This window comes from Odocoileus virginianus, chromosome 13 (assembly GCF_023699985.2).
Source record: "Odocoileus virginianus isolate 20LAN1187 ecotype Illinois chromosome 13, Ovbor_1.2, whole genome shotgun sequence".
In the NCBI taxonomy this organism is placed as follows: domain Eukaryota; kingdom Metazoa; phylum Chordata; class Mammalia; order Artiodactyla; family Cervidae; genus Odocoileus; species Odocoileus virginianus.
The window spans coordinates 37420905-37709262 of NC_069686.1; the positions used below are offsets into that span (position 1 = coordinate 37420905).

Here is a 288358-nt window from a genome sequence, read left to right on the forward strand (position 1 = left end):
TGTGTACATAACTATTAACAGACTTTCAAAATACAAAATGTAAATCTGAAAGGTGACAAACAAATCTTAGCTATAGTTGGAGACTGACATCTCTCAGAAATTAATAGAATAAAGATCAGAAAGTCTGAAGAACACAGGAAATTTGAACGTTATCAACTAACCTGACCTCAAAAATAAATAAATAAAACACTGTATTCAACAACAGGCTTCCCAGTGGTAAGGAATCCACCTGCCAATGAGGGAGACGCAAGAAACACAGGTTTGATCCCTGGGTCAGGAAGATCCCCTAGAGTAGGAAATGGCAACCCACTCCAGTATTCTTGCCGGGGAAATCCCATGGACGGAGGAGCCTAGCAGGCTACAGTCCAGGGAGTCGCAAAGAGTCAGACATTACTGAGCGTACACACACATACACATACACACTCTCAACAACAGCAGAAAGCACAAACTTTCCAAGCACATGCTGCACATCTGCCAAATTAGATCCTATTTAGGGGTCATAAAGTGTCTCAGTAAACTTAGGAGAATTGCAAAGATATAGAGCATGTTCTATGTCTATCAAAGAGTTAAACTAGAAATTGATAGGAGTTATATTATGGGAAATCCCCAACTATGTGAAAATCAAACAACACACTTCATGAATAAAGTAGTAAGGAAAAACAGAAAAAAATTTAACCAAATAATTAAAGCAATCAAAATTTATGGAATGCAGCTGAGGCAGATTTTAGAGGAGAAAATATAGTGAATGCTAATATTTGAAAAGAAAGGTCTCAAATCAATTATTTAAGTTTCCACTGTAATAAAACTAGAAAAAGAAAGGAAAACTAACCCAAAGTAAGTGGGGGAAAGTAATAAAGAGTAAGTGGGGGAGAGTAATAAAGTAATAAAGAGAAAATAAAATAAATTATTTTCAATAAATGGTATTGAAAACAGAAAAACAGTACAAAAACAAAGAAACCAAAAACTATTACTAGGAGAAATGAAATTGACAAACCTCTAGTCAGACTAACTAGGGAAAGAAAAAAGATACAAACTACCAATAATTAGAATGAAAAGGGGGCACAATTACATTTTCTAAGAGATGAAAATGCAGATGCCTGTCCCTGAAAGTTTATAATCTAGGTGATATGACAAGCTCTATCAAGGAGCAATCTTTCATCAATAGCAATAAAAAACAATGACAACCAATCACTTATTAAATGCCAGGAAAAGTTCTAAGTACTCTAAATATAATAAGTCATTCAATCATCACAACCCTAACAGGTAGACACCAGTATTAATCCTACACTACAGATTTTAACCTTATGCATTTGATCAATAGAGATATGATGAAGGTAGATAAGATAATTGAGTACTTTAAAAATAGGAGAAGAAAACAGGATTGTAGTGGCCTTGGGAATTTCTTATGGAGGAGGTAAGGCTTGAACTAGCTCTTGCAAGGACTACGCTGATGACCACCATGTTTTTCACAATAGATACCACAATCTAACATTATCGGAGAGTTAGTATTTCAGCAGAGCAGTATAAATCAATTCTTCAGCTGTTTCAATGGACATTTATTGAACACCTACTATGTGTTTACACTTTGAGATCACAGAAATGGATAAAAGGACATCTATTGAGTATGTATATTCAATATACACCATACTGCTAGATGTCATTAGGTTGTAGCCCTCACGTTCAAAAAGCTTGTAATCTAGTTAGCTCTGTGTGTGTGTGTGTGTGTGTGTGTGTGTGTACATATGTGCATGTGTAAACCAATCAGAAAGTAACTGAGCCTAGGTTACAATCATGAGCTACCTTGAGTATTATTATATGGTGCAGTTTCCTGCAGTTTCCTGCTTTCACAGCAGATTAGTGTGAATTACCCAGAGATACGTCTTAAAGGAGATGCCTTGGAGCTGACTACTGAAAAGCAGGGAGACAGGGCACGCCAGCGTGTATTAACAGGGTAAGAAAGGCTCAGATGAGAACAAGCATAATCTGCTTAGCTAACAGTAGGTAATGTTAGAAGACAGCCGAAGATAAAACTGACCATGTAAAGGGGGCAAAAGGGATACAAACTGGGGCATGAAAATTAACTTACATCCCAAATTTTTGTTGCGAATATAGGGTTAGTAAATTTCATCCCCAAATTCTAATTAAATCATTCTGTTTTACTTAGGCAGGAAAAGAGGAAATTCCCAAAACAATGGAGAAAAGGTTTCAATGATCATTTGATATGCATGTGATTTTCTTGGAATTCAAGAAATATCAATACAAATAAAAACAGAGAAAAAAATTCATCTGACCCAAGATTCTATATATTTTTCTAAAGACAAAAGCTTCTTCAAACAATGAGCAAGCATGCATCACTGATGCCACCCAACATCATCCAACTGTAAAGAAAACAAGAACCTTATGCCGGAGTAGGATAATCACTGATATTCCCATGGGCTGGGGAAGGGCCTGCTCCACTCAAATGACAGGGTACTGGGCTTTCAGCATGTCCAGCGAATATTCCCACTGCAATCGGTCAGCAGATTAACAAATGTTATTAGTGACAGGAACACGCAGTCCAGGAGTACAATCCCTCACTGGTGGCTCCGATCACCTAGTGCAAAGTCGCTTTCCTCTCTGGCTCCCTCTAATGGCCCCAAATACCAAGTAAACAACTTCACCATATCTGTATCTAAATTTGGACACAGGTATCAAGTTTGGGTGCTAGATGAGACTAATTAAGTGCTTTGCAGAAGTGTGAAGCTACCTGTTAAAATGGAAAAAAATAAAAAGAAGGAAATCACTAGCAGTGGTTCTGACCCAATCCCTGCCCCCATTGACGTTTCATAAGATCACAGCGGAAGGTACAATCTACCATAAATTGAAAAGCTCTGTGTTAACAGCAGGAAACCAAAACTCATCTCACAACCCCTCCCCCACTAATTCAGCATCTCTTCCACAGATTCCAAAATCCTCATGTTGCTATATATCGCCACCCAGCGTCCAGAGGCTGATATTAACATTGTTATTTAGTCGCTGTGCTATGCTGTGCTTAGTTGATCAGTCATGACCGATTCATTAGAAAAGACCCCCATGCCAGGAAAAACTGAAAGCAAAAGAAGAAGAGGGTGACAGAGGATAAGATGGTTGGATGGCATCATCAACTCAATGCACATGAGTCTGAGCAAACTCCAGCAGATAGTGAAGGACAAGGAAGCCTGGTGTGCTGCAGGTCACAGGGTCGCAAAGAGTTAGCCACAACTTAGTGACTGAACAAAGTCGCGTCCGACACTTTTGTGACCCCATGGACTATAGCCCACCAAGCTCCTCTGTCCGCAGCTAAACCCAAAGGTGCCATTTCTCTGCAGTTACCTTCCCAGGGTTTCCTGTCAGATTTGGCTGTTCAGTACATCAGGAATCCTAGGGTGATTCCTCATTCTACCCCAGGGTATACCCGTGAAAGTGTAATTTTGGATTTCTTTTATTGAGTTAAACCCCATTTTGTATATTATCCTCAAGTACTCTGAAACTGCAAATAATTCCTCAGGATAACTCTTTCCCAACACTTAGCATATACCTCACTCCCCCCTTCCCTTTACGCTTCTCCTTCACTGGGCCATGGACTCTTTCTATCTAGTCTATACATTTTAATAGCATCATTTGCTGCACGATTATAATTGGCAACAGAAGGCTGTATCAGGAATGCATCAGGACTGTCTGCAACGCCAACATCTGAGTGGCTTTCATTTTGGCGATTCAGGCTTTCCCTCCTTCTAGTCCCACAACCACACAGTGGGAGAAAGAGATGTTAACGAACAATCAAAAATCAAAAGGGTAACAGACTATCACAGAAATGAAAAATCATTTCAAGGATTAATTAAAAGGCCCTATTTCCCTTCAAGCAGTCTTTAGAGTATAAGCCCAAGCAAGTGATTTCTAGACAGGAAATATAAACATTTTGAAGATGTGAGCTTTCAGTTAGCAATAACTCTCTGAAACCATTTTTAGACCTACATTTTTTGAACCAGATTTTTTCCATATCAGGCAAAATAGAAGGGTCAGGTGAAGAAATATAAACATGGAACAATGCCCTTAGTTTGCCTTTGAGTTAAATTTGCCAGATTGCCATGCAATATCTAAGTCCTACTTATACTAACAAATTATGCACTGTTTATCTGAAACTCAAATGTAACCAAGAGTCCTATATTTTATCAGTCAACCCTATATGAAGTAGACTAAAAGATCTCATTGGGGAAAATAACTAGGCTCTTAGCAGAATCAGAGTCATTTTTATGGAAAAGGTGCTTTAGTGGGGGCTTCAAAGACCAACGCCAGAGCAGAGGCCCAATGTTGTAAGCATTCAAATAATATTTTGAATTTATTTAATACTTTAAAATTTATAAAACATTTCATAAATATTGTATGACCTGGGTCCTCCTCATGACAGCCCTTATGTGGGCATTTTTATGCCTGTTTCAAGGCTCACAGATGTTAAGGCATCATCATGCTGATCCACACAGACTTTACGAAGAAAACAGAACTTGAATCCAAGTCCCTGAGTATGGTGCAGTGTTCACAAATAAAGATAATGTTCACATCAACAGCACATAAGCCTTTCAATCCCTAAGCTGCAGATAAATATTAAATATCTGGCAAACCCAGCATAAAATTAACATTGTAACATAAGGTCAGGAAAAGGAAAAGATATTCTAAATGAGTCACTGAGCTGCCTTATATACTTTGTCTGTGGACTCCAGTTTGGCTTTTTAAACCACATACACTCACTTTTGCTTCCCCAAGTACAAAGAGACATTATTCTTTAGATGTGCTTTTATTCACATGTACCCAAAATTTCTAAATCTCCAACCACTTCTCTTTGTAAGTCATTCATATATCCTAGAGGTCTTTAATAAAATCACAGGAAAATCCAACTCTGTTTACCTTACAGTTCATTTTCCCTAGACCTATACACTGAAAATCTAGACATTCTTGTAATAATTCTTTTAGCTGTTAATGATCAGGGCCATTTTTAAATTGTAGAGTAGTGGCAGCTAGTGTTCACAATGTGTATTGCACTTCTCCCCAGCAAAGTTTTTATCTTTTACTTGTGGTCCTCAAATTCCAGTGTTCATAAAAAACAAAAGTTCCCTGAAGGGTTAAAACATAATTTCCTTAGCCTCTTATAGATTCTGATTCTCTATATATACAGAGTATGTACATTATGCAAGGCCCAAGGCTACCGTCTCTTTTCTACCTCCTGGTGAATCTCATTCAAGAGAATTTTATTGTACATATGAATTGCTATGGATCTTGTTAAAACACAGATCCTGTGGCAACAATTTTGGGCTGGAGCCAGAGATTCTGCCTTTTTAACAAGCTCCCAGGTAGCATTCTACCCTCATTTCAAATCGAAGCATTCCCACTTTCTCTATGTAGCTAGATCACCACAGCCTGAATCAGTTTACAAAATGTAATTTATGGATGCTTCTCACTCAGTGTTTAATCAGATTTTGCTTAAATCTTCTCACTCCTATTCTCTGCTCTGACTTCATGCTTTAAGTCCTAAAATACAGCCGCCACCACCTCAAAAAGAAGTAGCTCAGAACAAAACAGGCCAACATCCTGAGTCCCACATAAATCCCTGCCTGTTCCTTTCTAGACCAAACCATTTCCTGGTACCAAATAGAAAGGAGGGCCTAGGCAGCATCATCACCCCTGATAAGCCTGTGCACATATACGGGAACCACAGCTCCTTACCACATTATCATCTCCCTATGAGGATGGAGTGCAAAGATGATGACAAATGATGGTGACAAACGATGATGAGGAAGATGCTATCAGCTAACATTTATTGCACACTTGCTAAGTGCCAGGCACTGTGCTAAACTCTTTACAGGAACTGTATGTATGTATGTATCATACAACCTCATATCTTCACATGGACTATCTTTACATGGATTATCTCATATATATCATATATGTCTAGAAATAGATAATATTGTCTCCATTGTAATGATAAAGAGAGAGACAGAGAAGAGCACACAGGCAGTTTTTATATTTAATACCACAATTAAAGTTCATTGACAGCATGTATAAATCTCATTCAAGCTAAAAAACAAAATATTAAATTGAGGGTTCTTCCTCTCTTATGTCCCAGAGACAAATAACATTCACTCTGTAACATTTCTCTATAACATCCACATATCACCACCTAGCAATGGATAGCTGGAACATACAAGGGGTTTCCAGGAAAAATCTTGAGTTTTTAGAAATGGCCAAAACTATGCCTGTCTTAATGTATCAAACACTAAAGAGCTATTGCAGCAGATACAGGCAACTTAAAAATATGTGTTCTCACTAGCCGCGTTCTATAACCAAATCAAAGAATAAAAACCAAGTGTTCACACATTTTTTCTTTCATTCATATCATTTTTTAATTTATATCATTATTCTTTTTTACTCGTTATTTTCTTGCAACCAGCTAATAGTTCCACGTACCCTTTTTTAAAAAATAACACAGAATATTGTCTCTAAACTTCTAATGTGCCTTAGATATGCGTGGCAGAGCAGAAAATATTCTCCCTTGTCTCTTTGCTTTTATAATCCTATTGTTTTTACAGAGAGAGTTAGCTGCAATACAACCATCTTTCCAAGTTGAGCATGCAATGATGACTATATATTCCTGTTTGCTTAAGTATATATCTTTTGTTAGTGAGAATTAGTGGAAGCCATGTAATTTTTTTAAAAAGCTGTGTTTATCAGAAAGTATTAATGCAGGCAGCTGTGAGAAAGAGAGATGAGAGAGAAAGCCCCAAGGATTATATATAGGCCTCTGAATAAACTCACAATCTGGTACTTTGATCAATCATTAGAGTTGTATGAAGGCCCTGCTTTGTCTCCGAAGAATAAGAATAATCCAAGAGACAGAGAAAGGAAGAAAGCAAATAGATAAGGGAAAACTGGGATAACATTTGAGAGACATACCCACCTCTCGTTCTTCTTCTTCTTTGTTTTACTGTCATGGAAGACACAGAGATTTTGGAGCCAGACAAATCCAAGTTTGAAACTCACATTCATCACTGCATGTAGCTGTGTGGCATCAGGCAGGTCACTCAGCCTCTCTGAGCCACAGTTTCTTCGTTTATGCTATGGGGACACTACTACTCCCCCAGCCCAGTTGTTGGGCAGATAAGCGCTCTTGTAGGATCAAGCCTGGAAATAGAACAGAAAGAGGCTGTTACTTTCGGTTATTGCTGTTTAGTCACTAAGTCGTGTCCAACTCTTCTGTGACCACATGGACTATAGCCCACCATGGGCTAATCCCAAGACTTCCATGGGATTTCCCAGGCAGGAATACTTGCGTGGGGCTCCATTTCCTTCTTCAGGGGATATTCCCAACCCAGGGATTGATCCCAAGTCTCCTGCATGGCAGCAGATTTTTTACCACTGGGGTATGCTGGCTATGGGGCTTCGCTGGTGGCTCAGAAATAAAGAATCTGCCTGCCATACAGGAGACAATGCAAGAGATGCTGGTTTGATCCCTGGGTCTGGAAGACTTCCTGGAGGAAGGCATGGCAACCCACTCCAATATTCTTGCCTGGAGAATCCCATGGACAGAGAAGCCTGGCAGGCTACAATCCACGGGGTCAGAAATAGTCAGGCACAACTGAAGCAACTTAGCACACATGCATGCTGGCTATTAATGGCCACCACTTCTTCATCTGTTCAACTTTCAACAAATTATTGATCATCTCTCTATGTCAGGAATACAGTGGAGGGATCGAATGGGGAGGGAGGCAGGAGGAGGGATCGGGAGGGGGGACACATGTAAATCCATGGCTGATTCAAGTCAGTGTATGGCAAAAACCACTACAACGTTGTAAAGTAATTAGCCTCTAACTAATAAAAATAAATGAAAAAAAAAAAAAAGGAATACAGTGAACTCCCAGGACTACAGTGAACAAACAGGAAAAGTCTCTTCCCTCAAGAGACTGTGTTTCATCCTTTGAATACCCAGTTATCAAAATTCCATTCCCCGCACCCAGTACTCCACTGAAACTTCTCTGGCAAAGTCACCATTGCCTGAGTTATCAAATAAAATGGGTTGGTTTTGGCCCTCAACAACACATTTTTCTAGCATCTAATATAATTGAGCAATTATCTTCTTCATGCCTAGAATACTCTCTCTTGATTTCCTTTTACCCTCTAACTGAAAATTTTCAGTCTCCATTACTAGGTTTTTTTTTTTTCCTACTACCCCTTTCATTAATATAACCTAATCTTCTGACTTTTGCCCTTTTTCTTTTACATGCTACTCTAGTGGTTCTTAATCTTTCCACTCATTAACTTTAAGAATCTGAAAACTTATGTGCTGACTCCCTAGGGGGTGGAAATGGATCTGCTTACAAATATACAAAAATTTGCATATATTTTCAGGAGTTTCACAGACGTTCTTCTCTTAAAGTCCATTACTGAACTCCAGGTTAAGGAGTTCCTATGGCTTTAACTCAGCAGTGGCCACAGGACTGGAAAAGGTCAGTTTTCATTCCACTCCCTAAGAAAGGCAATGTCAAAGACAGCTCAAACTACTGCACAATTGCACTCATCTCACACGCTAGTAAAGTAATGCTCAAAATTCTCCAAGCCAGGCTTCAGCAATACCTAAACCGTGAACTTCCAGATGTTCAAGCTGGTTTTAGAAAAGGCAGAGGAACCAGAGATCAATTGCCAACATCTGCTGGGTCATCAAAAAAGCAGGAGAGTCCCAGAAAAACATCTATTTCTGCTTTATTGACTATGCCAAAGCCTTCAACTGTGTGAATCACAATAAACTGTGAAAAACTCTGAAAGAGATGGGAATACCAGACCACCTGACCTGCCTCTTGAGAAACCTGTATGCAAGTCAGGAAGCAACAGTTAGAACTGGACATGGAACAACAGACTGGTTCCAAACAGGAAAAGGAGTATGTCAAGGCTGTATATTGTCACCCTGTTTATTTAACTTATATGCAGAGGACATCATGAGAAATGCTGGGCTGGATGAAGCACAAGCTGGAATCAAGATTGCCGGGAGAAATATCAATAACCTCAGATATGCAGATGACACCACCCTTATGGCAGAAAGTGAGGAGGAACTAAAAAGCCTCTTGATAAAAGTGAAAGAGGAGAGTGAAAAAGTTGGCTTAAAACTCAACATTCAGAAAACAAAGATCATGGCATCTGGTCCCATCGCTTCATGGGAAATAGATGGAGAGACAGTGGAAAAAATGTCAGACTTTATTTTTGGGGGCTCCAAAATCACTGCAGATGGTGATTGCAGCCATGGAATTAAAAGACGCTTACCCCTTGGAAGGAAAGTTATGACCAACCTAGATAGCATATTAAAGAGCAGAGACATTACTTTGCCAACAAAGGTCCGTCTGGTCAAGGCTATGGTTTTTCCAGTGGTCATGTATGGATGTGAGAGTTGGAGTGTGAAGAAAGCTGAGCGCCGAAAAATGGATGCTTTTGGACTGTGGTGTTGAAGAAGACTCTTGAGAATCCCATGGACTGCAAGGAGATCTAACCAGTCCATCCTAAAGGAGATCAGTCCTCAGCGTTCACCGGAAGGACTGATGCTGAAGCTGAAACTCCAATACTTTGGCCACCTCATGTGAAGAGTTGACTCACTGGAAAAGACCCTGATGCTGGGAGGGATTGGGGGCAGGAGGAGAAGAGGACGACAGAGGATGAGATGGCTAGATGGCATCACTGACTTGATGGACATGGGTTTGAGTAAACTCCAGGAGTTGGTGATGGACAGGGAGGCCTGGCGTGCTGCGATTCATGGGGTCACAAAGAGTCGGACACGACTGAGCGACTTAACTGAACTTAACTGAACTGATGGCATTAACTGCTACCCATATATCAATGACTCTCTAATGTCTGTCTCCCACATAAACCACTTTCCTGAGCAACAGTCCTACTGTCCAATAACTTACTAACAACTACATATGAATGCCCTTCAGGCATCTTAGAATTCAAGATATCCCAAGCCAAATTCATTATTATTCCCCTAAAACCTATTTTATTCCTAGGAGACAACACCTATGTGAAAGAAAACATTATTTTTAAACCTAACAGACCGAGATTCAAATCTAACCCTGGAAGCTTCAGACATATACATACGCCACTTGTGCTCTAATTTCTTCATATTTAACATGAGGATAATAGTATGTCCGTTTTCTGGATTGTTATGAGAAATAAAGAATGGAAAATCCCTGTATGAGTGCTACCACATGGCACACATTCCACAAATTAATATTCCTGGGCCCCAGTCTCACCAAAAGCAACTCTAGTCACCAAGTATCTGAAGTCAAAAATGCAGGAATCATCTTCAACGTGTCCTTTTCCTTGTCTGCAGCTAATGGACAGCTATACAGTACTGATCTCTCAACTTTCCCCCTGCGCTTAATTCAGGTTGTCATGTTCTTTCTCATGGGCACAGCAATAGTCTCTTAACCACTTGCTCCAGGTCCAATTCCATATTCTTCCAACCTATCCTGTATACTGAAGCCCAAGGATCTTCCCAAGACACATATCTGATAATGCTATGATGGCTTAAATTTGCCCAGTATCCCGTTGCTTCCAGGATTACATCTACCTTAATAGTTCACTGAAGACTGACTATGATCTGGCCCCTGTCTACCTCCAACTCACTCATTTGATTATTTGTGGATATCCCCAACTGCCCATAGTGTTTTGGATTTTGTATCTCTATCCACACTGCTTCCTTTGACTGAATGTCCTCAACCCTGTAATGTCTTTTCTTGGCATTCAGACAAACAACTACTCATCTTTCAATGCTGATCAAGCATCACCTACACTATGAAGTTATTCCTGACAGCCTTCTGCCATACCACTGTTCACTCCCACCTCTATCTGAGAGGTGATTTTCTATCCTGGCAAAGATGAATAACATATGGTTCCCAGTCTCAAAAAGCCTACAATCATCATTCAACCAAAAATCTTGTTATATAACCTGGACTAGTAAGCTGACTTGAAGGTGAAATTATCAGGAGTGAAAAAAGAATGGGTTGTAAGTAACTCAAATACTCAGCTCACTGGTTTTTCTCAGAAGCCTCTGAGACTCCCAAGGTGTGAGCGGTGTGTGTGTGTGTGTGCGCACGTGTGTGCACGCAAAGTGCTATATGTGTTAGCTACATATTAACTGATTTAATATTCATGAACTATGAGTTGGGTGCTATTATTACATTATTCCCATTTTAGAACAATGGGAATATATATTCCCATTTTAGAGGAGAGAAAACTAAAAGCCTAAAGAGACTAACTTGCCCAACATGACCCATTAAAAAATATCAGTATGAATAAAGTATGGACTTCAGTTAACTTTTTAAAATACAGATGACAAATTAAAATTATATACTCTCCAGTTCTAACGGAGGTGGATGAACCTATTATACAGAGTCTATTATACAGAGTGAAGTCAGAAAGAGAAAAAACAATATATGGAGATATATCGAATCTAAAAAGATGGTACTGATGAAATTATTTGCAGGACAGCAGTGGAGACACAGAGAACAGACTTATGGGCAGGACTCGGGGGAGACCGGGAGGAAGGAGAGGGTGGGATGGAACGAGACAGTAATATGGAAACATACATTACTTTACACAAAATAGATAGCCAATGAGCATTTGCTATATGACTCAGGGAACTCAAATCTTGGCTCTGTAACAACCTAGAGGGGTGGGATGGGGAGGCAGGTGGGAGGGAGTTTCAAGAAGAAGGGGACATCGGTATACCTATGGCTGATTCATGTTGATGTTTGGCAGAAACCAACACAATACTATAAAACAATTATCCTTCAATTAAAAATAAATTTTAAAAGTGATACACTCCTATAAATAAGTCGTGGGATATATATTTATTGTGCCTATTAAAAGTCTGGCACACAGGAGGCTCTATTCTCAAAAACAGTTATTTTCGACATTAAAAAAAAAAAAAACCAGAAAGAACAGAAAACTGTACCTCCTTTGAGCAATAAAGTCTTGGGGCAAGAGGAGGCTTTCAAATACAGCGGTGAGTTAATGATCGAAATTAAATCAGTGCCGAACGCAGCTCTGGAGCCTCGATCTCCTCCCACATGTTATTATCCACACCTCATCTTTCCTCCTCCTACGTGGGGGCGGTGGACTATCCAATGAAAGGGCGGGGCTACGTGGGCCTCCCGTGCGCGTGCGCAGCATCGGCTCGAGGATCATTCCCATCCATGCGCTCGAAAGCAACTTCTTCAGTCTGGTCACTGCCAGCGTCAGCGCTACATCCGCTGCCGTCGCGCCGCCATTTTGAAGACGGGAAGAGTACGGGCCTGGGACCGCTGGAGGCGGATGAGGCGGCGGCGACTGGTACGGACGGTTTCCGCCCGCGTTAGCCCCTCCAGATTTGCCCATCTTTTGGCCACAGCGCTCGGTGTTGCCCCTATATTCACAGGGCCCCTGTCGCTGTCCCCGGTTGTCCTGCCACTGTTGTCGTTAGGATCTTTTTCGCTTCCTCAACCTTCATCTTTGCTGGACGCTTTGCTTACAGTTTATTTAGAACCCTGACCGGTGTTAAAATACCTACTTGGAGCCTCAGGACTCCATCCTGGTGGACGGCTCCTCTTTCCTCACCCGGATCTAGTCGGAGTTGTCTTCCGCAGACACACCGGGCGGGCCGAGAGCTGCAAGGCCTCCTGTGGGCAGCGACTTGTGCCCTGTGGGGGCAGGGGGCGAATTCCAGTCTCTTGGGGTCCGGGGACAGCTTTGACTTTGGTCCTGTCGCGGAAGAAGGGACACCCAGTAGGCGATGGTGGACATTACCCGAGTGATCTGTTGTTAGAGCTTGATCCGTCACCGGCCTGTTTTGTTTTGTCCTTTCCCAGGAATAACTTTACAAAAGGGAAGATAATTTTCGTCTGCCCTTTCCACCAGAAATGGCCAATGTGAGTAAATTAGTCTCTTAAGCAGTACAGTAGTAAATTATTTTGGGAACTCGTTAAGAAATGGAGGGACGGGTTTAATTATAATGGCATTGATGGCATAATGTTTCTTGTACTTGGTGAATCAAAAACGTCAAGGGAAGCAAGGGGTGTGAAATTAGATCAATATGCCTTGAAGGTAGTTTGAACACAAACATATTTCTCAATACTTTTATTTATTTATGCAGTTCCTTTTGAGAAATAAATTCATTGCCAGCATCCTTTCAGTAATTTTAAAAGGCATTATTTTTGTAAATACTTAGAATCTATTTTTAAGCCGGTTTCTGTTTGGTTAGGTCAACTGAAGGTTTTGTAGCAGTTTTAGTATAGGAAGTAACCTTACAGATATTACAGAATGAGAGCAAGAGAGATTATTCTCATAGACCAGAGGTATTTATTCACAGTAACTGTCCAGTGATGACTTAAACGCATCGTGCCTTAGGGGTCATAAAACATACATGAAAACTATTACAGTAAGAGTAGAAACAATTTTAAAAGTTACACAGAGGTACAATACAGATTCAAAGCTTTGTGGAGAGGGAAAAGTAGGGGTTTGGGTTCACTTAAACAGAGAAGCATTTGAATTTTAAAAGATGGGTGATATTATCTAAATCTCACCCAGAACAGATATATTCAAAGACACCCCCTGGCCCCGCCCCCTTTCAGAAATCAAGAAGTCATTTCTGTCTTCCTCAATGTAAGATGTGTGAAAGAGATGAGTGGGAAATAAGGTTGGATTGAGGATTTGGGATCAAGTAACAAGAGTCTTGGGGCTTCTCAGGTGGCTCAGTGGTACAGAATCCACCTGCCAAGCAGGAAACTCAGGTTCCATCCCTGGGTCAGGAAGATCCCCTGGAGTAAGAAATGGCAACCCACTCAAGTATTCTTGCTTGGGAAATCCCATGGACAGTGGAGCCTGGTGGGCTACAGTCAGTGTGGTCACAAAGAGTCGGATGTGACTTAGCAACTAAACCACTAGCAAAGAGTTTTGAATGATAGACTTGGTAAGTTGGACTTTATTCTTTAAATTTTGGTGATTTAATTAGTGTTGTGTGTTAGGAAAACTAATATGGAAACAGTTAGCCAGCATAGTATTCCTGTAGTTGAATATGATACATTTAAGTAATAATCTAATGATGAGGCTGTAGGGCTAGGGGAGGATGCTTAAATTTTCAGGTGGACAGAATGCTCTAGAGACAGGCCTTGCATTTTGGAGACATCTGGAGGAGGTTCAGTTTATCTGGATCTTGAAGAAAGACTTGGAATTTATCCAGCCTAAGAGAAGGAAAAGGGCATTTTAGTGGAAGAAATCTTATGGCAGTATAAAAGACAGAAATATGGAAATGTTGTATAGGTATTTTTATGTGACTGAAAAGTGGAGTAAGAGAAGGGAAGATAAAATCAGTAAGAAATTCTGTCAGAGAAGTAGAAAGAGCAGTCAAAGAACAGACAGATTGGATTTCAGAATACTCTATGAAAGGGAATAAGAATGATTCCAAAGTATCAAATGGCTAGACTATTTCAACCTCCTGGTAACTAGTTTCCATACCACCTCTCTAGTCCCACACTTTTCTCTCCACTGCCCTTAGTTGTACATTCCTTAAAACATCCTTTATTTTTATCAGTTAACTCTCTTCCTCCCTGCCTACAGGTTAAAATTCTGATTTATTATCTTGTTGTAATAGGCCCTTTCCTATCTGTGTCACAAAGTATAAAGCCTTTTATAGTTGCTCATAAGTTAAATTTCAAGCCTGTTCTTTACTGCATTCACCTTCAGTGAACCTGTCACTCTTTGAAAATGACCTCCATACCTTTCTTCCTGAAAGGCACTCACTGAAATGAGTGCCTAAATTTCTGTTTCTTCACAACCCAGTATATCCTTCATGAAACTTTTCCTATGACCTCAAGGATCTCTTAATTGTTCGAATCTTTTAATAGAATTTCACAGATGATATGGTATTTGTTCTTAAGTGCTTTCCACTAATCTAAGAGTCAGCAGTGTTTTTAAATATAAAGGGCCAGGTAGCAAATATTTTAGGCTTTGTAGGCCAGAGTCTCTGAAGTAACTCTGCAATTATGACATGAAAGCAGCCATAGATGATACATAAATGGGTGTGGCAGTGTTACAGTAGAACTATATTCACCAGAACAGACAGAAGGCTATAGTCTGCTCTAGTTTGCCAACCCCTGCATCAAAGTTATTCTGACTCAGCTCTTTTGATTAAAGTTTATACATGAAAGATGTTCACACATTCATATTGTAACTGAGCTGAGTCTAGGAAATGAACATAGGAGCAGAAAAGGTATCATAAAGATGTATGCTCAACTGGAGGAAAGTGGACATTGCCATAAAATCAAGAGAAAGATAGCATGGGAGATAATCAGCACAATCTGATAGCAGTAAAAGAAGAGTTAGAAAGTAAGTAGATTTTTTTTTCCTAGGAGAGGTTTTGAAAGTTCTTTATTTTGAGAATAGAAGACTTGCTAGCTGTGCCACTTTTTTAGTGCTGCTGCTGAACAGGGCAACTTTTCAAAGTTCCTGTTCTTTCTGTATGGCACTCTTGATTCTGGGCTTGCTAGGAAAGCCATATATTTTTACCCAAATAACTTAGTACTTGTGTTTTTTGTTTTTTTTTTTAATATTTGTGTTTATTTTTAAAATTATAAATATGTGTGATGCTCATTCTATGGCAGGTGCTCAATAACAGTAGAATCAATGTTGGTTTTAAAAGATACATTGCAATGTGAGGATTTGCCCAAGATTGTCTGTGTTAGTATAACATTTATATCCAGAATAATTTTGGTTTTTGTGTCATTCTTAGGTGCTCTGTAACAGAGCCAGACTGGTTTCCTATCTCCCAGGATTTTGCTCTTTAGTTAAAAGGGTTGTCAATCCCAGAGCCTTTTCAACCGCAGGATCTTCAGGTTCTGATGAGTCTCATGTGGCCACTGCACCTCCAGATATCTGTAAGTAAAACTTATTTTTGTTTTACTTACAGTTGTTTCATAACATTTGCTACATTTCCTGTAATATTTCTTCTTGAAGTTTTACTGGTCTTCTAAAGTTGAGTTTATCCCTTTGAAAGTAAAATCAGAGCTCTGCCTAATATTTATGCCAGGAAGTTACAATACCTAAACAAAAAAAAAAAAAAAGAATGAATATTGGTTTCTAAAACTTACTTTCTTGAACTTTAGTTTTTTTCTAATCTATATTCAAACACACACAGTCTTCCCTGAAACAAATCTTTTGATCCTATTAAACTATGTTACTACTTCTTGCCACTCTTTGCTGAATTTCCTAAATGTAGCCATCACTTTTTACTAACGAGTGTTTATTAAATTAAAGTCTGCATTTTCTTATCCATCTTGCACATCACTGTATCACATTAATCATTCTAAAATACTGTAAATCATGACATTTCCGTCATAAACCTCAATTATCTCCCATTGCTTTCAGTAGCCGTCCCTAAACTATCCACAAACTATGAATCATTGTTCAAGATCTAAAAAAAAAAAATTTTTTTAAGTTCTGTAATTAGTTAACTTTGAGAAATGTTTTATGCCAAAGTCCTATCTTAGAGGTTTATAAAGCACACTAAAATATTAAGGGAGGGCTTTTAGAAACTTTACCTAATGTATTCTGAAGTGATTGCCCATGGAATCCTTTTTTCATTCAGTGCATTACTTACAGTGTAATGTCCATTCACTTGGGCATGCAAAACATCCCCTAGTTTTCTTGCCTCAGTTTTCCAACTCTATCTCTGATTATTCCTCAGTTTTCTTGATCTGAAGGCTAAACATAGATCTATCATAAATGAAAGGTCTGTCACTCAGAATAGTTAAGGGTTTGTATTGTGAAATACAGGTTGACCTCCCTGTCCATGGGTTCTGCATCCTCAAATTCAACCAATCAGAGATTGAAAATATTTGAGGGGGTAGGGAATTCCAGAAAGTTCCAAATAGCAAAACTTGGATTTGCCATGTGCCAGCAATTATTTACATATCATTTACTCTGTGTTCTATATTATAGGTAATCTGGAGATGATTTAAAGTATACAGGAGGATATACATAGGTTACATATATGCACATACAGTTCATTCTTGAACAGCATGGGTTTGAGCTGTGCATATCTGTTTTATACACAGGTTTTTTTCGAATAATAACTAACTACAGTACTACACAGTTCTCGGTTGCTTGACTCTGAGGATGTGGAAATGACTATACAGAGAACTGACTATAAATTATACTCAGATTTTTGACTGCAGGGTTTGAACAACTAATTCTTGAGTTGCTCAGAGGTCAGTTGAACTAAACCCTTTTTATATAAGGACTTGAGCATATGCAGATTTTGATATCCATGAGGATCCAGGAAGCATTGCCCTGTGAATACCTAGGGAAAACTATATAATTTTTGTAAAATAAATAATTTTTGTAGATCAATAGGGAAAAAATAACCCAGTAGAAAACCAAACAAAAATTTCAAAAATGAGTTTGAACAGGCTGTTTCTGTAAGAGAAAACCTAAATGACCAGTAAACATTTGAAAATATGCTCATATCCAGTATTAATATTGAGTATTTATTTGAAGACACAGATCTGAATAATCTATAAAACCCAGGTTGTTCAGACCAGCTGGTAAGTTTTAGTTTGTGAACTGACTCCAGTCGGTCATTGGTGGCTGTCTAGAGCCTTATCACTCAGTGTGATCTGCAGACCAATATAGCATGGCATGGTATAGCATCAGCATCATCCAGGACTGGTTAGAAATGAATTTTGAGCCCCATTCCACATCTGGTAAATCAGAATCTGCATTTTGAGAAGTTCTCAGATGATTCTTAAATACTTAATTTGAGATGTGCTGGGCTAGAGTGTTTGGGTTGAGAATTATGTGACAGTGTCTGGGCTTCAGCAGGGAAAAGTTCCGTAATTGATAAGTAATATCTATCATAGGTATGGAAGAGAGATATGGGCGTCACGTAGGGGCAGCTGTAATGACATGACCATTTTTAGTCACTTAGTTCTGGCAGAAAATTTATAAATACTTTTATTGCCAACTAAAGTCTGCAGCCATCCTTTCCTTTCTCTAAACAAAATTCCTACTCTGAGTATTTCTTCATTTGATTTTCTAAGTTACTTTTTTCTGGATCTTTTTGAATTTTTCACATTAGGATTTTTTTAAATTTTATAGGAATAAAGTAATGTGTATTCTTCTGTAAGTATTTAATCCATATTCATGCATGTGACTGGTAAACAGGGCATTATGTCACATTGGTTACAAAATTTTTTCCAGTCCATTAATGTTTTGTGCCACCAGGTAACAGCAGTTGAATGCCCCTCCCCAAGGGTTCCCTGGTGGCTCAGATGGTAAAGAATCTGCCTGCAATGTGGGAGACCCGGGTTCAATCCCTGGGTCAGGAAGATACCCTGGAGAAGGAACTGGCAACCCACTCGAGTATTCTTGTCTCGAGAATGCCATGAACAGCAAAGCCTGGCGGGCTACAGTCCATGGGGTCACAAAGAATCGAACATGACTAAGCGATTAACATAAACACACACCCCAGGGTGTGTAACCACTACTAAGTCTGGTATCTTTACTTTCAAGTATTTTTTTTTTCTGTATTTAAAGCATTGTTATAAGCATGTAAAATAAATGTCACATATACTGTTCTTAGAATTAGCTTTTTCTTTTAATGTCATTTATCCTGTGAACTTCTTTCACCATATGTAAAGATTTACTAATGACTGTTAAGAATTACACAGTATGGAAGTTCCCTGATGGTCTAATGGTTAGGATTCCAGGCTTTCACTGCCATGGCCTGGGTTCGGTTCCTTTTTGGGGAACAAAGATCCCACAAGCCACACAGTGAAGCCAGAAAAAAAAGAATTACATAGTATGGATTAACAGTACTTTATTGAATCTGTTCCCTAATAAGGGAATTACCTATGACTTCGCAGCTGGTTGCTTCAACTAGTGTTTTGGAAATAACATGAAACCAACTAACATATTCAACCAGTAAGCAAACTTCAAAGATCTATTGTTTAGGTTAAAAAAAAAAAAAACCTTATTGGAAGAACAGCATCTTTCACATTCTTTCAGTCTACCAGTGCATTTAAGTTGTAAGGAGAAAATGGTTCATTTTGTTGTTCCTCTTCAGGCTCTCGAACAGTTTGGCCTGATGAAACTATGGGACCATTTGGACCTCAGGATCAGAGATTCCAGCTTCCTGGGAACATAGGTTTTGACTGTCACCTCAATGGGACCGCATCACAGAAGAAAAGCCAGGTTCATAAAACTTTACCTGATGTTCTAGCAGAACCTTTATCGAGTGAAAGACATGAGTTTGTTATGGCACAATATGTGAATGAATTTCAGGTATGTTGTTAATATCATTTATTCTGTTTTCTAATTATTAAAGCTTTATTTCTGATAACTACGAGAGTATTACTTTCATTGAAAAAGTAAAAAAATCTGTTAAAGTCCAGTATATACAGGAAAAGCATATATAGTTTTTAAAACCTTGGTGTTGTCCTATACATAGTATTTGCTATATAATTTTTCACATTGCAGTCTCAGGGAATTCTTCAAAATATCTTTTTTAATAAATATTTATTGTAAATATAAATAACTTAATTTCTGTAACTGGAAATTTAGATTTTCTTTTTTTTTCATTTTTTCAAACAGTAATTATAATTTATATATGGACCAAATTCCAACTAGTTTTATATACCTCTAGCCATTTAGAAACTTAAAAAAATTTTGAGATCTCTAAAATTCTTCAGATATACTGAACTAAAAAGTTTAGTTTAAATTTTTAAATAGGATTTAGTTTAAATTTTAGTTTAATTTTTAGTTTAAGTTTTTAGTTTTATTTTATTTTTAGTTTAAGTTTAGTTTAAATTTTTAAATAGGATTTTTAAATAGGTTTTGTAAAAACAATTCCTGAGAGGTTTTTAATGAGTTTTTTAGAACTGGTATTGCATGTGAATTCTTTAAATGCGTTTTAAAACTAGTATTGCATCATTGCTCACTCAAATGGGAAGTTACATGCATTTCAGAGTTTGTCAAACCCCTGATCCTTATCATTTTTCATATTTCTATGTAGTTTCAGGTTAAGATTTTGATCAAAATGATATTATTAAAAGGTTGCGCTCACAATTATGGGTTATATCAGTAACCTAACACTGGGACACAATTGACCTCCCCTTTTTATCTCAGATAATTCCTTCTCAGTCTTCTTGGCTCTTCCTCTGTCTACCAGTTATATGATATTTCCCAAATGTCTGTTCTTCATTTTCTGCTTTGACTTGCTCCCTGGTCACTTCAGTCCTCAGCTTTCTCCATAGGCTGTGTCTTCATATTTCCTAACTTAGCGTTTCTGTTTCTGACATTTCTGGTTCTGTATCACTTGCCAAATATCTTTCTCTGGATGTCTCAGAAGCACCAAAGTTAGGACTAGTACACATCTAGTACTGAATGAGTCCTTTTTTCTCTCAAAACTTGTCTTTATTCCCATGTTGTCAGTAGTATAAGTGACTTAGTCATCCTCGCACTGTCCCAAAAATAAAGATTACAATGACAGCCTTGACTCCTCTTTTCATCATTCCCCCATAAATAGTGACAATTACATTGCTTTCATCTCTGAAAGTAGCCCTTAAATTTGTGTCACTTTAGTTCTCACTAATACTATTAGAGTTCAGCATCTTCTTATCTTACCTCAGTTTTTAGAGGCATTATAGTAGGATGGACTGTGGAGATAGGATAAATTTGTATACAGAGATTAACTTTTATTTATTGTACTTAATTTCATGAGAAATTTAATTAAATTTGAGAAAGTTACTTCACCTTTCTGAGACTGTTTCTTTATATGTAAAATAAGGATAATTTATTAATATTATTTAATAATTTTAAAATAAAAGTCAAAATTTTGTAATGTGGCATAAATTGATTTCCATAGTTTTGATCCTTTTCTTACCTTACCTCCCACGATTTCCTACTCCTTCTGCATTCTAATCACAGCATACTTTTCATTTGTTGAAAATCACACTGTTCTCTTTGACCATTGCATGCCTTTGCACTATTATTTCTTGCTAGACTGTTTTTTTTCCTTTGGGATTCTTAACCTGTATTCTGTCCATTCTTTTATATGTCAGACACATATATTAATTAACATATAACTCAAATGTAATTTCAACCTTTTCCTGATTTCTCCCAACAAAGCAAGTTTCTTCCCCATTTATACCTCCAGAAGACTTCCTTCACAACTCTGTAGCACTTTTCATATTGGATTGCCTTTATTTGTTCATGCTATTTTTCTTCTACTAACCCTTATATACCAAGAGTGAAGACTGGATTTTTACCACTGTAGTGTCTGCTCCTGTTATAATGGCTGATGTATAATAGGCACACATTAAATTTCAGTTGAATAAGAGCCTCTAGGCTTTTCCTGTTGGAGAGATTATATATTTAATCACGTTGCTTTGTAAGTTAATGTTCTTATACCCATTTTACAGAACAAAAGAAAGGATAGTTAGATATAACAAAATATCAGAAGAGGTAACATTATAAGATACAATCATGGCATTTTTAAGTTTTTTAACCAACTTCTGTTAAGTCTAGAATATCGGTAGGCATATATTCCTTTTTTTTTTAATTCAACAATTTTTAAAAATTCTCAAATTACTTTCATCATACAGAAAAGTTTGAGTATGTAAGAATACACTGATTGTTACCTAATCACCAGCTAGATTAAGATTATTGAAAAAGCTTTCTAAGACGAACAGGTTATAATGGGCAGGATATTTTATTTGAACTCCAGATTTTGTTTATCTATCTTTCTTATTCCCCTAAAGGGTAATGATGCACCTGTTGAACAAGAAATTAACAGTGCAGAAACTTACTTTGAAAGTGCCAAAGTCGAGTGTGCAATCCAGACATGTCCAGAGTTGCTGCGAAGAGGTATGTTGTGCTTTATTCATTTTTACACTAGTGTGTATCAGATTCTGTCGCTAATTTAAATATATTGAAAAATATACTCCTTAGGAATTATAATGTTTTGTAACTGAATATTTTAATATGTCTTGCTGGAAACGATGTTTGCCTGGCCAAGAAAAAGACTAGCAAATGTCCCCTGACATCTGACCTCATGCTGCCATTAGATAGGATTAGTAGAATTTTTAGTAACTTTTTCCCTAAAGTCATCCTATAGCAAGTGATTACTGAGAAAAATCTTAATAATAAACTTTTTTTTAATTCCAAGACTAACAACATGTAACCCAACTTACTCTTTGGAATTGTTGGCAGTATATTTTTGGTTCATCCAAAAAGAGCAGAAGTAAACCAAAGCTAAATTTATTTCATCCTTTTAACAATAATGTGCATTTATAAACCTAGCTTGGTGCCGTAGCGATTTGACTTCATTGTCATTTTTCTAAAGTGTTTTATGTGCTGTTTCTTTTTTCAAAAAAAACAAATAATTTTTTCCTGGAATTTTATTCTTATTTATAGATTTTGAATCACTGTTTCCGGAAGTAGCCACCAACAAACTAATGATTCTGACTGTAACACAGAAAACTAAGAATGATATGACTGTTTGGAGTGAGGAGGTAGAAAATGAAAGAGAAGTGCTCTTAGAAAAGGTAATTCTTTCAACTGCTGACTGTTTAGTTTTATAATCTTATTTAAACACCAGTGAACACTGTTTTAAAATGATAGCTGTCTTTTCTTACCATTATTAGTTCTCTCCTAATGTATGTCAATGTTTTTAAAATGTACATGTTTTCTGAAAATAAAAATGCCAGGTTTTTTGTTTTTGTTTTTTAGCATCTTTGAAAAATTTTAATTCTGTCCAGTACTTCGTCAGTTTTTTTTTTTTAATTTATGTCTATCTTAGGAAGTTTGGAAATACAGTAAACAACAAAAATGTAAACTTAACTCTTCATGCCCATCCCTGTCTCCTCTCTTATCCTGTTCTCTCCCTCCATGTCTCTTTCTGTCTCTGACACATGTCAAGTAAAAAGTGAAGATTACCTAATCCTTCTTCATAGTGTAAACAATAACAGTGTACAGTACAATAATAATAATTGTACATACCCACATTTTTCCCATCCTTTGTTTTAACTTGAAAATATGATGACACCTTTCCTTCACATTACACATAGATTATATTTCGTTCTTTGTAAAATCTGTATAATATTAGATTACATGGGCAAACCATAAATTTTTTAAATTATTAAAAAATTGTTTAGTCTTTTGTGAGTTGAATATCAAGCTTTTGCTTTTATAGGCAGTGAAAATATTTGTACATTTATTTTTATGCTCATACTTACATATTTCTAAATAGGGAATTGCTAAATCAAGGGTATATTTAAGTTATAATATATACTGCCAATTTGTCCACCAAAAAGATCATCCTAGTATATAAGTTGTTACTCTTAACCTGGATATTAGCATTATTTTTCATTTTTATCAACCTGAGAAATCAGTGGTAACTTAAAATCTCATATTTAGAAATTATATGAGTTTGATTCCTTTGTATGTATGACAGGATCAGCTCACCTAACTACAATTGAAAAAATTCTCTTTACTAATTTACATGCAGAATAATATTGGGAGCTTTTTAATGTTTTATTTAGTGTTGGATGTATGATTCTCACAACTTATAAATATATTGTTTACATACTTAACAAAGTATTTTATGATAATCACTTCACCCTTAAATATCCCAAATACAGCTTTGCTAATAAATTCCAGGTAGTAATTAACAGTCAGGAGTGAATTATATGCTAGTTAACACAGAAGTTACAGAGAGGCATAAGACATTATCTCTGATTTTTAGAAGATCTGAATTTAATGAGTTGAAATTTCAATATACAATAACTCAGTAAACATTTTCTGTTTATATATTAAGACCAGGAGTAGTTTATCATCACTGTCATTTAGATGCTGGTGAGTTTGCTTTCACATATATATTGCACCGTAAGTCCTACTTTTTGATTCGTCTAAGATTCTGAGCCTCATTTGATACTGACCCCAGTATGGATATAACTCAGTTTTCTATAACCAATTTCCAGGTTTTGAAATGGCACTATACTTTTTCATGTGATTTTTAATTTTATAGTGAGTTAAGCTGTTTTATTTTTTATGGAAAAGAAAACATCTCTTTCTATTTTAGATATGTTTGTGATTATTTTAGGATCACACCTGACTTACTGTCCAAGTAGATATTTTATCTTTTATGGTTTAAATCTATTATAGTTTTCCAGCAGATGTCAGTGTTTCCTATTGATGAGCAGAATAAGATAAATATTTAAACTGGTTTTTTTTGTGATCATTTGGCATTCTTAATCTTTGCAAACATTTAAATACATTGTTTTGTTCACCTTGTAGTTTTTGTGTATGTCTTATTAAATTGATACATAATTTTAATGACTTCTAGACCATATTCAGTTTTCTTGCTTTTTAAGAATTGTGAGGATTAATGAAATACAGCAGTAAGTGCAAATATTATATAGATAACCTAAAGAATACAGTATTTTTCAATTTTTTCATTAGTTTATGAGAAAGTTTAGGCATACTTTGGAGATACTGCTGGTTCAGCTCCATCACAATAAAGCAAATATAGCAATAAAGTGAGTCACATGGATATTTTGGTTTCCCAGTGCATATATAAGTTATGTTTATGTTATACTGTAGTCTGTTAAATGTGTAATAGAATTATGTCTTAAAAAATGCATACCATAATTTTAAAATACTTTGTTGCTAAAAATTGCTAACCATCATCTTAGCTTTCAGTGAGTCATAGTAGTAAAACATCGGTAAAGGTGACTGACTGCAGATCATCATAAATATAATAATAGATGAAAAAGTTTGGAATACAGAGAGAATTACAAAGATGTGACACAGAGACATGAAGTGAGCAAATGTGACTGGAAACATGTCACCAATAGACTTGCTGGACACAGGGTAGACACAGGCCTTCAACTTGTAAAACAACACGTTGTCTGCGAAGTACAGTGAAGTCAGAAAAGTGAGATAGGCCTGTGTTTAGAGAGCATAGGTTAGTTTAGGTTGTATATCTATAGAAGGGATCAATAAACTTTTTCTAAGGAGCCAGATGGTAACTTTTTAGGTTTTGTAGGTCATAGGTTCTCAACTACTCAGTTTTACCCTTGTATTGTTAAAGAAACCATAGACAGTATATAAATGAATAGGCATGGCTACATTTCAGCAAAATTGTGTTTATACCAACAGGCAGCCACTCAGTTTGATGGCCCTCTGACTATCACTTCCTCATCCCTTATTTAGAGATGGCCCATGTGCCTAACTTTAGCTTGGACTTTCAGCCAGCTGAATGCCAGAGATGCTCAGTGAGGTCTCATCACTCAGGGTGGGCCTGAAATTCATGTTACCCAGCGCTGCATGACCCCCGATAACACTACTCAGCTGCAGCCTTGCATCTGGCACTCTGCTAGACCTCACGGAATCTCACTCTGTGTCTGCACAGCTTAGCATGAGGCTACTGAACCAGGAAAGACTGCTCTGCAGACTGCTTTGGAACCCTGTTGTGCATCACCCTCTTCTCCAGCACCCTACCCCACAAAGTCCAGATGCTTCAGCAGTCCAGACCTGTTGCTTTCTACTGCCTCAGCAAAGTGACACTGTCACTTTGCTTGGGCTCCACTTCTTTGTCCTGCAACAGGAAAGTGTCCTCAGACAGAAGGCTAGAGCATATATGGGGATCACTTTATTTGTTTCCCTTCTCTCGAAGAGTACAGTTTTGTGTCTGCCTGTTCATTGTCTGAAAACAGTTGCATCGTGTATTTCAATCATTTTTATAGTTTTCAGCAGTGGCAAGTTTGATAACTATTACTCTATTATGACTGGAAGTAGAGTTGTGCCCTTGTTTTTAAACACTTATGGTCTGTCCTTTTTTTTTTAACATTCTAATCTGGTTCTAATATTTGTTGTCTTTTTCACTGCTTAGAGTTCTGATAAAGCTAGTCTTTGCATCATAGGAGTTAGACATCACAGGATTTTGAATAGGTAATGCATGTACATGGTATGTAATATTTATATACTACATAGAAAAATAGAGAAGTGTATAGCGCAAAGTAAGTATGCTGTCCAGCCCTGTACCCAATCTATCCATTTATCTTATTTTCATGTGCTTTGTCAGAAATATTTCATGACTATATGACTGGATAGGTGTATTTTTGAAGGACATACAAACAAGTACCTGTTTTTAAACAACTTCCATTCAAATTAATGAATGATTCATATCTTCTCATTGTGAATATTTTGTTTTCCCTTTCTTATGTACAATTTAGACCTTAAAAAAATGAAAGTGTTATATCAACCATTAATCATTTGGACTAATGAAAGTAATCTTAAGACTATAAGTCTTAATTTATCATTAGTTTTAATTTTTTATTAATCTTGTGTTCTCTATCTGAGGCAAAAGATATTTATTTTAAAAATTTATTGAAAAATAAAACAGTCTGTAGTGATGCTATCTTGAGCATAGTATTTGTGTCTTTTTCTTTGCAGTTCATCAGCGGTGCTAAGGAAATTTGCTATGCCCTTCGAGCTGAAGGCTATTGGGCTGACTTTATTGACCCATCATCTGGTTTGGCAGTGAGTAATTAAATACATTTTGAAAGCCATTTGAAATTTGAAGTAGGAATTACTTTTTTATAATTATGGCCTGGGTAAAAAATAAATCACTTAGGACTTCTTGAAAACCTCACAGTTTTATGCACAGAAGTACCAAGAATCAGTTGAATTCACAACTTTGAGGGATCTCTGTCACTCCTGGTTAAAGTTTTCCCCATCACTTTAAATTTTTTTTTTTTAATGATTTCAAATTTTATTTTTTCCATCCTTACTAATAGACATTATTTGAATTACATTGAATTAGTGTGCTTACTGTTAGTTAAAAATTAGCATTCAGTAGTTTCATTAAGGAAGAAAACTTATTTTTAGAATAAAGAAAATTTGGATGGTAAAGAAAAGTAACTTTTTGGAAATTAACATTTATAAAGCTATACTTTAAAAAAATAATGAGCCACTATTGTCACATTTTAAATTCTGTGTATGTCTTTAAGTTACAAATAGTAATAAATTTTATTTTAATCTTAAGATAGAAATATATACTGTTTCTTCTCGAAGTTAAGATTTAGTGAATACTAGAAATGAAAAACACCCTGGGCTATAGTTTTCTTATTTTGAAAATTACAAAGGTGAACCATAGATGATTGCCTAAGACTTAATTCATCTCTAAAGGTCATGTGAAGTTATACATTTGGTTCTAGATAACATGCAGTCTGCTAGATCATTCATTTCACATTTCCAGAATACACAAGTATTGAGGGGGAGAGGTTTTTAGGGCAGTTAGTTAGGTGTTGCATGTGACCCTTTTATTTCTTATTTGACCTTTTAAATATTTGCAGTATTTATACAGATCTGTGTTCATGTTTACATAAAAATTGTTACTCCATTATCTTTCTTGTTAATAAAAATATGACTTCATTTTTTATTTCTTCCAGTTTTTTGGACCATATACAAACAACACTCTTTTTGAAACAGATGAACGCTATCGACATTTAGGATTCTCTGTTGATGATCTTGGCTGCTGTAAAGTGATTCGTCACAGTCTCTGGGGTACCCATGTGGTTGTAGGAAGTATCTTTACTAATGCTACACCAGACAGCCATATTATGAAGAAATTAAGTGGAAACTAGCAGTAGTGTCAAATAATTTGATCTTCTGCTTGTCTGTAACATTTGGGATGATCCACAAGCATTGTCAAAGGCTTCCGTTTTTAAAATTTACTCCCTTGTAGGTATTTATTTCAACATTATGGATTTACAATATTGGCAAGTGGTTTATAATTTTTAAATTTCAAATACTCATATTATCATTAAATACATGTTGAGCACATCCACATTGTACAGAATGTGATAATTAACATGTAACCAGGGTATGCTCTCATATTGTTATTTCTCCCCTTAATTGGAACAACCTCACTTTTAATCATACCTCTCCAAAAATAAATCATACATTTGGCTATGATCATATGTGTGGTTTTTTATTGCAGTCTTTTTAAAATACAGTTCTTAAAGTTTTTTTCTTTTTTTAAATAAATGCAGTTGGGAATTCTGGATTCAGTGTAGATTTAACTTATTAAAATTTCTTTTTTCTTTATTACTTGTCAAGTGTCCTGATACCAGTCTGAGTATTACTTTGAAATGTATGTGCAGAGAAAGAAGAATAAGGATAATGCTACATCTTTACATATAATAGAATTTGAATCTCAACTTTATATAATAGTCAGAAGTAATTCTTAACTCCTTGGTTGAGACAGATAAGTGTTTTATTCTCAGACAAAACTATAACCCATCTGCTAAGTCTATTTCTCTAATTTTAACAACAGATAGAAACTGCAGTAGTTTACAGAAACGCCTCATGGGGTACAGAACTTGTTTTTACAATATTTTAAACTCAGAATTATCTTTGATTTGTCTTTTGTCAATAGGAATAGAGATAAATCTCAGGAGAACAAGTAGCTTCTGCCAAATGAATTATTTGAAATGGATTTTTCTGTATTTTTTTTTAAATTAAATGCCTGTGTTTTAAATGAACACATGGAGATGACCAACTTTAGTTTATAACCTCATTTAAAATTCTTTGCTTAATTAACATATAGCCTGGTAATGAGTATTGCTTACGATTCACAGAGTAAGACCTACAATGTTCTCATTTGTTACAAAGATAAAGTAGTGACTCCCCTAGTGTTTGGAAAAAAAAAACTTTGAAGTATAAATGCTCAGTAAATTTTCATCTATGTAAGGAGGACTTAGATCAAAACAGAACATTATTGGCACCTCAGAGGCTCATCCTCTTCCCTTTCAGGCACTTCCTCCCCTTACTTACCCCTCCTACAAGCAACCACTATCCTGATTTCCTACAGTATAAGTTGGTTTTCTGTTCTGATGCTTAATATATATATGAAATATATACCATGTTCACTCTGGCTTCCTTCACTCAGCAATGTGAGATTCCCCCTTACTATGCATAATTATAGATTGCCCATTTGCATAGCATTTGTGTTCTCAGTGAACTGGGACAGTTTTGCCCCCAGGGGAAATTTGGCAATGTTGAGATAGTTCTTGCTTGTTACAGCTTGCAGTGGGTGAGTGCTGTAGGCATCCAGTAGGCACAGGCCATAGATGTTACTAAATACCCTACAATGCAAAGGACATCTCCCACAAAAAGAATTATTTGGTCCACTGCCTTTCATCACTCATTTCTAGTGTGCATATTGCTTATTCAGGCGTTTCTGACCTTGCACCGTTCTTTGAGCCACGTTCCTTGAATTTCACCCTCTGCTTTAACAGTTTTGAAGTGCCGTCTACTGGTTGAAAAGCATACTTCCTCCCTATCGATGGCTATGGCTGGTACTGTATTATTTCAGCGGTAGGGTAAAGAGTACTGGGGCTCCTTTTCTCATCTTGATTTCTAACAGGATTTGTAAAAACAAAACTTTTAAGAAGCAGTAACTGCCAGTTAAGAATTTTATTTTCCTTGAAATGTTTTAAGCAGATTTAGGTTTGGGATACATAATCCAAGGGATTCTTACTAATCCTAGTAGAAAGTAGTTTAACTTTTATGTACTGCAATAAGAAAATATTGCAGGTATTAGTTTCATCACACTTGTTTGGTTCAGTTCAGTTCAGTCTCAGTCATGTCTGACTCTTTGTGACCCCATGAATCACAGCACACCAAGCCTCCCTGTCCATCCCCAACTCACAGAGTCTACTCAAACTTGTGTCCGTCAAGTCGGTGATGCTGCTCCAGCCAGCTCATCCTCTGTCATCCCCTTCTCCTCCTGTCCCCAATCCCTCCCAGCATCAGGGTCTTTTCCAATGAGTCAACTCCGCATGAGGTGGCCAAAGTACTGGAGTTTCAGCTTCAGCATCAGTCTTTCCAATGAACACCCAGGACTGAACTCCACTAGGATGGACTGGTTGGATCTCCTTGCAGTCCAAGGGACTCTCAAGAGTCTTCTCCAACACCACAGTTGGCAAAAGCATCAATTTTTTGGCACTCAGCTTTCTTCACAGTCTGATTAGGACCCCATAAAGGAAGAATTGGTAAAATTTATTGTCTTAAACAGAAGTTTGCTACCTTTAAAGACTGAGCCATTGAAATTGATTTTAGACCTATCACTGAAAATATGTTTTTGTTGTAAAATTTGCATTTTGACAAGAATTTTTAGAAGATAAATGCTGAAAGGGGTCTTTCAGATCACCTGACCCACCTCCATCCTTTTATAATAGAATGAAAAATAGGAATATGCATCAGATTACATAAGCTAGTGTTAAGACCCAATGGTGAAATTTGGCTGTGACTTACATACATACATATATAAAGAGAGACTTTTCATACTCACTATCAAGAAGTTTATTTGGCAATTAAAAATATCAAAGAGTTGTAGAATTTAACTTCAGGTTAACTAATACTGCTGCCACATTTCATAGATAAACTTCTGAGTTCATTCCCTTGAACTCTGCATGCTCTGAATTTCTTTGAAAATTTACTGAAGTGTATCTAAGAATTCAATTACAGATCTTACACTTCACACAATAGTTCAGCTGTAACTTAAGGTTTAAAACTCATTTCTTGGGCTTCTGTCACTTGTACCATCAATATAATCCTTATATTTGAACAAAGTTCTGCTTTTAGTTCCAGACTATATTTCCTCTTCTTAGTACTGGTTCTCTTATTGTTCCAAAGTAGATAAATTCTGCTTTGAAACAACAAAGTTAGAATTTATCTACCTCAACACTGTTGACATTTTGAACCAGATAATTGTTTGTCCTGGGAGATGTTCATGTGCGTTATAGATGTTCAGCAGCATCCTTGGCCTCCATCCTCTAGATGCCAGTAGCAACCCCTGGTCATGACAAAAATATCTCTAAAAGTGACCAAGTTTCCCCCAAGGGGCCAAATGTTTATCTGAAAAAAATCTAACCAACGTGTCCTTTATTTTATGTGACAGTATCCTATCTGCAGTTGAGAACCACTGATTGAGTATACCTTCTAACTCAGCAGTCCTCAGCTTCAGCTGTATGTTTGAATCAGGTGGGAATGCATTTAAACACACGGATGATTTGACTCCCACTCTCACAGATTGTTCTGTTAGTGTGGAGAGTCTTGGGCATCATCATTTTTTAAAAGTTTCCCAGATGATTCAGATGTACAGTCAAGATTCAAACCATAAGTCTGTTTTGAAAACAATAGAGATTAAAGAAGCATTTAAAAAAATAACAGCAGGATATGATCATAGATTTAAGGAGATCCAGGAAATAAAAAATGAAGTCTCTACTGTTCTGCATTAAGAGTGACCTGGTTGGGTTCAAATTCAAGGATTCTTCCTCTACTAAGGCTTTGCTAACGGCTCCATCCCTTCTTTCCTTTCCCTTCCCTTGTTGAGCACTTGGTTTATACCATGCCATTTTGGATTTACTAATTGTAGACAGTTGTTTTATATTTTTTCTTGTCTTCTTCCCATACCTGAAAAGTAGGCATCCAGTTCCCTAATAAACACCACACTAAAAATGCAGTAATAATCTTCATTCTCATCTCATTACTACCCAGGATATTTTAAACTTTTTAATAAGTATTCTTTTCCCTCCTTTTTTTGTGTCAGTAGGATGTATGAGAGTCATAACTTAGTTATTCAGATTCAAGTTCAGGCTTTGAGCATTTGCCTTCTGATCATATTACTGGAAGCTATAATCACTTAAAACAATGTTGCTACTATAAAGCTACAGTAATTAAGACAAAGTGATATTGACACAAGGATGGACAAACCAATGAAAAGGAAAAAAAGTCCAAGAAATCAACTTGCATGTTAGTGGTTACTTGATTTATGGCAAAGGTGACGCTGCAGTACAGTAAGAAAAGAATGATCTTTTCAATATATATTGTGGGGTCAATTGGATATTATAAAGGAAAAGAATGTATTTTTTGCTTTTATCATACACTATACAAAAATCACTTTCAAATGAGTTGCAAATCTAAATGTGAAAGATTAGACACAGTTTTAGGGGACAGAGATCTTTGTCACTTTGCAGGAGGTAAGGATTTTTTTAAAAACAGGACACAACACTGACCATAAAAGGGAAGAAAACAGTATATTAGGATTAAGAACTTTTCAGTTCATCAAGAGACATCACAAAGGAGAAGGCAACCAACAGCATTAAAGATTTGTATATATATATATATATATATATATATATGTATATCCTCATCAATCCATATATATATATATCCTATATATATATGTATATCTCATATATATCTTTATCAATCCAGATATATATCCAACAAGGGACTTGTTTCCAAAATATATATAAAGAACATGTAAAGTCATCAAAAAACCCAACAGAAAAAAGACAAACATTTACAAAGAAAGCTATCCAAGTGACCAATAAACATGAACAGGTGCTCTGCTTCATTAATCCTCAGAAATACAAATTAAATCCACAACATCACATCGCTGCAGGTCCTCAGAACGGCTAAAATTAAGATACCAAGTCACAAAGATGTAGTGTAATTACAACTTTTTATTGACAGAAAATGTAATATAAACACTTCAGAAAAGTTTTTGGTTCTAAAGCTTAACTTAGCTTATCTGGGACCTAGCAATTTCTCTCTGAGGTAAATAGATGCAACAGAAATGCATACATCTGTTCACCAAAAGACATACTCATGAAAGTCTATACCAGCGCCTTATAATGACCACAAGTAGGACACTGCTCCAATGCCCAGTAGCACTGAAAGTGATATATCAATTGTGGTGTACTTTGCTATATAATAATGAAAATGAATGGTTTATGATTACTTGCAACAAAGTGATGACACTAATAAGGATGAAAGAAGCCAGACACCAAACAGTGTGTCCTGTATAATTCCACTAATACGAAGTATAGAAGCAACATTGCTGCTAGAAGTCAGAGTGATGCCCTCCCTTATAAGGGGAAGCGTAGTGACTGAGAGGAAGGAAGAGGAGACTTCTGGGGTATTGGTGATGTTCTTTTTTTTTTTAAAATTTGAGTGCAGATTGCATGGGTGCTTTAATTGTACAAATTCATACAGATAAGTGCACTTTTGTGTATGCATATTTTACTTCAAAAGTTTTTTTTTTAAATACTACCAAATCCACTTATAAGATACTAGTAAAATCTGTTTCAAAGATAACTGATACCATAAAAAGACCCTGAAAATTGAATCTACTTTTAAAGAAGGAATTACAATTTATAGTTAACCCAGAGAAACTCTGAAACAAAATTATGGCTTTTCTTTTTAAATATTTAGGTATAATTTCAACTGTACGTTAATTTCTAGATTAAATGAAGAACCGAGTTTTTAAGCATTTCACTTTTCTTATACCTTTATATTAGACATTTTATACTTTTTATAACATGGTCAATTTTGCCAAGAGCCTAAAGAGTTTTCCAAGAACGTCTTAATCCTTGGATAGTTAATCATTCTCTTTTAGAGTTCCTAACATTCCGTCAACCTTATAGATTATCTCTTTAATTATTAATTGATCTAACAGATATTTCATCATATTTGATTAGTTCATGAAATGTTTCATTTTTGTCATACTTAAAATTTTACTGTAGTGTGTTTACATGAAATGCTATAGTCATTAAATTTTCTTTTTTAAAACGAAAGCATACAGATAAGGTCGCGATGCTATATTCTGCTTTGATCTTATTGTCCTATACAAAAAGAGGCTCTAATTGCTTTCACTTTCTTCTGTGTAAGATTATATTTAAGTTACAACTTCTTGCCCATTCTAGTCTAAAGGAGCAATATTCCTGTATTTTAAGTAAACAGCAATTTAATGATACAAAAATAGGCACTGAGCTTTTTAAATACTGTTTTGTGCTTACAGTCTAGGCCATTCTGCTGTAAATTGAATTTTCAATAGTTTTTGAACAGTAAAAAGCCATACTTATTACAAACTTCATGCAAAAGTTCCTACCAAAGGTTGAGTTTTGTTACTGGAAGAATGCTTCAGCACAGTGCATTACTGAACACAGATGTTCAGTAATAGACAATGTAAAATAAACGCTAACCAATTTAAAGATGGTTCAGAACAGTAATTCAGATTTCATGGGATCAAATTGGAGCTTTGCGTCCATTTTCACTGAAAGACCTTGGACAGAGAGACCTTCCGATTAGTTTCATATTATTTCAACCTGTTTTTGCAATTTCTGTGCAATAGGGGCAGTGTACTTAATGAATATACTGCCTACCTTCCAAATATTGCATGGTACTTACTTATACTAAAAAGTTACTTGCTTTTTTTTTTTTAAAAGTCGAATTTACCTGAGTCCTCTGTTTTATTCTATGTGAATGACAACACTGCTATCAAACACTCTTATTTTCAATGGTGAGACTGTAAAGGAATTTTAATAGAATTACAAACTAAATTTGTTAAACATACATACTGTTACAGAAAAAGCGTGCACGCTTTGAGCACCCTGGAGAATCAGCGCTTGCAGGGTTAAACCTCCATGACTTGTCATCATTTTTCAATTTCAGGTTTTTACCTTTGAATGTTCATGGTGCTGCTCACTGATTGCTTATTTCTCCTATTCATTTTAAAACTGTGACTAAGTTAGATCCTTAATACTGGAATCAACAATATTTTGTGGAAGAATTTTATTCTCCATAGTCCGGTTTAGTAATAGAAGGCTTGAGATCCATTTGTAATTTGCTTACAGAGCATGTGACTCCATTTACCCTTAGTTAAAGTCATTTTAAATAATACCAATTCCGCCTCCAATGTCACACAATCTTAATTGTAAATTACTGGGTTTGGAGCAGTTCAAACTGAGTTAAATCACCAGTAGGGTCAAAAGAAAGACTTAGTTCTGGCACTGGGTGAGCAAGCTGGGGAACAGAAGGGGAAACCATATTTACTGCAGTGTAACTCTGTTAGAGTAATAACGATTTATCCTGTATTAAGCCTGGGTGCATTAAAATACCTTTGCAGAGTCAAGGGGTCACTCATGGGAGGTAAATTAACTCGGCTGGGACACTGGAGTACGAATTAGTGACCTGGAAGAGGCAATTAATCTCAAATGGGTGAGCACTTGGCTTTTAGATTTATTCTCTGTTTATAATTCCCTTGTCACTCAGCTGGTAAAGAATCTGCCTGCAATATGGGAGACCTGGGTTTGATCCCTGGATTGGGAAGATGCCCTGGAAAAGGGAAAGGCTACCCACTCCAGTATTCTGGCCTGGAGAATTCCATGGACTGTATAGTCCGTGGGGTGGCAAAGAGTTGGACATGACTGAAAGACTTTCACTCATATAATTCCCTTAGAATCGAATGTAGATCAACACACAGTATATGAATACTTTTATGCAAATAAGCCCAAAACTACACTGATTCAAGACAATTATGTCTCCAAGTGGCAAAAAATTGTTTTAGCATATTGGAAAAAAACTGAAAATTGTCAAGGACTCTACAACGGTGATACAACTAGTATGAAAATTGAGACTATAGGAAGTTTTATGGATTTTGTTTTGGAAGTTTTGTTTATAGCAGTTGACACAGGTTCTGGCAAGCAAATTAGAATGTGGCAACAAAGTAAAAAGACGAGATACACTCAGAACTCCTGGCCTGCTTCTCAGACTAATCCTGTTTTCCATTTTAAAAATAAAATTTTAGCCTCCAACTAATAAAAATAAATGAAAAAAAAATAAAAATAAAAAAATAAAATTTGTTTTTACTGGCAAGTTAAAGACTCTATAGAATATAGCCACTTTTCAGAGATTAGGATTATTATGAAGGATAATTTAAAAAGCACTGAAGTTAATATATTTCATGTTAGATGTAAAAATTTCATTACAGTCATTTCTGATAGTAGATCTCTATTGTTGGTTCTCGATGGTGTGATTCCAACCAGCAGAAGAAGCTATTGGATGCCCAGGGTTGCCTTTAGCTGTTGGCCTTTCCACTGTGCTCTTGCGTTTCATAGCGCAAAGTGAGCTAATGTAATAATGAGTGTCCTTTTACATAGATACTTACACGCATACACACGCACCTTGTGGACAAAACAGCTTCTAAGAGCAAAATAGCTAGATATATGAGGTATGTTTATCTAATTTAAAATGTTACATTAAAATGTATCCACAATGTGAATATCTCCTATGGGTAAGAACCCTGATTTTGTCCCTGAGACTTCACCAACATTATTCAGCCCTCTGCTGATAGATATTTAAAATGATAGGCTTGCAGTGATATAATTTGGACAATAGGTGTCGCTATCTGATTACCTAGAATTCCTCAAATTTGCGCCTTCTAGTTTTGCAAAGCACTTGGGATTTCTGATATTGTAAAGAAGGTCTTACCTTATCAATTCTGCCAGTTTGAAATTTAAACTACTTTATTTAGAATGAAACATTCCTGTACGTTGTTAATGACTTCTTTTCTTGGCCTATTTTATTTTCCTAGTGCTATTACCCACATGCCATTGTTTGGTCTGTGAAGCTAATTATATTATCTTAAAAACAGAAATTAAATCTCCAGTGCAGTTAGTCAAATTGTCAAACAGTTATAAACATCTTTTTTTTTCCTTTTTAAGTTGTGAGTTCCTATAAAAGTATCAGCATGTCACAATGCACATAGTGGCTAGAATCAGAAAAGAAAGCTGGGGAGAGCTTCTACCTACTAATACAGAAAGGAAGTGGCAGCGATGAGACTTGCTTGGTGTGAGGTGGTCGACTTGTACTCACCAGCAAGGCAAACCAAGAAATCCTGCGGTAGTCAGGGAATGCTGAGTTTAGCCAAAAGTTCTGATATGGTCTCAGATTTCATATTAATTTCCATTTGTTAAGCAATTATTTGATATCTCCTGTCTCTTAATAAAAGAGACTTTGTCTCTGAAATATTGTGAAAGCAGTAAATTAATAAGGGTAAACTATTAGGCTTTGGAAATATAGTAATATATTACAGTTTTAGAATCATTAAAAATATATAATACTGTAAAATACAGAAAAAAGTATGAAAAAATGAGCCTATTGAATTTTTTATGTTATTATGCAGTATTTGGAACAGAGTATCTAAATGCAAAATGTCTTTCAAGTCATAAAAGAAAATTCAAAATTTATAATTATATTAATATTAAGAATTTATATTCTAGTTCTTTGAAAAGTAAGGTATGTGGGAATAGACACTTGCATTGAACATTAAGGTCATGGAAAGTGAGTAATAGAACCTTACATAAAATAGTTTATAGCTGTACAGGGAAGCAAAGAAAAAGGCATAGAAATATTGGTGTGTTTGGGATATAGTGAAACCACCTATCCTACCCTTTATTTTTTAGATGAGAAAACTCACATCTTTAGAGTCTTAAGTGATTTGTCAAAGGTCACATTAAAATCCAGATTTCTTGAGTATTTAGTGTTTGGAACTACTTCTGTAACTGGCAATTTCTGATAATTTGGCTAGGTAGTTTTGAAATTACTATTTTATTTTCTATGAACAAAAGAATATTCAAGTATACCAGAATTTTATGACATCAATTTGCATTACATGATTATCTATTTGTAATCTTAATTAGGAACTGGCCCCATTCTCAAAGAGTAAACTATAAGTTACTCACAGCATTCTTGCTTTATTTGGGCAGTTCTGCTTAATTTATTGTATCAGAGATGCTAGGAACAGTAAGAAGTTCTATCATTGATGCTAGACGGAAAGACCAATATCTTTGATATAATAAAATACTATATTTGCTCAGTAATGTCTATATTTTATAACCATACATCTATGGCTATAAGCAACTAAACTTTATTGTTGAAATTCCTTATTCAGCAATGTTATAAATCTGAAACTCCTGTTTTTTCCACTGACTTTTTTTTTTTTGAGCATGTAAGATTTCTTAGGAGAGTAACTCACGTTATAGTAGAATGGGCAAGGGAGATAGAGAGGGCTGTTAATTTAATCTGGAACAGTGATTTCAAGCAGTCAATTATACATGGGATGTATTTATTAAAATACTTAGGTTACAGCAAGCAAGCCCTTTGCTAGTTACTTCAGTCATTATTTGTGTCACTATATAAATATGGAAATAATTGAGTCATTTTAAAATTTTATAATTCACTGACTATTAAAAAAAAAAACCATGCCTTTTTTTTTGCTTTTCACTTAATCATCCTCCCCCACACATGTGCACTCTGGATTAGTAAACTTTGACTTTTTATTCTGATGCTCTTTATGTCTGCTCCAATTCATAGTGCTTATGGCATGTCTAGAGTCTTCGGAGGAGACAAAATTTGAGCTGACCCAAGAGTGCAGGTAGGATTTGAAGAGTGAGAAGAGGATATTCAGGCCCCACAAATGTTGTGTGAAGAAGAGCACATAGCACTGAGTGGACTGGTTTGCCTGTAGCTCCTTTGATGTGCAAGCCAGAGAGATGAGGTTAAAAAAATAGGTTGGGGCTGGATTGAAAGGATTTTCTGTCCCAGAGTAAGGAATTTGCAATATATGCTGTAGCATTAAACACAAAGTTTTTTGAGTAGGAGAATAATTCTGTTAAATCAACACAAAAAGATAGATCTGGTGGGATAGGGCATGAATTGTAGGAGAGAAGTAACTGGGAACAGGAAGATTACTATTGTGATGGAGAAAACCTAAATAAAGACTGTGGCTTTTGAAAATGGGATAAATATTCCAAAAGAGGTACCAAAAGCAGTTGGAGGCTAACTGCTCCCACAGGTAGCAACTCAAATAAAGACTGTAGTTTTCAGCCTGGAGAATGGAGAATAAGAGTAGTGATAACCACCAACATTTCCATGGTGCTTACTCTGTGCCCAGCACTTGTCTAAGTGCTTTACACATAATAATTCATTTAATCTTCTTAACAACCCCATGAAATAAATATTACTTCCACTGCACAGATGGGAAACTTGAAGCAGTGGAAAGAGAGCTTAGATGATATATTTAGACACACAGATAATGAGTGACAGCCAGGTCTGGAACATAAGCAATCAGGCCCCACAGTCTAACGCCTGTCCTGAAGGTCTCATTAATCAGTACTAGTTTGTGGGTTATAACCGGTCCTCAAATTTAGGTACAGTAAGCCAAAATGGTGGTGAATATCCAAATGGGAATATCTAGCAAGTAGTTGGAGGTGGGTGGGAATCTAGCATTCAGAGAACAGTCAGTATTGAAGATACAGAATTGAATGCTATACATTCCTCACTCAACTAACTTGAATATTGAAAACACTCTTTTACTGAATTTGAGATTAGAATTTAACCCATTGACTTTCCGTTGTCCAGGGGAGGGCATGTGGCTGGATGTGGGATCAAGACAAAGATTTTCAGCCTCATTGGGAATAATGCTGACAGACTTCCTCACCAGAGCTTTCAGAAGCAATATTCTACTTGTCTTTTATTTTCTCATGTTTGCTATTTGATGGCAATTTGATATTTTCATTTCTATTTGTTTCTAGGAAATCACCCAGAGTTTGGTGGTTCAGATGGTAAAGAATCTGCCTGCAATGCAGGAGAACTGGGTTCAATACCTGGATTGGGAAGATCCCCTGGAGAAGGGAAAGGCTACCCACTCCAGTATTCTTGCCTGGAGAATCCCATGGACAGAGGAGCCTGGAGGTTCAGTACATGGGGTCGCAAAGAGTTGGACATGACTGAGCAATCGACACTTTCACTAGGAAATCAAGTGGCTTATAATATTTTCACGCTCATTTTAAAAGTCCCAGCCAGTTTGGGCTTCTGAAATTCTCAGCATTACAACATGCCATGAAATATCATCGAGTTCAGACATCCAAACACTTAAGGGAAATCAAAGAGCTTTATAGAATCATTGCTATTAAGTAGTAGACTTTGGAAGACACCTGAGTTAGGATTTGGATCTTCGTTCTGCCACTTAGAAGTTTTCCAACCTTGGACAAGTTACTTTCTGTCTCTGATAACACCCATCTAATGGGAAGATTGTGTGGTTTAGGAGAAATGACGTATTTAAGTCATTTGTTACCATTCCCTAAGGAAAAGGTCAGCAAATTTTAGCTGCTATTATTATCTAATCGCTGTGTGCAAATTTTGTGAACATCTAAACAGTAAAAATTACCCCCCAAATGAATTTCCCTAGAAGTATAAAGCCACTTCAAAAGGAGGTGTGCTTGGCAGAACACTTTAGTACTTAATCTAACCACAACTTTGGAGAAGGAAAAATAAAACCATCACATACAATTCATAACATCCAAAGCAAATAAAAGGACTACTCCCACTAGCTGTTAATACACAGATAGTGTGTTAACTTAGGTAATCATAGAATTCACTGCTTTAGATTTAATCAGTCATTACATGCCCAGGGAAATCTGTCAGAAACTTTTTATTGGCATTTTAAATCATTTTCGTTGAGTTAGATGAGCAGTACCTCAAAACCCAACACACAAACACCAGATCCAATGGGATTCTGTCTCAAAAATTTAGATACATACATATATACACTGTGAGAAAAAAAAATAGAGATGTTTAAACTGTCAATATTTATAATGATGGATGGTGTATGTTTGCAGAGCCAAGTTTTAAAAAGTTCTACCCTGGCACAAGAAGTTTCCCATGCAGATGTTTTTCTAAGTCATTATAAAGTTCGAACTGTGTGATAATTCTATTTATAAGTCAGTAAGGCATTAGAATTAACAATTTTTTTACACAGACATTAATCTGTTGAAATTTACATAAGTATCTTATTTAATATTCACAAAAACAGTATGGGGTAAGTGAAGGTATCTCCAATTCATGAGGAAGAAATTGAAACTCAGGGAAAAAAAAGAAATATTTAGAGTCACAAAACTTTTAAGTAATGGACTAGGATCCCAACCTCAGGACTTGTTTATCAGGACTCCAGTTTTTCACACTGGATTACCTTGTGAAAATAGTTGGTCAAGCTTCTCACTTTTGGAAATAGCTATTGAATACTTTACAGGAAGGAAGGGCTCTTGATTATGAAAAAGTGACTTAAATATCATTTAAAGTGATTTTGAAAAGTGATTATTTTTAGGTACTTAGAAGTCATAAATGGAAAGACATGATGGTACAAGATTATATGGCAGGTGGTTCAGATTATATTCTACTGCCTTTGGAAACTGAAAGTTCAAGAAGCTTTTGAGTTCTGGTTTTAGAAAAAGCACTATTTTTGGACTGACTAATAAAACTTAGATGAAATTAAAACTCTTAATATTGCAATCGCCATAGTGACTTATGAATAAAGTGGGATATCTTTACTCATATATAATTCGTATATTATTCAATATAAGCACCTGCTTGTAAGGTTTAGTGAGGAATATTGTAAATACCTTAACAAGAATTTTTCTATTTATAAAATTATCATAGGGATTAATTAGGAAACAATACTCTAAAAGTAGTCTTAATAGGTATAAATGACCATGGTTGTCCTCAATAAAAAAGATTATAGACTTTTACTTGCATGTGTGTGCTGAGCCACTTCAGTCGTGTCTAACTCTTTGTGATCCTATGGACTGTAGCTTGCCAAGCTCCTTTGTCCATGGGATTCTCCAGGCAAAAATACTGGAGTGGGTTGCCATGCCCTTCTCCAGGGGACCTTCCCGACCCACATATGCATATGTCCACACATACGCAACCATGCACAGGTTTGTTTTATTCCTGATGTTATTTTATTAAAATATTTAATTAATATTCTGATGCCTAAATTACTACCATATTTTTTCTTAACTGTTACAATTCTATCTATATTTTTATGATAGCTAGAAAATATAAACTAGAAATACAAACTAGAAATATAAATTTTGAAGCAGAAACTCTGTTGTCTTAAATTAGATATTCATTGCTAAATTAAGGACATATGTTTCAGGGATTCTTAACCTTTTTTCATGCTATGGGTCACTTTTTAAAATAATGTTTTTAAATGCTTCAAATACAAATACTATTAAAAATCTGTTATTTTGAAATACATTTATAAAAATGTTTTTTAACTTGTGATAGAATACATGTGCTTTTATTAATGCTTTAAATTACAAGATTTAGCAGCAGGTCTAATAGACACTGTAATCTTGAATTAGTGATGACTATAAATAGTATTATGAGATATTTGCAGCAACTATAATGTGATAGGAAAAGATCTGTGTTTTGTATCTGTGACAAAAAGAAAAGTGAAAGTGAAGTCACTCAGTCATGTCCGATCTGTGACAAGAGATCTTCTAATGACACTTAATTTGTTACCTATATTCATAATGAAAAGAAATGCTAAATTTCAGTTGAATGTTACTGAAAATAAAAATATTATTTTTCTAACTAGATTTAGTCTACACATGGACCCCACATTAAGAAAGCCTGTAACTTATCTGTTTTTTTTTTAAAGGTTTGTATCAGCAATTATTACTTACTGATATGTCATGCTTTGGGGGTCCTATGATAATACTTAGAGTATTTAAAGTAGACTAAACTGCTATAGGGATTTTCCTCGTGGATCAGTGGTGAAGAATTCACTTGCCAAGCAGGAGACCCGGGTTTGATCCCTGGGTCAGAAAGACCCCCTGGAGAAGAAAATGGCAACCCACTCCAGTATTCTTGCCTGGGAAATCCCAGGGACAGGGGCTACCGTCCATGAGGTTGCAAAAGAGTCAAAAGAGACTTAGCAACTACAAAAACAACGTTACAGACAGCTAGGACAAATTGAGCTAATATGTATTTTGGAGTTCTAACGCAATGGAAGTCTTATTTCTCAGTCATATAACACTAAGCCAGAGGGCCTTGATGTTGTCTAAATTCTGCTGATCGAAAGGGAGAGTGGGGAGGAAGCCTGTCAGCTTCCTCAACAGCTTTGGCCCAGAGGTGGCACACGTCCCCATCACCCACTTTCGTGGCAAGAATCAGTCGCATGACCCCATCTGGGCACCATTTCCTTGTAACAGCACTGTACAGTGGAATGGGAAACTCAGAATTTGGGGTGGACAAGTAGCTGAATCAACCACAGTCGTGTTTTTGACTTAGAGCTTCCGTACAATATGCTTTGGGACAGTTTTCCTATTATTATACCATTCTTCACGTTCCTGAGGGGAATCCTACTCAGTTTCAGCAGGACTGTGTTTCTAAATTGTTGAGCAGAGTGGGAGGAAAAGCAAATAAACCAACAAACCGACAGCTCCTGCTCTGTGAAAGGAAGCACCTAAGCTGCAAACCCTGTTGTTGCTGTTGTTGCTTAGTCGCTCAGTTGTGTCCGACTCTTTGTGACCCAGTGGAATATAGCCCGCCGGACTCCTCTGTCCTTGGGATCTCCCAGGCAAGAATACTGGATGGGTTGCCACTTCCTTCCCCAGGGGATCTTCCCGGCCCAGGAATCAAACCCTTGTCTTCTGCTCTGCAAGCAGATTCTTTACCACTGAGCCACCGGGGAAGCCCTAAGCTGCAAAGCTAGGAGTCATCTTTGAAGTGTCTTTCTCCTTCCTCCTCAAAGGTGATCTGCTAGTGACTGCTTCCTATTTATTTTACATCCTAAGTACCACTTACATCCAGGACTGCCCCTGCCACCACCTCACTTAAGAGCCTCATAAATTCTGCGGCAGCCTCCTGATTAAACCTTCTGCCTGCAGAAGGGTATCATACAACGGCATAATGTGGAACGATTACAACAAATATAAACAGAACTTCTAAAATTATCTTCTCCATGCCTTGGACTATTTGATACACAAGAGTAATCACATATCAGTCTGCGTCTGTCCGGCTAAGGGACACCACAACAATTATAGGCCGAAGGGACTTAACATGAGAATTTTCAACTTACTTGAAGGAGGGAGAAGCAAGAAAGTGAAGGCTGGTCTGCAAGGGCAGGTAGGTGAAGGATTGGAGAAGAAGTCACCACGTCAACTTGAAGCAGAAAAGCTGGAGCTCGCAGAAGTCCGGGAAGCAATAGGTCTGATCACAGAAGAGGACCAGGAAATGGGAACTCCTGGGGAGGCCCCTGGAAACTCTGTGGGACCACCCCTGTGACCTATGCAGCTTGCGAGTATACTGACTTCCGCTTCACCTTGGCCTGTTAAATCGCCACAGCTTCCTCTCATCAGAAACTAATGCGTAACTACTGAGAAGGCGATTAAAAGGAAATCCATTTCACAGCCTTAGGAGAGACTAGACATGTGGTGCCGGTTGACAACAGCTAAGCCAACTCAGAGACTAAAACTGCAGTCTGGATTCAGAATGATTTTTCTAAAATGCACCCGATTTTGTCTTACTCAAAATCTTCCTATTGCTTTCTTTTGCCTCCAGGTGGTAGTAGGTTTAGCCCTGCAAACTTCTATTTGCATACTTACATAGGAGCATAAAGAGGTCAAAGATAATTCTTATATTTAGCCTTGGATGAGCAGTGGGAGAGTTTTGAAACATCTTCTATTCCCTCATAACCCTGTACGGAGCCCCTTAGCAGAGGAACTTCAGCACTCCACAGAACCTCATTAGAAACCAACACCCTAAATGGTGACACCCAGTCTATCCTCCAGAACTATAATAAACTTGTATTGTTTTGAGCCACCAGGTTTGTAGTAGTTTATTACAACAATAGGAAAAGAATACACCTCCCTCCCAACCAAAACAATATTTAATAAAAGAAAAAAACTTTAAACTTATTCTGGTAAAGAAATATAGCAACAAAATAAATCAACACGGCATGTATGAACTAGCAGCAGTCACTTCAGGGACCATCTAAAATCTTCATTTATTAAAAAGAAGGCAAGATAATTCAGACACTTAGATACTTTATGAAGCACTCACTTTCATCTTCCTGGTCTCAGAAGACGTATTTGCTTGAACATAATAAATTGCTACAGCATACAATTGTATTAATGCATTACCGACATGTATTTTTTGCTGTTGTCTAGCAGTATTAGAAATGATTCCTACTAACAACCCATCCTGGCTGTAGAAAAAGTAACTTCAGGGACTATGAAAATAATGAAATTAAAGGGACCATTTACAAGCATTTAGTCATTCCCTTCAATTTAGAGATAGGTGACTGAGTCCCAGAAAGAAAGTGACATGTCCCAAGTGACATAGTTTTTAGCAGAATGGGAAGTAAAATACAACCCCCAATGTCCTCTGGGCCAGCGCCACTGGCAGATGGGCCAAGGTGGAGCTAGGAAGGACATGGGGCTCCTGAGAGGATCAGGTCCAGCCTAGGGACCCTACCCAAGCATAGGACTTTGGATTTCATCCAATTGCAAGAGGAAACCATAAGCTAGATATATATTCTTAAATGCCTAAATTTAGCATAATATGAATACATCAATCCACAAATATATAGTAGCATGAATACATAAATTCAGTTTTGTAGAAATACAAGAGTGAAAGTAAAGAGACCAGCTGTAAGATCTTCACAGGAATTGAAGAAAGAGATGACAGTGGCTTGGACAAGGGTTACAGCGAGGTACTAAAGAAAGATGGAGGATTCACGCGCTTCTGTGGAATCATAATCAGTAGAACTTGCTGATAGGTTGATGTGGGTAAAAAGAGGAGAGGAATCGAACATTATTTGATTTTGGTTTAATGGTTCAATAAACTGAAGTGGGAAAATTCAAGGTGGAAAAAAGCAGAGTTCTATTGTACCCTCTTAAGTTCAACCAGTTGATTAAAAACCAATACCCCTTTTTTTCCCTGATTCAGTCCTTAAATATTCACTTATGTGTGAAGCACTGTGCTAGGATCAAAGAGGGTTTAAATTGCACCAGTCCACTTATATGTGGATCTTTTTGAATAGTAGATACCTCATATATGGAGGGCTAACTATAAGTTATACTTGGGTTTTCAACTTCACTCCCATGTTGTTCAAGGGTCAACTGTATAGCCCCTCTTCTTATGTAGCTTATAACTAAGGGAAGGGCTAGCTGGGGGAGGTGTTCAAAGACACTTCTGTGAGGGAAGGCAGGATAGGATTTTTTGTGAGAAGATTACTAATAAAGTACCACAAGAGTGTGAGATTATTTCTTACTGGACCAAGGGAGGGAAAAAGGTATAGTGGGTGAAGTATTATTTGACATAAGTCTTTTAGGAGCGAGGGACGATGATCCAGAAAGAAGAAACTGCGCTCTCCAAGACAAAGCAGGTGGAAATTCAAAGCATGTCCAAAGACAAGAATAGAAATTTGGTCTTGATTCAGTCATTCAACATTTATTTTTTGAAAACAGTATAGGCCAGGTAGCATGTTACCAGCAGGTGATCCAAAGATGTTTGAAATACACTACTATCCTTCATGAGGCTTAGTGCCTGATAAGTGGTGAATAAATTCAATGGACACATGGGGAAGAGATATGAAAACAAATATTTATACATATTTTTTATCCATTCAGTACACATTTCTTGAATACCTACTATGTGCATTGTTCTAGCACTTCCACATTGTTCTGGGACTTATATCCAAGTGCAAATAGATGTGCTTATGGAAATCCTAGAAAAGTATTAGTACAATTCGTATTTTTAAATTAATTTTTATGGGAGTATAGTTGATTTACAATGGTGTGTTAGTTTCTGCTGTACAGAAAAGTGAATATGTTATATATAAACATACAAATGAACTTATTTACAAAACAGAAATAGAGCCATAGATGTAGAAAACAAATGATGGTTACCCATGGGGGAAGAGGAGGAGGGATAAATTGGGAGATTGGGATTGACATATACATACTACTATATATTAACATAAAATAGATAACTAATAAGAACCTACTGTATAGCATGGGGAACTCTACACAATATTCTGTAATATAGGGAAAGAATCTTTAAAAAAGTCCACATGGTTTTAATCAGAGATGTGGTTGGAATTGTTAAGGAAAGACTTTATAAATAAGTCAACTTTTACACTAGAGTAGTTGGAATTCAGACCAAATGATTAGGAAAGGACCACACTGTGGAGGGCATTGGGAAGTCATTGAAGGATTTTTGACCACAATGTGGTCAAAAGTGACAAAATTGAAGGTTTATTTTAATTAGAGCTTTATTTTATTAATTTGATCCAGATAGAACTAAAATAAGGGGAAAGGGGAAAAGGAGAAGCTTCAAAAGACCCAGCAGTTCCACTCGTAGAAATATAATCAAAAGACTAGAAAAGCATATTCAAGATTCATATTGGTGCATGGCAAAAACCATGACAATATTGTAAAGTAATTATCCTCCAATTAAAAATAAAATTAAATTAAAAAGAAAAAGAGAAACATGTCCAGACAAAAATCTATACAGGAATATTTACAGCAGGTTCATTCATTACAGCCTAAATTGGAAAAAAATCAAATATATGTCACCTGATGAATGGATAAAGAAAGATGCTATATCTGGTATAGAGGAATATTAATCAGCTGTAAAAAGGAATAAAACACTAGTTCACACTAAAACATGAATGAACCTTGAAACCATTATGTGAAATGAAAGAAGCCAGACACAGAAAGGTATATGTTGTATGATTCTACATATTTTAAGTGTCTAGAATATCTAATTCCACAGAGACAGTCAATTAGTGGTTTTCAGGGAAGGGGGAAGGGATGGTGGGGAGTGTCTATTAATGGGCTTAAGGTTTCTTTTGCGGGTGATGAAATTGTTGTAAAATCAGATAGAAGTGAAGACTGCCCAACTCTGTGAATATACTAAAACCCCACTGAATTACACGTTTTAAAAGGGTAAATTTTTACATTTTTATTTTATATTGGAGCATAGTTGATTAATAATATTGTGTCAGTTTCATGTGTACACTAAAGTGATTGATTCAGTTATACATATACATGTATCTGTCCTTTTTTGAATTCTTTTCCCATTTAGGTTATTATAGAATATCGAGCAGAGTTCCTTATGCTATGTCCAGTAGGTCCTTGTTGGTTATCTGTTTTAAATATAGTAGCATAAACATGTCAATCCCAAACTCCTGATCTATCCCTCCCCCACACCAAAAGGGTAGCTTTTATGGTATATGAATTATATCTCAATAAAGATATTATTTTAAAAATTGAGTGACTCTAAGACTGATAATAACCTTATCAGAATATAGAGGACATGAAAGGGAGCAGATCTGGGGAGAAGATGAGCTTGGAACATAGTGAAATTGAAACATTTATAAAACATTTATCTGTTTTATAAATATTCACTATTTTAAGAGCTCATTTACAACTTTAAAAGCAGTGTATTGGGGTACTGTCTACACAGAAATGACTATTGGAAACATTGAAGTGGTTAAATGCTCTGAGTGAGAAGAGGGGAGGTCAAGTCCAAGATAAAATCTTGAGAAATGTTATGGGAAAGCAGCAGGAGAGAGAACAGAATTCCAGGGAGAAAAACTATTTGGAAAAAGGCCTGAAGAAAGAAGGAGGCTGAAACAATGTGAACAGCTGGAATAGAAGGCCAGCATGGCAGAGTACAGAAGTAAATGAGGGAAAGACAAGATGGGAGGCATTTTTAGAGGTGAATAGGCAGGGTTGAGGATGCATGGTCCTTAAGCTAAAGAACAATACGAAACTCATAAACAGGAAAAGTCGGGATTAGATTTGTATTTTTAAAAGATCACTCCAGCTGTAGTGTGAGGAATGATTTGGAGAGGGTTCAATCAAAATAACACTGGTGGGAGATGAAAACTTGGACTAGATAGTGATTATATAGGTGGAGACTTGAGAGAGATTTCAGAGATGAAATGATAAGTGGGTGATGATTGAAAATGGATGGTTGGTGAGGATTGAATGTGGCTGGTGAGGGAGAGGCAAATGTCAAGGAATATGCCTCGTTTTCTGGCTTTCTTGTATTGGATGTTGGTGCCTTTGAATGGAATAGAAAAGAAACCCATTGTGAGGGAATTAATGGTGTTTGTCAAAATCCAATCAGAGCTATTGAGAAGAAAGCTGTATGGACAAGACTGCTGCCTAATAGGTAGCTCTGAGCTGAAGATAATAACCTGGGAGCCATCATCATGTGGACGGTCAGTGAAGTCAGGGAGTGAATGGGGTTGATTAGAAAGAGACCGAGAAGCCAACAGAATCAGTCTGAAACTACAGACTAATGACCACAACGAACTTGAAGAACACCAACATTTAGTGCTCATGTTCAGTTGATTGAGCCACTGTAAGAGAAGGAGAGAAAGAAGGACTGGTTGGAAAAAGAAGGAACACCAGGATAACCCTCTATCATGAACACCAAGGAAAGAGAGTGTTTCAAAGAGAAAGGGGTCATCAGCAAAGATAGATGGTTTAGATGTTGCTGAGAGATTAATAAGGATAAAACATGTTGGCTGTGAAAATTTGATACAATTCCATAGTGAAAATGTATCACAAATATCATACATTTCCATAGTGAAAATGTATCACAAATATCTAACATTACAAAACCCAAATCTGGACACAATCTTTGAATGAGGAGGTGTGACCGATGCTGACTGTTGTTGAATGTGGCTTATGACTGTTCAAAGGAGTTCCTGGTGATTAGGGAACTGAGACTTGGTGGCCTTCCAAGTGGCTTCAGTAATCAGACATGATGCAACTGTGTGGAGGTGTTTGAGAGGTGCAGTTCTCAAACCCATATTCCCCTGGGTCCTCCCTCTCCAAAACCTCCACCCAGAGAAGCCTAGGAGTGTGGAAACAAATGGAGGGATTCCCCATCATTTTTGGTAGTCCCTGAAATCAGATCAGGAAAACACTCACATATGAGTTACCAAATCTTTTAGTAATACAAAAATGTATGTATTTCTTAAATAATAAGTGTATCCTTCCCTCTTTCACACATCCCATTCCCACCTCCAGCACCTTATAAGCTCATGTTCTAACTCCTGTTTGCTGAAGATGTAACCGGTCAGTTTTGGAGCAGGAGTGGGTGGATGGTTATCCAATGAGCTCTATAGCAGTACTGACAGTGTAAATGACAACATTGTCCAACCATTTTTGTAAAATTTTCTTAATCCAATAATGACTTCAGTATTGATAGTTATCAGTGAGGTAGGATGGCAATTTTCTGTTATTTAAGGTAATTCAATCCAAGCAGAACATAAACATTATAAAAATTTATACTTTCAACTAGATCTATTTTACATGCATTTGAAAGCTAGCTGTATTTAATCACTTTTTATTACATAAGCTAATGATGTGGATAATGTTGTTGACTTTTTATTCATCTCTTAATGGGTAGTTTCAGAGCTAAACCACCTCAAGTGCCCTCCTACAGGGCTGCTAAATGATAAGATCAAAATCATATAGGAAGATGACAAATTGTTCATCAAGAACCACAACCCTAAGTTACAGAGAAGATAAAATGGACCTGAAAGGTCTTTATAGAATCTCTTGCAATTGCTCAAGAAATAGTAAAGTATATTTGACTGCATTCAGTTTAAAAGTATACAGTGGATAAAATCTAAGCTAACTCACTAAACTTGTTTTTCCAATTAGTATAATTAACAAAGTTTGACTTCTAGATTGTGTGTGCTTTTCAAATTAATGTGCGGTCAGACCTTACTTTCTCAGGGGCTATAATTTGGTTATCATATTTTTGGATGATATAGGCCCTCTGCTTCTTTTCCCCTTTTATTTCTCTCCCTTTGTTGTTGACTATTTTCAAGATATGCCATCCCTTGTTAGTAATTCTGTTTGGCAGGGAGCAGAGAAAGGAGCTGTAACACAATTCCATTCATTTCACCTCTTTGCTAGCAGCAATGGTAGAAGATTTATTACAGGAAGAGATTGAAAGTATTGCCTGAAATGAAGTTCAAGGAAGATGGTATGTTTCAATTATTTGCACACTCTCTCTGTTCTTTAGACAAACAAACCAGTCTTGGGCATGCAGTCAGCTGTTCAAATCTTCTTATCTCAAGTGCAGGGTGTCCATATACCCTGTTTCCCCCCACTGCTCACCTGCTCTGTCTCCCCAACTTTGTTAGCAGCCCTATGTGTTACTGACTCTACCTGAAGAGAGACAGCACAAGGAAAGCCTAGCTGCGCATTGCACTCATGTCATCTAAGAATAGTAAGAAGTTGCAGCCTTGGAAACACAGTCCTTAGGGTTGGCTTAGAACCACCTGGGGATCTTGTTAAAATGCAGACACTCAGTAGGTCTGGATTGTAGCCTGAGGTTCTGCATTTTGTTCTTTTCTTTTCTTTTACAGAAGACAACTTTATTATTTTATTAATGATGTAGCTATATTCTATTTTTAGTGCTACACAATTAACAAAGGAAACTTGTAACATGTAGAAATTTAGAAATCATTGAGATAGTCAAAGCATGTATCACAAGGGTTCGCTAAGTTCAATAACAAATGGTAACATGAATGGGGTCACATGTCTTCCACAATAAGGTTAATTTTTAAACCCATACACTAAAAAATTACCAATATTATCATGATTATTACTATATTATTATTTGTGTTAGTGCCATATAATATTGTTAAGATGCAGAAGTGATAAGCAAAGAACTTGTAGCTAAGATAACAAGGCCTAAATTTGTCAACTTTCTCTTTGGCTTCCTCCCTGTCTAAGTAGAAAGATGTATTCTGCCAAAGCTTCTGAAAAGCCAAACTTGGTAAATCCTCTTTGAAAATGCTGAGGTTCTGAATTTCTCATGAGCTCCCATGAGAACTCTGCTGCTTGTCTAGGGACCCACACATTTTGAGTAGAAAAAGCTTAGAAACCCTGTGGCAGACCTTAATAAGCAATCACTAAGAACTTATTCTACTTTACATAGAGTTTGGAGTATAGATAATAAAATAAAGATCTTCCAAGGTATATTTTTGTTTAAATACAGAAACAGATATTTGTTCAATTGCTCAGTCATGTCCAACTCTTTGCGACCCCATGGACTGCACCAGGCTTCCCTGCCCTTCACCATCTTCCGGAGCTTGCTCAAGCTCATCTCCACTGAGTCGGTGATGCCATCCAACCATCTCATCCTCTGTCGTCCCCTTCCCCTCCTGCCTTCAATCTTTCCCAGCATCAGGGTCTTTTCTAATGAGTTGGCTCTTCGCATCAGTGGGCCAAAGTGTGGGAGCGTGAGCATCAGTCCTTCCAGTGAATATTCTGGGTTGAGAAAGATATAATTTGCTATAAATCAGTGTTTCAAACATGGTTCCTTTTTTTTTTTAAAGAATTTATTGTGATCAGAACACTTAACATGAGATCTACTCTCTTAACACATGTTTAAGTGTATAATCCAGTATTGCTAACTATAGGTACAATGTTGTAAAGCTAATCTCCAGAATTATTTTATCTAGCTTAACTAAAACTTACTCCTGTTGATTAGTAACTCCCCACTTCTGCCTCACTAAGCCCCTGGAAACCACCATGCCACTCTGATTCTGAGTTTGGCTATTTTAGCCACATTATATAAGTGGAATCATGCAGTATTTGTCTTTTCTGACTGGCTTATTTCATTTAGCATAATATCCTCAGGGTTTGTCCATGTTGTCACATATTGCAGAATTTTCTTTTAAAATAAAAAAAAGACTGAATAGTATTTCATTGTGTGTTTATATTACTCCTAGCTTCATCTATGGGAAGGAAGGTGTTGGCACATGTATCTAACACCCCCACTTTTCCAAGGGGGCTCCCCAGAGGACTAACTTCTGTCTTGCCAGTACTGGAGCTCCGATGGGTGCAGCACAGTCTAGTTGCCTGGAGAAAAGGAGATGGCAGCTTGGGCTAGTAGGTGACTTAGCCCAGAGCAAATGGATGCAAAGTCTTAGCTCTCTGCCTCCCCTTGGGAGGTGAAGAGTGAAATCAAACATGTTTTCTTAAAAGCAGTAAAACTCCTTTCTCAAAAGAAATATTTAATAAAACTTCACTACGTAAAACAGCAAAGTGGTTGCATGAAGGGCAGATCCCCTAAACCCTACTCACTTAGCCCTCCTTTCAGTTTCCCTCAGCCAGAAACATCTCAGTGGAACTGTAATTTCCAAAGGGCATACATACAAAACCATTGCTTTAGGCTCTAGTTTATATCTCTTGGCCAGTGCCACACAGTCGTGTCCATTCATTCATTCAACACATATTTATTGAATGCCTACTGTGTGCCAGGCACATGGTGGGGCTTTACATTCTAATGGGAAAGACCAACAATAAACAGCAAACAAAATGAATAAATAAGTCACATACTATATTAGAAGGAGATACGAGCTACAGAAGAAAGTGGAGAGCAGGGTGAGGTGTATAAGGATCCTGGTGTAGGCTCGGGCAAGTACAGCTGCAAACAGGGCGATCAGAGAGGGCCTCATGCATGTGTGTGTGTTCAGTCAGGGCTGACTCTTTGCCACCCCGTGGACTGTAACCTTCCAGGCTCCTCTGTCCATGGGATTTCCCAGGCAAGAATACTGGAGTGGGTTGCCATTTCCTACTCCAGGTGATCTTCCCGACCCAGAGATTGAACCTGAATCTCCTGCATTGGCAGGTGGGTTCTTTGCCACTGGCGCCCCTTGGGAAGCAGAGAGGGCTTCAAGGAGAGGCAAAGACTTGAAGGTGACCCAACGCTACAAGGATGGTGTTGTGAACTCACAGTAAAAAGTTGGATCTGAGACCCACCCTATGATTGTCTAAAGGCAATCCGTGATGGGTAGTTTATCCTGCAGATCCCTTAGCCTGGCCAACATCACTCAGATCACAGGGAGGCACAAAGTCACACACTGTTTTACACCCTGCCATCTTCCAGAGATCCATCAAGATTTTGGAGTCAGTATCAATTATTCATTTATTCATTTCTCAACTATGTTTTAATCATTCACCATGTTAGGGACCTTGTACCAGGTGCTAGGCTATAGATGCCAGAGGGGCATGTGCATGAAATAGCAATCCCCAAATGGTATGCTAAGTGCAAGATAAAGCTATGCACCTGGATAATGAGAACTCAAGAGCATCAACCCAGGTCTGGGGTTAACCCGGACATGAAGGATGAGCAGGACTTCAGTGATGATGGTCCGCCTCCCTCTCAATAAACCCACTTGCTAAATAATGGCCCTCCAGAAGTCTGAAACCCTTTATAAATATCAGGTTTTGATTCGTGGATTTAAAACAAAAATCATTGCTAATTGAAGTAAATTGTTACCTTCAAATATTCTTGGACTCTGCATTAGTGAGGTGCTTTTCTTCATTTATAGAGTAATTTATTTTGCTATACATTCATTGTTCATGACACTTCATCATGCTGAAATGCATTTTCTTGATTGTCTGTGGAGTTACCCAGGGGTAATAAATGTGCTGCTACATTTTGTAGACTGAATAATATCCTGCGTGAAGGAGCAATAGAGAGAGGGCAGACAGAGTGGTGGGCGGGGGAAAGACACACAGGTGCACAAAGAGAAAGGCAGAGAACAAGCAGAAATAAGGCCCAGAGTAGGGAGAGGAAAAGCACATTTATCCACATGACATAGCATCAAGTGATGCTTCTGTTCAAGTGATACAGCTTTGCTCATGCCAGGAAGACCCAGGGGTCGGCCTGCTGGCGGTCACTGTTGACACCTTTGTCCTGAGACAAGGTACCCTAAAGAGGAACATGAATGCATCTCACAGTCTCCCAACACCAGGGATTTGTGCATTGTGGGGACCAGACTTTTCAACTGAGAGATCAAAGAGGAGATATCCAAACGGAAACTGGATTTGAAAGGATGTCGCCAGAGCTGTACAGAGGCAGGCTGATTCCTTTATCCTCCCAGTCCTGCCCTGGCCCTTCCAGGATGCCATGCAGACCTCCCCTGGTTGTGATCCTTTGGCACCGGGTGTGTGGGCTCCTGGGAGGCTCATGCACATTTTTCTTCTTGTAAGAAACAGTCACACGTTGTTCCGAGGGACCAGCTCTCTGGCACAAAAGCTTGGTGTGATTGGGTGGGGGCGGGGTGGGGGTGGGGGTCCTGGTGCCTTCTGTTCCCCTTTTATCCACCTCCTTCCTTCCTTCCCCCCTCAGCTCTCTTCTCCAGAAAGACACAGCAACCAAAAATAGCTAGTGCACTTACTCTCAATTTTCTGAACATTAATCAATCGCCACCCCACCTCCACCCCCCAGGCTGGGGAATTTCCATCACCATTATTCCTGGGACTCTCTTGTGACACAGATGGTCACACAGACATTTCCTGACTGGCCCCACCCCTTCGTTATCATAGATATCTTTTTAGCTCGGAGGTCATTAATCACAGGACTCTCCCTTGCATCTTGGAGCAGGCAGCCCAAGCCAGGAATGCTGAGGGAAGCAGTTGCTGGTTTTCAAGTCCAGATTCACTTTAAATACTTGCTTTTATAGAGGAAGAAGCAGAGTGGACACGGGGCCACTTGTCGTATCATACTCTTTCTGATGGCGACCTCAAGGGACAATTTGCAGAAAGGCACACCTTGGAGAATTTTCCCCAGCTTAATTACATTTTAACAGCAGTCTCAAAAGATAACCCTCCAACACCCTATTGCTTCCCTTAACAATTTTTTTGTTTGTTTAGTTGCTAAATCCTGTCTTTTTGGGGACCCCATGAACTGTAGCCCACCAGGCTCCTCTATCCGTGGGATTTTCCAGGCAAAAATACTGGAGAGGTTTGCCATTTCCTCTTCTACGGGGTCTTCCCAACCCAGGGATCGAACCCACGTCTCCCGCATTGCAGGCAGATTCTTCACCACTGAGCCACCGAAGAATTAGTGCTATATTATCCATGGATTTATTTACACTCATTTCCACTAATTTTTTCATGTTCTGCTGCTTAAGGAAAGAGGTTTACTACTACGTAAAGTACTTCCTTTTTTTGTAAGTGTGCTAAATTTGTCTCTTTAATCCCTGCTTCCAGTATGTGGTTAATAGATCTGTGTTCCATACCTTTTAAGAATTGATCCATGTATGCATTTATTTAATAAATATTTATTGAGCACTTTCTCATAATGACTAAAAAGTTCTACTTTCTTTTGTAGTAGTTTACCTTCATACATATTCTAGATGATTTTTCCCCTTGTTTATCTACTGGTTCTTACCTGTGCATCCCAGGTAGCATAGTCTTTCTCACTGATTGGCAGCCAGCACCTTCCACTGGTACAGACTTCTATATTTTGATGCAAAGATAAAGTAATTCTGTATGTTTAATTTCCACTTCTCATACTAACAAGGGCCTATATTTTCTTGGTCTTTCATTGCAACTATACCTGTTTACTTAATAGTCTCACTATTTGTTGTTGGAATTGTTTCAAATTAATGCCTGTGTGTTTAGGTCTATCTGTAACACTCCTTTGGATACTTTTCCCCCAGTGCCAGGACCTTCCCCTTACTCAAACTGAAAGTGTTAGTCGCTCAGTCTTGTCCAACTCTTTGCAACCCCATGGACTGTAGCCCGCCAGGTTCCTCTGTCCATGGAATTTTCCAGGCAAGAATACTGGAGTGGTTTGCATTCCCTTCTCCCAGGGGTCTTCCCGACCAGGGATTGAACCGAGGTCTCCTGCATTGCAGGCAGATTCTTTACCATCTGAACCACCAGGGGGGTCCACTCAAACTGAAGTGCATTTCACATTGTAAATATCTTGTGCAAAGCCTAGAAAGATCTCACTGATTAGCATCTTACTGTCTGGAAGATTTCATCCTATTCTGCCATCTTAGTTCAGATCAACTCAAAAAGCTGCTAAACCTTACAGTTCTTTACTCGCCTAGTAAGTATCACATCAAATGAAAATTTAGCCTGGACCAATAATTTTTCAGCTCCATCAATGAGTTATGATCATAGAGGACAAAGAGAGCTATGTCATCATTAAGCCCACAAATAATTCTCCAGCCTCACTGAAGCCCTTAAATAAAAGATTTCTCACTATTGAACATTCTCTTTCTTACATTTTACGCCTTTTTGCCCCATCCTTTATCTTTCTATCAAAACCATTGATTAAAAAAATAGTAGAGATATAAATAACTACCCAGATGTAAGCCAAATCCTTGATAAGCAAAGCAGGTCAAGGTAACAATTTTTTTTTTTTTTTTTTGGATGGTTTGAGTGTGAAAGGAGTCTGCTAACTGGCCCACCAAAATCCATTTTCCCCCTTTACTGGGGGAACACACCTCAACTTCTTTTACAGCATCCCTTCTCATTCAGAAGAGCCACCTGTATGTGCTCTAGCTAACTTCCACCGTAGTGAGCCATTGCATATTTGGTCTGCTTCTTCCTTCAACTTAGTCTAAGCTGACATGTAACAGGAATTCTCTCCCTTAGAGTCAAGTCTCTCTAAGCCAACAGGGATGATTTTCCTAATCTAATAAACAGATGTCCCAACTGCCAAGTCATGAGGAGAATTCTTGGAAAGAAAGGATACAGCTATTTACTATTCCCAGCCTTCAGAGTTAAAGAGTGAAAGATACAGTAAAGAGTTTGATGTGAATGCTAGTGGCTAAATCTCCTGTGGATATTTCCCTGTATCTAGTTCATTAATATTTTCTTCCCCTCACAAAGCTGTTTCAGTCATGGTTTCTATGATGTATACAGCTTCTGCTAAAGGATAAACACCCAGAAAGTCAAGGCTGCAATCTGTGAGTTTTGGTAAATGAACAGAGTCATGTAACCACCATCACAATGTTCAAGATATAGAATATTTTTGTCTCTCCAAAAATTTTCCTCTTAGTCTTTGTAACCAGCTCACCCTGAATCCTCAACCTCTTGTAGTCACTAATCTGTTTTCTCTAGAATCTCACATAAATGGAAACACAGAGCACATACATATGTTTTTGGAAGTGGTTTCTTTCATTAAAAAGATAGGGCATGTAAACTTCACTCACGTTGTTGCGAGTATCGGCAATCCATTCCTTTTTTTATTGCTGAATCATATCCCATTATATTGGTGTATCCATTCCCCAGTGAGGGACATTAGGGTTGTTTTCAGTTTTTGGCTACTATGAATAAAACCACAGTAAACATTCAATGTGGCTTCCCAGGTGGCTCAGTGGTAAAGAATCTACCTGCCTAAATCAGGAGACACGAGTTCAATCCCTGGGTCAGGAAAATCCCCTGGAGAAGGAAATAGCGATCCACTCCAGTATTCTTGCCTGGGAAATCCCATGGGCAAAGGAGCCTGGAGGACTATAATCGATGGAATCGAAAAAGAGTCAGACATGACTTAGCGACTAAACAACAATAACAAACATTCATGTGAGAATTTTGTGTGAGCAGAGGTTTCATATCCCTTGGGTAAATAAGGAGTGGGATTCCTGGATTGTGTGGGAAGTGTGCGTTTAAATTTACAAGAAATTGTCAAAATATTTTACAATGTGACTAGTCCATTTTATACTTCCACCAGAGTTCTAGTATTCTAAATAATATATATCCATTCTAATACAGAGTGCCATGAATTATTTTTCAACATCTTCTAGAACATCATATGAATTATTTTTTACCTCTTCTAGAATATCATATACCTGAAGACTTGAGGGTTCAGTTCCAGACCACTGTGATAAAGCAAACATTGAAATAAAATGTTACACGAATTTTTTGCTTTCCCACTACACACAAAAGTACATTGAACCTATGCTACAGTCTATTTAATGTGCAATAGCATTATGTCTGAAAAAAACAGTGTACATTTAGTTAAAATTATTTTACTGCTAGAAAACATTACCCATCATCTGAGCCTTTTGCAAGTAGTAGGAGTAACATCAAAGATCACTGTCACCATAACAGATAAAACAATTATAAAGTTTGAAATATCACAAGAATTATGAAAGTGTCACAGAGACACAAAATGAGCAAAGACTGTTAGAACAATGGCACAAAAAGACTTGTCTGACCCAGGGTTACCACAAACCTTTAATGTGTAAAAAATGCAATATTTGCAAAGCACAATAAAGCAAAGTGAATAAAACGAGGTATGCTTGCAAATGGAATCACTTGTCTGGCTTCTTTTGCTTAGCAGATGTATGCAAATTCATCCACATCAGTACACGTATCAGTAGTTATTTCAAATTTTTTTACTGCTGGGTAGTATTCCATCGTATGGCTAGATCTCTTCTGTTTATTTATTCAACTGTTAATGGGCATCTGGATTGTTTCCAGTCTGGGTCTATCATGAGTAAAGCTGTTACAAATATACTTGTACTGTCTTTTTATGGACATATGCTAACCTTCTCTTGGGTATATCCTTATGAATGAAATTGCAGAGTAGGAGTATTTAACTTTATTAGAAACTCCTGTATCCAATTTTATATTCTTTTTCTTAAAGAAAATCCTTGAAATTGTGTAAGCCTCAGATCCAATAAAGCTGAATGTGTCCTGCAAACAAGATTTCAATCAAGAGGCCAAAGTCACAACAAATCCTCTTCCAGGGAGTGAAGTCAGGATGTACATGGCGGCTGCAAGAGTCATCATTCCCTCTATCACCACATTCTCCTGGCAGCCACAGTCAGCTCTCTAAGTAGCACAGAAGGTCAGACCTGGGTGGGCAGCTTGGAACACGGGCCCTCGGGTCAGCACATTTGTATGTCCTGAGGGAAGACACAATTGCTCGGATAACTAGGCCCTTGATTGCTCTTAGCTAACTCTCAGTCAATCGGATATGGCAAGAAATAGACCTTTGTTTGGGGCTATGATTTATCTAGATTATGGTGCCGGTTCTCCTACTTGATGGACATTGACAGAGATGCCTGACAAGGCATTAAGGTGTTATTTGTGACCCAAGTTCACTCAACTGCCAGGAAATCCAGTGCCCTTCTGCCCATGGCGGTGCAGGAGGAACTCAGCAAGGAGCTGGGTTGAAGGGCCCACCTGTGCTGGCGAACCTATCCCCTCTGACCTCAACTAGAGGCTCCCTGTACCTGCTAGACCCCAAACACTTCCCCATTCCCAGCTGAGTGCATGATCAGTCGCTCAGTTGTGTCTGACTCTTAGCGGCCCCATGGACTATAGCCTGCCAGACTCCTCTACTCATGGAATTTTCCAGGCAAGGATACTGGAATAGGGTGTTTTTTCCTCCTCCAGGGGAATCTTCCCAACCCAGGGATGGAACCTGCGTCTCTCATGTCTCCTGCATTGGCAGGCGGAATCTTTACCTAGGAAGCCCCCCATCCCTAGCCATGATCTAACCCATAGCTCAGCTTGTTTCCCAGCTTTTCTGGATCGAATTGCATGTGGTTTATTTCAGAAAATGACCCAGTGATGAAAGACATGGAGTTCACCCCTGGTTATTCTACCCACTTCACACAAAGAGAATGCTCCCCCACGTTGCACTCCGAAGAACACGGCTCTCAAGCCCTCAGACCTGATTATAATGGTCTGATTAACCCACCGGGGGCTCACACAGATTTTAGCCAGTGCAGATTTACCTGGGCACTAGTCTTTCAGCTAATCCTATCAAAGGCTGTAGGCTGGGTAGTGGGATGAGATGACAAATCCAAACATATTTACACAGATGTCTTGTTTAGCCCTGCACGCAGCCAGGTCTGTGTTTGCATCTTGTAACAGAATCACAGTGATCACAGGCCAACTCTCTTAGAAACCTAAAACCAGGATATTGAGCGAGAGAGAAAATGGGAGAGAAAGAAAATGGATGGAGATTAAGATTTAAAAAAAAAAAAGCTCCAGGGGAAGCGGCTTTCCGGCAGCAAACAGCTGAGAGCAGCACGTTTGTGTTCAGCCTATGTGGTTATTTTCTGATTAGATGGGGTTGTTTGTCTAATCAGATTTTCTGCTTCCCTGTTATCCATCTTATTAGGCTCTTTCTACATGTGCAGCTTCGGGTTCCCATCTAGCAGTCCCAAGATGATTCAAAATAATGACCAACAAAGGCACTTACTGTGGGATGGTATTTATTAGGTTTATTCCAAGTCAGGCCTCTCTGACTCCACCTAAGTAAGAGGATAAATATTCCTTTTCTTTCTTTTAAGTCTCATGAGGAGTCTAGTTTTCATGCAAATCTGATAATGAAAATGGGCTTCCCCTGGTGACTCAGTGGTAAAGAATCCGCCTGCCAATGCAGAAGACGTGGGTTCGATCCCTGGGTGGGGAAGATCCCTTGAAAGAGGAAATGGCACCCTACTTCAGTATTCTTGCCTGGGAAATTCCATCAGCAGAGAGAGCTGTTGGGCTGCAATCCATGGCGTCACTGAAGAGTCAGACACAGCTCAACGATTAAACAACAGCAACAAATAATGAAAATAGCTTCTCGACTAATCAGAGAAGATGCTCTGGGTAGAACCTGATTCCCTCAACATAAATCAATGTTACTTGAGACCTACTAAGTGCCAAGCACCCGGTAAGCAGTGGGGGTGTAGAGTGATGGGCAGAATGCACACAGCATGCAACTATTAGTATACATAGTCTGGGACACACAGGAGAAAAGGGTTTTCTTTCACTGCCAAGAGCATGAATGGAAGAGAGATGGGTAATTTGCGTACTGCCCTTGCTCTGTCAGTGGCAGAGTAACATGAGGAAAAATGTGGGTTTTTTTGTTTTTTTTTTTCCCCTAACAGCCAAGCAAGTATTCCCACCTGCCCAGCACATAGAACAGAATACCCTTGTGAAGTATTTATGTAAGCAGCTTTTGAAGAAAATTAAAATGACAAAAGGTCTTCCTACAATCTTTCTGTACTTTTAAACTTGACAATTTGAGACCATAAGAATGACAGGAACAATCTCTAAAAATAGTACTTTAAAGAAAATGTATTAAAATCTCAGATAACTACATTACATGTTGTACACAAAGTAATCTTACTTCAGATTCTGTGATGAGCAAAAATGGCTATTTAGCAGAGAAGGCAAATGCTGCCCTATGGCTAAGAAGAATTGAGCTCCATGTCGATTGTGAGAAGAAAATTCAACTTCTCTTTAAATGCCATCTACTGATGGTTTCCAGCAAGCCTTTAGCTATTTTGCAATCACACATTGCACAAGGAATTTTGACAATCAAGGGTATGTTAAAGTCTTCAGAGATCTTTCTGAGACGGATGATCTCAAACATTTCCTACTTGCTACAAAAGGCAGTTATTACTAAGTCAAAATTTCTCATGATTTGAAAATCCTGTTTACTTGTGAGTTCTTGTTTCAGAATCTATGCTTCAGGCACAGAAATTTGCCTTAGGTCTAGTGTTTACAATGGTGAAGACCATGTTTGTTTAAAGTTGAATAGGAATGGGGCTGGTAGAGATGGTCAAGTGGGAGTCAGCCTTCTGGGGAATGGCAAGTTACCCGTGTACAAGTGTGAATCCTATAAGAGAAGGAAGGGAGGCCCCTGAAGCTAGCTTTCTGTTCCAGAATTTACACAGCACAAGAGTTCAGAGCCCTGTGCAAACTGATACAAAGTGAGCCCCAGTGTCCTGGTGTGCAGAAATGGGAACTGGAGGTGGGAGAGGAGGTGGGCGTTGGGATGCAAGGAAGACTGAGTCCTAGATGCACCCTAGATGTTGACTAAATCCTGCTCTCAACACTTATCTTTTTGCCTCCATGGCACTCAAAGTGGCCTTCCAAACCATGCTTTCTCTTTTTTTAAGGAATTAAAAAAAAAATTGTGGTGAGATATGCATGCGTGGGTGCTCAGTCACTTCAGTCATGTCCGACTCTGTGACCCCATGGACTGTAACCCACCAGGCTCCTCTGTCCATAGGATTCTCCTGGCAAGAATGCTGGAGTGGGTTGCCATGCCCTCCTCCAGGGAATCTGCCTAACCCAGGGATCGAACCCCAGTCTCCCACAGCTCCTGCATAGCAGATGGATTCTTTACCACTGAGCCCCTGGGGAAGCCCATAACATCAAATTTAGCATCTTAATCATTTTAAATGTTCGGTTCAGTGGCACCAGATGCATTCACACTGTGCAATCACTCACTTTCAGAACTCTTTCCATCTTGCAAAACTGAAACTTTGTACCGTTAAACAATAGCTCCTCATTCCTCCTCCAGGATTACAACTTTTTAAAAAGTTTAAGTGTAGTTGATTTACAATGTTGTGTTGGTTTCAGATGTACAGCAAAGTGATTCAGATACATATGTGTATGTATATATACATATACATATATATATATATATTCCTTTTCAGATTCTTTCCCTTATAGGTTATTATAAAATATTGAGTATAGTTCCCTGTACTATACAGTAAATATGCTAATCCCTAATTTATTCCTCCACCCCCTGTTTTGGTAACCACAGTTTGTTTTCTGTCTGTGGTCAGCCACTGATTTCTTAATTCTCATTCTTTCTGAAGGAGAAGGCAATGGCACCCCACTCCAGTACTCTTGCCTGGAAAATCCCATGGATGGAGGAGCCTGGTGGGCTGCAGCCCATGGGGTCGCTAAGAGTCGGACACGACTGAGCGACTTCACTTTCACTTTTCACTTTCCTGCATTGAAGAAGGAAATGGCAACCCACTCCAGTGTTCCTGCCTGGAGAATCCCAGGGACGGGGGAGCCTGGTGGGCTGCCGTCTACGGGGTCGCACAGAGTCAGACACGACTGAAGCGACTTGGCAGCAGCAGCAGCAGCATTCTTCCTGAGTGCTGTCTCAGGTTCTCCACCTGCTCCAGGACCCTCAACTTCCCCCAGCAGCCTCCCTGCACAGCCCTCCACCTGCCCTCAGCTACTTCCTTATCTCCATTCTGTTGTGAACAGTCTTCTGTGTGATCGCACTTTTCTCCATGGGTACCTTCTACTAAAAGCTGCCTCCCCCTCTTATCCCCATCAATAGTGGGGAATGTCTCTGCTTCTCCTTTTCTCTCATCTCCAGGGCCGGAGCTGGGCTCAGAGAATTCCTTACACCCACCTCCGGGTCATCATCCCACTGCGTTTCCTCCTCAGCTGCCTCCTTTGACGGCTCCACCAACTACCTAGGAGATTGTCTCGGCAGTCTCTCCCTGAGCCCCCGGATTCCCACCGTGCTCAGCGAGGTCAGCTTAGGAATTTAAACTGCCACATGCAAACTACCTGTCACTTGCTTGAACCCCTAGCCCAAGACCCCAAAGAGGGATGAGCCTATACTTGAGCACCCGGTAGAAGGAAACACTCCTTCCAGTTTTAAACAACATTGCTGCTGCTAAATCGCTTCAGTTGTGTTCGACTCTGTGTGACCCAATAGACGGCAGCCCACCAGGCCCACTGTCCCCGGGATTCTCCAGCCTAGAACACTGAAGTGGGCTGCCATTTCCTTCTCCAATGCATGAAAGTGAAAAGTGAAAATGAAGTCACTCAGTTGTGTCCGACTCTTCGGGATCCCATGGACTGCAGCCCACCAGGTTCCTCCATCCGTGGGATTTTCCAGGCAAGAGTACTGGAGTGGGCTGCCATTGCCTTCTCCACATTTCAACCTAATGAAGATCTTTTTTGATCCTGATTTTGTCAATGTTTGTTTGCCATTATTCCCAGTTCCAGGTCACTTGCAGATTAATGAATGTGTCTTCTATATCTTTATCCAAGTTTTTTTTTATTAAATATGAATACAACAGTGTTAAAATTAGAGACTTATGAAAAGACACTAAAGAATGTCCTTCAGAGTAATGTCTATCTGTTAATTAGCATCTTTTGAATACAATTGTTCAATTCATCTATTTAAATGTACCTCATTTTTCTTCTGTTTTGTCCCCAGGCCTATCTGGAAACTTGGCTGCTCTATATGTATCACATTTTTCACTTGTGTCAATTTAATAACCATGACAACCTGAAAAAAAAGATTCATTTGACATTACCTCTTCAATGATATTTATTAATCTGGTGATTAATCTGGTGATTCCTCCCATGTATAAATTCTGCCTTGTTAAGTCATGTCCAACTCTTTGCAACCCCATGGACTGTAGGCCTCCAGGCTCCTCTGTCCATGGGATTCTTCAGGCAAGAATACTAGAGTGGGTTGCCGTTTCTTTCTCCAGAGGATCTTCCCAATCCAGGGAGTGAACCCTCATCTCCTCCATCGCAGGCACATTCTTTACCACTGAGCCACCAGGGAAGCATATAAGCTCTCCCTAGCATCCTGTTAATAAGTAATCCTAGGATCTTACTTAGAATCATGATATTTCCAAGAAAGTGTAGGGAGGAAAATGCCTCATCCTCTTCATTTTGAGAACAGTATCCCACTTGCCCATCACCAGCCTTTCAACAACTCTCCTCCTTTCCATAATTTCCTCATTGGAGAAACAATCCGTTTCTGAGAATCTCAGGATTCATTGAAACCTTGTGAAACGAATCTTTAGCCTCCCTCATGTTAGGGTTATTTGTGTAACATCTTACCCCCTCCACAACCCCCCCCAAGACCGTCAAACTTGATTATGAACTCCTTGGCAACAAGGGACAGTGCTTATTTTTCTTGTTGTCCCTGATGTGCCTTGCACTGTATATTTGAAGGTTTGAATTGAAGTGAAGCACACAAAGGAAGAAAATTAGTTTGGTCTACGCAGTCTCAAAATCATTTTCTTGGTCAAATTGGATTCTCTTCATCTATCTTAACATCTAATTTGTGCATAGCTGAATTAGTCTTGCAGTTAATCTGATATGGTTTTCCGTCTACTGAAGACATTAAATTCATTTTCCTGATCTGGTGATTTTTAATCATATAGTCACAGCCCACTCACACAGAAAAGTAAAACAGCAGATTAAATAGCTAACTAATAGCAGAATGATGAATGGAATTAGCCCTAAACACAAAGGCTTTTACATATAATCTATAGTTTTTGCCAAGTCGTTTGTTCAGTTTTGATCCAATACGCTTTTGTTAAAGTGATAATAATAGTCACAAATTTCTGAGTGCTTCCTAGGGGTGAAGTGGTTAACTGAGACAGATTAACGTGATGGTTAAGCATGTGGGCTTGGCTTGAGTCCTGGATATGTTGTTGTTGTTTAGTCACTAAATCGTGTCCAAATCTTTGTAGCCCCATGGACTATAGCCCACCAGGTTCCTCTGTCCATGGGATTTTCCAAACAAGAATACTGAAGTGGGTGCCATTTCCTTCTCCAGGGGATCTTCCTGACCCAGGGATCAAACCTGCATCTCCTGTGTTGTACCCATTACTATTTGTGTGACTTTAAGCCAATTACTTCAACTGTAGAACAAAATATAATAAATGTTGGTTATACCATCATTATTTAAATGTATTATCTCATTTAATCCTCACAATAACCTTGTGAGCCACTATTACTTTCTGTTACTTTACAAGTTTGCTAGGTACTAGCTGCTGGATGATGTAGGATTCATAGAAATGGTCATGTCAGAATCAGTCATGGTCTTGCCCCCAAGGACGTCATAATTAAGTAAAGAGGACTGAATTTTGAATAATTAACTGTAATCAAAGAGAAGAATCATATATTTGCTATAGCAACATGAATGCAAAATGTGTGCGAGCACAAAGTGTTTAATAGCTAACTTTATATAAAAGAGATTCTGCCCTTGGGTGTCTCTTCAACCCCCTTTTTACCTCTCTCAGCCTTGCTAACTCCGCTACACTGGTCTTCTTTCATTCCTTGAACAAATCATGCTCCTTCCTATGACAGGGCCCCTTTCCTCTGCCTGGATGCTCTTTCCTCTACTCACCTGACTACTCTCATAGAACTGTCTCACCCTTTGAATCTCACCTTAAATGTCCACACCCACTTAAGATATTCTCTCCCTTATTCATATCCTTTCTCAGTCCTTTACTGGATTCCTTCGTATACTTATATATTTATACTTCATAACTTATCAGATACTTTATTTCCATACTTGTTTTTATCAGTCTCTGCCTTTAATAAGAAGAGCCACCATGGGAATCATCTTTTACCTCTACACTATTGCATTCCCAGTACCTAACAAAAGAGTAAATATTCTTTAAATATTTGTTGAGAGAATTGATGACTATAATGCTGGATGACTTGGGTAGGATTTTCAAAAGCTAAACTTCATTTCTCCTCACTCCCCAAAACAAATTTTAAAGCTACACAGAAAAAAGTAGGCTTTAATTAGATATAATCAAATCTCATAATAGATTCTTTATCTTCCAACATCAAAATTGATTGTGCATATTGAATTGAGTAACCAGGTCACTGTTTCCTTTTTTGTGTTACTTGTTATCTAAATGGTCACATTTCCTTGTGTTTACAAAGTTCTTTTTTTTTTTCATTGTTTCAGTTCCTATTTTGCAGGTATCTCATCCTGAAGTTTTTATGATGTTTAGTAACTTCCCACATGCAGATAACATTATCTCCCAAGAATCAGGGAATTGCCTTCTTGTGGAATTAGTGGCTACAGAACTAGCTTGATGGTGAAGCTGGGAACTCTCTTCTGACAGTTACATGCCCCCTCCACCCCTTCAACAGCTCAATACCACTGGGGAGGAAAGAGAAATGCAGGCAGCAAGAGGTTGAAAGCTCCCAGCTTGTTTCTGCCAAGACACATCAGTTTCAGGTCATGTTTCTGCAGCGCACGTGTCATGGAGTGAGCATGAGCTGTCAGCATGGAGAACAGAGAAGTTCCTTTGACAGATCCCACGTCTACATTCCAAACCCATTACAACAGGGGAACTTATTCCCCTCCAATGAGCTGCTCCCTCCCTCAACTGGACCCCCAGCTGCAGAAGGCTCTCCATGTCTGGACAGCCATGTCTTGAGGCCTGGAAGAGCCGCATCTCTAATTGTCATATGTATTTACAGGGCAGAGCTGCTATATTCATAGCTGGGGGTAGGGGTGAGGAGGGACAAGCAGGCAGAAACACAGCCTGTCTCTGCAGAAAGGGCTGCCTGTCATTTCACATTCTTGCCAAATGTGTTCCGTTCATATCTAGAATCATAAAAATGTGAGCTTCAGATTTAACTTTCTTTTAGTGTAAACCTCACACTTCCAAAAGTAGCTTTCAAGAAATGACTAAACAAATACTATAATGAAAATTATAAACTCCGCCTAATTACTCATTACTTTTGCATTCTAGTTTCCATATATAAGAGGGCTGGGGAGGAAGGCAAAAAAAATATTCATTGACCGGGGCTAGGCATTTTAAAATAATGGGAGAGAGGAAGTTCCACTTGACAATAGAATGTGGTTTGAAGACATCCCCACTGCATTTCTCTCCCAACTTTCCACTAAATCTCATAAAACCCATAAATAGATGTAAACTTTTTACACTGGCTAGAGCTAGTACTAATAATAGTCAAGCTATTGCCAGAATCTAGGAGGAATTTCCATGAACCACAAGGATGGTAGAATTAGATTGAGAAACACATTCTGTGGTCTTCTAATTCTTCATCTCTAGAAAGAGAGCAAATCTGAACAACCTTATACCACCCTCCCTGTTGTCCCTGGCCCAGCAGGTAAAAGCTGAATCACCCAGAGATACAGGGAACTGTCTCTGTACCCCGCAGGTGGTGGAGAGAGACAGGTTGGGGTGGACTGATGATGCTGATGGCAGGATGTGAATGTGTGAAGGCAGTAAGAGCATTGCATGCTGAGAGAGGTACATTTTCACCTATTTTGGATGTTCTGAGTGTCAGAGCATCTCGCCACAGTCCAATTGAGTCACTCTGGATGAAAATGTGTGGGGTATCAGGAACTGGTCTTGGAGCTATGCATAAAATCCTTCAAAGGAAAAATTATTCATTCATTCAGCCAGCGTTTACAGAGTACCTACTATATGCCAGACACTAGTCTTGCCACTGGGTAAACAATTGGCTTTCAAGGAGCTTACTTGCAAAGTGGGAAATAAAATAAATAAAAAACAAATGTTGTTACTCAACAGCAAGTGTTATGAAGAAAGTTCTATCTGAATAAGAAGGTAGAGATGGGAGTGTAGGAAGGCCTGAGGAGGAAGACCTCCTGAGGACTTGAAAGTGAGATAGGAAGCCAGTGTGAAGGTTAGGGGAACGCTTTCTTGAGATCAACAAAGTTAAAAATGCACTTTCCTTTTTACAACAGATTCTCATTGCGTTTTAACTCAATGGAGAAATTAGGATGTTTCGTAGTACAAAGAGCATTTATTAAGATGGGTGATATCATAGAACCACCATCGACTACTGGGGGGTAAACTCCAGTCAGTCTGGAGAATTTATTAATGACAGGAATGGATAAGCTATTGTTGCCAGCCGGATCAGATGTCTGCCTACCTTTATAAATAAAGTTTCTTTGGGACACATTAGGCCCATAAAGCCTAAAATGCTTACTATCTGGCTCTTTACAGGAAATGTATGCTGAATATTATTATAAAAGATAAGGAAAAAATTTGAGGAATAACGGACCTGAAGACAAGAGCTGGAAGCTAGATTCCAAGTGGAGGTGCCAGCCTGAAGGAGGAACAGGGACATTTTCCATGTGTCACTGGGGTAAAGGCAGGTAGGATCTACAAACATGGGACATTAGCAAATCTGGAGATGGTTTACCAGGTCATTCTCCTCTGATTATTTCTATTTCTTCTGTGAAGAAAAGAAGCGAAGTTGTCCCATGGAGTGTGGAGAGGAGAGAGTGCCGGATCTGAAGATATGAGAAATGAATTAAAAAAAACCAGAGGGAGCAGAGGTTAGAAGGGACACATCCAATCATTTAACAGAGTGTATCTGCATAGTTCTTTCCTCATTTGAGAATTTGCAAATTAAATAAAATTAACATGGGACTTTCAAACAATCACCGAGGATCAGGAGAAAAGAAATATCCTCACCAAGGCTTCAAGAAAGAAATAGCTACAAACCAATAATTAATTATAAGAGATATTAATTTCTAGCAAAACATATTTTCAATGGCCAAGCAACTGCATTTTCAGGTAAGTACCTTAGTGAAATGTGTAAACATAAACAAATAGATAAATAAACCTCACACAAAGGCTTTTATTGCTGTCCTTTTAGTAAGAGCCAAAAATTGAAGCCAACCTATATGTTCATAGCAGTGGTATAGCCAAAATAACTGGTACATGAGGGACTTCATTCATATAAAAGTGACCTTGAAAACACAATGTTGAGAAACATTCAAGTTGCATAAGATTATTTATAGTCCAGTCAATCATTTACATAAAATTTACACACTCATAAAACAATGTGTTGTCTATTAATCTATATTTAGGAAACATAAAAACAAGGACTGAGATCACAAAATTCATGACAGCAGTTAACTGTGAAGAGAGGAATAAAGAGAAATTGTGTTTAGGGAAAGATTTATAGAAGACTTTAACTTTATGATAATAGTTTATTTCTTAAAAGATCAGATAAAATGTGACATAATATTAATATTTGTTCATTCTAGGTAGACAGGTGCATGGGTATCTTATTATCTTTTTTTTTCTTATTATCTTGTTGAAAAGCTTTTTGGCTAAATTATTTTTCAAAATAAAAATGAATTATGAAAGTTTATTAGGATTTTTTGAAAACACTAAAACTGGAGTTGAGTTTTTTTTTTTTAAGACTGTAACAGGGCACAGTCACCCATAAGCTCAGCACAAGGACTTCCCTGGCAGTCCAGTGGTTAGGACCTTGCACTTTCACTTCTGGGGGCCCCAGTTCAATAGCTAGTTGGGTAACTAAGATCCCAAATACTGCTCAAAACCTTAGCATTGATGGTAGGTGAGCAGGGAGGCATATTGGCCCTTCACCATTTCACTCCATCTCCTTGGGATCTGCAGCTGGATGCCCCATCACCTTTTATATTTTATATAAATATAAAAACAAATATTTATTTGTTTATCTCCACCTTACCTTTCATTTCTTTCTTACACATCCTTCTCTCAGGACCACTTTTCCTACTTTGCACAAGTGAGTTCTACTCTCCTGCATTGCACCTGACAAGCTGTCTGTGTGTTCCCACCTTGCTGCAGTTTAGCACTCTAGAACAACTTCCCATTTACTTGTTTGTCCCCACTCTGGCGTCTCTGACTCCTAAGGGAGAGGCTGTGTGAAACCATCAAGAGTTCTCTAGCTGGCACAGTCCCAAACCTGACTACATGCTTCCTACATTTTTGATGATTATGTAGATTTTGGGTCCAGACTGGTGCCGTAGGGGGCTTTCTGCTGGCAGAGGGCAGAATAAAGGTGCTGAATGCCTGAAGATGCCAGCAGGAAATAATCTAGGCAGATTGTCTACTGAAAATCTTTTGCCTGGAGTTGGATTTGCATTTCAGAATCATTGATATCTGAAGCTGATCTTCATTTAAAAAAAATGTAAACTCAATTTTTAAAAAGCATCTGATCTTCAGGCTTGCTGGTCCTCTTTGCTTTATCTAAACATATGTGTAGGGAAAGTTGGCTCAGAAATCATTCAAAATTGGGTTTTTCTTTTATAGTTTCCACTCAAAATCCCCCATGTTTTCCACATAAAGTAGCCAAGCCTCAGCCCTACAGAAAACATCCTATAGATATTTTCCTATTTTGCCATCTTGTCCAATTTTGGAAAATGTTGGAACCACGTCAGACCCACCCATTTTAAGTAATGGGGAAAAGATGGATGGGGAAAAACCACTCTTCCACACTCCTGTCAAGCTTGACCTTATCTCATTTATAGTTTTAAAATGATAACTTAATAGTGATGCCCTCAGCTTGAAAACTACTGGTCAGAACAGTGTCAAAAGGCATGAACTCGGGAACTTCCCTGGTGGTTCAGTGATTAAGACTCCATGTTCCAATGCAGGGGCCACAGCTTCGATCCTTGGCAGGGGAACTAGAACCCAGAGGGCCATGACCTCTATTCTGATTTTTGAGTAATGTGGTGCTGTTTCCAGGACCCAGGCAAACAGCTGGGTCTGCGACCGCGTAGTAGGTTGTTAGTCCTTCCTGAGTGTCCACTGCCCCTCCCTACACTCCACCTGCCCTGTCCATGACTCGGCGCCCCCAAGGAGGAGTGCCCTGCCTCCCCGGTGGGCAGCAGCTTGGCCAGGGAACACGAGTGGAGGCAAAAGGCGCCAATCTCCAAAGAAAGCTCCAAGAGGCATTGGTCTTTCCTCTAGCCAGCTTATTCACCTTTCCTGCCTCCAAGAGAACAGCATGTTACAGAAAGAGGCTGCCCTTTTAGCCTGAATTCCAGAATAAAGAAAATCCAGGGAGCTAACTTGCAGCTGATACATAACGTGAGCAAGGAGAAAAACCAAACAAAATGAAACAAAAACCCTTTGTTTGTGAAGCCACTAAGATTTTAGGGTTGTTGGTTACCATGTCATAACCTATTAAAAGATGACAGATGGTGAATTTAAAATTAGAATAAATTAAAAATATGTCCATGCAGTAGGCACCAGGTTAGACTCCTCTCTGCTACCAGCAGCAAGGACTCTGTAGAGGTGAGAGGGAATTTTGCTAGAGACGGGCCTCTTTTTTTCTGGAAGTCTAGCTGCAGCACATGTTCTCTTTCTGGTACACAAGTTGATAAGAAGCCTCTTGTTTTTTGTTTTTTTTTTTTCCAATTCATCCTAAAGGTCCAGAATTTTCTGAGTCTGGAACCAGCTCCAGGGTTCCCCTAACTTCTAGGCAACTCTTTAACATTTCTAGCCTGGTTGCAAATCACCATTGCTGTTTGAACTGAGCAGATTATTTCCTGTCTTCTCTGTATCACTGGTTGGAGAAACCAGAATTTCCCAAATTAGAGTAATTTTTTTTTCCTATTGATTTTGCCATTAGTGACCTGCAATGGTCTCTCCAGGAAAATAGAAAGACTTTCATTAAATATTTCTTGAATGTGGGTGTAGCCCAGAGCCTGCCTGTGGCTATCCTGTTGTTTAGGAGCAAGACCAGAGTTTCATAGTTACAGAGAGGAAAAAGGCTGAGCTTCATGGAAACATGGTTCTTGGCAGGGGTGATTTTCCGGAGGAAACAGAAACTGACGAGGGGCGACAACACAAATGCTGGATACAATACAATACAATACAAAGTAAACCCTGCAACCGTGAAATGAGTGGTATCCATTTAACTTTAGTAGAATCAGTGCATCCTTTTCTTCAGCACACATAGGAATGCTGTTTATCAAAATAACTTTCTCAATACCAAACATGCATATGCTGCTGAGAATTCAACATATTATCCTTACTTCCAATTATCATAGGTCCACATTTTAAAGTAGGAACAAAAATACATGACTACAATGATTGCTTTTAATTTTTAGAAACTTAGTTAATATCATTGGAATATTAGTGACAAACAGCATCTCAGCTTCTTTAGAATTCTTCTTCTTTAGGTAGGATGTGCTCTTTTACAGTAAGTATATCATCTGCCTTTGGCGTGAACGCTCTCTTTTTGGTTTCTCCCACCCAAATTCTTTGCCTCCTTTCTCCCCCTTTCTTCTTTCCTTTCCTTCTCTCTTGTTCCCCACCCCTTGCTCTAAACAGCTTTACCCCTTTTTTGTCTATTTCCCATTCCCACAATCCACCTGATGACCTTAATCCTGGGAGGGGCTGTGTTGCAGCAGGAGGGGGCACCGAACTTAGAGTCAAGGGGGTTAGGGTTGAGTCCTAGTGCTGCCACCGATGTACTGTGTGACTTGGGGTAAGTGACATAACTTCTCTGTGTATCCATGACCTCATCCATAAAATGAACTGAGGAAACGATTCAAGACAGAGGGAACAGTCCAAGTGCTGAACGATGCTGAGAAGTTCGGTGAGCAGAGGACTGAGACGTGACACCAGGTTGAGAGGCTTATTCCTCATTAATGGGTTCAGGGGCTTCACTGTGGGCTCAGAAGACAGACGGGAATGTGATGAGGAGTGAGTGGGTAACCGGGAAATGAAGGCAATGAGCATCACCATCTCTCAAGAAGTTTGGCTTGTGGGACACAGTAAGGAGAGAGAGGGTAGCTGCAGGGGGAAGTAGGGCTAAATCAACTCTGCCTTGCATTGCTTTTATGATACTGAATGTGGATGGGAGAGATGCAATAAAGTGGAAGAACCTGAAGATGGGGGCTGGGGAGTGATCTATTCAGTGAGGTCCTTGAGGATCCTGTGCACAGAAGGGGGATTAACCCTGTCCACATCACATAAAGGGAGGGACAGAGACCATCAATGTGGATGGAATGAGGTGCCTGGTTTGGTGGCAGTAAGTTGAGGTGTTCCTTATTGCTTATTTTTCTTTTTCATGTAAAGTGGGAGGAGAATCTCATCTGTGGAGAATGAGCTGAAAGCTGGAGGTTTGAAGAGAGTACATACTTTGTGAAGTTCTCCAGCAGAGAGGGCCTGCGAGTTCCAAGATACAGATAAAGCACAGTGTTGGAGGAAGCTGAGAGTTGAGACGGCGCTACAGGCTGGTCCTGGTAAGGCAAGGACCTCTAGGTCAAGATCTTTGCCCCAGATGAAAATAAGCATCTCTAATCCTCCCTGTCTGTCTTAGGTCTGTTGCTCAATAACTCAGTTTAAATGAGTAACTTCTTCCTTGTGGGCTAGGTTGATATCACTGGACAGGATCAGCTAGTGGAAGATAACCCTCCAACTCCTATGCATAAACTTGGTCAAGATCAGGCTTTTCCAGAGGCATAACATCCACAGGGAATACTGTATAGGCAAGGTCCTTTTGTATCAGTTTGATCTGGTTAAGTAATATATGTCTCTTCTGTGTCCCACATGTGCCAGATACTAGGAAAAGAGCTGAGAATGAAAAGGAGATATTACCCATTTCCGTGGAGTTTACAGTATAGTGGGGACTCAATAATAACTAATTAAATAATTCTAAGTGAGCAAAGTATCATAAGGGAGTTTGCTTCTATAGCAATCAGTGGACTTCCCAGGCACTAGTGGTAGAGAATCCGCCTGCCAATACAGGAGCCTCAGGAGATGCAGGCCTGATTCAGAGGTTGGGCAGATCCTCTGGAGAAGGGAATGGCAACCCACTCCAGTATTCTTGCCTGGAGAATCCCATGGACAGAGGAACTAGGCAGGCTACAGTCCATGGGGTCACAGAGTCGGACACGACGGAAACAACTGAGCTTGCACGCATGCATAGCAATCAGTAGAAAGAGGGCTCCCCTTTATGTTAGAGGTGAATATGTTATCGAAATGTATGTTTGTGGGGTCTGGCTGCTCACCATTCAAAAGCCAATAAACAGGCTAAGTTGGTGGAAAGGAAAGTTTGCTTTATTTCAGATGCCAGTAACTACAAGAGGAAGGGTGGCAGACATCTGTCCAAAGGCCGATTCCCCTGCACTGGCAACCAGTGAGGGAAAGAGCTTTTTTATACAAAAATGTGTGGGGTGGGGTTGGGGGAGAGAACTACGTGCAGAAACAGCACAGTCATCTGTAACAGTCATCTTTAAAGTGGTCATCAGTGGCCTGACCAGCGTCATCTTTGTTGTTTTAGATGCAGTTAATCTTCAGTTCCAGGGCTTCCCTCCTAGCTCAGTCAGTAAAGAATCTGCCTGCAAGGCAGGAGACCTGGGTTCGATTCCTGGGTCAGGAAGATCCCCTGGAGAAGGAAATGGCAACCCACCCCAGTATTCTTGCCTGGAGAATCCTATGGACAGAGGAGCCTGGCAGGCTACAGTCCATGGGGTCGCAAGAGTTGGACACGACTTAGTGACATGACTAGTTGGACATGACTTAGTGACATGACTAGTTGGACATGACTTGACTTAAACCACCACCAAGCTTCAGTTCCAGAGTCCATTTGTTCCCATTTCTCTGAGGCCAATTCTTGGAATTGTGGTAGCTCACATCCTGGGTATAGTCTGGTCATCATGTAATTAACTTTTCCACCTGGTATTTTAGTGTCTATAAGGATAGGGCTCTGAAAATTATCTACAGCTCCTGAGAAAGAACTAAAGGTCCTTGAGTATGCTTAACGACTAGAGTATTATTATTTAGTCTTCTTTGACAATTTTCCTTTGTTTCCACATTTCTTGCTTCTCTGAATAAAATTATTCTTTGACTAAAGTTTTCCACAGACAAAAGGCAGGCAGAGGTCATGGTGGAGGGGCAAGGACCATAAGGCCTTGCTGTTTCAAGAGAAGATGCCAGGGATGCGTTTAAGACATGAAAAATGAGTAGGTGCTTAGTGAGTGAAAAGAGTTAGCTGGTAGGGAGGAGTGAGCATCAAAGTGTCATGGACATTACATCTTAAGAAAGGTATGAGGTCAATCTTGGGAGAAGTTGGTAATTAGCTGTAAGGGACTCTAACTTGGAAAGTTTTGGGTGCCAATAGACTAGTCATGATTTCTTTTTCCAGACTTACCTTCACTAACACTGCTTCTGTGATTATGGATCATCCCTGATGGATGTTTAGCCTTTCAAGTCCTTTAGCTAATGGCTGTCCATTAGTTACCTGGGGCACAAGGATTCCATACCAGCTACATCAGAATCACTCCATGTGGAGCCTGGCCATTATTTAGAAAGTTTCCAGTGATTCTAATGTGGAGCTGACATTGAGGCCCACCCCCCCACCCCCCCGGCCACCCCCCCACCCCCCCACCACTCCCCCACCCCCTTATCCCCCCTACCTCCCCACCCCCTCTGCTGTGGGGAGACGTGGGTGCACTGGTGCCAAACCCTCAGGACACCCAACCTCAGGTCTCAGAATTAGGGCAGGAGCATTTGCATCTCTCAGCTCCACCCTCTTCCTTCAAATGCCTCAGGGAATTCCTGCTTCCACCAGGTCTGAGAAATTGAATTCTTGCCTATGTTTGAGTCTGAACAGGCTCTTGCTTCTTCCTTTTGTGACATTGCACGCATCTCAGTAACTTGGAGCTCATATCCTTGTCTAGTGTGTTTACAGGAACTCCAACCATCCATCCACCTACCCTCCTTGCCGAGGCCTTTGTGGCTGTTCTGGCTGGCGGGGCAGCAGGCAGGGTGTTCTCAGCTGCTCTCTCAGTGATGCTCCCCCACTGCTCACAGCATTGGAAGAGTTTTCTGTCTGCAGCGATCTACAATTATTCAATCTGCTCTCTTGAGCCTTCCAAACTTTGCCCTGCTCTTTCCCCTTTAAGTACCAGGCTACACATATTGAAGTAGCAGTGTCCATGCTCGTGCTCAAAAGAAGCATTTCCTAGCTAAGTCGAAAGTTCACCTCTGTGTACCTAAGGGTGAGTTCATCTTCTGAGAATTTGAGGCAGTATTTGTCTACTCTATTTGCTCAGTGGGTAGGACCTCTGACCAGGTACCTGGGGACCCTAGTGCAAATCAGATTCCTAGTAGTCCACCTAGGTGGCTTGAAGGTCCTGAGATGGGTGCACAGCAAGGAATTCCCTGTCCCCTTCTCAGAAAATGAAAATGATGAGAGGCCAGATAATTGGACTAGATACTCATGTTGGCTAGTCTCAACACATTCAACTCTAGCCTTGACTAAACACACCATTAGACTTTTCTCCCAGACTTCTCATACTACAAATAAATTTCTGGTAAATTACCTGGCTTTGAGGACAGAGACCTGGGAAGACAGAGACCTTCCTGGGAGGTCTGATTGCACACTGTGTGTTGATCTTGACTGTCTTGCATGGAGGAGGGTGCGTTTCTATATGGTACACTTGGTATTTAGGTCACGCAGGGTCATTAATTAATTAAATATGATAATAAAGCTAGGGATGGGCCCAATCCTTTAAGCACTGAGAAAGACTTTAAAGGTAGGGATACTCCCAGGTCTGAATGTTTCCCGGGGCCAAGCGTGAGTCACGAGTGAGCCCAAATGTGTTCTGTCTGGACCTTTTCAGATACCTCAATGCAAAGCACCGTAAGCATGAGCCCTGTCCTCAAACAACTCGTCTTCACCCAACACCACTGTGTGACACAGCCCCTCGTTGGTCACTCAGGCCTGTGTTATTATTGCTGGGAGAGGCTGGGGTCAAGGCAAAGCTAAACCAATGGGAAGCTAGGAAGCTGGACCAGTAGCCATGGGCCTGTGAACACCAGGGAGAAGGCAGACAGGCTGTGGGGAAGGCAAAGTTCTGGGTGCATACTCCCCATGACCCAGTTAGTGATGTTCCTCTCTAGAGACATTAGTGGTCAGACAGTACATCGCTTTTGAATGCTTCTAAAAAGATGAATGGATGTGTTGAGAGTATGACTTATTTTTAGCCCTTCCTTTTACATCATGGCTATTTCTGATAGTAGTTTTTCCATTTTGCCTAGCTTCAACAGAGTTTCTTTTCACACACACATTTCCCCACATTCACAGAATGATCCTGTCCCTTCCATAAGAAGACTTCTGTGGAGGCCTCAATTTCTAGCCTGAATGTGGCTTTGGAAGCTGGTTGGAACACTTGATGTGCTGAAAACCCTGAGAAAACTGTTTGTGAATAAGTGATTATCTCTAATTTAGATAAATAATCCTGCTTTTTTAGGCCATGATTCTGAAAATGATTATTCCCACTGAACATTTTTTCTTCTCAAGTGAGAATGAACAGTCTATGTTTCTATCAGGTGAGCTTGCTTTTTTGGTTAAAATTTGCTCCCTCTAAATTTATTCTCTGCCCTTCCCTAGGTTGGTAATGACCATCTCACAGCTGAATGAAGGAAGAGGAGACCTCTAAAAGCTGTTCTCCATTACCCATGTCTTAATTACTTTGAGCATCAAAGAAGGAACATTTTGATGAATTTATCTTTTTCTCTAATTCAAACACAAGCAATGTAGCTTTCTCAGAGACTAATGGTCTCGGTTCTTCGGGGTTTTTTTCCCCTCCTGTATACAGAGAAGTGGGCTTCCCTGAAGGCTTAGATGGTAAAAAATCTGCCTGCAATGTGGGAAACCTGGGTTCAGTCTTTGGGTCGGGAAGACCCCCTGTAGGAGGACAGGGCAACCTACTCCAGTATTCTTGTCTGGAGAATCCCATGGACAGAGGAGCCTGGCGGACTATAGTCCACGGGGTTGCCAAGAGCTGGACACGACTGAGCAACTAACACTTCACTTACACATACAATAAAGAGGGCGGATTAGATGTTTTCTAAGTTCCCAGTCATCTCTAACTCTGTGACCTGAGAGATGGCTTTTTAGTGAAAGTGCCAGATAAAGGTAGAGCTGTCACTCACGCCATCCTGGTGACAGGTGTGTGTGGAAGAGGGTCCTGGATCAGGAGTCAGAGTCCTGGTGGTAGAAACTACCAGCTGGGCCTCCCTGAGCTACTCTAGAGCCTTAGCTGTAAAAGCTGCAAGTGAGGTCATGTTGACTAACTGAAGCAATGATTTGTTGGAAGCGCTTTGATGATAAATTAAATATAAAGAATTAGGAGTTGCTATTAAGAGAATAGCAAAAAGTCCCTTTCAGAAACCATTTCTTAGCTTCTGAATTTTAGGTCTTTAGGCAGCTTAAAATATAACTATATAGAGATTCCTCCTCTTACCCACTGACCAACCCCCCCCATCCAGTTTCAACAAATGCAATGGATTGAAATTTGCCAAAGGAAAGAACAAAACAATAGTAATTTGCTAATGGGAAAAGCCGTGATTCTAAAATGAGCTATGGAGAGTAACCCCTGAAAATGAAGGCTTGATTTGAAAGTCACTTTGGAAATCTGCCTTGGTTTTGTAATGTCAAGTTGTAAGTTAGAAATTTTTATGTTCAAAAAATTCAGAGACCTGTTTTTCAGCAGATTCCAGTGGAGAACACACCAGGCTAAAGTCATACTGCCTCATGTTCATGCTTTAGTCCTGTTCCCGAGTTGCTATGCAAGCTTAGAAAACTGGCTGAATCTCTTAAGATCAAGTTCTCCCAGTTACAGTGTGGACTGATAGCAGATGCTCAGAGTTTTCACATATTTCACTCTAGTATGAAAGTTAAAGGTAATTTATTTTAAAATATTTGTGAAAGCCCTTTTGGTATTTCAGATAAAAGTTACCATAATGCAGCTAAGGTACCACATCTGACTTTATATACCTGATATGCCCTGAACATTATTTATAAATAAAATCTTGTAAATGTGTTAGTAAGGGGATATAAAAGGCCTTTATAAAGCAAAGGATCCTTTTTGAAACTCCAAATTGGGTTACCACGTAAATCCATGTTTTCAAAACCAGATTTTCGATAAAAGCAGTCTACCTACAGCATTGTTAACCTTAAACACACAGAGCTATTCACAGAGGCTAGTAATAAGAACTATCTTCATGTGACACCTTAATAAGCACCAACCACATCACCAATCCAGAGCCTAATAGAAAATCTCTAACTTTGGGGAAAACATGTATTTTCTTGGAAATTTCAAAATAAAGGGTGCTAAAGAATAACCACGAATCATAAATGAGCTGGAGTTTTTCAAGGTCATTTTCAATGTCTATCATTTTACTAAGAAAAATGCAATAAAAGTGCTGCATAGCTAAAAATGACATTTTTACTATTTAAATATTTGTTTCCTGTTGCAGAAGATACTGTCAAGGGAAAATGTTTTCTATTGCATCATCACTAATATAATCGACCCCAAGAATAAAATAAAATTTGAAAATAAAGAGTTAATGGGGTAGTACTTAAATATATAGATACACACCTTTTTCTATTTCCTGATTTAACAAAGAAAATGGTCTAGGGAAACTGCAGATCTGATTGAAGGGTATGGTAATCTTTCCTTTGATCTCCTGCAGCACATACATACTGTCTGTATGAAACATTTGGCATGGGTGAATTGTCTTATGTATTTTCATGCATTTAGTTCTTGTCTATACAACTAAGTGAGCTCCCAGAAGGAAGTTCCCTTCAACACTGAGCTGTCAATGCCTTGTACATAACCCGGGTGCCTTAGTCATTGATTGGCATGTGCATTGCAGGGAGGAGCCTGGTGAGATACACTTAAAATCTTTATTCATTGATTTACAATATGTACAATATTTACAAAATTTAGGCATTAAATCCCATATTGACATGAATGCTGTGGGAAGTCTAAAAATAAATAAATGGCACATAGGTTCATATTCACATCTTTGCACTTCATCACCAGCTGTAGGATTTAATGGAAGGTTTAAGGTGGTAGGAAATTCAGATGGATGACTGGTCCTGGACCTTCCACATGAATAGCCCTTCCTTGGCTCCTCGAGGCTGGGGTTGGTGAGCAAACTACTTTCTTTGAAGATAGTGAAATACCAGCCATTCTATAGGCACAAGGGTGCATGAAGCCACACCCAGGTGGAGTTTGCAGTGGCCCCCTGGGTAGCAGATAAGTTTGCACCATTGCGGACCCGGTCCCTCCACATCAGTCAGGAAGACTTCGGAGAGGTGCCTTCTTATGAAGAACTGAGATTTGGACTTTATCTCTTATTCTAAACACATGCAGTACATGGAAGGTGTCAGTGGAGAGTGACCCATGCATGAAAATGTATTTGTAGGTATATACAACATCAAATTGTCATTTTCTTATGGCATCTTCAGATGTAGGATCAACCTGCCTCCTCTTTGATAACAAAAGGAATGAATGAAGAAGCCATACCTCACCCCCCAAAGAAGAAACACTGTCTGGGGTCACACACAAATGACATCCTGTAGAAGCAGGACTAAACAAATTCCACACATAAAATGAAAGAATACCCATGATGTTAGACCTGGAAGTTTTCCTAGGAATGGCAATTCTACCTTTCCTTTCTCTTCCACCTTCCCTTTCTCTTCCATCCTGCCTCATCCCACATAACCTAAACCAGAAGGAAAAGCTTCTTGGAGCCTCAGTACCTTCATCTGTCATCTGTCAAGTGTAAATGCTAGTAGCATTCCTTACCAGGTTCTCACAGGCCTTATATGACCCAACTCACGTAAAGTGCTTAGCCTAGCGTCTGGCACCTAAGAGGTGCTTAGGAAATGTCTTGCCTTCTCTCCCTCTACTTCCCCTACCCCACCTGTAAGCAACATATTGATAACCCTACCAAACTCGGAATGAAGGCCATTTGATGCAATTAAAATGATTTTGTATCAGAGTTTCTGATGTCAGTTCCCATTTGGTCCCTTTGAGGGGGGGTCTCATTTCACGAGTCCAAGACCTCTTCCTGTGCAGGGCCGATGGCCCCCAACAACTGTACTCCCAATCAGTAATGACTCCACCGAAGTCCATGCAAAGATATGCCCTAACCCTGCTGAAAAAGTCGTACCAGTGATGGTCACCACCTGAATACTTCTCGGACAGCACCACTGAGGAAACCATGAGCCAACACATTACTCTTTTTCATAAGTTTTTTCAACACTGGTGCAAGTATTATAGATAACTTTCAACAAACATATATTACAAGCTCTACCACCGTTGAAAAATAGGCATTCCGATTTGATCGTTTTGTTCAGAATAGAGAATCTTTTATGATATATCTTAGTTTCTAGTTATGCCATACAAAAATAAATATTATATAAGTGATTTATAAGGAAGAAGAAAAAATTGTAACTTGAGGTGCCAAAAATATAGGAAGGATGGTGAAAGTTTTACCATTTACTTCGAAAGCAATCATCTCAAAGAAAGAAAAACTTCTCTCTGGGTTTTTGTACTATTCTCATCATGACCCTACTGGCCCACCTGCTTCTCATCCTGGGATATTATGACTTCTTTCCCTATCAATCTGGAGACAACATAATGCAGAACCTTCTCCCTGAAGTCACAGGGGATTTGGAAGAGAAAGAACAAAGGAGGCTCTTGGGCAGTGTAAATTGCAGATGAAAGGTTTGGCAGAGACAATGACTGGGCACTCACAAACGAATCAGTTCCACACATCTTCCTTTCATTCTGAAATCCTTTCTCTGTCTTGATGAGCCATGCCTAAATAGAACCTCATGCTTGGAGGAAATAAGCCCATCTTGCTGTCAGCCACTTTGGATACCTATTAGTCCAAGTAGAATCCAGAATTTCATGGAGCAAAATTAGGTGCCAGTCAAGGCTAATCTCACCAGTTATATGAAGAGATAAACAGCCACCTTATGAATGCTAATCAAGTTGGGAAAAATCCTTTTCCAGCCACCTCTCCTCCCATACAAAAAACCTTATGATCGCCTTTTTATATCCCATGCAGAAAAAAGGGAGTATGATTCCTATCACTGGGAGAAGAATATTGGGACAATTGGACAAACTGCTTACTATTTTTCTAGGGACTTAGATCAGAATTGCCAAGGAAATTGACCATTCATTTGGGAATCAAAGTTTTAAAACTCTAAAGCTATAAGTGAATTCATGGTTGGACCACCTAAATCAGTGGTCATTGACCTTTTTCCTGAAGAACACAGATTTACATGTGTCCCTATAACATATTGGGGCTAGTGGTAAACAATCCACCTGCCAATGAAGGAGACAAGAGACTCAGGTTCAATCCCTGGGTTGCAAAGATCCCCTGGAGTAGGAAATGGCACCCCACTCCAGTATTCTTGCCTAGGAAATTCCAAGGACAGAAGAGCCTGGTGGGTTACAGTCCATGGAGTCACAAAGAGTCAGACACGATGGAGCGACTGAGCACACACATCTCAGAGGGTCCCAGGACTTCTGTGGTTGGTGCATGGATTTCAAATTAAGAGCCCCAGATCTCAGTAAATGAAAACTATTTTTTAGAGGGAAAACAAATGCTTGTGGCATAGAATTCAGGGGTTGTTTGGGGGCAGGCTGCTTTGATGAGGTCCTGAAATGACTACATTGAAGCAATGCTTGTTCCTCGTGGTAAGTAGAAGTGCTTGGTTGTGCAGACATCCGGAGTGCTGTGTTTTCACATATGTGACTACTGTCAGGCCAATGCCTCATGCATGACTATGGACCCTCAAGGCCCCCAGGGATTGCTACTACGGGTGCCTTTGAGCTGCTATAATGTGAGTCCTAGCCACACCCACAAGCAGGACACTATCACGGACATGCAGTGTGGGTGCCCATTCGTCTGATTTATGGGTGATGTTGTGGCAAATGTGGCATCAGTTTCATTTCGGGGGAGCGGCAAGTTACAGATATTTCCTTCACAACAGGAAGTGCAGACCTGAAAGAAAGGAAGAGAAAAAGAAGGGTGATGAGCTGGCAGATGAAGTGGGCAGAGAGTTCTGAAGGAATTGGCTCCCTCACAGCAAGACTCAAATGAAAATTACCTGTTCTGCAAAGGAAACACCAACTCTGCATTTAAGTGGGTGGGATGAAATTTCACCTGGAAGCGTTGTGATCAAAATAAAACCTCCTGCCCAGACTAAACATCTAGGGGTATTCGTTCTGTTTTTCACATCCTACCACGCGGTCCTTATGGGTTTCTCTGGTGGCTCCGATGGCAAAATAATCTGTGTGCAATGCAGGAAACCCGGGTTCAGTCCTGGTGGGGAAGATCCCCTGGAGAAGGGAATGGCAACCCACTCCAGTATTCTAGCCTGGAGAATTCCATGGACTGAGGAGCCTGGTGGGCTACAGTCCACGGGATCGCAAAGAGTCGGACACAACTGAGCACAACAACATGTGGCTATTATACCATTTTACAGCCTTCCAAGGTCTCAGTTATTCCATCTGTGAAATGGGAATTATAAAACTTACCTTTGTCAGAGAGGCTCTCTGACTACTTGAGGAAGCTGTTAAGACAGTAATTAATTTGCCATGTTTTCACAGTGAAAGTGAAATGCCTACAACCTAGTTAATTTAAACTTATTTAATACTTTCATTAGAACTGTCTGCATAATTATCTCCACTCCCATGGGTGAGTTAAAATTTGAAGGGCTTTCATTTATGCAGTTGCTCCTGCTTTATATAGCTTTCTTCATGCAGCATAAGAAAAAAAAAAAAGATTATTGACAGAAATTATTTTAGGCCATGGCTCCCAAAGTACAGTAGCCTCAGCTTCAACTGGGAAGTTACTAGCAATGCAAAATCTCAAACTTCACCCCAAATTGAGCAATTTAGAATCTACATTTGAACAAGATCCCCGAGTGATTCATACACACAGTAATGTTTAAAAAACTCTTTGATGCTTAATATCTTACACAGTTGTTATCTTGCAGAGATCTGAGTTTGGTCACAGGTGACATGGACTGGAAGACATGATGTTGAAGAGAGAAACCAAAGGTCAGAAGTGAGTTTGGATTCTATCTGTCACTAGTTCATCTGAGCACATGAATCACTTCTCTGACCTACAGCTTCCTTCTTGGTAAAGTGTCATTATAATGTCTGAAAGCCAAGCTTAGTTTGGAGTGGGGTAGGGGGGGTATGGTCAAGTAAAACTCTTGGGTTTATGTTTCATATTTCAATTATTATTTATGACCATAATTTCTCAATAAACCAAAAAAAAAAAAATGAATTCCTAGTGTATTTCACAAGTCACTTGAAAACTGAGTGTTGTCCTAGGAGAAAGAAGCCCTCGCTAACAGTGAGAGTGGGGGCTGCCTCCAGCCACCAGGAAGGTAGCCCAATGGGGAGAAGAGAACAGCCTCCAAGGTCAAGGACTGACCTACAAGACACATACAGCCAGCTTGGAATGAACGGCGGGAGAGTCAGGGGTGTTCCCCACTCCAATCATGAGTCTGGCTGCCCTTCTCTGAGTCTTGACATTTTCCTTCAAGGCTGCCTTTGAAGTCTGTTCTACACTGCATGCTTCTGTCCAGAGACCAGATGGAGCTTAAGGAAAGTAAACCCACAGGAAACAGCAGGGTGTCCTGTCACCTGCTCAAATGACTCAGAAGCCAACGTGTTACCGTTAGTCACTCAGTCATGTCCGACACTTTGTGACCCCAGGAGCCAGCAGATAACTTCCAAATCAGCGTCCCGATAAAGATATGAGCTCCACTTTACAGAAAGTCATCAAAGCTAAATTGCTTTGTCCATCCTCAGTTGAATGAACTTAACAATAATTTTCAATACTTACCTGGTGTTGTGTTTACATAATTTATACTGGTTTACAAAATTTATACTGGTTATCCTACACCCTGATATAATATTTTATTCTTTTAGCACCAACATGAAAGGAAGCATCTTTTCATAATGGTATGAAGACAGTCAAAAGTCAGCCTACATGGGGGAGTAGGCTCATGGAGCTCATGGGCCCTAGTGGGCATCTGGAGAGGAGGAAGTCTATGGTGTCCCATCATTTGCTTTGTTGCCAGACCTTGTGGCCTTCATGCTCGGAGTCTCTGCAGCCAGTGGACAAGCAGTCTTCCAGCGGAACACAGCGCTTGGTGACAGAGATGCTGTTTCCTGTGACTTCCATGGTGTGCTGAGTGTAGCAGTATCTAGTCTCTGTCAATAGGGAAAACATGTTTTAATTGAGATGGGAAACAGCCCAACCTGGATGAAAACGAAACAACAGGAGTGTTGACACTAAGATCTAATGGCACCCTGAACATACACTGTGTTAAGTTGATATCCAATCCCAAGATCTCCTTGGAGAGATCCACTTCGCTGTGATAGAAGGAGACCTTCTGAATAACACTGCTCTCTGCCCAAAAAATCCCCATAAACCAAGACCTAGCAGTATCACTCTTTGTCTTCCAACAAATTTTGTCACTGACAAATTTTGCCACGGTACTGATTTTTATTTTTAGGGCATGAGAGGTTTGGAGGAATGATTTAGGATGTGGAAATCATACAGTTTTCAGGAAGATGAAGGGGTGAAAATTACGAAGAACACGAGGTTAAAAGAAAAAAAAGTGAGACAGGTAATGAAGATCTTCAAGGAAAGAAAAGACTATAGCACAGACTGGTGTGTGTGTGTGCATCCAAGCGTGTGTATAAGACTGGGAAACAGCTATTCCCAATTAAGACAGTATGATTAAAAACAGATTCATTGTATCTGGAGAAAATGACTTCATCCAAAAGAAAGAACTTCTAGCCTATGAGCATAGTTGAATCCAACAATTCATGACAGGAGAAAACTAATCCAGCAATAAGAGTCATCTCTCCCCAGGGTGATTTCAGTTTCTTTCCAAAAAGGCAAATGGACACCAGGAAGTGAGTTTCCAGAGTCCCTCTGAGCTCGCTGCTGCTGCTGCTGCTAAGTCGCTTCAGTCGTGTCTGACTCTGTGCAACCCCACAGACGGCAGCCCACCAGGCTTCCCCGTCCCTGGGCTTCTCCAGGCAAGAACACTGGAGTGGGTTGCCATTTCCTTCTCCAATGCATGAAAGTGAAAAGTGAAAGTGAAGTCGCTCAGTTGTGTCTGACTCTTCGAGACCCCATGGACTGCAGCCTACCAGGCTCCTCCGTCCATGAGATTTTCCAGGCAAGAGCTTAGGAGTCTGAAAACATGAGATTTCCTCCAAAATTCCATGGAGAATTTTTTAACTTGCAATTTAAAGAATAAAGAAAAATGACTTTGTCATGTAATTCTTTAAGGCCTCTAGGCGGTGTTGAGCTTTCTAAGCCTGGGATTTAGGAGAATGTTCCTGCTTCACTGTCAGACTGAAAAAAAATAGTAACAACTCTTAAGAAATGCCACCGAGCTGTTTTTCATCCACATCTTGGATCCAACTTTGCATGCTTTATACATTTTGGATATTTAGTGGCTAAAATAGAATTATGACCTTCTGTGATATTATTTATTAGGCAATAAAAATTCCCCTCACCAAAGTACTAAAGTCAAGAGAAGAAAGCTGAAGAATTTTAGGTCCAGAGAATGAGCTAATACCACACTGACATATTCTGGGAGTCATGAAAATCAGGGGTTTAATATTCTTCCCAGACACCCTCACCCAACAGAATCTGAGTGGCCTGATTGAGTCTTGCTAAGGGTAAAAACGTGTCCAACGTTGGTGTGGGTACCTGTATTGAGTCTGTGTCAATGCCCTCCCCCAAGGGCTGTTCTCACACTGCACCCAACCAGGATTTCATCATTTGGGACCAGGTCAGGGAAGTTCCTAGTCCCAGGTCAGGGGAGCTCGGGATCTGGGGGCTCTTTGGAGTAGGTAAAAGTAAGGTCACCCTATGAGCTCACAAGAAAACCTGCAAGTTTTGCACCTGGCAATGGTTCTCCCAAAGTTCTAAAATATTTTAAAATTGGAATGGTTGCTTTTCTGATGAAGAGGAGGTGGCATGATGTTTTACTTAGTTTTTAAGCCTTTAGCAGTGTTTAACAAATGGAAGCCAGTGCCCTGAGAGGTTTACCGCATATTCCAAAGAGGACTGGCTTACTTTAGTACCAGACTTGGATGTTTATGGCCATGTTAATAGATGCCTTTCTCAGCCCCAACCCCAACTTTTAGACATTCAAGAAAGCAATAAAAACAGCAATGTTCTTATCTTCTGTCTCTTCTTCCCTCAGACAACCAGGAGCTGCCAGAGGTTTTATTGCTCCAAATGTAAATCTGAGCAGATAAGATCATACATTTATGGAATAAGTAAATCATTACATGGTTTCAGTTTGGAAAAATTAGGTTTTGTCCCTCAAATATTGAATTACCTTGCTTTAAGGAAGCCTTAAAATAACAATGGGTAAACTTCATATGACTACTTTTTGTTCATATTTTTGTATCTATAACAAACTCTCTTTTAATTTATTAACTTGAATAATTAAATGAAAGTAGAGACAATTGATGAACCTATTTGTTTTTTCAGGACAATATGCAAAAGCCCAATATGTAATAAGCCAATTCTTGCCATTCTGTGGGGAAAATGGTGATCAATGATGATACTGGTTAAATTTTTTTCTTACATGTCACCAAGTCCAATCTATAAAACAAAGATACATTGAGAACACTCCATTACTTGCAGTCATAGAGACCTCAGATCTGAAGTGTGAATCCCTTGGAAATATCCATTCTTAAACCACAAAATCCAAGGTGAATTGTGAAATGTTAATGTGGAAAAGGATTCGGGAGTTAAATAAGTATTGGAAATGCTCAAAATTGAACAGCTTTCTTTAGTGGATAACTTATGAAAGCCTTGAATTCATATTGCTGTCTCCAAGGAGGGCGGGCTGGGCAAGCAGGCAGAATTTCCCAAGCAGAACTAGGTGGACCACATGTGACTTATCACTGGACGGTAGGATTGATAAAAATTCAGCCCCGGAGCCCTGCTCTCTATGCATTTTGAATAATCCTTGGGTTAGTAATGAGGTTATATGAGAATCAAGCCTGCTGATAACTTCACACTAAAAGGATTTCAAAGACTTTTATCTAAAAGATAAAAGATGGATTTGAATTTCTACCAGGTTAGTTTCAGCCTCTAAAATCTCATATTCCACAACTGCATGGAATTCCCAGAGGTGGTGAAACAAAAGTCTTTTACCATGATACTCACATAAAATCAGAACTGGGTAAGAGAGCTTGCTCAACTATTGAAAAACAAAATATAATTTTTATGAAATTCACACACACACAGTTTCTTACAGTAGCATAAAGTTGGGTTATGGATTTTAGTACACGCTGCCCATCCATTTCTTTAATTTTACATTTAATGTAATTATTTATATGGTAGCACTTAATTCTGCCATTTTAATTTTTATTTTCTGTTTGTTCTGCTTTGTGTTTGCTTGTTTGTTCTGTCTATTTTCTTTTTCCTTCACTCCTGTGAACATTTTCTAGAATTCCATTTTTATTTTTCTACAGTGTTTTTGGATGCATCTCTTTTTATAGTTTTTTTTTTTTAAGTGGTTGCTCAGGTATTGTTACATGCATAACTTATCACAGTCTGCTGGCATCATTTTATCAGTTCAAGTGAAGCATAGCAATCTTCCCTCTGTTCATGTCTTACTACCCTCTCTTGTTTGCAATATAATTGTCTTCAATAATCCCTTACATACATTTAGAACCACATTAGATAGCACTACAAATTTTGCTTCAACCATCAAACATAATTTAGAAAACTCAAGAGTAGAAGTATGGTCACATCATACTATCAAAGACATATTTTCGCTTACCATGTTTTTCCTTCTTTTCTGATATTCCAACCTTCCTTCTTTCATCCTTTCTTTCTGTATAGGGAACTTACTTCGGCCATTCCTTTAGAGTAGGTCTGCTGGTGAAAAAGTCTCTTTGTTTTCTTTCATCTGAGAATGTCTTATTTCCCCTTTCTTTTCCCAAACAAAATTTTCTCTGGATATGGGATTTTGCATTATTTTTTTTCTGACGCCTGAAACATGTTGTGCCATTTCCTTCCATCCTTAATGGTTTCTGATGAGAACTTCTGTCAAATAATTTTTCTCCTACACAGTGTTTTTTTTTTCTTTTCATCTTTCAGTAGTTTTCTTTGTTTTTAGTTCCAGAAGTTTGACTGTTGTATCTTTGTGTAGATTTCTTTAGTTTTATCCTCTTCGGGATTCACTCAACTTCTCAAATCTGCAGGATTTCATCTTTAGCCAAATTTGGAAAGTTTCATCCATAACTTCTTTGAGTACTTTTTTTAGCTCTGCCCTTTTCCTACCTTTCTGAGACTCCAATAACACACTGTTAAATCTTTTGTTATACTCCTGCAGATCCCTGAGGCTCTGTTTGGGGAGGGAATTTTTGTTTTTTCTCTCTTTGTTGTTCAGAATTTGGTAATTTCTATTTTTCTACCTTCCAGTTCACTGATTCTTTCCTCTATCTCTTCCATTCTACTGATGAGCTCATCCACTGTGTTTTAATTTCAGCTACAGTATTAACAGTTTTGAAATTTCCATTTGGTTCTTCTTTATATTTTCTATTTTTTTTTTTTTGGCTGATATTTTATTTCTCATTTGTTTCAAGTGTGTTTGTATTTGTTCACTGAAACATTTTTGCTATGGTTACTTTAAATCTTTATTAGCTAATTCAAACATCTTTGTAGCTATCTCATTGCTTAGTTCAGTTCAGTCGCTCAGTCCTGTCTAACTCTTTGTGACCCCATGGACTGCAGCACACCAGACTTCCCTGTCCATCACCAATTCCGGGAGCCTACTCAAATTCATGTCCATCATGTTGGTGATGCCATCCAACCATCTCATCCTCTGTCGTCCCCTTTTCTTCCTGCCTTCAATCTTTCCCAGCATCAGGGTCTTTTCCAATGAGTCAGTTTTTCACATCAGGTGGCCAAAGTATTGGAGTTTCAGCTTCAGCATCAGTCCTTCCAATGAATATTCAGGATTGATTTCTTTTAGGATGAACTGGTCGGATCTCCTTGCAGTCCAAGGGACTCTCAAGAGTTTTCTCCAACATCACAATTCAAAAGCATCAATTCTTCATCACTCAGCTTTCTTTATAGTCCACCTCTCACATCCATACATGACTACTGGAAAAATCATAGCTTTGACTAGACAGAACTTTGTTGGTAAAGTAACGTCTCTGCTTTTTAATATGCTGTCTAAGTTGGTCATAGCTTTTCTTCCAAGGAGCAAACATCTTTTAATTTCATGGATGCAGTTGCCATCTGCAGAGATTTTGGAGCACAAAAAAATAAAGTCTCTCACTGTTTTCATTGTTTCCCCATCTATTTGCCATGAAGTGATGGGACTTGATGTTAGTACCTATTAATTGTCATTTTTCATTCTGTTTGAGATCTTCCTGGTATGACAAGAGATTTTTTATTGAAACCTGGACATTTTGGTATTATGTTATAACATTTCAGATCTTATTTAAACCTTCTGTTTTAGCTAACTTCTTCTGACTCAGTTCCAGTAGGGGGATGGGGTCTGCAGCCTCATTACTGCTAGGTAGCAGTCAAGTCCAGGTCCCCTACTGTCTCCTTTCACAACTGGGAGTGCTCTCCTCATTACTTCTGGGTGGGATTTCCAGCTCCCCACTAGGTCTCCTATGATACCTTCTTGGCTAAGAGTGGTAGGAGTGCCTTGTTAATGAGTCCCACATGGTCTCAACTGATGCCGCTCTACTAATGGGAGTCTGTGGCCTTATTACCACACACTCCCTAGTGGAGTCCTGACTCTCCACTTGGCCTCCTCTGACACAGTCCCAGCAGGGACTGGGGGGAAGAACAACATCATTACTGTTGGATAAAGGTAGAAGTTCAGGTCCCAGACATGGTCTGTACTGACACCATGGGGAAGGCCTCATTACCACCCAGGGGGAATCTCAGCATCTCAGGAGAGGTTAGTATGTCTCATTACAGCTTGTTCAGGGTGGAAGTCTAAGCCTTTGTTAGTATGGGGGTGGTGGTAGCCTACAATTGCTTTCTGTGGTATTTGGCTGGAGTGGTTATTGTCTAGATTTCTGTCTTTCTAGGCTGCCTCCTTCTTGGTCCTTTGGCTACAGAGAGATAGCTTGTGTTGGAGTCGATTATTTCGGTGCCTGTGGTATTTCCAGGTTTCAGCTTTGTCATCTCCAAGTCTGGAATGTATAGGACAAAAACAAAACCCAGAGAACTCACCTCCTTGGGTCCTGAGGACCTCAGCTAGTCTGCCCTTTTCTCTCTCAGAGTCTTTCTTTACACCAATATATATAATGTTCAGGAATTTAGTTGTACTTAGCAGGAGGAATAGAAAAGTACATCTGCTCTGTCTTTCCAAAAACCCTCAGCATTTCCGACATTCTGAGTTAGCTAGTTCTGGGTTGGGAGACAGACTTGTACAATGTAGTATATTTATCAGCATCTGTTGCCTCTTCTTAACAGTAGCACCCCCAACTGTGATGACCAAAAATGTTTCCATACATTAGTAAATGTCCTCTGAGGGGCAAAACCACTCTCAGTTAAGATAAACTATTTGAGATTATAATATTCTTGAGACTAAGGTTCATTCTTGAGCATGTCGGCATTCCCCACCCCCACTCCAATATAGAGCAAAGGACCTTGCATAATATAACAAGTGCTTAATGTATTAAGAATATAGATGGATTGGTGGAAAGAATATATATATATCTGGTCTCTTCAACTCAAGGTTGCACCAAATCAACTGTTTAATTTAGTTCTATGACATCTATAACATCTCTTCCATTTCTCTAATTTGAGTGATCTCTTCAAATTTGAAAGTGAAATAATACTATATTTCAATCAGAAGCACAACCTTCACATAGTATAACTGCTTTGGGAAATTGCTTGCCAGGATTTACTAAATCTCAACTTAAGCATATCTTAGGAATCAGTAATTCCACCCTTAGATATACATCCAACAAAAAAGATAAGTACTAGCACGTTCATAGAAAAATTATTTATACAAAACAACTGGAAACTACAAAAATTCCCAATGGTAGAATGAATAAATAAACTATGGCATATACTCACATAGCAATGAGAATGAACTGCCTAGAAGTAAACCTAACAAAATGAATGAATCTCCCATAATATTGAGTGAAAGAACTCAGATACAAGATGGTATATACTGTATGATTCCACTTCTATTAAAAGACCTGATAAGAAACAAAACTAATTTTTGCTATTGGAAATCAGGAGGATAATTGCCTTAGTTTTCTAGGGCTGCCGTAGTAAAGTAGCACAGACTGGGGATCTTAAACCACAGAGATTTATTTTCTCACAGATCTAAAGGCTAGAAGTCCAACATCAAGATGTCCACAAGGTTAATTTCTTCTGAGGCCTCTTTACCTTTCTTATAGATGATCACCTTCTCTCTATATCTTTACATGGTCTTCCCTTTGCATTTTTGTGCCCTAATCTCTTCTTATAAGACACCAGTCATATTGGGTTAGAACCTACCCCAATGACATCTTCAAACACAGTTACATTTGGTGGATGGCACAATTCAGCCCATAACAGGGCCCTTGGTGGTAGGGACAGTGACTGAAAACAGACATGCTAGAACATACTGGGGTGTGGAATATGGTCTATTTCTTAATCTGGGTGCCATGTGTAAAAATTCATCATGCTGTTCACTATTCTGTATGGATATCTCAATTTTAAGTTCAGTTAAATGAAAGTGAAAGAAAAAAAGAATCCACGATGAAGGAAAATAGACTTACAAGAAAGATGAACTACAAATGAGTTGCAGATAAGCTGAATTATTTAAGGTGTATCCTAATTAGGAATGTTCACATGCTCTCCTCTGGTGTCCAGGCATCTGATTAACCTCGTGGCTTTCCTAGTGCTATCAACTGCTATCCACAGGCCTGTAAAAAATACTGTTTTCTTTTCCCAAGTAAGAAATGTCTCAAGGCAGAAAGGAAAAGTAAATAAATACTTATCAACCAGATTGAGTAATAACTGCTCTCCTTTACCCTGCAGTCAGCATCTCCTGAAGAAACTACTAGTTACTTCTCTCTTTTTTAAAAACACCATCCACACTTCTTAAGGAAAGGTGACACACTTCAGGAATCTCTGCTTTAAAGCAAATCCCTGAAACTCAGAAAGCAATGTGTTTATCTCCAGACAAAGTCTAAGAAGGTGACTGAAAAGGATGCAAAGCTAGTGAGGATAAATAGAACTTTAGGGTGGACAGCAGTTAAAATCAAAGCGAAACGTAAAAGCATCAAATAGATGCTTTCTATCTGAGACAATTCTGCTAACAGAAAATATTTCGACAAAAACACTGAGTTGGAGTAGGTCAGATGCTCTCAGTTCAGTTCAGTAGCTCAGTCATGTCCGACTCTTTGTGACCCCAAGGACCACAGCACACCAGGCTTCCCTGCCCACCACCAACTCCCAGAGCTTACTCAAATCCACATCCATAGAGTTCATGATACCATCCAGCCATCTCACCTTCTGTTGTCCCCTTCCCCTTCTGTCTTCAATCTTTCCAAGCATCAGGGTCTTTTCTAATGAATCAATTCTTTGCATCAGGTGGCCAAAGTGTTGGAGTTTCAGCTTCAGCATCAGTCCTTCCAATGAATCTTCAGGGCTATTTCCTTTAGAATTAACTGGTTTGATCGCCTTGCAGTCCAAGGGACTCTCAAGAGTTTTCTCCAATACCACAGTTCAAAAGCATCAACTCTTCGGTGCTCAGCTTTCTTTATAGTCCAAATCTCACATCCATATATGATTACTGGAAAAACCATAGCCTTGACTAGACAGACTTTTGTTGGTAAAGTAATGTCTCTGCTTTTTAATATGCTGTCTAGGTTGGTCATAGCTTTTCTTCCAAGGAGCAAGCATCTTTTAATTTCATGGTTGTAGTCACCATCTACAGAGATTTTGGAGCCCCCAAAAATAAAGTCTCTCACTGTTTTGATTGTTCCCCCATCTATTTGCCATGAAGTGATGGGACCGGAGGCCACAATCTTAGCTTTCTAAATGTTGAGTTTTAAGCCAACTTTTTCACTCTCCTCTTTCACTTTCATCAAGAGGCTCTTTAGTTCTTCTTTGCTTTCTGACAGAAGGGTGGTGTCATCTGCATATCTGAGGCTATTGATATTTCTCCCGGCAATCTTGATTCCAGCTTGTGCTTCATCCAGCCCAGTGTTTCTCATGATGTACTCTGCATATAAGTTAAACAAGGAGGGTGACAGTATACAGCCTTGATGTACTCCTTTCCCAATTTGGGATCAGTCCATTGTTCCATGTCCAATAATAACTGTTGCTTCTTGACCTGCATACAGATTTCTCAGGAGGCAGGTCAAGTGACCTGGTATTCCCATCTCTTGAAGAATTTTCCATAGTTTGTTGTGATCCACACAGCCAAATGCTTTGGTATAGTCAATGAAGCAAAAGTAGATGTTTTTCTGGAACTCTTGCTTTTTTGGTGATACAGCAGATGTTGGCAATTTGATCTCTGGTTCCTCTGCCTTTTATAAACCCAGCTTGAACATCTGGAATTTCACTGTTCATGGTTCATGTACTGTTGAAACCTGGCTTGGAGAATTTTAAGCATTACTTTGCTAGCATGTGAGATGAGTGCAACTGTGTGGTAGTTTGAGCATTCTTTGGCATTGACTTTCTTTGGGATTGGAATGAAAACTGACCTTTTCCAGTTTTGTGGCCACTGCTGAATTTTTCAAATTTGCTGGCATACTGAGTGAAGCACTTTCACAACATCATCTTTCAGATTTGAAATAGCTCAACTGGAATTTCATCACCTCCACTAGCTTTGTTCATAGTGATGCTTCCTGAGGCCCACTTGACTTCACATTCCAGGATGTCTGGCTCTAGGTGAGTGATCACACCATTGTGGCTATCTGGGTCATGAAGATCTTTTTTGTATAGTTCTTCTGTGTATTTTTGCCACCTTTTCTTAATATCTTCTGCTTCTGTTAGGTCCATACTATTTCTGTCCTTTATTGTGCCCATCTTTGCATGAAATGTTCCCTTGGTATCTCTGATTTTCTTGAAGAGATCTCTAGTCTTTCCCATTTTATTGTTTTCCTCTATTTCTTTGCACTGATCATTGAGGAAGGCTTTCTTATCTCTCCTTGCTATTCTTTGGAACTCTGCATTCAGATGTGTATATCTTTCCTCTTCTCCCTTGTCTTTCAATACTCTTCTTTTCATAGCTGTTTGAAAGCCCTCTTCAGACAAGCATTTTGCCTTTTTGCATTTCTTCTTCTTGGGGATGGTCTTGATCACTGCCTCCTGCACATTGTCATAAGCCTCCGTCCAGAGTGCTTTAGTGATCCTGTCTATCAGATCTAATCCCTTGAATCTATTTGTCACTTCCTGTTGTATAATCATACGGGATTTGATATAGATCATACCTGAATGGTCTAGTGGTTTTCCCTACTTTCTTCAATTATGTCTGAATTTGGCAATAAGGAGTTCATGATCTGAGCCATAATCAGCTCCCAGCCTTGTTTTTGCTGACCATATAGAGCTTCTCCATCTTTGGCTGCAAAGAATATAATCAATCTGATTTTCAGTTTGACCTCAGATGCTCTAAGGGTACAAAAAAAAAAAAAAAGAAAAAAGAAAAGAAAGAAAAAACTTGCTTAGGCTGATAGCAGAACTTTTGGTTAAAAACTTGCTGGAGAATTCTAACTGAAGAGTGATTTTGAGAATTCCAATGACACCTGAGATGAACCAAGAAATGGTAGCATAAAACTAAAATAGGTGGATAATATTAAAACAACAACCAAAATCTTGTGAAAGCATAGGTGAGCTACCAAGGCAGAGAGAATTTGATGAGTAAGATACCAGCCAAATCAACAATGCATTAAGCTTACCCTGACACTCTATACCTATTCTGCCCTTGAGGCACTTGCTAATACACAGGTGAAGAGGCTGAGAAGCCAGGCAGAAAGCCCTGCTGGGAGATGGAGAAGCTAAGCAGAGCCTTTGTCTTAATTGGGAGGCACAAACAGGAATGCAGAAGGAGCAGGGCAGCCAGGAGACAAGGGAGTGCAGAGGAGGTGACTGACAGTCTTGGTGTAGAATTACAGGTTGGCAGTTATGTACTCCAGTGCTCTAGGAAACGTCATTCCATCCACTTCGAGCTTCTATTGTTTCTGTCCATACTAAGTGTTGGCAAGAGTGTGCAGCAATCGGCACTCTCACACATTGCTGGAGAGCCTGAAATTGGTCCAGTGACTCTGGAAACTATAGGGTAAAATCCAGTAAAGCCAAAGCATGATTACCGCATGCCCAGCAACTCCTTCTCCTGGGATAGACCTGGTGGAAATGCATCTACAGGCGCACCAAAAGACACATGCCAAAATGCTGTGCACGGAAGCAATCCAGATGCCTATCAACAGTGGAATGGATGGATTTTAGTATATTCATATAATGATCTCCTGTGCTTCTGTGAGAAAGAATGACTGCTGCTCACAAAAATAGACGAATTTCACATATAGAAGGTGGGAAAGAAAGGAGGACATTCTGTATGGTTCCATTTATATAAAACTGCACAACAATCACAACCGTATTACCTGTGGGAGGTGGACAGTAATGACTGGGGGACCTAGGTGGCCTTCTGGGCCACTATGACTTCTGTGACTTAACAAGAACAGCAGATACATTGCATGTTCATGCTGTGAAAATTCAACAAACTGTGCACTTATGATCTATGCACTTTCCAGAATGTATGGTAAACTTTAATTTTTAAAAGTTTGCTTTTAAAGCAAGAATCGAAATACAGACATAGAGAACAGATATGTGGACACAAAGGGGCAAGGGGAGGGTGAGATGAATTGGGAGTTTAGGTCTGACATAAATACACTATCATGTGTAAAATAGATAGCTAGTGGGAAGCTGTTTCATAGCACAGGGAGCTCAGCTTGATGCTTCGCAATGACCTAGAGGGGTGGGATGGGGAAATGGGAGGGAGGCTCAAGAGGGAACCTATCTGCATACATATAGCCAATATACTTCATTGTATAGAAGACACTAACACAGCATTGCATAGTAATTATACTCCAATAAAAAAGGTTTTAAAAAAAATTTTAAAGGATAAAATCTAAGACTTTCATTTAGCAATATGACAAGATAGATCACCTGAACACTACCTCATTACATAGCAGCCAGAAGTGTTGAATAACAGATACCCAATACCTTTTGTAAATGTACAAATGAACTCTCCAGGAAGCTAGGGAAACTCCAGGGGCCAACACTGAAGAAAGCACTGAATTCTCTACCCTGGTGGGAGACGGGAGGGCTAATAGATAAAAGATAAGGAGATGCACGGCCTGGGGTCCTCATGGGGTGTGGAGGTACAGATTCCTGTATAAGGGCAGGAACCCTGAAGGGCTCTGTCCTATGAACAAGACTGCCCGAAAGAGAAAAAAAAACAGAAAAACAAAACAATCCACCCTTAAGTAAAGTAAACAAAAAGACTGTCTGTCTAGCCTGGGCTCAACCTGAAAAAAGTTGACCATAACGAAGTCTGTCCTGAAAATCTGTAACTGTGGGGCTTGCGTTCAGTTGAGCTGGGGAATCACATTTGTATTCCCTGTTTATACCAGATAACAGATACAGAAAGAGCTGTCAAAGGACATGTTCAGATTTTTCTTTACTTTCCCAGAAAGACAGCAAGCAGCAGAGAAGGTGGAATGAAAAGGATATGTCCCTCTATGGCAAAATTCTGGCCAGACTTTATATCAGCAGAAATTTCCAAGGAAGATTTTGCCCTTAAGGGAGGCATCTGTACTTTATAATTAAGAAGGAACATAAAATCCTGAGCGGCTTAGGGATCTTCCACAGAATAAGCCTTTTAAAAAACTGCAATGTTTTTGACTTGATATTTAATTCTACAAACTCTTAATAAACACTTAAGACAGTCCCTGTCTCAAGGAGATTTTAATCTCTCAGCACAGAGAAGAGTCACAGGAAAACACAGGTGCATCTGAGCAGAGAATGCTCAACTCTTGTTCACCTTCACCAGTTTCTTCAATTGGTCCCTCATATAATAGGATTTCCAGATCCTTTCCCATTCTGGTTCATAGAGATAAGAAATTTACATAGATTTACATAATGAGCAGTTGATGATATTAAGGTTATTGCAAAGGAAGTGCGCAGAGACTAAAGCAAGCTGAGGGGTGAACAACAGCAGTCCATGATGGAGGCTGTCCTACATTCTCATGTCTTGGGAAGGAACATGGTCCCATGAATCTATAAGTGCCAAAGGCAGTTAACAATGCAGTGGAGGAGAAAACACTTTTATAACACACATTTCAAAAGTCAGAAGAGAAGAACTTGAAATCCAATCAATCTCCTAAGCAATTTGGGATGCAAGTTTATTCCATAGGGATAAAATTTAATATTTTCACAAACTGGGTTTTTTTCACTTTCAACCAATTATTTTCATATCAGGTGTTCATTGAAACCTAGTTAATTAGGTCACAAAATAAGCTAGCAGAAAACAAGGAACGTCTCAGAAGAAACTACTGAGCTGTCCTTAGCATGCCTGTTGGTAGTCCTATAGCTACTTTAATCACACTAATAAATGGGTGGAAAATGTAGATTTAATGAGTAGTTTGCAGTAGACACATTTTACATTTTGGTGGCTCTAGTGGTTAAAGGACCCACCTGCCAATGCAGGAGATGTAAGAGACTCGGGTTCGATCCCTGGGTCAGGAAGATACCCTGGAGGAGGGCATGGCAACCCACTCCAGTATTCTTGCCTGGAGAATCCCATGGACAGAGGAGCCTGGCGGGCTACAGTCTATAGGGTTGCAAAGAGTGAGACACGAGTGAAGTGACTTATCATGCACTAGTAATGATGGCATTATTTTCATTCTTAGAAAAATCTGGAGAAAACCCAGAAGAAACGTTGATGGCTCATGGAAATCATGGCTGCGCAAGAAGGAATCATCTTTTCTTAGGTTACAGCTCCAGTCCTCACTCCTTACCTGATGTTCAAGACCCCACAAAACAGCACGGCTCCTCTGTTCTGCTCCTACCATTCCCCAGCACATTCTGCTACACCCAGCTCAGGTCTTCTAGGGCCCACCGAGCCCACACGTGTGCACCCCGCGCCTCTGCTCTGAGTGACTTCCTGGAAGACACGCCCCCTTCACGCTTCCTCCCCTCCTGCTCACCTGTCGGGCTGTTGCCATCTCCCCAGCCCACAGCACTGTCAGTGGTCGCCTCAGCCCCCCAACTGTGATTCTTCCCCTTGAACCCGCACAGCATTTAATGCCATGCTGCCTTTGGCATTAGCCTTTGTCCTGCTATTTTTGACATTTGATATGTTCAGATTGTATCTCTTTGGCTCAACTGCCGGCTCCTTGAAAGAAGAAACCTGATTCCTATCTTTCACCATATAATCCCCCAAAGGGTTTGGCATAAGTGGTTGTGTCATGAACCTCAGGGCATCACTTTCCATTTAATCCTATAAATTTCAGGATAAAAAAGGGAGAAGGAGAAATTGTGTAAAGACTTGCACTATATCCAGGAATCTGTACTTTAGAAGGATAGATTTTGACCTTGAGAGAAAGCATGAAGATGGAACTTTCTTGTGTCTGGAGAGGAATTCAAGAGGAGTGCTAGCGCTCCCTGTCTTCCCTTTGTGTCAGGAATAAACTTGTACACTTCCTGACTCAGACAGGGCCTCTGTGAAATACAACCCTCAGCCCAAGAGAGCACGTATTCACAAGCCCTCCTTTTCCTTTGCATCGTCTCTGCCAGGGTGATCCTGAGAGAAGAACTATAGAGTATCCTATACAGCATCTCTGACCAGTGCCAATGGTTTCAAAAGTTCATTTGCCAGCTTTGTCCCAGCAGGAACCAGCCCAAAGGTTATTGGCTATACAAGCAAATCATCCTGTTTTTGTCCAGAGTCACTGTATACAGCGAGTCTCCAATTTTGCTGCCTATTCAAACTACTGAGAAAGCTTTCAAAAATTCATATGCCTGGCTGCAATCACACCATCTAAATATGAATCTCTGGGAATGGGTCTAGGCATCAGTGTTTTCCCCAGTGATTTCAACACACCGCCAAGTTTGAAAAGCCATGCTTTAACCAGGTCCATCAGCAGCCCACCCAAATTCACTCTGTAGTATAATATTAGAAAATACTGCTGATTCTGGAATGAATGCCTGACTGCAGAAGGCAGTGCAGACAGAACCTCTCTTTGATTACTTGACTGACTAGATCCCTAGGTTGTGATTAAGCTGATCTTCAGTGTTTTCATATTTTCTTCTTCCCTGTGGTCTTTTGAAATTCAGCTAACATCAAAGTAAACAAGAATCTAGAAATGACAATATTACATTTTGCTCTCTATGAGTGGGGAGAGGAGCTCCCAGTAGTTCTTGTGCCTGACTGTTCATTAGAACCACCTGGGATATTTAAACACACGGATGCATGGCCCTAACCTCAGAGATGTTGGCTCAGTTGGTCTAGAGCTGTGGTTCTGAATGCCTGACCTCTAGAACAACAGCTTTTATAACACTGTGGATTGCTTTAGAAATGCAAACTCTCAGGCCCCATCTCAGACCTACTGAATCAGAAACTAGGAAGAAGGGGGAGGGGGAGGTGGGGGCCAAAATCTGTATTTTAATAAGCGCTCCAGGGAATGATGGTCATGATGAAGTTTGAGACCCACTGGTCCAGGCAGGACACAGGTCCAAATGATTTTGAAAAGACCCACAGGTATTTCTGCTGGGCGGTCTGGGTAGAGACTCATGCATCACATAAATAGCACTGGCTTAGGGAGATAACACCTGCCCTTCACTGCAATCTCCATGCTCTCCTGATGCCCATCCTCCAGGAGAAACAGCGTGCTTTCCACTGGGGTGAGTATAAGAGCTCTTGCATTACATTGAAAAAATAGCAGGTTTGGTGTTGGTATATTCAGTCATTTTAACAAGTGCATTATATCAGCAGTGAAGTCCATCTTACTATATGCTCAAACATTTGTCAATAAAATACCCCATCCATATCATCTCCCCATCAAATGAACTGACTTTCCTTCAAACCTAAAAGAGCCAGTTAACAGTGACTCCATGTAAAAATATAACCATCTTATTTGATTCAATAGGATAAAAGAGACCTGAATATGAAGCATCTACTTCATTTTGAAACAGGCCTTTGAGTCAAAATTTCATGCTCCATAGGGCATCCATCTCATCCTTCAAAGAGAACTTAATAGTTTAAAAAGCTCAGGGTTTTTATTTGTGCAATGATGACACTTAGAATTCTAGCTTTCATGCAGTCTCAGGATAGAAGCCTCTGGCAAGATATGTAATAAATGGGATCTTTATATGAACAGCAATTCATATTTTTACTTAAAGGAAGTTCCTATGCAATGACTAATGCTTCAAAGAGTGGATTACAGGCTGGTTGTTCTCTTCTTGTCCAGCGTTTGTTGGGCCTGGGGGTAAGAAGTATCACTTACCTCTTTTGGAGCTCCAACGATGCTTCATAAGAAAGGGGCTAAGCCTGCAGATCAGTTTATAGCTCTGACAGTGTCTGGTGATATGTTACTGATGTGGCATAAAAGATCTACTAATAGCCTTAACAAGAGAAGTTGAGACTGCAAGCATGCCTCTCTCATACATGCATCACAGTCAACAAGACATTCCACTTGTGGACAGCTCTGGACAGTCCAATGTGTCTACTGAGAGTTTACCTCGAGGGCAGTAGATGTCTGGAGCCCATCGGTTGCACTCATAATTGTCTGCTGCCTTTTCGCAGGTGAAGCACTTAAATCCACCAGGATATGGTGTGGCTACAAAAAAAATCAAGACAGAAGATTAATTTTTTAGATTAAGCATAAAAGCCTACATGGTGAAGTAAGATTTTTTTTTATTAATTTTATTTGTATTTCTTATTTTCTTTTATTAAAAATAACAATAAAGGATGATTAGATCACAGATTATTTTCAGAGTCTGAAAGTGTTAACTGGCAACTAGCCCTATATTTGAGAATTTGTAAAATGCTGGACAAAACATAAAAAACAGCAATATAGCAGTGTGGAGCCTGTAGTTTTAGGTGTTATATAGAAATGCACATAGGAATTTTTTTTAATTATTTTTTTAAAGGGTTATCAAAATAGCTTGACAGTTTCTCAAAAAACTAAACATGCATCATATGACTCAGCAACTGCACTCCTGGGTATCTATCTCTGAGAAATGAAAACATACATTCACACAAAAATCTGTACACAAATGTTCATAGCAACTGTATTTGAAACATTGTCAAACTGGAAACAACCCAGATGTGCTTCGATGGGTGATGGTTAAACAAACTGCAGTACATCCATACCATGGAACACTAGCAATAATAATGAATATTAATATAGTCAACAACCTGGGTGAATTTCTAGGAAATTATCCTGAGTGAAAGAAGTCAATCCCCAAAAGTTATATACTGTATGATTCCATTTATGTAACATTCCATTTATGTAACATTTTTTACATGAGAAAAGTTTACAAGTGGAGAAAAGATTAGTGGTGGCTAGGAGGCTGGGGATGAGAGGGGTAGGAGAGACATGGTGTGAATGAGGCCAACAGAAGGAATCTTTGTGCTACCGAAATTGTTTAGTGTCTAGACTTGGTGGTGGATCCACAAATCTACATGTGATAAAATTATGTAGAACTAAATACACAAAAACACTCATGCAAAAATACACAAATGAATACGAGTAAAATGGGGGAAGTCTGAATAAAACCGGTGGATTAATGTATTAGCATCAATAACCTGGTTGTGCTATATTCTACAGCTTTTTAAAATTGTTACCATTGGGGTAAATGGAGTAAAGTACACATGAAATCTCTGCATATAATTTCTTATAAGTACTGATGTAGCTATAATAATCTCAGTAAAAATGTCGATTAGCAAAGGGCACTCTAGATTTCCTATCACTGACTTTTATATGTCAACTTAAGTAGACATATTAACATGGCAAATATAAATACTAGGCTCAATCATTAAAACTTTATTGATGTTTGATCATTTCTTATCAACAGCATTTCTTTAGCTCAATCTAAAATTTTTATCGGGCTGGACATGACATAATTAAGCATCCCGGGGGATAGTCAGTGTCAGCTACGAGAAGAGTCTTTGTTGCTAAAATATATACTGCCTGTGCAGAGGTGACCCTCCTAATGAGGCCTGGGAGCCCAGAGCCAATGTCAGGGGCAGCGTGCTCAGGGCATGGTGGGGGGTGAATGCCCGGTGGATCCTCGCTCCAGCCTCAGGGATTCATGATTCCAGGAAGCTCTTCCTAGCCATCCCCTCCATTCTGCAGCCCTGAGCTAGCTACCTCTTCCTGCCTTCTGAAGGGGCTGTCCTCCAGTACTTGTATTCTTTACCTTGCACTTGTGTTCAGGTGGGATGCACCCATGAGAGTCAGGCTCTTGGAGGGCACCACACACCAGGGTCTCCTTGGCACTTAAGGAAGAGGATCCACAAGGAATGTCAGGCCAGCCTGTCTCTGTCCTTTACCCTGATGTATTTTCATTTTCCCTGATGCTGCCTAGTTTTAATCATTTGCTTGCTTTGTTACTTAGAGTTTTGCCTTTCATAGACAGAACTTGTGTGTGTGTGTGTGTGTGTCTGTTCTAATTTGTAAAACTACCTGGCCTCTTTGAAAGCTGCAAACACGCAAACACTTCATCTGCAGCAGCCAACTGTTCTTCCTCGCAGATGGCTGAGCCTGCATATCCCACTGGCGGAAATAATCATCTCAGGGCAAATTACTTTGCCCACATGGAACCAATTAAGTATATTATCAAAAATAAATGAAGGAGGAGGCAGCAGCTTAAGGCCAGAATTATGGGCCAGATATAACTTTGATTTTCACCTTGCCTAGAAGAGCTGCCCATCCTCGTACTTGCTTGCAATATTTCACAGAGCTGACTCTGACAATATCCAATAAGCTAACATGATCAAAAGTCATAAACTGTCTAAAAAAGACAGATAACTGGAACATTTAACAGGCCCATTTGAGAGTTCTATGTTCTTCCTAGTGACTGGTGACTGGTGACTCAAGTTCATAAGCAGAATGATTCTGAGAGCATGGGTTGTCTTAAAAAATGAGGAATGGAAGGCAGCCTAGTCATAGACATCCAACCACTGCATTCCCAGAGAGAAAATTTCACTCTGGTTAAACATGCTCTCGCTATCATGTAATTATAATAAAGCAGAAGTCAAGTGTTTTGTAAAACTACACAGAAAATTTTTCTATCTTTAATCCTACTGCCTAGATAGGTGGGTTACACTCAAGTTAAAAGATTCTGGTTTAGGTAAGTACACACCTAAAGAATTTAGAATAAATAGATTCTCATATTCCAAAAGGCATTCAATATTCTTATGGACATTTTAATTAGATTATTTTTATAGATACCATCATTAAAAACCATACAAAGTATTTTAGGAAATTATCCTGATTGGATACATTAAAAATAGTTTTGCTACCTACTTCGAGGTATTCAATATATAAAAAAGTGTAACAGAAAGAACTTTGTAAGATTTGAAGTAGAATTATTAAAGCAGGAGTTTTGAAAAAAAGATGTAAATGATTTGTCAAAGAAGAGCATTTCTCAAAAAATGATCATATTCACCAAGGTTTATGACTGCAAGTTAACCATAATACTTCAGCTTGCATGATTAATTCACTAGAGTATCCAATTTTATCTGTCTGTCACAGCAGCCAGTAAGATTTTTAGCTGGAATGCTGGATTAGTTATTCTTGGAAAGTTTCCCATCAAAGAGATAAATTAAGAACTTTGAACAAAGATTGATGATCCAGCCATTCCAAAAATAAACTTATTGAGAACCTAGCACTAGTAAGTTGTAGTGTTCCCAAATTTGGATTAATAGAGTCTTCAAAATTATCTTTTGCAAGACTAGTGACAATATTAAATACTGCCATTTCTTATACAAGTAAGCCTAGACTCTGAAATTAACTCAAAGTACATAAAACTTTAAACAGGAATATAAGCTAAAATACTAGGATAGCAACAGATGCTCTGTTTAAAATCATTTATCTCTGAATGTGTTTATCAGCATGGACCATTGACAATTAACCAAATGATCTCATTTTTAGTGAGCTTTATTTTTGAATCCACAACTTCATGTCTGTGTGCATTCTCAACAATGACAGGCTAACATTTACTTTTAGGAACTTGTATTTATATCTTGGCAGGTAGTAGTGATCAGTGAATAATCAAATCCTTTTCGGTGACAAATCTCTGAAAACAGACTCAGCTTTCAGTCAATAATTACAACACAATACTATGTAATGGTTAAATTCCCCATCCTGGAAATATTTAGCTAAAAAGCAAGGTCTACAGATGAACAATTATATCTCCACTAACTTGCTAACTGATACTGCATCTGATAAAAAAGTTTTGTTTTCTTTTCTTTTTTTTTAAAGGACGGAAAGAGGTTCCTAAGAGATGTGCTATTTTCTTCTTTGTTACTTCAAAGCATTACAAAGCAAGTAGGGTTTCAAATTGTTGTGGCCCCAGCTGCGAATGAATCTAATTTGGCTCTTGATCACAGAGTTAATAAGCTTAGTACTCTGTATTTCAGGGCATAAGTCCTTGGTCCCTCAAGAGAAGGTGATTGTAAAGAAAAAAAGAAAAGCCAAAGTGCCCAGTTACTCCCTGTAATATAATCTGTCCATTAACTCTCCTGGTCAGCCATAGTTCAACAGACCATAATTCATTTGTAAGGCATCAGGAAAGATTTCGTCTCTGTTTCCATCTCTTGGAAATTTCGCCTGGAAAAAGGCCTTAAGTTACCAAAACCATGGTGAGAAGAGTCTTGTTTTAAAACGTATACTGATGCATAACGTATCCAAACTTTTATTTTTCATTCTTGCTAAATTAATTTCCATTGTTTTTGGAAACTGGACGCAAACACAAAATTTCTAGAAATCAAATAAACTGACCTTCTCTGTCCATTAGGCAACAACATGTTGTCAGTATAATTTTAATACCATGAATATATTCCTGATAGAAATGCATTTCCTGGGACCTTTCTAGACAGTCTTCACACTCCCTACAATTTCCTAGGCAAGAATACTGGAGGGGGTAGCTATTCCCTTCTCCAGGGGATCTTCCCAACCCAGGGATTGAACCCCAGTCTCCGGCATTGGAGTCAGATTCTTAATGTCTGAACCACTAGGTAAGCCCTCTTGTAAAGTAGAACTATGGAAAATTTTCACTGGCTCACTATCTGGGTGTAACAAGCCGCCTGCAGAGATAGATCTCTTTGGTCCACGCGATTAAGAAAAGCCACAGAATATGCAACCAGAGGAAAACTGGATTTCTCTGAAAAGGTTTCTATTACAAGGACAGAAAAGAGGCCAAGAACAGGCTGAAGTCACTTAGGATGTTAAATTCTGCTATCATGCATGAGGTCTAACAACCAAATAAGTAGCTCCATGTCTCTTAAAATGAACACCTGCTTTAAAGGTTTTTATTAGGCTTGTGGTACTTTAATCATGGACTAGGAAGAAATCCATCATTTTTCACATGAAAAAGAAAAAACATATAAATGATAAAAAAGAATGTTATTGAGGACAGTGCCTTAAATTTGAAAGCCATTAAGTTTATTTCTTTTAAAGGCTTAGAAACTTCAAAGATTAGGAACCAGAGAGCAAAGCAGATTAGTCATGGGAGGCTGAACTTTGCCAACCCAGGTTCCAGTCCCACACCTTGTTATCTCTGAGGGCTGTTTGGGGTCTCAGAGAAATGAGTTCGTGTTTGTCTGGTGTAGAAAACGTGTGTCTTCTCACATCTCGAGCATCACTGCATTTCTCCTTGGGCAGGTTCTGAGCAGTATCTAATATTAATGGAATCGGGCTCACTCACTGACCCCAAGAAAGCTATCTGTGCCTCCATCTACAAAGTGAGGTGATTATATTAATAATTCAAAATCAAAATAATCCCACACTTCCCTCATCTATTTTTTATTACCTATGTTCTACAGAAACCTGCTTATTTGTGGAGAGATAGCTTTAGCTAAACTCAGTCTACTAGGTGCTGCTCAAGGGCAGACAACCATGACCATTTAAAAATTCCAAACGTAAAAACAAGCAAACACACACCGAAAACTTCTGAAATAGTGCAGAGAAATGTGAAGTTAACTCTGCTTTAAAGTGTGAAGAATAAACCAAGTTCTGGCCAGCTGGGAAACGTGGACAGGAACTTGAATACAGCACAAACTTACATTTCTTGTGACCAGTTATGGAGACTCCGAAAGAGAACTCAGCCCAGACCTGCGGGTGAATCAACATACAATGTAGCTGACGAACAACTGCCTCTGCCCTTCTCCATATTCCAAAATCACATCAGAAAACTCCATCACTTCTTTATCAGTCAGTTCAGTCACTCAGTCGTGTCTGACTCTTTGTGACACCATGGACTTTAGCATGCCAGACTTCCCTGTCCATCACCAACTCCTGGAGCCCACTCAAACTCATGTCCATCGTGTCGGTGATGCCATCCAACTATCTCATTCTCTGTCATCCCCTTCTCTTCCCGCCTTCAATCTTTTAAGCAGCAGGGTCTTTCCCAATGAGTCAGTTCTTTTCATCAGGTGGCCAAAGAATTGGAGCTTTAGCATCAGTCCTTCCAATGGATATTCAGGACTGATTTCCTTTAGGATTGACAGGTTGGATCTCCCCGTAGTCCAAGGGACTCTCAAGAGTCTTCTCCAACAACACAGTTCAAAAGCATCAGGTCTTCCGTGCTCAGCTTTCCTTATATTCCAACTCTCACATCCATTCATGACTACTTGAAAAACCATAGCTTTGACTAGGTAGACCTTTGCTGGTAAAGTAATGTCTCTGCTTTTTAATACACTGTCTAGGTTGGTCATAACTTTTCTTCCAAGGAGAAAGCATCTTTTAATTTCATGGTTGCAGTCACTATCTGCAGTGATTTTGGAACCCCCAAAAGTAAAATCTCTCACTGTTTTCATTGTTTCCCCATCTATTTCCCATGAAGTGATGGGACCAGATGCCACAATCTTAGGTTTCTGAAAGTTGAGTTTTAAGCCAGCTTTTTCACTCTCCTCTTTCACTTTCATCAAGAGGCTCTTTAGTTCTTCTTTACTTTCTTCCATAAGGGCGGTGTCATCTGCGTATCTGAGGTTACTGATATTTCTCCCGGAAATCTTGATTCCAGCTTGTGCTTCATCCAGCCTGGCATTTTGCAGGATGTACTCTGCATATAAGTTAAATAAGGAGGGTGACAATATGCAGCCTTGACATACCCCTTTCCCAATTTGGAATCAGTCCATTGCTCCACGTCCATTTCTAACTGTTGCTTCTTGACCTGCATACAGATTTCTCAGGAGGCAGGACAAGTGATCTGGTATTCCCATCTCTTGAAGAATTTTCCACAGTTTGTTGTGATCCACACAGTCAAAGGCTTTGGCATAGTCAATGAAGCAAAAGTAGATGTTTTTCTGGAACTCTTGCATTTTTGGTGATACAGCAGATGTTGGCAATTTGATCTCTGGTTCCTCTGCCTTTTATAAACCCAGCTTGAACATCTGGAATTTCACTGTTCATGGTTCATGTACTGTTGAAACCTGGCTTGGAGAATTTTGAGCATTACTTTGCTAGCATGTGAGATGAGTGAAACTGTGCAGTACTTTGAACATTCTTTGGCATTGCCCCATCTCTGGGACTGGAATGAAAACTGACCTTTTCCAGTCCTGTGGTCATTGCTGAGTTTTCCAGATATGCTGGCATATTGAGTGCAGCACTTTCACAACATCATCTTTCAGATTTGAAATAGCTCAACTGGGATTCCATCACCTCCACTGGCTTTGTTCATAGTGATGCTTCCTGAGGCCCACTTGACTTCGCATTTCAGGATGTCTGGCTCTAGGTGAGTGATCACACCATCATGGTTATCTGGGTCATGAAGATCTTTTTTGTATAGTTCTTCTGTGTATTTTTTCCACCTCTTCTTAATATTTTCTGCTTCTGTTAGGTCCATGCCATTCCTGTCCTTTATCGTGCCCATCTTTGCATGAAATGTTCCCTTGGTATCTCTTAATTTTCTTGAAGAGATCTCTAATCTTTCCCATTCTATTATTTTCTTCTATTTCTTTGCAATGATCACTGAGGAAGCCTTTCTCATCCCTCCTTGCTATTCTTTGGCACTCTGCATTCAAATGGGTATATCTTTCCTTTTCTCCTTTGCCCTTAGCTTCGCTTTTTTTCTCAGCTATTTGTAAGGCCTCTTCAGACAACCATTTTGCCTTTTTGCATTTCCTTTTGTATAGTGAGCTCTTTTTAATGAGGCCATGGCTCTATTCAATTAGCATAGATCAGTTCCGTTCAGTTCAGTCGCTCAGTCATGTCCGACTCTTTGCAACCCCACAGGATGCAGCACGCCAGGCCTCCATCATCAACTTTCAGAGTCTACTCAAACTCATGTCCATTGAAGTTGGTGATGCCTTCCAACTATCTCATCCTCTGTCATCCCCTTCTCCTCCCATCTTCAATCTTTCCCTGCATCAGGGTCTTTTCAAATCAGTCAGTTCTTTGCATCAGTTAGCCAAAGTATTGGAGTTTCAGCTTCAGCAGCAGTCCTTCCAATGTATATTCAGGACTGATTCCTTTAGGATGAACTGGTTGGTTCTCCTTGCAGCCCAAGGGACTCTCAAGAGTCTTGTCCAACACCACAGTTTAAAAGCATCAAGTAACCTAGGTCATATGAATGGAAATTTTCCATCAATTTCTAAACAGCACAGATGGTTGCCCCTCCTGTGTTATTCAAAGATCATCCTTCAAAGATCCCATTCCGAAACGGACTTTCCAAATATGGTCCCATTTGTGACTTCCTTGGTAGCCCAGTGGTTAAGAATCTGCCTCCCAGTGCAGGGGACATGGGTTTGATCCTTGGTCTGGGAAGATCCCACATGCTGTGAAGCGACTGAGCCCAAGGGCCACAACAACTGAGCCCACATTCCTAGAGCCCATGCTTTGCTATATGAGAAGCCACTGGAAAAAGGAGCCCAAGTTACAACGAAGAGTAGCCCCCCTTCATCACAACTTGAGAAAACGTGCACACAGCAACAAGACCCAACCCAGCCAAAAATAAACAAACAAACAGAGGCCCACCCAGCAGCAGCACTGACACAACACACCACTGAGGCAGAAGCAGCATGTGTGTTTGTCTGCTTCTTGAGCACTTAAATCAACCCCTCTTAATTTTCCTCCCCACTCTGTGTACAATCACAGCCTCAGAGGAGGCCAGGCATGGGTCTGTTATGAGGCCCAGTGACTTCTGAATCTGTCACTGAAACGAACGAAGAATCCCACAGAAGCTTTAAGTCCTGGCAATCAAACACAAGAGGCCGGAACCTAGGCTTTTTTTTTCACCAACTTCAATTAAAAAAAGCATGGCTGTGACCCCATGGACTATAGCCTGTCAAGCTCCTCTGTCCATGGAATTGTCCAGGCAAGAATACTGGAATAGGTAGTCATTCCCTTCTCCAGGAAATCTTCCTGAGCCAGGGATTGAACCAGGGTCTCCTGCACTGCAGGCAAATTCTTTACCATCTGAGCTACTAGGGAAGCCCTCGGAGAAAATAACACATGCAACCCTAGAAAACAGAAAAACTAGCAAAGCACTCTCTTTTCATGAACGTTACTAAAATAAACTGCCTTGCAAAAACAAGCAGCCAGATAAGCTTTCCACACAATTAACCAGTAGACACCAGCCTATACTGGTGAGAACAATGAATCTAAAGAAACTACTAGCTGCCAATCAAAAATATATTTGGAGTTAAAAAAATCAGTGCTGTATATTTATCATTCTCAGCTTACTATCTGAGTCAATTACAATAGCATAAATAATAAGCATCTGATTTCATGGTATGTATGTGCCTAGTACTTTACAAATATTATTTCTAGTCCACAATACAATACTAAAGGGTATACATCATTCTAACCATGCTAGAAATGTAGAGATCAAACTTTAAAAGATTCTCCTAATATTTACTGAGCATTTACTATGACTCACGGGCTTCCCAGTGGCACTAGTGGTAAAGAACCTGCCTGCTAATGCAGGAGACGCAAGAGACATGGGTTCAATCCCCAGGTCAGGAAGGTCCACTGGAGGAGAAATAGCAACCCACTCCGGTATTCTTGGCTGGAGAATCCCATGAAGGCAGGAGCCTGGTGGGCTACCGTCCACAGGGCTGCACAGAGTCGGACACGACTGAAGCGACTGAGCACACACACATGGCTCACAGTGCTAAGTGCTTTGTGTGTGTTCTTCTATTTACTCTTCACAAAGTTAGAGAATTTATTTCAAGTCAGAAGGCTATGAAGTAGCTGACTGAGGTGCTCACCAAGGTCAGGTGGAGTCCAAGCCCCTCTGCATTCCTTGAACCATCTCTCATTTAACCAGAACATGAAGACATTAAATATTTTAATATGTGGCATCAAAGGAGTCCAAGTGACTGCCTCTACCTTGCAGACTGAAGGTTCTTCAAAAGCAAGGACTATGGTTGGTTTGCCTTTACATCTCTCATGCCTATCACATCATGATGCCCCATACACAGTACATGCTCAAAAAAGTTTGTCAAACAGAACATTTGAAAAGAGTGACACACCTTGAGGCAAATGCTAAAAGGTCAGCCCACAGACTAAATACCCGCCTCTCACCACCACCAGTACTCTTGCCTGGAGAATTCCATGGACACAGGAGCCTGGCTGGCTACCGTCCATGGGGTCACAAAGAGTCAGACAAGACTGAGCAACTAACACACACTTGCCACCACACTGGCAATCCAGCAGAGGGTCAAGCAAATATAAAAGATGAGATAAATACAGAGATGGTGACCAATGGAGGAAGCTAAGCTGCCGTGTTTCCCAAGGTGCGATTCTTAGAATATAGGCAGCAGCAGAATCACCCGAATTCTTACTGAAAGCAAAAATCCATGGAGACCGCCCCAGATACATACAGTCAGACACTCTGGGGAAGGGACCTGGGACACACATTATTCTGCACTCTGAAGATAACTCTTAAACACAGGAAACTGAAAGTGATAGGCAATAGGAAGTGGTGAGAGGCAATTATGCTGAAACTGAGAATTAGATGCACAGACAGGAAGGCCAGCTATTATCTTGCTTATAAAGGCCTGATCTTTTACCAACACCTTCCTCTGGGACTCGGTCCTTTACTTTGATAACTGACTGAGACCTGGCACAGTCAGAGAGGAGAGGGTTCAGAATCAGAGCCATGGGGCAGGGAGCGGAGCAAACAAGACTAACATTTGACTTAAAAACAAACACCCTGTAAAAGGGGTAGGTAAACACGCACAGCATATTTTGGTAGCAGGCACATGTGTGCATACTCAATAGCTAACTCATGTCTGACTCTTTTGCAATTCCATGGACTGTAGCCCACCAGGCTCCTCTGTTCATGGGATTTTCCCAGCAAGAATTCTGGAGTGGGTTGCCATTTCCTCCTCCAGGGGATCTTCCTGACCCAAGGATCAAAACCTGCATCTCTTGCATCTCCTGCATCTCTTGCATTAGCCAGTGGGTTCTTTACCACGAGCACGACCTGGGAAGCCCAGCACGTCCACGCCCAACAATTTAGTCACCAGGTTTCCCCCACATGGAAGGCTGCCTACTCCTGGCCAGTTTTCAGCTTTCAAATCTTATTTGAAATCAGGTGACATTTCTGCAGCGAAGAGAAGGGAGTCTTACTTGAAGGGTGGAGGTAGATAATGTCTTTCACGGTGAAGTCCCGGGACTGGGCGGCTTTCAGACAGTCAGCCAGCAGACTGAGGAGCAGCAGCCAGGCCAGGGCGGGGCCGGCTTCCATGGCAGACCGAGGCTTCACTCATCCAGGGGACCTGGGAGCGGGGACTCCAGATGATGAAAGACGATTTGCACCTGAAATACGAAGCCAGAGTCATCTCAGTGTCTAAATGGGGAAAGTCACAGAGACTCGGCCCAGCTTCTGCTGGCAGGATGAGCTGGGGAGAAACAGGGAGCCCAGGGCACAAGGATGTAGGTAGACAGGGAGAGAAACTTTATAGACTGTAATTTTAGAGCACTTAGAAAATTTCAACCCAAATCCATTCTTAATTAGGTTGCTAAAGCTCCACTGCTAGCAGTCCCTTCTAATATCCAGCAGAGATGGTATCAAGAGAGATTGAATTTTAATGAAATCCAGCTATTTTTGCCAGGAGGCCAGGGGATGGCTGCCAGAAGCGACAATAAATAAGTCAGGTGCAGAAGCTCAGAAGCATTTCTTTGATAACAGCAAACGCCAGGGATGAGAGTACAGCCGTACTGGGTCATGCTGCCCATACAAACCTGTACAGGCTAGACTTTCAGATTAGAGGAGAAAAAAGATACGGAGGTAAATTGGCCTCCCCAATGAACCAAAATGTGTCTTTATAGCTCAAAATCTCCTTCACATAACGAACATTATTGGCTGCTTACTGTTGAAGTCCTTAGTATGTATCGGCTGGTTCTCCTCATAACCCTATGAAATAGGCACTGTTACCATCCCACTGTGAGATAACAAGTCCAGCAAATACATAGAGGAGTTGATTTAAACCCTGGCAGTCTGGTAAAGAACCTGCCTGCAAAGGCAGGAGACATATGATACCTAGATTCGATCCCTGGGTCGGAAAGATCTCCTGAAGGAAGGCATGGCAACCCACTCCAGTATTCATGCTGGGAAAATCCCACCAACAGAAAAGCCTGGTGGGTTACAGTCCACAGGGTCACAAAGAGTCGGACACGACTGAAGCGACTGAGCGCATGCCCAGTCTGGCCACTGAGACCACATTTAAAACTAGGTGATACTGTGTTCTTCCAAAGACTGATTCATGGTGTATAACAAAACCTGAGAAAATGAGATCAATGTGTTACTGTAACACTAAGCTATCATCATGCTATCCTTTATTTGGACTCTATTCTTTTCAATTAAATTGATGCCAGTAAAATCTTTACTTACTTACTTAGAATACCATCATTTGAGCACCCATGCAGTGGGTCAAGTTAGATATTCACTTTATTTTAAACTGGCTAAAAAAATAATTTGGACATTTTGTTTACAAATTCTGATACAAATATTCAACGACATTTTTAAAGCAGCATAACAATATAATCCTAAAGTTATTCTGCCAAAACAAACAGAAAACAAGAGTAAATATATTACAAATCAAAATCAATAAAAAAATCAATATGGATTTATCAGATATTAGAACACAGTACAGAGTAATATTAATCAGAACAGAATGAGAGAAAGCGTAAAAGTGAATTCAGAAAAATAGAACACTCTAGGGAGCTCAGACATATAACTATTTTTCAAAATCACAGAATAGGAAAATATTATATAATAGTATGATAACTTTATTAAAAACTGTGAAAAAGATGAACTGACACCCAATAGTGCATGATACACTCAAATTAACCCCAGATGGTTTGGTGTGTTATTTTGTTTTAAATAGATGAATTGCTAGAAAAGGGAGTAGAACCCTTATCACCATGTAACAGCCTGATGATGCTAGCCTTGCCAATTTCACACTCACTACACCCTCTTCCATTTATAATTTGGTTCCCCCAAACAGGTATCCATTCAGAAAGGGAAGGAGAGGCTCATTCACTTCATAATGCGACTGCCAGGGCACTGTGACTAGGCACTTGGTTAAATAGTGTGATGAGAAAACAAGTATCAAGGATTTCTTTCCCTCCATGAGTGACAGACACAAACGTTATCTCATAGTAAACGGAGGTAAGAGTTCTTCCGTCCGTGTACATGCTCTAGGTCGGGTGAGCCAGCATCTGAGGGACAGATTCGCACAGCGCCCCCTGGACCCCCAGAAGGAATCGCACTGACACCAGTCTCCTCACAATCTGGGCTCAGTTCGAGAGGGATGGTGAGGAAAGCTTTCTGGTTTTATTTTGAATAATTTAACATTGAATATCAACTAGTTGTCAATCTTAAGTTCTTTTTAATCTGAAACTTGATGTCAACACATACCAAACATTGCAAGTGGCTCATTTTCCTTAAAGCATCTTTCAACCACAGTATTCCTTCCAGTTATTGATTTAAATTGTCTCGGTCTGCACAGTCCTTGCATAAGCATCAAGCATTACTTAATGTCATCTAAAATTAACCTTACTTCAACCTCTTTGGCATGGCTACCCAGCCAAGAGCCTTCATTTCACAGCTTGCATTGATCATGCGGGAGTAACACATAGAGCGGAAGAGTGAGACACCTGAATTTGAAACCTTACTCCAGTACTCTCTTGCTGTGCAACCTTAAGCAAGTTACTTAACAACTCTGTGCTCCGGTTTCCTCATCTGCAAAATGAGGATAATACTGCCAACCTTAAAACTGTACTGTGCTGGCTCAGTGGTAAGGAATCTGCCTGCCAGTGTAGGAGACATGGTTTGATCCCTGGTCCAGAAGATTCCCACATGCCATGGAGCAACTAAGCCCCCACGCCACAACTCATGAGCCTGTGATTTAGAGCCCAGGAGCCCAAACTGTGGAGTCCACGTGCCGAAACTATTGACACCCGTGCTCTCTAGAGTCCCTGGTGCACATCAAGAGAAGCCACCACAGTGAGAAACCAGAGCACCGCACCCAGAGAGCAGCCCCCCTCCCTGCAACTAGAGAAAAGCCCGCACATCGACAAAGACCCAGCACAGTCAGAAATAAATAAATACAATTATATTAAAAAGTGTACTGCGAGTTGTCCTTCGAGAACAGACTTGGGTTTGCCAAGGGGGAGAGGGTCCTGGGAGGGATGGAGTGGGATGCTGGGGTTAGCAGATGTAAACTATTATATATGGAAAGGATAGAACAGCAAGAATGGGAGGAACAAACCCAAGACAATGAGGGTAAAGGAAAAAGAGAGAATAGGAGGAAGAAATAGACAGAGGTTAAGACGAAGCTAGAAAATATAAAGCAATGTGATCCTGTGTTACTATGCTGCTCACCACTTTATAACAAGCCACAAAGAGATGATTCCAAGGAGCAGCTGCACTCAGTGTGGTCCATGGAGGAAGAAGGGAAGGAGAGTTTATCTGCCTGGTGCCGTTCTGTCTCTTGTCTCCCATTGGTCAAGTTTCACTCCACAAAGAACTCACTCCTCGACATTTCAGCAGTCAGAGTGGAGGGTCAACCTCATGTGGATGCACCTCTGACCAAGAAATAGAAAGAAGGCACCAGCCACAGGAATCTAAGATAACACTCAAGGTTTGTCCCACGTGCATGTGCTATTAATCCTTGTAAATGCCACAAGCTTTTGTTTCAGGGTTTGTTATTTTTATTTTATTTACAATTTTTTCTATTGAGATGAAATTCATATCACATAAGACTCATCATTTAAAAACAATACAATTTAGTGGGGGCTGTTAGTATGTTCATAGTATTGGGCAACCATCATCTAGTCTAGAATTTTTCCATCACCCCTGAAAGAAATATTGCACCCATTAGCAGTCATTCCCAATTCTCTCCTCTCCCCACTCCCTGGCAACTACTAAGCTACTTTCTATCACTATGGATTTGCTTATTGGGAACATTTCATGTAAATGGAATCATACAAGATATAGTCTTTTGTACATGGCTTCTTTCACCTAGTATAATGTTTCCAAGGTTCATCCATGTTGTAATATGAATCAGTGCATGATTCGTTTTTATCACTGAGTAATATTTCACTGTTATACTACTCATCATTTGATAGACATTCAGGTGTTTTCCACTTCTGGTCTATTTGTGACTAATGCTATCATTAACATTCATGTACATTTTTTTATAAACATGTTTTTATTTTTCTTGGATATATACTTAAGAGTGGAACTGCTAGATCTTATGGTAACTGTGTTTAACCTTTTGAGGAACTGCCAAACGATTTTCCACTATGACTACACTATTTTACATTCCCATCAGTAAAATTTCTCTGCTTCTTCACTAACATTTACTTTCACCAAAACATTTTATTACAGCCACGTTAGTGAGTGTAAAGTGTACTGTGGCTTTGAGTTCCATTTCCCAAATGACTACTGAGTTAAACATATTTTCATGTGCTTACTGATCATTTGCATATCTTCTTTGGAGTAATATTTATTCAAACACTTCGCACACTTTAAATTGAGTTATCTTTTTATTACTGAGTTATAAGAGTTCTTTCTATATGCTAGACTCTGGACCCTTCTCAGATATATGATATGCAACTTTTTTCTCCCTTTCTCTGTGTTGACTTTTCAGTTTCTTGATGACATATTTTGATAAGCAAATTTTTAAATTTTGATAAAGACCACACATTGATTTTTATAAACAGAGATTGTGTTCCCTTACACAAGTCAAGCGCAACACAGTGCAACACACAAAAAAGATGTGTGTATACAACGCACAGTAAAAGACCTCATCTACTTTATAGTAGCCAGAGCTATTTTTCCACCTCTTTTTTCCGTGAGAAAACAGGATGGGCAGGACTATTTATTAATATCACCAGCTGCTTACATTCCTGCAATAAATCAGGAAGCACCACTCACTCTATTAGTATTTTCTAGGAGACAAAATGTGAAAGATGAGCAGCAGGCATTCACAATTAGTCTAACTGCTACTGAAATATGGGCTCTGATGACAGGGATGTATCTTTTCCATTCAGATTCTCAGTAGTTGATGGAGCTCTAATCCATTCACCCCACAAATACCCTGCTGGACATACTCAGTGATATGAAAGGTCATTTCTAGAACTTTGATGTTTTTCTCTAGAGTCCACTATGTCTTTGGAATGTTCTAGAGATTTAGAAAAGATGTTGTATTTCCATTTTGTGCACTGCTATTTGAATATGCACTGAGGATTCGTCCCTGACTACAGCTCTCTTATGAAGAAGCACACTCTCATTTTCACAGTTCTGTGACCTTTCATTTGTTATTTATGAGCTTTTGCAAATCTAATACCATTCTGACAGATTTAATTTGTGCTCTAAATTACCTTTGCATGAGTTACTCAACTTCTGGGTTTATTCCAATAGATTACTTGCTACATTCTGAAACAGAAAAAAAAATTAGTTCAAGATCTATTAGACTTCTTCCACTTGGGAGAAAGTTGAAAAGAGTGACATTCTGATTTTTACTCCATGGTACTAGATGGTATATAGGAGGATTTCCAACTCTAGTCAGACAGTCAAAGCAACAGAGTCAGAACACAGGTCAAACTTTACAAAGCTACATCCTAATTGCTATTTCATATAGTATCCATAGGAGAAGATTACTTCCTATTCCTTAAACTGATAACTAAATGACAATGAAGCACTTTTGGAAGTTACAGATACATTAACTAAGTACTAAGTAACATGCCTCAATACTAAGTCAATATATAAGCAATTGTAAAGTAGAGAACTAACCCAAATATAAATATTTTTCAATGCTACTCATATTAAAATTTGAACTGCCTTAATACAAGAACAAAATGGAATTCTAAAACCTGAAAGATCATTACAATTCTTGATTCAATTGTCAATATATATAGATTAGGCTTGGTGCCTTAGTGATCTAAAAAAGTTAGTCCAGCTCCCAAAAGTATAAATTAAAGGTATGATCTCACAAAACTAAGTCTACTTAAATATAATTCTGACCATAGTACCCGTCTCACAATTTGGGGACTGCCCATAATATGTGGTAGTTTTAATACATGTCTGCAAACCTGTTGACAGGTCACTGTTACAAGGTGGGATCTACTTCTCCCCTTGATTCTGGGCCAAACTTCCTGGCCAGTTGACCAGAGTGTGGTGGAAATGACACCATGTGACTTTCAAAGTTGGGTCACAGAAGGTGATTCAACTTCTAGCCAGTGTTCTGAAACACTCTGCTGAAGCTGCACAAGCAGTCTGGGTACTTTGGGTGAGATGATCTGAGAAAGTTCAAGTCGTCCAAACAGAGCAACTGAGAGTTTATGAGGAGAGAGCTGCCTGCTGGCCCCTAGCTGCTCCAGCTCCCTTTTCTCCCCTCCACCCCAGATCCAGCCACTGTCCATTGCCGCTGCATGGAGACTCCAAGCAAGAACTGCCCAGCCAAGCTCTTCCCATATATCTGACCCACAGAAACCATGAGATAAATGAAATAATGGTTACTGCTTTATGCCACCAGGTTTTGGGTGGTTTATATGCAGAAATAGATGTCTGGAACACAAGGAACTGGAGCAGGAGATTTAATTAGGAACTGCAGTTCTGCTCAAGAAGATAATCCTACTTTTCACACTGGTTGGAAGGCATAGAAATCCAAATCAAACAAGCTGTAACCTAAATTCAAGGAAAGGGGTTGAGGGGGAGAATTTTACTGTCTCACGTGACTGTCCAGCTCAGACACAGCTGGACTTTAAACCCACTATCAGAAATTTCCATCCCTCTGAGAGGACTTCTGTTTTGTCCTCTCTCTTGCCTTTATTCTCACTCAGGTCTTCTCAAACTGTAACCAGTTTCAGAAGCATTCCCAGGGAGGCCCTTCCCCATCTGTTCTAGGCAAAGCCTGAAAAAGGGGCGAGCTTCATCCTTTGACCATAACTGGCCAGGGCTGGGTGACTAGCACATCACTGAGACGAACACGTAGCATCAACTTCACGGAAATCACATGGATATATTGGTTTCCCAAAGGAAAATCTAGGTGTTGTTACCTGAAGAAGAAAACTGGATGCTGGGCTAGCAGAATTACACTGATGTCCACTACAACAAATAACACAGACTTCTAAGTAACTTCATTAGCCTGGAAGTGCAAAACAAAATGAATGGAAGCTCACACGAACCTTTCAGCAAATGCCAGAAGGTGGAGAGGTTACCTATTGACATGATTTACTTCTGTAAAAATGGAATATTACTCCATTACAACTTTCAAATCAAATATAAGGTTTAAACAGTGAAGACAGTTCACGTGGACGTACGGAATCCGTTTGGCCCTATACCTTCCCCTTCTGAATGGAATGGTTCCTCTATTGACATACACCGTGCATTGCTATTGGCAAGGACAATGTTTTTTCATAAGCCATCCTACAGGACATTGTTAATCAGCCCTCTCTGAAAGAGAAGCCCCCAAGAAGTAAAACTCAGGAGCATGTGTATATCCTGTTCTTCCCCATGTGGAAGAACATGGGGAAGGAGGGAGAAGAAGGAGGAAGAAGAAGAGAATGAAGCTTGCTGGCCAAGAGAGACACAGGAGAGACAGAACAAAAACCAAGCTATGTACAACCCTTGCTTTTTGATCAATTTTTAACTCTTCCCTTGGATGCTTCAGTCTCCATCCAATAAATACCACTTTGCCCAAGCTCGTTTGAAGAGGCTTTCTGTCCCTTGAAATCAGGAGCTCTTACCAATTCAAGAGTCTTGCAAAAGGGTCCAGCCACTAAGTTATATTTTCCTTTGCAACAAATATGCACTTTATCAACTAAAATATGCACTTATCAACTAAAAGTTTAGAGTTGGTTTTTTAAATGTCAATAATAGAGAACTATCTCTTTCAGACTTCATAGATACTGATGTTTCATTTCCATAACCTAAAGGGTGATAGACGTTCACATATTCCCAGTTTAAATTGAGGATCTATTTGCATAAAAATCAATGCTTTAAAGAAATGTGTATTTCTTTTTCAGGAACCCCTTGGCAAGGGCTTGAGTTATAGGGGAAAGCTGCCTTTCTATTTTGCCCTAAGCTGATTTAGAGGTCAATTGCATCAAAAATGCTTCAATTCTTGAAGGATAAATGATGCTGGCCAAATATGTCTAGCAGTATGTTCATGTTTCTAAAAGATGCTGTATTAAGTCTCTTCTGCTTGTTGGCCATAGGCTTGTTTGCTTCTTCTATCAATTTGAAGGTACTAGAGAACTGACTAGATGGTCAACCATAAGGGGATAAAGTCAAAGAACTCTCCGGGAAAAAACAGGACACTGGGTACATTTCAGCTAGTCTGCCAATTTTTTATTTACTTAGAAGGGAGTAGCAATTTGGAGAAAGTTTTGCTTTTGTGTTTTTCACTAAATGTTTCTCTATGTTTAAAAATGTCGTGTTTACATTTTATTTTTTCTAGGAATTTTCATCCTAGAAACCTTCAAAAATGTGAAAGTTCAAAATATTCTCTGAAACAATATGATAGTTATAGGGACTTCCCTGGTGGTCCAGTGACTAAGACTCCACACTCCCAATGCATGGAGCCTGGGTTCAATCTCTACTCAGGGAAATAGATCCCATATGCCACAGCTAAAGATCCTGTACGTCATAACTAAGACCTGGTGCAGCCACATAAATAAGTAAATATTTTTTCAAAAGAAGAAACTATATGATAGCTATAAGTGGATTTAATTGCAAATGCATTTGCTCTTGGGTTCAAAATAGACCAGTTCCATATCCAGCATTTAGATCAAAAAAGAGTTACCTTGGTTCTGTACAGAAGCAGTCTTCTCTATATTTGGAGTAGTATGTTAATCTTTCCCCTGATAATTTAGAGTGTTTCCAAAACTTCCCTAATAATCAGTTATAAAGCTGACACTGCCTACTGTGAATCCATGGGGATATTCTGCAGTGTTTGAGCACGTTTTACTGGCAGAGACCACTGCATGGTGTTTGGGGCCACTCTGTTTTGCTTTTAGAGACCTGGTGTGAGGATTTCTTCTGAGACCTTGAGGCCTATTAATTCTTCATGTCACCCTTCCCACTTGTCTGTGGCCACTACCATGCTCACCCACATTAAGTGCTCTCTGCCTCTCTCATCTCCTCTTACACATCAGAAAGCCAGACGTAAACAAATGACCCGACATCTCTAACCTCTTCATGAAATATTCCTTCTATTGCTTTAAGATTGACTAAAGTCTGGTTCACAGAGAAAAAAAAAGAGAAAATACTTTCTCCAAGATTTCTGGTGGAAGGTGCTCATCTACCCAAGCTCCATGGATCCTGGGGCAGGAAGAAGCCAACATTCCTCTCCTTTCTACTGCAGCCTACAAAACATTGCTCTTCCTCTTCAACTGATATTCCTCCTCATCTCAAAAGCTAAACCAGCTGCCCTTGTGGCTGTTGTGAAGTGGCTGGAGAATATTAAGGATATAGCCCACCATCAACCATTAACAGCACTCAGCCTAATCTTGATTTTCATCCAAGATTCAGAAGAATTAACCAATCTTAAATCCCATCTTGCATGGAATAGAGTTTTGCCCAGGATTCCAGGAATCCAGGAATCCTAACCAAGTTTTTGTCAAAAAAGGCCTTGAAGACTGTTTCCATTTAGTCATGGATAACTCAAGTTCAAGAAGACTGTAACTGCTAGTTTGATAGGTGTCGAGAGCCCTTTCAGGATTTCTTACAGTGTAGGAAAGACAGTCTTGCTCTCTCTTCTTGTGGGAAAAATGGAGAAAAAAAAAATCAAATAGTCAACATCAAAATAATGGCTTATGCAAAAACACTATGGCTATACTTTTTTCAAATCACTGGGTTCTTTGCAGCCAATTATAGACAGACTCCCCGCCCCCTGTGCCCCTCATCAACAGTTTATAGTGGTTCAGCTTAATGATTTTTCAGTTTCACAATGGTGCAAAAGCAGTAAGCAATCAGTAGAATCCATTTTTAATTCTGATCTTTTCCTAGGCTGGTGATTGATGGAGCTGATGATGCACAATACAATCCATCTCGATGCTGGGCAGCAGTTGCAGCTCCCATCAGCCAGGCCATCATGAGGGTAAAAAATGGAAACAACAGTCATTCTATTAATATATCCATACAACCATTCTGTTTTCCACTTTCAGTACAGTATTCAAAAAATTCCACGAGCTATTCAATACTTCATTGTAAAGTTGTTGTTGTTGAGTCACTAAGTTGTGTCCAACTCTTTTGTGACCCCATGGATTGCAGCCCACCAGGCTCCTCTGTCCATGGGATTCGCCAGGCAAGAATACTGGAGTGGGTTGCTATTTTCTTTTCCAGGGGATCTTTCCAACCTAGGGATCAAACGCACGTCTGCTGCTATCATTGAGGTGGCATTCTTCCTTTGTAACACTCCATCTTCATTTATAAGTCTCCATAAATAATGGTTATTAAAGAAATCTACTACTGTAGCAGAACAGATTCTAATAAGATTTTACATAGTATTCATTCAGACAGAAAAGGATATGGGAATTATTAATAAAAGAAAATTATCCTTGGTAACAGAAAATTTTTGTTTTTGCATCTAAATTAATTTTCTTCTTACTGAAAAAAATTGCTGAGTAGCTTCTTGTGTATAAGGAAATGCAGCTATCTAGACAGACTCCGCTCCCTGACTGCTGACACTGAATTCAGCTATGTGAGAGAGAGGTTCCCCTCCCTTCTCCCTTATTAGTGTTTTACTATTTCAGTCCCCCATTCATTCCCCTTGTTTTCTATTTCACTTATTAACTCATTCATTCATTCACCATCCTCCACCATCGTTCATTCATTCATTCACCATCCACCATAGTTACCTAAGTGGCTATAGGTAACATTTCCTGTTACACTTGTTATTGTTAATAGCTCCAGTTTGATACACAAAATTTTCAACTCTATTCATAAAAATTAATGCAATTCTTAAAAGTCTTTTTAAAAAGACAGATGATGCATCTTTGAGTCATTTAATCAAGAGTGATCACAGTGTGATGTTAACCTTCTTTCCTTACAACCAAAGATACGTGTTTGTCAGATGCCAAGCAGAGGAGACAGGTAACACAATCACTGCACCACCCCTCCACAGGCCCTCTGGGCAGGAGGTCGTAAGACACTGAACAATGAAATCCAATAAGAGGTCCATATTCCTTCCTATGGAAGCAGCTTCACTGGAAAAGGGAAGAAAGGAAGAATGGAGACTGGCATGACACAAGGAAGAATGGAGACTGGCATGACACATTTCCCTTTATAAAGATCCAGTTAATCTCTAGGTTCATCTGAACAATCAAATAAGTATACTGGTAATAATAGGGCACTGGAACTAGAGGGATTGGAGAAAACAAAAGATGTTAAAATTCCCAAGTGTCACAGCCAGAGGTGAACTCCTCGTGCAGTGGAAGGTAAACCTCAGGGTCCCTACTGCCCGGGGCCCTGCCGAGAGTCCTTCCTAGATTTAGGATTGCAATTCACGTATTCTATACCTTAAGGACAGCTCTTTGCTAAAAACCTGGCTCAGCCAGCGTCATGCAAAGTCAAAAACTTTTACTACTCCTAATAATATTCTTGCATTTTCCCCAAGGAAATTAGGTTAATGAATAAAAATACATGCTGTCATTCTACTCTCATGGAAAGGAAAAAAAGAAAATGAAAAAGAAGGAAAGCCAACCCCTTCACAGAGGCAGGCCTCCTCAAAACTAGGGAAGTGATATCAGAGCTGGAAAAAGCGATCAACCAACCAAGTAACTCCAACCTGCTGCCGGTCCTCCAACACTTGTGTGTGCGTGTGCTACGTCACTTCAGTTGTGTCCGATTCTTTGTGACCCCATGGACTGTAGCCCAACAGGCTCCTCTGTCCATGGGATTCTCCATGCAAAAATACTGGAGTGGGTTGCCATTTCCTACTCCAGGGGATCTTCCTGACCCAGAGACTGAACCCACGTCTCTTGTGTCTCCTGCGGGAGCTGCAGAGACCCTGGAAGTGGGATGGAGGCGAGTCTAAGGGAAACTCCCAGCCACAGGCAGCAGGGGCATGCAGGGCTGACCGGGCAGAGAGCAGATAGGATGCCGAAGTGCCAGCTGAAGAGCCAGGAAGCCTGCAGACCTCTCCACCTACCACCTAGGAGTGCTATGCCGGGGCAGACTCGAGCAGTTGCTGAGGGCGCAGGTTCTGGAGCCAGCCCAGGTTAGGATGCTGACTCTGCTCCTAGTTGAGTCAACTCTGCTGATAGTTGATTGAACATAGGCAGGTTTCTTAACCTCTCTCTACCTCAGTTTCCTCATCTGCAAAATGGGGGAAATCATACTGCCCATGTCATGAGGGCTCTTATGAGGGCTAAAGGAGATGATACACATAAAGCACTCTGGACCATGCCTGCTGGCTAATATAATTCTCAAAATCATCCTCTAGTGGCCTAGCAAGGCATCCAGTTTCTCCTTTGAGTCAACATGCTGGTTCAGAACTGTCTGATCTCCTGTCCAGAAAGGAGGTATGAAAGGTCTTCAAAAAGGCACCTATGCAACGTTGTGTTCTATCAGGAGAAATCAAAAGCCCAGGTTGCTTATCAGATTTTCTAGCTGACCCCAAACTATGATCCACATCTGCCATGAGGATAAAGACACAGGGCAGGTGAATTAAATGAGGCAGACTAGGGAAGGGCTAGGGCAGGATTTCTCAAATTTGAAAAATGCTTTCTCCTTCGGTTAGAAAAAGACTTATAGACAGAACCTACCCCTACTGTCAACTAATTAATCCTTATTGTAATAATTATACTGCTACTCACATATAAACAGAAGATTGGTTTTAAGTTCTTTGAAGTCCCTCTCATAGCTTTAAAGCTAAACAAAATGTACCAGTATAAATAAAATCACATTCACATTAAATGACAGCTAAATAAAAGGGAAAATAACATACATTGAGCACTTACAATAGGGTTGAACGTTATGAAACTGCCTCTACTCCATCACTCTGCCCTACAAAGATGGCAATTTCTTATCTGTAATCCCTACAACACTGTGAAGTAGGTATTGTTATTGTCCCATTTTCCAACCGAAGCACCAAGAAATAAGGAATACATTTTCAAATCTTCTTTAGATTTGGCAGGTGCCCGAAGACTCATCTGCAGACACTGCTCTGGGAAGTCTTGCTGGAGGGGAGGGGCCACCAAAGACCACTTCGACTTGGTGGCCTTTTGTCTTTGTTCTGGGTGGGGCAGAGGGCTTTTCTCGTCCTCCCAGGAGACAGGTGCTGGCCCTCCTTGGGGATCAACAGTTAAGGTGGATACACGGAGACAGGAAGAGCCGCAGAAAGGATAATAGGAGAAAGTGTAAGTGAGGGGGAGAAGGGAGTGGTCAAAAAAGGTTTCCAAATTTGCTGCACTTTAGAATCATCCAGGATCTTTATAAATCGGGGGTCCCCAACCTCCAGGATCTAAAGCCTAATGATATGAGGTGGACCTGATGTAATAATAGAAATAAAGTGCACAGTAAATGTAAGGCACTTGAATCATCCCGAAACCATACTCCTGTCCTCATCCACGAAAAAGTTTGTCTTCCATGAAACAAGTCCCTGGTGCAAGAAAGGTTGGGGACCACTGTATAAACTAAACTACTGATGCTGATTCTCACCCACTTATTGTTGTTTAGTCACTAAGTTGTGTCTGACTCTTTTGTGACCCCATGGACTGCAGCCCACCAGGCTCCTCTGTCCATGGGATTTCCCAGGCAAGAATATTGGAGTGGGTTGCCATTTCCTTCTCCAGGGGACCTTCTTTACCCAGGGATCAAATCCATGTCTCCTGTATTGGCAGGTGGATTTTTTTTTACTACTGAGCCACTTGGGAAGCCCTTCTCACCCACTAGGATGTCATTGGTATGGAGTGTAAATTTGGTATTGAGATGATAAAAACCCTCCAGGTGTTTCTAACTTGCAGCAAAATTTGAGAAACTTTACTACACTTATTGCAAGTTGCTGGTGGAAGGAAATAGCCTTGAAACAAGTTCCGTTCATCCATGGGTACCAGCAAACCACACTGAAAAGTTCTCCACGGCACTCGATTACAGAACTATTAAGCAGTCCAACATAATCACTGTGATTTATTCTCCTAGGTCCCCTCTCTCATTCCTTCCTGGGCTCCTCAGAGCACAGGGGACAGGAAGTAGGCAGGACATGACTTATAAAATGACCACTGCTTCCCACCTGCCTTCTTCACTGCTCTGACTCCAAAGCTCCCAGGCTTCTCTTGGCTTCTTTGGAAATCACTTCTAGAAAGTAATTTTCACTCTCTTGATGAAGGGATTGTCTCCTGTTGCCCTTGAAATGCTCCGGGGTGAAGTGCACGCTACAGTTCGGACTTAATGCACTTAAGTTTTACGACAGTAAAACAGAAAATGTCTCAAGGCCTCTCCTAAGACCAAAATCCTCTCACAAACATTCCTCCAAAGGCAGCCAGAGAGAGAAGTGAACTTTTGAGAAAGGAAACACATATGCCAACATATTCAGAGGCAGCTTGGAGTGATGGAGAGAGAATGGCTTTTGCACAAGGCAAACCTCAGGTCAAAGTCTGGCTCTGCTGCAAGGAGTTGTGTGAACTTGAACAAGAAAACTGCCCTGCGGTTCAGCCTCTCATCTGCACTGACACAGCCAAATGCCTTCAGCTCATCAGGACCCCACACCCTGACATTTCTACTGAGTGACTATGATCGTGAGGTAAAGGCTTGATTATCAAGCGGCTCCCATCTCTTTGGTGGTGGAGAATTTTCTATCTTCTCTGATTTTCTTGTCACCTGTTCTGAAATGATTCATAGAAAGAAAGCAGGACTGAGAACAAAACGGAACAAATACAAGTAACCTAGTTGGGAAGAAACAGGAAGAGGAGTAATACAGTCATCGTAATTTTACTCTGTAGGTGTTAGTCACTCTCGGTTGTGTCCGACTCTTTGCGACCTGCTGGACTATATAGCCTGCCAGGCTCCTCTGTCCAGGGAATTCCCCAGGCAAAAATACTGGAATGGGTTGCCATTCCCTTCTGCAAGGAATCTTCCTGACCCAGGGATCGAATCCAGCTCTCTTGCATTCCAGGCAGATTCTTAACCATCTGAGCCACCAGGGAAGCCCAGAGTGAGAACAACATAGTTCCAATATCTAAAGCAAACAATTTATGCAGTTGTGTTATATTTTGCCAGGTCTTTACTATGGATGGAAAAACAAAACCAAGCATATATTGTAGAGAATTATCCTACAAGAAGCAAAGGAACTGGATCAAAGATCTTAAAAGGATTTGATATGAGATGTCAGGTTGTTCCAATTCCTGTTTTCATGATTATAGTGATCTGAAACTTCTAGCCAGCCTGTCTGTGCAAAGATGTCTAAAAGTAGTAACAGTATATGCTCCAACCATTCTATGTGCACAAGCAAAACTGATCATCTAAGTCACCCTGCCAGACACAGCTTCCTGCAAAGATGGAAACGTTGTACATTGGGGCTGCCCCATTCAGGAGTTAACTAGCCATGTCTGCCTATGGAGCAACTGAAATGTGTGACAGAGGAAGTTCATTTTAATTTATTTAATTGTTACTGAAACTAAATAGCCACATGTGGACAGTGGCTACAGTACTGGAGGGTGGAATTCTAACTTAGTGATAAATAAATGAAAACCAGTGACAGAAGTTGTGACCTCAGAATCAATTAGGGCCAGGGTAAAGCAGAACAAAGATGTACCTTTACTACAATGTTAATTACATCAAATAAAAAACACAGCACAGCTGCTTCTATGGAGGCACTTTTGGCCTTATCATTGGTGCCGGGGTCAAAGAGGATAAAAAGGAAATAACAGAGCCCTAAGGGTCCTATATTCAGGAATGCCACAAAGTACCTCCTCCTGCATTTCACTTTTAGCTGATGGCTGAAAATATTAGCTTCTTATGTGACAAGATGTCAACTATTTTATGGGGTATTTTTTAATCCCAATTTTTATAGATGAGGAAATTTAGGAAGAGAAGTCAATGGTTTCAAGGTCACCTGGGTGGAAAGTGTGGGAGTGGATACTGGAATTCATGCAATCTGGCTTCATACACCATGCTCTGAAGAGCCATCAGCAATTTAGAAGTTAGAGTAAATAAAAGAACTACCTTTGAGAGGAGGCTGGCTTGCTCTACATATCCTGGACATACTAAGACTGTGCCTTTTCAGAAAAAAGTGGTCATTTCAGTTTTAAGAAGGAAACACGGGAACACTGCGCACAGAATGAGGAGGGTGAAGAAATAGAAGTAAACATGGAAACCAGCGGCCCCAGGAGACTCACTTTGCCATTTTTCCCAAGCCTTCTCTGAATCTACTGATTTCTTTCTAAGTAACTAATGTCAATGGCAAGATTGTGGATGAGATGTGAAAAATAGCACAGTCCTGAGAGAATTTGAGGAAGTATTTCTATTGGTGACAGCTGGTCTCTAATCCAGCTTGCTTCAAGTGTAAAATTTTAGCCTTATGACTCAAAATGTAGGTAATTTTAAGGGGCTACATTCCCCTCCTTCAATCCTCCATTATTACCCATTTCAAAGGCTTCCAGATTTTTGTATTCAAAATAACGTTGTGAGTAACATCCTTGCTGCTACATCACATGGAATATTCCCTATTATTTTCTTAGAATAAACTCTGAGACATAGAAAATAAAGGAAACGAAAGGACTCTGGCTTACACTGGGTGGACCAGGAAGAAGGCTAGCTGAGTGTTTCCTTTCCCTGGAATTGTATCACAAAGTGATGAGGTAAGTACTTCCTAGGAACCTCTGTTTTCCTCTGCCTGCATGGGGTGCTTCATAACCCCATGCTACCGCAGACTGTATTAACCTCACCAAAGAGGTGACTAGTTCATTGTTTTATTCAAAAAATATTTACTGAGGAGCTAGTATGCACTAAGCCCTGTGCTAAATATGGAGGTTCAGATTTGAAGGAGAGTCAGCCCTTATCCTCATTCAAATCATAACAAAGCAAAAGAGACAGAAATGTAAAGGTACAATGGTATATTATTTGAGGATAAGTAGATTTTTATTAGGGCTTCCCTGGTGGCTCAGATGGTAAAGAATCTCCATGCAGGAGACCTGGTTCGATCCCTGGGTTGGAAAGATTCCCTGGAGGAGGACATGGCAACCCACTCCAATATTCTTGCTCAGACAATCCCCACGGACAGTGGAGCCTGGGGGGATACAGTCCACAGGGTCACAAAGAGTCAGACACGACTGAGTGACTAAGCATAGCACAGCACAGCACAGATTTTATTAACACATTTACTCCCTACTTAAAGGCAAACATCTTTTTCTTTTTTCAGTTGTGTATTTCTATTTTAAGGTTGATTTCTCGATTTCTCAAAAAAATTGACATCTTTCAAAGAAAAACAAAACAAAAATGTTTCCAAAATGCCTTAAATCATAACCCAGCTATTTGAAAGATTTTCATGCATGAGACATCTTTTTACTATAAAACTGTGGATGTAGGAAATACAGATCATGAGCATTTTAAAATATTAATACATATTTAGTAAGTGCTTTAATAAAAGGCACATCAAAATTGCACCTCATACCCATACTCTGAGATTTCTTTTTGAATCTGGTCATTATAAACAACTGACCCTGGCTTGACCCTGTCTCTAACTCATGCACTTCTGCACTAACCGGGTGTGAAATGTGTTCCCACTATGCTGTAAGGTGTGGGTCGGATGGGGCCCAGAGTTAGCATAGACTTGTCAGTTGTTCATCACACCTCTTTCCTTCATCCCCCTCAAGCCCACAGTCACAGCGCAAATTCAGTTTCCTGGTATCATTCCAGGCCCACAAAGCAGGTGTGTGAACTTCACTTTCCTAATGACCCTGGCCAACACTTTAATGCACACAAACTGAAACCGCTCCATGCCAGAGTACTGGGAGAATCTTAACAACCAGATCAAAAGGCCAATCAATTGGTAAACTCCCAGGGGAAGCCCTAATGCCAGGGAATTGATTAACTGGTAACTGATTTCAAGAACAAATGGAAAGTGCAAATCTCAGAGAGATGAGGTAGGCAAGGAGAATCAAATAAACAGGATCAGAAACTGAAAGAATTTGGGCCATAGAGACTGGGATTTGGTAAGTCTATAACAATGCAGAAAGATTATATTCTTTTCTTTCTAATTCCTTTTTATTTTTCTAGTCAAGTTTCATTTTTCTTTACACATGGCAAAATTTGGGCTGCTTCTTCTCATCATCTGTTTTCCTGCATAATATTGTGATAAATAAAAAGCTGGAAGAAAATGTGTCCAAAAATTCACAAACTGGACCTACTCTTCCCCCCACCCTAGTTTCACTGGTGCAAGAAAAGGCTGTGTGGCAAGGGTGTCAGGTTCAGGGTTTTTTAGTGCTGAAGGACATATCTGGGCAGCCCTAAATATTCTCAATTTGCCTTGTGTTTGGATAAAAACTGATGGATGATGCTAATCCTTTATAAAGTCAGGGTGAAGGGAAAGGCAAGCCATAGGAGAGATTTTTTGAGATGAGCGTGACATTCTCAAAAACAACAGAAATGCAGAGAAAATTAAAAATAACATAAACCTAGCAAAATATTGTAACTGTGATTGGTCTTAATGTTCAGCTCTGGGCTACCTGACTCAAACAGAGGTCTGGAGAGTATAATGAGTTAATGATTTTGAAAGAAGCCCATTTCACTGGCACATGATTCACAAATAGAAGTTCTCCTGAAATATTTATTCTCTTTCTTCTATTTTCATTCCCACCACAAAAGACAGTTTGGATCCTAAATGACTTTTCTTATAATCTTTTAGCTTTAAGAAATGAAAGTGAAACTGTTAAGTTACTCAGTCATGCCTACTCTTTGCAATCCTATAGACTGTAGCCCACCAGGCTTCTCTGTCCCTGGAATTCTCCAGGCAAGAATACTGGAGTGGGTAGCCATTCTCTTCTCCAGGAGATCTTCCTGACCCAGGGATCGAATCCAGATCTCCCACACTGCAGGCAGATTCTTTACTGTCTGAACCACCAGGGAAGTAGTTGACAAGGTATTTTGGCCCACAATGATGGTGCCCACAATGAAATATGGAATACTTATTTCCTGTTAACTGGAAAAGAGAGCACAGATACCACCTGTGTGCAAAACCTCTCTTGGACACTGTATTCACACAGTATACTATCAGAAAAAAAAGTATACTGTCATAGGAACAGACCCAGGGAGTCTAAAGCAGAACTAGAAAAAAACAAACAAATTCAGTTATAAACACTTTAAGATTAGGTCATGAAAAACATGAATGAATATCATCCCTAAATAGCACTCCACAAAAAAAGAAAATTTGTGAATAAATCATTGTAGAATGATCAATTTTATCAGTTAACAAAGGTGAATCAAAACAATCATTCAAAGAAATATAATTTGGTCACTATAAAATTGGCAAAAACACTTTGCTTGATAATATACCATGTTAGAATATATGTGGGAAAAGAGACTATCTCATTTGAGAAGTAAATTCATTTCTCTTTTTTGGAAGGTAATTAAACAGTATCTATCAATTTTTTTTAATGTGTATACTCTTCAATACCAAAATTCCATTTCTGAGAATCCATCTAGCAGCTGTATTTCAAATCTGTGCCAAGATATCCTAGGTGAGAATGTTCATGATAATCTAAATGTTCAGTAATAGGAGGTAGGTTTATAAGTTAAAGTGCAACCTTATCAAGGAATATTGTATAGCTTTTAAAGAGAGATGATCCATAAGATATAAAGAAAAAAAAACGATGCAGATGAGACTGTTCATTAGATCCTTGTGATATTGTGATTTATAATAAGAAATATATATCTGTTCTTCATCCCCCATCCCTACACAGAGCTCCTTAGACCCTCAGAATTTTCTAAGTGAAGCAGTAAAAGGGGTCTTTTGTTATGCTAATGGAGCAGGCTGTCACATCTAAGGATGTCAGCTGGTTGCCAAGAGAACTAACCATCTGATTGGAGGGTTGGGACTCCCTCAACCCCTGGGAGGGTAAAAGGGCTGAAGGCTGAATCTTGTGAAATGGCCAATGAATCAATCAATTATGCCTAGGCAATGAAGCCTCCTGAACAACTTAAAAGGATGAGTTTAAAGAGCTTCAAGGTTGGTGCTGGGAGAGTGAAGGGCCTGGAGGTGGCGTGGAAGCTCCTGCTTTTCCCCATTCCATTCTCTGCCCTAGACATCTCTTCTTTGGGGTTGTTCCTGAGTTATACACTTTTATAATAAACCAGGATTCTGGTAAGTAAGACGTTTATTTGAATTCTGTGAGCCACTCTAGTTCGAGAGGAGACAATTTTGTAGAATTGAGCCCCTAACCTGTGGGATCTGATGCCATCTACAGGGACACAGTGTTAGAAGTGAGTTGAATCACAGGATATCCACCTGATGTCAGAGCATTGCTTTTTGGTATGGGAACACTTCCACCCTCTGCATATACCCTATAACTGGTGACCAGAACTTTTAGCGCTTTTTAAAAGGAAAATGCATAAACACATAGATATATGTGGGTCCTTTATTTTCTACAGAAATAAACTTTAGGGACTTCCTTGGTAGTCCAGTGGTTAAAACTTTGCACTTTCAATGCAGGGGGTGCTGGTTCGATCCCTGGTTGTGGAATTGAGGGCCCACAGACAGCGTGGCCAAAAACAAAAAACGAAACAGCCTTTCTTTACTAAAAAATGCCCAAGAGATTGTTAATGATTATTTTTGAGGAGATGGCCTTCACGTGGGGCGTGAGGGCACTTTTTACTTTTGCGAACTAAAAACTGTCACCTGTCATCTGGTTCTACAAGAATGAAATCATTAGCCACCAGCAGTCACTGACCTTCAACACACCCTAAAAACAGTTCAGGGCAGGGATCAGGAACGAGGCACCCTGTGTTCTGGGAAAAACTGGCAGCACAGGCCTTTCAAAGTTAGATACTTTCTGAAAATTTTATGAGCCCAATTTCTTGCAATTTCTCGTATCTAGAAAAGATTATTAACCAAGACATCTGTTCCTCATGGCTAGCAGTGACTTTCTGCCAAAATATGTGCTTGATTTCATGTATACTTTTCACTAAAATAATATGTATACTGACCTCCCCCCTACCTTTTTGTAGCAGTTTCTCAGAGCTATCTGAGAGATTATCTCCTTGGCTATAGTCCTAATTTGGTCCCATTAAAAAACTTAACTCACAATTCTCATGCTGTGCATTTTTTTCAGCTGACACTTGCATTTTATATCTTCCTATAGTGTTTATGCTTTCTTACCATGTATCAGTATCCAAGGGCATGCATGGTGCTTTCTGCAGGGTATGTTTAATTCCATGCTAGCATCTCTTCCTATCCAGTACATTTCTCAGTCAACCACCTGTCAATCGCTGAGTGAGTCAATTTATTTCAAATTATATCCTACTCACACTCCCAACCCACTTACTAGCAAAATGGATTTGGGGAGGCCTATCATAACAGACTCTTGGTAAGACACTTAAATATAAGAAGAAAATAAAATTCACGGAAAGGAAAGGGAAATAAAAAGCCCAGACAAATGTATTGACTATGACTGAGCAACTAGCACAGTTCCAAGTTTCCCAAAGGAAAAGGCAAAAATGGAAACACAGTGGGTGATATCATTCTCCTTGTCTGGGAGAAGATTTCCTGCCCATCTATCATAGGAGACATTTCTACCTGGTGCTGAATTCTAAGAAAGATGATACAAGACAGTTTGAAGACATCTTGATTTTATGAACTTCAGCTCTCAGATTTGACCCTGCATCGGAATCACCAAGATGACTCTTCACATACAGATTGCAGGGCCCCAGTCTCAGAGTTTATGACTAGTAGGTTCAGGGCAGGGCCTGAGACTCTGTATTCCTTACTGGTTCTAGGCGATAGTAGATGCTGCTGTTCAGGGACCACAAACGTAACACTGAGATCTTAGACCAGTCCTTCATTCATTAATATTTAATGGTCAATGACTTCATTGGCAGTTCCACTGACAATCTGGAGATACTCTTTATATAAGCAATTCAAGAAAACTTTGAAATGTAACCCAGTGAAAGTAATTTTAAAGCTACTAAAGCCCAAATATATGGTTTCTTATAAACTAATCAGAAAACAAAGATGGAACTTGGGAACAGCCATAGATATAAATGTATTACACATACCTTGGCCCTTCCGAATACAAATGTATTCCACATCACTCGACTCTGATAGGGTTGGTCAGACAGAGCTGATAATGCAAATTCATGAACTACTGACTCACATTAACAATAGTTTCATTTTATCCACAGAAGGATGATCTCCTGCCAACATCTAAAATATATTATAATTCAATTCCAAACTCAGGAATCAATCACCTTTAGACAATCTGTGCTCTGTTTTTTCTTTCTTTTTTTTTTTATTGACAAGAGGAATGGAGGATTAACTATACAAGGAATTAACATAGGATCCTTCTCCTGAAGAGGTAAGAGTTTAATATACTTTTCAGGTAACCTCATTTGTCTTCTAAATCCCCGGGCAAGGGAGGAGGAGAGGTAGGGGAGACCGCACCTTCCTCCTATCATGGGAATTCTGTCTGAGACCACCATCTCTAACCCCTACTTACTTCATGGTTGTCAAAGCACTTGGTGTCACAGGAAATAATTGGTGTATTTAATAACCACACCCAGATACAGATCACACATCCACACAAATACCCACACATGATAGAACCAACAAACAGTATGTTTAACAAGATTTAAAAAATACCCAACAGATGCATTTATAAATATCCTTCAAAAAGAAGGAAAAAAAGTATTTTTTAAAGGCCACGAGTACTCTGAGATCCCTGCATTTCAGTAAGTTTAACTTGTCATCAAAAGTTCCATTCAAGAAACTGTAATTAAGCACCTACTATGAGTCAAGCACTGTTTTAGGAGCTGGGAATTAAAGTTGGACACAAAACCTACTCTGATGTGTAATGAGGAGGCATTCATATAAAACTAGTTCCAGATGATATGGGTTAAGTTACCTGTTGTCTGAACAGTACGGCTAAAAGTTGCCATCAATACTCAAAGACTGCCCAGCAAGCCCCTCTTGGGGTTCCCAGGGGGCTTCCTGGAGAAGACACAGGCAGAACCCTGCACATGAGTGGGAAACAGCTGGAATGAAGAAAGGGAACAGGTGAAGAATCCTGGGGCTGGGCTGCTGGATGTGTATCCAATCACTCCTTATGTGTTACATATAAAAATTCAGTTTTGTTCAGGGTGGCATCTGCTTCCCTACAGCTAGAGTGACCATGTGCCACACTCCTGCCCAATGAGATGGAAGCGGAAGCGGAAGTCACAGGGAGGCTTCTGAGAAAGCCTTTGGCTCGCATTTGGCTTTTGCTTTTCTTTCTTTGGGCTTCCCTGGTGCCTCGAAGAGTACGAATCTGCCTGCAGGTTGGGAGACCTGGGTTTGGTCTCTGGGTTGAGAAGATCCCTTGGAGAAGGAAATGACAACCTACTCCAGCATTCTTACCTAGAGAATTCCATGGACAAAGGAGCCTGGCTGGCTACAGCCCATGGGGTTGCAAAGAGTCAGACACAACTGAACAACTTCCACGTTTCCTTCTTTGCCCGTTACCCTTCTTGCTGCCTGAAATACAGATGAGAAGCCCAACGTGGGGCCATTATTTGGGGGAGCAAAAAGAGTGGAAAAATAGAACGAGCCTGGTCACTCGGAGCAGACTACCTACTTCCGGTCTCCTTGGTATTAAGAAAAGCAAACCCTGGCTGAGTTAAGATCCTGCAGTGAGGATGCATCCATTTGCATGGAAACAGAAACTCATCTCATAATGTAGACAGCACTATTATACGTTACTATTTTCTTATTTTATTTGTTTGCATATTCTGGGGAAAACTCCAAATCTTAGCACAAACCCTAGCATCCAAAAGCAAACTCTGAATCCCTCACTTTTATCAAAATATGAAATGAAGGCTATCCTGACACTTTTAAAAACTTCTGTGACAATTAAGTGCAAACACTATTAACAACTATGTTAGCAGAAAGTTTAAATATGATATTTAATCATAGCTAATAAAGTAACAAGTTACAATGTCCAGTTAAATTTACAGTTTGCTCTAAAAATGTTCACATGAATACATAATCTCAGAGTTTAAACAAGATTTTTTTCCTCTCATCCTACAAAAAGAGAATTATGAACTATCTCCTCTCACACACATACACACAGAGCCACCTTCTGCCATTCTTATTGTAAAGATATGACATGTTGTCCTTAACATAAACAAAGGACAATCTTCACAAACTGGAAAATTAGAACCTAATAATAGAAAGGCAAATCTTCCCAAGAAAAGGCAGTTGGCATATCATAGTCATGCAAATAATAAGAATATTCAGAGATACAGAAGCAGATGGGGGAGAAGCAAAAACTGAAGAAATCATACAGGAAATTTTCCCTACTTTTCAAATAGACTTCAGTTGACAGGTTGAAAGAGCTTCCCCAACTCCAAGTTAAGAATACTTATAAAAGACATATCAGTGCAAACTCTGATATATGCTAGAAGAGAGAAAAGCTATTGCTTTTGTTTATTTTATAATAAATCATCATATTCTCTTCTTAATTCTATCTAGCTTTTTTAATACAGTCTCCTGGATTTTTTAAAAATAATTATCAACTCAAAGAGGAAATTTCACCTTTTCTTCTTCAATATTTACTCCTTTCTTTTCTTATATTCTCAAGAACCTCCAAAGTGAAAGTGAAAGTCACTCAGTCGTGCCCAACTCTTTGCGACCCCATGGAGTATACAGTCCATGGAATTCTCCAGGCCAGAATACTGGATTGGGTAGCCTTATCCCTTCTCCAGGGGATCTTCCCAACCCAGGTCTCCTGCATTGCAGGTAGATTCTTTACCAGCTGAGCCACAAGGGAAACCAGAACCTCCAAAATTCTGTTAAAAATCGTCAGTGAAAAGTGAAAATGAAAGTCGCTCAATCATGTCTGACTCTTCGCAACCCCATGGACTATACAATCCATGTAATTGTCCAGGCCAGAATACTGGAGTGGGTAGCCGTTCCCTTCTCCAGGGGATCTTCCCAACCCAGGGATTGAACCCAGGTCTCCTGCATTGCAGGCAGATTCTTTACTAGCTGAGCCACAAGGGAAGCCCAAAAATTGGTAGTAGCTTTTTTATTTCTCATTTTAATGAAAAATCTTGAAATCATCTAGACAAAACCAAGTTACTGGCATCAGATTTCATCTGCACACTGTTGAGAGAAAAAAAAGAATTTGATTCCCAGGATTTTGTATTGACAAAAGATATCCAGGTCTAATAGTAAAGGGAAATATTGAAGGTAATTTGATAACAACAACAATAGTATCATTGAATTAATACTTACATAGCACTTATTTGGTTCCAGGTTCAGTTTTAAGCATTTCATTTGTCTACATAGGTGGCTGCTATTAATTCCTTCCCTCCCTCTCCATTCAAGCTATTCCTCCAACTCAAGGAGGAGTCTAGCCTCTCATCTCACAGAATCTGGTAGTGTTGTTGTATCAGTTCTAAGCCAAGACTTCCTGAAGTCTGGAGCCCTGTGTTCCGATGTAAGGAATCCAGGCTTCTCTGATAGAGAGTGAGGTTATATGAGAGAAACTGAGACATGAGTGGAAAGCCACCTCGGACATCCAGTCCAGCTGCACCTCCAGGTGATTCTAGCCCCTGCTGCTATCTGAGTCCAACTCCATGAAAGCCCTCAGTAAGAACTGCCCAGCGAAGCCCGACCAACCCAGAGAACCATGAGACATAAGAACCAACTGCTGTTTATACTGTTGTTTGGGGTTAGTTCACTATATAGCAACAGATAACCAGAATGCTTATACCAATTCATTTATTCTCACAACATTCACAAGAAGTAACTATACTAATATCCTCATTTCACAAATAAAGAGATGAGGCCCAGAGAAATTATATAACTTTATCAAGATTATACAGCAAGCAAGAAAAATCCTTGAAGGAATGCAATGGTTCAAAAATAAATAAACCTCAGGGAACTCTATTCAGTATCCTGTAATAAACCATAATGGAAAAGAATATGAAAAAGAACATATGCATATATGTTTACATATAGATAGATAACTGAATTACTATGCTATACACTAGAAACCAACACACTGTAAATCAACCATGCTTCAATAAGTAAATAAATAAGCCACATTCTTCATATGTAAAAAATACTGAGAAAGACTCTAATGCAATAAAAATGCATCAAAGAAGAGACCTCAGGATAGAGGAAATAGAAAAAGAAGAAAAAACAGTGGTGAAAACTGCATCTTGTGACTGTATTGTGAAATCTAAGATACTATGGATAAGATGACTAAGAGGATGTAAATTAAATGTTGAAGATTTCCAAAATAAGAGACAAACTACAAGGTTATAGTAACTGTCAAGAACGAATGAAAATGTAGAAGTTGGGAAGAAGCAAGTCTGGAGGTAGGAGAAAGAAATGAATGCATTCTAAAGTTCTTGGTGTGAATTTCTGCAAGATATAAATGAACAAAACTGATTCATGTAGAAAATCAAATAGACCAATTATCATTGGAGATATTGGGAAAGTGGTTAAATTCCTACCATTAAAAAAGAGCAGAAACAGATGATTTCAGAGTTAGTTCCATATAACTTATAAAGAATAGAAATGTTATTTAAATTATTCATGCCTATAGAAACACAAAGTTCCTAAATCCATTTTATAAAAGTGGTTTAGCCTTAAAACCGAAAGTGATCAAAGTAGTATAATAACAGAAAACTACAGAGCAATTCCGTCTATAAATATTTACAAAAATTCTAAATAAAATATTAACAAGTAGATGCAAAAGGAGATGAAATGAATATGCCAATGAACAAGTTTCTGCACCAGCAAATCCATTAGCATCATTCATGCTAGCAATGAATGCAGGGAGGAAAAGTGACGGATTATATCAATAGGTTCTAAAAAACATTTGGTAAAATTCATTGGCCATTTTTAATAAAACTTCAAGTAAACTATAAATTGAAGAAACCTCTTGAATGTGAAAATACCTATTTTGAGTTATTGAAAATCAATTGCAAACATCATTCCAAATAATCAAATGTCAGGAATAAAATAGGATATCTGCTCCTATTACAATTCAACAATAAACTGAGAATAAGAAAACAGTTAGTATAAATAGTATATGGGGAGATAAAAGTTTCTATTTTTGCTAATGATATGTTTACATAGCTAGACATCCTAACTTCAGTTTTCAAATGAAAACTACTAGAATCAATGAAGGAGTTTGTTCAAGTGGCTGGAAAAGTTCAGAGCTTTTCTTAATAATTGCAATGGAAAATTTTAAAACATAATAGCATTAAAATGAAAAAAAATTTAGAGATAAGCATGTAAATTCAAAGTTCATATATATGTTTAGTGCAATGCCAATTAGAATCTCCAGTTCTTAAAGTGGATATGATAAATGTTTTGGCAAGATTAAATGTCTGATAATTTCCAAGAAATTTGTGAAAAAGAATAGTGAGTGGTGGGCCATACCAGACTTAATTCCATTAAAATCAAATCATGGCATAAGAATAAACAACAGAACAGACTGAAAAGCCCAGAAATGAATCCCAGTATCATTTCTGGAGGAAACCCACTTGGTCACTGGCAATATTCACAGAAGAGAAGCTTCTATATGACAAAGTGAATATTGTGATCCACTGTGGAGAGAACAGCTCATTGATAAAAATGACACATTGATGGCTGACTATGCATATGGAAAAAAAGAACACGTGATGCAGCCCACATTTCATTGTGAAGACGCTGAAGAGACTGAGTCAGCTGTGTACTATCTCAAGAAGGGAAGTCTGTGATATACTGCTCTTAAGAAGAGGAAAATTCAGAGAAGATATAAGAATCCCCCTATTTTTGGAATGTCGTGTCCACCTAGAATTGTGGATCATGAATCCTGAACACCAGGCCAACACTGCTATGGAGGATGCCTCCCTGAACAGAACCAAAGGTAAATATATAAATATTCACAGATGGTTATATAATCCACGGAGAGACGTGTGGAGACATAAAGTAGGCTGTTCAGTACTGTTTGACAGTGAAGGAGTCAGGGAGTCCCGGATATGAGGGAGGGAAGGAACAAATAAGGTAAGTTTGAAAATGTTGCACAATGAACACAGACTGTGTCATGTGATCTAATTTGTGAAGAGCTATTAGTATGCATACACATACACATGCTAGTGTGTTTGAAAAGAGAGAGAAAAAGATGGAAGGAAAAGACCTAAAATGTAATTTGTGGTTATCACAGAGGCATGAATTTTGGATGATTTTTTTACTTTATATAATCAGGAAAAAGTAAATTTCATTTTCAAAAAAGGGTTCAAAATTATGAAATATAAATGTATGGATACAAATTTAGTTTTAAAATACTGTATTTTAAATGGATGCCAGGTAGGAGAGTCTTCAAATTCTTTTTTGAGAAGTTTAAACAAAGTGGAGAGTGAAAGTCCATTGCACAAGCATGAACATAGAAAAATTATCGCTCCTATTACCATTATTTCCAGAAGTTTCCAAGTCACCTATTGACAGTCTAGTTGTAGCAAAAGTAAAACCTCAGTGACCCAGAGTGAAGGGAAGCTCATAGCATCACTAATGGCTCTAAAACCAACTTCCTGAAGAGGAAAATAAGATTCCCAGATGGCTCAGTAGTAAAGAACCTCCTTGGCGATGCAGGAGACACCAGAGATACAGGTTTGATCCCCACATCAGGACGATCCCCTTGAGGAGGAAATGGCAACCCACTCTAGTATTCTTCCTTGGGATATCCCATGGACAGAGGAGCCTGGTGGGCTACAGTCCACGGGGTCATAAAGAGTCGGACACGACTGAGTGACTGAGCGCATGCACACACAGAAGAAAAGGAATATCAGTTCGTTTCCTCAATACAACCTTACACCGAGGACAGATGACATCATTGTGAATTAAGACTGAAGCAAAAACACTGGCTTCTGAGTTTCCAAACAGAGGGCCTTAAGTACTCTTGTCATCCTGATGGAAATCTGACAGTCTAAGCCGATGATCACACTTTCTATTGGAGACATCAGGCCACCTGATTTGTAAGCAGGCTTTGTGTAATAACTCCCTACCTCCATGATCATGTCTAGCGAAGCCTTTCCCATCTCATTTTGAACCTTGGTATTCAAACCCTACCACAAAGGAAAGTAAATCACTTTGCTACCACCATGTCTCTAGCAGTCCATGTTGCAAAGCCCCAGTAGCTAAAACATGGTAATAGATTCCAGGAGAATTTAGAAATCCCTGTGGTTAAAGTAGTTTTTAACATGTAACCAGTCTTTCTGACTAGAGAAAGCTAATTTCATCTTCTCTCATGGTACACTGCAACCCAGATCCCTTAATCTTCCTCAGATGTGTGCATAATCCTCTCTGATGTTCAAGCAATTCCATGTCCGAAAAGGCAGCTCCCAAAAGCAGTTCTCCGTCTGCAGTCTGCCAGCTGCCCACACCGTGGGAGCGGGGCACACTTGTCTCAATTCACTCCTGGTGAGGCTGCCCAGCCTGTCTTCCATCCCTGACGCCCTCTAACTTAACGGGCCTTAATTCTTCATAAATTGGTTATTTAGCGCCATCTAATATCCTGAAAGAGCAAGTCTGAGGTTATTTTCTTTGAAAATGCATGCTTCTGTAATTGTAAGGAGGAAATAACACCATCTTCACACAGTGAAGACCTTTGACTCCATTCCCTCACCATAGGCATTTATGACCAGACCGACTTGTTCTGCTGCTGAAAATACTAGAAACACAAGAATGGGCTTTAATGGAAACTCTCCAAGGTAAACTGGCCCTCAAAAATCTGATGGAATCTATTTAAGTGTAAAACTGAAAAGCTGTAGATGCATAAATGTATTCAGAACTCTAATTATAATTACCATAAAAGAGGTTTTTATAGTTATCCTGGAATCATCTCGACTTCAGAAGTAAGAAAAGACTTATGCGCGACTCTACTTGAATCAGGTGAATCAAAAGAACCCAAGACCATCCACTTTTTTATCACACACTCTGAGACAACATGCAAGGACTATTTTTCTAGTGATGCCCACACAAAGCTGACAGGAAACTTTCCCAGGGGGTGAAATCTGGATCTAAAAGATTTCATAAGGGTACATATTCAAGACCTTTGTACTGCCTCAAGAAATGACATAATGCCTTTTTATGGCAGCATCCTGCTTATATACATGGAATAACGCTACAATGAAACCACACGGGGCTTCCCAGGTGGCACAGTGGTAAAGAATCCACTTGCCAATGCAGGAGATATGGGTTCGATCCCTGGATGGGAAGATCCCCTGGAGGAGGAAATGGCAACCCATTCCAGTATTCTTGCCTGGAGAATCCCATGGACAGAGGAGCCTGGTGGGCTATAGTCCAGGGGGTCGCAAAAGAGTTGGATATGACTGAAAAGACCCTGATGCTGGGAAAGATTGAAGGTGGGAGGAGAAGGGGACGACAGAGGATGAGATGGTTGGACGGCATCACCAACTCAATGGACATGTGTTTGAGTAAGCTCCAGGAGTTGGTGATGGACAGGGAAGCCTGGTGTACTACAGCCCATGGGGTCACAGAGAGTTGGATATGACTGAGTAACTAAACTGACTGAGCAGGCATGCACTATGCAATCACTGCTTCCCTTTTCCTTGGGGGTTGCGGGGATTGATAATCACTACGTGAATCTGTAAGATGCTGAAAGGCTGGAGTATGCCCAGGAGTCACACATTCCACTCTCCTCCTACTTTCAGTTCAAAGGCCCATGGAGAAATTGTTTTCTACAAGCACGATGACTGTGCCTTTCATGCCCACGCTTACACATGCACACACCACATCCTGACTGGCCTAGTTGAGCTCTTCCTCTGTGAGCTCTACCCGTCCACCACCACACACTGCTGTGAACTGAACAGCCTTCCCCGAATTCGTATGTTGAAGCCCTAACCACCCGTGTAAATGGTGTGTGGAGATGGGACCTTCGGGAAGGGATCAGGTTTAAATGACGTTATGAGGGGGCGGCCCTCGGGGGCCATTAGTGTTCTTAAAAGAGACACCACGGAGCTTGCTGTCCTCTCCTCCCGTATGAGGACACAGGAAGAGTGGCCCCCTACAAGCTAGGAAAAGTCCTCTCCAGGAACCGGATCAGCTGGCGTCTTGAGCGTGGACTTCCCAGTCTTGAGAACTTTAGGAAGTAAACATCTGTTGTGTATGCCGTCCAGTATGGGGGGTCGTGTGAAGGCGGCCAGAGCCAACCCCCTCCTGTGGTTTCTCTGTGCTCGGTTCTTTAATTCCAGGTGTCCTGCTGAGGCGCATCCCTATGTCCCTGATCCTCCACTTCCCACAGACAAGTCAAGAGGTTTATAACATTTCCTTCTCTTCGATGTCCTGTCTCTTCTTTCAGAAAGCTTCCTTTAGCAGCAACACCTCCTCCTCCCACTGAAAAGCTGGTGTGTCACAGGTGAAAATCATAGGGTCACATTCAGCCCAACAAACACACTTGAGTGGCCTCTGAGAGTCACGTCTGTGAAACCAGGAGCTGCCCTTAAAAGGATCAAATAAAATAATGTACCTTGAAAGCACTTGGTAGGTTGTGAGGGGCTCCAGGAAGGTGAAACATAATCACACAATATTAGCTTCTTTTGTGGAATCTGACTTCTATGTAAAAAGTCAATAATAGCTTCAGTAAAAAAAAAAAAATCATTTCTTAAAAAAAGTCACATACAAACAATACAAAGATCTATAATAATCCATGCCATTCTCTAAGTCAAGTGACTTCAGGGCAAGCACCTTCATCCATAATCATTTTTTAAAGGGTTTGAATAAGAGAAAGCTTAAAGATGATTTTAAGAACTTAACCTTCTCTACCAGACACCAGACACTAATTCAGTGACACTGAAAAAGAGGTTCCCCCACTAGATCCTGAGATTCTCCATATCTAAGGCTGAGTTTTATTCACCTTTAATACTCCAAAGTCCATTTTAGTATCTGGCACATAGCAAAAATCAATCATTCATTCATTGGTTCAGTGAACAAATATGGTGCCACATTCCAAAGAATGCTTGAAGGTGTTTTCTCCTGCTGAGGATGGGTGAATAAAAATCACTCACTCTAGGATTCTTCTCTGTAAATACAGAGCAACCTAGCATAATGGAAAGCTTCGGCTGTGAAGTCAGATGCACCTGCTCGATAACACTGACTCTGCCACTCAACTCGGTCAAGTGCCTCAATTCTTTCATCTGTAAAATGGGGATACTGATGCTCACCATACAGGCTTGTGGCGAATGTTAGAGGAAAAACAAATAGGCAACTCAAGCATTGTCCAATACAGTGTATATGCTCAACAAAGAAAGCTTATTATCGATGAGTATCTCCAAACAAGAGTGCATGTTTAAATCCAATTACACTCACTATATCATGTCACAACCTATTCATCATCTGTAAACTACATCTAACAATATTTCCATTCAATTACTGTCTACTGACTTAATGGACTGTGATGCTTCGTGCTGGACATGAATGATGCACAGTACTTAGAACAGAGTCAGCTATCATAAGGACTCATATCCTGAGATTCAAAACATAAACTAGGAAATGTATCCTGAGGCCTGAGGTCAAGTGGTAGGACCTGCATGGCTGAGGGCAGTGGGCTTGGCTGCACCCATTCCAAATAGCAAGGTCCCAAGGAATTTTCCAGAAAAGTAGGCTGTCTCTAAGCAGGGCAGAGAACCACTAAAGCAGCATAAGAATGAGTCAACATGAACATCTGCAATGAAATAAGACCATGGGAAGTGCTGGATAAGAGAGAAGAGTTGACAGGCGGGGCATCCCTAAGTTTGCCGAACCGGTCAGAAGTAGGCAGCACTGCACATACCTTCACAGCTACCACCTGTGTACACATCTCGAGGACAAGGGTGTCTCCCATCTCCCCAAAGGACAGACAAGAGATAAGTCAAAGCATAAATGAAGTAAGAGGGTGCTGGGAGGAAGAGATCAGAAAGCAGATTACACAATAGAGCTGCAAGGCTAAAGATTTTCAAAACTGACTCTTCCAGATTTTCAACAGAGAGCATTCTGAAAATGACTGAAGGTCCAAAACAGGAGTGAACTACCTGAATGGAATATCTTCTGACAAGGAATTCAAAGCAAAATAATTATTATAATTGATTGCATTTAGTTAATAAGAAGCTGATAATGATTTTCAGAGTGTTTACACATATGTTGTTCACATTTGGGAATAATGCTAGGAGGTTAAATGCTAACAGGTCAAGAGACAGGATGGGTAGGGGGTCTGCTAGCATGACCCCAAGAGAGCCACAAGTCAGGGTCTGGAGGAGGGACTAATTGGGAACCTGCAGCTGGTCCTCCTCCATTCTAGGTAGGCTGGCACTGGGAGAGATGAACTTTGCCTTGAACAAAAAACTTTACAGACCAAAAATAAAGACACCAAACCAAACCCCCATTGTAGTGACAGGTCAAAACCCTTCATCTGGGTGACCTTTGCTGCTATTCAAATGCAGCCATTGTTATGAAAATGTGCCTGGATAAAGTTTGTAAGCCCAGAAGCAGACAGGCACAAATGTGCCTCCAGGCCATTCATTGATGCACGAGGCCATTTTGGCTTCTCTGCTTCTAATTTTCATATTTCCTTAATTTGATTCTCATCCTCTGACTGGGTCATTCTCCCTGAAGTCAGGACTATGCCTAGCTGTGACTTTTGTCCTATAATGTTAACTTTTTCAGGTGCCTTGTTTCTGTAAACCCAGGAAAACATTAGCAAATCAATTCAAAGAGAGAAGGGTCCCTGCCTTAGTCCCCCACCCCATAAAACTGGCTCCACCTCTCTCAGGCATATTCAGGATAAGGTGTCTGCTATGAAAGAGCTCCTTGGGAAAAGGATAGGGAGAATTTTATCAGAATGAAAACTAAGAAAAGTGACCAGGGCTTCCCTGAGCTCAGAATCCACCTGCCAATGCAGGGGACATGGGTTCCACCCCTGATCCAGGAAGATCCCACATGCCTCAGAGCAAATAAGCATGTGCACCACAATTATTGAGCTGTGCTCTAGAGTCCAGGAACCACAACTACTGAGGCCATGTCCTGCAACTACTGAAGCCCATCCACTCTAGAGCCTGTGCTCCGCAATAAGAGAAGCCACTGCAAAGAGAAGCCCTCACACTGCAACTAGAAAGGAGCCTCCACTCATCCCAATTAGAAAAAGGAAGACCCAGCACAGCCAAAAAGAAATCATAAATAAATAAAATGTTTTAAAAAGGGATCAGTAGAAAATCACAAAGCAACTACAATTTCCTAAGTCTTCAAAAGCCAAAGCCTAGGGTCTATTTTACCCCCCAGCCACTCTCCTCTCCCCCTGTAATCATGGCACAGTGGACCTTTATGCCCTGCCCTGCAACTTGATCCGACAACATCCACCGTAAAGGGTAACGCAGTGCGTAGAACAGTACTAACCCATTCTGCTGGGCAAAGAACTTTCTGAAACTTCCCGAGTCCTTCAGGAAAGAAGAAAGATAATGTGCCTAGCATTAGGAAGGGTTAAGTTCACCAGACTGTGAGAATTTTTAATCTTCCTTTTAATGTAAGTCATAGTACCATTAACTTGAATGTTATTGAAAACAGATTTAGTTGAGCGGATCATAAAGTACCAGCACAGAGAAGAAAAAAGGTATTTGACTTCACCGAAGCTAAAACTATAGTCAGCATTGTGCATCCCCAAATGCTGCCTCCATAAATACAGAGGACTGCCTGCACTACACCACTTCATACAAGGGAATTAAGCACCCACATATTTTGGTATTCACTGGGGTCCTGGAACCAATTCCCTTGTGAATACAAAGGGACCATTGTATGTGAAGATCAGATTTCAAATGTAACCAATGGGCTTATAAAAAGAAACCCAAACATTCAGACAGGAATCCCATGACTCTCCCTCTCTCCCCTTCTCATCATCACTCCTCTGACGAGCCCACCTCCTAACCTCCTCACACCCACTGTTAAGTTGGGAATATTACAGAGGCATAGCCAATTCTCAGATAGGTTCTTCTGACACATCATTTTTGCATGAGGACTTCACTGTGTGTGAATTTCCTTAGTTCAGGAAAATGGAGCCTAGTATTTCTCAACTTTCTTAATTACTCCTAGTAGTAAAGTGAAAAGGGCTACTCAAGGGGGTTTGAGATCCAGCCCAAGGTAGCAAGTAGAAATCTATTTGATGCCTCATGTTTTATTCTCTTGAGTGTCAATTACATTCTACTCCATAATATATGGGCTTCCCAGGTGGTAAAAAAAAAAAAAAAAAACCCGCCTGCCAATGCAGGAGATGCCAGAGACCCTGGTTCAACCCCTGGGTCAGGAAGATCCCCTGGAGGAGGGCATCATAACCCACTCCAGTATTCTTGCCTGGAGAATCCCCTGGACAGAGGAGCCTGGCAGGCTATAGTCCATAGGGTCACAAAGAGACAGACATGACTGAAGCAACTTAGCACACCATAATAAATGCATCTGTTCTCACATAAAGCAATGGGTTTTCTGAATTTATGTAAAATGAACAGTTCAGGAAGCTGCACCAGGTTAATCCTACAGTTTTGTGTACCATGGTACATAATGAGTATCGATTCACGCTATCCTCTATTTCAAAGAAATTCACTCAAGCTTTTAATCCTCTTTGTCTCTATATATTAGCTTTAGAAGAAAATAAGGTGAAAGGTAGTTCAACACATTTAATTATTTAAATAAAACTGAAGCCATCATTTAGGAACATCCAGAAGAAAGAAGGGGTTTCCCTGGTCGCTCAGACAGTAAAGAATCTGCCTGCAATGAGGGAGACCAGGGCTTGATACCTGGGTCAGGAAGATCCCCTAGAGAAGGGAATGGCTACCCGCTCAAGAGTATTTCAATTTTATTCTTTTCCTTGTCTTCCTCTCCATCCTTCCTCTATACTGTGGTGGAATGTGGTAGATAGAATTTTTTCTACTTTTCCATTGCCTCTTTTGTGGTTAATAGGATCCTGTGCCAAGTGGAAAGCCTATCCCAAGTAGTTTAGAAAATTTTACTTCCCAAAAACCTACAAAAGGGGTGGCATCTGACCCAGACCAAGATAGAATACATATGCCCATAGCTATGATTGTTTCACGAATAGGAATGTGCTCAGTCAAAGCCAACCAGGGAACTCACAGCCAAACAGCACTTTTACCCCAAAGCTCTTTCTCCTATATTGCTAATATATATTAGCCATATATATATATATATATATATGTGTGTGTGTGTGTATATATATATATATATATGTATGTGTGTGTATATATATATATATATATATATATAGAGAGAGAGAGAGAGAGAGAGAATCCAAACTCCTTAGGGTGCCATCTGCAGTCTAGACCATAGGTCAAGGGTGGCTGATGGATGAGCCTTGGTTCTGTGTACTATACACAAAGATGATCCAGAAGATGCTCCAAGTCTTGATAGAAACATCTTTCAATTTTCTCAGTTTATTCCAATATTTTTACTCATGGCTCCTTCTCCATTCTCTCATCTACCTAGCACCTGTCCTGTTCTCCTTGCTAGGAGTGTCTCATTCTTATTACCTGCCCAGTGGATGTTCATCATTCTATTTCAGCCCAAGCAGGTTCTCCCTTGAGAACTCTTCCCCTCTTTCCCCAATGAGTTGCTCACTTCTTCCCCGCTTCCTTAAGGCCACTCTCAGAGCCTGCAGTACTGTTGCCTCCACAACTACCAGGAGCTCCTCCAGCCTGTGACCTCTCCTACCTACCTTTGCATCACCAGCATCTGACACAGTGCCTTCCCTGTAGTAAACCTTATGTGAACATTTGTCAAATACATGAAAGAATGAGTCAATAAAATGAACTTACATTGGTTAGCACTATTTGAATAAAGGGCAAGGTGCAAAAGGGAATGCAATTCGATGCCAGTTCGCTTCTTTCTATCGGCAACCCAACCAAGGACTGGGTTGATCCCAATTGATTACTCAAAATGATTTGGCCTGAGAGAGAAACAAGGAGGCATAAATTCACAGAATTAGAAGTATTAAAACATTTTCTTCCCTCTCTTACTATCCATATTCAATACCCACATCTGTCTTTGATTCTACTTGTTTCAAAGAAACACTCTTTCCAGATGTTCACATAGGAACTGAGTGTTAACACAAAAATAAAGAGTGTCAAACTAAAGATGTCATTGGCCTTCTGGAAGAGCACCTCAGTGTGGCTGGAGGGGCCGCGTCACTGCCCCACTGGGGGTGCTGAGACTTCTCCACTTTTTCTCATCCATTATCAGTCACTTCTTAGCCTTTCCAGAGACACAACATTCTGAAGTTATGATGAGGTTGGAAGCTGGCAGCTATGTCTTCGTAACTGGGAAACAACTGGTAGATAAGCCTTGATTTCGTACACTCCAAGCAAAGGTGATTGGAAGACACTTGGAATCTTGATAAAGCACATCTTTCTACATTCTTAATTTATTTCACTGCTTTTACTCAACAGGTAGCTAACAGGCATGGACTGCATGCAACCACTTGCTGCTTGGCGGCAGGCTGCCTTACAGAGCGGGGACGTCAGTTTGGGTCTAGCAGGACCCCCCAGTCATTGCTGACCACAGTGCACCTTAATCCTTCCCCTCCTTTCCCAGAAATTACATGAGTCTTCAGAATTGTTCAAAACCGTCTATTTTCTGAGTCATAGCTCTTGCTAAAAGAGAAGGTGTGGTTCTTCCTGCTGGTACCATCCTGCACTAACCACCTCCTTCCTGTCAGCAGGTTGGAATAGGTCTTTAAGCAAGGCCCGTGGTTTCCACCTGGGAAGCAGGCATCCCTGTCTCAACTCTGAGCCTGATAATAAAGGACCTGTTTCTACACTCACTGCCAAAGGCTATGCGTTGCAATCAGGTTTCTCTTGGAGAAGAGTTTCTAGCAGCTGAAGGTAAGAGGATGAGATCAGTGAGAAGCAGAAAATCCAGACCTTCCATGTCAATAAGCATTATTACAATTTAAAGCACAGGGTAGATGAGAAATCTGAAAATCACCTTTACAAAGAGGGGGAAATTCCTAGGCAGCTGTAATGAAAACAAAAATACTCTAAGTATGACAGGAAGCAAAACCTCCTACCCTGCCATTACTTTTCTGAAGACCTGCCTTTCCTTATAATTATAACTAAGTTCAGGTTTGTCTTCATTCTTCAAGAAGAGCTACCTTCCCCCACATGCTATTTATCTTTTTACAGAAGATTCAAAAGGTTAAAATAGATGGCTTTGGTTTTAAGGACATTTTCATTTTTGAAAACATAGGCAATTATAATGGTTAATTACAGGTTTGAGGGGAAATTCTTGACCTTTTGCCAAGATATATTCATTGAGCCAGGGGAACAGTGACTTAGGGAACAGTGGCAATGTTCTAGAGCCAAGTGCTGCCTTAATTGTTCAAAATCTGGAAAAGGAGCCCACCCCACCCCACTCTATAAAGCAGATGTTTCTCCTGTTCTCTTTCTCCCCCTCTCCCCTTGCACTCTCTGTATATATGTGAACTTTTTTCTAAGTCCCAGAGAAAAATCAACCTTTTCTTCCCACCCTTTCCCATAGCTTTTCTGTTCTGGAAAGTATACAAACAAGGCTTGATTTCTCGTTTGGTAATCAGGGGAAAGGAAAATTTCAGTATCTGTAAAGAGCCAATCTAATTGTTTTTGCTGAATTCACTGATCATTTCAGTTTAAGAAAATAAATCTCCCCAATTGCCTTGCTGAAAAGACCAGTTAAGTCCTTCAGCTCTTAACCGGTCACTAAGGTAGCCCTATTGCAGACATGATGGATATTAGGACTCTGTTGCTAGTTATCCAAAAGGCCCATTTCTTCTCCACAACAGGGCTTATCTTTAACTAATACTGTTCAATTCAGATAAATTCAATATGTCCTTGCTGGGCTTGTCCTGTTGGGGGCTTAGGAAAAGCAATGTGCCTTTCAGATGCATCTGCTCTGAATGCTGCACACAGGACTGGTAAGACTGGCAGGTCGAGTTTGTGCAAATGAAACAAAGCTTATGAATATTCGTCCTCACTTATTCACACACTCTGCCACCTAGAACCTCACGAGATCACCTTCAGGCAAAAGAGGGGTAAAAGAGAAGGAAAGTGGAGAGAGAGAAATGAGAGGATGGGTCTCCTGAAGCCACAGGAAGGCAGAAGGATTCAGTGCTTGCACTGGACAGAGCCTTCTAAGACAGGAGAGAAGCCTCACTGCCTAGTCACAGACATCCACGGTGACACCTCAAGACTGGCTGCTCCCTTTGGGCTGCAATTTCCTCTGTGAGGTCAGCTGTAAGACCAACATTGACACCCAACTGTGGCAAGAACCATGTCATGTGTAATGCTTCCTTGACGGTGTCCCTGACTGGGACCAGCGCTGGGCCTCCACACAGGAACAAAGCAGATGGTGGAGATGTCACACTCTGCCAAAGAGGACCTGGAAGAGATATATCCCTGGTTACTGCTTTCTCAATTCTTAGGACAAACACACACAGTCATCTAAAATTTTCTATAGAGGATGCCATTTTGAGTTTTCTATGGTCAAGGGCAAATATCCAAGAGTTTGTGATCAGAAAGAATATTTTGTCTTCAGTTTTGCTTTGTTTTTATTTTTTTATAAGGATTTATTGAATTTTTTATTACATTGCTTCTGTTTTATGTTTTGATTTTTTGGCCCCAAGGCATGCGGGATTTTAACTCTCCAAAAAGTGAAAAAAAGTCAAGTCGCTCAGTTGTGTCTGACTCTTTGCAACCCCATGAACTGTAGTCCACCAGGCTCCTCTGTCCATGGGGACTCTCCAGGCAAGAATACTGGAGTGGGTTGCCATTTCCTTCTCCAGGGGATCTTCCCAACCCAGGGAATCGAACCTGGGTCTCCCATAATGCAGGCCGCCTCTATGCACTCTGAGCCACAGGGTCTCCCTTTAACTCTCCAACTAGGGATCAAATCTGTACCCCCTACATTAGACAGCAAAGTCTTAACCACTGGACTGCCAGGGAAGTCTCTGTCTTTAGTTTATGTCGCAATTTTATGTCAACACATAAAACTGGATCTTATATATATTCTGCCAATTGCCTTAGTAAATAAAATATAAACATTGTAAAATCAAGGCACTGTTAAAAAATGAAAACTCCAGCATGGATGCTTAGATTGATTAGTTCACACATTCAGTCAGTCAACAAATATCCAATGGGCTTCCACTGTGCTGGACACTGCAGTGGAAATACAAATAGGAATAAGACATGCTCCCTACCCTGAGAAGCTTATAGTGTAGAGGAAATGAGAATTTAATGTGATGTTTGCTCCAACGTGGATTTTTTTCAGAGTACTATTAGACCATAAAGAAGATTCAATGATAGTCTATGGGAGTTGGGAAAGGATTCACAAAAGAAGTAGCATTGCATTTGGATCCTTTAAGGATGAGTACCTGTTTTATAAGTGGAGAAAGAAGTGTGAGTCATAGTAAGCACATCATAACTGGGAAAATTAGCCTTATTATCGACTGGCCTATGTCACCAGTTTCTAGAAAACCATCAACCCTGTTATCTAAAAGTAAATGCATCAGTGGTTTAAACTGAAAAGTTATATATTTGCACAAAGTGGACTGAGTTCATTATAATTTAACAAATGGATTCCCTTCTATGGTATTTACACAGCTCATGGAAGGCTTTGACCCATGATAACTGAATAAGATAAATGTTTCTCTCATTTGAGTTTCCATGTACTGCTTCCTTTGGTCATCTGTTTTACTCGGGGTCTCTTTAAACCGAACTGACTTTAATCTTCAAACTGTACATGTGGCAACACACATGATCGTCGAACCTCTTTGATGTTAAACTAACAGATGTCGAGTTTAATTTTGTGGCACTTTGATAAAAGGATTAGGGGAGACCCAGGAAAGTAATCACCTTACCTGAAAAGCTGAGTTTTAACAATAAATCAAGGAGGCCAAAGATGTGGCTAAGCTCAGCCTAGTGAGAAATGAGCATATTACAAAATGAGCACTCATATTGGATAGTTTTTGACCAACCTATTAAAACTTGAAGCATTATTCAAGGTGAGTCAGCTGGTACAGAAAACACCTAATATTTTCACACAATTAAAAAAAAAAACCACTTACTGGGCTTAGGGTAACAAAAAAATTTTGGTAGTAGCATAGTAGTGATGGCTGCACAATGCTGTGGATATGATTAATGTTGCTGAATTGTACACTTCAAAATGGTCAATGCTACATTATGTATCTTTATCAAAAGAAAAAATAACCCAAAAAGCACCCCTTGGGATCTTTTCTTTATGAACTAGATACTGACATTCAAGATTCTTTATTCTTACCATTTTCCTTGGAGAATATTTTAAAAGATCACCAAAGACACTCTTGCTAACAGACTCTCTTTAACTAAAAGCCTATTGCCTTGTGTCCAGGCAAAACCAGTATGTAAAGTATTAACAAAATAAGAAAACCTAGTTTAGCTGAAAGAATTCTAGAGGAAGTCAGTCCACAATATTCTTGTAACTGTCTCTTAAATTAACAAAGTAACAGCATTGCAACAGGTGATCAGTTTGAGTATTTGCTACTCTACAGAAATTCCAAAATTATTCCAATTCAATATATAGCTTTTATGTATGACTAAAATGTGTGCATATTTAACTTGTTTTGCCACTAACTCAATCTTATACAAGATGTGAGTCAAGCTGTTGAAAGATTTAGAAACTCTAGTAATTTATCGTATAGTCAGTAACACTGGACTGAGATGCTGACTGACGTCAATGGGAGTTTCACAAGTACAATTTGGTGCTGTAGATCCAGGTCTAAAACAGGGTGAAAAGAAGGTGGAGCAAAAACTCAGAAGGTGGAATATGTTGATGAGTTTGCTTTAAAGAGTTGACATTTTGAGGAGGAGATGGAGATGTCAAAATTGATAAAACTACTTCTTATACAACAGGAAAATAATCAATTCTACCTTAGAAGGTCTAATCATACCTGTGGGAAAATGAAAGATATTTTACACTAGTATTACTTAAGCACATGGCACAATTAGCATCATAGGAGATATGACCACAGAGTAAGAAGAAGAATTTCATACTTCCTATTTATAACAATACTTTGCACTTAAGGAAATTATAATTTCCCATATTAACAAAAGTATTTCTAAAAATGTATTTATGATCTGGAAAGCAACCAGAATTTCCATTAACAAGGCTATGTTTTTCCTATTAATTTAAGTAGATTTCATTTTTAAGTTCTGCAAGTATTTTTCTTATCATTAAACTTGCTATATGGTGGACTTTGGCTGAAGATGATGAAACTCAACCCTTAATAGTGATGGACAAATATTATTTAATTTAATCTTTTCTCTCTAGGACTATTCAAAGCAGCAAAGCACAGAAGGGTAAATAAATATCCTGTGAAGTACTTTAATACCTGGAAATCATCACGAATTAACACTAATTTAAAAAAGAGAAGCTTAATAAAGGAAAAGAATACTTGACCGCAGTTCAGGAGACATGGACTTGAGTCTCACACTTTGACTTCAAGCTGTGTGATTTTTGCATACCCCACTCTCTCTCTGTCACTTCCTAGGGTTTCTGGGACCATCAGCATATGAGAAAGTACTCGGTAAATGGAACAGCACTGACAAATGTGTGTTGACTCTGGTAATAAAAACCAGCATCAGAAATTAGTCCACAGTATTAGATCTTTTTTTTTTCCATATATTTTTATTAGTTGGAGGCTAATTACTTTACATCATTACAGTAGTTTTTTGTCATACATTGAAATGAATTAGCCATGGATTTACATGTATTCCCCATCCCAGTCCCCCCCCCCCACCTCCCTCTCCACTCGATCCCTCTGGGTCTTCCCAGTGCACCAGGCCCGAGCACTTGTCTCATGTACCCAACCTGGGCTGGTGATCTGTTTCACCCTAGATAATATACATGTTTCGATGCTGTTCTCTTGAAACATCCCACCCTCGCCTTCTCCCAGAGTCCACAAGTCTGTTCTATACATCTGAGTCTCTTTTTCTGTTTTGCATATAGGGTTATCGTTACCATCTTTCTAAAGTCCATATATATGTGTTAGTATACACAGTATTAGATCTTAGTCCAATCCTGCTCCTATTCTCCTGGATGACAACGTTATACCTTCTCTTTCTTTTCAAACATCTACTACTCCCTACTCTAGCATCACCCTCTGTTGGTGACCTGGTTTCTCACTTCACTAAGAAATCCAAAGAAATCAGAAAAGAGCCCCCCCATGTTTCCTCAACACCTCGACCCACCACCAGAATCTGTGCCAAACCAACACTTAATCTTCTTCCTGGTACAGGGATGAAATGTTCCTGTTCCTAAAATAGGACATCATCTCCAGTAGATCCTATCTTTTTCCATCTACTCAGCATCAACATTCTGGCAATTTTTCCCTCGAAATCATTGTTTGCTCTCCACCAGATCAGCACTATTGGCAAACTAACCTTCTGCTGTTTTATGCATCTGAAATAACAACAAATAAAAAACAACAAAATAAAATCATCTTGACTCCAGTTCCCCCATGAACCACCAACCTAATGTTTTCTTCCTTTTGCAGCAAAAATCTTCAAGAGTCATTTATCTTTGTTTCCAGTTTCTTTCCTTCCATTCTGCTTACAACTCCCTCCAAAGAAGAATTTGCCCCATCATCCCACCAACACAGTTTCCATCAAGGCCACCAGTGACCTCTAGGGTGCTGAATTCAATGTTCAATTTTCAGTTGTCATCTTACTTGACAGTTCCAGCATTTGACAAAGCTCATCACATCTTCCTCATAACCCTTCTTCACTTGGCTATAAGGACACCTGTTGGTCTTGGTTTTCTTTTTCAGTGGTTGATTTTTCCTTTTCTGTTTCCTCCTCATGTCCCAGACTCAGGATACTGAGTGTCCCAAAGATCAACCATTAAACCTCTCATCTTTTCTAATATTCTCTTATCCCTTGGAGATCTCTTACAAGCAACTTTAAATACCATCTACAGGCTCACGCTTGCTTGCTGGTCTGTAAGCTCAGTTGTGTCCGATTCTTTGCAACCCTGTGGACTGTAGCTGCTTGTTCATGGAATTTCCCAGGCAAGAATACTGGAGTGGGTTGCCATTTCCTACTCCAGGGGATCTTCCAGACTCAGGGATCGAACCTGCATCTCTTGCATCTCCTGCATTGGCAGGTGGATGCTTTATCACTGAGCCACCCAAGAAGTCCCATGACTTAAAACTAAATATTTTCAGGGCTTTCCTGGTGGCTCAGTGGTAAAGCATTTGCCTGCTAATGAAGGGGGCATGGATTTGATCTCCGGTCCTGGAAGATCTCATATCTTACAGGACAATTAAGTCCATGTGCCACAACTACTGAAGCCTGTGCACCTAGATTCTGTGCTCTACAACAAGAGCAGCCACCACGATGAGAAGCCTGTCCACCACAACTCAACAGCAGCCCTCACTAGCCACAACTAGACAAAGCTCACATGCAGCAATGAAGACACAGTGCAGCCACAGTAAATAATCTTAAACAAAATATTTTCAGCTCTGATCTCTCCATTTAGCTGCATACTTCTGTATCCAGCTGTCTACTCAACATCTCCTACTAGAGGTCTTATGTACACAGAAACTTAAAAAGTCTAACATAACATGGAACTACTGATCTGTTTCCAGGTGTCTAGTGTATTCTCAGGGTGCCCAACATCTATTAATGACAACTCCATCCAACAAATGCATCAGCCCTTCAGACCAAAATGTGTGCAAAATCCTTCCCTCCACTCTTGGTCCCACACACACACCTTATGCATCAGCAAATCTTCAGGATATATTCAGATTTTGATCTCTTCTCACCCCTTCCCTGACACCATCACCCCTCATCTGGAATGTAGCAATAGCCTCCAGCTGTCTCCTACCTGTCTCCCTACCTCCACCCTTGGCCTCCACAGTCTCTTCTCAGTAGGCAGTGATTCTTTAAAAGACACCAGTTAGCATCCTCCCTGTGCTTAGAAGCCTCCTGGAACTCTTTTCCATCCAGAGTAAACTCCAGGGGTATTACAAAGGCCTTCGAGACTCAATATAATCCAGCCCCCGTTACCTTTCTGACCTCACGTCCTACCACTCTGATCATTTCACAGCTTGCTATTTCTCAAACTTGCCAACAATCTCCTGACCTGGGGCATTTGCACTTGCTGCTAAAGTGACCACCTGGAACTTCCCTTGTGGTTCAGTGGTTAAGAATCCTCCTGCCAATGCAGGGGACAGGGGCTTGATCCCTGGCCCAGGAAGATTCCACACTCCACAGGGCAACTAAGCCTGAGTGCCACAACTCCTGAAGCCCCTGTGCTCTTGAGTCCATGCTCTGCAACAAGAGAAGCCAGTGCAAGAGGAGCCCAGGCACTGCAACTAGAGAGTAGTTCCCATTTGCCTCAACTAGAGAAAAGCCCACATGCAGCCCCAGTACAGCCAATAAATAAATAAAGATAAAGTGGCCACCTAAAAACAAGAGAACCAAAATGAAACTACAGGACAAGGACTATTATTAAAATTTGCTCAAATAAGCTCCCTTGACTCATCCTATGAATTAGACATGGTCTAATTATGAATTAGGTGAATTGTTCCCAGGAACGAGTACAACTAGACATCACCAGCTTAAGAAAGTGCCAGCTTTAGAAAAAAAGAAGAGGCCAACTGTAGATACGAACTGTGTCTTTCTGGATCCCTAGGGGTCTGGCCCAGGGCCTGGTGCATAGCAACACTCACTGTGTGTGTGATGAGTGAATGCAGAGGCCGAGGGAGACTCCAGGGCAAAAACAACAAAGCCACTAAAGACGATGAAAGGAAGGCTGGAAGGACCAGAGGTGACCTCATATAGTGTCCCTGGCTTTGCTTTTCTACACTCATATTGCTGGGCCTGCGGGAGCCACTGAGCCTTCAAAAGGTGAGAGCCCATGTCTGCGAGAAGTGCTTCTGCCTCCTGCAGCACCTTACAGTCTGATAGAGCAGCTCCATGCAATGTCCACTACAACTCAGAACTTGTTCAACAACTGTGGTTTTCTCTGAGGAGTTGTTATAGTAACATTTTACAGATCAAATCGCCAACATCCATTGGATCAAGAAAAAAGCAAGAAAATTTCCGGAAAACATCTACTTCTGCTTCATTGACTATGCTAAAACCTTTGGCTGTGTGGATCACAACAAACTGTAGAAAATTCTTAGAGATGGGAATACCAGACCACCTTACCTTACCTCCTGAGAAACCTGTATGTGGTCAAGAAGCAACCCGAGCATGGAACAATGAACTTGTTCAAAATTGGGAAAGGAGTACGTCAAGGCTGTATATTGTCACACTGCTTATTTAGCTTCTATGCAGAGTACATCATGTGAAATTCTGGGCTTGGTGAATCACAAGATTGCCAGGAAAAATATCAACAACCTCAGATATGCAGATGATACCACTCTAAGGGCAGAAAGATAAGAGGAACTAAAGAGCCTCTTGATGAAGGTAAAAGAGGAGAGTGAAAAAGCTGACTTAAAACTCAACATTCAAAAAATGAACATTATGCCATCTGGTTCCATTACTTCATGGCAAATAGATAGGGAAACAATGGAAACAGTGGCAGATTTTATTTTCTTGGGCCCCAAAATCATTGTAGACAGTGACTGCAGCCATGAAATTAAAAGACATTTGCTCCATGGAAGAAAAGCTATGACAAACCTTGAAAGTGTATTAAAAAGCAGATACATCACTTTGCCAACAAAGATCTGTATAGTCAAAGCCATGGTTTGTCCAGTAGTCCTGTGCAGATATGAGAGTTGGACCATAAAGAAGGCTGAGAACTGAAGAATTGATGCTTTCGAACTGCGGTGCTGGGGAAGATGGTTGAGAATCCCCTGGACAGAAAGGAGATCAAGTCAGTCAATCTTAAAGGAAATCAACTCTGACTATTCCTTGGAAGGATTGATGCTAGAGCTGAAGATCCAATACTTGGACCACCTGATATGAAGGGCAGACTCACTGGAAAACACCTTGATGCTGGGCAAGATTGAGGGCAGGAGGAGAAGGGGCGACAGAGAATGAGATGCATCACTGATTCAATGGACATGAGTTTGAGCAAACACCGGGAGACAGGGGACAGGGGAGCCTGGCATGCTGCAGTCCACGGGGTCTCAAGAGTTGGACACGACTTAGCGACTGAACAACAATAACAACATTTTACAGATGGCAGTTCAGGTTCATATGACTCAAGCCATGGTCCTTTAAACGTTCTCCCATGGGTTTTCCAAATTAGAAGGGGCTGATCTGCTAAGCAGGTCAGGAAGCAACAGTTAGAACTGGACATGGAACAACAGACTGGTTCCAAATAGGAAAAGGAGTACATCAAGGCTGTATGTTGTCACCCTGCTTATTTAACTTGTATGCTGAGTACATCATGAGAAACGCTGGGCTAGAAGAGGCACAAGCTGGAATCAAGATTGTCGGGAGAAATATCAATAACCTCAGATATGCAGATGACACCATCTTTATGGCAGAAAGTGAAGAGGAACTAAAAAGCCTCTTGATGAAAGTGAAAGAGGAGAGTGAAAAAGTTGGCTTAAAGCTTAACATTCAGAAAACTAAGATCTTGGTATCTGGTCTCATCACCTCATGGGAAATAGATGGGGAGACAGTGGAAACAGTGTCAGACTTTATTTTCTGGGGCTCCAAAATCACTGCAGATGGTGATTACAGCCATGAAATTAAAAGACGCTTACTCCTTGAAAGGAAAGTTATGACCAACCTAGATAGCATATTAAAAAGCAGAGACATTACTTTGACAACAAAGGTCCGTCTGGTCAAGGCTATGGTTTTTCCAATGGTCATGTATGGATGTGAGAGTTGAACTGTGAAGAAAGATGAGCACCAAAAAATTGATGCTTTTGAACTGTGGTGTTGGAGAAGACTCTTGAGAGTCCCTTGGACTGCAAGGAGATCCAACCAGTCCATCCTAAAGGAGATCAGTCCTGGATGTTCATTGGAAGGACTGATGCTGAAGCTGAAACTCCAGTACTTTGGCCACCTCATGCAAAGAGTTGACTCATTGGAAAAGACCCTGATGCTGGGAGGGATTGGGGGCAGGAGGAGAAGGGGACAACAGAGGATGAGATGGCTGGATAGCATCACCAACTCAATGGGCATGAGTTTGAGTAAACTCCGGGAGTTGGTGATGGACAGGGAGGCCTGGCGAACTGTGATTCATGGGGTTGCAAAGAGTCAGACATGACTGAGCGACTGAACTGAACTGAACTGATCTGCTAAGCGGAAGAGTCCAGAGGCAATGAAGGAAAAAGTACTGGGGTTGGTGTGGGGTGGATGATGGCCCACAATCTCTATTTATATTAATAATATGCAGATGAAATTCGGGACCTACAAAGAGATGCATAATGTGACTGAGCAGCCAGGAAGCTCTTCAATATTACCAAGTTAGAGAGAGCTGTTCCTTTGGTACAGGTTTTGGATTGCAAATCTGGAGAGTTTATCTGTAGGGCTGTTTTCCCAAGGCCTTCACAACAAAGCCAGGGCAAACGACACACCCCAGGCAGACACTGCAACCTCAGCTTCTGTTGTTTCAGCCTGGGGCGTTTTCCATGCCAGCAGGCAGCCCCTTTTCTGTTTTTGCAGCTCCAACCTGGGCCATGTTTGTTTAGGTGTGTTCACCATCTCCAGTTCAGCTGCCTCCTCTCAGGCAACAATAACACTTGGCGCATGTACTAACAAAATGCTGCAATTGTAATTTTGCAGCGGTAGCGTTTGGGGAACCAGATGCCCAATTCTGTATGCTTTGCATATTTATGGCTTTGTTCTCATTAGTAATATCCTGCATAACTCTCTCACATCTTAGCCCTAGGGCTTCTCTACACCCAGCCACATTCTCTTGTTAGAGTCCCTCCACCCCCACCTGTTAAACCCATTCCTCACCTCTCTACAATAATAGCAATAATAACAGCAGCAATAATAATAACAAAATGATACCTTCCTGGCACTTGGGAAGGACATTTAAAAGTCTAGTGGCTCAGATGGCAAAGAATCTGCCTGCAACACAAGAGACCGGGGTTCAATCCCTGGGTCAGGAAGAGCCCCTGGAGAAGGGGATAGCTACCCACTCCAGTATTATTGCCTGCAGAATTCCATGGACAGAGGAGTCTGGCAAGTTACAGTCCATGGGGTCACAACAAGTCAGACACGACTGAGCGACTAACACTTTTAATACTTTAAAAGTCTTATCAGTTGTAGCAGGTGGTCAGCAAGAAAGTATGGTGGAGAGGAGAAAAATATTAATAAGAGTATACCAAGATCATGGCATCTGGTCCCATCACTTCATGGTAAACAGATGGGTAAAAAGTAGAAACGGTTACAGATTTTTATCTTCTTGGGCTCCAAAATCACTGTGGATGGTGACTGAAGCCATGAAATTAAAAGACCCCTGCTCCTTGGAAGAAAAGCTATGACAAACCTAGACAGTATATTAAAAAGCAGAGACATTACTTTGCCGACAAAGGTCTATATAGTCAAAGCCATGGTTTTCCCAGCAGTCACGTACAGATATGAGAGTTGGACCGTAAAGAAGGTTGAGCGCCAAAGAATTGATGCTTTCAAACTGTGGTGCTAGAGAAGATGCTTAAGAGTCCCTTGGACAGCAAGGAGATCAAACCAGTCAATCCTAAAGGAAATCAACCCTGAATATTCATTGGAAGGACTGAAGCTGAAGTTCCAATACTTTGGCCACCTGATGGGAAGAGCCAACTCATTGGAAAAGACGCTGTTGCTGGGAAAGATTGAGGGCTGGAGTAGATGGGGGTGACAGAGGGTGAGATGGTTGGATGGCATCACTGATTCAATGGACATCAGTTTGAGCAAATTCTGGGAGATAGTGAAGGACAGGGAAGTCTGGCATGCTGTAGTCCATCAGGTCTCAAAGAGTTGGAACATGACTTAGAGACTGAACAATAACAAAATACCAAGAGCAAACAGCAGGAGACCTCTGCTTTCCTGATTCTGAGTAGAAAAGGGATGTTCTAAATCTTGTTTGAGACTGTTGGAACCCCATGAGCATAGAACACACATAAATTTTCTGGGTTTTATTTTCATCATGCCAAGACAGAGAACATATCACATTTTTAACATATCAAAATCCAGTAGGCATCATTCTCATCATCAACTAGCTTCAGAGGAAAGGAAACCTCTCACTCAAGTTTCTCCCCATTCACACCCACAGTTACCTCCAACAGCTCCATGACTCAGCCTCACCACGTCTCAGAACAATTTAGTTGGATACCACCCGTATGTCAAAATATCACAGTGCCATATATGTCAGTACTTAGCTACAAGGTTCTCTCACACTAATAAAAAACCTTCAAGATATCTAGACAAGTCCTGTTTTGGCCAGCTCTGAAATAAATCCACATATCCCTACCTTCATCTAAGAAAGGTGTGCATTCTAATCTAAAATAAACACTGCAGTCTGTAAACCAGCTCTTCAGATGAGTTATAGACACTCCCCCAAGTCTCTCTAGATCCCTAGATGACTGAAGTTTACCCAGACCAAGCTGGACATCCAACATCCCCTGAAATTCTGCAAAGTTCCAGAACTAATGAAGCTCTTCACTACTTTCTCTCCTTGGTCATCCCAGCACATGTAAAAGAGAAAAACCAAATATACATCATTTTTACATAATTATATGGCATATCATGATATTACATAATATTTTTTCTTTAGTTAGTATAATCAATTTTATTCATAAAAAATAAACAAAGTTTTCCAGCCCACTCAGAAGGGTAGGAGGAGGCAGGTGTCTGTCCATCCAGCCCAGCCCATAGTCCATGTGGTTTTGGCAGCAATAAGGGGTATGGGGGGGAGTGCTGTGCTTAGTCGCTAAGCTGTGCCTGACTCTTTGTGGCCCTGTGGACTGTAGCCCACCAGGTTCCTCTGTCTATGGGGATTCTCCAGGCAAGAATAGTGGAGTGGGTTGCCATGCCCTCCTCCAGGGGATCTTCCCAAACCAGGGATCGAACTCAGGTCTCCCACATTGCAGGTGGATTCTTTACCATCTGAGTCACCAGGGAAGCCCATGGAGGGAGTAATGGACCCCAAATTAAAAATAGTATATGTGTGTGTGTGGAAAGGAGATGTGTGTAAAAACTGTGAGGACTAGAGGGAGGAAGACAGACAGACATACATATATATGTATGTATCCATATATATATGTAAAACCTATATATATAATATTTTATAAATATGAATATGCTATAAAATCAAATTTCATCCTAAAATATAAACCACCTTTAGAAAAAGTCTAATATGTGCCACCTTGCCATTAAATAAGATGTCAAGGCTCTCCCCCTTGACATAAGTATATAAGAACCTCACTATAGTTGTGACCTTGTAGTTCTCAGCAGAACCTCCTAAGTGGAATAAAAATATGAATTAAATACATATCATTTCCCTTAAGAGCCTGAGACTCAGAAAGAAAGCAAGAAAAAGGAGACTGTCAGGGGCAGGTTTTCTATTCAGAATAATATTATTCAATATATCCCTTGGGAAGCCATTACTTTCTGGGCTCTCAGTCACACTCAAATCCTTGCCTTCATTCTCAGAACTTCAGAACACCTAGGTCCGAGGCCTGTGTTACCACAAACCTCCAGGAGGTAAGAGTTATACTGCTTCTCTGCACTTTTCAAAGTTATTAACTGAAGCATCATATTTACAAAATACTTCCTACATGGAAGACCTGGGCACAATTTTGAGACATCTATTGTTCATTTTTTTTTTTTTTTGGCCTCATAGGTGAATTCTACCAAACATTTAGAGACGAGTTAATGCCTACCCTTCTAAAACTCTTTCAAAAAATTACAGAGGAAAGAACACTTCCAAACTCATTCTACCATCACCCTGATACCAAAACCAGACAAAGACAACACAATAAAAAGAAAATTACAGGCCAATATCACTGATGAACATAGATGCAAAAATCCTCAACAAAATTCTAGCAAATAGAATTCAACAACATATTAAAAAGATCATATATAAAAAAAATCATATACCATGATCAAGTCAGATTTATCCCAGGGATTCAAGGATTCTCCAATATACACAAATGAATCAATATGATACATGACATTAACAAATTGAAAGATAAAAATCATATGACAATCTCAATAGATGCAGAAAAAGCCTTTGATAAAATTCAGCACCCTTTTATGATTAAAAACTCTTCAAAAAAATGGGCATAGGAGGACCTACCTCAATATAGTAAATACCACATATGATAAACCCACAGCAAACATTATTCTCAATGGTGAAAAACTGAAAGCATTCCCTCTAAGATCAGGAACAAGACAAGGGTGCCCACACTACCACTATTATTCAACATAGTTCTGGAAGTCCTAGCTATGGGAATCAGAGAAGAAAAAGAAACAAAAGGAATCCAGATCAGAAAAGAAGTAAAACTCTCACTGTTTGCAGATACATAATACTATACATAAAAAATCCTAAAGATACTATATGAAAATTACTAGAGCTAATCAGTGAATTTAGCAAAGTCACAGGATACAAAGATCAATACACAGAAATCACTTGCATTCCTATATACTATCAGTGAAAAATCAGAAAGAGAAATTAAGGAATCAATCCCATTCACCATTGCAACAAAAAGAATAAAATATCTAGGAATAAACCTACCTAAGGAGACAAAGGAACTGTATACAGAAAACTATAAGACACTAATGAAAGAAAGGAAAGATGATGTAAACAGGTGGAGAGATATTCCATGTTGCTGGGTTGGAAGAATCAATATTGTGAAAATGATTATACTACCAAAAGCAATCTACAGATTCAATGAGATCCCTATTAAATTACCAATGGCATTTTTCACAGAACTAGAACAAAAAATTTCACAATTCATATGGAAACACAAAAGATCCCGAATAACCAAAGCAATCTTGATATAGCTGGAAGAATCAAACTTCCTGACTTCAGACTATACTATAAAGCTACAGTCATCAAGACAGTATGGTACTGGCACAAAAACAGAAATAGAGACCAATGGAACAAGATAGAAAACCCAGAGATAAACCCATGCACCTATGGGTAACTTATTTTTGACAAAGGAGGCATACAGTGGGGCAAAGACAGTTTCTTCAATAAGTGGTGCTGGGAAAACTAGACAGCTATATGTATTTTTTTTTTCTTTTTTCTAAGCTTATATATCTAAGCCAAAATAGTATGTTTTGACTTCTGAAATAATGTGGCATGAGGCCTAACTGTCCTGGTTTCTTTCCTTTATCAGGACTTTCAAAATTGGTTTAAGAAAAGATGCTGGTCATTTTAGCCTAGTAGGATACTTAGCCCCAATATTAGCTGAAGAAATTCTAAAAGTCCCAAGAAAGTTCACTCAAGACTGTCCTTTAAAGCAATATGATTCAGATATCACAGAGTTCATTTCTGTGTGTGGGCCAGGAATGGACCGTGCAGATAATCTCTTCAAAAATCCTACTGAGTAAATATATGGACTCCCAAATAATGTCCCACAGAATACTCTAATTCAATTTTTTGACTAAAACAACTAAGAAAGTGGGACCATAATTAATCCCTTTACACTGTGCTCTAGAATTAAACTCTAAATGTTGTTACACAATTGTTGTTGTTTAGTCACTAAGTCGTGTCCAACTCTTTTGCAACTCAATGGACTGTAGCCCACCAGGCTCCTCTGTCCATGGGATTTCCCAGGCAAGAATACTGAAGTGGGTTGCCATTTCCTTTCTCCAGGGAATCTTCCTGGCCCAGGGATTGAACCCTCATCCCCTGCATTGGCAGGCAGATTCTTTACCACTGAACCACCAGTTGAGAGCATATCAGGGGCTTTTTGGAATTCCCATCATCTTTGGTTTTAAATGTTATGTAAAGGATGGATATTTTGAATATGCAGCTAATGCAACAGAAGTCCTGCAGGAAAAATAAGTCTGTCTTTATGGTGGCTTCTGCTACTACCTATCCATGTAAGCCATTTTTGCTGACGTGACCATGGACTCCATGCTGCCAAGTCCACCTGAGGACGTCAGTCCTCCACTTAGCTGACTTTTGACAGCATCCTCCACAGCTGCCCACTCCCTGCTTCTAAGAGCAGTCTTCCCTTGCTGGAGGGAGGACTGCAACCTCCTTGCTTTCCTTACACCTCTTGTGCACTTCTTTTCAGATTCGTTTTTCACTCCTCCCACACGCAGGAACTCCCCAGGGCAGTCTTGCAATCTCTTTTCTTTCAACTCTGTGCATTCACCCAAAGTGATCTCATGCATTCCCATTGCTTTAAATACCACACCAGCAATTCACAAATTTATAACTTCAGCCTAGACCTATTTACTGGCTCCAGACTCATTTACTTAATTACCTATTTGTCATCTCTAAGGCTGGCTCACAAGCATCTCAAACTTAACCTGCCTTCAGCTGAATTCTTGATCTCTAGGCAATGGCCCCTCCCTCCATACTAACTTTCTGGACTCTTGGGGGTCATCCTCAACACCTCCAGCTCCTGCACCCCACCCATCACCCCATCTCTTTCTCTCCCCACCACCATTTAATGAAATGCCCAATGTCTCTTGTTGGACCGCTGCACTAACCTCCTAAGCCCTTGTTGCTGTTTTCACCTCATCTCTTTTCCAGCAACAATCAAAGAGAGCTCTTTAAAGTACAAATTTTAAACATGATCTTAAAACCTTCCAAAGGCTTACTCAGAGTGGTTAACAAAGTCTATGAGCTTGGAGAATGATGGCATAAACTCTTAGATGAGAACTGTTTTTTTTTTATTTTTCACTGATGTATAGCTTCATGAATTTGTATATATGTATGTCTCCATGTAACTCCCACCCAGAGCAAGATATAGAACATTTCTTATACTCCAGAAAGCTCATTTTCTGCCCTGTCCCCACTCTTTCCGCAGGTAATCACTTTTCAGGCCTTTATTACAGTGGATTGATTCATTCTGCTTGTTCTTGAACACCATACAAATTGACTTATAGAGATGATTTTTTTCCTAAACTATATCAAACTCTTCAAATGCTCCTGTACGTTAATGATTAGACCAGCTTTAAGACAGTAACATCCTGGAGTCACCTAAGTCAGGTATTCAGCTCCAGAGTCTCAAGTCCCTACAAGAGCTTGCTAATTAACAAGTGAGAAAGAAATCCACACAGCATTCCAGATTAAGCTGTCCCCATGAACTGTCCCTAGGTATCTAAGACAACACAGGGATGAACATTTCTACTCATGGGCTTTGAGCCAATCTGATAACCAATCTGCCAGGCAGATTCACTCGGTACTCTTTTGCTCCAAACAGACTTCAGCCTGACAGAAGTGTGACAGCAGGAGTGCAGTGTACAGTTACAGTCTTAATAGTGGAGTGGGACTTTATCAGGCTTAAGGTCTTACCAGGTGAGTTGTGTTACAAGTATTAGGAATTAACAAGGATGAGCTGTGGTGGGGCAGCTTAAATCTGGATAAAGCCTCACCAGCACACATTCGCCATTATAACTTTACCCTGGAGAAAGGTTACTAAACCTATTTTTAAGGCACACTCCCTGGTTTGTCCTCTGTCCAGAATAAAGGCCAATTCCAATAAAGAGCAACCCCCTGGGATGTCAGCCTCTCCTGAGACCTGAAGTCGAAAGAGACACCTCCCCAGGGTTTGGAATTTCTAAAGCCTTTTTGCACGGGAAGCAGAGTCCTTGGGGCTTGTTTTTGCCCCCTCAGTGGTCCAATACCATTCCCCAGGATCAAGAAGAGAAATCCCAAACCTAAATTAGGATTGACTGGGAGTATTTTGAAGATTTACCGAAGTCTGGAAGGATTGACAAAATAAGTCTTACCGAGCATCTCGGTTACTGGAATCTTGCACTCTGCACCCTTTGGCATCTCAGCTAAACATGTGCTAAGCATATCTGCTGATGAGGCTTGCTGATGCTGGCTAAGTGGCAGTCATGGTTTTGTTGGAATGATTCCTGACACAAAAGGCACTCAAAAAATGTTGGTGAGTGATACGATGGAGGAATTACCATCGACCATAGTTTTGCTTCCTAAACTTGAAAGAAAACTTGCTTACTTTTTAGTGTGAAGTGTTGGGAGGATAGGAGGATAAGAAAGTCTTGTGGATAAAATCACCACCCCATCCTCCTCTGATGAACTAAACCAGAACACTTCCTACAGGGAAAGAAACCTATTTCTTTAGACTATGTAACAGCAAATAAGTCTACTTTCTCTTCCTTTCTCTACATAAATGTCCCTTGAACCACTGTGCTGGTAAACTTCATTTAGCCTGGCTTAAGATGCACGGAGGGCTTCCCAGATGGCTTAGTGGTAAAGAATCCACCTGCCAACGAAGGAGCTGAAGGTTTGATCCTTGAGTCAAGAAGATCCCCTAGAGAAGGAAATGGCAACCTATTCCAGTGTTCCTGCCTGGGAAATCCCAACAGCAGAGGAGCCTGGTGGACTACAGTCTATAGGGTTGAAAAGACAATTGAGCAACTGAGCACATACACATGCAAAATGCATGGAAAAATCTTCCAGATCCGCTGGTAAATGAAGCCATGGGTAGAAGAGAAAGCCCTAGGCAGGGCCAGACATTCTCACCTATGTTCTTCAGCAGTGATTGCTGTGTAAATTGAGAGTAAACCCATGTGAGCCAGGATCCCATCTCCTTTCTTGTCCTCTCTGACATCAATCCTGTGAAGAAGACTGCTGATCTTGATAACTAAAATTGCTATTGTTGATATCATTCTTAAGGTATAAACTGAGGTTGCTTCTCCAGGGCAAGACGAGCCCAGCTGGCCATAGAACACCTGGCCAGAGAATCATAAGCCAGAAATATCCTGATTCCAAAGATGCAATTAAGAACTGTCACAGAAATGTTACCAGATGCGATTAACCCCAGTTTCTTTGTTCTTCCCTTTTAAAATATCCTTAACTCCATGACCAAGGCGGAGTGGTTCTGTGGCTGCTCTCCCTCTCCTTTGCTGGGCGCCCTGCAAAAGAATCCTCAGTTCAGTTCAGTTGCTCAGTCGTGTCCAATGCTTTGCGATCCCATGAACTGCAGCACACTAGGCTTCCCTGTCCATCACCAACTCCTGGAGCACACTCAAACTATTGCCCATTGAGTCGGTGATGCCACCCAACCATCTCATCCTCTGTGGTCCACTTCTTTTCCCACCTTCAATCTTTCCCAGCATCAGGGTCTTTTCAAATGAGTCAGTTCTTCATATCAGGTGGCCAAAGTATTGGAGTTTCAGCTTCAGCATCAGTCCTTCCAATGAATATTAAGGGCTGATTTCCTTTAGAATGAACTGGTTGGATCTCCTTGCAGTCCAAGGGACTCTCAAGGGTCTTCTCCAACACCACAGTTCAAAAGCATCAATTCTTCAGCACTCAGCTTTCTTTCTAGTTCAACTCTCACATCCAAACATGACTACTGGAAAAACCATAATTTGACAAGATGGATCTTTGTTGGCAAAGTAATGTCTCTGCTTTTTAATATGCTATCTAGGTTGGTCATAACTTTTCTTCCAAGGAGCAAGTGCCTTTTAAGTTCATGGCTGCAGTGACCATCTTCTGTGATTTTGGAGCTGAAGAAAATAAAGCCTCTCACTGTTTCCACTGTTTCCCCATCTATTTGCCATGAAGTGACAGGACCAGTTGCTATGATCTTAGATTTCTGAACACTGAGTTTTAAGCCAACTTTTTCACTCTCCTCTTTCACTTTCATCAAGAAACTTTTTAGTTCTTCGCTTTCTGCCATAAGGGTAGTGTCATCTACGTATCAGAGGTTATTGATAATTCTCCCAGAAATCTTGATTCCAACGTGTGCTTCATTGAGTCCAGCATTTCTCATGACGTACTCTGTATATAAGTTAAATAAGCAGGGTGACAATATACAGCCTTGATGTAATCCTTTCCCGATTTGGAACAAGTCTGTTGTTCCATGTCCAGTTCTAACTGTTGCTTCTTGACCTGCATACAGATTTCTCAGGAGGCAGGTCAGGTGGTCTGCTATTCCCATCTCTTGAAGAATTTTCCACAGTTTGTTGTGATCCACACAGTCAAGGCTTTGGGATAGTCAACAATGCAGAAGTAGATGTTTTTTTCTGGAATTCTCTTGCTTTCTCGATGATCCAGCAGATGTTGGCAACTTGATCTCTGGTTCCTCTGCCTTTTTTAAATCGAGCTTGAACATCTGGAAGTTCACGGGTCACATACTGTTGAAGCCTGGCTTGGAGAATTTTGAGCATTACCTTGTTAGCGTGTGAGATGAGTGCAATTGTGCCGTAGTTTGAATATTCCTTGGCATTGCCTTTCTTTGGGATTAGAATGAAAACTGACCTTTTCCAGTCTTGTGCCAATGCTGAGTTTTCCAGATTTGCTGGCATATTGAGTGCAGCACTTTCACAGCATCATCTTTCATGATTTGAAATAGCTCAGCTGGAATTCCATCACCTCCACTAGCTTTGTTCATAGTGATGCCTCCTAAGGCCCACTTGACTTCGCATTCCAGGATGTCTGGTTCTAGGTGAGTGACGACACCATCATGATTATCTGGATCATGAAGATCTTTTTTGTATAGTTCTTCTGTGTATTCTTGCCACCTCTTCTTAATAGCTTCTTTTTCTGTTAGGTCCATACCATTTCTGTCCTTTATTGTACCCATCTTTGTATGAAATGTTCTCTTGGTATCTCTAATTTTCTTGAAGAGATCTCTAGTCTTTCCCATTCTGTTGTTTTCCTCTATTTCTTTGCATTGATCACTGAGGAAGCCTTTTTTATCTCTCCTTGCTGTTCTTTGGAACTCTACATTAAAATGGGTATACCTTTCCTCTTCTCCTTTGCCTTTCACCTCTTTTCTTTTCATAGCTGTTTGTAAGGCCTCCTCAGACAAGCATTTTGCCTTTTTGCATTTCTTTTTCTTGGGGATGATATCGATCACTGCCTCTTGTACAATGTCACGAACCTCCATCCAGAGTTCTTCAGGGATTCTGTCTATCAGATCTAACCCCTTGAATCTATTTGTCATTTCCATTGGATAGGCATAAGGAATTTGATTTATGTCATATCTGAATGGTCTAGTGGTTGCCCCTACTTTCTTCAATATGTCTGAATTTTGCAATAAGGAGTTCATGATCCGAGCTACAGTCAGCTCCCAGTTTTGTTTTTGCTGACTGTATAGAGCTTCTCCATCTTTGGCTGCAAAGAATATAATCAATCTGATTTCAGTATAGACCATCTGGTGATGTCCATGTGTAGAGTCTTCTCTTGTGTTTTTGGAAGAGGGTGTTTACTATGACCAGTGTGTTCTCTTGGCAAAACTTTAGCCTTTGCACTGCTTCATTCTGTACTCCAAGGCCAATTGCCTGTTACTCGAGGTTATTTCTTGAATTCCTCCTTTTGCATTCTAGTCCCCTATTATGAAAAGGACATCTTTTTGGGTGTTAGTTCTAGAAGGTCTTGTAGGTCTTCATAGAACCATTCAACTTCAGCTTCTTCAGCATTATTGGCTTGGGCATAGACTTGGATTACTGTGATACTGAATGGTTTGCCTTGGAAACAAACAGAGATCATTCTGTCATTTCTGAGACTGCATCTAAGTACTGCACTTTGGACTCTATTGTTGACTATGATGGCTACTCCATTTCTTCTAAGGGATTCCTGCCCACAGTAGTAGATAAAATGGTCATCTGAGTTAAATTCACCCATTCCAGTTCATTTTAGTTCTCTGATTTCTAAAATGTCAATGTTCACTCTTACCATCTCCTGTTTGAGCATTTCCAATTTGCCTTGATTCATGGACCTAACATTCCAGGTTCCTATGCAATATTGCTCTCTATAGCATCGGACTTTACTTACATCACCAGTCACATCCACAACTGGGTGTTGTTTTTGCTTTGGCTCCATCTCTTCATTCTTTCTGGAGTTAGTTCTCCACTGATCTCCAGTAGCATATTGGGCACCTACCAACCTGGGGAGTTCACCTTTCAGTGTCCTATCTTTTGCCTTTTCATACTGTTCATGGGGTTCTCAAGGCAAGAATACTGAAGTGGTTTGCCATTTCCTTCTCCAGTGGTTTGCCATTCCCTTCTCTTACTTTGCCGCAAACATCAACTGTTAAGCCCACGGGTATATGAGTCCATTGCTCAGTATCACTACTAAAAATGAAATTTCCTCTAAGAACAAGCTTTAGTGTTCTAAAAATTGGGGCTAAAGAAGTCACAGAAGACATTGTGTAAAATGGAGAGGAGGGGGGAGAAAAGGAAACCAGGTTAAAACTTGTAAAGGGGCTCTGGAGAAAACAGCAGGATCCATTGGTTTATTTAACTTTTTAAATCTTATTACATTTGTTAGATGCATGTTAGCATTCATGGTTCATTTACTTTTATTCGGACATCGATAAATAGGCACTCTATGAACCCTGATAAATGACTTAAAATCTTGTTGGACTTCAATAAAGAAATTAGCATGTTAATCCCATAGAAATAAATGAAAGCTGATTTTTTGCCAAGCTCAACTCCCTGCAAGTTACTCCTCCCTCCTTAGTGCCTGGTCCCTCCCTGCCATCCTTGTTCTTTTCTTTGGCTCTGTGTTTGTAAAATCTGGCATCTTCTCAAACCTCTCAGATCTGGCTCTCTTGCAAAAACAAACAGAAGCTACCTGGAGCCCTTGATTCCCACTTACATTCTTGCCAAAGGTCAGAGGATACCAGAGCTGGTGGCAGCCAGTCAAGCCCAACATGGGACAGTCTTTATCTACCAATACAGTGTTTTCCTGTCTCTGAACATGCCAGCATTTATTTCTCTGACATTATAAATGGAACCATATGTGCGTGCATGCTCAGTCGTGTCCAACTCTTTGCAGTCATGGACTGCAGGCTGCCAGGCTTCTCTGTCCATGGAAACATAGGTACTTGCCACAAATCTGCAACTAATAAATCTAAAAGCTGAGCCCAGAGCTGGGGCCACAGGTAGACAGCAGCCCATACAAAGCTCATAAAAAAGTAGGCAGTGGGTAGAAAGGGAAGACATAATCTTACATGACCTACACAGCATCTGGAAAACCAAGACAAGTTGATTGGATCATGTGGAATGCATATTTAAATCATTAGCAATTCATATGAAAGCACTGCTGACTTTTAAGTGATTAGCTGGTTTGTAGTTTTGTAGCTGAAACTCCAATATTTTGGCCACCTGATGCAAAAAGCTGACAAATTTGAAAAGACCCTGATGTTGGGAAAGACTGAAGGCAGGAGGAGAAGGAGACGACAGAGGATGAGATGGTTAGATGGCATCACCGACTCAATGGACATGAGTTTGGGTAAACTCTGAGAGTTGGTAATGGACAGGGAGGCCTGGCGTGCTGCGGTTCATGGGGTCACAGAGGGTCAGACACTAGTGAACGACTGAACTGAACTGAACTGAAAGAGACTTTGGTAAAGAGTAATGTCAGTTTAATATGTGCCCCTAACAGTCAGACACAACTTAGTGACTAAACCGCCACTACCAACAACACACATATGCCAGTTCCATCCATAAGTTTCACCTCTGCCTTGACTGTCAGGGTTAAGGTCATTTAAGTTAGTTTGTCCATTAACAGCATTTCTGGGCCACCAAGAAGATCAGAATTGGTTTTTAGGAAGCAAAAATGATCTTGCATATAACAATAGGTGGTAGCCCTCCAAAACTTAACCCTACTTGATAAGATCTCATTCCTTAGTATTTAATTTCTCTCATTAGAAAAAATTTAAATTATTTTCCCCCTTGGTGAGGGAGAAATAATGAAAAAAGAAGATGAGAAACCCTGAATTGTAGATGAGCACACAGGAAAGAAAATGAGCAAAGGACAGCACTGTGAAACCGCGGACTCTAAATAAAGTAACCTAAAACCCAATAACTGGATTCTGGACTATACTAGGCTCCAGTTCTGGAGCAGAACTAGAGAAATCCCAATGGCAGGTTATGACACAGCATTAGAACCCTGAGCTTGAAGTCAGAAGACCTGTGTTGAGTCAGCACCTAACACATGATCACTACTTGTGTGACCTTAGAGAAAAGGTACTTATTAATTGTGGTCTTTCTCCTTTTCTGTAAAAAGAAAAAAAAATGCCAGAATCCAAAAGGTAATTGTAATAGTTAAATGAGATCATATTGGCGAAGCACTTTGCAAACAAGAAGCTGCTGCTCAGTTGAAAGTTAACACCACCCGACAGAAGTATCTGAATATTGGAAAGCTCTGTGTGGGCAGAGGATTATATTACTAAGCCCACAGTTGACACTGCTATGAATTATTGCTTCAAGATGGTGTTAGACTGAGTGTGAAAGGGCTGCTTGTAGGAATAGCATGTCCTACGTAAATAAAATAGCAATGACCTAATGAAATTGATCTATTTTAAGGGGATAGGAAGAGACATTCAGACCACAGAGAAGTGATGAGAGAAAATCTCCTTTCTTATCTTTTTTCCATCAACCAAACCAGTGGTTCTCAGCCTAGCTACACTTCAAATCACCTGGGGCACTTCTGAAAACTTTTCAAAAATGTCTGAACCTGGCAGATTGTATGAACTCTAGAAATATATGTTGGGTAAGTAAGCACGGGCAAGCTTTCAGTGAGATAAGCATTCTCATACACTACTAGTGGGAATGTAAATTAATACAGTTTTTAAAGAAAGCAATCTGTTAATATGTACCGATTATTTTTTCATTTTGATTGGTTTTTACTTTGCTTTTGTTTTAAAGTTCATCCCCTTGGTTGACTAATTCTACATCTAAGAATTCATCCCAAGGAAATAATCCAGTAAAGGAACAACAATGTACACTTAAGGATGCCTATCACACTATCATTTTATGTTGGGATATTACCCCATTCAGTATAGTTGGAATTGCCTTGAACGTGTATCAAACACTTGAGCTCTGTAGACCATACACTATGGATGGTTAAACAAAAGAAACAATAAATCAAAAAAAAGTGCTCCTTTTTAGACAGGTATCATCTCAGCCCCAACCATACATCCTGCAGCTCATCAGTATTTCAAAAAGTTGAGAACCTGCCAATCAGTTTAAGTCTGGGTAGGTCACATCTTAGCCTTCCATCGTCCTGATGATCTCAACTAACCTTAAAACCAAATGGCAGACAATGAGCAATTAAAGCACCATAAAGAAAAGTAATTTTGTAGGCCAAGGCAGAACAGGCAGGGGAAAAAAAAAAAATCACATTCACCTCACTGGCTTTCTTTGTAAACTGCTGATCTCCTTGAGTCAGGACGCCCCAGGATTTGCAGTTCAGCCCTAGCCTAGGATTCTCCACCACAAATGACAAGCATCCTCAACAGATTCATTGCCCCCTTATCCCTGCAATGCGGGAGACCTGGGTTTGATCCCTGGGTTGGGAAGATCCCCTAGAGAAGGGAAAGGCTAGCCACTTCAGTATTCTGGCCTGGAGAATTCCACAGACTATATAGTCTATGGGGTCACAAAGAGTTGGACACGACTGAGCAACTTCCACTTTCACTATCCCAAAGAACCCTACTGAAAAGCTGCTGAAATCACCGTGCAAGCCTTTATCAACCCTACCCTCCTGCAGGCTACACGATGCCAACATTCCCTCAGGAGCGCAATGAGAAGGATTCATTTTAAAAAAAAGAAAAGGCCTATGCCAGAGACTAAATTGCTCAAGGTTTTTAGTATCAATGATCCAAAATATAAGAATGATAACTCAGAGGGCAAACAGGTATTTTTCTTTTTAACAAATGTGTTCATCGAGTAGGTTAAGCACATACCCATCAAAGGAGTCAGATATCATAGCTAATGAGCCATGTAACCCTGGTCCATGAGAATGTGGACAGTATACAGACAACAAAATATGCAATGATCAACAGCATACCTGTGTGCTTGATACATCTCAAAGCACTCTCACAAATTTATTATCTCCTAGTTCTGGAGGTATAAAGTCTGAACCAGGTCTCACTAAGCTAAAATCAAGGGTGAGCAGAGTTGTGTTCTTTCTGGAGGCTCTAAGGAAGAATTCTTGCCTTTTTTAGCTTCTAGGAGCCACCCGCATTCCTTGGCTGGTGGCCCCTTCCTCCATCTTCAAAGCACATCATTCCAACCTCTGCTTCTATTGATTATCTCCACTCTCCTCTGCTTGCTCATCACGCCATTCTCTGCCCAGACCCTTCTGCCTCCTTCTTATAAGGACCCCGAGATTACAGTGGGTCCACCAGGACTATCAGGACAATCACTCATCTCAGGATCTTTAATCACATCTACAGAATCCCTTTTGCCATGGAAGGTAACACTCACAGGCTCCAGGGATTAAGATGTGGACATTTTGGAGGGATCACTATTTAGTCTACCTCAGGTGCCAATGAATCCGATACAACTGCTGAGCTCAAGGGGGTTAACAGACTATTGAATAAAACTTATTTTTAAAAAAATATTGATAAGGCATATTTTTTAAAAAGAAAATGAATTCTAGTGCTCATCAAACAACACCACTCAGGGCTATTGCAGCAGCATAAACAAAGTACTCTGGATTAACAAAGGATGGATCCATGTATCTCAACCAAGAAAGGAAGAGAGGGCCTCATGAGAGTGACACATAGAATCAGGCATCAATATGTGCTTAAACTTGTGGTTAAGGGCATCCCAGGAAAGCACATGAAAAAGCTAGGAATATTGAACAGGCTGGTGAGATTAGAGCCTGGGAGACAAAAGGTGGAGAAAATGACAGAAGGAAATGTTGAAGAGAGACACTAAGGTCATATCATAGAGGACCACAGTGAAAGAGAGGGACTTTATGGAATTAAAAGACATTGACAGCTGTTGAACCCATCATTCAGATGTGTGTTTTACAAAGAACACTCTGCAGGCAGTGAAGAGAGTGAATTGCAGAAGGCAGACCTAGCTTACAAGCTCCTTGAATTGTCCTGAGAAGAAAAGAAGAAAGATTCAATCAAGGAAGCAATACATGAAATGAAAGCAAAGTAGATTTCAGACACATTTCCAAAGTGAAATCAACAGGACCAAGTGAATACAAGATGGAGACAAAAGAGATGCTGAAATGACTAGCTCAGGCAGCTGGTGGATGTTGATGCCACTAAATGGTCCAAAAAAAAAAACAAAAACACACACACACACACAGAGAAAGAGAGGGCAGTTAATGGAGGGATGTGTTTCAGATGCACTGATTAGAACCTTTATGGAGGGGTAACTCCGAATGTTTACTGAAAATGGAAAGCATGCAAATACAACATCGATGTGTCTGAGAGACTGAAAAGATCTGACATTTGGAGTCAGAGGACCTGGGCTCTGGTCCTTTCCCCATATTTATCAGTTCTATGAGTTTGGATAAGTTGCTCAAACTCTCAGTACCTTGGTTTCCCTCTCAACAAAGTGAGAGGTGGGGGTATTATTAGATAATCATTCAATTTCCTTCTCATTCTAACTTATACAGGCCTAACATCTGAGTTATTATTTTCTTCTCAAACACTTCTCCCAGTTACTCTTGATATTAGCCACAAAAAGAGGCTCTGATGGATTCTGATTTTTGAAAAGAAAATGGCTAGCTAGAGCTTGAAAGGGGGGGACAAGGGCACTAACAACCACTGCAGGCCTACTATGTGCAAGGTACTGTCTGCCATACTCTCCCCACACTGCTTCTCCCACTTGGCCTGGACACTCCCATAGGCATCCGAGAAATGAACTGTGTCATGAAAATCAAAGACAGGAAACTAAATAACAGCTTCTACTTTCTGTTCCACCTTCATTTTTATATTCTGTCCCCAAAATATTCCTTTCCTATTAGTCTTTAAAATGTGTTTGTGCCAACAGGGCAAAAATGTGTTTTCTTATTGGATATTGAAAAATTACATGGGGGATCATGAGAGCCTAGAGAGGGAGGAGGCAAGTAATTTTTAAAGTCTTTTATTCAAAGAATAATAAATTGAGATAGTACTCTAATGAGGTCACTGGTATTAAAAGGCAAAATAACTTAAAACAATTCAGAGGCTTCTATTGAGTTTAGCTGTAATTCTTACTGGGGTAGACACAGGGATTTAGCACAGTAATCTTGTGGGTTTTTCAAATTATTAATTCACCCTTCTTGTCTACCCCACAAAATTCTTATACTTCCCCAGGCAAGATGACAGGAGAATTCATGTCCTCTTAAGTTTAGGAACAGGTAACACAAAAAGACTGAAAATATTAATATCCAAAATTAAATCAATATTCCATAATTGGATACACACAACTATGTTCATATGTGTATATATGCATGTGTACATGTGTATATATGTATACACATGTGTCAAAATAAGACATATATGTTATATATATTAATATATATGTAAAACCACTCCCTGGTGAGGCCTCTATCCTACTTTTTCCATGTTCCACTTACAGCCACACATGCCCTTCACCCTAATTTTGTTCAAACATATGACCTGTTTCAGTTGACTGTGTGGCTTTATGCCTGTGTCTTGATTCACATTCTTCTTTCTTCCTTCTTGTCCTCCCCAGGGCAGATGGCCCCCTTCAGTTGTCATCTTCTAATTAAGTCTTCCCTGATCTCCACCACTCCCTCCTTTGCGTCCCACTGCACCTTCTCTCAAGTCTATAATTCTTTATTGGAAGTTTGTTATTCATCCATATCTCTCTAATTTTAAGTTTTCAGAAGTAGAAAAGGCAGGTACCCAATTGATATTTGTTGATTGGATGGATGCACATGATAACAGAAGAAGAAACATCATGATTTGGTATCACTAAGGCAAAGATATTTTCCTTTCCTCAAAATTCATTTATAGACCCAGAAAACAATTTTGTTTATTTATTATCAATAATTAGAAGAATATCCAGAGGTAGTGCTGTTTTTAAAAATAAAATATTTCATGACTTTCAGGGCAAACAATGAACCACATACACAATATGGTCAGCAAAACTTATTTGATTAATTTTTTAAAAATTCCAGTCATTCTGCACCATGTAAACAAAAAAGAGTAGAAATTAAACTGTATGTGTGTGTGTGTGTGTGTGTGTGTGTGTGTGTGTGTGTGTGTGCTCAGTCGTGTCCATGCTTTGTGACTGCATGGACTGTAACCTGCCAGGCTCCTCTGTCCGTGGGATCTTCCAGCCAAGAATACTAGAGTGGGTTGCCTAATATCCCTTCTCCAGGGGATCTTCCTGACTCAGGGATCGAATCTGTGTCTCTTGCATCTCCTGCATTGGCAGGTGAATTCTTTACCACTGTGCCGCCTGGCAAGCCCAGAATTAAACTATCACCACCTTAAATTTCATGCCACTGTTGGATTATAATTTGTAGTACTAACAGAGTGGGACATTTATTTTTGTTCCATCTGTGCTGAAACAGCTACAGCTTTAGCCTTCAGAGATATATTTATGGTCATATCAGTCAACAAGCCCAGAGAAGCAGTTCTCAGGGAGTATGATCACCATTGACGGCAGAAATAAAGTGAACATGTTAACATGTGCTGGGTGAGACTATTATTAATGTGTTCACCTGCAGAGCCACCCTGAAGCACACTCAACTGAACCCTGAGAGAGAGTGTCAGGGAGCTGCATCTAAACCCTCCCTCAATCTTAGGAGACAAGGCAATTTTGAGCAAAAAGTGCTTACTCAGTGTCAGTTATAACGCAAACATCAGACTGTGATATAGGCACTCAAAGTTAAAGCTCATAAAGCTCCCTTTAGTAGGAGAAAAATCTAATACAATGGTTAAATGCCAATCAGGGCAGGATAACTAGGCAGCAGCTGAAAACACAAGATTTAGAAATCAACTGCAACTCCTTTGGGGATGCATTACTGCTGAATGGCTGTCAGAAGCAGAACATAAGTGAGCTGAGTGAGAACCATTAACTTGGGGGAACAAAAGAATGACTCTTATTTAAGTGAACACACAGAGGATCCCACTAAATTGAAGACTCACATGTTAAGTGGGTTTAGAAATTTTTCTTAGCCTATGTGCAAATGAATTTGGATGATGAAAACAAATTAGGAAATAGTTCAGTTCAGTCGCTCAGTCGTGTCTGACTCTTTGCAACCCCATGAAATGCAGCACGCCAGGCCTCCCTGTCCATCACCAACTCCCAGAGTTTAGGAAATATAGCAAAACCCAAAATACATTTTCTCCAACTTAAACATATGTTATACATACATAAAGAATCAAATATCTCCTAAGGTAGTCATGAAATTTTGGACTTGTGACTGATCTATTCATCCTGAGAAAATATTTAGGCTTTAGAAAAGGACATTATCTCCTGGGCCAAAAGCACATTGCAATCCTCATCATTTGACGTTTTCATCTGCATTGCCACGTCTCTTGGCATTCTGAAAAGGAAGAGGGGCATCACTGGGACTCAAGGGAAAAGACCAGAAGAGACCTGCTCTAAATCACTGACCCAGGAACTCTCCTATTCACACTATGTCTTGTCCCTGGTCATTAACTAAACCATGAAAAGCAATGGCATGCAAGGCAGATGTGACAGGAAAAAGAAGGCATCTGGAAGAGGCCAGTAGTCATGGTTGGTGAGAAAAAGGTGATGTGCCCACAAATGAAGGAAGGAAAACATCTCACGTGTTTCAAGCTTCCCCAGCCTACACTAAGTCTCCTTTTACCAGCTGAAAGAAAAGGAGCCACCAATGAGAAGTACAATGTGGTAATACCCAGGGCACAGCTGATTGGTCCACGCTGACATCTGTCCTAGGCTCAGCCAATCAGCTCTCTTCTTCAGGACTACTGCTTTTGGGAACAGAGAAAGCATGAGTCAGTCCCACGTGGTGGCATAAACTATGAGAGGTACACATCTCAGGAGCATCTGAAGTCACCCTCTCTGCACCTGGGCTGCAGTAAGAAAGAATGAAAACAAGGTGAGAGAAACCAAGAGATAGGAAGAGAATATTGGATACATTCAAATCCTTGCTGGTGAGACCCAGTTATATAGCCTTGGTCTTCCAGCGGTTTTACTGACTGGTTCTTCCTTTAATTAATCCTCCATTTATTCATTTAAGGGAGAGGTGACACAGTCCAACACCATAAAAATGCACTCTTAGTTAAGCACAGTGTCCCAGGTGCACAGACAAATCCTTATAGAGTCCAAAAAGAATAAGGTAGGGGTAAGAAAAAGATCCATTCTACTCCACACACAAGATAATCCTTGAAAAATAAATTTTTCTAAATTAATTTGAGTTATTTTATTAGTTAATATTAAATATTTGAGTTAAAATTAGATACTCACTGCTTGTAAATAAGAATCAAATACTTGATAAAAATAATAAAAAGATTTAATGCCTGAGTACCTATGAATATAATAGGAGCCTTAGAGGGATGAGTAGGTTGAGAAGCAAAGACCTCTAAGATTCCAAAGCCATCCAAGTGTGAACAAGTCCTTGGCCTCACTGATTGTGGGATTCTTTAGTAACTGCTCACCCATGTATGTATATATGCACATATATATCCATGTAGCTTTGTGCTTATCAAGTTTTAGCACGAGAAGTTAAACCCAACATCTCCGCTCCCTGATTCAATGCAATCTCGAGATGATGTGAGTCGACTGTGGAACAATTCTGCAGCTCTGAGAAATTTCCCAAGTTTCTAATTTTCTAAAACTATATGTGAGACTTTGAGAAAGCACATAAAATGCTAAAGTGATATGCATTGTAGGTGAAAGAAAGTAAAATGTTGATGTGATAAGATTGATTAGAAGACAAGGTTTCATGCAAGGAATTGGAATTGATACTGGTAAGCAGATTTAATTCCTGTCATATCAGTGAAAACTATGTACCTTCACAAAAGGTGACATCATCAAAAATACATAATGATAGTAACAAGTTTTGATATTTAGAGAGAGAACATTAAGACTCATGCTAGTTTTCGTGGGTCACATCTGGGTAGCCTATTCTACCAGTCTGAAACATTAAAAATATCCTGTATTAACATTCAATATCCCTTTGAAAAGATGAAGCCATTTACCAGGAATGAACTTTGTCCCACAGGAAAAAATATAATTAATCTAGGCAACTTTTAATTAAACAAACTCTAGTTCTCTTCAGAACAGAGTTTCAACAGCTACTTCAAAACACACAAATGCCCTACATCTCACTGTCCATGGGTTCTCAAACCTCCCAAACCTGTCAATTCTCAGGGCTCAAGAGCTCCCAAGGCAAACAAATTGTCAGTTCCTGAGTAAATGAACAGAAGAAACAATTTTCAGCAGACTCTACCATTATAAAAGCCAACAGTGTCCAGAACTTCTTCCCCAGATCCAGCAGATTATTAATACTCCTGAACACCTACTTAATCTTGAATCAGATTGGCATTTTCATACAGTAAAGTGTCAGTTTCTCTCCCAACCCTGCTACCCCACAAAGTGGAGGGAAAGGATGAGTACAGGTGAATAAGGGACTCACTTCACAGTTTTTCACCAACATAGATGCATCCCTTAACATACAACGGGCAGAGGCCAGAGGGAGCCAGCGTGGCCCCGTCTCCAGTCTCTTGTTCCTCCAGGTGCTACCTGGCCTTTTTCTCTTAAAATGCCACAGGGAAGAAGTGACCCAAAAGGCTGGAGCTGTCAGGAGCAACCTCGATAGCCACCCACATCACCACCCGCACCTCTCACCTCCCTTAAGCACCAGTGTCATCTGTCCGTAGAAATGGGGCACAAAGTGGGCAGGGAAGAGAGTGGATCAGGAGGAAAGAAGTCCAGAATCTTCTGTTTGCATCTTTCGGACACCAGTCCCTACCTAGTTATACCTTCTCATGCCAGACTTCAGGATAGAACTCCTTTTAAAAATAGCAAAACACATTGCTAAATTTGAATTTGGTTTTCTGAGTGAAGCTTCCATGTCCTGCATGGAGGGCAGAACAACCGTGCCTGGTTCCTCATTAAGCAACGCTCTTTATCACAAGCCCCACTGCTTTTACCATCATCTGACCAGTGCCAGAAAGCTTTGATTTACAAGCTTTAGAGTCAGGCTTGAAAAGAGCCTTTAAAATGTCTCAAGGAGCAGATTTTATTTTAATGAGCATATTTAGGTTGTTTCGAGTCAAGTTCAAAATTCAAGTCACATATGAACAATTTTTATAGGGGGGAGGAAGAACCTGATGTTCAGATTCATTTACCTCCCATTTTAAGTAATTCATCTTTAAAATTTCCGTGAAAATTCTACAGAGTTGCCCAGAAAACGGCACCAACCATCTGTAAGTAAAAACAAAAGCTCTCTATAGTATATATCACAGGTTCAAAGCACTTTGGCATCGGCAGATTGAACACGTTATTAAAAGAATTTAACTGCAAGAAGAGCTACTATAATTACACAGCAGCTGGTCTAATGTTGACAAAACAACTTTTAAAGGCTTCCAGAAGCCTTAAAGGCTAATCAATTAAAAAGGCATGAATAGTAATGTACATCCTATTCTTAACACCGGGAGCTGCATCTTCTGCCAATACAGTGAGGTTTTCATTTTAGAACAACCATTTCTCACATCCTACGATTAAACCAAACACGTGAATAAATTCTAAGTTGTGTCTAGGTGAAACTATTATACTTAAAATAAAATAACTCCATAAAACTTGATTATAAACAGTGAACTTAATGAGTATTTCCATACGGGCAAGTTCTTATCAAAATGCCAACAGCTCATGCCAGAATTTGTGCTTACTTTACCAAGAGCAGGCAGAAAATGGCTCAGTTTACTGTCTACACTGGCCAACAGCATTTTGGAGGCAAAAAGAATGAATGAATGAGCAAATGAATGGGTGTTGGAATGAGTCTGTTGGCAGCATCCCAGGTACACTGACTTACTCCTCTTGAGATCTGCCCAAGTGGTCATATGGAATGGCCTTCTCTGTCAATCCCTCTGCCAATCCAATGGCATTCTCTCTCAATCCCTTACATTTGGAGAATTAGAAAGGATTTTACATATCACTGTATGCAACCCTCTTTAGGACCCTCAAACTTTTTTTATACAGGGGCAGATAGTAAATAATCTAGGCTTTGTAGGTCACGTGGTCTTGTCACTACTCACCTCCATGGTTATAACATGAATGCAGCCCTGTCCACTTAACTGGCATGGCTGGGTCCTGATAAAAATTTATAAAAGGGGGTAGGGAAAGGATCTGGCTCAAGGCCAGTAATTTGCTGACCCCTGCTCCAGCAGCACTAGTCCCCTCTTTCCCAGGTGGTACAGTGATTAAAGAATCCACCTGCCAATGCAGGAGACACAGGTTCAATTCCAGGGTCAGGAAGATCCCTGGAGAAGGAAATGGCAACCCACTCCAGTATTCTTGCCCATAAAATACCATGGACAGAGGAGCCAGGTGGGCTATGCTCCATGGGGTCTCAGAGTCAGACATGACTGAGCACAGACGCATGCATGCATGCATGCTCTAGCAGCATGCATTCCCTCGTCCCCATTCAAGATGCAGGAAGTCTCTTTGGGGACCCCTGCACCAAAGGGGACTAATCTGCTCATGTGGCCTCTTCTACTTTCTGAAGTTTTCTCTTCTCTCGGCTTAAATGAATTTCCCCACAACTGGCAGCCACAGTCACATCTTCATCTTCTGCTCAGCTTTCCACTCCTAAATTATTCTCCCTCACCAGAGGGCTCTGCACAAACAGGCCTTCAAAATCATTTATTTAGTTAGAAAATAACCACCGGTTTTGCCTTCTGGAGCCCCAGAGGGGAAGTGTGGTACCTCTTCCACCTGACGGCCCTTTATGTCTTTGAGGACAAGTGCAGCAGATACGCGTTCACTGCCTGACACTCATCTGGGATCTCTCTCACAGCATGTTTTATTGTTAGTTTTCTTCATCCATCTACACAGATTTTTCCTCCTCATTTAGACAGTAATTGAAGCATAGTCCCTGGCACGCAGGCTCCATTTGGTTTTATGAGTAAGAGTGACAGAATGACCACAGAAATACCAATCAAAAAATCTTTTTAAAAACCTTTCTCCACAAATTCAAAATGGACGGCTCCTCACTGCAGTGGGAAGACTGCTGGTATGCGGAATTCTTCTGAAATGAGCACTGACTGTTGAGAGGCAAAAGCTCTCCTCCTCTCGCCTATCACCCATCAGGACTCAGGAGTATCATTTTAATGAGGTATGTGTCATAACATCAACATCCCAACTGAGAGTTCTGAGACTGGGCCTACTGGGGTCCTGGTCACACACTCAATCCTTCTTCTTGGCCAACAGTGGCCCTAACTTAGTCATGTTAATATCCTGTGCTCTGTATCCCTCTCCTTAGTAATCCCCACCACAGAGTAACACACTATTAATTTTAAAATGAAAGTTTTAAAGAGTCGATTATTGAATGTCTGCTATGTGTTTTCATATAAATACCAGTGGTGTGTGTGTGTATTCCTTGATGTGGAATTTTAAAAAAGGAAAGAAAACTGGTACAAATTGGACTTCCCTGGTGGTTCAGTGGTTAAGACTCCATACTGCCAGTGCAGAGGGCACAGGTTCAATCCCTGGTTAGGGAACTAGGATCTCACATGCTATCTGGCATGGGCAAAAGATTAAAATTAATGAATGAAATAAAAATTTTAAAATAAAAATATTTTAAAATAATAGAAGAAAGAAACTTCCACTGTGTAAAAAAAGAAATGATACAGATGAACTTATTTAGAAAACAGAAATAGAATCACGATGTAGAAGACAAACATGATTACCAAGGGGTATGGGGTGGGGGATAAACTGGGGGACTGGAGCTGACACATCACACTGCGCTTGTGCTGCGCTTCGCCGCTCAGCCGTGTCCGACGCTCTGTGACCCCAGGGGCTATAGCCCACCAGGCTCTTCTGCCCACGGGGTCACTACTATATATAAAATAGAAAACCAATAAGGACCTACCGTTGTAGCACAGGGAACTCTATTCAATATTCTGTAGTGACCTGTATGGGAACAGATTCTAAAAAAGAGTGAATATATGTATAACTGACTCACTTTGCTATGAAGTAGAAACATACTGTAAATCAACTAGACTCCAATAAAAAATGTTTTAAAGAAATGCTTTATATATATATATATATTCTGTAAATCTTATTCACAAAAAGTATAATATTCATAAAGGAAGAATTATTAAAATGATCTCTTAAACAGAAGAAAATAAAAAATTAATTAAAATAAAAATGAAAAAAACCTTAAGAGCACTGCTTATAATTAAGCAACCATCCTCCGGGAAAGAAAGTGGGTCCCCCACAGAACCCTTACTTTCAAATAACTAGTGAGATGATTATCTCACAACATTACCTCTAAATATTACCCCAGGATAACTCTCTATCATAATCAGTTATAAAATATTTCATGATTTAAATAGGCTATTCTTAATATCATACTTTCTGGCACCAAAGGTCTAGTACCAAAGGACTGTAACAATGACTTATCTCTTCCAGCATCACTCTGCCTTTCTATATTCCTTCTCCCCACTTCCATGAGGGATGGGGAGGAGGTATGTCATGAAGTCCTGGCCTAGTCCAGTCACTAGAAGTTACCATGGGGGCTGCACCTGGACAAGAAAGATCTGCTTATGGACCTCTCATAGGGTGGTGGAGAGGCCCCAGCAAGGACAGGGTGGGCACCTGCCCACTCCATGCTCCAGGAAGCCCAAGACCCACCATCAACTTGGCTGTGCTGTCCAATTCAGCAGACACTAGCCACATGTGGCCACTTAAGTTTAAGTAGATTAAAACTAAATAAAATTTAAAATTCAGTTCCTCAGCTGCATCAGCCACATGTCAGGAACTCAGTAGCCACATGTGGTCAATGCTTCTATACTGACCAGTGCAGACACAGAATATTTCTGTCACCACAGAAGAGACTAGAACATTCTACTGGACAGTGTTCAGCCCACTGAGCTGCTCACTGATCACCACTCTCCTGCCAACACCTGTGTGTGTTAGTTGGTCAGTCGTATCCGACTCTCTGCGACCCCAGGGACTGTAACTCTCCAGGCTCCTCTGTCCATGGAATTCTTCACGCAAGAATATTGGAGTGGGTTGCCATTCCCTTCTCCAGGGGATCTTCCTGACCCAGGGATTGAACCTGGGTTTCCTACATTGCCAGAAGATTCTTTACTGTCTGAGCCACCAAACACCTAGGGGAGCTCCGCTCTGAACCTCCCTGAAACCCAGAGAAAAAGTGGGGATACAGAAATGTCACACCTGGTTATGCCAAACCACTAACACCATGCTGTTTTAAAGGCATTCTTTAAGCAAAATGAACAAAGAAATGTATAACTTGCTCTTACCTCAGGGAGTTCTGCCAAAGTCCTCAGCTTTCCCAACTTCATGAGAAACTTTTACCCAGAATAAAAATGAGACTTGATCCTCATCTAGATTCTACTAAAAAGTAGGAGAGGGAACAAGAGGCAAAATTTTTCTCACCATTTGCTCTGAAGTTCGCATCCTTTGTATTATTTTACGGTCACTTTTGTTTTAATTATCATTTTGCATCAAGAAAGAAGGCAGAGGTCTTTTTTTTTTCCTTTATAGAACATGACTCCAAAGTTCCAATGAAAGCATTAAAATACTGACAAGCCTTAGATTTATCACCAGGCAAGTAAAGTCATTCAATATCTGCCTCTACGTAACGCAGCATACAATTTTTTTTCCAACTTACTGAAATTGCTATCTAAGATTCAAGAACAAGAGAAAGTTGCTAATAAATTTAAAATTTCCCACACAGTGACTTTGGAGAACATAAAATTATGAGAGGGACTAAATTCACTCCAAGCTGCTTTCTGAAAGACGAGCTGACCTCCCGATAGTCTATAAAGTCTGTGAAACATCTGTTTTGATAACATATGTACTTAAAATTCCCCACATGTCAGTTTCAAGTTACTCAAAATATAAGGCAGCACCAGCTGCAAGGATAAGGGGAAGAAGCTGTTGCTTAAGTGTCAAGAAACACTCAAGATTTTAATGAGACTCAAGACTCTATCATGTGCATATCGTGGCCCTGGGAAATAGATGGAATACAGACTATAATTCTCACCCCTCCCACTAGTGAGAAAATTCTACCCTGAACTTGGTAAGTTTCCCCTTACTACCTTCTCGCTAAGGGGCCAGTGTTTAATTCTCTTATCTTTTAACCAAATGCCCTCCCTTCGTCATTTCTAACCCTCCAAATATCATCCATTTGCAAAGACCAGTTCCATTTTTACACTTTCCATGAAAGTTGCTTCATCTCTTCTGGCCCACATATTCCTCACTACTGTCAGTAGGTGTAGCAAAAAAATAAAGGACCTTATAATGGTCACTTAACTATCCTCATTCTGCCCTGACAGACCAATCTGATCCCCTCACTCATAGGGGTTAGCTCCTGTTTCCTGGCTTTTACAGAGAGAGTGAAGCCCCCCAATTATATCTTCAGCCCAGATTTCTCTCCTGAACTCACAGTCATATCCCCAACCACCAACTCACTGCCTCCACGTGGAAGCCTGATAAGCATCTCAAATGCAAGGTGTCTCTGGGTGATGGGCTCCTCTTGCAAAACTGCTCCTCCTCAGCCCTCCTATCTCAGTAGGTGACAATCCTAGCCTTTCAGTTTTCTGATCCCAAACCTTGGGTCCATCTTTGACCCGGCTTCCTCACTCATGCCCCACACCCTACCTTTCAGTAAATCCTATCTCCTCCATTCTTTTCAAACAGACAAAGGATGCCCCCTTTCACCACCTGGGCTGCAACCTCCACCCCCTGTTGATCTAAACCAAAGTCATCTGGATTGTTGCAATAGCCTCCCTCAGCCTTGTCCCCTCCTTCCCAATCATACATCTAATCAGGTCACTCCTTGGTGGAAATTCTTCCAATGGCCCAGCTCTCTCAGTCCAAAGAAAGAAAGAAAAGGAGAGAGGGAAGAAGGAAAACATCTTCTAAGACTGTGCCTGATGGAAGGGTTGCCCTCTTGTCTTTGACCTTACACTCCTCTCTTCCTGGCTTACTCCACTCCCACCATTGGTCTCTTGCTGTTTTGAGAGCCCATGACTTCATGATGCCAAAAGTCATTTGCATTTCTGCCTGGAAGGCCCTTCTTGCACAGGTCCCTAAGGCTCTCTCCCTAACCTAGTCCAGATGCTCATGTGACACCTTCTGAGTGGGGCCTCTATGGCCACCAAACTTTAAGTTATCAACTGCCTCCAGCTCACCTCTGACATCCTTTCTCCCTCCCTCCACTTTAGTTTCTCCATATCATTTAGCATCATTTGGCATGCTGCATATTTTCTTATTTATGTCCTTATCTTCTGCCCCAACCCTCTAGAATGTAAGAAATATGCAGACAGGGATTTTTGTGAGAGTTATTTATTGCTTTATCCCCAGAGACTTTTCCTTATTTCACTCACTATTGCATTCTCACTATGAACTGTAATTGGCATGAGTTATTTCTCAAATATTTAAAGAGACAGAGGGAGAAGACATCCCGAGTTCCATGAAGACAGTTGCCCTATCTTACCCTTTCTATTTATATCTTGGGTAGGGCCCAGAAAAGAAGTACTAGTTGCCTGATTATCACCATGTTTGCACTGGCAAGTATAAAATATTTAGCCATTCAAATTTTTGGACTTGTTAAACATAGACAGCGTTGATGTAATATTAAATGATGTAACTATTTTTTAAAGATTTCAACATTATTCAAACTTAAGTTTATAATCTACTCAAGTGTGAACAATTCTCAAAGTCACCAATAAGAGAGAATTTTTTAAGTGCTGCCCCCCAAATGACACAAACACCTGCTCAAAAAAAGATGGAAAAGGGAACCTTAATACTGTCATTTGTCGGGTAAATTACAGCAAATAAAATCAACTTCTATAACAAGCCCCCAATAAGTCATTTGAGTTATTTTGTCATTAGCTTGATTATTAAAATAAACAAGTTCTTTTAATAAATCAACTCCACTTTGCCAAGTGATGCTGTTGGTAATGTTCTAGACAAACTGTTAGGGAATTACAGATATTGGAGGAATGCAACAGAGAAAAGAGGAACTTTCCCTCAATCCTGTTTCAAAAGAGACGGCTATATACCCTCTCATTTCTTTTCTTTATTGAAGTATAGTTGATGTACAATATATGTTAGGGTGTACAACATAGTGAGTGATTCATAATTTTTAAAGGTTTTACTGCATTATGGTTATTATGAAATATTGCCTATATTCCCTGTGTTGAACAATATAACCTTGCAGGTTATTTCAGTTCAGTTCAGTCATTCAGTCGTGTCCGACTCTTTGTGACCCCATGGACTGCAGCACACTAGACCTCCTTGTCCATCACCAACTCCTGGAGTTTACTCAAACTCATGTCCATTGAGTCCGTGATGCCATCCAACCATCTCATCCTCTGTAGTCCCCTTCTCCTCCTGCCTTCAAACTTTCCCAGCATCAGGGTCTTTCCCAATGTGTCAGCTCTTTGCATCAGGTTGCCAAAGTATTGGAGTTTCAGCTTCAGCATCAGTCCTTCCAATGAATATTCAGGACTGATTTCCTTTAGGATGAACTGGTTGGGTCTCCTTGCAGTCCAAGGGACTCTCAAGAGTCTTCTCCAACATCACAGTTCAAAAGCATCAATTCTTCAGTGCTCAGCTTTCTTTATAGTCCAACTCTCACATCCATACATGACTACTGGAGAAACCACAGCCTTGACTATGCTTATTTATTTTATACATAATAATTTGTATCTCTTCATTCCCTACCCCTGTCTTGCCCTTCCCCCATTCCTTCTCTCCACTGGTAACCACTAGTATTTTTTCTCTATACCTATGAGTCTGTTTTCTTTTTCAAACAACTAATCTTTAACAAAGGAGACTTACTAGTCAAGAAGTCTAAAAAATACCTAGTCTTTCTACACATCCACAGCACAGCCTATACAATATCAATAATCAAGTACAGACCCAATGCAAACGAGATTCTTTTTCACAAAAGATGACTCAAACTTTATGCCAAAAGCTTTATGGAAATCAGCATACCTAAACTGACTGAGCATTCCAAAGGGGAAATGCTGTAGCATGCCAAAGCAAACCCTACTCAGGGATTTGAAAGCCCTTGGGTTCAGTCCCGCAGAGAGCATCTCATTCCTATGGGAGAAGACTCAGGTCTCCTCCAGACTTCATTGAGCTGCCGCAGTACAGAACCAGCTAGATCTGTTTGGTTTGGTGAAACCTGTACAAAACTTTTTAAGTGGAATTCTTTTATCTGTGTATCTTCTGAAACAGGAAAATGAACATTAAACACTAATTAGCATTATGTTGGCAGGTTATAAAAAATTTACTTTTAATTGTTAAGAAAAACAGTCTGTATAGTAGGTAATGGTTACATTACTGGCATGACAGTGGTGACAGTTACAGGAAGCACTGCTCATTAACTAATCTGTTTTATTTATTCAGCAAACACTGATAGAATAGGAAGACTCTTTCTCATTAGATATCTGCTGAGTATCTAGTTTGTGCCAGTGCTTGCAATATGCAATGAACTAAAGTGCTGCTCAAATGTTTAAGGGAAGAGAAAAGACAGCCTCTAAATATGAGAAAGCTGAATTAAAAAATCTAGGCACAGTGCCACTTGGAATTCTCAGTGAGACAACTCAAAAAGATGTGGAAACATGAGTCTTATGAGTCAAGCCAATATCATAGTATGTGTATTATCACTTGGGAAAAAATAGTTAGAAATTCTTTACCAAATTTCAAACCTCAATTTAGAGTTTAAAAATATAATTAAATGCATACAACTAATTCCAATTCTTTTAACAAGAAAAACTAAATAGGAATATTGATGTTTCATCAGAGATAAACCTGAATTCAAATAACAGAACATTTGACAAATATTCTTAAAAGTTTTAAATAAGGGTGGAGGAGAGACAACCAAACTTTAGAAATAGTGCCACATGTAAATTTAATTGTAAAAGAGAAATTATTATCCTATTTTGGCTTTTGTATCCTAACATTATCTAATAAATCATTTCTTTAAAAACACAGAAAGAGAACTAAATTCAGAGCCCACTGAAGGTTGTCTGCTGTGGGTTACCTGCAGAGGTTTGGATTAATTCTAATTCCAGAGAATTCACAAAGTGCAATGATGACAAAATGAAAAAAAAAAAAAATGTTGTGAATCCTTATTACTTCTTTCTAACCCAGAATTAAGTCCGGTTTCCCCCTACTACCCCGGACTGCTAACAACCTCTGAAAGGGGAGGTACTTCAGCACAAGGATCCAGAACCAGCTATGCTGCACCCTGGACTCCTGCTGCCTCTGCCTCCCCAAATCACCCTACCTTTTACCAGCTCCTCATCCAGCAAAGGAGGAATCTGGCAGGAGCCAAATAGAAAGCCCAAGACTGGTGCTGGTGAAGAGAGGTGTGCTAGACGTTGCCTGTAATCCTGAAGAGGAGGGGAAGGACACTGCACATTTTGTATACCTTCAGTATTCATCACTTCATCTTTATGCTACAACTCTGAGATTAATTGCACTGCTTTGCTCAGAAATGCCTCTGCCAGGATGAGATCTGGGTCTTTTATAAATTGTTCCTTTGTGAAATATTATCCCCTCTCTATTCTTTCTATTAATAAACATTTCAATATTTTTGTCCGGGTGTGTGTACTGGGGGAATTTGTTATTTGTGTTCTGACTGCCTGTGACTTTATTTCATCTAAAATATACAAGTTTGGGGAAAGTGCATGGCTTGCAGGTTTGCACTATCTCAATGTGATCTCAAAGTAGATGCAGGGATTTTTCTAAGAGTACATTTTTGATCAAAAGGTTTATACAACACAGAAATTCTTCAAGATGAGAGGCAATGAGTTAGCTAGAAAAGAAACAGAAAGAAAGATATACTACATAGCTGTACATTCACAGAATTTAAAACTGAGAAGAACCTCAGGCAACAGCTAATCCAGTATTTGGTATTGCACAGAACACTGACTCAAAAGATGCACCTTCTAAATGGGTCCCCTTGGCAAACAGGTTTGGGATTCACTGAAGAGTATACCTCCTTTCAGATATGTAGAATGATCATTCACTTACTAAAAAGTTCTGAAAAGTCTTGCAGTTGAAAAGCAGTTAACCCATTGCACCCCAAACATTTCTGACCATTGTACTTCCCCACCCCCCCCAAACATCCCAAGGAACCAGTATCTCTTCCTGCAGACCCTGCTCTAGAAGTGCATGTACAATCATTTTACAAATGAGAAAAGAGACATTCAAAGAAGTTAACTGGCTTGGCCAAAACCCAGGAAGGAATCAGTTCAGTTCAGTCACTCAGTTGTGGCCGACTCTTTGTGACCCCATGAACTGCAGCATGCCAGGCCTCCCTGTCCATCACCAATTCCTGGAATTTACCCAAACTCATGTCCATCGAGTCTGTGATGCCATCTGACCATCTCATCCTCTGTAGTCCCCTTCTCTTCCTGCCTTTAATCTTTCCCAACATCAGGGTCTTTTCAAATGAGTTAGCTCTTTGCATCAGGTGGCCAAAATATTGGAGTTTCAGCTTCAACATCAGTCCTTCCAATGAACACCCAGGACTGATTTCCTTTAGGATGCAGTCCAAGGGACTCTCAAGAGTCTTCTCTAACACCACAATTCAAAAGCATCAATTCTTCGGCCCTCAGCTTTCTTCACAGTCCAACTCTCACATCCATACATGACTACTGGAAAAACCATAGCCTTGATAGGAAGGAATTAGTGGTTGATAATTCAGCAAATAGCTAGATGAGCGCTTAAATTAAAAGTGGGAAATAAGTGAAGATCCCAACATCTTTTTGTTTCCACCCATACCTCACAACAAAATCATTGCCTCTTCTGTATCTCTATCTCGATCACCTTGGACTCTGATTCCCTCAACTTTTACTTGCCTATTTGACCAATATGCTGGATTCATTGATTGGCCAACATGTGCTTCCCTCAGGGAAGCTATTTTTGTTTTTATGGCCGTGCCTTGCCTGGAGAATCCCAGGGACAGGGGAGCCTGGTGGGCTGCCATCTATGGGGTCGCACAGAATCGGACACGACTGAAGCAACTTAGCAGCAGCAGCAGCAGCTTGCAACAAGTGAGATCTTAGTTCCCAGAGCAGAGATCAAACCTGTGCCCCCTGTATTAGAAGCACAGAGTTTTAACCCCTGAACCACCAGAGAAATCTTCAGGGAGGCCTTTTAACAGTGCTCTTTTAGACCCTAGAGTTGAGACTATGACTCAGCACCAGAATTGCCCTAATGGAGGACGTGGTAGGAACACAAGATAACCTAAGGCAGACAGAACTTTGTAGCTCTTTTCAATTTTATTTGTTTATTTTAGGGCTTCCCCAGATAAGATTGGAATGAGATAGGACTGGAAAGTTTTCTTCAATTGGTTATAAAGTAGGCGATCCTTTCCTTATTGTAAGTCCTCCAGCTCCTTTTTTTCTGTACTCTTTTTCTGCTTCCCATTTCCCATGTTCAACCTTATTCAGTACACTGTTCCAGGAGAGATGTGAAGCCCTCGAGCAATGTTAAACTGCCCAGAAGCTGTAGGAAATGAGTTTATCCATTTGCCTACAATGTCTTGTAGGTGCTATAGCATTTCAACATTTCTTAAATTTGTTTAACCTAGCTGAAAATTACCCCCTTTAACAATGGTCTCTATGACATAGTTTCCAAGCTAAGAAAGTACATTACAAACAGTACCTCTCTTTAAACTGCTACTCCATTACAGGATACACATTGCCTGTCATTTAGAAAGCTGAGCTTCTGAACAGCTTTGATGGGAAAAACTTTATTTTGAATCCTGTTGGTTTTTACTTGCCTGGTTTGGTTCCACCAAAGAATAACACTATTGGCACCAGGAGAAAATGAACCCTGAGTTGTTTCTCAGAACTGGGTGGAGTTGATGCTAATCCAGCCACGTCTCACGTCAGTTCAGTAGTGCAGTTGTGTCCAATTCTTTGCGACCCCATGGACTGCAGCACACCAGACCTCCCTGTCCATCACCAACTCCTGGAGTTTACTCAAACTCATGTGCATTGAGTCTGTGATGCCATCCAACCATCTCATCCTCTGTCAACCCCTTCTCCCCCCGCCTTCAATCTTTCCCAGCATCAGGGTCTTTTCCAATGAGTCAGTTCTCCACATCAGGTGGCCAAAGTATTGGAGTTTCAGCTTCAGCATCAGTCCTTCCAATGAATATTCAGGACTGATTTCCTTTAGGATGGACTGGTTGGGTCTCCTTGCAGTCCAAGGGACTCTCAAGAGTCTTCTCCAACACCACAGTTCAAAAGCATCAATTCTTCAGTACTCAGCTTTATAGTTCAACTCTCACATCCATATGTGACTACTGGAAAAATGATAGCTTTTACTAGACGGACCTAAAACAACATTTTAAGTCAGCTGGCTGTGATTCCAACATATGACAATGGAACAGGAAGAAGAACCCTGGCTATTTGAGATTAAACAGATCTAGCCTTGTCTGGTTCTCTATTTAAAAAGCATCAGCCCTAATTATGTGTTGAAAACTCATTCAAAGAGTTTTCAACAGCCAAGAAGGATTTTGTGTATCTTTACCTATATATGGCAAGTTTTATATATTGTCTTCTGTTTTATTCTATTAAGGATAAAGATCAAACACATTGAACATACACTAGATACATATAGCCAGGTAGCCAAAATGTAACCTAGAGAAAAAGAATGCTAATAAGGTAGTAAGAAATGAATAATTAAATGTGGCTGACAAGAAACGATTATTTTCTTCCTTGAACTTTTCTGTTGTTTTCTGTTTAGCAGAAATTAATTTTATACACTTCTAAAAAGCATGGTACAGCTTAGGATGAAAGTGTGAAATAGCCAGCTTTTTATTTTCAGGTGAGCAGATGGCTTATCTAAGGTTCCCAAGTCCTAGTCACAGTGATTGATGGCTTAGAGTCTGTAAAGACCCTCAATACCTAGCGCGCATTCCTAGGAAACAAAAGCAAGGGCGGGTCTTTGAGGAGGACGGTCACAGTCGGCAGCATTTCGGCAGTCACTCAAGGACTAGAGGTACATGGCAATCGTCATAAACTGCGAAGCCAAAGGGGCCTCCCTGGTGGCACCAGTGGTAAAGAACCCACCTGCCAACGCAGGAGACTCAAGGGATGCTGGTTCAATCCCTGGGTTGGGAAGATCCCCTGGAATAGGAAATGGCAACCCCCTCCAGTATTCTTGCCTGGAAAATTCCAAGAACAGAGGAGCCTGATAGGCTATGGTCCATGGGCTTGCAAAGAGTCAGGCATGACTGAGTACACACAGTACACACAGTACACACAAAACCACAACCTATCTTTTCCATCTAAATCTATCCTCGGCAATTCCCTCTCCTCCTCCTCCCTTCCCCTCAGCCCATCCCTAAACTTTATAGCTTTTTCTCTATGAAAGCATTAAGTCTATTCAACACATTCATTGAAGGCTTACTCTGTACAAGACAATGTACTCATGCAAGCATTCAACAGAAATAAGAAATGATGTATATAATAAGCTAGAATGTAAAAATCAGTATGCTACCATGAAATACAGGTATAAGTAAAACAGAAAAATGTACATTGATGCAAATCAAGAGAAAAGACTTCTTTGGGAAGGCTGCATTTGAACTAGGCCTTGAAGGATTAAAAAGAATTGTCAGTTGGGAACTAATGGATGAAAGGACACTCCTGACCAAGGACACATCTGACCAAGAACAAGTTAGAACTGCTACAAAAGTTTCTGTGGATTCATTCAGTTGGGTGACTGGGAATATGAATTAAAAGAAAATTCCATCAAGGAAAATCTTTCTATGAAGTTATACATAAAAGAAAAACCATGTATTTCTAATATCATTCCTTTGATCTTGTATGGAAAGACCCTACATAAATGCAAAATATTACTTCTATTAAAGTCAGTATTTTTAAGAGTTAATATTTTTAGAACACTTCAGAGTCAACTTTTCTATCTTTAAGACAAAAAAAATTCTAAGAAATTAAATGTATTCTACATGGATAATCAAGTCAAAGAACAGGAAGGATCTACATAGTAAGAAAAGAACAAATTCCAGGGAGATATGCTAGATGTTTAAGATTTCTTATTACAGATCTCCAAGAACTCTGTCTTCTTAACTTAGTTTCTTCTAAATGCCAATATTAAGTCACAGTTTCATTAGATCAGTATTACTGGGTAGTTTTAAATGTCAAAAAATATATGTTGGTTCCTACTCACCTGGGAATTTAATTAGTGCAACCCCTTGATTTTATAGTTGAAGCAAATGAAGCCCAGACACTGGGTGCCTAACTTGCTAAAGGTCAGTCAGCTAGTTAATAGTAACCAGTTAAATTGGAGGAAACTATATAATTTGCCTAAGGACACACTTGCCTAAGGTCTGGCAAATGATGGGGCTGGAATTACGTGGGGAGATTCCTGGCTTCTAAGGTTGTTCTACACTGCTCTCTCTGCCAATGGAAAACTAACAATAATCCCTCATAAGCAGGTAGAGTCCTGTAGATGAAAAGCCATACAAATAATAAGTAGAGTAATAAATGCTATTATTATAAGTGCAAGTAAGTGTATATATTATCTAAATTGCTTTAATGGCATAAAGAAACAAGTATTTCTAGACATCATGATGGAAACAATGTGTACATTTGCTAGTTTATATACTATTTGGTACTTTTTAAGGAGGGAAATAAGAACAATGCAATCTTTATTTATCCTGCTTTTTAGAGCATAAAAATATTAAGCAATATATTTTTGAAAATGTTCACCCCAAATACTACTGCCCAAACACATTAACTCTATTGTATTTAATCATTTAGAATGCTTAGAGATACTTGTTTAAATGTCAGACATAGGACAGTCTTGGCTTTAAGAATTCTTATATCCATGGCTTTTAAAAGGTCTATGAAAAGATGAAGATTTCACACCCAATGCTTCTGTAGTGCTTCTGTTTTGCCAACAGACCATTATGTAGTAATCATTTATGCATACACCTCAATGTTTTTTGGAATCTTTTTTAACCTTAGCCTTCATCCTCTCTTGGTGAAACAGAGAGTAAAGATGAGTGACTGGGATGTAGGAGAGGAGATAGAGGTATTATTAACACATAGTCTTTGAGCTTATTACTTCCTGTCTGAACCCCCTTGCTTTCAAATATCAACAGATGTGTTTTAGTTTTTTATTTTCATGAAAAATAATCCAAGTTCACTGTATTTGTAACTGCGTGCATGAGAATTTGACTTCTGCTATCTGTCTAGCTCTTCCTTTGCAGCAACCTCAAGAGGGTAAAAACGTCAATTAGCCTATTCTTTAATGGTAACTAGTCACCAGTTATATATTATGAGTAGACTGAGAGAAAACTAAAATTATCTAGTGAGAAAATTATACATTGGGCTTCTTTGAGGGCCATGATTCTGAAAACTGGGCACATCCCTTATGGGACCCTGGAAGCTTTGTCAATACAATTGGTACAAGAGATATCAGCTTCCATTAACTTGGTTCATCATATCCTGACAGTGGTGGGTGGTGTAGTCGCTAAGTCATGTCTGACTTTGTGACCCATGGACTGTAACCTGCCAGGCTCCTTTGTCCACGGTATTTCCCAGGCAAGAATACTGGAGTGGGTTGCCATTTCCTTCTCCCAGGGAAGAGGGTAGTGTGCCTACATGTGTGCTAAGTCACTTCAGCCATGTCTGACTCTTTGCAACCCCATGGACTATAGCCCACCAGGCTCCTCTAGTCCATGGAATTCTTCAGACAAGAATACTGGAGTGGGTTGCCATGTTCTTCTCCTATATCCTGATAATTATGGCAAAAACGGAACGTCTTTTCATTTCCCAATTCTCATTATCTAAAGAAAGCACAGTGTTCATCTTCAGTCACACTTTTTCTTAGTACCAAATACAAAAAAAAAAAAAAAAATTAAACTTGCTGCCTTTCATATATAGGGAATTCATGGGGAAAATAGAAGCAGTTTTTTCAACTACAGATTTGCAGAAGACATAAAAATGATAATCAGATGAGCCTTTCTTAAGACTATACAAAATCTGAGATTACAACACTATATCTTATTTTCATAATACTTTTTTACTAAGAGCAATACATGTTCATTGAAGAAAATCTGGAAAGTACTTAAGTAAAAGAAGACAGTAAAAACACTTGTAATCTCATACACACTCGTAAGGTACTGTTAGTTGCTGAGTCCTGTCTGATTCTTTGTGGCCCAAGGACTGTAGCCTGCCAGGCTCCTCTGTCCATGGAATTCTGCATGAAGAACACTGGAGTGGGTAGTCATTCCCTTCTCCAGAGGATCTCCCCAACCCAGGGATCAAACCCGGGTCTCCTGCATTGCAGGGAGATTCGTTACTGCCTGAGTCACCAAGGGAAGCCCTATAATCTCATAATATTCAGAGACAGTTACTATTAATGTACTGACGCATTTCTTTCTATATAGAAAGCTGAACAGATAAGTACAGGGAATTTATACAAACTTACTCAACTACACATTTTTAATAGGAGCACACTAATATAAAATTTTATATCCTTCTCTTAATATTGACTTTAACTTGGTGGACATATCTTTTAAAAGAGAGCTGTGAGAATATTATCCACCTATTTTGACTGCTGACGGGAATGGAGTTTAAAACCATCTCCTACAAATGTGTTTGGGATTGCTTTTCCCAAGTATACTTATCTTCAATCTTCCATTTTAACTTTAATCTTCTATTATTTTTCTTCCCATTTAGGTTGTCTTTTAAATTATTCCTATGGTTCAACTTTATAAGCATAGTTTTCACTTACTTGTAAGAACTACATACCATTTGTAGACATTTATAAAAGTTAAAATAAAGCCATCCCCAAACTAGTTCCCAGAAGAGCCTACCTGTCCACTGAGAAAAGTGTCTATTTATCTCCAGTTTGTTTCTTGTTTCTTGGTCAAACGCAAAAGTCAAGAACAGGGAGAGAACCGTGATTTGAAATCCAGTCAAGCTTTCTGAAAGCTTAAAAACATATATCCTTTCTGCAACACTTTAGCTACAAATATATTCCCTTCTTAAACTCTAACATATGATTTCCACTTTCTCCAAAATAAGTTGTATTACTATAATCAATGTTCACGTTAAACACTGATCTCACAGTTGTCTATAGGGACATGGATCTGGCTTCATGGCTCCAGGGTCCTCCCTGAAACTCCTCCCCTGACAAGAGCCCCTCAAGTCTTCTAGCCAATGCTCTGGAGAGCTGTCACTTATACACTAAGGTTCAACACACTTGGATGATGACCATCTTGGAGATTTAGTATCTAGTCTGTTGATTAGGTCGAGAATATCCTCGGCCCTTGCCATTTCTCAATCTATTATTTACAGTGCATTTACTGCCTGAGAAAGCCTGGGTATAGAAATATTATTCAGCAAAAGCAGAAGCAAAGAACTCATTTACATTGTGTTCTCTTTTTATATCTCTGAGTATATGTTTGGTACAGTGCAAGCCAGGTACTTCTACAATTCTCATTTCACAATATATAAGAGTCTTTCATTGTTATTTTGGGAATCCATTGCAAGAATTTGTCCGCATTCATTTTTGGCTATCTCATTTTTAGTATGCTTGGGATCTGTCACCCTTCATGGGCTTAATTTAGTAAACTGACCCTTCAAATATTTATGCCTACATTAATGCAAACAAAATTAATTCTACTCATCTTAATAAATATTATGCAACATATTATGCAATATATCCTGAGCAACAGTTTGGCAAGAGAAGATCTGCAAATGATGGATTTTTAATAAATAATCATGTAGGCAGATAGCTGTAAGCTCCTTATTGCTAGCTATGCAAGTAAAAACACGATTTCTCTTTAATCAATGTCTTCTGTTGCATTTGTAAACTAGTTAATGAGGATTTGAGGACTTTTGATAAGTAGGGTCCCCCCCCAGAGTGGTTCTGGGTTTATTTAAGTAATGTTTTGTTCAATTCTTTTAAATTCAAATGACACTAACAAAACAATCATTTATTAGAGTTTCACTGTAATTGTCTATTGAACATATGAGGAGTTTCTACTTACAGAGTTGCAGACCTACGTATTTCTCAAACATCTCTGCCACTGCCACTAGATTTTTCTGAAGTACTACCCTAAGTACCAGACAGCTCAGCAGGAAAGAATCCGCCTGCAATCAAGGAGACATGGGTTCAATCCCTGTGTCGGGAAGATGTCCTGGAGGAGGACATGGCAGCCCACTCCAGTATTCCTGCCTAGGAAGTCCCATGGACAGAAGAGCCTGGAGGGCTATAGTCCATAAGGTCGAGAAGAGGACACGACTAAAGTGACTTAGCACACAACATAAGTACAGGGCTTCCCAAGGGGTGTGAGTGCTTAAACACACACACACACACACACACACACACAACCCTGCCTGCCAATGAAGTAGACATAAGAGCCACAAGTTTCGATCCTTGGTTCAGGAAGATCCCCTGGAGAAGGGCATGGCACCCATTCCAGTATTTCTGCCTGGAAGAATCTCATGGACAGAGGACCCTGGCGGGCGACGGCCAATGGGGTCTCAGAGTTGGACACAGCTGAAGCGACTTAGCACGCAAACACCATGAGGACATCATTCTTCAGGGTTTTGATTACTTGTATATTTAACAACTCATTAATAAAAATAATATGCCCCTTTGAAAAACATAGTTCCTTAAAACCCATTATTAGCTTTCTCCCTAAATGTTTATCAGCCCACATGTAGTGGGAGCTAAGTGGTACTTTGCAGGGTAAAGCCTTTAGAGAATGGTACATAATGGTCCCGTAGCTATGGATTGAAAAAAAAAAAAAGGTACAGAAATTAAAGCCAGGAAATAAGGAAGCCCAGCATGAAAGAAGGAAGAAAGGGAGCAACGGAGGGAAGAACTTGGGGAAAAAACTTGAACTCTGCTATTCACCTTGGAAAAGTACTCAACTTCTGAGAGCTTCAGTTGTTTCACCTGTAAAACAGGGGTGATGAAAATATGACTTCCTCACAGATATTTTAATAGCAGATCTCAGCGTGCCTTGTGAAGTTTACAACATGATGCAAAGTATGGCTTTTTACTTGGCATCATTTGCTATAATCAGCCCATTTATGCATCTGTGCTATAAACATTCATCTTATAAAGACTGTGGACAGCTTCAAAAGGTAGACCCATGCATTGTAACTACCTTTTCTGGTTTGGAAGCACTTCTGATGTTTTTAAGCCAAAAAAATTAATTCACAATTTTTAACAGCATTTGTGTGCCACAAGCTCAGAAAGCTTACTGTTTGTTCTCATGACTAGAGTCCTGCAAAATCTCTTTTTTAAACAAGGAAGCCTCTTTTAAGTCCTGTTTTAGTCTGGTGCCTTTGGTCAAGGTGGAAACTAAAATTGAAAACAGATAGATGTTTTACATTTAAATGGGTTTAACATAAATGTGTATTAAGCCATTTCATGGACGATTGCACAAATATCTTTTGCAAACTTGGTACACGTGAGCACATATACAGTAACCATTAGTGTCTTCTAGAGAAATAAGGTGCAGATCCAAAATTTTAAAGAGCTACTTCGAGTTCCTCTCACTGAAAGAAAATGTAATGTCTTTAAGGGAATTGCTCTAATAATATCAAGGCATCTGAAATGGCTGGCCAGAGTAGAACAGAACAGAGTGGATGTCACCGTAAGTCAATTTAACAAGAAATAAGCTTCCCCCTGGAGAATCTAAACTCCCTAGTCTCCCACAAAGAAAATTGAATTTTGGAGGTCACACCTTGGGTAGGTTACCAGAGGGAGAAGCTTAACATTCTTTTTGCCATATGTTCTGGTAGGTCAACGCTATTCTACCAAAAAATCCCCTCCTAAACATTGCTCCTTCCTCAATTTTTCCTCTCCCCCACCTCTCTCTCCTCCAAATTATAACAAGTCTTTGAAATCCCCTAGGAAATGGCAAATCATTGTGACACTTCAGATACCGGGGCCCACGCTGGATACAGCCATGCCCAAACATTGAGTTTGGAACCTCGCGGAGAGGAATAGGATCCACGCCGAGGGCAGGAGCTGGGGGCGCGAAACTAGTGGGATTGCGGCGGGGAGTCAGAGCGAGTCAGATAGATCCACCACAGCTTTAAGCTAAACTGTTTATCCAAATATAATCAATGAAACTGCTCTTACTGGAGAGAAAAGCAGGTCGCCAAGTCAAGCCCAGGCGAAGCTCTGGCTCCGTGGGTGAATGACCCACTCGCAAAACTCCCCGCGAGTGGGTGATCGGAGGGCCTTGGGCGTTCGCGCAACGGCTGGAAGCGCCCCACCTCATCGCCCCTTCGGCAGCAGCTCGGGATGGGCGCAAGCCGGGCCACCGCCCACCCCCATCTCCATCCCACCCCCGCCAACCCCGCAGCAACATGTGGGGTGCTGCCACTCCGCCGCCCGGGGTTCTCCCTCCGGCTGGAGTTTCTGGTGGACGCACGCTCGGCCCTGGGAAGGTGCTGAATTACTCTTGGGGAAGATTCCTCCAGCGTTGAACTTGGCAGCTCCTGACATTTCCATCCCACCCCAGCGCGCAGGCACTACACACACACGCCCCTCCGGACTTGCCCAGGCTGCGCGCGGTGCGGGCTGCCCACTCGCAGGCAAAACATCGGAGCGGGATGCCGAAGCGAGGATCTCAGCTCCGCCGACCATGGGGCCGGGGGTGTGGGGGTAAAGGACTGTCTTAGCAGAGGGCAGTTGCAGGGACTCAGCTCACTCCGTGGTTGGTCCAGGCCCCGCAGTAGATCGGGAGGCTGGCAGGAAACCCCTCTCCTTTTGTGCTCTCCCGGGAAGCCAGCCTCTACTCACCCCGGCTGCACGCGGATTCCGGCCGCCAGCGGCAGCCCGCTGCCCCATCCCACGAACACTGCGGCGCCCCCAGAGTGTGCAATGCGGAGCCCCGCCAGCGCGCGGCCGGAGCCAGGGAGTGCGAGGAGGGAGCGAGGGAGCGAGGAAGCGAGGGAGGGAGGGGACTAGGGAGGGAGCGCGGCGGGGAGGGACAGGGCGGCGGGGGGCGCGCGCGCCACTCCCACTCGCGCCCAGCACTAGCCGCCGCCCGCCGCCGCAGCGGGCCAGCCCGGCCTCGCGGGCCGGGGGACCAATCAACGCGCGGGTGGCGGGGGTGGGTAACCGAGCCCTCCGCGGGGCGCGCTCGTTGCTTCGGAGCGCGCGACCCAACTCCGGGAGAGTCCGCCTGAGCGCCCAGTGTGCAAACTCCCGCCGACCGGAGCGGGCTCCCGGGCGCAGGTGGGGTTTCCCGGCTCTGCGCTCAGGCCTGCTGGGCGAGTCTGCCGAGTTCCGCTGACGGAACCGGGAGGATGTGAGACCTGCTCTTGAAACGTGTTCGCGGTGAGCGTTCAAAACCAGCAATGTTTGTTCAGGTTGCACCGACCCCTTCCAGTAAGGAACCCTTGCGTCGCTCGCTTCACCCTGGCCGGGAGCTGAATGAGGGAAAGCCCGGCCGTGTAAAAATGGCCCCAGCCAAAGCCTCCTCCCCGCCACCCCCAGGGTCTTGCGAAACCCGATGCACCTAAGAACCCGAGCTGAAAAACTTAGTCGAGCTCCTAACCCAGGGCAAACCTAGACCACTTGACGTTTGCAACGGAAGAGCAACCCCTCGGGGCGGGAGACGGAGGGGCGGAGAGCCGGGGTGGCGATGGCCGATCCTCGTGAGGAAGCGAGAGTCGCGTTCTGGGCTTTGGTAGGGAAAGCTCCCCCTCCTCTGCCAAACATTTCCGTCAGGTACAGGCCCCCCTCCCCTCCCACTCGCTGGTGGTATTGATTTTTTTCTTCCTGGTGTAAATCATGTTTGACTCTCGGGGACTTTTCAAGCCGGAGCCTCAGAGTGGAAGCTGAGCACGGCCCCACTTCCCCCTCCTCCCCCCTGAGCTCCGCCGAGGGCTGGGGGGGGGGGGGGGGACTGGTTATTTTTTGGGCGGAGGGGATCGGGTGGTGTCCAGGGAAGTTCTGAAGGAAGGACTCCAGCTGCGACCCGGCGGCTCGCCGCCTGCTGCCCCACCTCCGCCAGGTACCTGACCTGTGGGCTGCCTTTGCTAGGACGGCCGCCCCAGAGGCTACATTTGTTTCTCCATCTTTCAACCGACCCCCCCTACCTCGGCACCCCACCACCCCACCCCCGCTTCCTTGGCCTTTCTCTTCTTTGAGCTTCTTTTCAGGCAGACCTGCTCTGAACCTTCCTGCCTCTGCTCCTCCTCGTAATCTACTCCTGCTCAATGTAAAAATATCCTTTCTTTTTCTTTTTTTTTTTAGAACTTCCCTCCCATTTTCCCTATTTGGAAGGGTCTCAAATAATGTATTTTTTGATTCACAGGTTCTGGACCTCAGAAAGTTTTTCTCTTACTTATAGTTGATGTGCACAGGTTCACACAAGCTCTAGATTCAAGTGGCCAAAAATAATTATCACTGCTTTAGAACATTTGGACACAGGAGGTGATCATTGCGGTGTGCTGCCTTCCTGCAGGGCTCAGCACATTGAATGAACTGAACATGAATTAATCAAACGGAACCTGGAAATGTCCCTCAGTGACCAGGCAGGTTACCTGTGGGAATCTGGTACTAATGAGAATGCGTCCTGGGTCGTCATCGCGGCCTTATTTAGTTTCCAGGGAAGAAATTCTGTCTTAGGAAGTTCCCATCCATGTACCTAATTCATTTCATTTTTCTCTCTTTTTTTTTAACTGACTCAGCTCGCAGTATAGTCAAAACTTAACGTTTGGGTTCAAATTAAGTTCAGTATATTAATGCTGTTATTGAGACTTAAGTTCTTTGTGGGCATAGCATCCTTAGGATCTATTTTAGAACAGTAGGCACTCAAAATATTGGAAGTGATTCATCTCTGTGGACTATGACAACAGATGAATTTTTTTCTTCTTTATACTTTCCTGAATTTTCCAAAAAAATATAATACTTATTAATCAGGAAAAAAATATAATTTGTTAATTCCCTACATACAATACTCTCCAGGCATCAGAAGAGCTGAAATATTAAGTTATCCTTCTACTTCACCCTTCACATCTTTTCAATCACCAAGTCCCATAAATTTGGTCTCCTGGAATAGCATTCAAGTCTGTCTTTCCACAGCATCTCAACTTCCACTGCCACACCTATCATCTCTTATCCGGGCTTCAGCCATAGTCTTAACCGCTCTACTGATCATGCCACTTAAAAGCTTAACATCCATCACCCTCCCCAACTCCATTGCTATGAAGTTCAAACCTTGGTTGACAAAGCCTTTCATTCCTGTCCCAATCCCTGCCTTCCATTTTGGCTTCATGCTGCCCCACACTTCCCTACGTAGGATGATTCTACCTTACTTCGACTTTTTTGTCCTTCCCACAGATGTTTTGTGACTTCGAGTCCCCATGGCTAAGACTCTATAGTGCTGCAATGCCCTTCTCTTCCTCTCCAGCCCCAACCCCACGGCACCAGTAAGTTCCTACCTCTGCTTCAAGACTCGCTTCAAATGTCACCTTTTTAAATGAGATCCCAGAGCAGATTTAGCAACTCTTCCTCTCTATGCTTCAATAGCAAACACTTTTTTTATTCAACGATTGATTATCCAGCTCCTATTATGTTCTAGACACTATGAAGAAAACATATTGTATTTATACTGCTGGAACAGACTATGAGAGAGACAAACATTAAGACCTGTCACACAAATAAATAATTGCAAACTGAGATAAGTGTGATGAAACTGCGACCTGTGCAAAAAGAAGCATGGTTTACTTTGAACAAATGCCAACTATAGTTCTTACCACATTGTGCTCTAACCTGTTGATTTGTTTGTCCAGAGCTCTATCTCCCATCATACTCATCTATGTACTGACATCCAGAACACAGGGCCTGGCTCGGTCTAGGTGCTCAGTAAACATTCTTAAAGAAATGAATGGATAAATAAGTGAATGGGTATTCAAAGCCCCCACGAAGCATTTCATTTCATTTATTTACATACTACAATTGTGCAGAATCTAAAAGTCTTTACTTCTGTGTTTTAAAAATTAAAATTATTAGATCCTTGTCTCATCTTTTATAACTGTAATCTAGTTCTCCCAACAAAAATTATCTAATTTCTTCTTGTTTGATGTCATATTTTGGAGAAATAGCTAATATACTATTTGTAGATAATCTGTTGTTGTTAGGAGAATTTATTCTTTTGTTCTTCTTATAAATTTGGCTTTTAACATATAAATGTTCAATTTTAAGATCCAAACCACAAGCTATAAAAGAATAAATAAATTGGGCTTTATCAAAACTAAAAACATTTGCTCTGCAAACAAAACTGTTGACAGAATGAAAAGATATAGACTGGGATAAAACATTTGCAAATCATATATCTGACACAGGACTTGTAGCAGACGATACTAATCTATCTCAGTTCCACTAATCATTAGTGAAATGCTAATTAAAACCACAATGAGATACTATCATACACTTAATATAATGGTTGGAAAAATCTGATGATGTCAAATTCTGATGAGGATGCAGAGCAACCAGAATTCTTGTATATTGCTGACGGGAATGCATAGTGGGACTGCAACTCTCAGTTTCATAGATATTGTAAGATTCAATATACACTTCTCCATATGGCCCAATTCTCCACTAGATATTTACCAAGCAAAATGATAGCCTATATTCATACAAAATCCTCTAAATAAATATTTATATCAATTTAATCACTAAAATCTTGAAACAACTCCAAAGTCCCTCAACTGGGAAAAAGCTAAATAAAATGTAGTACATCCATAGAATGGAATACGATTCGATAATGAAAATGGACAGACTGTTGATACAAACAATGTTCTATATCCCAATGCACTATGTAAGTGAAAGAAAAAGACTTAAAAGCTTAATGTATATACTAGTTAGGAATGGCAGAGCAGCAAGATAAAAAACTTGAGATTTTTATGATGATGGGCCCAAAATAATTTGAGGTCTGGATGATCTATATTTAGATGAGACAGTTGTTTAAACCATTGTTAATTCAAGTTTCCCGTCACACAGAGTTAAACCTCGTTTTACCTAATATAATGTTGTTGTTGTTCAGTCGCTAAGTCATGTCCGATTCTTTTCAGCCCCACTGGGCTGACTGCAGCACACTGGGCTTCCCTGTCTTTCACCATCTCCCGGAGTTTGCTCAAAACCCAGTATAGTGAGTGCATGAATTAATCATTAATGAGAATTCCACTAAACACTTAGTGAAAGAAGAAATTGTGACTGTCTTATTTACCAAAATATCACCAATGTCTCACACAATGCCAGTACAGAGTAGACTCTCAATAAATACTAGTTAAGTGAATGAACAGATAAGAATGAAGATAAAGTTGAAATTTTACAGGACTGTAACAAAATTTTCCATTCAGATGAGTGTTTTCTTCTTCAAAGTAGCTACTTTGTCACATTACATTTTTCATTCCAGTGATGCAGCTCCTATTTCAAAATATATTCCCTTCCTCCTTCTACTTATTAAAATATTGTCCTTTCTTTAAGTAACAATGTTTCCCTTAAATGAATTATTCACTTTCTTTCTCTCAATGAGCAAACAATAAATTTACCATGTCTTAACATTCTACTCATTTTTCACTATTCCAAGTAATGTCTGCTTTATCTTTTTTTCCTCTGTAACAAATATCAGAAGTTTATATAACAGGCACATAGTAGAAATGAAAATCCAGATTTTATGCAAAGCTTGAGAGATTTGGGCTCAAAAAACCATCCTATTTCCAGATGTATCACTAAAAGTAATTTTCACTTATTGGACACTGATGGTTGACATTAAGCTCTTGAAATATCATTAAAATATTTCTACTCTAACCAGTTTGCTCAGTCAAGTGACTTTTAAAAAATCATTTACAGCTAAGCAATTATGGAATTTATTAAAAGAACTCAATTTTCTCTACCAGTTTTTCTACCAGGAAACGGTAATCTTGGCTGCCAGGAAAGACCCCTCAGTTGCTTTAACACATCAATCAGTTTTATACCTGTTTCTGTCAGGGAGCACTTTTTCATAAACACGGAAACCTCATAGAATTGACATGGTAATCCTTCTCATAAGTAAGAATTACCTAATTACCACCTGACAATGAAACTGTTAGAGATTAAGGAGAGGAAGTCGTGAGAGATGGGCAGATAGATGTAAGCTGAATGGGATAATGTAAAGAATAAATCCAAAAAGGTCTAAAAGTTTCATCATCTTTATTTTCCCCAGTGTCTGTGACTGTACCTGAGATAATTCAGGACTGGTTGAATTTTTGCTTGTGATCTTACTTCTGTGCTCAGGGCCAAGAAAAAATGAGATAAAATTTTAAGAGGTTATGTTTTCATCTTTCCTCATCGCATAATGATGTCTATAATTCCACAATCAGGGCAAATTTGCATAGCCAGATCGCAAAGAGGATTTATCTTGAATTGCGTGTTAACCTGAGTGGTGGTAATGGTTGCCTGGAATGCTGTGCCAACAAGGATCACAAGGCCAATCTGATGGATCGATTAGCAAACGTTTGGTGAAGGAGAGCAATTACAATTTCAATTTTGGACACATGCAGATTGGTTGTAGAATATTCAGATAACGTTACCCAGGAGGTTGTTGGATATGCAGGCTCAAAGCTCAACAGAGATATGCATTTCTGAGACTTAAGTATTAAGTTTAAACTCTGCTCTCTCCACTTGTGCACATGGCAGATGTGTGCTTGCTCCTTCTGAGACCTCACTTGGCTTCAGCACCCCCTGAGTTCACTGTTCCTCCTAACCACCACCAACAGATAGTTGTTGGAACAAAAGATGAAAAACAAACAAACAAAGATAAAAAACAATTATATCCCACAGTGTCGTATTAATCCAGGTTTAGCACCTTGTGGGTTAGGACAAAAGGACAGTAGCTAAGGAAGTCGTTTATGCTAGTGAGGGTATTAGTCAAGTGACCAACCTTGTTGTCTAAGTTGGAAGGAAAACAAAAAATACAAGGATGAACTTAAAAATGAAATTTTTTTCCCTCATAAATTTTTCAATGAATTTTTTTCCCTCCAGCCCTGAGAATTGGAATCAACGTAATTCTCTGTCCTTGAATTAACCATGTCTTAGACCAAGCATACTTTTCCCTCCCTATGTTAAGTATTACTGGAGCCAAACAAAAATAGATTAGCTCTTTGTTCCAGGGGATATTTCCTTCTGGAAAGCTCAGTTGTGTCCAACTCATTGTGACCCCCTGGACTATACAGTTCATGGAGTTCTCCAGGCCAGGATGCTGGAGTGGGTAGCTGTTCCCTTTTCCAGGGGATCTTTCCAAACCACAAGTCGAACCCAGGTCTCCCGCATTGCAGACAGATTCTTTACCAGCAGAGCCACCAGGCAAGCCCAAGAATACTGGAGTTGGTAGCCTATCCCTTCTCCAGGGGTTCTTCCCGACCCAGGAATCGAACCAGGGTCTCCTGCATAGCAAGTGGATTCTTTACCAGCTGAGCTACCAGAGAAGCCATACCATGCACCATGGGGAATCTTAGTTTCCTGACGAGGGATTGAACCTGTGCCCCATGAATTGGAAGCAGGGAGGCTCAAGCTCTGGACCACCAGGGAAGTCCTCTGGAAAGTAAAACTGTGAGCCTATTAAACTGTTCACATTTTAAGGCTAACTTCTCATCATGTGAGTACTTCCAGACTCTCTCCTACCTGTGCCTACCAAAAATGTTATGTCATAGTCTCTGCCCATTCCAACCAGTCCCTGCTTTTCAAGACTTGCCTACAAATCCCAGCTCAGTCTCTAAAAACATCCTAAATACCTATGGAAATAAGTGAAAGGAAGTCAAATGAGAACAGAGGCTGTTTATTCAGAGTTTACTAGAGCAAGAGATTTCAGCCACCATCATTTGCATTTGGCAGCGACTGAACACCAGCAGAAGAGTCGTAAAACTTTATAATTAAAAAAAAAAAAAAGAAGACAACTTCTGGTATGCGTTGCTGTCATGGAGTGGCTGGAGTACTCGGGAGACCAGAAGCAGGGAATCCTGTCTGATTGGTTTGAGGATCATATTTGGCTTTCTCTGGTTAATCCTGGGTTTGGCAGAAAGGGCAGAAGTAGGGAGGCTATCAGTCATTGACCAGGCTTGACCATTGTAGGCCAATTGCTAAGAAGGTCTGGTTTGGCTTCCTGAGCTGTTAGTTGCAGAGGCTGTAGGTCAGAGTTCTATTGTTATATATGATCCGGTCATTGTGCATTTGTACATTCAATCTCCCATGTCCTTTCCTAATTTTCTGATTTTGAGTCTGCACTAAGACTTTGCATCAGATGTTCTCCACATTGCAGTAGAGTTAATAAATGGACCTTTGCTTCATCTGCAAGTGTTTCTGGTGGTCTTTTGAAGAGTCCCCAGTGAACAGTCCATATCTACGCTTCATGTTATATAGCTATCTTCTTCCCCCTTTTCCCAATGAGAGTTTACCTCTAACAAGAAAAGAGAATTCTCCCAAAAGATTTCATGGTTCTCGAGAAACATGTCTCTTCTCGGTGCAGTCTGTGTAGGGTCTGTCTCTCCAACCTTGGGAGACCCTTGGGATCACAGGCTCTTGGGATCCCAGCAGCCATTCCTTTCTCTTTGCGGGGAAGGCACAAATCTAACACAAAAGTGCCCCTTTGCCAACATTCTCCATGACTGGTAGATTGGACAAATGTAGAGGTGTCCTAGGACAGACACTGTGAAAGTACATAGAATAACTAAATTAGGAAGTGTTAAACTTCCCTGGAATCCTGTGTTAAAAGAATAGCAATACAATTTGCAGATAGAGCAAACTCATTATTTTACCACACATCTGTTCAACAAAAGGTACATACCAGAAGCTGAAAAGACAGTGATGAGCAAAACAAAAAGATAGCTGATGCCATGTCTCACTGAGCTTTCAGTCTACTGAGGGACAAAGTCATTGATCAAGTTATCTAACATATAAATGTGAAATATGAGAGTGTTAACAGAGAAAACTGGGAAGTCTCAGAAGGTATGCTTGAGGGATCAAACACCAGTCTTCTTCACATAATGCATCCATGCAGAAGGTATCCATAACAAGACATTAAAAAACTCATCAAAAAATCATTAGTAGATCTTTGCTTCCAGCTAAGACGTAACAGCAGGGACTGAATTTACCCTCCCAGTGGGAACAACCAAAAATCGGACAATATCTCCTCTTGTTAACCCTGTGTAGGTTTTCCAGGACTTCCATAACAAAGTACCACAGATTGAGTGTCTTAAAATAACAGATGTATTCTCTCACAGTTCTCAAGGGTAGAAGTCCAAGATCAAGGTGTCCTTCTGGCTTCTGATGCCTCAAGCAATCCTTTCCATTCCTTGACTTGTAGATGTATCACTCTCATCTCTGCCTCCATCATCTCAAGGCCTTCTTCCTGTGTGTCTTCTGAATACTTTTTCCTTCTTAGAGGACAGGAGCCCAGTCATTGGACTAAGGTCCACCCTAATTCAGTATGGCCTTATTGTAACTGATTACAAAGACCCTGTTTCCAAATGAAGTTACATTCTGGGACTTCAGGGATCAAGACTTCAACAGGGGTACAATTCAACCTGTAACACTCTCCATTCTAGGAGATCAGGTGGTGGGCGTCACTGAACTCTTCCAAGCCCCTGGTTTTTCCCAAGTCAAGAAGCACTTGCACCCTGCATTTCAGGTCTGTCCCTTTTTTAATCTAAACCTTCTGCCAAATATTTTCTGCAGTATTCTTTTCTATGACTACTCTCACACAGAGTAATATATTTCACCTTTAAGTACTTAATTGAAAAACAACATTTCCTGGTGTCCCACCCTTAACCCATATGTGTCTTTAAAACATGCCACTCAGTTTTAAGTCTGTTTTACAGGGGTTTAGGAATGTACCAACTTTCTACTTTGTCTTGAAAAGGCCAAGCTAAAACTTGAAAGAAAACCTGGAGCTTAAGGATGACCTTCCAATTACTTAGCCAATTACATTTTTGTTAAGTATCTCTCTTTTTCTTATGCAGATACGTGAGCACACATGTCTTATCATGGATTTACAGTCTGCTGCTCTAAGCCAGGAATTGGCCATGTGCGAAGGAATGTGTAGTGGCAGCAGTGACCTCACACAGATTTCGCAGCCCTTTCTCTATTTTATAGTTTAAATGCTATGACCATCAGTTGAGTAGAGTTCTGAGTCAACAGCCTTTCGAACATAAGCCACATGTCTCCTGTTGTTTTGTGAGTGAGCCCTGTGTCTGTTGGAAAGTACTGGGTGGCTCGAGTAGTTGACTATATTTCTTCTGCAGATGTCACACCTTGTCACTAGCCACCCCCGCCTCTGTAAGAACACCCTGCAGGCATTTGTTCCCTTTGAGTAAATGCCACTCTCCAAAGAGCCTTTCTACAGGATAAAACATGTTTCACACAAAGTCCATTCCTAATTCAATGAAGGAGCATAAAGAGCATTCTTCTCAGAGGTAAATGAATGAGCTAAAGTGTAGAGAATACATAGTTTTGCATTTTTCCCCCACTGGCTGCATCTTATCAAAGTAATGCCTCTTGCTGAATCGTTAACAGCTGATGGTGTACATTACAGAGTGGAAAGGAAAAAAATGGAGAACTAATAAGTGTTTTGGTCGACAGATGCCGGAGCCTTTCAATACAAGAGTGAAAGAGACTGGAAAGACATGTGATTTTCTGTATTTCTTCACTCTTTGCCTGGGGCAGGGCAGCCCCTGCCTTTGAACAAGGTCAGGTACATTGTGCAGGCCCACAGTTTGAAGAGCATTGAAAGATTCCTGGAGGGGGTGTATCCCCAGTAACAAATGGCTCTGTTGGGGAGGAGAAGGGACCCCACGCAGGCTGCCCTTTTATCTCCCCAAAGTAGAGGCCCTGCAGGTTCTTAACTAGCTGGGTTGAGTTAACACCTGCTCAGAGAAAGAATGTACTCACCTTCTGGTCACAGGTAGCTAACTTCTTGATGGGCAGGGCTAGAGGCCCTTTTCTTTGTCCGTCTCACTGGGAATTTTTCTCTGTCACACTGGGAAACGGATAGTAGACAACTATGCACTGTTTCCAAGTTGAAAGTTTAGGAGGCACTAACTCTCAAAGCACAGAGCAAGAAAAGAAAAAAACTTCAAAATATTGAATGTGTACACATTTGTATATGGAATATAGCTGTCCACTTTTGTATTTCAACATGTTTGTATACATAAGTGTTTTTGTTAGTATCATGATGCACTGGACAGAGGAAGTAAGGAAATTTGAGATGGGTGGGGTAAATCAGTCTGGGTAATTGGTATTTATTGAGGTTTTCTGTGTGTGGCTATCCAAAGTGTGCCATTTGGGGAATACTTTAATGATAAATCATGGTCTCTGCTGTTAAACAGTTAGCAGATTATCTTGGAGAACAGGATATGCACACACGTAACATTTCTAACAAATCAATAAGTACCAACTTGTATAACATAGTACAGGCATTAATAGAAGATTTAAATGCTCGGGCTGTGTCAAGTGGAGGAGTAAATAAGAGTCAATCTTGATACAGTATGTGGATCTTACTCCAGAGACTTGGGGAAAAATGTCATTTCTTTACCATTTTCAAATGAATTAATTAAGACTTTTATAGTGATCAAGAGGCAGTGAGTTCACCTTTCTACTCAGAACACATAGCAGTGACAGGTGAAATATTTAAAAGGCAGGAAGAAAGAGACAGAAAAAGAGAGAAAGAAGGAAGGAAGGAGGGAAGAGAGAGAGAAAGGGGGAAACGAGGAAGACTCAACCAGGTTCTAATACAGGATAAGATCTTGTGGACCAGACACAAAGGGAAAACACAAACTGTGTGTTGTCTAGGCTTTGGAAGTAGGCACCCGTGACTGGGAACTTGGTCCCTGGAGGACAAGGAGTTCTAAGTGTGAATGAGACTTGGAGCAGAGCCAGGCTTCCTGTTTGATGCCAGAGGCAGACAGGGCTTTCACTCTCCTGGGACTCTGGCTTCAGATGAAGCTGTAAGCCTGGGGAGATGAAGGGCAAAGACCATGTGTTACTCTCAGAAGCTGAGCCAACTATCCATTCTGTAAATGGATCAGCCACATCCATCCCTCAGTGCCTCTAGGGGCAGTACCTCCTCTAGTGAAGTAAAGTCAAGTCGCTCAGTCGTGTCCGACTCTTTGCAACCCCATGGACTGTAGCCTACCAGACTCCTCTGTCCATGGGACTTTCCAGGCAAGAATACTGGAGTAGGTTGCCATTTCCTCCACCAGGAGATCTTCCTGACCCAGGGATTGAACCCGGGTCTCCCGCATTGTAGGCAGATGCTTTACAGTCTGAGCCACCAAGGAAGACATCCTATACTCAACTGTAAAATTTGGTTCTGGTTTGGGAATAGGACCAGGCTAGGTGGAATCAACTTCTGAACTATTGGGAAGGGAGAAATTTGGAGGGGATACTCAAAATCAGCCTGCACATCCAAAGTCCAAAGCACGGGAAGAAAAACTAATTTCTCGAAGGACAGCCAAGAGGACTTGGAAGAATAGTTCAGGCCAAGTGAAACTCATAACTAGAATCATCTGAAAAGATGTCAGCATAGATTTGCTGAGATTGTTCAAAGAGATATAGAAAGGCATTTATGATTAAAGAAATAAATTACAGAAATAAATAGGCACAAATGAAATGAAAATGAAACAAATTATACCCTAAGCCAGAAGAGCTGAGGAGCCAACCTTGGCCATAATCAGCCTTCTGCACCTACCGAGTACTGAGGTATCTGAAGCTTCTGCAACGTTAACGATGAGTGGAAGAGCTCTAGTGTGAGTCCATCCCGGTCATTGCTAATATTTTCGTTGTGAAGGCCCTTAGTTCCCCGTGATGACTCAGCTACTTGAGTTACGTGCAGGGATCTCCCTGAAGCTGAGAGCCTCCTGTTGAGGGCTGCTGACATCCCCTCAGAAGCCAAGGCATTGAACAGAATGCCACCAAGAAGAAGGACACAGGTCCTACCACTCCAGATATTCCTATCACTTCTTTGTTTAAAAAGCACAGGCTTTCATGCCTTACCTAGAAATTTTGATTCCCCAGATCTGGATAAAGAATCTGCCTGCCAATTCAGGAGACACAGACTCGATATCTGGGTGGGGAAGACCCCTTGAGAAGAAAATGGCAACCCACTCCAGTACTCTTACCTGAGAAATCCCATGGACAGAGGAGCCTGGCAGGCTACAGTCCATGGGGTTGCAAAGAGTTGGACACAACTTAGCAACTAAACAACAAAATCTGGGTCAGGGCTTGGAAATTAATGTTTCTAACAGGCTTGCTTGTGATTCCTATGTGGCAAGCCCTGAGTTTGGTGAACACCGATATTGCTTACAGCCCTCATCTGTCAAGCAATTAAACCAGGCAAGACCAGAGAGAACAGTGCTGGCCCAGGTCACACAGCGAGATCGTGCTGGGAAAAAATGCCCAGTCCTTTGTTCTGTGTATTTTGGGTTTAATTCGCTCTTCCTTTTCTAGTTTCTTAGAATAGATGTTGAAGTCATTGGTTTGAGATCCTTTTTCTGTACTAATATAGGGGGGTAAGTTCTATAGATTTTCTCTCTAAGTATTGCTTTAGTGGAATTGTACAAATTCTGTTATGTTCATTTTCATTCAGTTCACAATACTTTGTAATTTCCCTTTTGAATTTTTCTCTGATCCATGGATAATAAAGAAGCATGTTTCTTCTTTTCCAAAGACTCTTGATACCCAGACAGCACCAGTATTGTCTGGTATCAGTACTTGGTTTTGGTTTCTATCTTAATTTCTTTGTGGTCAGAAAATGCACTGTATATGACCTGAATCCTTTTTCATTTATTGAGATTTGTGTTACACCCAGAATATGATCTCTGTTGGCAAATATTCTGTGTGCCCTTGAGGGAGAAATTGTGCTCCGCTGTAGATGGGTGAAATGTTCTGTGAACATCAGTCAGGTCAAATGGGTTGGGGCTGGTGTTCAACTTTTCTGGTTGATCTTCTGTCTACTTGATCTACCAGTTATTGAGAGAAAGGTGGTGAAATCTGCAAGCTTAATTGTGGATTTGTTCATTTCTCCTTGTAGTTTATATCAGTTTAGGCTTCATGTATTTTGAAGCTTTATTATTAGGTGTAAAAATATTTAGAGTTGATATATTCTCTTGTTGAACTGACTCTTATCATTATGAAATGGAATGTTTTAAAATCCCTAGTAATATAGTTTATCTAATATTAATATAGCCAGCCCTGCTTTATTTTAATTAATATGAATATGGCATATCATTTTATACCCTTTTACTTTTAATCTGTTTGTGTCTTTATGTTTAAAGTGGTTTTCTTACAGATAGCGTATACTTGGGTCTTGTTTGCTTTATCCAGTCCAATCATCCCTACCTTTTAATTGGAATGTTTATTTTTATTTAAGTTGATTATTGATATGATTAGGTTTAAAATCTATAGACTTGCTATTTGCTTATTATTTGCCCCCTTTTCCTATTTTTTTCTTTTCTTCCTTCTCTCAGATTAATTTGTATGATTCCATTTTATCTTCTCTTCATTTATTTAAATATATTCCTTTGTTTCATTTGTTGAAGGTTTCTTTGGGGTTCATAGTAATATACATCTTTCACTTATCAAAATCTACCTTGAATTGATATAATGCCATTTTATGTATAAGAAGCTTAAGAAAAGCAATTTTCCCCCCTCCCAGGCTTTATGCTATTGTTATCATATGTCGTACCTCTGCTTGTATTAAGAATGCCATATTATGTTAGTTTTGTTTAGTCAATTATTCATTTAAAATAAATAGATAGTAAGACAAAGCATTGCATACTTACCCACATGGCTACCATTTTTGGTGCTCTTCATTCCTTTATGTAGATCCATATTTCTACCTAATATCATTTTCCTTCTGTCTAAAAGACTTCCTGTGATATTTTCTGTGATTCTACTGGTGATGAATCTTCCCACTTTGTATGTCTCAAACAAAAAGCTTTTATTTTGTGAAAGATAATTTTGTCTGGTATAGAATTCTAGGTAGATGATTTTTCTTTTAACACTTCAAGGATATTCCTTCTCTGTCTTCTCACTTGAATTTTTCCTTTGACAAATTTGATCTCATCTTATCCTTGATCCTCTGTCTGTAATGTGTCTTTATTCCCTGGATGTTTCTAAGATTGTATCTTTATCACTGGTTTTGATCATTTTAATTATTATGTGCCTTCAAGTGGTTCTATTTCTTTTCTTATCATTTTGATTCCTTGAGCTCCTTTCATTTGCAGCTTTATAGTTTACCCAAAATTTGGAAAATTGTCAGCCTTTATCCCTTCAAATATTTTTTGTCTCCTCCTCTGCCCTTCAGGGACTATTACTCTGCACTTATTAGATGGCTTGAAGTATTCCCACAGCTCCCTGAAGCTCTGTTCAGTACTTTAATGCTTTCTCCCTTCTATGTTTCATTCAGGATGGTTTGTCTTTTTGTCTTCAGGTTCATTAGTCTTTTCTTCTGTAATGTCCAATATGCTGTTAATCCTTTGCAATACATTTTTTACCTCAGCCATTGTAGTTTTCATCTCTAGGAGTTCAATTTGCATCCTTTTCATGTTTCACTTCTCTACTTAAAATCTTTCATCTTTCCTCTAGCATTTTAAACATATGGAATATGGTTGTAATAGCTGATTTAATGTCCTTGTGTACAAAATCTGTGTCAGTTCTGGAGTGGTTTGATTGATTTTTTTTCTCTTCATTTTGCTTTTTTGCATTCTTGGTTTTTTGTTTGTTTTTTGATTGGGTATGATAAATTAGAATTGTACTTCATTTGGTGCTGGATCTAATTTCTTTTTCTTTTTATTATTTTTTATTGATTTCTAATTGGAATAAAATTTCTCTACAATGTTGTATTAGTTTCTGCCGTACAACAACATGAATCAGCTGTATGTGTACATATATCCCACCTACCCCCATCTACCCCTCTAGGTCAATGCAGAACATCAAGATGAGCTCCTTATTCTACTCAGCATGTTCCCACTAACTATCTGTTTTACACGTAGTAGTGTATATAAGTCAATGCTACCCTCTCAGTTTGTCCCACCCTCTCCTTCCCCACCATGTCCACAAGTCTGTTTTTTTACATCTGCATCTCCATTCCTGCCCTGCAAACCAGTTCATCTGTACCATTTCCATATATATGTTACTATACAATATTTTTCTCTTTCTGACTTACTTCACTCTATATGTCAGACTCTGGGTTCATCTACATCACTACAAATGACCCAATTTTGTTCTTTTTTATGGTTGAGTAATATTCCATCATATGCATGTACCACATCTTCTTTATCCATTTATCAAAGGACATTTAGGTTGCTTCATTTTCTGGCTATTGTACTAGTGCTGCAATGAACATAGGGGTATATGTGTCTATAATTTCTTTTTAAATAAATACTAATGAATTTTGTTCTAGGATGACAGGTTACTTGAAAACAGACTGACCCTCTCAAGTTTTCCTTTTAAGCTTCGTTAGGTGAAACTAGAGCAGAGTTTGGTCCAGAGCTCACATTCCTCACTGTTGAGACAACACCCTTCTGTATACCTAATGCTCCATGAATATAAGATCTACGAGAATCGGCCCTATTTTCTGCCCTTTATGATCGCTGCTGATTGTTATCTCTGATACTTTCAGATGGTTCTTTGCCCAGCCTTTCATAGCTTCCTCACTGCGCTGATCAGAACTCAGTTGAATCCTGGAGGGAAACCTTCTCTAGCACGAGTTTTTTCTCTGTGCAGCTGTTTACTTTCCAGTCCCATGGACTTCCCCAACTCCCATTCTGTTTCCTCAACCCTGGGGAAACTGAGGCTCTGCTGAGATTCCCCTCCCCTGTACGGGAAACAAATGTGGTGAAACCTACAACTGCCCCAGCTTACTGCTTAGAAAGATCTAGAAGCTCTCTTTAGACAGTAAGATGGGACAATGGTAGAGTTCACTGTATTTGCTTTCTCTCTCTCATGCATCACTGCATTCAGTGCCTGATGTCCAATGCCTTGACAATTCTTGCTTTCGGCCTTTTGTTTGTGTATTTAGTTGTTCTTGTGGGAGGGTAAACCTGTTCCTTGTTATTTCATTTGACAGAAGCAGACATCTCCTCAAGTACAGGTTTAAAGAATGGAGTTTATACAAATGAATATATTACAAAATTATTGGCCTGATATCGCATGAATATGGCAAAAAATCATGAAAGTGCTTTGTAAATGACCAAAGTTTAGAAAATACCTATTCACTCCAGATCATTCACTACACAAGGGAGATAACTGATGCCTCCATGGGCCACAAGATGCAGTGAAGGTCACACAGTTCCTTAGTGAGAAAAGTAAAACCAAATTCACTTTTTCTCTACCTGTGTCCAGGATTCTTGCCATTATTTCATTGTTTTAAGCTACCCCAAAGCTGTTCATTAAAAAGGAGAAATTTCATATTCTTATAAAAATATACCTGATCAAATTGTGATGCCTTTGCATTTGGAAGTCATAAAAAAAAAGCATCCACTAGTTCAGTTTATTTGTATCATTATAAAAACTTTTTTTTAAACCTCTTTATAGACACTTTAGGCACAAAATTGTTCACATTCCTTCCACTGAAATGAAAGACATTTGTAGTTCACCTGATAAGGAAAGGGTTGCTGTGTCATGCGAAGTGATAAAACCTAACACTGACTTAAAGACATCTCCCCTTTAAACTGCTGTTTTTATGAGGAACTGTTTTTATGAGGACACATCAGTTGTCACAGAAAGCATACATGTGACCACTAGCTCTCCATCTGTGCAGGTCCTTTAATTCACACCATAGGTTTGATCTCCTGGGGCCTTCAAAATGTCCACGGAAATTTATCAAATATTTGTCAAATAAATATTTTTGGCATCTCAAAAAAATATGGGGGAAAATGAATTGGTTCCAGATATTAAAAAGAAAATCACAAAATTAAAACTAAGGTTTTTTTTTTTTTAGTTGTTGTTAAATGCAATACAGAACCTGTGACTGCAAGCCAACCTTTACATTTCTATATGCATTTAATTAAATGTGGATAGCAGTTCATTTTAATATACTTGATATGTTGTAAGTGGGACATTGACAAGATTTCTCAGGACCACTAAAGTTCTTTGAAATGCCCAATGTTGAATTTGCTATATGACATAGGAAGCTCAGCCTGGTGCTCTGTGACAACCTAGAGGGGTGGGATTGGGTGAGGTGTGTGAGGGAGGTTCAAGAGGAAGGAGACATATGTGTACTTATGGCTGATTCATATTGTTGTGTGGCAGAAACCAACACAGCATTGTAAAGCAATTATTCTCCAATTTAAAAAAAAAGATGCCCCATATTTAGTTACTGAAATTCCAGAGCACTCAGTGTTACTTGTCACTTTTGCTTGGAAATAATGATGAATTCCATTATACCCAAGTTTATTCAAGGTTTTCTTTTTTCATTTTTACCAAATAGGAGTGTGGATTTAGTAAATTCCTAATTGGCTTGCACTTTTGTTTGTTAAATTTGCTTCTTCTGTGAAGCCAGTTCTCAAACAAGATTAGAGAAATCCATATGCCAACAGAAATAGGTCTTTTTTTCAGTGCTCCTCTGTTGAAGACTTGTAACAGAACTTAATTATCCCCATGGCATCTGGAATGCAATAGCATTTATATTTCTTAATTTTTCTGAATAAAATTAAATCTGCTTCCTACACTCCTTCACCAAGGCTAATGAGAAGTTTGGTTATCAGCGCTTCATTACCACTCTTGGATCTTACAGGAACCCTGGGCTCCAGGAAAATGGAGGATAACCCAATTGCAATGGAGTTTTTTCCTTATTTCACAGGCCTTTAAAGACATAAAAAACCACTAGTACTGCTGACAGCACATCAAACAATCCTTCACACCCTCACCAAACTCAGCCAAGGGGACTTTTGTTGGGACCCTCATGTTTTATCTGCTTGGTTCCTAGTTTCATAGTCACAGAGTCACTCCGATCTGAGGTTCTACCACCTTTAGAATATTGCACTGAGGCTGCTTCATGCCTCTGTCCAGGTTCAGGAAAACCAACCACCCTACAGGGTCAGGCTTCTTTCATCCATCCACAGAGCATCAGGTCTCCATCTGATTCTCTTTTGGGCAACATAGCCCATTCCCTTGATGGCCCTAATGCAGTGTTTCTCCTAGTATGATCTATAGCAAATGGTACCCCATAAATCATCTGCTTGTGCTTAACCAGTTTCATATGAAAAACAACATCCAAGCAATTTTGTTCCCACCCATTTCACAAATTGGAAATGTAAGATTGAGTATTACTTTTACAGCAGTTCCTGTATTGAGTTATTTATAACAGGGGTCCCCAACCTTCGGGATCTCATGCCTGATGGAGCTGAGGCAGGTGGAGCTGATGTTTAATAATAATAGAGATAAACTGCCCAATAAATGTAATGCACTTGAATCGTCCATGCCCCCAGGTCTATGGAAAAATGTCTTCCATGAAACACCAAAGCTTACAATGAAGCCCCTGATGGAAAAGGTGCCAAAAGGGCATGAGATGAGACAGAGTCTAAGAAAAGACTAGTGTAAAATAAAAGCCTTTGTTGGTCTTGTTGGTAGCAGTAACTAATGAGAACTCTTCTAATGGGCTGCCACTCATAACAGGCTGTGTTACTCATCTTGCTTTCTGTTTTTCAGCTTCCCCAATGAATAGAGCGCAAAGCAGCTGAAGAAGCAGCTTTATTACTCAAAAGGAAATGTTGACACACCTGGGGCTTTGAGCGTGTGAGATGAAGGGCCCAGCTTTACACCACTTAAAGTGATAACATGGTTGATGCTAAGTGAACTCATGTAACAAAATCTACTCTTTTTAAAAGCCTCCTGGCACTAGTCCTCATGAACATTGTGAGACATTTTGGGAATAGCTAGGAAACATTTTTAAGAGAAAAAAGTGAGTTTAGACAGTGGGATAAAAGCTATCTTGTAAAACTTAAACTCACACTCTTTTCCCCGGGTAAACCTTCCCAGGAACACTCAAATTCTGCTGAACATGTTACAGAAGTATTGGTATGTTCCTTTTCTTCCAGACATTAAGTTAGCTAATAGATCTGATATCAGGAATCATAAACTACCTTGCAGAGCAATGCAATACAACCAGGAACAAGAATGATTTTTTTTTTTTTAATTTGGCTGTGCCAGGTCTTAATTGAGGCATGTGGGATCTTTAGTTGCAGCATGCAAACTCTTAGTTGTGGCATGCAGGATCTAGTTCCCTGACCAGGGATAGAATCCAGGCCCCCTGCATTCGGATCACACAGTACTAACCCCTGGACCACTAGGGAAGTCCTCGGGACTTTTATAATGCTGCTTTGTTTTCAGTTCCCTAGCAAGAGGCACCAGAGTGGTCCCTTTGTAACTGGTTTTGCCTTTTAATCCATCCTATGCAATTAACACCTCATTCTACCCAACTCTGTTCTCTATACTTGACTCTTTGACACTTTATTTTGCCTATATAAAATACAGTTAATTATCACGTTGTCTTCTCACTAATTGCTATTTGAGATTGTTTTATTTCCCTAGCTAAATTTTTAACATCTTATGAACAAAAAGTATTGAAACTCTTTGGCATACCATAATAATTAACTGTGTTCACTCTCTCAGTCATGTTGGACTTTTTTGCGATCCCCATGAACTGTAGCCTGCCAGGCTCTGCTGTCCATGGGATTTCCCAGGCAAGAATACTGGAGTAGGTTGCAGTTTCCTTCTCCAGGGGATCTCCCCAACCCAGGGATGGAACCTACGTCTGCTGCATTGGCAGATGGATTCTTTACCTCTAGTTTCACTTGAGAAGGCCTATTTACCTAATACCTATACAGTTATACAATCAATAATTACTTGACTCTAAGGGTTTGCTTAATAATTTATTTTATTTTATTTATTTGACTGTGTCAGGTCTTAGTTATGGCATGTGGGATCTAGTTCCAGAACTAGGGATTGAACCCGGGCCCACTGCCCTGGGAGTGAGAAGTCTTAGCCACTGGATCACCAGCCAAGTCCCTGATTCTTAGGTTTAAACCATACATCAAAAATAAACAAATCTACATTACTTCTTAGATTTTTTTCCTTCAAAATTAGATATAGCCTCAGAGGTACTGCAAAATATTAAAATTAGTTGTTGTGATATCTTTGTTGTGATTTTTTTTTTTTTCTTTTAAAAGTCCGTTTTAGAAAACACTGGTCTGGAAGGTGTCATCACCCCCAGAGAGATAATGGCATCACAGAAGTGCAAAGCTAAAATGGACATTCGCATACACATAGAATTGTTTTAGTTCTAATTTGAGTTCTTAAATTGAATTTAAGAAGGCTAGAACCATTTCGCAGGCCTGTGTGGAAGAGTTAAATCTGGGGCAGGTGGAAGACTAACCGTACGAAGAAGAAGACCAGGTCAAAGGTCTTCCTGTGAGAGAGGCTTCCTCACCCTGCCTAATGAAACCCTCAGTGTTTGTCCCGACTTTCACAGCACAGAAAAGTGCCCAGCTCCACACAGGCCCCGGATCCGGTCAGCTCTGTGATTAGAGACCAGATCACTGAATTGCGGGCAGATGACCTCAGTTGCTGACTGAATCTGTCAGGTTCACTTTTTGTGTCTTTGAATCCTTTTGTGAATAGCCAGTCTCTCCTTCCTTCCCTCCTGTCTGGTTTGCATCACTGACAAATTCCACTTTTCCTCTCTTGAAAAAGACATTCTTCCTGGGCCCTGCCCCTGTGGAACAACATAAACCACTTGGAGATGAGCTGGAATGCAGCCTTCATCATAAAACAATGGTAAGTGGTTGAGATAAAGCACCCAATAAAGCAGCTGGAAGGAGAAAAGGCAGAAAGAATGTGTGCTTTCTTCTGCAGCAGAACTCCCCATCCATCAGCTGAAAAAGAAATCTGGGACCTGGCTTCAAGTTTTCATTAAAATGCAGTAGGGCATCCGGAAGTCGGATTTGGACCAACAACAATGAGATATTTTTCTTATAGTTCCTTTCCTCTGAACAGCCTTGCTGTGGGCTTCAAAGCCCTCTCTATGACCAAATTGAGTGAAGTTGCTTTTTTCTCCTCTCTCTGATTGAACCTGGAGCTTTGGGTAGGGCAGCGAAATAAGCAGAAATGAAATTGCCAAACTTATGGTTCTCAAGTAAATGAGGTTTTCTCTAATGCTTACCAACTGTCACCAGGTCAGATGGATTTTTCTGCTTGAAGTCCCTGGATGCATTAATTTCTCTGCTGTCTTAGAGTATCCTTCTGGAAGCAACCCCAGCAGTCAGAAAAACATAAGAATAAAATGCATAGCACAACTGGTGCACAAAAGGACAGCAAAGAATAAAAGTGAGGTGAGGGCAAGAAGAAAGGTCTTTAGACAAGCATGTCGTTTGCTTGGTTTTTGACTCAGAGGGCAATTCATACAGAGCTCGACTCAGACCTACCAGGAAATGGCATAATGTGCTCGGGTTGGGTCGGCTGAACTAGAAATCCTAAAAGGCAATGGCATGTTCTCTTTTCTTCACTCATCCAGTATGGTGACTTTAAAAAAAAAAAACAAACTTTCTGAGGCAAGGAAACCACAATATATAAAACAACTGACAGTGACCTCTCACTGGCTGAGTTGGGATCTCATGAGCAGGGGGCCTCCTCTCCCCACAGTAGCAGCCCATACAAGCTTCCAAAAAGTTATGAGGTTGGAGGCATGAAAGACACCATTCTAGAAGGTGTTAGTAATCCAGGAAGTGGCAACACAGGATTTCATTTTTTTTTAATACAGATGACTTGACATCTAAGTTAGAGGGCAAGGAGACATCCTCTGTAAGACACTCATGTACAATTTCTTACTCATTTTGGTTTTTTGAGCTAAAAATTAATACCACTTTTAATAGATACCACAAGTCTTTATCACCTGCCATCTAACTGCCATCATCTTCCTTCCTTCAACACACATTTCAACATTTATTGAATGCCTCTAGTGTCCAAGGTGCAAGGCGCTAGCTGGTTATTAAAAATATAAATAAGGACAGTATTAGTATTAGTAGCACTATTAGTAGCAGGTAGTATTAGCAGCAGCAGTAGTAGTAACAATAGCAAACACTTCTATAGCATTCGATTAGTGCCAGGCACTGCTCTAAGATTTTCAAACGTATTAAGTCATTCAGTCATTTAAACAACACTCTAGGAAAGATATGCATATTATTTCCAATTTACAGATGGGGAAACTGAGGTACATAAAGATTAAGTAAACTGGCAAAGATCACATATCTAACAATTGGCAGAGCAGAGACTTGAACCCAGGCAGTCTGGCTTCTGAATCTGTGCTTTAGGTATGATTGATGCATGTGCACTATCTTTGGGATTTATTGTCTATGCTGCAATACGGAAGTTTCTGCTCCTAGAGCTTTCAAAGTCTGTTTCCTTTCTGGAACTTATTAAAGGACTGTGGGCATTGTATACGTGAGAAAGGCTAATGACATTCAGCGACAACTGAAGGACAGTTGGAGAGTCTCTACTGCCAGGAGAGAGAGAGGATCGTGGGAGGAGATCATGGAAGGATTGTGCCTTGCCAGTTAGGCAGGCAGGGTCTCTGGAGCATTGAGATTCAAGCTATTACTACAAATGTGACACGCATATAACCATCCCTGTGTGAAGCGTGGGACTTACAAATTGCACATATAACATTTTGAATTTTAATCCAAATGAATGTGCAGTCTCTGTTATTTGAAAAGGAATGATGGCAAAGTTATATTTCAGTAGGTAGATCTTTGGGGCCTCTGTAATTCATACTCTCCCATCTTTCTTAAGTTGGCAAACATTTATTGAACATTGCCATCCTTTACTTTATCTTCCCCCTAAACAACCACTGAATTATCTTGGGTACATGAGCCAGTTAAGGGTTACTGCAGGCCCAGAGAATAACAGGTCTCAGTATATTCCATATTCCTGTTCAAACTTTTTGCATATCTAGTAAAAAGGCACAATTGCAGCTGACATCATTGTCTCCTTCTTTCTTCCTGACATGAATGTGGAAGGGCTGTCTGGAGCAGTAGCAGCCATCGTGTAAGGAGGAGGAAATAACTATGAGGACAAAAAGATACAAAGAAATTAGATCCAAATGGCATTTCTGAGCAGTTAAAAAGAACAACAATGGTTCTACGTCAAGCTTTCTTGTTATGGTAGATGCTACTGATACTTAGGCCACTATTTGTTGAGTAATCTGTTCTTATAGCTAAACACATTCTTAACTAATACACAGGAATCAATGGAAACCCATAGCCGCTCTACCTCTCATTTCTCAATAAGAATCTGTCTTTTAAGACAATAGCAAGTACTTGTATAATGAGCCAGTATTTTTTTTCCAAAATGATCTTGACATGTCTCTTCACAGAAATCAATGTTGCCATCACAACTGACATACATTTGGTAAGAACAATAAGTCCGCCTCCATTCTTATCCAGTTTAGATTCCATAATCATCATTACAGTCAGCTTTGAAATGACCTTCCTCTCTAAGCCCCGCTCCACTCTCATATTCAATTGACAAAACCCCAACTATAGAGAAATCCAACCATCCCCATCTCCTTGTGGGCAGCCAAGTTACTAAATGTAGACTGGTATCACATTAGGTTCATACTTAAAAATCTCAAAAGGGTCCTCAACTCTGCACCCAAATCTATCTACATTTCTTTAGGGCTTACGTTTCCCCCCTTGGAGATAGCTTTTATGCCCTCTTCTCTCTTCTCCACTTTCTCATTTAAAAGCATATCCCTTTCTGCTCCACCCTTGCTACTCAAGATGGTCTTTGGGCCAGCAGCATCAAAGTCACCTGGGAAACTGTTAGAAATGCAAAATCTCAGCCTCCCCCTTGCCCTGGTGAATCAGTCTGCCATTTAACAAGCTTCCCGGGGTGGGGTGAGGGGTGTAACAGGCCCATGTACACCAACATGTGATGCGTACTGCTCTTGACTTTATCCCTTCATAAGAACTTTGTTCATGTTGTCATTCTTAGTCTCTTGAGTCCTCATTTACTTTTCCCTTAACTCCTTAATTCCTATCAGTAAATACCATCCAGCACTTCCTATCTAAGAAAATCAAAACTCTCCAGCACCTGTGTTTTTTCTAATGACTACTTCCTTACCCCGCTTCCCTTTACCAAGTCCTTGAATTAATTCTCCATATTTGCTCTCTCGACTTCCTCCTGTCCCATTCACTCCTGAACCCAGTCTGACTTCTACCTCTTCTATTCCACCCAAACAACCCTTGTGAAACTCATTCGTCACCTCCATGTAGCAAAACTCAATGGTCACTTTTCTGATCTTGCCTTTGGGGTCTCACAGCTGAGCTCTCCTTAATTTTCAGATACTCTTACACTCTCCTTCCAGAGCCTTCATTCTCCAGGATTTCCCACTTAGTGGCTTCTCCATAGTCTTTTTCGCTAACTTGTATTTTTTTTTGGTGCTTAGTTCCTCTGTCTTGTCTGACTCTTTGTGACCCCATGGACTGCAGCCTGCCAGTTTCCTCTGTCCATGGGATTCTCTAGGCAAGAATACTGGAGTGGGTAGCCATTTCCTTCTCCAGGAGATTTTCCCAACCAAGGGATCAAACGCAGGTCTCCTGCATTGCAGGCAGATGCTAAGCTTACCATGTGAGGCACCAGGGAAGCCACCTCTCTTCCTTTACCGCACTGTTCATTATTGCAGTTTCTAAGACTTAATCCTGGGTCTCTTCTCTACCTTGTCCTCAGATGTACTCATCCCATTTCATGGCTTGAATATCACCAACATGCTGATGTTTCACAAATAATCTCCAGGCTCTGAAATCCTTCCTAGTATATCTCCATACTGATCTCAAAATTGTCCTCCTTAGAACTGAGATTTTAATTCCTCTCCTGCTTCTCAAGGGCTTCCCAGGTGGCTCATTCCAGGAAGGATCTGCCTGCAATGAGGGAGACCTGTGCTCAGTCCCTGGGTTGGGAAGATACCCCGGAGGAGGGCATGCAACCCACTCCAGTATTCTTGCTTGGAGAATCCCCATGGACAGAGGAGCCTCATGGGTTACAGTCCATGGGGTCACAAAAAGTCGGACACAACTGAGTGCCTAAGCGCAGTACACCACCTCTCACAAACCTTTCCTCCCCTAGTTTTCTCCATCTCAATAAATGATACCACTATCCATCTGATGATGTAAGCCAGAGACTTAGGAATCATTCCTGATGCCTCTTTCCCTCACCCCTACAACATATATGTCAATAAAACTGCCTGAGGCTCAATCCTGTCTTTGGAGGTAAGCCTCCAAAATACATCTCACATTCGTCTTTATCTCTCTATTTCACCACCCTACCTGAGCCTCCATCATCTTTCACTTGAACCATTGCAAAAGCCTCTTAACCAGACTCCCTTCTTTACCATCTTGCCTCCTCTAATCTGTTCTCCATACAGAAACCAAACTAGTCTTTTATTTTTTATTTACTTATTTATTTGGCTGCACTGGGTCTTAGTTGTGTCATGCAGGTTTTTTTTTTGTTTGTTTGTTTGTTTTTTAAGCTGTGGTATACATCATGAGAAACGCTGGACTAGATGAAGCACAAGCTGGAATCAAGACTGCCGGGAGACACCATCCTTATGGCAGAAAGCGAAGAAGAACTAAAGAGCCTCTTGATGAAAGTGAAAGAGGAGACTGGAAAAGTTGGCTTAAAACTCAACATTCAGAAAACTAAGATCATGGCATCTGGTCCCATCACTTCCTGGCAAATAGTTGGGGAAACAATGGAAACTGTAACACATTTTATTTTCTTGGGCTCCAAAATCCTTTCAGATGGTGACCACAGCCATGAAATTAAAAGATGCTTGCTCCTTGGAAGAAAAGTTATGAACAACCTAGACAGCATATTAAAAAGCAGAGACACTACTTTGCCAACAAAGGTCCATCTAGTCAAAGCTATGGTTTTTCCAGTAGTCATGTATGGATGTGAGAGTTGAACTATAAAGAAAGCTGAGTGCTGAAGAATTGATGCTTTTGAACTGTGGTGTTTGGGAGGACTCTTGAGAGACCCTTGGACAGCAAGGGGATCCAGCCAGTCCATCCTAAAGGAAATCAGTCCTGAATATTCATTGGAAGGACTGATGCTGAAGCTGAAGCTCCAGTTCTTTGGCCACCTGAGGTAAAGAACTGACTCATTTGGAAAGATCCTGATGCTGGGAAAGATTGGAGGTGGGAGGAGAAGGGGACGACAGAGGATGAGATGGTTGGATAGCATCACTGACTCAACGGACATGAGTTTGATTATGCTTCAGGAGTTGGTGATGGACAGAGGAGCCTGGCATGCTGCAGTCCATGGGGTCGCAAAGAGTTGGACACAAGTGAGCGACTGAACTGAACTGAACTGATGTGATATCTTGCTCACTGATTAGGGATCAAACACAAGGTTCCTGCATTGGGAGCTCAGAGTCTTAGCTAGTAAACTACCAGGGAAGTCCCTCCAAACTAGTCTCTTAAATATATAAATTTGATGAAGCATATGACCTGTGTAGAACTCCTCAGTGGCTTCTCTCATTGCATTTAGAATAAAATTCAAATGTCTATGAACTGTCTGTATGAGGTGACGCCTGCCTACTTCTCTGCCATTCTCCCTCTCTCTCTCCTGCAGTGTTCAGCTCTCCTTCACTTTTTTGAAAACCGTGAGTCTTTTGCACATCTGGGAAAATACTGTTTTCTCTTCCTGAGTCCTTCTAATCCTTGAGGAACCAGCGTAGATATCTCCCATCTAGATACGCCTTCCTTGTCAACCTTACTTGAATACTTCCTGACACACATTCCCTTTACTCTCTGCACTGCACCCTCTTTCCTTTTTTTTTTTTCCTGAACTCCATTCTATGTGGTATTAAGGAATGTGTCTGAGCTAGGTAGCATGGAAGACTGGGGTATGTATTAAGGGCTGATCTCCACCTCTTGCTGGGAGAAAGGCACTGAAGGTAGCAATTCAACAGGACTGACTGGACTGGCTCTCTCCCACACAAAGTGTCACTGAAAGTTGAAAGCACTGCTGTTAGCCAATACAACCTGAGTCATTATGCCACCAGGGCCGGTGAGCAAGACCTCACTCTTGTGGGTGGGGTAGGTTTTCCCCACATGCAGGAGACACTGCCACTGACAACAATCTGGGTTGCTTCTGGAACAGGAAGGAAGGCTTGGAGAGGTGGGCCTTAGACTCGAGGAACTGGAAATTGCATGCCTTCCTTGGGCCTTGGCTCTGACCACTGGGCACACCTAGCGAACTCAGAGCCCACGCCAGCCCACACACAGGTACATGAGGCTCTGCTCACAGAGCCAGAGAAGGCTCTTCTTTCAGGTTTGAGAAGGAATTGTAAAGGGAAGAGCAGCCTCCATTCTGCCTCATGAGGCCAGACTGGTGTTTGATGCAGTGACTTGAAGGAAGACAGAGCCCTGGGGCTTCAAAAGTGATGAGGCACCGTGATGAGGAACAAAAGTGCTAGGGACCCATTTCTGAGCACTGGTGAAAGAGCCCTCAGCAGGACCTGGTGTAACTGGGGACACTGGGGCTTCTTGTCCCCAGCAGACAAGAATCTGGTCCCTCTCACTACAATGCATTACTTAATATATATGAAATTGTATTTCTAGTCATAGACTAGTGAGACCTCTTGTTTAAGGTGATATTTCTTGACTTAAAACTAGCATTTTGTGGTTTAATCAAAACTTTTAGATGCTGGAACAGAAACTCAAAGTAGTTTATGCAGAAAAGGAAACTTCATGGCCCATGTACCTGAAAAGGAGTGGCTGGGAGCCTGGGGCTCAACCCAGCCAAGGACCCAGTGCAGCCTTCTCTCTCTGATTTGCTTTTCTCTGCTTTTTGAGGGAGACCCCTCCTCCTGTGACAAAGATAATACTTGCCAGTCCTAAGTTCTACTCACCTTACAGTTAACATTTTCAAAGGAAGCCTTAAAAAGGGCTATGTCCCTGAAAGCTCTCGCAGATATCCTGCAGAGAACTGTGATTGGCTCAGGTCACATGCCCACACCTGAACCAATCAGGTGCAAGCTAACGGCTGTGCCAGCCAGAGCCGGGTACCAGAGGAGGTGAGACCATGTGGTCAGAGTTGTTGTTGTTGTTCTTAGGTTGCTAAGTCGTGTCCAGCTCTTTGTGACCCCCAGGGACAGCAGCACACCAGGCCTCCCTGTCCTTCACTATCTCCTGGAGTTTGCCCAAGTTCATGTTCCATTGAATCGGTGAATATGTGGTTGCTATTCAACCATCTCATCCTCTGCCACCCTCTTTTCCTTTTGCCTTCAGTCTTTCCTGGCATCAGGGTCTTTTTCACGGCAAACAGGAAAGGGGAAAGTGCAAGCAGTGGTTGGAGAGTGCCACCCAACAGGGGAAGGGCAGTTAGCTCCTGAAAGGAAAAGATGCCAAAATGACAAAAAGTAACATGTCTTTTTCAGTGAAGAGCATATAAATAGCTGAAAATTTAACCAAAAGCTTTACCAGTAGAAGTGGAGATGATATACAGATATGCAGACTACCAGTGCAGAGGAACTAGGAAGAAGGAAACATAGGAAAAGAGGGAAAAAAGAAAAGGGATGACAAAAAGCAAAAAAAAAATAAAAATGTCTTGATTTCAAAATAACCAAAGAGCCAAGCGTATGGTTGAAAATATACTATAGGCTAAGTCGATCCCTGTGGTTTCTGAGAGGTATAAAAATGATTCCCAGAGCTGAAGCCCTGGGATATACAACTGAAGACAGTGGCACTCCCTTCATCTCCAAGGGAGGAAAGGTGGCTCTTCAGACTGGAATTTGAGATGCCAGGAGAAAAGTCTTACATATGAAATTCACAAATCTTTAATTTGTCCTCTATTATGTCCTGAAAATTGCATTTCTATGCAGGATATCTATATTTTAAGATATTCATAGATGTTCCAGGAATGGCAAATAGGCCAAGAGCAGCAACTTTCCCTGAAGCAAGCTAGGATTTATATGTGATCAAAGTAGCACAGCGTTTTTCACCTAATACCCAGAGTGGTCACATGAAAGGAAGACTCTCCATGTTGGTGATGATCTTGAGATACAGTCTGGTGAGGCCTTACCACAAGTTTTAAATCAGGCCTCAAACTGCTACCTCACCAGTCTCTGGAATGACAGCTTGGCTGTGGAATCCTGTTACAGATAAATACCTGGAATGAAGGCAGATTTCATAGACCAGAAACCATCCAGTAGTGAGCATATCTTCATTTCTGAATCCCTTAAAGATAAGGAGGGACAGACTACTAGGAAGGAATGTACAGAGAATGAAAAAGATTTTAGAATATACCATGGGCACCTTATTTTTACAAAAAAACCTGCAGAAATTAACGTAGCAGCACAGTAGACATGAGACTCTTTGGCTGTCATGTGACGGAAGAATGAATTCGAAAAAACCATCATGGCAGAAGAAAGATGTTCTTTATTTTCAGCATTTCCTTCATCATCTTCCCCCCACAATCCCTGGGCCCCTTGCCGACAGTCATCTTCATGTACAGCATCTGCAGTGCTAGAGTTCTCCCTGGTCAGCAGGGAGACACAACATCTAGCCATGTGAAAAAGAGCAAAAAGTCTGGAAGGGGTGAGGTGTGTCCACAGGGCTATGTGAGTGGTGGAAATGAAAAAAAGGAGAGTACAGGTGTGTCTCAGCCAACCCCTCGGGGGTCTAATCAGTTCTACGAGAAATCATCAAAACAACTATTTCATTAAACACCAGCCATCATCACTGTTAAATCATTTTCTAGGCGCCACTCATCTTTCAACTTCAAGAGCTAGGACACTATCCCTTGGTTCTGAAAATACAGTACTAGGAAATACCACATCTTGCAGATTCCGTTTAATCAGCCCTGTCTTGAAATAGCTGTTTACCAATTTTGTATAATATAATTAAATGGCCAAACACTATATTTAAGAAACATTAAAACTATCCTGTATGTTATGGGAGTTGGGAAATTCCCAATTTAGAATGTCTAATAGTGTTGCAAAAATAAGATTCTCCATGAGGACAGCAAAGTGGAATGGGAATTAGAAAGTATGGTTCCCCTGCTATTAAGTATTACAATTCATGAAGAATACAAGAGGCAGGAGCTCAAGGAGGCTTAAAAATCTGGTTCAACACTTCCTCCCTTAGTGAATCTAATCCTGAAAAACTGAATTTGGCATTAGGTTTCAGAAGCTCCTAGCTATGAGGGTTTTTCAGGAAGAGGAAGAGGATGTGGTAGAGCAAGCTGGTCACTTCTTCCACTTGCCAGACTATCCATTCTTTCTCTTATATCTGCCATCTCCCCACTCCCTTCACCATCAGGTAGGAAACCTTGGGGTCTTGATTTCTTCCTCCTCCCTAAAGCATATCTTTGACAGGCTCATATCTAAACGTTCCCATCTATTCCATATGGCATCATCCTGGTAAGGCCCATGTCATGTGAGGCCGTATCTTCTCTAGCCTATTACAAAGGGTCTCTCAACTAGTCTCCTACCCTCCAATATTATTTTACTACATCCTGTGATATTCATGTTATCGAGTTAGCTTCTAAAATGTATATTTCATTCCCACCAGCCCCATCTGTATACTTCAGATGCTTGTAGATGAAATTCAAGTTTCCATGCCTGGTTTTTTAATGTTTTGAAGATTCTGTACTTAAATGTGCTAGGTTGCTTCAGTCGTGTCCGACTCTGTACAACCCCATGGACTATAGCCCTCCAGGCTCCTCCATCCATGGGATTCTCCAGGCAAGAACGCTGGAGTGGATTGCCCTTCCCTTCTCCAGGGCTGTACTTAAATACTCTCAGTCAAATCAATCTACTTCTTCTTCCTTAATATAGTAGGTAATTAACCTGGCACGGTGCTTGGCGTATATAAGGGAGAACAAAAAATATTAGCTTACCCTCCTTGGAATAAAAGAAAGCTATTATTATTCCTGGGCTTCCCAAGTGGTGCTAGTGGTAAAGGATCCACCTGCCAATGCAAGTGATGCAAGAAACGTGGGTTTGATCACTGGGTCAGGAAGATCTCTGGAGCAGGAAATGGCAACCCATTCTGGTATTCTTGCCTGGAAAATTCCATGGACAGAGGAAACTGGAGATCTAGTCATGGGGCCACAAAGAGTCAGACACAACATCACACACACACACACACTGATGGCCTATGTGGGATCTCTCTCCTCACCCTACCTCACATTCCTAGACCTTGCCCATATCACTCCTCCTCTCTAATGTTCTCCCGTCTCTTTGCCACTTGTCAAACTTTGAACTTTCCTCTAGGGTTTCCCTGGTGGCTCAGAGGTTAAAGCGTCTGCCTAGAATGCGGGAGACCTGGGTTCAATCCCTGGGTTGGGAAGATCCCCTGGAGAAGGAAATGGCAACCCACTCCAGTATTCTTGCCTGGAGAATCCATGGAGGGAGGAGCCTGGTGGGCTACAGTCCACGGGGTGACAAAGAGTCGGACGCGACTGAGCGACTTTACTTTCACTTTCACTAGGAGATCAAGTTCTATCTCTTCCATGAAGCCTTTTCTACTCAGACCACTGTGGTTATTCTCTCTCTAAACTTCTGCAACAACAGCTTGTTGAAAGCAATATTTGGTTCCCTCCCAAGTGAAAGGAAGCTGGTATTATATGTACCCACCAGCTTCCATCTATCATTGGTTGAGATCTGTTCCCAGGAACATCAATGCTTTGGCATTTTGACCTGCCTCGTGCATGAGGTAAGAGGAAAGTCTTCAGAAAGCACCAGGTCTTGCAATAGAACGCTGCAGGAATGTTGAGTGCCCAGGGCCATGAGAGAGAACATCCTTCCATGGTGTTAGGTGTAGAAAAGTTTCCCCAGTGAATTTCTTGGGTTTCAGTTACACCTCTGTCTGCCCCCATGTTTCTCAGTAACCATATCCCATCAAGGTATCAATGTTAGTGAGTATTTAACTCTAGTAACTCCTTTCTCTACCTACTGCACCACAAGCAGGAGGAGCCCTACATAACTCAGCAGCAGTGGATTAATATGATGTTCTATGAAATATCAATATAACTGATATTTTTGGATTATATTCTGCCAGAGATCTGAACAGTGCATGTAGCCCTTGGGCAAGAATCTGATTGGTTATAGCTGATTTGTTTGTTCCAGGTGAATGAAATATTTTGGGTTTCTACTTCCTGGTGCAGCCTGAAGGGTTTATGTACTAATAAATGATTACATACCAAATACAAGATGTTCTGGTGCTGTGTTCTGGTAAAAACATTGTATGCCACACAGTTACTGTGATTGAGGTTATCAAGTTTATGGAGGTCCTCCATTATTTGCCATGATCTACCTGGTTTTTTCAAGGACTACATTAGTATATCAAATGTGAAGCCACTATAGGAAACACAGAACACCTGGGCTTATCATCTGCCTGAAACATATCTACAGAGTCTTTGAAATCTTAATGGAGATATGAGGAATGAAAAACAAAGCCTCCTTCAACTGGCAGGTGTTGGAGACTGGATCCACCTTGGTTCTGTCTGTGGATTTGCTCTGCGAAAACCACCAGAATACAGACTACACCAGAAACACAGTATCAATCCACACATAATAATGGAGAACTACACTGAATTGTTGTGTTTCATTTACAGTAATAAATCTTAAAAAAAGAGCAGTGATTCATGCAAATGGTAGACACCATTACTAGAAAAAAGTCTTTGAGATTCTCTGGCTATATGTTGCTAAACTGTTAAAAGAAGGAAAAAAGTTACCCATGTCAGAAACAGAGAACGCTTGAAGAGATATGGGGCTGGGACCTCAAAGTATGAAGCAAAAATGGTACAAGCCTACATCCTAGTCTCACTCAGGAGGAGTATCATTTGTCACCTCTGGACCAGGCTAAAGCTTACCCTTGCTACTGATGGTGTTAGGGCTTCCCAGGCAGTGCTAGTGGTAAAGAACATGCCTGCCATTGCAGGAGACATAAGAGACACAGATTCGATGCCTGGGTCAGGAAGATCCCCTGGAGGAAGGCATGGCAACCCACTCCAGTATTCTTGCCTGGAGAATCCCGTGGACAGAGGAGCCTGGCAGGCTACAGTCCATGGGGTTGCAAAGAGTCAGAGATGACTGAAGCGACTTAGCATGTACACACACAATTCAGACTTTGGGGAATACACTCATGGATTCTGATATCATTTTTCTGGTGGAGATAAAAAGCCAGGGTTGGGCTTTCCCTGGGGAAATATGTTGTTTCCACTTAGTGGTCCTGGGAAGAGTTAATTCCTAGGATGAAATAAAGACTAAAGAAAGAGTCAGGCTCTCAAGAAACTAATACTTTGAGAAGGAGATAAGCAAACAAACAAATGATCATTAAAATAAATAATTGAAAGCAAGAACCAGAGAACTGGGTTATTATTATTTTCATTACAAGTTTAGCTACCCAAACAGGTTTAGCCTGAAATCCTACAAGCCAGTTCCACAGAAGGGAAACACACAACCCATATCAAGAACCCATAAAACTAGGAAGTGACCATTTTACCCTGCAGAATAATTTCCAAGGTGATGAAAACTATGCCAAGAAGAAGTGAGCTAAGGAGAAAAAGAGATCAAAACAGAAGCAGTGTTTATATTGGGTTTACACTTCACAAAATCTCTGATGGAAAAAAACAACTCTAATTGACTGTCACATATTTATCTTAATGCTGCTGGAGGATTCCTGAGATGCTAAAGAGCAGGTTGCTATCTGACCAGATTTAGGGACTTGTTTGAAGGGACACATTTGTTACTAGTACTCCCCTAGTTGTATCCCTCTCCTACTGCTTCTTAGGGCCAGTGGGGGCCTCCACAAGGTATGGATTTCTGCAACCTATTCATCAGAATAGGAAGTTTTCTCTTCACACATCTTAGGGACCTTTATTTTGCAACATTATTTGATTTGCTGTATCTATTGATTTCTAAGGCAAATATTCCTACTAAAGTTAGTAGGTATATGCAGATGACACCACTTAAATGGCAGAAAGCAAAGAGAAACTAAAGAGCCTCTTAATGAAGGTGAAAGAGGAGAGTGAAAAAGCTGGCTGAAAACTCAACTTTCAAAAAATGAAGATCTTAGCATCCAGTCCCATCCCTTCATGGCAAATAGATGGGGAAAAGTGGAAACAGTGACATATTTTATTTTCTTGGGCTCCAAAATCACTGCAGACGGTGACTGCAGCTATGAAATTAAAAGATGCTTGCTCCTTGGAAGAAAAGCTATGACAAACCTAAACAGCATATTAGAAAGCAGAGACATCACTTTGCTGACAAAGGTCCTTATAGTCAAAGCTATGGTTTCTCCAGTAGTCATGTATGGGTGTGAGATTTGGACCATAAAAAAGGCTGAGCACTGAAGAATTGATGCTTCTGAACTGTGGCATTGGAGAAGACTCTTCAGAGTCCCTTGGAATACAAGGAGATCAAACCAGTCAATCCTAAAGAAAATCATTCCTGAATATTCATTGGAAGGACTGATGCTTAAGCTGAAGCTCCAATTCTTTGGCCACTTGACGCAAAGAGCCAACTCATTGGAAAAGACCCTGATGCTGGGAAAGGTTGAGGACAAGAGGAGAACTGGGTGACAGAGGATGAGATGGTTGGATGACTTCACTGACTCAATGGACATGAGTTTGAGCAGACTCTGAGAGACAGTGAAGGACAGGGAAGCCTGGCGTGCTGTAGTCCATGGGGTCACAAAGAGTCGGCCACAATTGAGTGACTGAACAATGACAGCAAAACTAGTTAGAAAACCAACAGTTCATGCAATGGTATAGTCACCCTTACCTCCAGAGCATATGTTCATAGACCCAAAGGGCATTCTTATTATTCTACTACCATTGAATAGATCCTAATTATTGCCAAGTCTGTTATGGTAAAAAAATAAGTATGTTAGTCTCATCTTTATATAACATAAAAAGATGCTAAACATGACACCTGGGGATTTGGTACCTTCTCTTCACAGTAACTTCTTTACCCCTCTGTCCGCAGTTCTGTCAGATGTCATCCTTTAGCCTGAATCCGATGGATAATGCCACCACTTTGTCTATTCTCAGCAGCTGTGGCCATCATATAAAGAAATACATGAGTTACATTAACATGCAATGAGTGCTTACAGTGTCCTGAACTATATTAAAAATGAGGAGTGATGGCCCCAAGGAATAAGCTCCTATTTTCTTTGAAGCTCAGAATCTGTGTGAGGAATAGATTAAAACCATCTAGTACATAGTTCACCTTCCAACTGTGAACTGGAAAGATGAATAACTTGTAAGAATACTTGATTTGGTTCTGGGATTTATTTTTGTGTTAACCTGTACAGGTATGAATGAAATTCTGGGAATCCATAAAACTTCAGTCAAAATATTGAAACCACAAGGTGAAGCTCTAACTCTGCCAGGAAGGTGTTCAATTTCCCCTTCACAGGCCATTCCAGACTGAAGAGGCCATCTGTGTGTATTCAGGGGCCTCCAGGAAACAGAAGGCTTTGTGGGGGGGATTCTGGAGACTAGGGAAGTTTGAGTGTGACTAAGGAAGCCTGTAGGCATATGAAACGGTGGCATTAGTGGTAAAGAACCTGCCTGCCAGTGTAGGAGACGTAAGAGACTCGGGTTCAATCCCTGGGTCGGGAATATCCTTGGGTGAGGGCATGGCGACCCACTCCAGTATTCTTGCCTGGAGAGTCCCATGGACAGAGGGGCCTGTTGGGCTACCATCTGTGGGGTTGCAAAGAGTTGGACACACCTGAATTGACTTAGCCCACATGCATAGAGAAACTTGAGGATCCCTAAGATAGATAGCACCAGGGGAAGTCATTACCGCCCTGAGAACTGACCCTGGAGAAGGAAGGGGAAGTGTCACTGGAGCCTGGATGAGGTTAAAGAATGCAAGGGGATCCACTGTGGAGGAGCAATTATCATGGAGGGATGTATCCATGAACAGACTGCAGTACCAAGCAGAGGGAGAAGGAAATAAATACTTCTGTACTCCTGCCCTTTGATCTCTTGCATTGCCTCACATTGGCCAAATCCAGCAAGAAGCCAGAGGTCAATAAAGCCCAGATTATGGAGGCTGTAAGGTCCCAGGTGGCACTAGTGGTAAAGAACCCACCTGCCAATGCAGGAGATGTATGAGACACAAGTTTGGTCCCTGAGTTAGGAAGATCCCCTGGAAGAGAGCATGGCAACCCACTTCAGTATCCTCACCTGAAGAGTCCCATGAGTAGAGGAGCCTGGTGGACTACAGTCCATAGGGTTGCAACACAACCAACACAACCTTCAGTTGGACACAACTGAAGCAACTCAGCACAGCACAAGGTCAGGGTAGAAGGTGGAGAATGGATTTTGGGAAGGGTATAAAGGTGAATGACCATCACAGTCACCATCTAGACCAAAGCCAAGGCCAAATCCCAACCTCTATTGAACTGTCTTTACTTGCTCTAAGATACTATTTCCCAAAATGGGGGAGAGGAGTAGGTCTGTGTATAACTTAATTTAACAAACACTGACTTAGCCCATTTAAACAGGTTTCACTACTTCAAATATTTTCAAAGCTGCAAGAGGCTAAGTGTCATAATTTTTTTTTTCAGTAAATAATTGTTCAACACTATGAGGAACCAGACATTGGGCTGGGTGTTGGTGATACAATCAATGGTGAACAGGAGAGACACCTACCCCTGCAGTACTTACAGTCCGGCGGAGGGCAGACAGTAAATAGGAAACAAGGAGCTAATTAATTACAAAATGTTGATGATAAAGTTCTCAGATAAAGATCAACTGTGTGGCACATCTCAAAGGAAAGTTATTTAGCTTTAGAAACCCACATTTCTAGAAATTTTTTATGAAAGGAGGGGCTCTTTGAGAAAGGCACTCTGAGTTTTGCTTCACTTTTAGTTACATATTTTGGGTTTGAAATTTACATAATTAAATGCCTAATGCCTAGTTTTGATGACAGCTTTTTCACCCTGCAGGCCCTAGACAGTCAATCAGAGAGTAAATCAGATACATACGGAAAATAGATAGTGGGAATGTAACATGAAAAAGGAGAAGCAATATCTTAGTTGTCAAAGCCACTTAAATCAACTTCACATTTTCCTTTCAGTGTAGACTCTGTAAGCCAAGATGGTATTGTTAGTGAAACGGCCATGGACTAGATGTATGTGAGGAAGATAAGCCTACTTACCTGGTTCTGAGGCAAAGTCCAAAGTGATTTGGCCAAGTGGTACAAAAAGCAGAAAGTAACTTTCAGGAGAATTTGTTTGTAATACACATTTATCTGACTTTCTGCTAGAGAATAGTTCCTTTTTTTTTTCTTGGTCATGCTGTGTGACATGCAGGATCTTATTTCCCCAACCAGGGATTAAACCCATGCCTCTAGCAGTAGAAGCATGAAGTCTTAACCACTGGACCACCAGATAAGTCCCAAGAAGAGCTTTTTGTAAAAAAAAGTGTGCAGCAGTTGTGGTAGATGCTGTTTGGTGCCCCACCTCGGAGCCCTTTGCTGGCATGCTGGTGCCCACCACCCTGGCTGCTGGCAGCGTCGCCCACTAAGGGCTGCCCCTTCTCACGTCTCACTGACCCCTTCACCAAAGGGAATAGTCATGAGGTTAGGGTTCAACTTTATAGGAACCCCATCCTGGCCAACTTTTCCCCCTTCACACTCTCTCTAATAAACTTTTCCTAAAGAGCACTTCATAACCGTGATCCTTGTCTTCATCAAGCTTCACAGATAACTGGGAATTAGAAGGGATTTAGACAATATCAGAGCAAGAAAGGCATCATTATCCTCTTTACTACCTATGCTGTGCACTGGTCTTTCTATTGTGCCTCATTGAGTTCTAGCCACATTGGATATTTTAATAGTTTTCCATTTTGACTCATTTTCAGAAAGAATATGTGTGGGAAAACTTATTGATTTAACTCGATTATCCACATCTATGAGAAGCTAAGTAAAGGAAATCAGTCCTGAATACTCACTGAAAGGACTGATGCTGAAGCTGAAACTTCAGTACTTTGGCCACCTGATGCGAAGAACTGACTCATTGGGAAAGACCCTGATGCTGGGAAAGATTGAAGGCAGGAGGAGAAGGGGATGACAGAGGATAAGATTGTTGGATGGCATCACCGACTCTATGGACATGAGTTTGAGTATGCTCTGGGAGTTGGTGATGGACAGGGAAGCCTGGTGTGCTGCAGTTCATGGGGTTGCAAAGAGTCAGACACAACTGAGCGACTGAACTAAACTGAACTAGTCACTAATATGCTATAATAGACTATTGATCCAAATTATAGGCATAAATATCTATGAAAAATATTTTAAATGTGACCATGGCCAGCACTCTCGTGAGCTCTTCATAGTAATAGCAAAGGTTACAATCCTTAAAGAATGTTTGCCACGTGATGTAAAATATTGTTAGAATAGTATTTGCACTGTGCATTATGGTTTTTAAATACACTATCATAAATATTTCATTTGTCTCCACAGTAACCCTGTGACCTGAGTAAAATTTTGGAATCTCAGTTTCACAGATGAAGGAACTGAAGCTCAGGGATATGAAGGGACTTGCCCAATGTCTAATAGTTATGAAGTTATTTGGTGAAATTTGATGGAGTTTTATTTTTAGCAGATTTGGAACCTTTCAACTTTATTGCCTATTTTATCCACTTTATCATGCTCTGTCATTTCTTAAATTATTGGACTTTATAACATCCGCTTATGCTTTAGTCATCATAAAACTCTATAGTACTATTTGTATTCTAGAATTTCTACAAGGCAGCAAAATAGGCTGCATAATTAAATACTTACCTAATTTTTATGAACTTGATGTGTTAAGATTTTTATTTCTCTCCACTTATGAATTTGACTTGTGGTTCTGTAAAATTAATGTCCATTGATTTCTCGGAGAGCTATGCATTTGCTACACAGAGGGTTTGGTTTTTAGAAAAACCAACAGTACATCATTATTGATTATGTATTGCTTTTCTTTAAGAGCTATTGAGAATGTGAATACTCTTCTTAATGGACAGTCAGACTTGCACTTTATTTAATTCATTTTCCCAACTCAGCCTGTCTCCTAGCCAACTACAGTATAGTTTACTTTAGAAATATCAATATACTTTTTCAGCCAAAAAAAAAAAGATAATCAAACAAGAAAATATTGCCCCAAGAGTTAGCTTTTATACTTGGAGCAAATATATGGTTTTAGCTTAGTGGTAGAGAATAGAAATCATCTCTTTTCTGTGGCTTAAAAGAATATACTCTCCATTTGCCTTATCTCCTTGAATTTGTGCAATTAAAAGTGACAATGGGAATATTGATGAGGCAGAGAGGGAACACAGAACTATTGAGGGGCTCAAGCATATCTTGGAAATTACCATTCCAAATGCCTCATGCACTTATTTCTAACTCTAGGAGTGCATGACAGAGCCCAAGCAGGTTTCATGTAATTGCCATACTTTAAGAGTTCCAGAGGGAAATTACTGATCACAATTATTTACTTAAACACAAATGGAAAACTCAAGTAACCTCAGGGTCACACCGAAACAGCTCTGGACTTGGGTTACAACTTCAGAATTAATGGGGAAGAGTAAGCAGTCAGGCCATCGGGGTGCACTTAGCAGTCTCACCATAATTAAAGACCGACTTGCAGCCAAATGACATTACCCGCTGCTCTGGGAAGGGAGAGCGTTTGTCCATTCCAGCAGATCTCTAAGCATCAGGTGCTTGGCACACAGTTCTAAGCCTTTAAGAAAGCACACTTCCTTCAGTGTTGATATACTGATTGCCATGGACTGTCATTTTAATTACTTCTTAATCCTCAACAGTCATGTTATCAAAGGATGTATATACCGTGCCAGGCCTGGCATGGAGCTTCAAGCACCACACACAGAAGCTGTCCGTATACAATTAGCTCTAATGAGCATAGAGAGCTGAACTCTGCACATTGCAAACAAACATAACCTGCAAGCTGATCAAGTCATTCAGATCTGGAGATATGTTAGATTCGCAGAAGGTACAATGCTCTTTGCAAGGTTATTATAATAACAAGACGAACAAGGATTAGGGATGGAACAAGAAATACACGTGAAACCCTAGTTGAAAAAACTTTACTGCTGCCAGTTGAACACATTCAAGCAATGATTTAAGCCTGTGGATGGACTGAGATCATTGTCATTGGCTATTTCATTAAAGCTGATACGGGTCACTGTGAGGGCCAAGTTTTTCCCCAGAGATGGGTCTTCCACAAGAAAATAGACAGCTCTGTTCTGTGGCCTCCATAAAACTATACTTTGGCTACCAGTCCTTGAAGATAGAGATGAAAGGACTTACTTCCATGAAATGTGTAAAAAATAAGTAAAGCAGAGAACTGAGGTGACATAGCAATAATAGAGAAAACTTTTTTGTAATATTTCCTTTTAAGATATCTGATGAGTTAGCTGGCAGAAATGAGGGTTTTTTTTTTATTTGTTGGGTTTGGTTTTTGTTTTTTTGTTTTTTTCCTTTTTGCAGTGGGCAGGGGAGAGATTAGTTTTACCTGCATAATTGTTTCTGGTTCCACCTGCCAGGTCTTGATAGCAACAGACCAGACATCCAGGCTCCTTCTCAGGGTCCAGAGGGATCTCATTAGAAGCCGAAGTTGACATAGTTAGCGGCAGCTAGTTTTACCATGACCAAAGCCACACATTTCCTCATCTAATCTGGCTTGTTGTTCTTCAGTCGCTCAGTTGTGTCCGACTCTTTGCGACCCTATGGACTGCAGCACACCAGGCTTCCCTGTCCTTCACCATCTCCCAGAGCTTGCTCAAAATCAAGTCTATTAAGTCAGTGATACCATCCAACCATCTCATCCTCTGTCATCCCCTCTCCTCCTGCCTCAGTCTTTCCCAGCATCAGGGTCTTTTCCTTAGGAAAAGGCTTAGGAGGAGAATAGCAGCCCTAAAAACGAAAGATTTCATTTTAACTGCAGTTTCCCATAGGACATTAGAAAGGCATAACTCTTCTGAGAAGGTGGGCAATGTGGGCAACCAAGGCAGGGTTCAAGAATTGCTTGCCCCAAATCAGAGCACCGAGTGCCCACTGCCCTAGATGCAGTGGCACACGTCACCAGAGGCGTCTGGGGTCAGTCAGTCACCCACAGAGCCACTCACTGTTCAGTTTGACCTGATTCTCAGACAACACCTGAAAAGAATGTTTGCAAGTCTCTGTGATTTACCAATGCCTTCCTTTGGCATGGACTTCTACTTCACACTTTTTAAAAACTTTTAAAATTTATTTCCTTTTGGTTGCACTGGGTCTTTGTTGCTGCACGTGGGCTTTCTCTAGTTGTGGTGAGCGGGGGCTGCTCTTAGTTGTGGTGCACGGGCTTCTCATTGCAGTGGTTTCCCTTGTTGTAGAGCATGGGCTCTGGGGCACACAGGCTTCAGGAGCTGTGATGCACCGGCTTAGTTGCTCCAAGGCATGTGGGATCTTCCCGGAGCAGGGATTGAACGCATGCCCCCTGCATTGGCAGGCAGATTCTTAACCACCGAACCACCAGAGAAGTCCTACTTCACATTTTATACACTATCAGATTGACTACAGATACTTAGAGAATTAGGAATATCTGGAAGACTTGAACTTGTAAAATTCTCATTCCCAAACATTAACGTTAAATCTATTTCCTGATATGTGAGTGAAGCCACTCAGTCGTGTCCGACTCTTTGTGACCCCATGGGCTGTAGCCTATCAGGCTCCTCTGTCCATGGGATTTTCCAGGCAAGAGTACTGTAGTGGGTTGCCATTTCCTGGTATAAGTCAGGACAAATTAACTCAATCATTTGAATGTAATAAAAAAGACTAGGATTTAAGGCTTTTTTTCTGATGCAACAAAATGTTTTATACTCTTGCTCTCCAATTATCAGGCATTGTATTAATTTCTTAAAAACTGGAAGTATTTAAAATCTAACTAGATTATTAAACATGCTATTTGCTGCTGAGGAGAAAGGCTACTTTAAGGCACTACCTTGTTGGTTAAGTCCTGTGTGCAGGAGACAGCACATGACAAACATTTGAGCTATGTTGCCTTAGGCTCTGGGTCTGCAACCACCTCTGTAGGCAGCAGGATCAGCAGACTCTGATTCTTTTCAAGATTTTCTGTGGCTCTTGAAATCAAAGCTTTACCATGTATACAAATTAAGTTATATGCAGAGAAGCATTTAAAGAAAAGAAGTTGAGGCTCTACCTTAATATTATCCCACCATTCTTGTTCTAAAGAAATCCATCGTATCCTTTTATAGTTTAAAGAAAGGGGGGAAATTACTCATTTCAGAAAAGTAAGTCATCAGTATTTGTCTTCATGTGTTTATGTGCTCAACAACTGAGAGGCAGTTTTTTTTTTCTTTAATGAACGTCCTTTTTGTTTTCTGAAATGAATTTGCCTATTCTAAATGTCTAAATGTAATGCTTTGTTTTCAATTATTCCAAGAACTGAGAGCATTAATTATCCCAGCAGCAAGTCAAACTAAAACACTGGTTACAGACATTTAAACTTTGACCCTAAGTAGTAGTTGCCCTTCAAGATGATTCATTTCAGTTTTTCCCTCTAGAGGACTAATCTTTCAACCCTTCCCAGACAACCTATAATTCTGCTCCTTTGCCCTCTCTAAAATCACCCAAGTGCTGTCTGCCTTCCAGGGAGATTTACTGCCCTAATGGCAGAAGCAGTGAAGGTCAGCTGAAAACTTCGGGTCTATCTGCCCGGGGACAGGGGATTCCTAGATAATTTCAGCAGTCCCCGAAAATAATGATTGGTTTCATTAACCCGATGACAGGCCAAACTACTACCCCATTATAACAAGGAGGTTTTTTTTTTTTTTCTTCACTGGGAAGAATTCATTCACTGAATCTTTGAGCATAATGATAACTAACTGCGGGGCAGAGTAAACACATCTGGCTCTGTAGCACCATAAATAAGCCATTAAAACAACAACTGCAGGAGTTTGTGGGGTGGTTGTCTTTTGCCCTTTAAGTGCATGTAGAGTTTGGTTCTCATTCCGCATTGCTCACTTGCTTTCCTCAGGGGCATGCCACACAGGCGCCTCTGTTTTATCATTCATCATGAAGCCTCTTCAGACCTGGCATCCTAACTTATCTTAAAAGATTTATTAGATGATTTCAGCTAAGTTCCTTGGAGGGTTTGCTCTCAAACTCGGTTAATATCCATAAACTTAGTGAGAGCTAGAAATTGACTCTGATTGCTAAAGTCAATTCTCCATTACCTGAGAGGGGCTTACCCCTGGCTCCTCACTACTTCTTGCCTGTGGCTCAGCCCACCCAACATCAGAAGGAGGCTTGTTGGGGGTTGAGATGAGAGTATGAAGGTCTGGAGGTTGGTGAGTGTGCCTTTGGCTCAGTGTGTTTCCACTGGTTGCTAAGGGAGATACTGACAACCATTCATTCAATATGCACTAAGTTAATTTATGATTAACTTCTTAGTTATTTTCTAGGTCTTTCCCCCCACTAATTACACATTTAAATTCTAAATAATAAAACTTATCACAGATAGGACACTTTATTGGTGGACAAATCCACAGATATTTGTCTATGTAATGGTCCTCTGAATCAATTTTCAATTTTAAGTGGGCAAAAAGTAGAAAGAAAAACATGCCAATAGCATGGGGCAAGGCTCTGGAATATCAAAGAGTTGAGTTCCTAAGAGTTGGCTTAATTTTGTAGTTGGGTGTTGTAATAAGCATTGTTCAAATAATAGAGAAGTGGAATTTCTTTGAATCTATATCATCTCCTTTCAGGTTTCAATTTCTGGAGTTAGGATAAAAGCACCGAAGGGGCACTCCAAACACATTACTGATGCATACTGAAGAGACATGATGTTCTCTCTCAAGGAGCACATAATTGGAAAGTTTTCCATAAAACTGTCTTCAGAAATCATTCTCTTCCATTCCTTGGCCCTCATTTACCTTCTCAAAGGCTGATATTGGCTCTCTCCCTTGACCTATATGAAGTCAGAGATTCTCATCTCAGTCTAAAATGTCTTCAGAGAATTGTTCCCTCTTAAATCTCCTTCCTTTGCTCCTTTCATGTTTGTCTCCCTCTCTTTCAGGCTGGATTCACGAACAAATTAAATGATATATATGAGTTATTTGGCTTATATTTGTCCCTGTTTTAAGGTAAAACTCCAGTTTTACCAATGAATAATTCTGTATTTTTCTGTCGGGACACCTACACCCAGAATACACACAGAAAAAAAGTTATTGGTTTTCTCAATCCTAGCCCATTACCTCACTAATGCTATTCTTGTTTGGAGGTACTAGGTGGACTTGACAGACTTAATGTAGCCTGGTTTCCTTAAATACGTTTCTGTCTCATTTTTCTTCCTTTACTCAAACTTGCTTTGTCCCTTTTTCATCCTTTCATCCTTCAGTTTGATTATTAATCACTCATCCTTGTTTTCCACCAAACTTAGATTTAATTTCTTGATAAAAATCTCCCAAATACTAGATCAGCATTTCCCATGCAGCCTAAGACACAATCATTCACCTTGTGAATGAGGATTTGCCATCTAGCCACAAAAATATCTGCTTCCAAAAACAAAGTCAGACATATTTCTTTTGTTGATTTTTATATTTTCATTTTTGGCTTCTTCAGAAGCACTGGATTTATTGTCCCTTTACCGTGATTTGGTCCTTTCTTCACCTTTGTATTGTCAACCCCTCCATCTATTAACTGATACAATCACTTTCCTTCAAAAATAGAAATAAATCTGCTCCAACGTGGGATGGATTTATAACTGATGCCTTGGGTTGACTTCCTTGCTTAGTTTCTCACTTTTTTTTTTAGCGCCAAGGATGGCTGTGCACACCACTTCTGTCTCTGTCCTTACTTGTCTACTAGGGGCAACACCCTGAAGCAGTTGGATAAGAAGAAGCATTGGTTACATGCACATTTGTTCCAACCGTCAATAAATTCTGCACTAGTTCCCTAAGGTGTGATCGAGATAACCTGTCTGCCACTGTGCTGCATGAGTGTCCAGTCATGTTCAACTCTTTGCAATCCCATAGACTGTAGCCCGCCAGCCTCCTCTGTCCATGGGATTTCCCAGACAAGAATATGGGAGTGGGTTGCCATTTCTGACCCAGGAATCAAACTGAACCTGTCTAGGGCTCGACTATGCAAATGAACCTTTCTGAAAGTTTTGCAAGGAAGGGAGTACCTTCCATACAGCGGTCATTAATACCATGTTACCTCATTGAAGTGTTGCAAACAGCCTCATGAATTATGTACCATTACCCCTATTTTGCAAATAAGAAACCAACCACCTCATAGGTAAAGTGTCTTTGCCCAGATTACATAGCTGCTAAATAGCAGAAATGAAATTAGTGCCCAAGTTGGTCTGGCATTCAAAGTATCTCTTTTGTCTACAATATAGAACATCATTCTGTCTCTAAACAAATTCCACTCTTCCAAGAAACAGAAGAAGACCTGCCAACCCACTCTCTCTCCAGGCCAAAAGAATAAAATTCACATTTTTTGGTTAATGGCCCACTCTATATTATTCCCAGGTGATTGCAGGCAAGCAGGTCATTCCAGGAGTATTCATGAAAGAAAGATGTTAAAAAATCATTTTCAATTTCTAATTCCTGAAGTTTACTTAGGCCTCTGTCCAAACTATCTTTATGGTTTAGTATCACACTGACTAAGCTCTCCAGTGTAGTCAAAATTTATTAACTTGTTCTTGAATGCTGTTGACCCTGAGTATGCATGGCATGTTTGAGTTTACAAAATGTGTGTGTGTGCTCTATCATGTCAGACTCTTCACAACCCCATGGGTTATAGCCCGCCAGGCTCTTCCGTCCGTGGAAGTTTCCAGGCAAGAATACTTGAATAGGTTGTCATTTCCTACTCCAGGGGATCTTACTGACCCAGGGATTGAACCTGTATCTGTTGCATCTCCTATATTGGCAGGCAGATTTTTTACCACTGCACCAACTGGAAAACCCGCTACAAACTAACCATCAACTATCAGAAAACAAAGAACATTTTTAAAATGTGGATGTACGGCTTATCTGACTTTAAGAGTTGAATATGTATTTGAGAACATCTGGGTTTTCAACCTCATGTCTCCATCTTCTCCCAGCTATTTAGCTTTGTGAAAAGAAATGCTGTCTGTCACCATCTCTTGTTGTTCTTCCTCGAAAGAATTCCTTGGTTTTGCCCCTTGCTATCAAAAGTAAGTGGCAATCCAAAAGTCTGTGGCTTTTCATTTTTTTGTTTCTCTAAAACCTTCCTAAATACAGTCTCTCTGCCTCAAACTCATCTGACATACCATAATAGCAAAACTAATCTTTTTAAAGCTTATCTTTCAGCCTTTTACCCCTATGCACAAGCATTTCCTGTGGTTCGACCTATTTTGTCAAATATAAAATTCCTCAGTCCAATCAATGAGGCTCTTTGAGATCAAGACCTGTCCTCAACAAAGTCCTCACTATTCCCCAGTACAAACCCACCATCATGTCAGCTATTTCATTGGGCTCCTTGTGAGCTGCAGCTTGTATTGCAAAGCCTAAGTCTCATCTCTGCACCATGTAGCTCCCTTGATCTGGAGCCTTCTCTGCATCCTATTCATGTTTCATAACAATGTGTTATTGAAAGACCTCCCAGTGACCAGCCAGAAACGAAGGGCCAGACAACCACGAGGTAACCTGAGGAAGATCCAGGAAAAGTCGTGGAAACTGTGCTGCCACAGGAACTCAGTTTCAGCAACTAAACTAGGAGGGTTGAGGAAAGGAAAGAAAGGAAGAAACTTATGGAAAAGGATAAGCCCCAGTGTTATCGATACTGGCATAAGGGTCAGGGAGAAACCGAGTGTTGGGAAAACAAAGTATGAGCCCATTTCTGGTATGTTGGAAAGAAATTGGAGATCATCGAAAGTCAGTGAACCAACTGGAGAGGTTTCATGAAAAAGCAGATTTAAAGATTCTAAAGACAGGCTGAGCCATAGTTGTGGGCAAAGTAACTGAGGACTGCAAAGATCAGAAATAGACAATATCAGGGAACCAACTAGAACATCATGACATTGAAAATCCCAGGGGTGGTTCAGCAGCTTCCACGAGGACCTGAACCTCATATTAATCCCTCCTTTCACAGAGGGCACATTTGTTCAACCTCACAAAGCCCAGGATCTTTCTTGTAAATCCTGGAATTCTTTGTAAGCTTAAGTACAACATATCTCTTTGCTTATTTGTATGTGTGATCAGAGGTATGGGGAGGGCTCGTTATGATAAGTCCTAAAGCTGGACTAGAAATATGTCTTGCAAACTTTTTTCTTTTCTGAAACTCACACATCTTTTCCAACTGTATGCCAGTTTGGAGATTGGTGGGCAAAAATTAATCTACCTGTGGGCTTCAGAGTACCCAGGGTATTTTCCTTTTGGAGTAGTTGGATAGTAGCAAGGTAATCCTGAAGTTGCTATCCATATTTTTATACACCATTCTGTCTGGTAGGGGGGTAGTTGGGGTCAGAAGTTAGGCAGAAAATAATAAATACCTAACAGTAGACTTAACCAGTCTTTAGGATTGCCCTTCTTTGGGACTGGAATGAAAACTGACCTTTTCCAGTCCTGTGGCCACCGCTGAGTTTTCCAAATTTGCTGACATATTGAGTGCAGCACTTTAGCAGCATCATCTTTTAGGATTTGAAATAGCTCAGCTGGAATTCCATCACCTCCACTAGCTTTGTTCATAGTGATGCTTCTTAAGGCCCACTTGACTTTGCATTCCAAGATAGGTGAGTGATCATACCATCGTGGTTATCTGGATCATTAAGATCTTTTTTGTGTAGTTCTTCTGTGTATTCTTGCCATCTCTTAACATCTTCTGCTTCTGTTAGGTCCATACCATTTCTGTCCTTTATTGAGCCCATCTTTGCATGAAATATTCCCTTGGTATCTCTAATTTTCTTGAAGAGATCTCTAGTCTTTCCCATTATATTGTTTTCCTTTACTTCTTTGCATTGTTCATTTAGCAAGGCTTTCTTATCTCTCCTTGCTATTCTTTGGAACTTTGCGTTCAGATGGGTATATCTTTTCTTTTCTCCTTTGCCTTTCACTTCACTTTTCTCAGCTATTTGTAAGGCCTCCTCAGACAACCATTTTGCCTTTTTGCATTTCTTTTGCAAGTCTAGGCTTGGCCACATTCTAATGGGACAGGAGGTTTGAAGAACCCTTTGCCTGGGGAGTGAGCATTGGGAATTCAGAGTTTATTTTTCAGTGTGATGCTCTTAAAGAAGTATACAAGCAGCTGTCAGATTAACTTCTGTAAGTTTCAAGCTATTCAAGTCTAAAATGTATATATACTTATGTATATATACTTACAATATATTGGTGTGAGGATTAACTTAAATAATACATGCAAAGTCCTAAGCATATTGCCTGGCATTCAACAGCTATATAATGGGCTATATAACCATATTGATAATGCATATAATAACTCCTTGTTTACCGGCATTGTTTGGAAATGACACATTTTGCAAATTTTGTTGTTGTTCAGTCGCTAAGTTGTGTCCACTCTTTGCAACCCCATGTACTGCAGCAAGCCAGACTTCCTGTCCTTCGCTATCTCCTGGAGTTTCCTCAAACTCATGTCCATTGAGTTGGTGATGTCATCCAACCCTCTCATCCTCTGTTACCCCCTTCTCCTCCTGCCTTCAACCTTTCCCAGCATCAGGGTCTTTTCCAGTGATCAGGTCTTCGAATCAGGTGGCCAAAGTATTGGAGCTTCAGCTTCAGTACCAGTCCTTCCAATGAATATTCTGGGTTGATTTCCTTTAGAATTGACTGGTTTGATATCCTTGCTGTCCTAGGGGCTCTCAAATTTTGAAAATAGCTAAAGCCTAATTCTGTATTAAACCTTAAATTTTCTGTTATTTTAGTTGACTATATTTCTGAAATGTGTTCAGTACATTTCTGTCTTACTTCTTTAAACTGAGACAAGTTCTCCACTAGGAGCAGAGCACAGGGGACTCAATGGGAAGAATGCTGTACTTTTAATCCTTGAATTTTCAGTTACTATTTTAGTTTTTAGAAATTAGCCCTAAAGGGGACTCTGACAAAGACTTAAGCGTCTCAAAATTAATAGCAAATTTGTTTCAGTCTGAGTCTTTATTTCCATGCCCCAAAACACCTTGCAGCCCCTGGTGGGAAGGAATTAATTTGCCTGTTTAACACATATCCACTGGGTGTATACTGTGTTCCGTGTTGCTGAATAAACAGCAGGACACAGACAAATATTCCTGTTCTCATGAAGTTTACATTCATGTTGGAGCTAAATTCAAGCCATAAACAAGTAAAATATGTTTTTTTCTAAGATATTAAAAGGTGATAACTGCTGGGGAGGAATACAATTTTAAACAAATAATCAGGTGAGACCTCATTGGTAAGGTGCCATTTGATCAAAACCATGAAAAAATATGGGGAAAGAGCATTCCAAGCAGAGGAAACAGCAACTGCTAAGACCCTGAGGTGGGAGCCACTGGCTGTCAAGCCATGGGGCAGGGGAGGCTATTGATTAGTACGAGGAGTAGGAATAGGTAGAAGATGGGGCCAGAGAGTGTTTGGAGGATATGGAAATCATTTTCACGTCCTTAGCTTTTCTTCTGTGCAAAGGGAGAGTCCTTGGAGTGTTTTGAGCAGAGTGATTTAAGTATTCATAAGTTTCAAAAGTTCTTGAAACTCCAACTGTTTGAAAGTAGATACTTGGGGGCAAGGGTGGAAGCAGAGATCAGTACTGTCATGATGGGGGCTACAGACGTGGAAAGTAGACTTGTACACTTTGAAAATATAAGGTGCAGGAGAGAGTGTCCACCATAACACCAAGCTCTTTAGCCTGAATGATTAAAGAATGGAATTATGACAGAGTGAGCTAGTGAAGGACACATGTAGAACAGGTTTGAAGGGAAAGAAGGAATTTGGTTTGGGGATACATTGAGCTTGAGATGGGCTTCTCCTGTAGCTCAGCTGGTAAAAACCTGCCTACAATGCAGGAGACCTGATGTGTCTATTAGATATCTAAGTAGGACTGTCAAGTAAGGCATTTGGATATCTGAGTCTGGAGTTCTAGAGAAAGATCCAGAAATAGTCCAACATGTTAGCAATCAATTTTTACACAGGCATCAAGATAATTCAATAATAAAAGTAAAATATTTTCAATATTTGGAAGTAGATATTTATGTGGAAAAAGTAAACCTGGATCCCTAACTCATACCATACATATACATTAATGTGAGATGGATCATACATCTAATAAAAACTAAAAATTTTTAGAAGAAACAAACACCTTGAAATAGACAAAGTGTTCTTAGACCGGATGCATAAAAGAAGCATTAATTATGGGAGGGATTAAGAATTTAAACATCATCAGAATTTTCAAGTTCTGTTCCTAAAATGACCATTAAGAAAATTTTAGACAAGTCTCAGAATTAAGGAAAATATTTGCAATATTTCTGATAAATGACATGTGTCCAGAACATATAAAGATTTCTCATAAATCAACAAAAAAATGATGGTCAACTTTTTTAAATGGGCAAAAGTCTGAATGGGCAATAAACTCCTAAAAATGTGATCATCATCAGTCATTAAGAAAGTGCATTTAGGGACTTCCCTGGTGGTCCTGTGGCTAAAACTCTGAGCTCCCAATGCAGGGGGCCCAGGTTCCAACCCTGGTCAGGGAACTAGATGCTACATGCTGCAACTGAAAGTTCATATGCCACAACTAAAAAAGATCCCACATGCTGCAACTAAACAGATTCTGGATGCCAAAACAAAGATTAAAGATAATGGGTGCTGCAACTAGGACCCATCACAGCCAAATACATAAAATAAATTACTATTTTCAACAAGAAAGTGCATTTATAACACTCATGAGGTGGCACTAGTGGTAAAGAACCTGCCTGCCAATGCAGGAGACATAAGGGATGTGGGTTCAGTCCCCTGAAGGAGGGCACCGCAACCCACTCTAGTATTCCTGCCTGGAGAATCCCGAGCGCAGAGGAGCCTGGCGGGCTACAGTCCATAGGGTTGCACTGAGTCGGACACGACTGAGTGACTTAGCATGTACATGAGATACTACTTCAAACCAGTTAGAATAGCTACAATGAAATTAAATTTGACAATACCAAATATTGGGAAGGATGTGCAAAACATGAATTCTCACACATTCCTTTTTAGACATTAAGATATTACAACCACTGTGGGAAATCATGATGGCAGTTCATATACCTGCCCTTTGATCCAGAATGTCTACTCTCAGATATTTACCCAAGAGAAATGAAAACACAAAGCCACAAAAAAGCCCCAAAAACAACACATACAACAATATTCATAGGAACTTTATTGATATAACCTTTGGCTAGAAACAACCCAGATGTGCATCAACACGTAAATGGATAAAACATCAGTGATATATTCATACAATGAACTACTACTCAGCAATAAACAGGAGCAAATTATTGGACTTCCCAGGTGGCACTAGTGGTAAAGTATCCACCTGCCAATGCATGAGATGCAAGAGACTCAGGTTAGATCTCTGGGTCGGGAAGATACCCTGTAGAAGGGAATGGCAACCCACTCCACTATTCTTATCTGGAAAATCCGGTGGACAGAGGAGCCTGGCAGGCTACAGTCCATGGGGACACAAAGAGTTAGACATGACTGAACACACACACACTCACACACACACAAATTATTGACACATGTAGCCACATGGATGCACATCAAAAACATTTGGCTAAAAGAAGCCAGCCTCTCCTTCCCAAAAAGCACATATGATAACATGATTGCATGTATCTGAATTATAAAAATAATCCAAACTATCCTATAACATTAGAAAATAAGAAAATTGCCTCTTTGGTGAAAGAGGGTTAACTGGGTATGAGACTGGAATTCCCTAGGGTGAAAGAAATGTTCTATATCTTGATGTAAACATTGGCTACACAGGTATACATATTTGTCGAAACTTTTCAAGCTACTCATGTAAGAGCTGTATGTTTTATGGAATGAGAACTATTTTTTAATTTTAAAATAGAACTGTAAAACTGACCTCCCCTATAGCTATAAAACTATAGAATGGGTTCCCTAAAACTATAAAAATGGGCTTCTCTGACAGCTCAGTTGGTAAAGAATTCACCTGCAATGCAGGACACCCCTGTTCGATTCCTGGGTCAGGAAGATCCCCTGGAGAAGGGATAGGCTACCCACTCCAGTATTCTTGGGCTTCCCTTGTGGCTCAGCTGGTAAAGAATCCACCTGCAATGCGGGAGACCTGAGTTCGATCCCTGGGTTGGGAAGAACGCCTGCAGAGGGAAAGGCTACCCACTCCAGTGTTCTGGCCTGGAGAATTCCATGGACTATATAGTCCATGGGGTCACAAAGAGTCAGACACGACTGAACGGCTTTCACACAAAACCGGCCATGGCCTCGGCCTCTTCCTCCTCCACATGAACATTTTGGCCCATTGTTCACTCAGTGCTATTATTAGATTTCTCCTTAGAGCAATGAAAAAACACACAATTGTGAGTAAGAACCTCTCGAACTCTATCAGGTGTTGCTACTTACCCTTAGACCTTGCACTGATGGGAAGAGAGAAGGGAAGAGTTTTTAGAAAAGACAGAATTAGTTGTTATGAGCATGTCAAAACTCAGTTCTTTCTTTCAGAATTCCAGCTGTCCCAGTTGTACCCTAGGTTAAAGTAACATGGTTTATCTAGGTAGTTACGCACTCTGTAGAGTCATCTTTACAAAATTTGAATGTTACCACAGCAGTTTTCCAAAGAGGAAAATACACACTTGCCAAGTAATTGATTTGACTATTTTGTGAGCTGATTTAAATTTTTATTTCAATTTACTTCTTCCATATCTTGCATATATGATAAATGAGCACCAAAATCTATTACATATGACAGAGCAGTGTCTGAGTTTTCCCCATTCTTCACTATGACCCAGTTTAGTACAGAGATTGGCTCTGCATCTGTGAATACCTGAATTTTTGTTGTTGTTATTTTTGGCCACACAGCGCTGCTTGTGGGATCTTAGTTCCCCAACCAGTGATTGAACCCAGGCTGCACCACTAAAAGCCTAGAATCCTAACCACTAGGCCACCAGGGAACTCCTGGAGTATTTTTATAACCTGAGTTCTTTATTAATATCAATCACTAGCGAAAGTTGCAGAGGTTTTTAAGATCTTTAAAGAGTTTTGACTTATATTAAGTAATCCCAAATAACTTTGATTGGGTCTTCAAAATTACTTTGTAATGTTTTCTGCCTCCCACCTTCCAGTCAGGCTGAACACAATCATTTCTTGCTGTGTTCACACAGTTCCTTTAAGAGCCTTGAGGTTGCTACTTATAATTTACTAAGGGCAGAGGTATGAGAAACCCAGTTCAGTATTGTTTAAATAAGTGCAAATTAAGTACATACCCAACAATAATTGAAACTATTAATAGTATTATGCTGATGAAGAAATGCATTGATGAAATACCATAGAAATTGCAGAAGAAATTATATGTATAAAAAATTAGAATATTTCAGATAAACAGAGAAGGGATAAATTATTCACCAAATGGGTGGATTAAAAGACTAAAAATTTGGGAATAGTGTAGTCGTTCCATCTTACCAAACACCAAAGGTAATTCCAATTAAATTAAAGTTTTAAAAGTACAAAAGAGACACTATGAAAACCATAGAAGAAATATATGTGAATATTAATATTTTCTTGGGATAGGAGTATACCTTCTACCATACACAAAGCAGAAATAATAAAGAAAAGGATTGATTTTATTACATGAAACTATAACAAATTTAAGTGTAAAGAATAATAAAATCATAAAGCAATCAGTAGATAGAAAAATAGCTATACATTTATGACAGCCCAAGGATTAGTAGGCTTAGTATGTAAAGAGTTCTTGCAAACAAATTTAAAAACCACTGAAGTGAAAAATAGACAACAGGCAAAAGCAATTCATGAAGGAAATGTGTCTCAAAAGAGTAAAGTATTGGATGGATTCTCCTAAATAAAGAGATGCATGGACAGAGCTTTACAACTGCTATTTGGGTACTTCTGTGGTCTCCCTAGTCCCCCTTCTCGGTTCTTGAGTGGTTAAATTTGTCAGTTAAATGTGCAGGGGTTATGAAGGGTTTTCACTGCTGGAGCCATCTTTTCACTGTGCTTCCATTAAGCCATGACTACCCTCACAAGTGAAGAAAGCTGAACACCGAACAATTGATGCTTTTGAACTGTGGTGTTGGAGAAGACTCTTGAGAGTGTCTTGGACTGCAAGGAGATCCAACCAGTCCATCCTAAAGGAGATCAGTCCTGGGTGTTCATTGGAAGGACTGATGTTGAAACTGAAACTCCAATATTTTGGCCACCTCATGCAAAGAGTTGACTCATTGGAAAAGACCCTGATGCTGGGAGGGATTGGGGGCAGGAGGAGGAGGGGACGACAGAGGATGAGATGGCTGGATGGCATCACCAACTCGATGGGCATGAGTTTGAGTCAACTCCGGGAGTTGGTGATGGACAGGGAGGCCTGGCGTGCTGCAATCCATGGGGTTGCAAAGAGTCGGACACAACTGAGCGACTGAACTGAGCTGAAATGAACTGACCCTTACAAGACAAGTAGCTTGGGTAAGAATGCTGTCTATGAACAGGGGATAGATCAAAGTTGCTTGAATTTTCCAGGCTAGAATCCATGACTCTGCCGTTATTTCCATGATTGTCCTAAGTTCCTGAGGTAAGCCACCGTAGACACCATACATTATCTTCCATCTGTTTCATAAAGGGCTCGGGTGGTAGAGGCAGTTCCGTGGAGTGGTCAAAGAGGAGACCCTGGACAAGCCTAGAGTCACGGCTGCCTCATTGGGAATCCTGGCTCACAATTGACAACCTGAATTCTTAACCTCACTGAGCATGATTCCCCAGCTGTAAGACAGAGATAAGGATAGTACTTGCCTTACAAAATCATTATGAATGTTTAATGAGATTATATGTATAAAGCTTTGTACATATAACTATACATGGGAACTACCCAGTATATAATTATGTATATAACTATACATAGGAACTTGGAGAAGGAAATGGCAACCCACTCCAGTGTTCTTGCCTAGAGAACCCCAGGGACGGGAGAGCTTGGTGGGCTGCCGTCTATTGGGTCACACAGAGTCGGACGCGAATGAAGCGACTTAGCAGCGTACACAGGAACTACCCAGTCACTGTTGACTGTTATCTTTATTATGGGCAAATAACCTTAATTCTCAATCTTCTAAATAAAAGTGCACTAAGATATCAAAGGATGATTTAGTTTCCCTTTATGTGGACATTCATGTGGTACATGGGGAAAAGTATAGCACAGTTGGTGCTCTGTATCCGTGAATATAAAGAATCAACTGGTATTCTTTGTACAGTCATGTAATGGAATTCAGATATTCATGGAGACTTCTTGAGCCAATCCCCTCCTGTTGCCAAGGAACAATTTTACTGGCATTTAAAGATCTGATCCTAGTCTTAAACTCACCTCTCACATTAGAAATCACATGACCACTCTGGACTCAGGTTCTGTATCTTTTAAATAAAATAGTTGAACTACTTACTGCTCTACCTTTTCTGTCCAATATTTTGCCCTAGAGAAATACAAACTGGCAGATAAACTGGGGTCTTTATATATGGTTATGTGTACAGTAGGTAATTATGAGGATCTTTGAGCTAATATAAGTCATAGTTTTTAAAGGCTAAAGGAAAGTATTAACTCACCAAACACTTGGAATTATATCAGTTTATTATAGCACTGATTATGTCTTGTCAGTCAGAAGCTCCAACTGACAATTAAGCGTCTTTGGTTAATTTTTTTTAATTACTTAAGTAAAGGAGTTCATTTAGCATGTCACAAAAAGCAGGTAGAGTTTTTTAGTGATGAAAATTTTGTGACGGACTATCCTATGTGCTTGGGATTGACAAAGATATTCCAACTGCTAACAGTTTTATAGAAGAGCCAAAATCCATGTTAAATTACTCTATAGAGCATGTCATGTGTTAGTCAGTTGTATCTGACTCTTTGCAATGCCATGGACTGTAGCCTGCCAGGCTGCTCTGTCCATGGAATTCTTCAGGCAAGAATACTGAAGTGGGTAGACATTCCCTTCTAGAGGGGATCTTCCTGACCCAGGGATTGAACCTGGCTCTCCTGCAGTTCAGGCGAGTTCTTCACTGTCTGAGCCACGAGGAAAGCGCTGTAGAGCATAGAACTCTACAGAGCATAGAACAAGAGTAATAATGAAAACACCCAGTAAAGTTATACATTTATAGTAAGCTAAGAGCTATTCATCTCTTTCTGTGGATTATTTCTTTTAGTCCTTATAGCAACCTATTCCCAACTCACAAAGAAGAAAACTGAAACTTAAGAATGGGACCTATTGTCACCTAAGATGAATCTCCAGAATTTCAATATTTTAAACAATAAAGGAGTCTACAGACATACTTTGAAAACATTTATAATTAACCCCCTCCCCTTTTATCAGACAAAGCATTGACAATGTGCAAGACATACATGAGAGGTAGTTCCTCCTTTCAAGTCTAGTTATTTGGGAGGGAGCAGGAGCTGGTGAAACACATAGGTAACACATGCTGGCATTTAGAGGAATTAACTGGATTACCCACTTAAGAATTTTCACTGGAACATTTTTAGTTTACTCTTGATGTCTCCTTGCTCTTCAGCTCCCTCTAAGCTTGTAAATTCACATAATTAGTGTGAAAGCATTTAAAAACACGAGTTTCAGTATTAACCCAAGCAAAATGTAATTATAGAAGTAAATGTATAATAGAAAAAAAAGTGTAGTTCTCTGCAATGTCCAAGAAAAGTGACTTTTGGAATTAGGAAGTATCTGCTATTAGGAAGTATTTTATTCACATGCTCTTCTCTTCTACTCATTCATTTATTCACTCAGTAATTATAGGGAACATGCTAAATATGCAGGAATTGAACCCTAATTTGAGCAGATGATGGGAAACTGATGCTGCTGAACTGATATTGAGCAACTGTTATCACCATTCACCTGTGGGTCTCCTTCCAGAGATGTCCTTTGATGTTTAAGAACAGCCGCAAAGTAAAAAAGAAAGGAAAAAGTCAGCACTGGCCACACTTACAGCTTTGTCCTTTGTCCAGAGAGTTCAAGGTGGATTTACAGGTAAATCTTTCACAACCAGATGCCAGTTATACATCTGAATCTCACCCTCCATGTATGTTGTCCTAATCTCTCCCAAAATACAGAGGTCACATTGAAAAGTGCCTCAAACACACTCTAAAATACCAGGATTATTTGCTGTTTCTTTGAAAATGACTTTCATGTGAAAATGCTTCAGAAACATAAAAGTTAATCACCCCCTATCATTACTTGCATCTAGCAGCAGAATAAAGAGAAAATTAAATTATTCTTCATTCTTTCCTACAAAATGAATTAGAACCTCACTCAATCTTCTCCATGTTATACATAGAAATGGAACACAACCCAATATTTCTCTCTCTCTTTCTCCAGTGTTTCTCACTCTGTTTCAAAAAGGAAAGGGTAAAATACAGACTATTTTAAAACTGTTGGTGAGAAATTCCAGGGGGAGTTCTGTTTCTATCAGAAGTATGTTGTGAAGGTCTGAAAATACAAGTTTATGAGAGGTTAGGTCTCTAGCGAATGAGATGTACCTTACTGACATATTCAACAGAAACCATCAAAGTCTTCATAAGCATGTAACCCTACATATTTTATCATCAGTGTTCAGCACATCCTTGATGTTTATTTTTAATAAGAATGTCCAATCCCAATTTTCCTTCTATTTCAAACTTTTCCATAGGCTAGCCTGAATGTAAAATGGAAACCTTCTGTTTTGCTAACTGCAGGGTGCTCAGTTTGAGTTCCATGAATAAAATATGACTCTGATCATTAAAATGTAATAAAAGTCAGTGCTTTGAAACCTTAACCTAAACAAGCTTGCTGTCTGATCCTGTAGGCGAACTTCAGCTGTTCTCTCAGCAGGGCCTTTTCTGCAGAAAGTCCAGGTCTCATACAAACCACTGGAATCTGCTAAGGCAACACGCACCGCTGAACACACAGCCAGAGCCTTTGCCACAGTAGGGATCTCCTGGGGCCTCTCAGCACTCTGTCACATTCAGGCTGCCAGAGTGTCCCTATTCCCGCTCTCCTCCTACAAAGAATAAATAAATAGGTAAAAGTAGGGCTCAGGTTGTAGAAAGATTACATTTGTGGTTGAGTGTCCCTCACCTTGTCTCTCAGAAAATCTCTTTGCAGGAACACAGACCAAGGTGACTTCAGTCAGTTTAAGAGATGGTTCAGCAAATGTTTGCCAAAATTGGCCAACGGGATTGAGAGAGAAGGCTCTCAAGTAAGAGGTGTAGAAACAACAGTCAAACTGTGCTCTTGGAACTTCTTTTTTAATGGTGTGAATGTAACCCACACTGAAGCATGTGGGAAATAGCTGTAAGCTTCTACTCCCACCAGGATTCCCGAAAAGGATGTTGAATATACCCAGAGAGCTATCTTAAGGCCCGTGTTTCTATGCTGGGGTGAAAAGGTCAATTTCAACTCATACCCCAAGATGGAAGTCACTTTTTCTCCTCGAGAGAACATAGTTCAAGAATTCTCTCCTATTTCCACATAACAAACAGAAAGTAAAACTGCCCAACGAGAGGAAAAAGAAATTTTATTAAAGGAAAAGGAAGTAAATAACTATTAAAACTCCCAGGTAATACATAAATAATGTCAGATTTATTTTCAGTGCTTAATTTTATAAAGTGAATTTGGGGCAGTCATGTAAAACAAATGATAACTTCCTGGTGGAGAAAAAGAAAGACACTAGAAGTCTAAATTCAAAATCCCAAATAGCCCTGTGCTGAGGCGCTGTCACTGTAAGAAAATGGTGTGTTTTGATTCTACTGAAACACTGATCCCTGTAAATTTTTACTCATAAGACATGGCCAGCCGCAGAAGGAAAAGGTAACTGGGCAAACAAAAATAAACAGACACATCAAGATTCCTACAGCTGATCAGGGCTTTTGAAGCTTAGAAACAATCTATGATCTAACCCTTAATATATACTTTTCTCAGTTCTGAAACTCCATTGAGTACAATTTCTATAAATGAGATTTGATCAATAGCTTGAATAAAGAGAAGCAATCATCAGATAAGAAGGGATTAGGGGGCTGTTTGAACTTAGTACTGTCCGTTCTATACTCAGCTAAGGTATTTGTCTTAACCTCAGTTCTCTGCTACATAGGGTACCCCAGGAGGGCATATAACCTAACTTCAAAATGAAGGTTATATCTGGGAGTTGTCTGTTAGTGACTGAATTTTTTTCTTTCATTTAGGCCAGAGCTGGCCTTCAGACCACATCTAGTTCTTATTCTGGTTTCTTCCAACCTATAGGATGACAGTATTGTGATCAGTTCAACTGAAAGTGAAGTCGCTCAGTCGTGTCCAACTCTTTGCGACCGCCTGGACTGTAGCCTACCAGGCTCCTCCATCCATGGGATTTTCCAGGCAATAGTACTGGAGTGGGTTGCCATTTCCTTCTCCAGGGGATCTTCCCAACTCAGGGATCGAACCCAGGTCTCCTGCACTGTAGACAGACGCTTTACCACCTGAGCCAGCAGGGAAGACCTTAACTTAAGCTCTCTTCAAAATTCCTCTGCCTCTCTTAAATCCCCTTTCCTCAGTTAACTATCTCTCATTTTTCTTCTACAGAATGCCTCAACGCTCTCGTTCTTTCATTATCTCTTCCCCCTTTTCTTATCTTATACTTTGCTCTTTCCCTCTGTTTCCCCCCACTCCACACACACTGTATTCTCTTTCTCTTGTTTCCCTTCTTGTCCCTTCTGTCCACTCCCTATAATCTTCTAGAAGTATAATGATTTTTGTAGTGTTTTTCTGTAAGTCTTTGGGGCTCACTCTATTTAAGGGTTGTATATGGAAGGAAATGTTGACAAAAGATGCAAAATGAAAAATAAGTCTTATTTTCCTTGAGTGCGGAAGAAGAAACTTATTTCAAAATGTGTGCCTGTGTACTCAGTTGCTCAGTGGTGTCAGACTCTTTGTGACCCCGTGGACTGTAGCCCATGAATTAAAATTCTCACCCTGCTCTCCTTGGGTGCATTGTCACAAGGACCCTGTTCCCGACCTTGCCTAACCAATAAGCCAAGCTTGTTTCTATAAATTACCTGGTTTCTTGTTCAGCCCAAGTCACTTTTGGCCACTGGGCTGTTCCCTCCTCCTACGTCACCCATCCACATTAGTCCCAGATTTTCACAGCCTTGGGCTTTCCAGGTAGCTCAAATGGTAAAGAATCTGCCTGCAATTTGGGAGACCTGAGTTCGATCCCTGGGTTGGGAAGATCCCCTGGAGAAGGACATAGCAACCCACTCTAATATTCTTGCCTGGAGAATTCCATGGACAAAGGAGCCTTATGGGCTACAGTCCATGGAGTCACAAAGAGTCAGACATGACTGAGCAACTAACACTTTCACTTTTACATGGACAAACCAGAGGACAGTCATAACTCTTTCAACTAAGAGCAGCCTAATTCATGAAGCTGAGTCAGTAGATTTCAAAGGGCACTGCCAAGCCTAGTAGGTGACCTGCATATAAACAGCAGAGATTTTCCAAATAAAGCAAAAGGGGATCTTTAGAATCCCCCACAGCACAATTGTCTCATGTATACCTTGCTCTCCAGGGCATATTTGTCTTAGATTAACTCCCTGCCCTTCCCAAACCCACTCTGCTCTATTTCCCAGGTCTGTTGGTTTCTGTATGGGTTCAGCCAGTGGGAGACACTGCCCAGAGAAAATGTGTTTCTCCTCTTTTCTTTCCTCTCTGGACTCCTTTTCCCCTAATTTTCTGCTTTAGATAAGACTCTGAGTTGGCAACTGTTCCTCAGTTGTTTGTTCAGCCTCTTCCATCTCCTGGAAACCAATTCCCTGAATTCAGTTCCCTCTGTTTTAAATTCTCGTAGTAGTTTCCATTTTTCTGGATGGACTTTGACTGGTTGCTCCTTTGGAGCAATCATCTTTCTAAAAGACGACATTGCTTCTGTCTAACCCCAGCTCCTAATACCTGGACTGCATACCTGCATGCGCATGCATTTTAGCCACCACCTACACAAACCTGTGCCTTCCATTCTGCCTTCCTAGTTAAATTCCTGTTAATGCAGCAACTGCAGATCTAATTTTCTTCCACCAGAAGAAATAGACAGGTCTAGTATGTCGGGATTCAAATCGCGGAATAGGAACCGTCTCCCCAGCACTCAGCATCTGTCCCTAATCCCAGCCAAGTCATCATAAACAATAGTCAAGTGATGAAAACTTCCCTGGAGCTCCCCAGATGGATGCCAGGGAATTAGAAAACCTTATGAGATGGTACATGAGATTTTATTTGAATGCCTACTATGTTTTATTTTCCTTAGGAGACAGTCTGTTTATTTCATTGATTTCTCAGAGGGAACACAATTCTAAACTGGCGAGAAGATGGCTACATCAAAATTTAAAACTTTGTACATCAAAGGACACAATCAACAGGCTGAAAAGGCAACCCATGCAATGGGAGAAAATATTTGCAAATGATATATCTGATAAGGAGTTAATATCCAGAATACATAAAGAAATCCTACAACTCAATAATAGCAACAAAACCCAACTACAAATGGGCAAAAGATTTCTGTGATACATTTCTCCAAAGAAGATATATGGTTGGTCAAAAAGTACATGAAAAGATGCTCAACATCACTAATTACTGTTGCTCATTGTTCAGTTGCCCAGTTGTGCCCGACTCTTTGTGACCCCATGGACTGCAGCATACTAGCTGTTCCTGTCCCTCACTATCTCCCGAAGTTTGCCCAAGTTCATGTCCATTGCATCAGTGATGCCATCAAGGCATCTTGTCCTCTGACACCCTCTTCTCCTTCCACCATCAATCTTTCCCAGTGTCAGGGACTTTACAAGTGAGTCAGCTGTTCGCATCAGATAACCAAAATATTAGAGCTTCAGCTTCAACATCAGTCCTTCCAAAAAGTATTCAGGGTTTATTTCCCTTAAGATTGACTGATCTGATCTCCTTGCTGTCCAGAGGATTTTCAGGAGTCTTCTCCAGCACCAGAGTTCAAAGGCATCAATTCTTTGGTGCTCTGCCTTATTTACAGTCCATCTCTCACAACCATATGTGACCACTGGGAAGATCAGACTTGACTATATGGACCTTTGTTGGCAGAGTAATGTCTCTGCTTTTCAACACACTGTTAGGGAAAAGCAAATCAAAACTATGAGATACCATTTTACTCCCATTAGGAATAGTTACTATACAGAGAAAAACAAAAACAAAAATACCAAATGTTGGTGAGGATGTAGAGAAATTAAACTTGTGCACTGCTGGTGGGAATGTAAAATGGTACAGCCACTATGGAAAAGCATAAAGTGGTCCCTAAAAAAATTTAAATAGAATTACAAAATGTTCTAGCAATTCTACTTCTGGATATATACCCAAAAGAGTTGAAACCAGAATCTCAGAGATATGTGTACACCCATATTCATAACAGCACTAGTCACAATAGCAAAAAAGTGGAAGCAACCCAAGTGTCCATCAGCAGATGAACGGATGAGCAAAATGTGGTACAAATACACCAGGGAATACTATTCAGCCTTATAAAGCAAGGGAATTCTGACACATGTTATTAATATAATGGATAATTTTAATGACATTATGTTAAGTGAAATAACCAGTCTCAAAAAGACAAGTACCCTAAGATTCCACTTAAGTACCCAGAGTAGCCAAATTCATAGAGACAGAAAGTACAATGTTGGTTGCTTGATCGCTGCTCAGTCTTCTGGCTAAGATTGAGTACAATGGTGGTTGCTTGAGGCTGAGAGAGGGGAGACTGGAGATTATTGTTTAATGGATGTAGATGTTCAGTTTTTCAAAGTGAAAATAGTTCTGGAGGTTAACTGCACAGCAATGTGAATGTACTTAACACTACTGAACTGAACGTTTGAAAATTATTAAGATGATAAATGTTAATGTGTATTTTATCACAATTAAAAAATTTTAAACAATTTTTTAAAATGTGAAGCCTACCATACACTTGAGAACCTATTTTATTGCCCAAAGTGATGGGTTAAGGAAGATTGGATTCAGGTCACATTATGTCTTTTTATCTCCATAACTTAAATAATTAATTGAGTTGGGATTTTGTTCACTTTAGTTTAGAGGTGTATAACTGACCAGAATTTCTTAGATGAAGATGACTTTGAAGATGTGGTTTGAAGACATTGATTTGGTTTTAGATTTTAATGGACATCACATGATGAATGTACTTACTGCTATGTAGTTAACGCTGGTAGCTCTGCCATCTGGTGAAAGAAAGCAGGGTGGTAGGATGAGAGGAATTTTGACCTGAGTCATGAAATCAGGGCATGAATCTTTGTCCCATCACTGGTGACCTAGGGCAGTGCAAACAACTTCTCTGAGCTTCAGATGCTCTATCTATAAAATGGGACAAATAATATATGTGTCTTATTTCCTAGTATGTTACAAGGCTCAAATAAGAAAATAAATGCAAATACACTTTAAAAGCTCTAAAGTGTGATCCAGAAAAGGTATTTAGTCTAATTCTCACGATCCTTGGTTATGTTCTCCTTCAATTATTGTTATGTCTCTTTTCCAAGTCAATCTGTTATTTATTAGTTTTATTGACTTATTCAGGGGCTTCCCTGGTGGCTCAGCAGTAAAGAATCCACCTCCAATGCAGGAGACATGGGTTCAATCCCTGGGTTGGGAAGATCCCCTGGAGGAGGGCATGGCAACCCACTCCAGTATTCTTGGCTGGAGAATCCCCATGGACTGAGGAACCTGGCAGGCTACAATCCATAGGGTCAAAAAGAGTTGGACATGACTTAAGCAACTTAGCACACAATGAAGAATATCATAATACCAGTCTTGTGCAAATTATCTTCCAAACTTTATTAATGTGCAGGCATATAATTCTCTATGGAAATTAGCTGCTGTCTACCTCTTTATATTCTATTTTTTCCATTTAACATCATACCCCATTCTAAGGTATTAATGAGAATTATGAAAGTATCTGTAACTGCAAACCAGTAATATGCCATAGTTTGTGGCATCATTCCTGGAGAGGCCCGAGTCTTAAAATATTGGCCAATAAACAGAAGCCTCTAGAGACAAACTGATGTACTGAATATGCCTTGCACAAAAGTGCCAAACTATAATCTGATGGAACTGAGAATAAATGGAGTGTCAGCCTTTTTGGCTGAGAGAGTTCTGAGGCAATGCCCTAAGGAAAACAGAAACGATGAATGTGGTAAACGGCAGTCCTGGGAAAGAGAGAGACTTAAATTCTGCAGAGTTATTAACCAAAACTAGATTCATCACAAGTGAAAGACCAAAGCAGGAAACCAAGCATAGGGAGACACGGGACATCCCTGGTGGTCCAGTGGTTAAGAATCTGCCTTGTAATGCAGAGGCCACAGGTTCAATCCTTGGTCTAGGTGCTAAGATCCCACATGCCTCGGAGCAGCTAAGCCCTGGTGCTGCAGGTACTGAAGCCCACATGCTCTGGAGCGCCAGCAACACAGCTAGAGAGTACACTCTGCAGCAGAAGATTCTGCATGCGTGACAAGAATATCCCACACGCCACAGCTAAGACTCCATGCAGCCAAAGAAATTAATTAATTTTTTAAAATGAGTAAGGAATAAAACAATTGAGATCTAAAAATAAAAGAACGAGTAAGGAGATGGTACATAAAGTGGTTCATAATTTCAGTAGCAGCCCATAAAACATGGGTTTGAGTTCCGATTCTCTCACCAACTAATGGCACTGACCTATCATTGGGAAGGACAACTTAACCTCTACAAGTCTTCATTGTCCCATCTACAAGACAGAATAGTAGTATCTAACTCATAGGATTGCTTAGAAAATTGAATGAGATAATACATGTAAAGTACTTCACACATGCTCAGAAATTGCAGATGTTAAGAGTAAATTTGGCAATACATTTCTATATCTTAAATACTCACAGTGTGAAGGCTAAATGAACTTTCTGCGGAGGGCTCAAGGCATATCAATCTTGTAGGAGTCAGGCATCCCCAACTGGAGGTGCCAACTCAGTCCCTTTTGAAGGATGTTAAATTTAAAAGGCAGCACTCTGTTGCATTCAATGATAAGATGGCACCCGTGCCTCCTACTGTAAACCCTAAACTGACACCTGAGTACAGGTTACAGTATTTTCTACTTACAAGTGTCTGATCATCCAACATTAATGATGCAGTGTGGTGGCCAGCCCTACTTCAACTCTCAGGTACTTGAAATTCATCCTTCATTAGATAGCAGTATCTGTTGGCAAAGAAAAAATATTGAAGTCCACTTCCAAACATTACAAATTCTGGATGAATAGAAAAGATTTCTTAAGCTGCTAATGAGAAGTAGGTTTATCCAAGTGTGAAAGCAAATCCTGTGATCTGATGAAGGCAAGGGACGCGAAAGCAGCAGGCAATCCACAGTTAGTAAATTCCCAGGGTCTGAAACTGCCACAACACCCAGCGGCTTCAAAAATGTGGGGTTTTGTTTTTATTTTTTCCCTTAAGGTTGACCCAGGAGCCACAGTTGGCTCATCTGTCAGAAAACTGCACTTTCCAACATGCAGAAAACATCAAGGCATTGATGTAGAGAAGGAGGCTTGTGCAGTTTCCCTGTGTCCAGTATTTGATTTTTACAGGCATAACCTATGCCCCAACAATTCCATTCCTAGGTGTATGCTCAACAGACATACAGTCATCTGTATATGCACCAAAAGCATGTACAAGACAGCAACAGCACCTTCATTTATAACAGCTCCAAAGTAGGAACAACCCAAAGGTCCAGTTTATTTATGGATAAATAAATTGTGGTATATTCATATAAATGAATGATAATCAGCAATGAAAATGAATAAACTACTGCTGCACAAAACAATATGAATGAACTCACAAACATAAAGTCAAGAAGCCAGATAGAAAAGAATAGGTACCTGATGATTGCCATTTTAAAAAGCTCAAAATCAAGTTGGCCTAATCTATAATGCAGAAGATTTTGAGAGGTGATCACCTTTGTGGAGGAGGGGTCAGAGAGTGCCCACTGGAAAGTGCCTACTGGGGCTTCTGGGATTTTGGTAATGTTCTACTTATTGACTATGAGGTAATGTGAGTGTATTAACTATGTACTAATTCATCAAACTGTCACTTTGACTTGTTCAGTTTTCTATATGCATACATACTTCAATTTTAAAATTTTATTAAAACAGATTTTTACTAAAATGACTAATACAAAAAAAGGGAGAAATTACCTTATTGGATCAGAGTGATAGGAAATTTGATCAAAGTTCCCTATAAGGAAATCAAGAGACACTCATTAAAGTTGCTATGTGTGCAGTCATCATTAAGTTAAACTTCTGTCTTTTGTCCAAATAACCTGCTCTGACACTTAATCTAATAATCCATTATTACCTTCTTCAAGTTACATTATTTTTATTTATTTGGTTTAACAAGTTCTATATGTTCATTATTGCTATGAAAAATATGCCTTCTATGTATTAAATGATCTCTTTCAAGCCTCAAGGGGTATCCCAACCATCCTAATATGCCAGAAGTTAATCAATAAGTATACATTCATATTTTATAATTTTGTCAGTGCATTTTGTATAGTCTCTCCCTACTCATATTTCCAGATTCAATACTTGTAAGCTTTATTCTCTGTGGTTTAGACCCTCAGAATTTGGACTTTGTTTTTTATATGTGACCTTCTGGCTTCCTGAGCATTTTAGCAGCCTTCTTTGAACCTGGTCTGTGTTCATGAAGTCTTTCCTAGTTTCATTGTCCGTGATGCTAAAGAGGTGGGTGAGCTCTGCATTGCCTGAACACCCTTCTCTCACATGCCCAGCTTCCTGAGCCTTTTGGGCAGCTTTCAGGAATATAAAAATTGCCAGCCTGGCTAACCTGCTTCAAAGCTGTTAGCTCACCTTTTGTATAGTTATTGAGAAATACATTATTTGTATTTGCCACACTGCAGCTCATCTGTCTATCTCATTCTCAGAACACTCACAGAGCCTTCCATTTGCTTTCTGAAATAAATCCACTAGAGTAGCGGTCCCCAACCTTTCCAGCACCAGAGATCAATTTCGTGGCAGACAATTTTTCCATGCACTGGGGTGGGAGGGATGGTTTCAGGATGATGCAAGAGCATTACATTTATTGTGCACTTTATTTCTAATCTAATGCTGCTGCTGATCTGACAGAAAGTACTGGTCCACGGCCTGGAGTCTGGGGACTCCTGCACTAGAGAGCCCTTGAGTTTCTTGATTTTCTTTGTAAAGTTGACATCAGTGTGTATTCTTGCCTCTAAAACAATTATGAAGCAATTAAAAATATATAAGCTCAGCATCAACTCTACATTTAGCCTTGCTGATTGAAAAAATACTTATGTAATTTTTAGTTGACATGTCCTGGCATTAGTCTGGTTTCTTGTCCTTGCTAACACATTTTCCAAAGTGAAAGTGTTAGGCGCTCAGTTGTGTCCAACTCTTTGCAACCCCATGGACTGTAGCCCACCAGGCTCCTCTCCCCATGAGATTCTCCAGGCAAGAATACTGGAGTGGGTAGCCATTCCCTTCTCCAAGGGAATCTTCAATTCCCTTCTCCAGGAATTGAACCCAGGTCTCTTGCATTGCAGGCATAGTCTCTATGTCTGAGCCACCAGGGAAGCCCACATTTCCCCAAAGTCTATAATAATAGTTTTTGGTTTTTTCCCTAAGATTTCAACATGAAACCTAATCTATGAACATTGGAAAATCCAATATATATATGCAGTGGTTGACTCTTATCTGAATAATGACAACAAGTAACATTGGGAGCTTGTAATCAGAGTTGAGGACCCTGATAGGAGCTTGTAATCAGAGGTGAGGACCCTGATAGGTGAAAAGATAGCTTTTATCTCTTTTAATCTCTTCAGATATCCCGGTGGGTGAGTACTGTCACCATCCCAAATTTAACAAACAGGCTGAGGTCACCTATATCTCACTGGCAGAGCCTCGCTCTGAATTCAGATATGATTGTTGCTGTCTGCACCACTGACACATCACTACTCCCCCTTGAATGTAACCTCCTTTAATAGCCTAACTGGATACATCACCTTGTATGAAATATTATGAACCTTAATTATCCTATATTAAAATTAAAACACCACAATGCATTTCAAAGTGAAATTTATTTTTGGATGAAGAAAGTTCTTAAATTATCTGCCACCATTAGCATTGGTAATCAAGGTTTGAGTGCAAACAGAAACAATTTAAAGAAATTGTTGGTTGAATTGGTTGGAAAAAATACATGCCTCAAAGGTTTAGTGCAAATAAAGAAACAGAAAAGAATCTCCCTTCTTGTCTGACTTCATTGTTGCAGGTTACTGTGATCCTGTTGCTCTGAAGATATCACGAGGAAACAAATCTATAGGCAAGAGGATTAGGTATCTTTAATTTTTATTTGTTACTTTATTTTTTTTTTCTCTTATTCTTTATTCTCAAGTAAGGAGACAATTCATGAGGTTGCAAAGAGTTGGACATGACTCAAACAACTGAACATACAAGGAGGCAATGGGATCAGTGGCCAGGCACATTTTTAATGGTAATAGTATGGATCATACTTTGATATTAAAGATTATGACAAATTCCCAGATCCATCTCCAGCAGTCTCAAGAAAGCAGTGCTTAAATTTCCAGAGAAAAAGTGAGATGCCAAGGGGTCACTGAGGGCATTATACTAATGTATACAAATACAGGTAAACTAAGCCCACTGCACTGGAAGATTTGAACTTCACAGGTAAGATAAGTGAGATCACTATGGAAGTGTCCAAGTAAGATTGCCCCTTGAAAACAGACTCAAAGGAGGACAAGCAAATTTTAAACAGCTGAGTTTGAGGTAAGCTTCGAGAAGAGGTCTGATGGTGATGCTAGACAGAAGTGAACTGGCATGAATTCATTTTAGAAGAAATGTTTTTATACTCCACATCATGAACCTGTAACTGAATCAAAGAAAATGCTTCAAAATTAATTACACATCTATCATAAAATGAGAGGAGCTAGTATACAAAGGCCAAGAAAATTCTCATTCACCTAGCATGTTCATGCGAAAGCTCTGAGGTCATGTCATACTCAGTGCAAATCTCAGATGTTTTTGGGAACTGAGCAACACAGAAAGAAGGCTGATGGGACCTGAAAGATATTTATTCATTGCATTGACACTGCATGGGCATGCTCAGCCGTATATGACTCTTTGCAACCCCATGGACTGTAGCCCGCCAGGGTCCTCTGTCCATGGGACTCTCCAGGCAAGAATACTGGAGTGAGTTGCCATTCCGTTCTCAAGGGGACCTACCTGACCCAGGGACTGAACCCGCATCTCTTGCATCTCCTGCACTGGCAGGTGGATTCTTTACCCCTAGTACTACCTGGGAATCCCAGGTGTAAGCCAATTTCACCCAGGGAGTTTTCCAAGAACTACCTCTTTGGATATGATACTAAAATATTCACCAGGATTAAGCTTTTCCATGAGGAAAAAAATAATAATAATAACCCCAACTCTGCTCACTAAGTCTGCCTTATCTATCCTAACTGCAGTGGTACAGCTTGGAAGAAAGGAGGGAAGGAAAGAGCAGTGGAAGGAGAGAATTACAATTCTTCCTTCTTTATCCAAAAGACTAGGATAATGTTCATGATGAGGCTAAGGGCATAGTATCTAAAATATCCCCACTGCTGCCCCACTGTATCCTCTTTCTCTGCTGTATTTTTCTTCACAGTGCTCATTATCACTGGACATTAGTATCTATCACTTGGCTATTTGCAGGTTGAGTGCTTTCTCCATGGCAATGTAAGCTGGAAGTAGCATGTGTCATCTCACTGCAGCTGTCTTCCACTCCCAGCAAGGTGTCTAGGACAGTAGGCACTCAATATATATTTGTGGAATAACAAATGGGTTAATGGATTTATTATTAGCTAATTAATCTGTGATGGGTATCAGAATATTTTCCTTTTTCAAAATATTAATATCTGGGCTTCCTATTCCCCATCAGGTATAGGACCCATCAGGTATAGGATGCTGACATTGCTCCCTCAAGCCTAAGCCCAGCTTAGGGCCACTGTCCTAAGAACATACACACAAAAAATTTCACTTTTGCAAAGAAATTCAAGCTAAAAAGAGAAAATATACTCTGATAGAAAGTGAGGAGATAGAACAGGCAATTCAAAAAGATGAAAAGAAATAGCAAAAATACATCCTCTGCAGTAATTGAATAAACAGCTTAAACATTCATGAGAGACTAGTTTTTTAGAATCTTTGCCATTTCAATGCAAGAAAAAACTTCATTTTTTGCAAGTGTACAGTGAAAGCACTTTTATTTGTGGTTAGTGAAGTATCAAGGTTTAGGCAGTCTTCACTCTGTGTAGTCTTACTGTGAGTAGGCTGCCAATTACGATGTCTGTCTTGCCAGAGAGGTAAGCCCAAGGTGGACCCAAAGGAATTTGCTCTGGGAAGACTAATTCTTTAGTTCCTCCAGATCACTACAGATGTTTAAAGATGTTGAACTCATTCAGAGAAATCAATACCCAAGGACTGCCCCACTACTCTTCAACTGACCTTAGGAAGGTCAGCATCTTCTATGGACTTCCAGAGAAGGAGAAATTAAAAGAACATTATTCTGTTTAAGAGTCAAACTTAAGATCACATTGTCTAAAGCAAAGAAAACAATACTGTAAGTATCTAGTTCTTGCTAAGCCAAAACCTGTCAGAACTGCATCATTATCTAGTAACACAGTGAAGAAGAGAATAAGAAAGGAAATGCCGGGCTGAGCTGCCTGCCAGGCATGGTGCTAGAGACTCGACCTGTTAGTCCTCTCCCTGGGTGCTTCTTTCTCCCTTGGGAGCCAGGAGCTTTGCTTGCCAAGGTGTAATAGACATTTACTAATCTATACTGGAGGAGATCTGAGCAATCTGGTGTTTGGGTTTTTGTTTTTGTTTTTATGGCTGCGTTTGGGTCTTTGTTGCGCACATGGGCTTCACTCTAGTTACGGCGCAGGCTTAGTTGCTCCGAAGCATGTGGGATCTTAGTTCCCCAATCAGGGACTGAAACTGATTCCCCTGCATTGGAAGGCAGATTCTTAACCACTGGATTACCAGGGAAGTCCCCAGGAGTTTGCTATTAATACAAGAATAGTCCTTAAATGCACTTTCTGTTTGCTTTGAGTGTATGTAGGTTAGCTAGATAATGAGTCAAAGCCAAATAGAATTTTTGTGTTTCAGTAATCATTTTCCTAAAGTGATTTCAAATAAGTAGGTGGAACTATATTCTCTATTCTATACTTAAAAAAAAAAAATCAACAGTAGTTTTCATAGTGTCTCAACCAAATGTCTTCCTCTGAAGAATATTTACAAAGAAAATGTAAATTCTGAACACAGCTAATTTGGTGATGTAATTGTTGAGTTCCTAGAGCTCATCGGTAACAATTTTGGCAGGGGTGGTGGTGGCTTAATTGTGTGAAGTGAGAACCTTTATCCCTAGACCATGTGTGTGTGTGTGTGTGGTGTGTGCGCGCACGCGTGCTCACACACATGTGTACGTGTGCACGTGTGTGTTCAGTTGCTCAGTCATGTCTGACTCTTTTTGACCCCATGGACTATCCCACCGGGCTCCCCTGTCCATAGAATATTCCAGGCAAGAATACTGGAACTGGTTACCATTTCCTACTCCAGGGGATCATTCCGACCTAGGGATTGAACCCATGACTCCTGCATTGTAGGCAGATTCTTTACCACTGAGCCACCTGAGAAGCCCACCCCTCAACATATTGCCACCAATTTCCATTGGTCCCAAAAAGGAACCGCCATAGAGGGTAAGACTAAGTTACTTCTTTTCAATTTCCAACCTTGTCATTTAGCAGTAAACCAGATTCTTCTACTTTCTACCACTTCCTCTCAAACATAATTTCCAGAATTTCTAAGCACGGATGGAGAAAATAATACTAACTAAAACTTAGAAATTTTACTCAGAGCAATTAAAAATCCTTCCTATGAAAAGGCTTCATCCCTGTTTCTCCTTTCCTTCTTACCTTTCCTTGCAAGTAACAGAGTGCTCCCTTATGTGTCTTAAGAGATACAAACCTTCATTTTTACTCTCAAATCCAGAGGCACTACAGATCCAGAATCAACTGTTTCTGGATCTGATTCTCTCTTGGTTCTTATCCTCCTAGACCTAAAACTGCTGCCTCAGCTCCAAGCATCATACCCTCATTTTACATTGCCAGACACAGACTGTAAGGTAGAGCAGTGATTTCCCTCATATTCACAGGACGACCATATAATTTATCACTTGAATTAGATTTTTTTAAAGTAAAAGAAGGTACTATTAGGAATTTTACCAGGACCACACACACAAACCAGTACGATCTCAGGAACACTGAGATATGTGCTTGCCTTACTTATTAGAGGCAAAAAGCATTTCCCAGAAGTTCTGGATGTTTGGAAGGGACTCCCCTTCCCTGTACACACTGCCACCCATATAGGCTTCTGTTAGCCAGGAAGAAGGTGGCTTAGCTGTTGAGTAGGCAACAAAATGTTGTTGTTGTTGTTGTTCAATTGCCAAGTTGTGTCCAAGTCTTCATGACCCCCTGGACAGCACGCCAAGCTTCTCTGTCCCTTACCATCCCCTGGAGTTTGCACAAGTTCATTTCCATTGAATCAATGATGCCATCTAACCACCTCATCCTCTCTTCCCCTCTTCTTTTGCCTTCAATTTTTCCAGCACCAGGGTCTTTACCAATGAGTTGGCTCTTCGCATCAGGTGGCCAAAGTATTAGAGCTTCAACTTCAGCATCAGTCCTTCCAAAGAGTAGTCAGGGTTGATTTCATTTAAGATTGACTAGTTTGATCTCCTTGCTGTCCAAGGGACTCTCAAGAGTCTTCTCCAGCACCACAGTTTGAAAGCATCTATTCTTTGGTGCTCTGCCTTCTTTATTGTCCAGCTCTCATGTTCATACATGACGACTGGAAAGACTTGACTATACAGACCTTTGTCAGCAAAGTGATGTATCTGCCATTAATCCAGGTCCATGACAGTAAACCCAAATATTCTCGTAAAGTCTTAGAAATGGAGAAGGAGAACTGCTTTTCTGAGAACACACCTACAGGAGGAGGAAGAGCTGTATGGTAGTAACCATCCTTCCTCTAGACTTAAATCCTCACAAATCCCAATGTTAGACACAAAACTCTCCTGCCCATTTGAGTCAGTATTCTCAAAGTGCATAGAGCAGTGCCCTGTATATGGGGTGAGCCCACAGTCAGTGTTTCAGTGAGTAGGCATTCCATAGCTCAAAGCAGGAGCATCCACCTACAGGCAAGGATGCTGATGTTGGGAGACATATTTCAGCCTGAATGTCGGGTTGAATGGCATTTATACTCTCAAAGTTGAGAATTCTAGAATAAATACCTTGAGACTTTATTCTAGCTTCACTCTCCAAGTCATAACAATGAAATATTGCCTCTTATATAATCTCTAAGCATCCCATTTAAAAAATCATTTGATGTACCTTTAAACGAAAATGCCTCAAAGTCTTGAAAGTTTATTCAGAAGGTTGGTAAGCAGTCAAACAGATGTGCAATAAAAATCTTTGTCATCTTTTTTTGACAGTATCTGAGTCACCTGAAAACATAAAATCAACATTCTGTTACAAGACTTTGTTTCTCATGGTGGGAATACATATGTACTACGCCTTATAAACTGTAAATGTGGAGGGTACTGACTTAGTTCAAGTCAACTATGTTCCCAGCCAAAGGGGAAACACAACTGTCAGAATTTGATTTTATAAAGTATGATGGCCAAGGTCCAAAAGCCAAGGCTTTGACATTTGGCATGAAAAAATTATTTCCATTATTAAATCTTCATTTCTATCTGGAGTAATTGACAGCAGGGTAAAGAAAAATTTTTTACATTTGCCTAAGTCTGATGCCTATCTTAAGTTGCTGCACCAAATGGTCTTATGAAGTTGGTTGAGGATGCATGTGCTTCAATGTCATGTTTTAGGGGATGATGTTGGGTCACTCACAGAGAATTACACCCAATCTCTCCACTTCCAGAAGCATCTTTCCAGCATCTCTGAGGACAGGAAATGAAACTATATGTCAATTGCTAATGTTCTCAGCTTGTGAAATATTGAAAAAAATTATTGAAAATATTGAAAATAATTATTCAATTATTCAATATTGAAATATTGAAAAAAATTAAGTAGAAGGTAATGGAAATCAGACCAGATTCTTGGATCTTAGCATAATTATATCCCATTATAATTATAAGCAGTGACAGATTTTATTTTATTTTCTTGGGCTTCAAAATCACTGTGGATGGTAACTGCACCCATGAAACTCAAAGATGCTTGTTCTTTGGAAGGAAAGCTATGACAAACCTAGACAGTGTATTAAAAAGCCAAGACATCACTTTGCCAACAAGTGTCCGTATAGTCAAAGCTATGGTTTTTCCATATGGTAGTCATGTGTGGATGTGAGAGTTGGACCACAAAGAAAACTGAGCACCGAAGGATTGATGCTTTCAAATCGTGGTGCTGGAAAAGACTCTTGAGAGCCCCCCGAACTGCAAGGAGATCAAACCAGTCAATCCAAAATGAAATCAACCCTGAATACTCATTTGAAGGACTGATGCTGAAGCTGAAGCTCCAATACTTCGGCCACCTGATATGAAGACCTGACTCATTGCAAAAGACCCTGATGTTGGGAAAGATTGAAGGCAGCAGAAGAGGGTGGCAGAGGATGAGATGGTTAAATAGTGTCACCGACTCAATGGACATGAACTTAAGCAAATTCCAAAAGACAGTGAAGGACAGAGCAGCCTGGCATGATGCAGTCCATGGAAACTCAAAGAGTTGGACACAACTTAGCAACTGAACAACAAAAAATCCCAGTATTCTAAGTTTTCAGAATGTGTTAGGAAAGCGCCTCCCTTTCCATGAATGTATAACATGCCCAAGAAATAGAGAGACCCAGCTGTATTTTTAGACTTTGGATCCTGTGACCATTTATCAAGGAAGATTGGTACTCTTACAAATATTCTTCCCAAATGATACTGTATGTACTGTAATCAATCTAGTCTATTTGTAACCAAATCTTTAGTGTTTTATTTTTATTATGGTCCACATCGAATGGACCAAAACCATTCAAACCAAAAAATCAACTTAAAAATTAAAAAACATTCTTTTTCCCCATGTAACGAATGAATAAGGGCAATCCTGACTCTTTAGTAATCCCCTTTATGGTGGACATTTTTCATTCAATGAAAAAGAAATAATGACATAAGCAAAGATATTAGAAAAGTCCTTTCTGGATTTAAATCATTGCCATTAGGGGTGAAAAGGGCAGTTTTGTACCTTTCTGATAAAAGGAATTCCATTCAGTACCTTGCAAAGCGAACTTGTCACAGTCTCCTGCGATGGTCTCAGAGTGAACCCTAGATTCACCACATCTATGCATTGTGGTTTCTTGTGCAAAGATCGCATATCAACATGCCATCTTAAGAAAGGCATAAAAGAAGTAAAAAGCAATCTTAGGATCCTGTCCAGGCATATGAAAAGGTTGACAAACAGTCAGACTTGCAGGTAAATTATTTCTTCTTCAATAATGGTCTCAAAAAGCCACAGGAACATGTTCTGCTTTTGAACATGTTCTGCTTTTAAACATGCACCATTCATCTAGCCTACAATTGTATATTGCTTAGCAAACAGGCATATTATTTCAGTCTGAGGACCAACCTCATCAAACTATGGCTGATTTGCCTCAAGCTTCCCAGGCAGTAGTTAGCTCAATGGGGTTCTCAGTAAAAGCATGCCTAACTCAGAATGGCCCCTGAGGAGAAAGGGATTAGAAAATAACACAATTCTAATAACTAGGTTTTTGTTCCTGAACTGTCTCTGCACTCTTATATTAAAAACAAACCCCCTAAATCAGTCCAGCTGTTCTCAGTACTCAAGTTCACGCTGTCCTCTCCTGAATAGAAATCGTCTTCTTTACAGGATTAAAGCCTGAAATAGACTGCTGTGGCTTGAGCCGGCAGTGCCAAAATTTAATATAAGACCTTCACAATCAAGTCACTGTTCAAACTCATGGTGCTGAAATAGTTTCCCTGCTTTTTTGTGACACTTCCATTCCAGAATTGGAGTTCTCTTTTCACCTCTGCATTGTGTAGTGACTTTAAAATATGCTCAACTTTTAAGAATTAAATGAAATTAATTAGCATAGAAATAAGATTGTAAGAAGACAAGAATAGCTATTCTTGGTTGTAAATTAGGAGTAGTATTTATATTTTAATTTTTCAAGGATTCCTAGAAGTCTTCAATGTGTACTTTATTTGCATGAAGAAAAATAGATGCTTAGAAAACTAAGAGTCACAATAGTTATATTGTTGATACATCCCTTTTTTAAGATTTATGTGTTTATTTTGGCTGCACTGGGTCTTTGTCACTGCGCGTGGGTTTTCTCTAGTTGCAGTGAGTGGGGTCTACGTCTAGTCGTGGTGCACAGGCTTCTCATTGTGATGGCTTCTCTTGCTGCAGATCGTGGGCTCTAGGCCTGAGGGCTTCAGTAGTTGTAGCATGCAGGCTCAGTAGTTGTGGCACACGGACTTAGTTGCCCTGCAGAACGTGGGATCTTCCCAGACCAGGGATCAAACCCAGGACCCCTGCCTTGGCAGGCAGATTCTTAAACACTGGACCACCAGGGAAGCCCTTGAAATATTCTTATTCTAAAATAAAGCTTCTGGACTTTTATAAATGCAAATTTTATTCAGTTCCCTTCAATAAGTTTATTTTTACTCAACTTCTTATTTCACTTTTTTCATTTCTTTAGGATTGCTAGATTCCTTTGATTTTAAGTTCGAAAGAACTGTCTCCTTGGTCCTGTTGAACAGACCTTTTAGACTTCACTTGAATACAGAGAGATTACGCATACTATGTTGCAATATATAAATACCTTCCAAGCATCTGCATATTGCTCCTTCACAGAGACATGTCCTAGGGTAGGCAAATTGTGTATCTATGGATTGTGTGTGGCTGTAACTGTGAGAGCTTAAGTGACAAAGTAATACAGGATCTAGTCTCTTAACTGAAAGAGTTTTATTTACTCATTATTTGTTCAAATGTTCCAAAAACCCATCAGCTGAATCCCCAGAGTCCTGACTGATAAGGTGTGGAAGAGATGTTCTAGATATGGGAGATTCTGAGGGCAGGGTTTATCAGCTTTCTGCCTCCTCCAAAATATAACTTTAATAGTGTTCCAGTAGAACACTTGATTTTTGAGGAAGCCTGCATACCAATGAATCAGGTTGGTTAGCTGTAAAATGTACTTCCAGGTGGATCATTTAACCATACCCTGTGCTGCACTGCAAGAGCCCCTGTTAAATGCAGTTTCCACATTAATTTAAAATTATTCACATGCACATCCATCACTCCAAACAAGAGGGCAGAACATGTGCTTCTCATTCCTCTCCAGTCCCTACCAGAGTGCTTAGTGTCTAGTTGATGTTTATTCAATATTTATTCAATGATTCACTTAACAGTGTATTGATTATTTGAGCTTTCAGATGAATAAAGCTATAAGAAGGAAATGCTGTTTTGAGAAAGCCTGTGTGCTAACACAGGTTAGGCGAGGCATCATAATGCTTCAGTCGCCTCCTCTGTCCAATCCTGCTCCCCTTTCTCTTCCTTTCATAGGTGTTGATCCCTAATTAATGTCATGCATCCCAAAGTCTGTTTCAGCATCTTCTCCCAGAGAATCCAGCCCATGGTGAACTGGAATACAATATAAGACAGAGCAAGACAAACACTTCAAGGCAAAACACATCGATGGCCTCTACACAGATGGCGCACTCCCAAAGAGGCCTTTGCTGAACCCTGTTCTTAAAGTGGTCTTCGCAGGTGACACTAGTGGTAAAGAACCCACCTGCCAATGCAGGAGACGCAGATTTGATCCCCCGGTTGGGAGGGTCCCCTGGAAGAGGGCATGGCAACTGACTCCAGTATTCTTGTCTTGGACAGAGGAGCCCAGCGGGCTACAGTCCTTGGCATTGCAAAGAGTCAGACACAGCTGAAGCAACTACCCACACACACACATCCTTAAAGAAGGTCCCCTCGATTTCTCACACCCATAGTATTCCTCTTCATTCCCTTGTGCTTTCGTAGTTTCCTTCCTAATAGTATCTCTTCCTGGATTCCTCACTGTCTCCCTGTGCCGGAAGGTAAATTCCATAAAGCAAAGATTGACTTGTTCCTTGCTGTTTGCCCAGCCCTGAAAGTGCTGCCTGCAATACAGTAGGCATTCGATAAATATTTATTGAATGAATAAACCACTGGTAGAATTATTATCTTAGAAACATACAGGGAAAACCTAGAAGCCAAGTTCTTTATATTGAAATTTTAATAAGAGTTTCTTCCTATGGTTAAATTTAAAAACAAAAAAAGAATCACTGAATGTACCGAATAGCCTCAGCAGTTAATTGGATTCAGCAGCTCTAACTATAAGCTTTTGTGCAATCATGGGAATAATTACTAATTCATAAATCCTAAACAAATAAAAATCTGAGGCAGACCTAAGAGGATTATCATCCACCATCCCCCAACTATTGTATTTTGGTTTCCATGTAACCTCTCTCTGTTTTGTTTTGTTTAGAGAAAACTCCAAGGGTATTTGTTTCAGGAAGACCTCATTCTCTCATAGGCTAAACAGGGAGATCACAATAGAGGAAAAAGCAATGGCCAGGAAGAAAAGGGCTGAACATCATGCAACACAAGTTCAGCCTATTCATTAATTTACTTTAAAAGTGGGTATTTAAAAGTATGTATTGAAGTCACCCAGGAATTCCCACTGAAATGGTCTGTAAGAAGGATCTGTCTCAGGGCAGTGTGAGGGTATGGTGTATATCCTTTCAAGATTGATTTCGCTTATTTGTTTAGCAAATATTTATTAAGTGCCTTTTATATACCAGGGACTCTTTTAAATGTTGAAGATGTAGCAATAAACCAAATAGCTCCCCAAAAAGTGTGTATTGAATGGTTCCTATGATCTGAGAATAATGCTGGATTCCTTACCTCAGCCGAAGAATAGACTAATGGGAAAAATAGATAATAGACAGGTAAACAGATAAGCAAACCAAATGATTATTGCTTGTGAAAACCTCTTAAAAGAAGAAAGAGTGCTATCCATAATAAAGAGTAAAGAGGGGCCAAGTGGGGTTATTGTTGAGCTAGGATGATCACCTTCCCTAAGTATCATTTAGGCTGAGATCTAAGGACATGAAGGAACCACCCCTGCAGTGAACTGGTGGATGGTTGATTCCTTGCAAAGGCAAAACGATGAGCAAGGAGTACGAAGCAGATATGAACTTGGTGGTTTGAGTAGGGAAAGGATTAATTAGGAGGGGGCATTCACCTGGGTTGGAAAATTCAAGGGGGTGCCAAAAAACTCAAAAAAGTAATATTTTAATGCAAAATTTTCAAAATTAAAGTAAAAATAAATCCATCTGTGATAACAAAATATCAATCTTTTAAAAAAAGATGTGTAGTATTATTGACTTTTCCTTTTGCCTCAAGCTCCAGTACAGCTTAGCATTACACTGACACGGATCCTGTCTTTAAATATTTTATGTTTCGTGAGTCATTCACCTCACACTGGCCCCAGCCCTGGGAACGAGAAACAAGCAGGACAGAGTGACTTGAGTGTGGTAAGTAATAAGAGAGGGAAGCAGCGGCAATTCACGCTGTGAATTTTATTCCTAGGGTCATAGGAAGTTGTTTAAGTGATTTAAGCAAAGGTGTGTTAAACTCTGTTGGCATTTTTAAAAGCTCATTCACACTATGAGTACTTGAGTAGAGCTGGGGTGTCTAGGGAGAAGCTTAGATGGGGATTGCCCTAGATTGGTGGTAGTGGTGGAAATACGTTTTATTTATTTATTTTTTAAAATACGTTTTAGAGATATAACAAGGTTTACTAATGTGATAAATCAGAAAGAATAAGGGGAAAGGAGGAAACCATAATGGCTCCTCCTTTCTGGTTTGAAATGTGTGAATGGTGGTGCTATTTACTAAGATAGAAAAGACTAAAGAAAGAATAGGTTGGAGGAAAGGGAGTAAATCAAAATTTCCATTTTTTTTCTAAATGCCATTGAGCCTTATGTCAAGTACACAACTAGAAATATTATTTTAGGTTTGAGAGGAGAGATCTGAAGTAGGTTACAAATTTGAGATGCACCAACATAGAGACGACTTTCAAAGCTTTGGAAATAGATCAAACCACGTTAGGAGAGAGCTTAGAACACAGCTTGTCAATCATCACTGCTCATTAGAATTGGTATTTATCATTTCACATTTCACCTTTAAACTACTTCACACTTGCTGTTTCCCACTCGAAAATCTAAAACTTTGTAACAGTATACTTTTGTTTGCTTGCTCGCTCATCTTTTGTGCCACTGTTGTCCCGTCTTTTACTTTTACATTAATCATAAACTCCACCTTAAAATGTTATCATTTTTGTTCTAAAGGGTCAGATGTCCTTAAAAGGGAAAAACTCATATTCTTTTATATTTACACATTTACCGTGTTTTATGCTCCTTACTCCTTTCTATAGATGCAAGTTTCCATATGATTTCACTTCTCTTCAACCTGAAGCATTTAGCTTTTCTTTTGATACAGTTTTGCTGGCTACATATTCTCTCATCTTTCATTTATCTGAAAAAATCTTTATTCCACCTTCATTTTTTTTTTAAATCAGTATATATAAAATACAGAGCAGAGACATTTGCTTTTTCTCTGACTTTCATGTTGTTTGGTCACCGTTGTCTTGGTTTTTGCCATCATTTTTTGGTCTCCATTGTTTTTGGGCTTCCCTCTGGCTCAGACTGTAAAGAATCCACCTGCAGTGCAGGAGACCTGGTTTCCATGCCTAGGCCGGGAGGATACCCTGGAGAAAGGCGAAGCAACCCACTCCAGTATTCTTGCCTGGAACTTCTCATGGGCAGAGGAGCCTGGAGGGCTTCAGTCCACAGGGATCACAAAGAGTCAGACACGACTGAGCCACTTTCACCCCATTGGTTTTGACAGGGAGTCCAGTCACCATTCATATCATCATGCGCCTCTGTAATGTGACGTCTTTCTCTGGCTGCTTTCAGGATTATCTCTTTCTCTTTAAATTTCAGCAGTTTGATCATCATGTGCCTAGGTGTGATTTGCTTTGTGTTTTATTCTCCTGAGGGCCACTGAGTTTTTTGAATTTTCTTTTAATATTTTTAAAAATCAAATTTGTGGAATTGAGGCCAATACTTCTTCAAATACTTACCTACCACATATTCTTTCTTTTCTTAGACTCCAATCACATTGTTTGATAGGCCACCAAAGTTGTGTTCATTTCACTTCAATCTTTTCCAGATTGAATGTTTTTTACTGATATTCAGTTTCACTGGCTTCCTGTTCTACCCTCTTCTATCTGCTGTGGAATCCACCCAGTGAATTTTTCATTGCAATTATTATATGTTTTAGTTCTAGATTTTTCAAAAATTTCCAGGAAAGAATACTGGAGTGGGTTGCCATTTCCTCCTCCAGGGAAGCTTCCCAAACTAGGGGTTAAACCTGCAACTCCCATGTCTCCTGCATTGCAGGTGGATTCTTTCCTGCTGAGCCATCATGGAAGCCCCCAGAAAGGGAGTTGGAAGGTATAGAAAAGAAAGGAAATGAGATCACGTGAAAAAGAGGAGAGATTTGCTGTTCACAAATCCGTGATGAAAGGGGGGAAGAGGAGAAGATAGGTTCATATGAAGGTCCACTTTTAGATTCTATCCTGAGATTTCAGAACTCTGTTCAATAGATTTTGATTTCTCTGTGGAATAGGAAGCACATTGTCAACTGGAAATTAAGAGTGGCTTAAGGAGACAGAAGATGGGAGTGAGCAATTGTCTTCAAAAGTAGGAAGGTTTCTTTATTAAGGAAATAAGGAAGGTTTGTTACATGAAAACTGTTTTCGTGATTCTCTCACCATATTAGGTGACATGGATGGAGTGAACTGGAAGTTTTGCAGACAGGTGTGCTATAGGTAGAGAGAGGGCACAGACTTGAGTGACTGATATCCAGTATAGTGATGAAAATTAGGCTGTGAATATGAGAGGCATTTGTGGTTGTGGAGATTGAGGAGTTAAGATATTAGGATATCAGGTGGATAATAGTGTTTGGGAAGGTGAGGAATTTTAAGAGCCCAAAGGTAAATTGGATACAGAGAAAGGACTTTGGAGGGAAGAGAGAGATTAGGAGATGTATCAAACAGTATGTAGAAAAGAGTCCAGGTGATGACAGATAGTTGGGAAAGAAAGTGAGACTTATAGAAGGATCAGAAATAAACAGGGATGAAACATGATAGAACAAGTTTTAAAGGTCCCTTAGAGGGTGAGAACTTAGTTCTAAAGTTATGGCCTGAATATTTAGCTC

At 40.2% G+C, this 288358-nt stretch overlaps 2 protein-coding genes and 1 long non-coding RNA gene across 3 annotated transcripts; 2 read left to right on the plus strand and 1 right to left on the minus strand.

Moving 5' to 3' along the window:
• The first annotated feature begins 12300 nt into the window (after positions 1 to 12300).
• Positions 12301 to 28065, plus strand: MMADHC (metabolism of cobalamin associated D). The gene is made up of 8 exons (XM_020880351.2): positions 12301 to 12384; positions 12900 to 12959; positions 15818 to 15962; positions 19151 to 19368; positions 21846 to 21951; positions 22501 to 22631; positions 26542 to 26628; positions 27540 to 28065. The coding sequence occupies exons 2-8, from the start codon at positions 12951 to 12953 to the stop codon at positions 27732 to 27734; spliced, it is 891 nt and encodes a 296-aa protein (XP_020736010.2). The 5' UTR covers positions 12301 to 12384; positions 12900 to 12950; the 3' UTR covers positions 27735 to 28065.
• A 52524-nt stretch (positions 28066 to 80589) lies between these two features.
• LYPD6 (LY6/PLAUR domain containing 6) lies at positions 80590 to 205679 on the minus strand. The gene is made up of 5 exons (XM_020880333.2): positions 205469 to 205679; positions 113563 to 113751; positions 102499 to 102597; positions 85820 to 85950; positions 80590 to 83722 (listed from the first exon to the last, which is right to left on the minus strand). Exons 2-5 carry the CDS (start codon positions 113678 to 113680, stop codon positions 83555 to 83557), a joined length of 516 nt encoding a protein of 171 aa, XP_020735992.1. The 5' UTR covers positions 113681 to 113751; positions 205469 to 205679; the 3' UTR covers positions 80590 to 83554.
• Positions 205680 to 205723: 44 nt separating this feature from the next.
• Positions 205724 to 232505, plus strand: LOC139038065 (uncharacterized). The gene is made up of 4 exons (XR_011490987.1): positions 205724 to 206008; positions 208019 to 208107; positions 226406 to 226489; positions 231237 to 232505. It is a non-coding gene; the product is annotated as an uncharacterized lncRNA (long non-coding RNA).
• The last annotated feature ends 55853 nt before the right edge of the window (positions 232506 to 288358 follow it).

Bases quoted from the DNA above. Each gene is read 5' to 3' on its own strand.
- MMADHC (XM_020880351.2), top strand. The intron at 22,632-26,541 runs GTAATTCTTTCA...TTTTCTTTGCAG, and splicing joins GAGAAGTGCTCTTAGAAAAG to TTCATCAGCGGTGCTAAGGA. The intron at 26,629-27,539 runs GTGAGTAATTAA...TATTTCTTCCAG, and splicing joins ACCCATCATCTGGTTTGGCA to TTTTTTGGACCATATACAAA.
- LYPD6 (XM_020880333.2), bottom strand. From the start codon at position 113,680: ATGGAAGCCGGCCCCGCCCTGGCCTGGCTGCTGCTCCTCAGTCTGCTG. The intron at 102,598-113,562 runs GTAAGACTCCCT...TTTTTTTTGTAG, and splicing joins TATCTACCTCCACCCTTCAA to CCACACCATATCCTGGTGGA. The intron at 85,951-102,498 runs GTAAACTCTCAG...CCCTATTGACAG, and splicing joins AGACATCTACTGCCCTCGAG to AGACTAGATACTGCTACACT.